The sequence below is a fragment of the Cetorhinus maximus genome, chromosome 6 (genome assembly GCF_964194155.1).
Source record: "Cetorhinus maximus chromosome 6, sCetMax3.hap1.1, whole genome shotgun sequence".
Classification (NCBI taxonomy): Eukaryota; Metazoa; Chordata; class Chondrichthyes; order Lamniformes; family Cetorhinidae; genus Cetorhinus; species Cetorhinus maximus.
Window position 1 is genome coordinate 148054266 of NC_135884.1, and position 288358 is coordinate 148342623.

A 288358-nucleotide genomic window follows, 5' to 3' on the forward strand; every position below is an offset into this window, starting at 1 on the left:
TTGCTTGATAATTATTATCTTCCTGCAATGTATTTATAGCTGATGTAAGGAAAAATATATTCTCAGATGCACCCTGGTTGGAAAAAGCAACCAGTTTGCTCTGTAATTTAAGATGCATGATCTTAGTGCGGATCTGGCCTTGGGAGTCAAGGATAGCACTTTTATATTAAAAAAAAATGTTAAAAATTGGTATAATCACCTCCGAGTACCAAAGTGACTTATTGAGTGTTTGGAGACACATACGAAATCTTAAACTAAAGATACCATTAGCTCTAAGTGTTAAATTCTGCTGAAATGAATCTGCAATAAAATACAGATTACCAAAGCATAAATGAGCTGCTGGCAATCTGGAAAGGATTTTCGTGTTCTCCTGTGGCTTGCTGGCTCTTATCACTGAGTCTATCCTGCCTGTCATACATCATTTCAGGGAGACGCGTAGGATGCGAAGCAGCCTTGAGGCAGCTACAGACATGTGTCACTTCTCGTTAAAGGCACAGCAATATATTTGAGAGAGGGTCACTTATCTGAGTTGCTCCGGGTTGTAATTGCGTGTATATTTCTTTTTCCCTTCTTCGTTCATTGATTGTGGTTATTTAGGAGATGTTCCGAAGCATGGCTTGTTTGTATGTGCACCAGGCATTGCCCCACGTGTGGCTTTGTGATGAGGTCCATGATGTAACTATATCACTGCATGTAGAAAATGGAAAAATCACTTAAGCAGTTTTTAATATATATATATATGTAACGTGATATCCAACAAGAATTCTCTAGTCTTCCCGTGATTTAACATATAAGCATCTCACCTTGCATCTACTCCCAGTGCTCCTTTCCCAAGTTTTTAAACTACACACTTCCTATTGTACGGTAACAAAAGTATTTATTTTAAGTTCTCCTGTCTCAAAGCAGCTGACTCCAAATAATTGCATCACTTACATTGTGCGAAAGACAATGAATAGAATAGGAAGCTGGCTGTAGAACAGAGTCCCATATACCCTTGCTCTTTCTCCATAGCATTGTAACTTTCTCCTTTTGAGGTATATATGCAATACCCATTGATTCTGCTTTCACTATTCTTTCAGGCAGTGGATTCCAGATTGTAACAACGCGCTGAATAAAATTATTTCTCTTCATCTCTCCCTTAGTTCATTTACAAATCATTTAAATCTGTGTGCTCCGGTTACTGACCCTCCTGCCGGTGTACAAAGTCTCTCCCGACCTACCCTATCGAAACCCCTCAACCTTGTAGTGTTCAAGGATGTTGAGTCTAAATGTTTTGGATCATTGCGAAAAGCTATGGCTTGCAGTTGATCCATTCCTATGACTAGATTCAGGTGTCAATGTCAGGACACCACATCTTGAGAGGTTTAAAATAGTTAAGATGAGTGATGTTTCATTATTATACACAAAACATTCAATATTTTGCATCCAAAAATAAATTGTACAAATCTCTCAAGTACTCAATGTCACCTGGTGTGCAAACTTTTACTCTGCTGCCATACAGTGAGGGCTGCTTTGGACAAACTCTAAGTCACTGTGACTGGACCCAACCCATCCCAACCCAACCCAACCCTTACACCCCACCAAATTATTTAAAGTTTTGTCTTTATATATTTAGGTAAATAGGATTGCAGGTTTCAATGTTTGATGGGACCATTTCCTGAGGCTGTGTATGGCTTTGATCTCATCCCTACAGCAGCCGGTCAATCCTGCTGATTCAGTGGGATATGGGACTCCTCAATTCAACAGGCTAACTCCCTGTAATCTCACAGCATTGTTTTTGGGAGAAAGTGCCCAAGAGCGAGAGCACAGAAGTGTAGTGATTGAGGAGCAGAAATGACACTCGGGTAGAAGGCAGGGCACAGAGATAAGGAACAACGCATGAAAACAGGTCCCTTATAGGGGTCGAAAGAACAAACCAAAAGGGATCCATTGGCTTGACCTATGAAATTAGCCAAAAATGAGATAAAGGAGAGGACACTAGGCAAACATAACTGGAGTTAAATATTAGTGCAGGGAGGTCAAAGAGGGAACAAAGATGAATAGAACATGAACAAAGGCAAATAAAGGTGAAGGTACTATGGTTGTTGGAAATCTGAAAGATAAACAGAAAATACTGGAAAAAATCAGCAGACCAGCAGCACTTACAGCGAATGATGCAAAGAGATAATCATGGTAGAATAAGCTTTGTATTGATCACTAGAATTGCTACAAATATACACAAGTAAAATAATATTTCATAGAATCTACAACACCAAAACGGACCATTTGGCCCAACTGGCCTCTGCGGGTGTTCACACTCCACAGAAAACCTCCTCCACTCCGAATATCTCTCTCACGTTGCCTCCATGGACAGTCCCCTGATGGTGGGCTTGCAGGCAGGGTGGCCCTTAAAATTCCCCGGGTGCCATTCCTGCCGCCCTCCCGCCTGCCCCCAACTTGTCTGCAATTTGCTGGGGGTTGGTGCAGAAAGACCTAGCCCACCCTCACCCCCAGTTGGTCACCTGAGGTTCGCTTTCCATCTGGCCTCGGTTTAGAGATTGGCAGGGGGAGTTTGAATTATTATCGCCACGACTGGGCTCTGGGTGCCTTGGATCAAAGCGAGCTTGGAAACCATACTGTTGCAAACTGGTGAACATTTATTGACGACTTACACCATTTACAGAGACAGACTTAGCAGGGCTCTATTAGAAACTTCTTCCCTGAGATTCCAGTTACATGTGATCTGACATCAGCTGACAGCGCTAATGATGCACTCTAGCTATTAGAATATAGCTAATTAATCCTTTATACTGTACCTCCCCCAAGTATTTTGTTCTACTCATTAACACTAATTATTTACAGATCCTGCTTCCCCCCTCCCTGACAGTCTCTTGTGCCAGTGGCGTCAATCTCCGACCGTGTTCCTGGCTCTCCTCGAGGATGTGTAGGATGTGTGCTCTCTGTAATCTTCTCCTTGGAAGGCACCAACCTCTGCAGACAGAAATTTCTGCTCCTGGTTTGCAGTATAAAGGCGACGAACAGGTATTTTCACTTCTCTTTTTATTCTTTCCCTTCTTCGTGATACTTTGAGGAATGGTTGGACTGCTGGCTACTCTTACTTTGAGAGAATGAAGCTTGTTCAGCTCCTGTGACGATTTGTACAGCTGCAGAGGGTCTATAAATGTCTACTGCTGCAATGAACAAAGTATCACATAATGCCTTATCCATGAACAAGTCAGATGGACGAAGAGAAGGATGAAGAATATTCTAAAGAAAAAATGATGATTGTCCCGTTAGCACTGTAGGAATTTCTTTTCCTGTAGGCAGTGCTTCAGCTTGCAAACTCTCTTCGGTGTGAATTTGCTCTTCAGCAAACCTGAACATCTCTGGATCTTCATCAGAATGTATGTTGTCACCAGCATCAGAAGTGAAACCAACATGCAGAGGCAGAGAAATTACACTCTCTTTCACATCTACGGTCTTAGTAAGATCTGTAGTAAGCACCTCAACAGTTTTTTTGATCTCCAGGTTTAACATCAGGTTCAACGATAACAGGGATTTGTTCTACAATGGTTACAGTGGCAACAGCAAGAAATTCTGGTCTTGGTTACTCAATGTACTAAAGAGTTACTGCATCAGGTTGTCGTTATCTTCAACAGAATGAACAGATGGATTCGCGTTTTTATCACCTTCCTCAATAATCTGCTGATCCCCCACTCAGCAGGGGTATCTGGGGTATCATCCTCATCATCTATGTTGTCTTCAAAAAATAAAGCAAGGTTCACGATCTCCTCCTGAAACAAATCAGGGGTACCAGTGGCATCTTGGTTATTATCCTTTTCCATGCTACCCTGGAAGAGAAAATTAAGGTCTAGAATGTCATCTCGTGGCTGATCACCTTCATCCTTGGTGCACCTGGCTCCCGCTTCATCTAGCCTCACCTTCAAAAGAGAGAGGAAAGATCTACAATGACATCCTGTGGTTGTAGGGATGGAGTTTTGTCTATGAAGACTGATTCACTATGTTCTGAGTCAGCTCGAGTTTCTTCTGCAACTGATCAAAAAAGATGCAAAGCTATACAATCTTCTCCGCTCAAGAAAGAACAACGTTGATTAGGAATGACATATAAAGCATTGGTGAGCTCTATACCATTATAATGAAATGTAGCAGTCACCTCTCCTTGCACCTTGAGCGTAGTATATGCTGCAGGGTGAAGTGGAATGGTAGACGGCTGGAGAAATTCAGGCATCAGCCAGGGTGTGGTATCGGAAAGAATGGACACATTCGTCTTAACATTTGTCTTCCGGCCATTAACCCCGATATCTGCATGACAGAAATACTCTTGCAGCTCTGTCACTTCACCTAAGAAGAATACATCCTCTTCTTCAGTATCTTCTGTTTCCTGGAAACTTGCAGATTGCAATGGTCTGTATTTAAATTGTTGACCTTGATGGGAGTTTCCTGCTGCTGTGATACGCTATTTCTAAATGCCTCCTCTTATGGCAGATGCAGCACTCAGCATTGAGGCTTGGGCAAGGTTTGCGCCGATGAGGGGGTTTTCCTGCTGTAACGCAGGTAAGGAACAATGGTGGTGACGATGCCCTCTTCATCCTGGCTCTGTTTTCTGGCAGGTGCACTGAGAGCCCTGTGAATCACAAATTGGACCAACTCGGTGATCTGCCTCCAGGAAGCATCCTTATTATAATCCCGGAGGAATAGCCTGTTTTGCTTGCAAAGTTCAGCCTGCCTTTCTAACTGTACTGTTTTAGTCAAAGCGAGATCTTCTATCGACTGCAATAAGTCTGACAATGCTTCGACTATCACCCTCACTGTGATGCAGGCTCTGATGAGCCCCTCTCTCCATGTCCCATTTTCACAGTTATCTGCTAAGCAACACAGGTTGTTCAGAAAAGAATCAATATTTTCTCCAGGTACCTGGCTACGCCGGTTGAATTTTGCTTGGTCTATTATAATATTGCACCATAGGCTAAAGTAGGAACCAAAGGCTTTGATGACTCTTTTGTATTTAGAGGTTTCCTTCTCAACCTCCTGTCTTCTTAAAATGTCATTGGCACAACTGCTGATTGAATAAAGGAGGCTGCCGACCTGATCCTTATCTGTTTCTGAGCAAATCAGAGGCAGTCCAGAACCAGTATCAACCGAATTGGTGATGTCAGTTTTTCCAGGTTGCAGCTTGGTCAAGGCCCTTCACAAGGACCGGGGGCGCGGGCAGAGGTAAGACTTTCTTCGTAGCTCTGTGCACTTGTAGTCATCTGTTGTGGGCCTCTAGTAGCGATTAGTTGCTCCAATTGCTGCTGCGGGCATTTCTTGAGTGTGCTCTGCTGGGCCAATGACTTTAACTTTTCCTGCCTTTAACAGCGTCGACTGGGATCCTCGGTAAATGTTCGCAGACCGCTACCACCATGTACTATCAATATGACCAGGCTCTGGCTGCCTTGGATAGAAGAGAGCTAGAAATCATGCTATTGCAAACTCGTGAACATTTATTGACTATTTACACTATTTAGAGAGGCAGACTTTAACAGGACTCCATTAGAACCTTCTTCCTTCAGGTTCCAGTTACGTGTGATCTGACATCATCTGACATGACTGATGATGTATTCTAGCTATTAGCATATGGCTAGTTATGTTTCAGAGTTCAGGGGCAGTGGAAATTCCGGCAGGTAACCTGCTTGGGCCTTGCAGAGGAAAGGGGATAATCCCCTCTTCAGAGCTCCCTTTCAACATCAGGTGGCTCCCACAAGCTCTGCTCCCCAGGAATGCTCCCTCCCCCACAGCCTATCCATTAAGGCCCCCATCCCACTCTCCCCATCCACCCTTGGCCTCCCTACCAAACCCCCACCCACACACGTACCTGGTCCTGGTCTCTGGGACCTAGAATCTGGTGATTGCTTGTAGTCCAAGTCCTGGCCATTGTTGCCACTGGTACCAGCAGAGCTACCAGCCAATCAGATTACCTGGCAGCTGCCTGAGGTGGGATTTCTGCCCGAGTGAAGGGCAGCTGTCCCATCTCGAGCCAATTCAAGCTCCTTTGTGCATTAAATGGCCGCGGAGCTGCTGTGATCAGTGCGAATGCAATCCCTGCTGACTCTTCAGGTCTGGCTGGGAAACCCTGCCACCCAAAAAAAATCTTGCTCCATATCTCTGGATTCTCTTCATCCTCATGTATGAGATAAGCTTCCTTTTAAAAGGTATCAATGATCTCTGCTTTGATCAGCGATTCTCTCAGCATAAACACATTTCTCTTAAATTCTTCATTAAATCTGTCAATGGCTATCCTACACTTATGCTCTCTTATTTGGCACACAGGCACGAATATGAGACATTTTTTCTATATAAACCCCACCTAACTCTTTCAGAGTTTAATGGGCCTCTGACAGGTCTCCTCTCACTCTTCTCTTTTCCAGAGAAAAAAGGCCAAGCCCGCTCATCTTTCTGGAGTTGCATCCAACCCAAAATATTTATCTCTCAGTACAACTTTGCAGTACAGGTCGAATATCCTTCACCCGTAAATCCGGAAACCGAACGCATCCAAAAACCACAATCTTTTTGCGCCTCATCGACCTTTAACGCGGGAGGTCTAGTTGCTCGTCTGCCTTGTCGACCTTGCGATTTTTGTGGTGAACATGTCAAAAAGAAACTTTCTCAGGCACCCTGTGTTTATTATTCAGTGATACACCTTACTCTTCTAGCCACTTTATTTACTTTAGGCTACAGCTAGCCTAGGCTTAAGCTATTGTAATGTAAGTTTATATGCAGTGTCCGAAAACTGAAATCCAAAATGCAATTGGTCTCGAGGGTTTCTGATGAAGGATACTCGACCTCTATAGTAGTGAGGGTATGATGGTGCCAGGATATATGAAGTGAGAATACAGTTGGAACTGTTTTGCACGTCCAACAAAGTATCAAAAATTCAGATGATTGTAAAACGGTGCAATGAAAAGTCTTACATTGCCCATTACATTTTCCCCTTGGTTAAACAACTGGAGTAAATCTCTAATCAGTCTCAGGTTATGGATTCCCAGGTATTGGTTATTCTGTCTTTATCCCCCTTTGGTACAACGCAATAATTCAGAAACCAAGCAAACATTTTCGATTGACGCAGCTTTGATTTGCTAGTTCCATGGATAAGGCAATGGATTCTTGGTGGGTTGGGACCTAAGTTCAGAATCCCTTGTTTGGAGTGAGACGGAGAGATTCAGGGGGGGTAATTTCAGAGGTTAGGGCTCCGGCAGCTGAAGACATGGCTTTCAATGGTAGAGCAAAGGGAATTGGGGATGCAGGAGAAGCGAGAATGGAAAGAATGTAGAATTCTTGTAGGCTTGAAGGAGGGTAGGCGGTGGGGCAAATCCATTGATGAATCTGAACACAAGAATGAGAAATTTAAACTTGGGTTATTGCTGGCACAGGGCCCAATGTAGTTCAGCGAGCAAAGGGATGGTGGGTGAAAGGACAGCAGAGTTTTGGATGAGCTAAAGTTTACAGAGGATGTCAGATGGGAATGAGATCAGAGGAGAATTGGAGCAGTCAAATTTGGAGGTACCAAAAGCATGGATTAAAAAAAAAACGAGATTGTAGCACATCACAGAATTTTTAAAAATACATTTCAAAATGCAAATGCATTTGAATTCTTCTTTGTCACATACACCTGCACTGATCTCAAGATGAAAGCCCAAGTGGTGGTACAATTTTCCACTTCCTGATTTCCCTATTAAAGAGAAAGGTACTCAGAGTGTACATCAAAGGCAGGAGTTAAAAAACATTCGGTGAATCTATACAATATTAAACTTTATTGAGAAGCAGATGTATGGGCAGCACTTAAAAGTTTATTGCTGCTTCCTTCCTTTACGGAAACTGGGAATATGGATTTAGTAATGAGTGAAGACATCCTCGAAAATCAATCTTTCATGGTTTGATTAGAACAGTTTAGTAGATGGCACAGTCTTGTCTGTCCTTTCAACAGTGAGCTGTCTGCATAATCTCTCTCTGCTATGAGGGTCCTGCTTTAAGCACAGTCCAGAGAACACAAATTTTGCAACATAATAAACGGTCATAATTATTTACTAATCGGAAGGCTCCCTCTGTCAAACGCGCTGACTATAGATTACTCTGTAGAGCACTTTACCAAAAGGCACAGGCCAGAATTTTCCCGTTGGCGATTTGGGGGCGGGGCCCGCTTGCCGAGGGGAAAAATGACGCGGGATGACATCGGGAGGAACCCCTGACGTCATCCCGGTCCTTTTAAAATTTTAGGAAGGCGAAATCAGCTGTCCGCCCGCCGACCTGTCAATAGCCAATTGAGGCCATTGACAGGGCACTTAAAGTAATTAAAGTTCCCTGCCCGTCCAACCTTAAGGCTGGCGGGCAGGCCAGGAGCCCCAGCGGGCTTCTGATAATACATGAAACCTCATCCACTGGCGGGATGAGGTTCCATGTTCCTTTTTAAAAACGTTAATAAATGTAAAGTTATATTTATTAACATGTCCCATCTCGGGTGACATTGTCACATGAGGGAGGCATGTTAATAATATTTTTATTTTTCTATTTTTAAAGTTTTTTAGACTGCCACTAATCTCCCTGAGACAGCACTTAGTCTCAGGGAGCAGTGCGCTCTTTGACCGATGGGGATTCCCTCCCCGCCCCCCCCCCCCAAACACACAGGGTGCATATAGCGCTTCCTGTCAAGCAGGCCGCTGGGCGGGGCCTTTATTGGTCCGCCCACTCAAAATGGCGGCGGGCCCCGTTTCAGCAGCCGGTGGGGCCCACGCGCCCACCAAGGGCAAAATCGTGCCCACAGTAATCCTGCCTTTGAAAGAAATAAAGAATTTGTATAGTGAAAGCGAAATACTGCGGATGCTGGAGATCGGAAATAAAAACAGAAAGTGCTGGAAAAACTCAGCAGGTCTGGCGGCCTCAGTGGAGGGAGAAAGAGAGTTACTGTTTTGAGTTTAAAATAGCATTCTCCATTATCTCAGGAGCACCTCACAACCAATTAAGTACTTTTGAATTGGAGTCACTGTTTGTAATGTCAGAAATGCAGTGGCCGATTTTTGCACAGCAAAATACCACAGACAGCAAAACGAAAGAAAGGCTTGCATTTATGTAGTGTCTTTCATGACTGCTGGATGTTTTAAAGTGCTTTACAGCCAATTAAGTACTTGTGAAGTGTAGTTGCTGTTGTGATGTAGGAGGTGATTATGACTAGATAATCTGTTTTCGTGATGGTGGATAAGTATTGGTCAGGACTCACCGTTTTCCTTCCTCCCCAGAGAGTAGATAGGGGCTCGATTTAACGTCTCCTCCCTCGCGCCCTGGATTTCTTCTTCCCTAACCTCTTTGCCCCTGCACTCCACCTCAAAGCTTTGCCTCCCATCATGCCTTCGGCCACTCTCTCTAACCTCTGTCCCTCAGCCTGGTTGGTATTCACTGCAGTCATTGTGAAGCGCATTGGGATTATTTGTTACTTTAAAAGGGAGCTATAGAAAGGCAAGTAATAAAACAGCCCAAATAAATAATTGGTACAGTAATGTTTTAACCATAGAAGTATAACCAGGTTGTAAAACATGTGGTAAGGTGGTGTAACATGCACTATTAATTACATTAAATACCAGGTATAAATCATTTAGAAATGTTCAATTATCTAAGCGTTTATATCTTCATCCTAACTCATGTATAATTCTTATTTATTATTCTGAGGGAAGTAACGTCACTGAGTAATGAGCATGTATATTAACTCAGAGTGTCTTCAAATCATTGCAAAGTGACAATATTTCATTTTAAGTATCCAATAAATAGCATTTAGCAGCCGGCCACCAGGCAGCAGATTTAATTTCACAAGAATTGGAGTGAAGTAGGAAAGGTTTACAAAGCTACCAGAATCCCAAAATCTTCATCACACTTTGCGATGTCTGGTGCACCGTTTATAGTTGACTGTAAATAAAAGTAAACATTTACTTGTAATGTTTCCCTACATTGTAACACTTAAAATATTTCATTAGCTGTGATGCGTTTTGAGTTGTTCTTCGGACATGACAGGTTTTTAAAAATTCATTCGTAAGACCTAGGAGCAGAAGTAGGCCATTTGGCCCATCGAGCCTGCTCCACCATTCAATGAGATCATGGCTGATCTGATAATCCTTAACCCCACTTTCCTGCCTTTTCCCCATAATCCTTGATGACCTTACTGATTAAAAATCTGTCCATCTCAGCCTTGAATATACTTAAGGGCCTTTTCCTGCCCATTCTCAATTTTTAGGCTGGCGGGGGATGGTAGATCAGCGGGGCAAACGCTGTTCGATCTCAGGCGGTAAGGAGGGGTGGGGCGCCTCCATCAGAAGCCCCCTTCAGACTGGGAGCAACCTTCCCTTAAGGCCCGTTGACCTCTGGACCTCTCTCCCACCCCAGCATATCCTCTGAGGCTCCAATCACCCACCTCGTGAGCCCCAGGTCTTCCCTACCCTCCCCACCCTGGGACACCTGCCACTTACCTCTCCTCCAGTTCCTGGCGCTTAGTTCCAGGCAGTCCCCTGTACTGCCTCTTCAAGGCCACTGCAGCCCTGTCCTTGGAGGGACAGGAGAGCTGCTGGCCAATCTCGTTAGAGCGTGAAATGGCATCGGGCCTGCTGGAGTCGGCGGAATATGCTCCCCGCCGACTCTTCTGATGGCGAGTGCCGAGCCCCTGCCATCCTGAAAATTCAGGCCACTGTTTCCGCTGGTCAGCAAATCTAAAACACGGGGGGGGGGGCAAAGTCCCTCAAGATAAGGAGCCAATCATGTAGGACTGAGATGAAGAGAAAATTTCTTCGCTGCGAATCTGCGAATCCCTGGAATTCTCTACCCCGGAGCGTGGTGGATGCTTCATCGGTGAATACATTGAAGGCTGGAATAGACATAAAATTTTGGTCTCTCAAGGAATTGAGGTATTTGGGGAGCGGGTGGAGTTGAAGCCCAAGGTCAGCCATGATCGTATTGAATGGCGGAGCAGGCTCGATGGGCTGTGTGGTCTACTCCTGCTCCTATTTCCTATGTTCTTGTGGCAACGGACCAGCGTTTATACTGTAACTCATGTTCTGCCTTTTCCGTGTTATATAACTCTTGGAATTCTTGGTGCCCTCCGTGACTTCCAAGATTAAACAGGTGAAGGATGCTTCCAGTCGCACTATGTCATTGTACTATCCAAGAACAGACATTTCTAATTTGTGCATCAGAACAAGAATGACTAAACTTTAAGTTGGTAAAAGGAAACTGGTGGTGGGGTGATGGGGGACAGCGGTGGTGTGTGCTGCAAGTGAGTTCAGTTCTTCCGTGCTAGGGAAAGGATAGATTAATTGCTGTCCTACCTCAATCTCCAGCATTCTGTGTTGAAAGTGTGCATGTGGATGTCAGGTTAGGGCAAACCATAAGAACAGGAGGAGGCCATTCAGCCCCTTGATCCTGTTCCACCGCTCAGTTAGAGCATGGCAGACCTGCTTTGATTCTGGAACTCAAAAAAACGCTTACCCAGCAAAAGTCCATCTACCTCAGTTTTGAAATTTTCAATCTACTCACCTGTTTTTGGGGAGAAAGAGAGTTCTAGATTTCCACTACCTTGAGGTGCGAAGAAGTTCTTCCTAATATCAACTCTGATTGGCCTAGCTCTAATTTCAAGGTTATCCCCTCTTTTCCTATACTCTCCTCATCATAGGAAATAGCTTCTCTCCATCTTCCCTATCAAACCCCTTAATCATCTCAAACTCCTCAATTTAATCACCCCCTAACCTTCCGTACTCATGGCAAACAACCCTTGTCAATGCAACCTGTCCTTATAAATTAACCCTTTTAATTCTCGTATTGTTCTGGTATGAGGATCATTAGTGATGCTGCCATGGTGAAATAGGTGGCAGGTTTCTCTTTCTTGGCTCACAGATGAAGGTTGAACACTTGGATTTGGGACTAAGGGGCAGCTACCAGCAGTGGGGATTGACATGATTAAATATCTTTAGGAGAGGAGGAGTGAGATACAGAGCATCGCAAATTAACATGTTTTTACACACTAAGGACACACTCATTAATTGATATGTTATTATAATGTTCAGTAAATAAGTATTTTTATGATAGCTGTCATTTAGGATGCAGCACTACCCTTATATCAGATCCAAATCCTATAGCAGAGCCTCCATTGTCAGCATGGTGTATCTCAGGCAGTTGGCTGGGCTCCATCTGTAATGTGAGGGATGTACTACATGGAATGAAAACAGAGATTCTCCCTAGATACACACAATGCCATAGATGTAAATGCAGATCATAGGGAGTGAGTAATGTGGTTCAAACTTATTCTGGGGCAGGGGGCACAGTTTCAATCACATTTTAAAGCATGAGAACGACTCTGGAATTGTTTGTTCATGTAGGTTATACCCAGGTTTTATACCTGCTGTCCTGAATTATTTATCATCAGTGTGCTATGAACTCAGCTAAACAAAACTAGCGATGAGCCATAGAGATAAGGAAAGTACCAATTCAATTCCTGGCCTGGTTAAAACTAACCATGATTACTGCTCCATTACTATTCAGTGGCTCCTTCTGGAGTGTGTGTGTGTGTGTGTCTGTGCATTGTGTATGCGTGCGTGTGTGTCGATATGTGGACATCAAGTCAGGATAAGTTTACACTCTGCCCCACTATCAGACAGCCTGTTAACAGTTGTTCTCCGGGAATGCATGAGTACTGTGATGAGCTGTCAGAAGGCTACTTAGACCTAGAAGGCTTCCCACAACTCGAGATACATGAGGCTGATGAAGCACAAGGTTACCCTTGTTTTCTCCAGCTTATTCTTCCTGAAACAGGTCATTAGCCTGAAGCCAAAGACTTAAGCTTGAGGAACACCATTCCGCATTAAGCATGGCTGACCAGGAATCTCTCCTGCTCTTACCACTTGCCATAGGTACATTGTAAGGATTTCCACATTGATAATCAACTTGATCAGCTGCGATATGAACGCAACTTCCATGGCCATCAAGTCCTGGACTCGGTCTCAAAGCCAGAGATCCTGGCTCAGGTAGGGACACTACTTCACCACAAGACATCCTCTGGAAGGTTACTGTCAACCTTGAAGTATTAGCATCAATCAGTGGCTTCAGGAGAGGGGGGAGGGGGAAAAGAAGGGAGTGGGGTGGTGGGGGAGAAAGAAACACCTAAAATGTCATTTCATAAAGACTGAGGGTGAGGGGGGCAGTTATAGAGATGCGAGCGGAGCAAATCACAGTCTGATTCATGTGGGAACGCTCAAGGATATCCTGTTACCATTTAAAAGGTGTATTATTGGATGTGAGTGAGTACAGGCAACAATTCATCTTCTGTGTATTTGATGAAAGCAAGAACAAATATGTATTTGTCAAATGAACTGGATTACACCTACGTACCTGCTTCAGTTATTCGCTGGCCTTGTGCACCTTCACCTACACAAGGATAGTGGTCACAGGGGAACAGCTGCATCTGAAAAATAGGGTCACAATTCCTTCCTATTTCAGCTGTCGCTAAAATTTAGTTCATTCTTGACTGGAGTGGAGCTACTTTGGCTCTTGAACCTGTAATTTATCTCCTTGCTTTGGATAGCGTGAGCACACAGCTCATTTCCAGGTCACTGCTACTGCTCCCTATGTCCACTCGACAGAAAGAGCCGGGAATCACACATTTTCTTTCTCTTCCTTTTAACCGTTTTGATCTCTCTCTCTCTCTCTCTCTCCCATTCCCAGAGAGATTGAGCTCTGTCTTGCTATACACATCATCTCACAGTTGGAACAGAATAGTTCTTTTTTTGTTTGCTGTCCATTTATTATTTTTAATTTGGCCTCTGCTTTTTGTTCCTCTCTTTTATCTTCCCAGCTATCCCTTTGTTCCTGTTTCTCTCAGCGCCAGTCTCCTTTTCTTTACCTCACACGCCCCGTTTTACTTTTTGCTCTGCTAGTCTGCTTTTATTCTCATTTCCAATGCTTGCCTCTTTCCCTTACCTTCTATTACCTTTCCTTCTAATGTTTTTGCTCTCTTCTTTTTCCTGTCTCATGTTTCTCTCTTTCCACTCCTCCTCTACGCTTTCTTTGTCAATGCCTATCTTTGTCTATTTTTCTTTATTCCATCTTAACCCTCTCTCCTTATCTCTTTTTTGATCTCTCATGTTCTGTTTATCTTCCTCCCCTCTTCATTTGACTTCACAACTGCGCCTTTTCCCTGCCCAAGGGGAACTTGCAGTTGGTGAGTTTGCTTCCTTCTCTCCACGCTCTCACTCTCTCCCATTCTCTCTCTCCTTCTCTTTATCTCTCCTCTACTTTCTCTCCGTCCATCACCGTCTCTCTTTCTGTGTCTCCCACCCCACCAACTGTTTATCTCACCATACTATCTAGGGACATGGAAACGTTCACAGGTATGAGGGAACTGTTTCCCTCAGTGGATATTGCACAGGTACAGAAAGTAATCCTGAGTTTAAGTGAGTTGCAAAGCACCAGGTGTGAGTGTAATTTTTTTTTTCCACCGGTTGTGGGCTTCACTGGCAAGGCCAGCATTTGATGCCCTTGATTAATTACCCTTGAACTGAAAGGCTTGCTAGGCCATTTCAGAGGGCAGTTAAAGAGTCAACTACATTGATGTGGGCCTGGAGTCAAGTGTAGGTCAGACTGGGTAAAGACGGCAGATTTCCTTCCCTAAAGGGCATTAATGAACCAGATGGGTTTTTACAACAATCGATGACAGTTTCATGGATCACCATTAGTGAGCTATCTTTCAATTCCTGATTAATTAATTCAATTTAAATTCCACCAGCTGTCGCGGAGAGATTCGAACCCATGTCTCCAAAGGATTAGGCTGGGCCTCTGGATTTCTAGTCCAGCGACATTCTCACCCTCCTTTTTCTTGTAGTTTGCTCTAGATAGTGAACAGCTCAGCTGAAACATGCTAAAGTCACTGTTTATGGTGCGTGATAAAAGACACAGTGAAAGGGCTGACTTGTATTAAAAGAAATGTTACACAATGTTGCTTGCAGTTGATTTCAGTTTACGATTTGCTCCAGGTATTGTCAGCTTTCATGCATTAATACAAGCAGAAATGAATTGGCAGCATCTGAAGGGGAGCCTTTTCAAATGAGTTGCTATTTCTCTTATTTCCATAATTGTATTCTGATGTTTATTTACATTCCCCGACAGACATCATTTAGCATTTGCACTATTCAAATTGAAAATGGAACAGTGAACATTCCAAATTACAGTCAGATACATACGATATGCTTGGGTTGTGTACAGACTGTAGAAATCGCCCTGGGAGTCATCATTCTCTAAATGTCATCATTTCTTAACAATAAAATGGGTAAGCGACTGGAAAAAAAAAAATCAGTGAACTTAAATTAACATCGAAGTTTTCAAATGTCCATGTGGTCCATATGGCAAAGCTCTTCCCTTGGACCTCAAAGATTTTTATTACCTTCTTTTACATTTCAAAACAGGTGAAACATTTTCCTAATAGTCTGCTTAAATATGTATTATCTTCATGGATGTGCCAGCTGTGCTTCAGTTGGTAGCTCTCCTACCTCTGAATCATAACGTTCCAGGTTCAGGTCCCACTCCAAGGCTTGGGCACAGATATTAAGGCTGACGTTCCAGTGCACTACTGAAGAAATACTGTACTATCTCATTTTTTGGATTAGGCATTAAACCGAGTGCCCCCTCTGCCTGCTTGTGGGCGGTTATAAAAGATCCTTTGGCACTATTTGAAGGAGAGTTGGGGAGTTATCCTGTCGTATATTGCAAGGACTGAGCAATTTTTTTGTATTACCACCTCTACTGCCACCTCTGCTTGGAAGGTGTAAATAACATTAGGTTTTCTTTATTCATTTACGGGATGTGGGCGTCGCTGGCTAGGCCAGCATTTATTGCCTGCCTCTAATTGCCCTTAAGAAGGTAGTGGTGAGCTGCCTTCTTGAACCATCGCAGTCCCCGTGGTGCAGGTACACCTACAGTGCTGTTAGGGAGGGGATTCCAGGATTTTGACTGAGCGATAGTAAAGGAATGGTGATGTAGTTCCAAGCCAGGATGGTGAGTGGCTTGGAGGAGAAGTTCCAGGTGGTAGTGTTCCCATGTGTCTGCTGCCCTTGTCCTTCTAGATGGTAGAGGTTGCAGATTTGGAAGGTGCTGTCGAAGGAGCCTTGGTGAGTTCCTGCAGTGCATCTTGTAGATGGTGCACACTGCTGCCACTGTGCATAGGTGATGGAGAGAGTGAATGTTTAAGGTGGCGGATGGGGTGCCAATCAAGCGGGCTGCTGTGTCCTGGATGGTGTCAAGCTCCTGGAGTGTTGCAGGAGCTGAACTTATCCAGGCAAGTGAAGAGTATTCCATCACACACCTGACCTGTGCCTTGTAGATGGCGGACAGACTTTGGGGAGGCAGGAAGTGAGTCACTCATTGCAGGATTCCTAGTCTCTAACCTGCTCTTGTATTTATATGGCTAGTCCAGCTCAGTTTCTAGTCAATGGAAACCCCCAGGATGTTGATAGTGGGGATTCAGCGATGGTAATGCCATTAAATGTCAAGGGGCGATGGTTAGATTCTCTCTTGTTGGAGATGGTCATTGCCTGGCACTTGTGTGGCATGAATGTTACTTGCCACTTGTCAGCCCAAGCCCGGATATTGCCCAGGTCTTGCTGCAATTGGATATGGACTGCTTCAGTATCTGAGGAGTTGTGAATGTTGCTGAACATTGTGCAATCATCAGTCAACATCCCCACTTCGGAGCTTATGATGGAAGGAAGGAAGCAGCTGATGATGGTTGGCCCTAGGACACTACCTTGAGGAACTCCTGTAGTGATGTCCAGGAACTAAGATGATTGATCTCCAACAACCACAAAAAACCTTCCTTTGTGCTAGTTATGACTAACCAGCGGAGAGTTTTAGCCCTGATTCCCATTGACTTCAGTTTTGCTAGGGCTCCATGATGCCACACTTGGTTAAATGCTGCTTTGATGTCAAGGGAAGTCACTTTCACCTCACATTTGGAGTTCAGCTCCTTTGTTCATGTTTGGACCAAGTCTGCAATGAGGTCAGGAACTGAGTGACCCTGGCGGAACCCAAACTGAGCATCAGTAAGGAAGTTGTTACTGAGCAAGTGCCACTTGATAGCACTATTGATGACCCCTTCCATCACTTTACTGATGATTGAGAGTAGGCTGAAGGGGCGGTAATTGGCTGGGTTGGATTTTTCCTGCTTTTTGTGCGCAGGACACACCTGGGCAATTTTCCACATTGACAGCTAGATGCCAGTGTTGTAGCTATACTGGAACAGCTTGGCTTGGGGCACGGCAAATTCTAGATCACAAAAGTCTATGGCCGGAATATTGTCAGGGCCCAAAGCCTTTGCAGTATCCAGTGCCTTCAGCCATTTCTTGATATCATGTGGAGTGAATCGAATTAGCCAAATGCTGGCATCTGTGATGCTGGGAACCTCTGGAGGAGGCCGAGATGGATCATCCACTCGGCACTTCTGGCTGAAAATTGTTGCGAATGCTTCAGCCTTATCTTTTGCACTGATGCTCCTCCATCATTGAGGATAGGGATATTTGTGAAGCCTCCTCCTCCAGTGAGCTATTTAATTGTCCACCACCATTCACGACTGGATGTGACAGGACTGCAGACCTTAGATTTGATCTGTTGGTTGTGGATTTGTTTAGCTATGTCTATCGCTTGCTGCTTATGCTGTTTGGTATGCAAGTAGTCCTGTGTTGTAGCATCGCCAGGTTGACACCTTATTTTCAGGTATGCCTGGTGCTGCTCCTAGCATGCCCTCCTGCACTCTTCATTGACAGAGGGTTGATCCCCTGGCTTGGTGGTGATGGTAGAGTGGGGGATATGCTGGGACATGAGGTTATGGTTGAGTGCAATTCTGCTGCTGCTGATGACACAGTTTTGAGTTGCTAGATCTACTCGAAATCTATCTATTTAGCATAGTGGTAGTGCCACACAACACAGTGAATGGTATCCTCAATGTGAAGACACAGAGCAATCAGCAGCTAAGTTCACAGTCACAGAGTCAGAAATGCAGATGCTACTGTTGCCATGGTAGCTACCATCCATTCAATTGCCAAATTTCCATTCAAAGTGCTATGCCTGTGGGAAAGTTGGTCATATAGAGACAGCAGGAGTAGAGGAAATAGTAATGCTCCTGGTTGCAGTAAAGCTCCGGGTTGTAGCCATGCATAAAGTTGAGGTCGTGGTCGGTTTCGAGCTAACTCAGTAGTCTGGATTCTGCGAATGCGTATATGGAAACAAGCTGATGTTATCGAGCGGTGAGATCAAGACTCATACTAAGTCAGACAGCAAAAAAGACAGCTCATGGAAGATGGGAGGACAGGGCTGGAATGAAATTTCAGTGCTGACAGTAGAAATGAAAGTCGGAGATTCACAACTTTCTTTTGTTATGGCACAGCTGATGGTAAATGCTGAGCTGCTCAAATCTCAAAGGGAAACTTGAAACAACTGCCATAGATGTTTTGCAATTTGTATAAATTTCAAGATGCGTGCCTTGACTTCAGTAGTAGTAAGACCACCGAGTCTATAGGTTTCTTACAAAAACTAAATTAAACCTTCATTAATAGAAGAAATTATTTTAAGTATATGCATAGACCTACAAATTACTACTATGATAACTTTTAAATCTCCTAGTGAATCTAACTCCCAGTCACACTTTGGTTCAGGCAATAGTAAGACACATAGATTTTAAAAGGCCCAGGCAAATAAATACGATACCCTGAACAACCAATTCAAAGTGAGTTTTCTTAACTTCAGTTCTTTGTAGACAGCAGCTTAAGATGTAGATGTTGGAGGCTTTTTCACAATTGTTTTAGATCTTAGAATGCCACCCCTTATGCACAGGCTTTGCTCCTTTATACATATTTTCCCCTTTGACTGCAAATTCCCATTGTTCCACTATGTCTTTGGACTTTACCTCTCGAACACAAAAAATCTCTCATAGTACCAATTTTACCAGTAATATTTGGGAAAAATAAACACACTGTTTCTTAACTTCCCCTGGCTAGGTGTAATATTTTGCGCTCTCTTTTGAAATTAATCCAGTCTGGTTTATTTAAAAGTGCAAAGGTTCCCTTTACACCTATGTTTACCTACTTAACTCTTCAGACATAGCTTATCTTCTGTTATATATGGTGTTACTAAGTTCTGCAAATACTTGTACAGTAGAAAGTTCATTTTGTTAACTGACCGCCAAGGCCTTTCAAAGAAGGGGCCACTGTCCCTAGGGGCAGCATAGCTTCAGAGATGGGGCTGATTTTGATGGTCCATCAGTATGAAATTAAATATTGTAAGTTAGCAGAATATGCAGATGTGGACACTCTTTCAAGATTTCTCATGAAGGCTGATTAATTTTTAGCCACTGAGTGACCTTTGGATTACTTTACATACACAAATGACATTTTGGTGTCTGCTGGAGAAACTTACAAGGATGTGCTGCTCAGTAAAATACTCAGTTATGTTGTAAGTGGCTGGCCTACAGAGTATGATAATGAGAAATTGCAAAAGTAGAAATTGAATGAGAGTAGATCAAGCCTTTCTCCTATGGGGTCTAAGAGTCATTATTCTACCAGTGTTTAGAGAGACGTTTTTAGAGTAACTTCATTAAGAGCATATGTACAGGGAAAGTCCATATGAGAGCAATAGCAAGAAACTAATTTTGGTATCCATAGAGATATTGAAGAGCTGGTAAAAGGTTGTGAAGTGTGTCTCAGAAGGAGTAATGATCCAACCAAGGTCCCTTTCATTCCATAGTCAAACACACAGGAACAAATACATGTTGGTTTCTTTGAAGTGGAAGGGAAAGAGTGCCTTGTTTTGGTTGATAACTCTAGCAAGAGGATAAATGTTGGGTCTATGCCCAATACTTCAAGTGCCAAAACTATTGTGGTTTTGAGAAGTTGGGTTGAAATTTATGGGTTGCCAGAAATGTTGGTGTCAGACAATGGTCCACAGTTTACATCAGAAGTGTTTAAAATATTTTGAAGTTAGAATAGAGTCAAATAAACTCTAATACCAACATATCGCCAAGCATTAAATGGGCTGCAAAAACAAGTGTGCAGATTGTGGAGAGGTCTTTGCAGAATTATTGCTAGGTAAGAAGCAAGGCAGTAATTTCCATGTTGCTCTTTTTCCACTTCCTTCTTTCTCCCACTCAACAGTCAGATCATGGATCAGGCCTGGATTCGAATTGGTCAATGAAAAATCTTTATTTATTTGGGGGAGGTGGTGGTGTAGTGGTTGTCACTGATCAAGCGATTGAGAGATCTGCGTAATGCTCTGGGTGTTCGGCATTCGAATCTCACCATGGCAGTGGTGAAATTTGAATTCAATAAATATCTGGAATTAAAAGTCTAATGATGACCATGAAACCATTGCCGATTGTTGTAAAAACCCATCTGGTTCACTAATGTCCTTTAGGGAAGTGGGGGGTGCTTGTGCCAAAATTAGGAGAGCTGCCTCACAAACTAGTCAAGCAACAGCCTGACATAGTCATACTCATGGAATCATCCCTTACAGATAATGTCCCAGGCATCACCATCCCTGGGTACACCCTGTCCCACCGACAGAACAGACCTAGCAGAGGTGGTGGCACAGTGGTATACAGTTGAGAGGGAGTTGCCCTGGGAGTCCTCAACATTGACCCCGGATCCCATGAAGTCTCATGGCATCAGGTCAAATATAGGCAAGGAAACCTCCTGCTGATTACCATATACCATTCCCCCCTCAGCTGATGAATCAGTGCTCCTCCATTTTGAACACATTTTGAGGAAGCACTGAGGGTGGCAAGGACACTGAATGTGGGGGACTTAAATGTCCATTACCAAGAATGACTTGGTAGCGCCACTACTGACCAAGCTGGCCAAGTCCTAAAGAACACACCTCTTAGACTTGGTCTGTGGCAGGTGGCGAGGGAACCGACAAGATGAAAAAACATATTTGACCTCATCCTCACCCACCTGCCTGCTGCAGATGCATCTGTCCATGACTGTATTGGTAGGAGTGACAACCGAACTGGAGAAAAGTCCCGTCTTCACATTGAAGATATCCCCCATCGTGTTCTGTGGCACTCCCACTGTGCTAAATGGGATAGATTTTTGAACAGATCTAGCAACTCAAGACTGGGCATCCAAAAGGCTCTGTGGGCCACCAGCAGCAGCAGCAGAATTGTATTCGAACATATTCTGTAACCTCATGGCCTGGCATATCCCCCACTCTACCATTACCACCAAGCCAGGGGATCAACCCTGGTTCAACGAAGAGTGCAGGAGGGCATGTCAGGAGCAGTATTAGGAATACCTAAAAATAAGGTGTCAACCTGGTGATGCTACAACACAGGACTACTTGTGTGCTAAACAGTGTAAGCAGAAGGAATGGACAGAGCTAAGTGATTCCACAACCAACGGATCAGATCTAAGCTCTGCAGTCCTGCCACATCCAATCGTGAACAGTGATGGACAATTAAACAACTCACTGGATGGGGGAGCCTAGCAGGTCAGTGCAAAAGATAAGGCTGAAGCATTTGCAACAATCTTCAGCCAGAAATGCTGAGTGGATGATCCGTTATGGCCTCCCCTGGAGGTCCTCAGCATCCAGTCTTCAGCCAATTCGATTCACTCAACGTAACATGAAATATCAGCTGAAGGCACTAGATACTTCAAAAGCTATGGGTCCTGACAATATTCTGCAAATACTAGTGAAGACTTGTGCCGCGCCCCTACACAAGTTGTTATCATACAGCTACCACACTGGCATCTAACCAGCCATGTGGAAAATTGCCCAGGTATGCCCTGTACACAAAAAGCAGAATAAATAAAACCGGGCCAGTTACCACCCCATCAATCTACTCCCGACCAACAGTAAAGTGATGGAGCGGGTCACCAATATGCTATCAAGTGGCACTTCCTTAACAATAACCTGTTCATTGATGCTCAGGTTGGGTTCCGCCAGGGTCATTCAGCTCCTGAACTCACTACAGCCTTGGTTCAAACCTGGACAAAAGAGCTGAACTCCAGAGGTGAGGTGAGAGTGACTGCCCTTGATATGAAGGCCGCATTTGACCAGGTGTGGCATCAAGGAGCCCGAGCAAAACTGGGGTCAATGGGAATCAGGGAAAAACTCTCAGCTGGTTGGAGTCATACCTAGGACAAAAGAAGATGGCTGTGGTTGTTGGAGATCAAGCATCTCAGTTCCAGGGCATCACTGCAGGAGTTCCTCAGGGTAGCGTCCTAGGCCCAATCATCTTCAGCTGCTTCACCAGTGACCTTCCTTCCATCATAAGGTCAGAAGTGGGGATGTTCGCTGATGATTGCATAATGTTCAGCATCATTCACAACTCCTCAGATACAGATGCAGTTCATATCCGAATGCACCAAGACCTGGACAATATTCAGGCTTGGGCTGACAAGTGGCAAATAACAGTGCCAGGCAATGACCATCTCCAACAAGAGAGAATAAAACCACCACCCCTTGACTTCAATAGCAATACTATCACATAATTCCCCACTATCAACATCTTGAGGGTTACCATTGACCAGGAACTGAGCTGGGCTAGCCATATAAATACTGTGGCTACAAGAGCAAGTCAGAGGTTAGGAGTTCTGCAATGAGTAACTCATCTCCTGACTCCCCAAAGCCTGCCCACCATCTACAAGGCACAAGTCAGGAATGTGATGGAATACTCTCCACTTGCCTGGGTGAGCACAGCTCCAACAACACTTGAGAAGCTTGACACCATCCAGGACAAAGCAGCCCATTTGATTGGCACCCCATCCACAAACATTCACTCCCTTCACCACCGAAGCACAGTAGCAGCAGTGTGTACCAACTACAAGATGCGCTGCAGGAACTTACCAAGGCTCCTTAAATAGCACCTTCCAAACCCATGACCACTACTATCTAGAAGGACAAGGGCAGAAGATAGATGGGAACATCACCACCTGGAAATTCCCCTCAAAGTCACTCACCATCCTGGCTTAGAAATAAATCACCGTTCCTTCACTGTCGCTGGATCAAAATCCTGCAACTCCCTCCCTAACAGCACTGTGGGTGTACCTACACCACATGGACTGCAGCGGTTCAAGAAGGCAGCTCACCCCCACCTTCTCAAGGGCAATAAGGGGTGGGAAATAAATACTGGCCTCACCAACGGCGCCCACATCACATGAATGAACAAAAAAAGATGTTTTTTAATGCTTTTTTCATTTATAGGATGTGGGTGCTGCTGCCAAAGCCAGCACTTATTGCCAAACTCTAATTGTTCTAGAGAACGTCTTGAGCCTTCTTCTTGAACTAATGCAGACCAAGTGAAGGTACTCTAACAGTGATCTCAGGAAGTGAGTTCCAGGATTTTGACCCAGCGACAGCGAAGAAGCTACAATGTAGCTCCGAGTCATGATGGTGTGAAGTTTGCAGGAGAACTTGCAGTTGGTGTTGTGATCCCATGTGTCTGTAGCCCTTCCCCTTCTAGGTGGTGGAGATCACAGTTTGAAAGGTGCTGCTGAAGGAAGCTTGGTGACTTGCTGAAGTCTACTTTGTTCATGGTACACATTACCGCCCTAGTGAACATATGCTGGAGAGAGTGAACGACTAAGGTGGTGAGAATGAGGCTTGGCCTTTAAGATGATCCGGGCTCCCACATTCCTAGACTCCCCTTCCCTCATAAAACCAGGCCCAACTTGAAATTTGGGGCCACAGTTGGTCGATGAAGCAAAGGAGTGAAAGAAAGTACCCTCGTCTCTTTCCCAGCTCCCTATCCTGCACTCAGAAAAACAAGAGGTATTTTGCTCCATGGACTGGTGAACATTGCTTTGCTGGTGCATGAGAATCACAAAGATGAGATTCGTCCTTCCTCTGCAACTTGCCCCATGGGAGAGACTGATTTCAATAACTCAAAAATAAGTGGCTTGCCAGCACTCTATAGTAGTGTGTGTCGATGTGAAGCAATTACTCAGGTCTTTGAAATAAATTTATAAGCATTGTATGGAAATAATTGTACAAAAATAATAAGGGTGTGTTTTTATGTAAGTGCCTTAGCACTTGAAACTACCTCAAAGCACTGCACCTAGAATAGATTGTCTCTGAAGTGCAGCACATAATCTTAAGTGGGCCGTTGGTATGGCCACTTTTTTTGCAGAGCAAGATCCCAGAACACTGAAACAAATCAACAGTCTTTTGAAGTTAAATGCAGTAAATGTTGGAAACATTCAACAGGCCTGTGGAAGGAGAACCGAGTTAATGTTTCAGTTCAATGCCCTTTCATGCTCTCTGGATAGGACCTCCCAAATCCATGTCCTGCGCCACTGAAAGGACAAGGGCAGAAGGTGCCATGGGAACACCACCACCTCCAAGTTCCAAGTTCCTCTCCAATTCGCACATCATCCTGCCGAGGAAACATACCCACCGCTCCTTCGTCATCACTGAGCCAAAATCTTGGGATACTGTCCCTCGCAGCACTGTAGTAGCACCTGCCACATGGGCTGCAGTGCAGTTCAGGAAGGCGGTTCACCCCCCCACCATTTCAAGCACAATTAGGGATGGGCAATGAATACTGCTTTGTCAGTGATGTCCACGGCCCATGAATGAATAAAGAAAAAACTGAAAGTAGCTAGATATTTAACAACTTTGAATTAAACACAGAGCCAGCCAAAAAAAAGAAAAACAATGGTGAGGTGTTAGGTTTGGTGGAGGGTGAAGAACAAAAAGGGCTAAAGAATGATTAAATGGCAAAAAGGAATGGTGGTGCAGAAAACCTGAAGAAGGAGGCCAACCTGGAAAATCTGCCCAAGCAGAGGAGGCTTCTGTGGCCCAGGAATGTAGCAGAAGAAACGTCTGGGTTTGCAAACATTGGCGGTATTTTGCTTTTAGTCTTTTGATGGCATTGGTTGATGGAGGAGTGTTGGACAGGAGACAAGGAGGTCATCTTAAAATTGTGCCATGGGCCACCAGTGTCCACAGGACCCACCACAGCTGTGGTTTTCATACCTTATCCGGTGGACAGTAGCATTAATTATGCAACAACACCTTGAAACAGCATTGGAGTAGCAAGCTAGATTGGGTGGTCAAATCCTGGAGTAGGATCTAGACCAGCCTCATTGGGTCATTGGGATCAATTTAACAGTTTCTCATGCAATTAAATTTGTGTCATTGTCATTCTGGTTAATTGGTGGCACTCCTGCCTTGCATGTGTATATGTGATTCCCCCACCTTTTGCGATCATTTCCAGGGCTAAAGTGCAATATTGGGAAAGAGATGCATTGGCTGGTGGTTCCTTTTAATCAGACCCTATTTTGCAATCTTGTATCAAGCTGCTAGTGTTTGGTTCTGAAAGAAGGAGCACAGGAATTCAAGCAGTCAGTTATGCTTCTTTCCAAAGTCTCTATTTGAACACAGGGCTTATAGAAAAATGCACCGCACAACATTACCAGAATCAGCTGGGCACCCTCCGTGTAAACTCTGTGAATTTCCTCACTCTTTTCTTGTGTGTCATCCCTGGCACGATCAAGACTCAGGCACCATATATCTTGCCTGGTTGTCTCATCTGCTTTCTAGTTAATTGATGCTGTGCCTCAGAAACTAACTCATAAAATTTACTTCCCAGCTTTATACTCCTGAAGCCAATAGAATTTTTCTTCCTGTGTAGTCATTTGATGCTGTTAATCAAGTAGAGTTGAGTCCAGACAGAATGGACAAGCAAGAGTTTATGGTGTCTGACAATATGCCAATTTTAAAATTATTATTCTCGTTTTCAAATCCCTCCCTAGCCTGGCCACACTATATCCCGGTCACCTTCTCCAGTCGTCTGAGATCTTTGTGATCCTCCTGTTCTGTCCTCTTGTGCATCTCCAATTTTAACTGCTCTGCATTTGGTGCCTATGCTTTCAGCTGCCTATAGACCCAAGTTCTGGAATTTGCTCCCTCAATCCCTCTGCCCCTCTACCTCTCTCACCCCCTTTAGGATGCTGCCAAAAGCTTACCTCTTTGATGTAGCTTATAGCCACCCATTTTGATAGCTCCTTAGGTGGCAAATTTAGCCTGACCGTTCCTCTGAAGCAGGTCAAAAGTGCTACATAATTACTGGTTAAGTACACCTGAATCAAGTGTGCAGTCCTGATCCATGCACGGAATGATCAATTCTTTTCCTTGGTTTTTCTGTCTGAGCACACTGTTTGGTTAACAGTACAAAATGCAAGGAAGTAAAATGCAAGGTGCAACACAACAGTGTTATCCTTAATAGAGAAAAAGACGTAGGAGGATTGACGGACTCGAGCCCTGCATGCTTCTCTCACTTATCAGGTCCACTTTTTCAATTTTGTGAGACTGTGCAAACTTTCGATTGCTATTTTAGCTGAAATGACTGATTTTCAATTTGCACTGAATCAACAATACCAGTATGCAAACTCGGTCAACAGCTCGGAGCTCAAGGCTCCAGTGTAAGCACAATGAGTCAGGAAGATGAGCTTGCAAAAAAAAAAAAAAAAATTGTATTCCACTGGGCAAGGGGAAAAAAGCTCCATTTAGCCCTAAATCACTGCTCCTCATGTTGCTCAGGTACAGTCTACCTCACCAGGGACTCTAATCTACCCTTGGGGCAAGGTTATATCCGCATATGGTGTGATCACTAGTGGTAACTAAAAATCTATAGTATTCATCCACTCTAACATCCTGGTTATGCAACACTGGACTTCTTCATCCACTGTCAATATATCTCCCAATACAACCACTAGAATTCTTGGGAATATTTGATTATTACTCCCAACAAGAACCTTTCCTCTTTACTATACCGGAAGAAGAACTTTTGTATTGCTGAACAAAGAGACGTGTCTCGGCTTTTTTTCATCTTGCACTCATCAGGATACTTGCAAGAATACCAATATAAGGGGAAGACAACAATTTATACTGCATGTAATGAGAATGCTGATTGGTTGGCAAGTGGCATTGCCATGGAGAATGCACCACTGATGGTGACTGGCAGTTAACTGCCGAGAATTGTTTGCCATTTAAACCAGGCAGTTTGATCCTGATCGGTCAAGACATTGCCCTGAGGACTGAGTCAATGAATGGCTGTCACTCATTTTGTTTCACCTTCAGTGGAGCATCCTCCATGGCAATGCTACTTGCCAACCTATCAGCACTCTCTTCACATAAAGTGTAAGTTGTTGTTTTCTCCCTTATATTAGTATTCTTGTGAGTGTCCTGATGAGCGCAAGTTGAAAAGCTTAGACATGTCTCTTTTCTTCAGCAATACTCAAGTTCTGTACTATGAAACGAAGAAAAGATTTTTGTATTCACATAAAGCCTTTTTACAACTTCAGGATGTCCCAAAGCACTATTAGCACCAATAAAGTACTTTTTGAGGTGTTGTCACTGTTGTAAATGTAAGAAACATGGCAGCCAATTTGTGCTCGGCAAGATCCCACAAAGAGCAATGAGATGATGGTCAGTTTTAGTGATGTTCGTCGAGGGTTAAATGCTGGTCAAGGGTTAAATATTTGTCGGCACAACAGGCAAACTCCCCTGCTTGTCATTTAAATAATGCCATGGGAAATAATGCCATTCACCCAAGAGAGCAGGCAGGGCCTCAGATTAACTTTTCACCGGAAAGACATCATATCCATTAGTACATCAATTCCTCAGCCTAGATTTTTGTGCTCAAGTCTGTAGAGTGGAACTTGAACCCGAATACAGAGGTCAGAGTATTACCGACTGAGCTAAATCTTGATAACAGGTGTCGACCATGAGCAGGATCTATCATTGACAGGATTATGCAATTTGGGTCAGGACCCCTATGTTATTGTCCAATAGGGGGTCTGGACCACAAAATTTGTGGGAAACAGTCACCCAACAAGAATTTTCCTGGAATGGCCAATTACTGGCCACAGGGCACACTTGCCATGCAGTTAAGGATGGTGGGTGGGCTCTTCAAGCCTATATGACATCATCCAGAGTCAAACAAGCTACAGTCTGCCATTACAGGTAGGGGAGAGAGAACAACTTTAACAGGCATGAATTAAAGAATGCACAAGGCTGCCAGACCAACGTTGTGGAAGAAGGAGCCCGTCCACAGGGCTGCCTGTGGCCATGGCTATGATCACATAGGCAGGATGGGCTTCAAGGCATCCTAGAATGCTAGGCACCCTGCCTGCTCTGGGGAAGCCTCCGCCAGGCAGCTGGCCTATTCCCATCGCCACGCTGGGCCCCACAGGCCGACTAGAAAATTCCAGTTGGCCTCTGATGATGGGTCTTAATTGGCCTATTACTAACCTCAATTGGTTCCCCGTGACTTGAGGGCAGGTAGACCTTCTGCGCCCGATCCTGACTCCCTCAGGGAAAATGGGCTGGGGTTGGATGGTGCCTGCTGGCCAGCATCACGAAATTGCCCAATGCCCGCTTTGCAGCCCCCAGCAGCCTATGGAAATCCTGCCGCAAATCTGAGCCCCAGGTCACACACAACCAACACCAGCAGAACAATATGCTGTGGTCCTCACATGCTGGTATCAGACACAGGGACCTGGATCACTCCCCGATTGGGGAAGGATCACATATCTAGTGTTCTTTATTCTAACAGGATAGTTATAAGGAAAAACTAGTTGAATGTTGAAGAATTTCATTGTGTTATAATGTATTTCTAAATGAAACACCAATTAGTGGTGAAATGTCACCCAAGGGATATGTTGAAAATAATAGCCCATTTTGTTTGATATCTATCCCTTTCCTCTCTGTCTTATTAATATTTATTTTTTTTAAAGTGAACCACATTGCTGTGGATCTGGAGTCACAAGTAGGATAGCAGATCCTCTTCCCTAAAGTACATTAGTGAACTGGATGAGTTTTTGTGGTTGTCATCAGACTTGTAATTCCAGATTTTTATTGGATTCAAATTTCACCATTTGTTGTGGTGGGATTTGAACCCAGGTGCCCCAGAACATTACTCTGGGTCTCTGGAATATTAGTTAGTGAGAATACCACAATACCACTATGCCACTGCCTCTCTCCCCCCCATCTTCCCTTCCCCCTCCTCCCCTGTAAATTGTGAAGCCAGTAAGGGATTCTGATTCTCGACAGCTAATCATGGGTCTGACACTGACTGGGTTGTGGAAGATGTGTAATGGATTCAAAGTCACCCAAGCTGACATTTTGTGCAGCTGAGAGTTCTGCATAACCACCTTGCAGAACCTAAATAAATAATCAAATACCAACTCCGTGGGGTGTCATTTCATGACTATCTGATAGCACTTAACCCTGTTCAAGGGCCTAAGTGTATCATCTAGGCTGACATTCCCAGTGAGGGAGTGCTGTGCTGTCAGAGGTGCCGTCTTTCAACTGGACATTAAGCCGAGGCCCTGCGCTCTCAGACGGACACAAAAAAAAATCCCATGACACTATTTTGTAGGAGAGCAGGGGAGGGCTTCCTGTTGTCCTGGCCAATATCCATCCCTCAACCAACCTCACTTAAACATGTTTATCTGATCATTACCACATTGCTGTTTGTGGAATTTTGTAATGTACAAACTGGCTGTCATGTTTCCTACAATGGTGGCTACACTTCAAAAGTACCCTGTTGACTGCAGTAAAGCACACTGAGACATCCTGAAAAGTGCTATATAAATGGGGCCCTTTCTTCCAATTGAAATTATCGCACAAATGCTCACTGTCTTCTCGATGTGTGTGGCACTTATGAAACACGTAGGTTTCCAAGTGGCCTGTAAGAGCAAAATTGACTCACTTACGTCAAATCTTTATTCTGAAAATTAATTGTGTTTTTTTCTTTGTAGTACTGGAGTGGATTTGAAGTGAAGAATTATTCTGTGTCATTGCTGATTGAGTAGCACGTGTAGCATGTGTGTTTGAGCACCTGCGTGTGTGCGCGCGTGTGCGCATCAGGCGATGACTATTCTTTTCCTGCTCCTGGGCAGCATGCCAACCAAGTCTACAGCAGCACCTGATAGCTTGGTGCTTACATCTGCTCTCTGATGTTCGAGTCCTGCTCCAGGAGCCTGAGCACAGAACCCAGACTGAGAGTTCCAATGCAGCACTGAGGGAGTGCCCCACTGCTGAAGGTGTTGAGTTTTGGATGAGATTTCAAGCCAAAGTTCTGCCTGCCTTCTAGGTGGACAGAAAAGATGCAATGGCATTACTTCAGAGAAAAGCAAAGGAGTTTTTCCCTTGTATCCTAGCTAATATTTATTCCCAAACAAACATGTATCTGATCATTACCATATTGCTGTTTGTGGGACTTAGTTGTGTCCAAACAGATGGCCACATTTCCAACATTACAACAGTCACTACATTTTAAAAGTACTTCATGATCTGTAAAGTGCTGAGATCATGCTGTAGGTTTTCTTGACTATATTGCTGATTGTTTTTTTTAATCAGTCTCATGTAAAAGCAAACACAAGACCAAACAAAATGGCCACCAAGTCGGTAGTGTTTACAGAGATCGAGGTCCTGAAATAACTTTTTGTTTATGATCTCAATCCTAAGCTGTCAGTCAAGAGTCACTCTTCACAGTAATTGCACTTGATAACATATTTAATTGAACGAATGAGCTTCTCAAACTGAGGGAGATCCACAGGGAGGAATGGGCACAGACCACAGGCCAGGGGAAAGCACTGGGGAGGTGACCAATGCTGTCATCAGTGAGATACGTTTTGGGGGAGGCTTTTGAAGGAGGGAGAGATGTGACAAGGCCAAGGTGTTCAGGGGGAAGAGTTCCAAAGTGAAACCTTTGCCACTGATCAGAGGGCAGAGAAAGAGGTGTGGAGAAAAAGCCTGAGGTCAGACCAGTGGAGGGTGCAAACTGTGATACAGGGCTGGAGAGGTTGCAGAGGCAGTACCGGGGCAAGGTCATTGGGAGATATGTAAATGAAAATGAGAATTTTTAAAATGAATGAGTCTGGGGGGAGAGGAGGATGGAATGAGAAACCGTCCCTTCATGACTTAAATCTTGTTTGTCTTTCAAGCCAAAGATGACCATGTTCATCATCTGGGATAGGGTTCCAATGGGTAGATAGGTAAATATTAAGGCCGATCTATGGTTCTGCTGAAAATAGGGCAGGATACCACAGATGATTGAGCTTTAGATGAGTCGCTGACTCTTGATTTCCTCTCCTTGCATTTTCTCACTGCCTCTGATATGCACTTACCTTCGAACGAGACCGTGCCGTTTTTTATTTGGCTGCACCAGGTGTAGGAATCCTGGCCAAGTTTCTCCCACGACAAACGCAATCAGACTCCTGTCTAGCGGCAAAGCTCCAGGGGCTGATTCTATCCCAACTGAGGTCAAAGCTGGAGGTCAATGCCTGGTCAAGAAGTTCACTGAACTCTTCAGTCCATGTGGAAGCATGGAACCATCCCTTAAAAGTACAAAGATGCCTCCTCTGTCCACCTGTACAAGCAACAAGCAACTCGCCAATCTTGCAACATTCAGCGAGAAATCTCACTCTTCTCCATCACCAGCAACATTTTCACCAGAATCCTTCTGAACCACTTAGTATAGTGCAAGGCTTAAATCTTCTTGTTCTGGAGGGGAAGGTTTACAACATATGTGACAGTTGAAGAGGTATCAGTGCAGAAAAAGACTGCGGCAATTTGGCTAATTTAGAATTTTTTGCATGATAGAGCCAAGGTACTTTGGAGAAGCCAACTCTACAGATGATCATGACATGGCTGAGGGTTTTATCAGCACCATCATGTGTGTACGTTTTGTCTTTTAGCACCCTGTCTCTACCTCTCCCTCTCCCTCTCTGCATGTCTGCTTCTCTTCCTCTGTTTCTTCATTTCTCTCTGTCTCTTTCTGTCTCTCCCTCTTTCTGTGAGGCCATGGGTAGGTCAGACCTCACTCCCACCATTATCTGGTAATTTTACAAGATTTTAATGGCTTTTTCGCTTTTACAATAGTCTGTTTGGATTTCCTGATGAATCAGAAACTGCAGTGATGTGAGTTTCTGTCCCCTGCAGAAAACCCTGTACCTTTGGGACTCACTTAATCTTCGATCAGAAATACCTTTGCTGTGCTTCCAAGCTTAATAGGAAGATATTATTATTGACACATTATAGTTGAGCTGGGCTCAGACGCTGAATTAATTCACTGGATTCACCTGTAAAAAATTAAATAATCAGGGCATGTGCAGAACAGCAGACACTTAGGTACAATGGAACTATCAGTCTGCAATCTCTCACTTGAACTAATGTCGAGAATCTCTTTACCAACAGTCTGTAGGACACCCCAGAACTCTCTTGCACTTCCATTTCAGCCATACATTTACTGTTTCTGTCTTTTGTCTCCATCTCTCAGGCTTATTCAAGTTTTAGCCCTGCTCCTGGATTGTGTGGGGAAACATGAGTTAGGCGTGAGATACCTGGAGTATTATGTTGCAGACCTCATTTCTCCTGGTTTCCAGTTTGAATCTCTATAACCTCCCCCATGAGGTCTTCTAACGCAGTTTGGGAGCCAAAGTCAAAAGGATGCCTCCTGAAAATCAGAAAAAGTTGGAGCTGGATGCCCACCTTGGGGCTTTGCCCCCCTTGCTTTGGACAGCAATCCTCCACTAAGTGAGGAAGAGTGGCCACCAGGGCCTGGAGGCCTGCATCCTTCTAACATGAGCCCATGAGGGCCAGTGTGGCTCCAACATTCAGCTAAGTATGGATTGCCTTCCTGCCAGTTAGCACCACGTTGTGCTGAGTGAGTTCAGTGCGTGGCGGGCGAACTGTTCAGAAATGGAAAGCAGCTCCTGCAAGATGGGCAGGGACCCAGATTTAAACAAGTTGTTCTTTAATGGCTTTAAATGTTTCTGACTTGCCACCCTGCTGCCAGCGCCTTATTCAAAATGGGACGTTGACACACGTCCAGTTGGAAATGTGAGCATGTTACCTGCTGCCATTTTAGGAGCTTAGTAGGCCAGTCAGTGCCTTTAAAAAAGGGTCTGTATGAATGAATTTCTTGACCCTTGTTGTTATATAATGCTCATGACTTAGAAAATCGACCCAAGGTGAGTCCACAAAAACATAATCTTCAAACAGCGGACACCAAGTCAAAAAAGGCGATATAAGGAGTGGTGACGAAAAGCTTGGCTGAGCCTCTCTCGGCCTGTATGTAGTGACAGTACCAAGCAGTTTATTGAAGTCCCTTGCTACACAGTCTCCCTATTTCCCCTCTGGGTCTCCACATACCTGAAGCGGCATTGTAAAGGGACAGCAGAGAGGTATAATGAGAAAGCAGTCAGCAATGATGGTCCTTTTGTGAAGAGCTGAGTTTTTCCTTTAGTGTTATAGGGTGGCTGAGTTGTGCTATCAATGATAGAGTTGACCTGCAGACACTTCTTGGGTGGAAACATTAAGTTTATTTACAATATACTCTGCAGCAACTGCACGTGTGCTTTCAACTCCAACTCTAACTCTACACTGACTGCTGAGGTAGCTTGCGCTACTCTCCCATTGGTTACTACAGATCATGTGATCTGCCTTAACAAGTATTATCCTTAAAGATACATTGCACACCAAAAAAAACATAATTATTACATTTACTGATTATGGGACAAACCCTTTCTCACTTTGTCCAGTGTGATTCAATGCCTGGATAATCTTTACTCCTTTTTGACAGTGCCCAGTAATGAACATGAGCCCAGATATCCAGTTCTGTACCAGACAGTCTGTTTTTTAGCCCATCGGGGGGGGTGATGACTTAGTGGTATTGTTGCTGGACTAGTAATCCAGAGAATCTAGGCCCCCAGGTAATTCCCTGGGGAATCCTGCCACGGAGGATGGTGGAATTTGAATTCAATAAAAATCTGGAATTAAAAGTCTAACGATGACTATGAAACCATTGTCGATTGTTGTGAAAACCCATCTGGTTCACTAATGTCCTTTAGGGAAGGAAATCTACTGTCTTTACCTGGTTTGGCCAACATGTGACTCTTAAAATGTCCTCTGAACAAGGGCAATTAGGGATGGGCAATAAATGCCGGCCTAGCCAGTGACGCCCACATCCCATGAATGAATAAATTTAAAAATGGTCGCTCTCTGGTGCTGGATGGCTTCACATTTGGCATTTTAACGCTTATTCCACTTACGTTAGTAAAGCACCAGCAAGGGTCTGTGCTTGTTCCTTTCCCCATCTGCAGGAACCTCAATGTGATGTACGTGATGATGTTATTCAGCTTTCAGCACTGGCTACCCTACCATTGTCTGCATACTTGGTTTAATAAAGACTATTGTAAACAGCAAAATAAAAGCCTCACTTACTTTGTTTTAAGACAATGAGAGGGGACACGTGCCTGTAAGTGAAAACAATTAAAAAGGATTGAAAACAAAAATAAAAATACCTGGAAAAACTCAGCAGGTCTGACAGCATCTGCGGAGAGGAACACAGTTAACGTTTCGAGTCCGAATGACCCTTCAACAGAACTAAGTAAAAATAGAAAAGAGGTGAAATATAAGCTGGTTTGGGGGAGGGGGGGTGGTGGGACAGGTCGAGCTGGATAGAGGGCCAGTGATAGGTGGAGATAGCCAAAAGATGTCAGACAAAAGGACAAAGAGGTGTTGAAGGTGGTGATATTATCTAAGGAGTGTGCTAATTAAGGGTAGAAAGCAGGACGAGCAAGATACAGATAGCCCTAGTGGGGGTGGGATGGGATGAAGGGAAGGGATTGAAATAGCCTAAAAGGTAGAGATAAAACAATGGATGGAAATACATTTAAAAATAATGGAAATAGGTGGGAAAAGAAAAATCTATATAAATTATTGGGGGAAAAAAGGGGGGGATCGGAAAGGGGGTGGGGATGGAGGAGAGAGTTCATGATCTAAAGTTGTTGAACTCAATATTCAATCCGGAAGGCTGTAAAGTGCCTAGTCGGAAGATAAGGTTCCTCCAGTTTGATCCTTTTCTCAGCCCAGGTGTCTTAATTATCGGATATAATTGCTCAGAATAACAATGGTGAGGAACGTACTCCCTGGTTTATGAGGTGCATCTGGGAGCTGGAAGCTGCACCTGGGCAACCAAAAATTAAACAAAATGCCAGAGACGCAAGATTTGGAGAAGAAGGCATTTGTTTTTTTTTTAAGCAGTAATTAGATATATTTTCCACATTTCAGTGCTCACTCAGTAGTGCCCGGTCAGTTGCCATTATAGGCACGAGTTAGTATCTGAGATTTGTCAATGTGGCCTCTGTCATAATACACAGCAGGGACAGCATTGCTTAGTCTCAGTGTTCCCCGAAAGTGCTGTCCCTGGTGTTGTGCAGTAGTCTGTTGGTGCACAGCAAGATCAAAAAGATTGCAAAGAGACGAGTGGCCTGTTAATCAAGTTTTCTTTGTGTGGTATTGGTTTGAGGCACGAATGTTGGTTCAAATGCAACTCCTCCGTGGGCAGGATGTTGAGTTAATGAGGCCGTTATCCAGCGAATCCCTGCTGGAAGGTTGTGATTGCCAAGTGGGGAGAGGATCTTGGGGAGGAGACAAGTCAGGATCGACCAGCCTTCTTTCTTCTTTCGAAGAAGGAGACAAATAAATAAAACAGTTATTCCCAGTCAGCAAGTAAAATGAATATCTTAATGTATCATGATACTATGGTGATTCACATAAACAACAATAACTTGCATTTATATAGCACCTTTCATGTTGTAAAACATCCCAAGGTGCTTCACAGGAGAGTTATCAAACAAAATTTAACACAGAGAAAACGAACATACCAACGTACAGACATGCGAATTAGGAGCAGTTGTAGGCCACTTGGCCCCTCGAGCCTGCTCCGCCATACATTATGATCATGGCTGATCCGATTGTAACCTCCCGCCTACTCTTGATAACCTTTCACCCTCTTGTTTATCAAGAATCTATCTGCCTCTGCCTCTGCCTTAAAAATATTCAAAGGCTGTTTCCACTGCCTTTTGAGGAAGGGAGTTCCAAGGGCTCTGAGAGAAAAAAAATTCTCTTCATCTCTGTCTTAAATGGTCATTCCCTTATTTTTAAGCAGTGACCCCGGGTTCCACATGGAAACTTAGACAGGTGATCAAAAGGTTGATAAAAGGTGTATATTTTAAAGGGTGTCTTAGACGAAGAAAGAGAGAGGCAGTTAGGTTTAGGGAGGGCAATCCGGAGCTCAGGGACTAGATGGCTCAAGGCTCACCCAACAGTGGTGGAGGGTAGGAAGTGGGGGAACGCACAAGAGGTCAGAATTGGAGGAATGCGGAGATCTCGGAGGACTGTAGGAGGTTATAGTGACAGAAAGGAGTAAAGTCATTTGTGTGACACCAAATTATTACTATTATTATCACTAGGTAAACATTGGATGTTAATATTGGGAACCAGTCATGGCTATGCATGATGCAGGGAGCAAACACTGGCATTTGCACTCCAAGCTACAAATGCCAAGCACACCTCTGTTTTTCTCTCCGATTTCCCCTCTTCTGTGTCCTTATCTCGATTCTAACTCATACTGAAAAGAATCAAACCTTATAAAGCATCACTGTGCCCATCTTTATTTCTTTGGATGACAGGTTAAACCAAGACCCCATCTGCCTGTTTTATCACATGACATTATCCAAAGGAGAGCAGAGAGCTTGCCAACATGGCCCAGCAATGCAAAACATTACATGAACCGGTCATTCACTCCATTGCTGCGAGTGGTGTGTTGCCACGCTCAACATAGCTGTCATATGTTACAAAAATATATGTGCCCTTTGACATACAAGATAAGCTTTAGAGGATCCCACTGAATCCAACACTGATGACAGAAGAGTCATCACTAAGGCAACATTTGTAGTTTCAAGATCCTGCCCAGCACTAGGGTGAATAATCTTAAATGCAAGACTGTGGGAGTGCTGCATTGTCACCCTGATTTGATGAATGTTAAAAATCCCATAGTACTACTGGAAGAGGACAGGGAAATTTTCCACGTATCATTCCTCCCCTAAACAGATTAACTGGTTATTTATCCTTTTGTTGTTTTTGGGATCTTTCTTTGTATAGAAGGACTGCAATACTGTGTGCATAACAACAATCTGTACCATCCACAAGATGCACTGCAGCAAACCAAGGGCAAGGACAAGGGCAGCAAACACATTGGAAAACCACCACATGGATGTTCCCCTCCAAGACGCACACTATTCTGACTTGGAACTATATCACCGTTCCTTCACTGTCACTGAGTCACAATCCTTCGACTCCCTTCCTAACAGCACTGTGGGTGTACCTACACCACATGGACTGCAGCGGTTCAAGAAGGCATCTCACCACCACTTTCTCAAGGGCAATTAGGGGTGGGCAATAAATGCTGGACCGGCCAGCAATGCCTGATCCCATAAAATTTTTTTAAAAATTGACTGTGTTTCAAAGCAATTGATTGTATCATTAGATTGGGTGATGTAGAAGTCTTGGGGGGTTGAATGGTCTATTCTTGTTCCTAATATTCCTCTGTATGTGAAATATTGCGAGATTTTTCTGAGACATAAGCCAAAGTATGATATAAAATCAAATAGTTTATTTTCTGTTTTATCCCTGATAATGCTTCCATGTAGAGACACATTTACTTAGTTGAAAGTCTAGGCAGAACAAAGGATGCAAAGGGTGTTGGAATATACTGAAGACTATGCATTAGACAATGTTTGACTCTCTGCTATGAGGCTGTCAAATGTCTGTCTTGATAGTCAAGCCAATTCTTTTGAATATATAAAATGGGAGTGTGGAGTTGTCAGCTCTATAGATTTAATGATACTAGACAGAAAATGAAGGTTTTAAAAAGAATTTACAGATATACCAATGACTAATGTAGTTACCCCACAAGCTTAGATCATTAATATTGGGCCCTTCTCTTTCCATCCATTTTGCCAGCCCGCTCCTTTTCCAAGACCTTGGCCCATCTTAGAACAAGGTCATGTTCACCCATAACTCATTGACCAATATTAACATTCAGTCCAACAGCGCCTAAATTTTAAAATTCCCATGTGTGTTTTCAAATCCTTCCATGGCTTTTTGCCCCCCTATCTCTGTGGTGTCCTCCGGACCTCCAGTATCTCAATTTTTTTGCACATCCCAATTTTCTTCACTCCACCATTGGCAGCTGTGGTTTCAGTTGTCTGGGCCCGAAACCCTGAAATTCTCTCCCTAGACCCACCTGCCTCTCTACCTCTCTCTCTGCCTTTAAGATGCTCTTTAAAATCTAACTCTTTGATAGATCTGCCCTATCTCTTTATGTAGCTCCGTACACTCCTGCGGGATACTTTACCATATTAAAAGATGCTATATAAAGGCAAATTGCTGTTGTTGTTATTTTGTCCGGAAGGTGATAGTGTCCTGAATTGCTGGATTATGGTGTCATTGGCACCAGTGTATTCCGGAACCTTACCAATTGGCATTAGCATCTCTGAATCCCCTACTATCAACATCCTGGGGGCTATCATAGCAGAAACTGAACTGGACCAGCTATATAAATACTCTGGCTACAAGAGCAGGTCAGAGGCTGGGAATTCTGTGGCGAGTAACTCACCTCCTGACTCCCCAAAGCCCGTCCACCATCTACAAGGCACAAATCAGGAATGTGGAGTGTGGTGGAATACCCTCTACTTGCCAGGATGAGTGCAGCTCCAACAACACTAAAGAAGCTCGATACCATCCAGGACAAAGCAGCCCACTTGATTGGCACCCCATCTACCACCTTCAACATTCACTCTTTCCATCATGGACGCAGTGGCAACAGTGTACACCATCTACAAGATGCACTGCAGCAACTCACCAAGGCTCCTTAGACAGCGCCTTCCAAATCCGCAATCTCTACCACCGAGAAGGTCAAGGGCAGCAGACACATGGGAACACCACCACCTGCAATTTCCTCTCCAAGTCACTCACCATCCTGACTTGGAAATATATCGTCATCCCTTCACTGTCGCTGGGTCAAAATCCTGGAACTCCCTCCCTAACCGCACTGTTGGCGTACCTACACCACAGGGACTGCAGTGGTTCAAGAAGGCAGCTCACCACCACCTTCTCAAAGGCTCTAGAGATGGGTAATAAATGTTGGTCTAGCCAGCGACTTCCCACAAATGAATAAAAAATAAAAATTCAGTGTGCATTAGCAGGCTCTTTGGCTGAAGAGGTGGGGTGGAGGAAGATTAGGAGCCAGGAATGTTGAAGGACAGATAAGAAATTGCAGGTAAAGCCAACCTTGCTTTTACCCAACATGTTTACAGGCAGAAGTTAATTTTTCCTACTTAAAATCTAGGATGACACTCCAATATGGCACTATGATAATCATAAAATCAAAAGAAATATGAACTGGAGTTGGCCATTCGGCCCATCGAACCTACTCAGCCATTCAATAGGATCATGACTGATCTGACTGTGGTATTAACTCTTCTTTCCTGTCTTACCCCACAACCCTAGGTCAAAAATCTGTCTAACTCAGCCTTGAATACACTCAGCTGAGAGAGTGCTACACTGTCAGAGGTGCTGTATTTCAAATGTGATGTTAAACAGAGGTCCCAGTTGCCCTCTCAGGTGGATGTAAAGTATCCCATGGCAGTATTTTGAAGAAGAGCTGGGGAGTTCTCCTCAGTGCCCTAGCCAGTGTATGTCCCTCGATCAGCATCCCAAAAAAACAGTTTCCTCATCATTATGGCATTGCTCTTTCTGGGACCTTGCTGTGTAATAGAATGCTATGTTTCCTGCATAATAACAGTGACTACACTTCAGAAAAATATATTCCATTGAGTGCAAAGCACTTTGGGACACCTTGAGGTCATGAAAGGTGCTACGTGAATGCAACTACTCCCTTCACTTTTTGACCTTCATGATCTCCAGCTCAGAAATGCTGAAACTAACAGGTTTCTCTCCGCACACACCAGGCCAGTTAGAATGAAAAGAATTCACCTGTCAGATGTCAATCTAAACCGCTAACAACGACTTTGTGCTGTGTCACAGCTGGGTGGTGCTCTCCAAAATGTCATTGTCAAAGAGATGGAAACTTTCCAAATTTAACTGAAACAGCGATTCTGCAAAAAATAAAAACCAGCAGCTGTTCAAAGAGTCGTAGATAGACTTCCCAACACCCTAAAATGGAACCAGTTTTTATCTCACGGCTCATTCTTTTGGGGAGGGCTATTTTCCTCTGCAGTTTGTTTTCCTCTGGTATTATTTCCACCGTCAATATCAAGATGAAGGCACTTATTTCCTGTAGTAAGAGCATGTTAGGATAGAGGTCGAAATTGTGTCAGACACAAAACAACAATTTCTGACCTTTTCAAGGTCTAATTGAGACAATGTGAGAAAAATTCTGGGTGATTATATTTTCCCTGCTATAATAATAATTTCACTAAGATGAACATGGGAGTACTTGTCTCTTTCACTGGTAACAGTGAGAGTCTTCACTAATCAAAGCCTTCTGCGCATTTTTAATGTACCTTCGAATCCCAGCCATTGTCATAGCTCAGTGAAGGTGGAGAATTCTGCCAGTTTGCTCTTCTAAGGACTTTCAGACATGAGATGAATTTGAAAAGTGCATGTCACTGTTGCCAGAAAGTCCAGCATGGGGATCAGACCCCAGCTGCTGTCCAATGACTGCAGATTAAAACATGCGCTTATGTGGACATTGCCCATCCCTAATTGACCTTGAGAAGGTCAAGGTGAGCCGCCTTCTTCAAATTCTTTTGAGCTGTTTCTTAACGGTCCTGTGAAGCACCTTGGGATGCTGTGTATGTTACAGGTGGTAGATAAATGCAGTTTGTTGTTGAGGATGGCGCTGAGCTGGGATTCGATGCTTTGTATCTCCCTCTGATCGTGTGGAACGGCTGAGCAGGTTTGACAGGCTACTCCTGCTCCGATTTCTTATGTTTTTAATCTATCCTATATCCTTTCCTACAATGCATAAACAGACCGGGAACAAAAAAAAAAAGCTGCTTGTATAACAAATGCAGAAAAGTACAGCATAAACACGCCGCTGTCATGACACCCGCAGAGATCAACAAACAAACAAAAAAACAATCAACAGCAGGATTTTGCCTTCGCCAGGCCCGGCCCGGGAGCGGCCGCAAAGCTGACTGCCGCCCGCGATCGGACCCCAACATGGAGTTCACGGTGGCCGGCCAATTAACGCGCTGCGGTGCTCAGCGCTGCCGTGGTGGGGGCAGGAGGAGCGCGAGCACGGCAGTGTGCGTGCGGTCGAATCTCCTTGACGCACAGAGTTGCCTCAGGGAGCTGAAGATTTTTAACAATCAAAATAACGATCTTAAAAAGGAATGAAAACATGCCCCCCTCACGTGACACTGGCAAAGGAGCAGGGGGCATGTTAAATACGAGCGGTAAAAGTTTTCAATCACCGGTCGAAACCACATCCCGCCCGTGGGTGGAGTTTCGCCAAAAATGGAAAGGCCACTTGGCCTTCTCGCCCGGCAACTGAACGGTTAGACGTGCGGCAGAAAATTCCAAACCATTAGTTGATTAAGGGCCTTAATAGGCTGCCTAATGGTCGGCGGGCGGGCTGCCGACACCTGTGGGTGCGCGATGACGTCGGGACGCTCGCCCAATGTCATCCGCGTCACTTTACGCTCGTTCGGGTTGGGCGCGTGCCTGCCTGACGAGCGCCATATTCTGCCCCAAGTTTACCAAATGAGCCCAAAGGGAAGAAGCGTTCAACACAAAAGGCTTCACCTTTTTTTGTAACTTTTAATTTACGATGATTTTGGTTTGATTGTTCAACATGAATTAACAGGCAAACCACGATCCATATGAATTACAGATTAAATGGCAGATAAAACAAAGATAGAGCTCATTGATTTATCAGGCAGCCCACACAGCGCATGTGGCACCAACTGCAGCCACAAGGCCCTTCAAAGCTCTAACACTCCTCAGCCAGAATTCCAGCTCCATCAAGGATTTACCGATCGATTCTCCTCAAACAGCAGCTCGCACTCAACCTGAGTTCCACGGCTTATAATCTTCAACAAAATGGCGCACTTCTCACGAACATGCCCAGCTCTGCTCTCGTCAGCCTTGGCTCTGTGGAACCCTCCAAATGCACCTTTCCCTGGCCCTTCAGCAACGGCCTTGTGCTCTGGACGGCTGATTCTGATCATTGAATCACTTTGAAGTAACAGAAACCGTGGCAGCAGCCTTGTATCTGCTTCTCCCCATGCCCAGACCCAGCCTTCGGGTTCCCCCTTTGTAAACCACACCACCACCTTCTCCGCTCTCCAAAACCTGGTCACGCGGGCCCATTTTCACACACCTACCCCTGGTCAAGGGATCGTTGGCTTTCGCATCAGGCTTCTGGATCTTAAAACCGTACTTTTCCTTTTGTACACCAGGTCAGTTTTTGAGCTGCCAAGATTGACAACTTTCAAACATCCACCTCTATCGTTTTCATGGAGCACTCCTTGCAGTAGTAGGTTTCAGACAAATCTGGGCTGCCACAGATCAGCGCCACCCCCTGTAGGACCAAAGTTATACTCATCAGAGATATGGATTAACGTGCATGGCCTGATTCAGGAGTTGCAGGTCAAGCATTTTCCATCATATTTCTCATACAATTGTCCAATAACAACTCTGACCTGCCTTGTGCAGAAGGTTGGGTCAGGTTGGTGCATTCCCATCACTTACTCCATCTGCCACCACTATAGCCTGAAAGTACTAAATGGCACCACTTTCAACCTTTTGGACATCACATAACCAATACAATTTTAAAATTGTGTCATTGCCGGGCTGAGACCCAGTGTAGGCCATGGGTGAATAGTACTTGTACGGGGTGGTGTGTGTCAGCTTCACCTCTGACTTCTGAGCAGTCCGAATCGCTCCCACTCCCTGGGTTCTAGACCTTGGACTTATTTGGGGGTTGTGACAAAGTGCAGCAGACAACTGGTTTTGGCGCAAGAAAAAAACTGAGTTTATTGAAGTCACAAATGAACTTATAGCATTAGGATAACACTGAGATTATACAGACCTACAAAGTACACTTAGTTAAGAATGGGGAACACACGGCATAATGAGGGAAAATCACGCTACTAATCCCCTTACCCTTGTCCCACCCCCAAAACCTAACTAATTGAACTAGGAGAGGTCAGGGGTCATGCTCACCAACCCAGGGTTCCTTGACAGTTTGAAATCCAGCCAGGTAAGCCGGTTGAAGTTTTGGGGTACGCTCTTTGTGTCCTCTGGGGCCTGCCATCCCCACGTGGTCCTGGTCTGTGGAATCTGTGAGGGTTCTTCAGTTGGGTGGAGGACGCGGTTGTGGGTGGTCGATCTTCATGGAGGGCTATGGTTGCGGCCTTGTTGTCTTCGGTTGAGCCTGCCACCCCATGCCCCTCACCGCGATGTTGCCTGGGGGCCTGCAAACCTCCAGATCTCCTTCCTCCGCTTGGCTCAGCTCCCTGCTTAAACTTGGCTTCAACCGCTCCCAACTGCTCACTGCCCTGTGTCAGCTTTCAAAACTGCTCACCCTTCTGTCCCCCCCACACCCCTCCTCACTCCTGGCCCAGTTATACTGTTTTTTTTTCTGATTTCTTATCTCAATCCAAATCAAGGTTAGTTCTTTGCTTAATTTTGGTGGGCTTCCCCAGGTGATTGTTGTCTTGTTGTTTTTTTGGGCTCGCATGATGTTTATCATTGTCTTCCTGCCCCCGTAACTAGTCTTGAACCGAAAGCTATTGTATGTGTGGAGTATTGATTGGTTCGCATAATTGCATTGATTGTTGTCTTCCTTCCTTAGTAGTTAGTAACGATTATTTATTCAAGATTTTGATGGGCTTCAGTTTCATGTTGATTGTTTTAAAGGGATGAATGCGTATTCTGTCTCGTCTCGTTGTCTGGTTTCAGGTAAAAGTCCAAAAGTCATATCCTTGTTGATGATATGAAAAATGTGGGAATTTTGAGAACCCTTCATACTTGCTGCAGATTGGGGGGTGGGCAGCAGAGTTGATCTCACGTTTATGAGGATGGGAGATGGAAGATGGGAGGCCAGCCTTTTGGCATAGCGCATTACCATAGTCAGCTCTAGAGGCACCGAAGACATGGATCTTATGGGGAGAATTTTCGGCTCTGTGACCGGGGGTGGGGCCCGCTCACCAAGGCGTAAAATGATGCCGGGTGATGTCGGGTGTGCGTCCTGACGTCACCGCGCGTCATTTAGATTTTCAGTTCGGCGGGCGCGCAGTCAACTCGGCTGTGCATTCACCGACCTGTCAAAGGCCTATTAAGGCCATTAATCAACTAGTTAACCCTATTGAGAAAGCTGCCCGGCCAACCTTAAGGGATGAGGTTTCATGAACTCTTTTGAAATCTTGGAAAAAATTTCAATAAAATTAATACACATGTTCCAGCTCATGTGACAGTTTCACATAAGGGGACATGGTCTAAAGATTTTTTTTCTCCTTCATTAAACTTTAGAAACTTTAAACTAATCTCCATGAGGCGCATCTGTACCTCAGGGAGATTTCTGCCCTCTTTCGTGGGCACACGCGAAAGACCACACTCCCGACTCAGGGAACCCACCCCTACCCACTCCGCCCACACAGGGGTGCACAGCGTTTCCAGGTGCACGGCACGCTGGGAGGGCCTTAATTGACCTGCCCACGTAAAATGGCGGTGCGGACCTGATCGTGGGTGCCAATTGGGTCGGCGCCCGCCCCCACCTGTCCCCTCACAACCCCCCCAATGGGACGATAATTCTACCCTATGTTCCATTCACGTAAAAATCTTCTGAACCCTGGGTGTTACCTCAGTGTTTTGGTTTGAACAGACCACAGGTTTAAACAATTAATCCTTCCACAGTGCCCAGGTTTTCACCAAGACCGAGAGCCTCTCCGGTGTGGTGAAAATAGCGGGAAATGCCCAAAAATTGCAAGCCCTGCCCCATTTTCACAGGGGCAGGCCATGTTTCATGCATGTGCAATTTAGGGAGGCAGCTGGTCATTTAAACCATCAGCTGCCTCTATTGAAGTGGGGTTCTGGTAGTCTTGAAGAGTGAAACCAGGGCCCAGATTTTAATCCCCGGGTTGGGTTTGCTGAGTCGGAAGATTTTCTGGCTTGGCAAACACAACCTTTAAAAATGTCCGCCCACAGATCGAATTCTCACTTAGTGGGGAGCAGCCTGACATAGGAGTCAAGGCAGGCGACCCCGGAATGAATGCAGAGAATGCCGGGTGCGGAGACGGGCTGGGTGCAAGTCCTGCCTCTGTGCTCTTGCAGTGTTTAAATAAATAAAAAATAATTGTAAAACAAAAAACATCTCTCTGGCCCTCAACTCTCAACACCAGCACCCAACCCCCATGGCCTCTCACACCCCATGACAACTTAGTGCTCCTCTACCCACACCCCATTGCCCCATAACCCCACGTCAACTTAGTGCCAACTGATGCCAACCTATGCCACCACCCATCACCCTTTGCTCTTACCTCCTCCATGCCAATTCATCTAGTATCCTTGGACAGTTCCTTGACAGGTTTGACTCTTCCTGGACACGTTGACAGCTTTGACAGGTTTAACACTTCCTGCAAATCTTTGACAGGTGTTAAGCTTCCTGGAAAGGCTTGACAACACTGACAGCTTTGACAACCCTTTGGCAGCTTGACTGTTCTTTAAGAGTTCCTTGAGAGCTGTACAGTTTCTTGACAGCTGGACAGCTATTTTACAGCTTGATCATTCCAATAGGTTTGTGCACAAAAAGTGCATAATCATGTTCACTTTTAACGATCACAAAGAGTGCCTTACCTCTCCCAAAGGTGTCCTGGGATCCTATCCAAAGGGGTACCTTACCTCTCCAAAGGGGTGCCCTGTCTTCTCAAATGCATCCCCCAAGTTCAGACCTGCTCTTACCTATCCTATTCAGCACAGTCCAGATTCCACACTCCTGTTCTTCCAAAATCCCGCTTCAGTGGAGGCAGTTGGTGATTTAAATGGCCATCTGCCTTTGTGAATCACATATGCACAAACCATGGCCCAACCCCAGCCCCTCCCCATGACGATGGTAAATGCTGGGTTTGGGGGCAGAACTTAGAACTTTTGGCCATTTCAGAGATTTTTCCCATGACGGAGAAGCTCTCCATTGTGGTGAAAATCTGGGAGCTGAAGTGTGTATATTATACCTGGTAAGAGCAGGTATGAACTTTGCAGATTCATTTGAATAGCTAGGGTACCCCTTTTGGAGATGTAAGGTACCCCTTTTGATCTGGTCCTGGGACACCTTTGGTGGAGGTCAGGTGCCCTTTGGGGGAGGTAAGATTTTCCTTTGGAATGATTAAAAGCAGGCATAAGTGTGTGCAAAAATGCATAAACCCACTACTGTCAACCTCATTGGAACTTTCAACAAACCCGTCAAAATCAACCGTCAAAGCTGTCAGCAGCACCTGTCGAGAGGGCCTGTCAAAGATAGCTATCAAGTCATTTAAAAGCCCTGCCCTTCAAATCTTTGGGAAAAAAATGCCTGGAGTGTTGTGAAAAATGATCACTTGCCCTTAGATTAAATAGCCAGACAGCACTTACTGTCTTGTCTCGCATGTCAATCAAATTACCAGAGGCTGACCTGATCCCTCTCCATGAATTGGCATTTTCAGGAGAGGGGAGAAAATTGGCAAAAAAAGTTCTAAAGCCAGCAGGCAAGGGGTCTTTGCCTGCATATTTAGCACCTATTAAAGAATTAAAGACTTTGATTTATATCACACTTTTCACAACCTCAGATCATCCCAAATATGAGCCCAATGAACCATGTTTGAAGTAACTGCAGTAACGCAGGAACACGGCAGCTAGTTTGCATATAGCAAGGTTCCACAAACAGTAACGAGATAATGCTTATTATAGTGTCCTTTCTGACTAATTATTGTGAGAAACATCACAGGAGAACTGCTGGTCACTTTTGAAATTGAAGGAATAAACTTGCATTTATATAGCTGCTTTCATGATTTCAGGATGTCTCAAAGTGTTGTACAGCCAATGAAGTACTTTTGAAGTGTAGTCACTGTTGTAATGTGGGAAAGGTGGCAGTCACCTTGAACACAACAAGCCTCCACAAACAGCAATGACAAAATGACCAGATAATTTGCTTTGGTGAAATTTTTTGTCCAGGGCACTAGGGTAACTTTCCTGTTCTTCTTGACAATAGTGCCATAGGGTTCTTTACGTCCACATGAGAGTGCAGACGGGGCCCATAGCAACTGAAGGCATAGCCTCTCCCACTGTCTATCAGGGGTCACATGATGCTCTTGGAGGGTCTGATGATTGAGCCTTAAGCACAGATAATCCAGGGTGGTGGTGGGGGTGGGGGGTGGGGGGGGGTGGGGGGGGGGGGGGGGGGGGGGCGGCGCGGTGGTGATGGGAGGGTTGGGGGGGTGGGGGAGGGGGGGTGCTTCCTGTCGCGGGTATTTAGGGTATTTCAGGATGAATTGGGGAAGTCAAAAGGCTTGCAAGCAAAAATATATGTGGATCCTCAGGAAAGACCTGTGCCTTATGCATTGAAGGAGAAGGCATCATCGAATCTGTCCAATTCTCAGAATGGACAGCACCCATAGTTCCAGTGCTTAAGCCTGACCAAACTATACACGTTTGTGGGGGCTATAATTTGACCGTGAACAAGGCAGCAAAACTAGATAAGTGCCCTATTGCAAGGGTAGATTACTTATATGCAAAGCTGGCTGGAGGCTAATCCTGTACAAAATTGGACATGAACCATGCTTACCAACAATTAGAGCTGGATAACACATCTGGAGGATACGTGGCTATCAGCACACACAGGGGTCTTTATCAATATACCCGCCTACCCTTTGGAGTATTGTCTGCATGTGCAATCTTCCAAAGGTCAATGGAGAGTCATTTGCAAAGACTTCCCCAAGTGATAGTGTACCTAGATGATGTTCTGATCACAGGTCATCCGAGACCGAGCATTTGGCCAACCTGGCAGAGGTGCTAAGGAGGTTCATGGAAGCCAGCACATGATTAAAGAAAGAAAAATGTACATCCCAAACACCAAAAGTTACTTACCTGAGTCACAGGGTGGATGCCATAGCTTTGCATCCGGTAGAAGAGGAAATTCGGGCAATAAAAGATGTACCCTCACCGTCCAGTGTAATGGGACTTAAGTCATTCCTGGGTATGATGAACGACTGTAGCCGCTTCTTGCCAAACCTATCAACTGTGTTAGTACCATTGCACCTGTTGTTAAAAAAGAATCACCATTGGTCGTGGAATTCACAACAGGAATAAGCCTTTATGAAAGTAAAGAAACTATTGCATTCGTCATGCTTATTGGTTCACTATGACCCATCAAAAGAATTAGTATTAACACGTGATGCTTCTCTTTATGGTGTAGTTTCAGTGTTAGCACATAGAATGGAAAATGGGTCTGAAAGGCCCATTGGCTATGTCTCGAGAACCTTCTCCACAGCCGAGAAGGGTTATTCCCAGTTGGAAAAGGAGGGTTTATCGGTAGTATTCGGAGTGAAGAAATTCCACCAGTACCTGCATGGTCACCATTTCACCATTGTGTTGGACCATAAACCATTACTGGATTCATTCAGTGAGGATAAGGCCATTCCACCAATAGCATCAGCAAGAATACAACATTGGCCTTTGATACCATCTGCATATGGGTATACCTAAATTTACCATCCTGGCTTACATATTGCAAATGTGGACACATTCAGTTTTCCCCCCTTACCAGATAGTTTTCTACATGCTCCTGTTCCACAAGAAGTGGTGCTAGTGCTGAATTTCTTAGATTATTCTCCTGTGTGTGCAAAGCAAATTAGAAATTGGCGAACAGAGATCCTTGTATCGCAAGGGTGGTCAAATTCATCTGTATCTGAAGAGAGGAGACCATTCCATGCTTGAAAAACACAGTTAAGTTGTCAAGATGGAATCTTGTTGTGGAAATCAAGAGTTGTCATCCTTTCGTAAGGAAGAGAACCACTCTTGACAGAGCGTCACAGTGCGCATCCAAGTATATTGAAGGTGAAAATGCTTGCGCGAAGCTATGTCTGGTGGCCAGGCATAGACAGTGACAATAAAGCATGGTCAAACACTGTGTCCAGTGTAAGCAACAACAGAAGTTGCCTGTTTCAGCTCCACTGCATCCGTGGGAGTGGTCTGGGTTAGACTACATTTTGATTATGTAGGACCATTCTTAGGTACTAGGTTTTTGTTGATCGTAGATGCACATTCTAAATGGATGGATGTGTACAAAGTCAGATCACTAACATCTAGCACAGCTATCAAGTACCTGCGTCATTGTTTGAGCATGCATGGCCTACAGGAAATCATCATATCTAATAATGGTGAAGTCTTTACCAGTACAGAGTTTCAGAGATTCAGGAATTTAAATGGAAGCAGATATATTAAAACAGCCCCATACCATCCCTCATCAAATGGGTTAACTGAGAGAGCTGTGCAAACTTTCAAATCTGGAATGAAGAGGTTATCAGAAGGCACTCTAGAAGCTCGACATTCTCTCTTCCTTCTCAGTTATCGTACATCACCTCATTTGACTATGGGCTCAACACTGTCGGAATTATTGAAAAAGCTCAGCCTACATATAAGGTTAAGTCTGTTATCTCCAAACTTAGAGGGGAATGTAGAGAGGAATCAGACGAATCAAAAATTGAATCACGATATTCATAGCTAACCTCGGAGATTCACCGGAGGAGACACAGTACTTGTGTGGGATTATGGAAGTCGACCTTGTTGGGTTCCTGGAACCATTGCCTCAGAAACTGGTCCCTTGTCCTTCCAGGTGGAAGTGGAAGATGGAATTGTTCGAAAACACATGGCCCAATGGCCCATCTTCAGAATAGAGAGACATTCCAACAACCAACTATTTCGGCTGCGATTAACGTTTAACCATTCATCCTTGAGGTGACAGATCAACCTAAAATAGACATGCCCAATGGCTCTGCAGAGTTGCCAAACCCTGAACTGCCACTTTCTAATGATGTGTCTTGTGCTGCAGTTCCTGATCATGTCAATCCTATGGAAGAATCTCAAGTGGTAGAGCAATGCCGCTCTAACCAAATAAGGAAAGCAGCTCAAGAGACTTAATCTTCAATCACCTGAATTGCATATATGTATATGTTGTTGGATATTCAAACGTTCTCTGTAAATAGAAACTATAAAAAACAGCTAAAGGGATGAGGAATTGTAGTAACTGAAGGTATAACCTCTTGTACTATCTATCAGAGGTCACGTGATGTTCTTGGAGGCTCTGACCAATGGGCCCTAAGAACGGGTAATCTGGGGGGTGTGGAGGGGGGGCCAGGGCTTCCTGTCAAGGATCCTTTCAAGCATGTAGCATCTGAAAAGCTCTCTGTAATGAAGTTTCTATGTTTCTTGTTGAAACCTGCCCAGTACGTCAAGTTATTACAAGGCCTCAACTTTACATCTCATCTAAATGACAGCACCTCCATTACGTGATGAAACAAAAGGCTGGATTAAACAAACACTAAGTTTCTCGCTCACTTGTTCTGCTTTTCCTGTCCTTAACATTTGAGAAGATTGGATTGCTGTTTGAGAAACTCTCCTGGAATAATTCATTACGCACTGACAGTCGATTGCTTACATTTTCGGATTTTATTTAATTGGAGTGAGTTCTCAAACTTATAAATAATTAAAAGGAATCCACTCTGCTGACATTAACAGCTGCTTGCATTTTCTGCTACATTAATCAAATGGCGAGGAGTCGGTGCAGGCCTGTGTCAGGTGATACAGCCCTACAAACCCCATCCCCCCACCGAGCCCCAGTAGACATGCATCAAACGCTTTGTCACTGATAATCACTGTCATGATGACATCATTCTGTCAGACACAACCAGCATTCTCTCCCCCGGTGAGCTTCGGAGGCAATGAAGTAAAAAATAACAGGAAGTGTTGGGTTCTCCAAAAGGAAAAAAAGGAATAACAGTCTTGTCGATGACCAAGAGGATTTGCAGAAGTGACAGTAGATGGGATAAAGTGATGCACTGATGTCTTGATACAAGCGTCTTGAGAAACACTATATTGGGCATTGTGACAGATCCCCTGGCTGTCTTTATCAAAAAACTTTAAACTAATTCTGTCATTTGGACTGTTTTGATAGCGTTGCAATATGGACTGAAAAGACTGAAATGATTATATAACCGATCAACTTTTGCATTCATACTTTGATTATAGTTTTGTCTGTTATGATGTGAGAATGCACACAATGGGGTTAAGTCAAATTGGGCACTATGAAAATTGCCAGCTTGATCTCTGTGGAAAGACTTGGGGTAAAGGAGTAAAAATATAGTAAAAGCCAATTCACCTGTGAAGGGACACTTAACAGAAAATCAGTATTAAGTGTTTTCTGTGCATCATTCCTACAGGCAGGATATAAGCAATAAGGGGTCAGGAAATATTCCAATGGTGCCAATACCTATGAGTATCAAGACGCTCACAGGAAGAATCTCATTAAAGAAATCTTGAGACTTCTTCTGATATCATGAGGTCATCATTGTAGTCAGGGGAGGGAGAAGCCTTAGAACGGTGTCAAGATGCACCTGCCTGATGCTTATCAAATATATGGTATGCTTGAGGGTCTTGTAAGAGTCAGAAAGGGCATTTTGAAACAGTTCATAGGGACTCTGTCCATGAGTGGTGACATCACCTTTGACCACTTGCAGAGTTAACCATGCAGGGAGTATCTAATCCCTGAGCACGACGGGTTTTGAACACATGTACAGAGGGGTATGGGAAAGGTGTACCTTTGCTTTGTTCCTTGCTGTACAACTGGACATTGGACAACACATCAGAGGTTATGTCTTTTCCCCTGAGCATCTGATCAGTGCTCCAGGTGTGAATAGCGTCCCTCAGTGTAGTATTGTGAGTATTGTTCAGGGAACTTGCAACTTTTAGTCTCCTGGCTGAGTTAAGGACAGAAGGCCTGGGTGAAAGAGACCAATGCTTTTCTCTGTGAATTAAAGTAAAGATTGAGGGACAGGCTAGGAATTGTATGGGAGATTCAGCTTTGCGGATATCACCCAGGCAACTGGATGTGTAAACCTTTGATCTTATAGTTTAAAGTAAGATAGGGAACTGAATGAAAGGGAACTGTTGCCCTGCAGATTAAAAAGTAAAACAGGAACTGGATTGGGAAGATTCAGTTTCAGTGGGGTCTTTATAAAATGAGGACAAAATTGAATTGAAAGAAATCAGTTAGTAGGTTTTGTTTTTCACTGATGGGTCCTGCATGATATTATTCACTTGTTTGTCAACTATCAGTGTGTTATTCGTATTCTTGTGATTTTGAAACATAGAGCAGAATCGTCCCAGATTTGGACTAAATGCAGTAGCGGGCGAGAAACAGGACGTTTTACCCACTGACTGCGATGGTGACTTTTCTCGCTTTATTATCCCAATCCCGCCTCATTAATCATGCATGCCCAGGAAAGATACCGCTCCGATGGCAGGTGGTCTTTCATTTGCCGGTCCCGCCATCGCCTCACCATTTCATTACGTCAGGTTTGATATTTAAAGTGCAGCCGCAAATACACCTCTCTGTGCTTCAAGGCCAGGACCGCTGTATGGAAGACATGGCCCCAAAAGGCAAGAAGACTTCAGCCTCCTGGTTTAATGACATATCCCTCGGGTGCCTTTTGGATGCAGTGGAGGCCCGCCGTGATGTACTCTATCTGCGCTCTGGGCAAAGACCAGCAAGCAAAGTCACCAATCCAGCATGGGAGGCAGTGGCAGCAGTGGTCAGTGCCAATGCCCTGCAAAAGAGGACAGTCATCCAGTGCAGGAAGAGGATGAATGGTCTCATCCGTTCTGTCAGGGTAAGTTACTCTTCTCATCATTCTCAACTCTCAAACCCATCACACATCCACAGGGATCTCACACTTCAAGGGACAACACCGCTAACTCTCACACACACCCTCACACCTTCAGGCTCATGTCCTCTCGAGCTCACTTCCTCATCCCGTCCATGGCTCCGCTCACCACACAAACATTCCACGCAGTACCATGTGTCCTGCTCACACTCTCTCCATCTGTTTTCATGCAGGAGAAGCTGGCTCACAACAACAGGGAGAGGTCCAAGACCAGGGATGGAGCTGCCCACATTAAGGCCCCTCACTTGCTTTGAGGAGTATGGTATCGTGCTGAATGGTGAGGATGTAGACCGTGCCTGCGGTGACGGTGAGGTTAGCACCGAACACCCTCGTAAGGATCCTGCACCACATCATCCCTCTTTCAAAGCAAATATGAGTGCTCTCTCTCCTGCTTTTGACTCTGCTGCCATGCACTAATCATCTCCACTTTGGTTCACAAGAAGCTCTGCCAAGCGACCAACATACTCAGCCAACCAGTCCCTCAGTTCCATCCATGTCCTTAGCTCCAACCAAGAGGACACCTCCTCCTTTGAAGAGCTGGAAATAAGCAGCCTGGAAGACCTGTCACAGCGCTTACCCAAACCCTCCACCAGCGCAGAGACATACATTGCAGTGGGACCTAGATCTAGAGCAGGCTTGGGTTCACAATCCGGTGGTCACCGCACAGGCATGGCAGCAGGAGGAGGCAGGTTCAACCGAGCTCCCTGGCACTCAGAAGACTGCTGGGGAAGAGGCATTTGTGAAGTCCGAGTCAGATCCTCTGGATTTGGCCTTCCAGCTCACCCTGGAGAGTCAGCAGAAAGTGGGGGAACATCACGCAGAGCTGTTGGAAGACCTCAACGGAGTGACATGCGAGTCGGAGGAGTGTGTCCACCTGCCCTCTGATGAAGTGGTGCCCACATGTGCGTTAATGGGGAGGATGATGGACGCCATGGACACCCTAGCCCAGCAGAACACAGAGATGCGTGCAAACCTGCACTCCATCGTGGCTGCCACTGGTGAGTTCCTGCAGTGGCAACACGAGAGTGAAACAGGGCACCTTGACATTCCCTGAGGTGCTCCTCCTTCCCCTCAAGGAGTCAGGCCAGGGGGCTCAGGCACCCAAAGGGGGGAGGAGCGGCAGCTGGACACCCCTGGGTCCACTCAGGAATCTCAGAGGCTGTCCTCTCCCTCCAAGATCCCTTTGCCTGTGACCCCCTCAACCTCAGCCTCTGTCACCGCAGAGGGAGCATTTGGCCCACAGGAGAACAGTCAAAGCAAGCTGGAGCTCCCCAAGGCTTCGGCTCCCCAGAGGACTCAGGTCGAAGTCATTGGAGGCAACCGGGCCAACTATTGCACAGGCTGTCTCAACCCCTGCTGCAGATGTCAGGGCAGCACCTAAAAGTCTAAGGCGTTCAAAAGTTAAGAAATTCTGATCACAGATGGTTGCACGGGTGAACACATTTTGTCACTTTACAACCTGAAAGTATATTCACTTTCACTGAATAATGTGTAATGTTGTCTTTCAGCTTCGGTGACAGGTTTTGCGAGTCCTTCCACTGCATCCCACCACCCCCCACCCCCTCTCACTTGCAGTTCAGTTGCATGCAGCTGGCACATGGTGATTCTGGAGGGAGAAGTGTGTGTGTGTCAGGGCCTTTTGGAGCCTCATGCAAGCATTTCTCCCACACACACAGATCCTTCCCGCATCACACTCACCTCAAGGTGCTAAGCATTTTCAATGGGGTTCGCTTTCAGGGGACCATCTGAGCTGACTTGCGTCTCCGCCCACCCACTGATCACACTCCCATGCAGCATCTGTTCTCACCCAGTATAACTCTTGGCTCACTTCTGATTTAGCCAGCATGGTGCATCTAACATTTTACTTTAGGTTCCCCATCCTTTCCACCCCCCGTCCCCCATAGCCACCCATTCCCTTTCCCCCCTCACTATCGACCCCTCTGGCATCAACTTCCACAACCCCACCATCACCCACCAGCCACAACTCTTTTCTTTCAGGGATGTCCAGGTGAATGTGCACATTCCTGTCCTTCCCAAAAATCCCAACCCCATCCATATTGACCTCCCCGACCTCTCCCTTCCCACCGCCAGAATCCGTGCCTTCCTCTGAGTCTCCACCAATCACACTCGCCGTCCCTTCTATCAATACCATTGCACCCTCGCTCTCCCTCCCTACCGCCTCACTCTGCCCTCAGTCATTCTCACCATTCCATCCTACCACGCCCACCTTCAATTCAGTCCCTAGGAGGCACTCATGGGCTCAATAGCACCCTCCCTTGCACATTCACCTGGACATCCCCCACTTCCAGACTCCTTCCCCCCTTGGAACTCCTTCATCTCTTGGAACTCTATCCACCCTCCACTTGAACTCCACCTCTGCCCTTGGAACCCCTTCCCCCACCCCCCCAACCTGCCGCCCCCACCCTTAGTCCTCCCTACCTCCTTCCTCCAGCCTTACTTATTCCTCCAGCTTTTCTCCCTCCCCCTTCCCAACTCCTTCCTGCACCCTTACTTCTCCCTTCCCTGGACTCCTTCCCCTCTCTGGACTCCTTCCCCCAAATGAACTCCTTCCCTTACACCTTCCGACCCCCTTACACCTACCTCCCCAGTTGCCATCTTCTCCCCGGTTACCTCCTTGTCCCGTACTCCCTCCCCCCAACCCAACCTCACCCCCTCAACACATTTGTTTCCCCACCCACCTCCAACCTCACCCCCCACGACACACCTTCCTCTCCCAGTTCTACCTAGACCTTCCTCTCCAACCCCCTGGTGCATCATCTTCTCCCAAACCCAGATGGACCTTCCTCTCTACCCCCTCAATGATCGCCCATCATGAACAGACCCTTAACAGTGACTTTTTACCTTCCACGAGCTGCTTCGGAGAGGAGCCATGTCCATGAGAATCCACCTAGAATGGCATGGACGTTCCTCCAGTGTGCCGTTGCTGTGCAGTTCCAGCAGCTTCTGCTCCTCGGGTGTCCACGATGTGAGCAAGGGCCCCAATGGTAAGCCCTGACTTCTGCATGTCACACCTGTCAAGACCTGTCCTGCACCGGTGAATGCTCAGATGATCCAGTGTGAGGGGATGATTCCGGCGAGCTGGGCTTATAATGATATGCAGATGTATTACAATGAGGTTCCCGGCGTCCAACAGCAGGAAACGTGGCCCTCCATTGACGGGTAGAGCGGATGATGGCAACCTGGTCTCACGACGTCGTGAAACTGATTTTAGGCCTACTTGCCATGTTGCCTGCCCACACTGCCAAGCACATCCGACACCAGAGGGCATGGAAAATTCTGCCCAGAGTTCAATAACATTTGTTCAAGAATTTTATAATCCTATACCTTTGCCAGCATCATTATATATTCTATTCAAGTCTGAGCCCTCCTAACAGTTCAACTGCTAAATGAAAACACAGAAAAGATGGGGAGACATCCAAAGCTAACAGCCATGAATATAGAATAAACATTAACATATCCAACAGAGAATTCTTTTACTCAGAGAGTAGTATGACTGTGAACTCACTATGAAAGGAATAGTTGAGATGAATAGTGGGGATGCTTTTGAGGGAATGTTAGATAAGGAGGAAAGAAAGAAAGACTTGCATTTATATAGTGCCTATCATGGCCAGCAGATGTTTCATCGCGCTTTGCAACCAATTAATTAATGTTGAAATGTAGTCACTGTTGTAATGTAGGAAATGCAGTAGCCAATTGACAGACAGCAAGCCCCCACAAACATCAATGTGATAATGACCAGATAATCTGTTTTCTGGCCGGGGGGTGGGGGGATGTTGATTAGGGGCTCAATATCGGCCAGGAGACCGGAATAACTTCCCTGCTCTTCTTCGAAATAATGCCATGGGATTTTTTTTACATCCACCCAAGTAGGAAGGTGGGGCCTCAGTTTAATGTTTCATCCAAAAGGCATCCACTTCTGGCAGTTCAGCACTCCCTCAGTGCAGCATTGACGTGTCAGCCTTGACTTTTGTGCTCAAGCTCTTGGGTGTCAGGGGAAAGAACTCAATCCCAGGACCTTGTGTCTCAGAAGTAAGAGTGCCATCAACTGAGCCGCAGCTGACCCACTACAGATCTGACAGAACAGAAAGATATCCTGATTGAGCGAGATGAAGTGGGGTAAGAAGAGGCTCATGTGGAGCATAAACATTAGCACAGACCAACTGGGTTGAAAGGACATTCTGCTCTATTAATTAAATACAATTTAACCTAATGGAGGAGTTGGTATTTTAAGTTCAAATCCTTTGTGTGGTGATGAAGAGCCCACACATAACTTGTTAACTCTGCATTGGTGCTGCCTGAACTGCTAAGTATTTCCTATTTTTTTGCTTCAGATTTCATCATCAGCAGCATTTCAACCCCAGCCACCCCCCATCAAGCGTGGGGATGTTGAGAATACAAGACCTACAATGCAAGTCCCAAAGCCCATGTAACTATCTGTTTTCATGTTCTACTTTGCTAAAAAACCAAGAAAGACTTGCATTTATTTCATATATGCACCTTTCAACAATCTTAGGACATCCCAAAGCAGTTTTCAGGCAATGAGGCAATTAAAGTGTAGATGCTATTATAGGAAATGTAGCAGCCAATTTTCACACTGCAAGAATCCTCAAACAGCAATATGATAATGACCAGCTAACCTGTTTTAGGTATTAGTTGTGAGATAAATTTTGGCCAGGACATTGGGGAAAATTTCCCTGCTTTTCTTCAAAATAGTGTCACACGATCTTTGACATCCACTTGAAAGGGCCAAGGTTCAACATCTCTTCCAAAATACCTTAGACATTTCAGCACTCCCTCAGTACTGAATGGAGTGTCAGCCTATGCACTCACATCACTGGGGTGGGAATAGAACCCACGATCACCTGACTAAGAGGCAAAACCCTCTACCCACTGAAACACAGCTCACACCCTTTAAGCAAGATAGTCATTGAGCCATTCAGTCTTTGGATTGCTGATGGGGGAGGTCGGTGGTGTGTTGTGGTCATTGGTCAGCTTTTCTCCCACAGTCATCGCACATCAGTAATCGAACGTTAACTCAGTCGTGATTTGCAATGTGATAGATTGTGCTGTTTGGAGATCTTCAACAGAAATTGTGGGCAAAAAAAACTCGCCTCTGTGATTGGCTCTCCAGCCATTTCTGAACTGAGATGCAAACTTGTAACTTTGGAGTTAACTTAGGCTCGACTTGGATGGAGCATCTCCATTGTGTGCAAAGTGATTTAGCCACTTGCCTGTTCAATTCTACAATTACACAGTGCTCGATATAAACAAAGTAAGCATAACACAATTGCTTTGTGCTCTCAGGAAATCACATTGCAGGAGGTTGATCATGACATGGAGTAAATACACTGATACATTTCAAAAAATACACCCAGCTCATTAAATATTAAAGCTTTTCCTAATTTCTCAGCAGACAGACTCTCCAAGCCAGAGTGGCTGAAAATGACCATTGCACAAATACCTTCCAATCACCAGCTACTATAGGTTTTCTTCCTTTAATTATTCATGTGGTGGCCTTTGCAGCATTGTAAAATAAAGCTTTGTTGTTGATTATTGCGTTGAAAAGAAACTTAGATCCTTTTTTCGTTCCTCAACAAATTTATGGTAACATAATTGTGGAATGATCCAGAAAAGAAACAGATCTCTTTCGAGCAACTATTTAATTCCCTTTCAAAGGAATGTATAGATTTTGCTTCAACGGGAGTTTGATAGAAAGAGTTGCATTTATATAGTGCCTTTCATGACTACCAGACGCCTGAAAGTGCTTTTACAGCCAATTCACTACTGAAGTGGATTCACTGTTGTAATGTAGGAAATGTGGCTGTCAATGTGTACACAGCAAACTCCCACAAACAGTAGTGTGATAATGATCCGATAATTATCTTTTTTTGTGATTTTGAGGGATAAATATTGGCCAGGGCACAAGGGATAACTTCCCTGCTCCCTATGAAATAGTACCATGGGATCTTTTACATCCATTCATTCTCATCAAAGGGCAGAACATCTGGCAGTGTAACACTCCCACAGTACTGCACTGGAGTCTCAGCATAGATTTTTATGCTCAAGTCTTGGAGTAGGGCCTTGAAGTCAGAACCTTGCGACCCAGGGATAAGAGTTCTGCGACCTGAGCCATGGCTGACATGCAACTAAAATGCTAGTCTCAACCATAATGATCATGAAACTATTGGATCAGCGGGGCTCCGCTCCCCCAACCACAGCAATGTGGTTGACTCTTAACTGTCCTCTGAAATGCTGTAACAAGCCACTCAGCTGTATCGAACTGCTAAAGGAAAAATAAAAGCACTGTGGGTACACTTACACCACGTTACTGTTTCAAGAAGGCAATTCATCACCAGCTTCTGAGAGGTAATGAGGGATGGGCAATAAATACTGGCCTTCCTATGATGCTCACATCCCACAAACAACTGAAAATAGAACCTTAGTTTGATTGCATGTATGATTTAACTGTTCTGTTAATTTCTGTCGCCTATACCACTCTGATAACTGGAAGCAAAAGAAAGAAAAAAAGAAAAATGATCAATTTCAAATTTTACAGTTGACCTAGCAGCTTCAACAGCTTAGCAGTATATACAATGCAGGTGAAAGCCCTCTGTTATAACTATGGTACCTTTATTTTTAAATACAGGGCTTTCAGTGCATTTCTAAGAGGGAGTGCTGCGTTATGGGGGTCCCATCTTTTTGGTTGAGACGTTAAACCATCCATTTACACCTGTCTATTGAGAAGGATGCTTTTAATTGACAAAGAGCTGCGGAGGTCTCCTGGTGCCTTGACCAAAAACATTCCTTCGATATAACATTGAAAAAGCTATCTGGTCATCTGTTCATTCATTGCTGCCTGTGCCACACGCTGGCTGTATGTATTTGCCTCTGCAATAGTAGTAACTGAATTACAACAGTAATCCACTTTCGCAGTGTTTTGGGATGCCTGGAAACTATGATGAGGTGCCAAATAAAAGCAAGCTCGTTCTTTCTCCCGAAAAAATGCTCACCAGCACCATTACGCTGTGGTGAAAGCACAGGAAAACACGAGGCTGCACAAGACTGTCCCGCAATCCAATTGATCATGACTCAGCTGTATCTAAACTCAATCTACGCTAGTCCGTTACCCTTGGTACCATAACTCAACAAAAAATGATCCATTTCAAATTTTACAGTTGACCTAGCAGCTCCAACAGCTTTTTGTTGGGGGGAGGTTCCAGGCTTCCACTACCCTTGTGTAAGAAGTACTTCCTGACATCAACCCTGAACAGCCTAGCTCCAATTTTAAAGTTATCTCCTTGTTCTGGGGTCCCCCGATCAGAGGGTATGGTTTCTCTCTACCTGTCCTATCAGCTACTTTAACATCAGCACATAGAACCACTCCTAAACAATAAAAGACAGCCTTGCCATTAATGGGGCAGGAATTGGGGTTTGGAGGGTGGGTGTTGGTGGTTAATAGAGTTAAAGCAAGTGAAACATTGTCAGAAGATGCAAAGGGCGTCTTGAATAGGCAGTAAAAAACAAAAGGGGAGTGAAAGCATTTTAGTTCATCGGTGAAAAGACAGTAGAAAAAGGGAAAAAGAGGTGGAAATGGCTCTGAAATGGAGACAAAGGAAGTGTGAGTTCAAACCAATGGAGATATGGTGTAACTTGGGCTGGGATGTTCCAGCCCTGTTGTAGCAGGACCCGCCACAGGAGATGTGGTGGCCCAGCCAAAAGCCCATTGGCTTTCGGCGGGATCGGAAGATGCCGTCGGGTGGAGGCGGAAAATCATGCCCTTGGTCTTTTGAAAAAAACTAAGGTCCAACAGTTCACTCTTGTTCACGTAATGGGGTCAAATCTGAGTGCCTTTGACTGGACGTTCGTGGAATCAAAATGGGGTCAATAGATTTTCTGCCCTGGGACCAGGTTGCTAAGGCTGGCGCCATTTTGAAAGGGGTCTATTGTCAGGGGTCCAAAGCCCCCACCCGTTTCAGGGAACAGGGCTGTTTTAATATAGAAATCAGGGGTTTATGATGTGAAGGTTCCCTAATTGCCTAGTTAGGTCAGAACTGGGCAGAGCCTGCACTCTCCCCTCTGCCGGCCATTTGCCCAAAAGTCAAAATGGGCAACACTAGGGAATAAATGAGCAATTTGGGTGATCTAGGATGTGAGTAAAATTGTAACCTTGTTGTGTAGAAATATTGTTAGTCATCAGTAAGAACCTCCTTCCCTCTTCTCGGTGGCCAAATCAGGACAGCTACTTTAATTCCTATTCGTCATCAGCCCCGCTTATTGGCAAGTGCAAGAAATTCAATATTTTAGCTCGTTCGCAAGGAGCTTGAAGACCCCTTAACATATATCAGATTTATGTAGCACCTTTAAACTAGAAATAAATGTTCCAAGACACTTCACAGAAGTGTAATCAGGCAAAAATCAGGACTCAAGGGACTTAAGTTGATAATTTTTAACCTCAGGAGGTCTGCGAAATCCTGGCATTAGAAAGCCGAGATTTCCCTTTTCAAACCTGGGAGCGGGAGCCTATCACGAGTTCAGCTAAAGATGCCTGTGACTTTCTGTCTGCTCCTGAAGGAGAATATCAGGATCAAATTATGTATGGCTTGAGGACAAGATTGCTTTTTAAAGGCATTTTCTGTCAGATTACTTGATTGCCTTTTTCAGCCCTGTACAGTTCCTTGGCCTTTCAAAGGCTTCCACTAATTCAGGAACGTGACTGCCTCCTTGAAAGGCGCATCTGCAAGGCTTCATCCAATTGAGTAAAATTTGCATTCAAAATGTAATTAGTGTCAGGCATACACAGTGGGTAGTGCTCTCACCTCGGAATCAGAAGGCTGTAGGTTTTAAGTGACACTCCAGAGACTTGGGCACAAAAATCTTGCTAAATACTCGCAGTGCAGTACTGCAGCAATGCTGCACGGTCGGAAGCGCTGTTTATTGGATAAGACCGAGTCTGCCTGCTCAGGTGGACGCCACAGATCCCCTGATAGCACTTTGAAGAGGAGCAGGGGATTTCGCCCTGGTACCGTGGCCAATATTGATCCCTCAATCAACATTACTGCGAACAGGCTATCTGATCATTATCATATTGCTGTCTGTGGTACCTTGCTGCGTGCAAATTGGTTGCCTCATTTCCAGAAATTGCAATGAGATAAATGACCAATGATTCCTTTTTCCTTGTTTTTGTTTAAGGAATTGGTTGACGGTAAATATCGGTTAGGACACATTTATTACTAGTTAAACATTTCCAACCGCTGGTTAAACCCTCCCTTTCAGAATCTGCCAGTTTTGATGTATGTCCCCCCCGGCACATTCTGTTTCCCTCTCACTCTTCCTGTTCTCTAAGGGCCAGGGATAATGGAAAGTCAAACATGAGAGAGAAAAGAAAGAGGGAGTGTATGTGATCTGCTGTAGGGAAGAGAAAAAAAAAAACTAATGTCATTTGTTGTAGCTATTAACTGGACCACCTCAAAGCGAGAGGCAGCAGCGGTGAGAAAAAAAAAGCATCTGTCATGCAGTCTACAAATTGTGTGGTCTGAGGGTCTATTAAACCAGACAGGAACGCAGCCTACAAAAGCAGGAACAACGTGATTATACCTCTGTTGCTTATCACCTATTGACTGTTGTCACACTGCACCTTTCCATTTCCTCTAGAAATAAATTAAAAGTCAGAATTAATTTGCTTGACGGAGGGTGCAGGTGGGTTTACGTGTCACGGGCTGAATTTATGTGCCTTTCAGAAAAAAAATAATTTAACCCTTTGATGGGGGAAATTGCTTATTTTCTTTCTGTTGATGGTTTCTTTGAGGGGGAGGGGGGGCGGGGCGGCGGGGGGAGGGTGGGCAGAGATAAGGATCTGATTGAAATTTAGAGAGTGAGAAATTGAGGTCCTGTACTGGTACAAGGTGGATCAAGGCCTCTCATTTTATCTCAGCGTACAGGGGAGATGAGCCGAGTGTGTCTGCCGGGAGATAAACTTCAGGAGGTGGATCGCCTTCGGAAATAGTGAATGAATTAAAGGGATATGCTGTTGAAGTGATGGCAACACAGCGTCGTTAGTGCTGCTGTAATAACTGCAGCGACACAAGCCTGTGTGGTTTCAAACAACAAGCTTTAAAATACATTGACTAATAACAGTATAATTCCGCTCTTATTCCGCTGCTCTACAGAAATGCCTGAAATGACAAGCATTAATGGAACATGTTTGCTCTACAAAAATCAGACAAAGTCAGATAGCTCTAACCTTTGGAAGGAACAAGCAATACATTTGGCTATCTTTTGCTCCAATTACTTATAAGCAGCATTTTTCTAACTCTCCCAACAAGTTGGCACCATGGCTACCAGTATATAATCTCCTTGATCTCCAACCCTGTCTTCTAATTTTCTCTCTTCTCCTCTGTAAGGGTCTGGTTCATCATATGTTATCAGAGTACAGCTTATTTACGGCCATGCATGGTGCCTTCTGATGCTACACACTAGACTACATTCTCAGGTTAAGGTATATATGAGTCGCCTAGCAACTATCCCTAATCAAGGTATGGGCTTTCTCTTGACCTGGGGGCCTGTTGTTATTCTGCAATTTCAGCAATCTCCACCTTTGAATCTCCAAGCCCTTTTGCTCCAAGAACAAGGAAATAAGATTCAATAGCCCAGAACTTCTGATTTTCAGATGGTCGTAACCAAGGGGTACCCCATAAGATGCGCTGGGGGACCCTTGGAAATCCCTACACAATGGCTATGTGGAAATTGCCAAGGAATATTTGACTTCCATTGGGAAATTCCCCTGCTTTTGGAACCCTCCAAAACTTTGAGTTATAGAGTCAGAATGTTCCAACTCACCAGAATAGGTACCCAGGAAAGGTTAGGAGGATTAAAACCAATTCTAACTCCTGACTAACTATACTACAGACACCCCAACTCCCCACTGGACACCCACAGCTAGTCCCCTTGACCAGCCAAATGTCCCCTGACCTCCAAATTACCCCCGGCTATCCCCCTGACACCCTGACTATACCCCGATTTGACTCCACGGACCTCTCTAACCCCAAACATACGACTAGACCCCAAGCCCCCGACTACCTCCACTGACTCCCAACCCACCCTATACCCTCACTTACCTACCACCCTACCCCTCATCCACTTGCCAGCTTCACAAAATGGCTTTAGGACATTTAAACTCACTGGAATATGACACCTGGTGCCGTAAAAAACGGGTTGACTTCCCCTGATGACCCTGCACCAGGAGGAAGGGGTCCCAGAACAGGTACACTTGGCATTTCTGAAGAGGGCCCAGTCGGAAGTCCAGGCGAGAAATGCGGAACTCTGGTGAAAGGTAAGTGAATAGAAGCGGAGTGGCAATCCAAAGGTGATTTCCCTCTCCTCAGAAGATTCAGCTCAATATCCAAGCACAGCACCCTTTTCTCCACCATTGGCACTCTGGCCTGAATTCTGGACTGGAGCAAAGCAAACTGGGATAACCTTGACTATTTTCTTACAGTATTTTAATATTGATTTTAATCTAACAGTGGCCAAAAAGAGAGAATAGGAATGGAAGAAGAGGAAAAGAAAAACTGCAAGGACTGATGGTGTCATTGAATGAAGGAGAAAACAAGAGACTGGGTTGAAGACGAAAAAGCACTAATTAATATTCTTGCCAATAATTATAGCAAACGGGCCCATTGATACCTGTACCAGTCAAATAATTTCCTGGAGGAAAATTAAAAGTATGAATAGACGTTGTGAGCACAAACCTGGTACAAGGAAATAGATTCTCGTACCTCTGTATCATCACTTCTCTCAGAAATATCTCAAAGTGCTTCATATGATTTGAAATCCAGGCATGATTATGGCCTTGGTAAACGTGAGAGCTGTTTTTTTCTTAATGTATGCGATTCTAGTAACAGAAACCTGAAGGTTGACTGGTCGATCTGCTTTATTATGTCATTGGTTGAGAGAGAGAAGTGTGGGTTTGGACACCGGGAGAACAACCTGAAACAGTGCCGTGGGAGGCGGGGGTTGGGGGGAGGGGGAGGGGGAGTAGAATTTCCACCTGGACGATTCTGATCACTTCCTGCAACTTAAAATAAATGCAAACAAAGTACTGGGATTCATTTCAAGAGAAATAGGAAGTTATGTTTAACCAGTATAGAAGTATAGTTAAGCCACATTTGGAGAATTGCTCACGGTTCAGATCCTAATATTATAAAGAGGTTTATGAACTACTAGAGAAGGTGCATAACAAAGATTCACAAAGCTGAGAGGTTATCGATTATCAGGAATGGGTGAGGCGGTGGCACAGTGGTATTATAACTGGGCTAGAATTCAATAAAAATCTGGAAAACAACACGTAATGATGACCAAGAAATTATTGTCAATTGTCGTAAAAACCCATCTGGTTCATTAATGTACTTTAGTGAAGCAAGTCTGCTGTCCTTACCTGGTCTGGCCTACATGTGACTCCAGACCACAGCAATGTGGTAGATCCTTAAGTAGCCTCTGAAATGGCCTAGCAAGCTGCACAATTGTATCAAACCGTTACAAAGTCTAATTGCTCACTGACACTCAGTTTGGGTTCTGCCAAAGCCACTCAGCTCCTGACCTCATTACAGCCTTTGTTTAAACATGGACAAAAGACCTGAACTCCAGAGGTGAGGTGAGAGTGACAGCCTTTGACATCAAGGCCGCATTTGGCTGAGTGTGGTATCAAGGAGCCGTAGCAAAATTGGAGTCAATGGGAATCAGGGGGGAAACTCTCTGCTGGTTGGAGTCATGCCTAGCACAAAGGAAGGTGGTTGTGGTTGTTAGGGGTCAGTCATCTCAGTTCCAGGACATCACTGCAGGTTCCTTAGGATAGTGTCCTCGGCCCAACCATTTTCAGCTGCTTCATCAATGACCTTCCTTCTATCATAAAGTCAGAAGTGGGGATGTTCGCTGATGATTGCACAATGTTCAGCACCATTCACTGCTCCTCAGATACTGAAGCAGTCCATGTCCAAATCCAAGCTAGGGCTGACAAGTGGAAAGTAAATTTGTGCCACACAAGTGCCCGGCAATGACTAATTCAAGCAAAAGCGCATTACCACCACTGAATCTCCCACTATCAACATCCTGGGGGGTTACCATTGACCAGAAACTAAACTGGGCCTGCCATATAAATACTATGGCTACAAGAGCAGGTCAGAGGCTAGGAATCCTGTGGTGAGTAAGTCACCTCCTGACTCCCCAAAGCCTGTCCACCAAGCCAGGAGTGTGATGGAATGCTCTCCAGTTGCCTGGGTGAGTGCAGCTCCCATAACACTCAAGAAGCTCGACACCATCCAGGACAAAGCAGCCCACTTGATTGGCACCTCATCTATAAACATTCAATCCCTCCACCACTGACGCACAGTAGCAGCAGTGTGTACCATCTACAAGATGCAACACAGGCACCCACAAAGCCTCCTTAGACAGCACCTTTCAAACTCACGACCACTATCATCTAGAAGGACAAGGGCAACAGACACATGGGAACACCACCTGGAACTCCCTCCAAGCTACTCACCATCTTGACATGGAAATACACCTCTGTTAACCCATTGGGTTAAAACCCTGGAACTCCCTCCCTAACAGCACTGTGGGTGTACCTACACCACATGGACTGCAGTGGTTCAAGAAGACAGCTCACCACCACCTTCTCAAGGGCAATTAGGGAGGGACAATAAATGTTGACCTAGCCAGTGATGCCCATAATCCCATGAATGAGTTAAAAGAAAAAGGAAAAAAAGGAAAGACTGTAGAGCGGGGATTCTTTGCTCTCAAAAGACAAGGCTGAAAGGTGACTTATTGGGGTCTTTAAAATTTTGAAGGGATTCAATCCAGCAAGTGCGGGGAAGATGTTTCCATTTGTAGGGAAGTGAAAAACTCATGGTCATGAATAAAAGGAAGGCACTAATAAATTGAAATCAATAGGAAGCCAACAGGAATCTGGAGAAAACTCTCTATAGGAATTATACCTAGCACAAAGGAAGATGGTTCTGGTTGTTGGAGGCCAGTCATCTTAACCCAAGGACATTGCTAAAGGAGTTCATCATGTTAGTGTCCTAGGCCCAACCATCTCCAGTTGCTTCATCAATGACCTTCCCTCCATCATAAGATCAGGAGTGAGGGTTTTCACTGGTGAATGTCACCACCACCTTCTCAAGGACAATTAGGGATGGGCAATAAATGCTGGCCTAGATAGTGATGCTTGCATTCCGTGAACAAACAAACAAATAAATAAATAAAATGATTGCACAAGGTTCAGTTCCATTTGCAAATCCTCAGATACTGAAGCAGGTCATGTCCATATGCAGCAAGACCTGGACAACATTCAGGTTTAGGCTGATCAGTGACAAACAGCATTCATGTCACCCAAGTGCCACAGGCAATGACTATCTCCAAGAAGAAAGAATCTAACCATCTTTCCTTGATGATCATTGGCATTAGCCCACAACCACCAATACCCTGGGCGGGTCACCCTCAACCAGAAACTTAACTATACAAGCCGCATCAGGACTGTGACCACGAGAGGAGGTCAGAGATGGGAATTTTGCACCAAAGGACATTGGCAGCAGACACATGGGGACATCATCATCTGCCAGTTCCCTCCAAGTTACCCATTCATCCTGACTTGGGAATACATTGCCACTGCTTAGGACCTCCCTCCCTAACAGTACAGTGAATGAACACAAACTGCAGCGGTTCAATAAGAGAGCTCACCAGCACCTCCTCAAGGAAAATTAGGGATGGGCAATAAAGGCGGCCTTGCCAGCAATGCTCGGACCCCATAAATCAACTTTTAAAAATTCCAGAATGGAAGTTCAGAAGAAATGTTTTTACCCAGAGACTGAAATAGAAGTGTTCTAGTTAAATTCTTGAACTTCTGTTTAACTGGGATTGACATCCACTGCAACATCTTAAATCTTTGTCATGAATGGCACCAGGAAGACATTGTTTTAACAATAGATTTATCAAAATAATAGATAAAAACAAAAAACTACTGCGGATGCTGGAAATCCAAAACAAAAACAGAATTACCTGGAAAAACTCAGCAGGTCTGGCAGCATCGGCGGAGAAGAAAAGAGTTGACGTTTCGAGTCCTCATGACCCTTCAACAGAACTGAGTAAAATTAGGAGAGGGGTGAAATATAAGCAGGTTTAAGGTGGGGGCATGGGGGGAGAGAAGTTGGGGGGCGGTGGTTGTAGGGACAAGCAAGCAGTGATAGGAGCAGATAATCAAAAGATGTCACAGATAAAGGAACAAAGAGGTGTTGAAGGTGGTGATATTATCTAAGAGAATGTGCTAATTAAGAATGGAAGGCAGGACACTCAAGGTACAGCTCTAGTGGGGATGGGGTGGAAAGACTGACAGAGCATTACAGGTATAGATTTAAAAATAATGAAAATAGGTAGGAAAAGAAAAATCTATATAAATTATTGGAAAAAACAAATGGGAGGGGGAAGAAACTGAAATGGGGTGGGGATGGGGGAGGGAGTTTAAGATCTAAAGTTGTTGAATTCAATATTCAGCCCGGAAGGCTGTAAAGTGCCTAGTCGGAAGATGAGGTGCTGTTCCTCCAGTTTGCGTTGGGCTTCACTGGAACAATGCAACAAGCCAAGGACAGACATGTGGGCAAGAGAGGAGGGTGGAGTGTTAAATTGGCAAGCGACAGGGAGGTTTGGGTCTTTCTTGCGGACAGACCACAGGTGTTCTGCAAAGCGGTCGCCCAGTTTACGTTTGGTCTCTCCAACGTAGAGGACACTGTCCCCATTTCCATCTCATGTTCTTTCCTCTCGTTCTCTTTCTTGTGTTTCCCCATTTCCTGCTCTCCCTTTCTCCACGCTCCACACTTTTTCTATGTCTCATGATCCCCCCTTTATTCCTCTCACTCTCCATCTTGTGTTCCTCTCTGTGCGCCTCTTTTCATGTTCCTCTCTGTCTTTGTTGTTTGTTCCTCTCTTTCTCTGTTTCAAATTCCCCTTCTCTCTCTCTCACTTTCTTGTTCTCCCTTCTCCCTCCCATGCTCCCTTCTCTCTTTCTCTCTCTGTGTCTCATGTTCTCTTGTGTTTTTGGTGTACAGTCACTGTTATGGAGGCAACTACTGCTTCTGTTCTGCATCTACTTCATTCTCATTCTTGTAAACCCACCTTAAAGGCCAACTCTTTGACCAGGCTTATAATCCTTCTAATATTTGTGTTATATTAATACCTATTCTTTTGCCTGATTATACCTCTGTCGAGTGCCTGGAGACATATTTCTATGTTAGATGCACTTTATAAAAACAACTCGTTGTTGTTGGCACTGAATAACTAATTTGTGTTGGATTTTTTTTTTTAGTGCCATTGGTTAATGAATGATAGATATTTAGACAGGACCAATCCTCTAAATTAGAGGAGCTCATATATCTCAGAGAGTTGTGGGGCTTGAGGAGATTACAGAGAAAGGGAGGGAGGAGGAATTTGAAAACAAGGGTGAGAATTTTAAAATCTAATTGAATTTTAAAATCTAGGCATTGCTTGACTGGGAATCCAGACAGGTCAGCGAGCACAGAGGTAATAGTGGAATGGGACTTGGTGCAAGTTAAGACAAGGGCAGCAGAGATTTGGATGACCTCACATTTATGGAGTATAGAATATAGGAAACCGGCCAGCAATATGTTGGAATAGTCAATTCTGGAGGTAACAAAGGCATGGATGAGCATTTCAGCTGCAGATGAGCTGAGGCAGGGTTGAAGTCAGGTGCAGATATAGGAGTGGAAATAGGTGGCCTTAATGATGGAGTGGATATGTAATCAGAAACTCAACTCAGGATTATTCGTGACAAAGAAGTGGGGGCGCAGAGTCGGTAGCAAGGGAACATAGTTAGGAGCGGGTCTGAAGACAATGGTTCAGTCTTCCTAATGCTTAATTTGAGGAAATTTCTGCTCATCCAGTATTGGATATCAGATAAGCAGTGATAATTTAGCAACAATAATGGTTTGGTGGTGTCAAGTTTGTGTCAGACCAGAGTGGTGAAGATTGAAGCAATGCCATTTGATGTATCCCTCCATCACCAACAACTGTCCCCCACACCTGGCCATGCTAACTCTGAAATGATGAAAGTGCCCTCCCTCATGACCTTTCATCCTCGCTGTTAAAAATAGACTGGAAATGAAAAGATGTCTCAAAAGGAGCTACAAAATACATCCGGCAAGTTTGAAATATGTTTCGACACCAAAGTAGCTTTTAATCTGTCCAAACTGACCAAGTTGCATTCTTTTTCATCTTGGAGTTTTTCTTCCATTTGCACCCCAAACCTCATCGTCAGAGGAACAGCATCCTCTATACCAGTGGTGGCATTTCCACTATGTGGTGCCTTATGTCTCCTTCAAGAACGAGAAGGCCAAAATGCTACCCACTGCAAAAAGACCTGGTGTGCCCTTGATTTGGATCCCTTCACAGTCTTGTGGAGATTGTACAAGGTCTCTATCTCCCAGAACCATGAGCTGTTAGACAAGAGAAGACATTTATACCCATTTGCGTCACTTAGATCTGTGCCAATATCCTGAAGGTGAGCACTAGGCTTAATGGTCATGTCTTTGGACAAGAAGACTGCACAATTATAGTAACAACGTAAAATATCTTAAACTATTGCCATAAGGAATCAGATACAATCATGGAGTGCCACATCTGTTGAAGCTTGCAGCAGCCTTTGCATTAACAATGCTTTCAGAGCATTTAAAAATCTAATCTTCACATAATGATGGTGCAGCCCCACTGGGTTTTTTTTCCATTTGTTTTATACAAGTGCAAATGCCCGGTGAGAACAATGGGACCTGCATCATATGTGTAGCTGTTGGATTCTATTTATACCGGGGTATTTTGGAGCTCAGGATTGTTTCAAAACACCGCATGTTGAATGATATTTCTAACGTGCTGCATATTGGATTTTTCTTATTATTACTTAGCATTGTTAAACTGAGATGACAACCCCGGGAGAGTCAAACGCTAAAATTCAGCCACAAAAGAAATGTTTTTGCATTGCTGTGCCAGAGCTTGAAGTTTTGAATCAAACTCTTTTATTGTATAGTTGTTGCTGCCTCTCGAAGTACACAGAACCCAACTGGCTAAATGCTGCAGAACATGCATTATTCGCTTTCAATAATGTTTTTTCTCTCGTAAGATTTCTTAAAGTGGCTGAGGCACCAGGTGTTACAAATTTATCTTCCATGTGCTACTTTGATTGTTGTGTATAGCGAGTCCTTGGCAGCAACACAAGGTGAGTTATTGACACTTCTACTTGTCAACAGCAAATAAGCAACCAGTGTGATAGCTTTCTGAGTAGCTTTATGTCATGCTTGACTCCGGGGAATTGATTCCTCCACAGAACACAATGCATCGAAAAGGATAATTTCTTAAATGCACATGAGAAGAAGAAACAAAAGAGAAGAACGAGAAATTAAGGCATTTTTTCTGACCGTGGAACATGACAAAGCGCTTCACAGTGAATGGAAGCTACAGAATGCAGCTCGGAGTTTTTATCTTAGGAAATGCATACAATTTGTACACAGCAAGCTCACTCAAACAGAAATGTGATAATGATCAGGCACTCTGCTTTAGATGTTTGGTTGAGGGATAAACGCTGGCCAGGACATCAGGGCAGCTACCCTGTTCATCTTCAAATTGTGCCACAGGTTTTTTCTACACTCACCTGAGAGGGCAGAGGCGTCCCCAGTTTAATGTTTCATCCAAAGCATAGATTTGCATTATGTAATGCAATAGGTCACCCATCTGGGTCCACCACTGGGCCTTCTCCTATGTCATAAATGTTTAACCCCAAAGGAAGCAAAAGGCAGGGAAAAAATGATAGTGTCAGAGCAGTGATATGGAAGGCAAAGAGAAAGGAGCACATCCAATCCACTTGCAGTGTAAATGAAAATTATGGGGAGCTAAATAGCCTAAGGGGAGGTATGCAGAACCACATTGTAATATGCAATACTGAGAGGTGAGGAGAATTGAAGGAAGCCATATAATAGACTATGGGAGAAACAAGTGTAGTCATGCATCTAACTAGAGGAAGGACAGCACAGACTTACAGGGGGAGAAGGAAAGTTGCTACTCACTAAACCAGACTGAGCTGCTGACAAATTGAAGCAGACTCTGAACCAATGCAAAAACATTCCAGCAATGAGTATCCTTCTTCTATTGAAATTACAGGATCTGAACTAGATTCAGCAAGAAAGCTTTCATCACAAGTTTCCCATGCTGAGTAATGACTTTCACTTTGGGCCTTACAGAGAAAACAACAATCGAGAGCTTTAAGGAGGCCTATAATTTAATGTCAAACTCAAACATCTTCTAGAGGAGACATGGTACACTCTACATGAACCAAAGCTAATGCACAAGGGATGGTTATCTTTAATAACGAATGACCAATATGGATTGGAAATGTAGGGCCTTAGGATTCGTGCTGTTAATATTTGCAAAGCAGAAAGAAGTAATTGATGAATCAATAGGTTTATTGATGTCTGCATCAGATGAGTTGCTTCCTGCAAATGTTAATGAAATCTTGAGTTTGAACTGACAAAATGTAATTTGTGCAAGCTTTGGCCAATGCAATCCTCAGGCACTTCAGGGCAAAAAAATGTGTCACCATCTGAAAACTCTTTAAAAAGTAATGCTTGGTTTGCTGCAGAATATGCATGGCACATCAAGTAAAGGAGGACAATCAGATGTCATGATGTCAAGCAGTGGTTCCACCTGATGCCAGTGTTAAATCTCAATAACATCTTCTATCTATCTATGGAATAGAAAAGAAAACGTCAGTGCGCTTGACAGAAAGGTGAACAATGGAGACAGAACTAAAGAAGGAAAGGTTCGATTAATGGCGCCCAAAAGCTTGTTCAAAAAGATGGGTTGCTAAGATGGTCAAGGAAGAGGCAGAGTTATGGAGGAACATGTGCCATTTTACCTCCTCCCTTCTCACCATCCATGGCCCCAAATGCTAACTCCAAGTGAAACAGAGCGGGGTAGCTATATGGATAGAGGACATTACAGAGATAGGGTGGGGTGAGGCTATTGTGGAACTCGGGCCCAGGGATGAGGATTTTAAATTTGAGAAGTTGGAGGATTGTGAGCCAATATAGGCCTTTCAGGACACAGGAGAAAAGGGATGGGGACTTGGTGTGGGATAAGTTATGGCAGCAGAGTTTTGGCCAGTATTGCATTGGAGTTATCAGGTCTAGAAGTGACAAAGGTTTATATGAGGGTTTCAGTGGTTTGATGGGCCTGTGTAGGGGTTGGAGGTGGAAAGATATGGATCTTTCTGATAAAGAAGGTCTCCGGTATGAAGTAGAATTTTGCCAGGCTTCTGATTCAGGAACAGTCGTAAGATCTACCCAAGTACTCAGGCCCTCATTTTTTTTTTAAAGTTTACATTGGATTAAAGCTGAGAGTGAATGTGTTCTTGGTGTGAATTCACAATGTCAAAAATATTTAGCGGCACAGTCTGAACATTTGGAAATAAAAGTTCAGAGGCACAGGGCTGAATCTTACCAGTCAGGTGGAATTGGGCAGCTAGTGGACTTTCCCCCTGAATTTTATGGATGGCAGCCAATTAAGTGGCTGCTGACAGGGGCTGTTATCGGATTCAGGATAGCAGCCCACCACTGTGAGCTGCTGTCCCAATCAGAGAGCCGCCAGGAGTGGTGGCCGTGGCTGAGGCAGGCAGAGACCCCGCAACCTATAGGGAAAACAAAAATCTATATTGAAAATTGAGGGCCCCAGTACTGGGGGGGGGAGAAACCCCTCCAGGGAAATCGCTGGTGCCCTGCCTGCTGCCTTCCTTGCCCATAAGCTCCTTTTTGTTTTAAAACCCCTTCCCCTTCGGGATGCTGCAGGGAGGCCACCTCCATTTAGTTGGCAGCCTTCACACACAGAGGGAGAGAATCATTCAGCCATGGGCAAAATGCTGCTGACAGTCAGAAAAAATGGCCCTCAATAGGGCCTTTGCATAGTCAACTTGCTTGCCCGCTTCCTTATGATGGTAGCCTGCCCGATTCCAGTTCCACCTGTTAATAGGATCCAAGCCTGTTGGTGAATCCAAAGCCAAGACACGGTGCTTTTCGTTATTGAAAGAGTTTATTGACTTGTTCAGTCTCACAGCTCCCCTCCCACTCAACCCAGTGTCCCAGCTATCCCTTATTTGTATGTGCTCAATGACAATTAATACCATCACCTGTTTCTCCTAACCTTAACAATGTAACTTGACAAGACATTAACACTGCTGTTGGTAATATTCCCCGACAGTGGGACATGGTCAGGGAGTCAATCCGACATGGTTCCCTGTGATTTTACTGCCCCTACCCCCCCATTTCATTCCCACATCCTGGGGGCTTATAAAATTTGAATCAAATAAGTATAATACACACTGCAGAGTTACTGTCATCGATTTTATTGGACACTATTACTTCCCAGTAATTTACTGCTGATTCAATCCTGCTAATCTTGGAGTGACTAGAATGCACATATACTACTTCTGTGAGGTTGATGCCTTTCCTCACAAGGAAGAAACAGGTGAGGAAAGCCATTTTCCCGATCACAACACATCCATGTAGAAAAGACCCACAATCCTCTAAAGCCTCAAATAACTACAAGGATTTTTTGCACCAACAATTCATTTCACTGCCAATCAGTTTTTGTCTAAAGAAGCATTTCTTGACATTGTTCCTAAATTTGTCCTTTTTAACTTTGAGCCCATTATTCCCTCCAACCGCCCCCTCCCCACCAGCCGACCCCACCACCACCATCACTACTGTCACAGTTTAACTTGAAGTAATGTTCATATTTAACTTTTCTTTATTGGTTATTGCCATTTACTAGTTTTTGATCTGGTTAGTTGCTTTTCCTCAACTAATATTCATTAGAAGGAAAAATCAGTTGCAACTAGTTGAAAACTGCAACTGTATCAAACTGGCCTCTAACCAGAATAGCTGGTATTCACTGGGAGCAAGGGCCCGATTTTGTCAGCCAACATTGGTGACCTGTTGTGATTTACTGGGAACAGTTGACTTCACTGGGAACTGACTGGCTGAAGTCTAGACACTGTTATTCTCTGTATGGTACCCTGTATTCCGTGTGTCACGTATGTCTGATAACAGACTAGTGTTCCCCATTCTGGTTTGCTATCAGATTAATCAGAGTTTGTATACCCTTTCCCATGTGCTGGTTATCGAATTTTGCCAGGTTGCTCTGTGTTATCAGACTCTTTGCAGAGCCTCCACTACCAATATCCATTAACTGCATGTAGAAAGAGAAAACCTTCAGTCTGGACTGGAATTTGGATCAAGATATGTGTTACAGAGAGGAGGGGGATTCATTTAAACAGCACTCATTTCTCCTCACACCATCTGTCCATAAACAAAAAGGTGTTTTGATTTGTCTCCCTCTTTATTAGAGGTGGCATATTTCTCAACCCCTCAGCTTTGGTGTGATCCAATTTTCTATTAATAACTTCGCAGTAACTTTGAGATAGGATGAATTGAAAGGGTTAGTTTATTTGCACATACTCAAAACACGGAAAGGAGGGTCACAAAATCACCCCCTCACATTCATAAAGTAAAAAAGGGATAGAGAGAAGAAGGTTTTACAATACAGAGACCACAGAGAAAATAAATGTTGTTTCACGTGGGTTCCAGAGTCCAGAATTAAAGTCCAATGAGATATTCTTTCATGGTGGTCAGTGAGCTGAAAACCAGTGCTGTATAATTCACATACCCAGTGGTGCTGACTTCACACAATGAGATAGACATGCAAAGGTGAATCAGTCTTTTAGACAATGGTACAGAATCTCCAGCAGAAGCAGTATGGGTGTGGCCAGATGTTCCACCTGGGCAGAGCTCCTTGTCTGTGAGGCTACTAGTCAGAAGGTAAAGAGCAGACTGAGCTATTCAGCTCAGCAAAGCAATATTAACTTGCTCAACAAGCCAGAGGCATATGACACATAACTCCCACCTCACCACCCAGTCTCCACCAGTCTCCCACAAAGGATGTTTGTCCATCATTTGGAATACGGCTGGGTTTCGAAGATTGCTAAATGTTTCAGCCATTACGAATCAAAAGAAAGTTGCAGGGCCTTTTGTACCATCAGGATTATACCACCAGTCTCCTTCTGACCAACCTGGGTTACTAAATACAGGTAGCCTTGTATAGCTCTCTTTGAAGTTGGGCTTTGTGGTTCACAGGCGGTTGTTAGTGGCTGCTCAGAGATAATGAGGTTTCAGTTTCCCTGAAACTGCAACATTGCTTCTTTCGTTCAGGGGTCACAGACAAACATAGTTTCAGCCATTTCAAGGATTTTTGAAAAAAATTATGAAATAGCAATGAGGATGTCTAGATATATTTTATAAAAAATATACACGCTGAGGTCTTAGTCCCTCACACATGAAAGGCCAGTATGCTATCTGACTACGTACAATATTTTGCCTCTTTGGTAAAAGGCCAATGCAACTCCCTATAACAGACTGAACCTGCAGATATTTCCACATCCTCTGAATATACTGAGTGTTGGTATTGAGGAAACTTGCCAGTGGATTTTTAATGTATGATAACATCCCTCACAAAAGACAGCCACAAAGTTATTCCATTGGATGTAAAAGTGTAAGATGAAGGTACCAAACATTCTAACAAAATTTGTCACATTTGAAATCCAGGAGTAGAAAGGATCTATTTTTTTTTTCAAGCAGACTGCTGACCAATGTGATTTGTATCAAGTAGGCACTGCTCATCACATGCGATTTAATTCTTTACATCTAAGGATTTGAGATCGAACATGTTAAGATTCTTGTTCACAGTAAATTATTCTTCCAGGTGACTACTTTTATCCGTGGCAGCTATCTCTTGTTCTAGAAATGGAAAATAGCAGAACCAATATCTGTGGCATCACAAGTGATTTGAAAGCTTCATCTCCATCTGCATTCTAGGGGTAAATAGAACAGGTAGGGAAATTGAGCAAAGTGCTGCACTAAGAAAGAGATGTCATTGATTTGATGGACCAAGGTGATAGTTTATTTTTCAACAGCGTTTTAAGAAGCAGTGTTGAAGACTAATAAAAAAGTGGCATTTTTACAGATTGACAGCCAAAGCCAATTTGCTTAAAGTGAACTTGGCTACAGAGAAACGATGTTTGTAATAGGGAAAAAATTCCAATGTCACACTTCACTTATATAACTGAATGAAGTAAAAAGCCTGCTGTAATGAATTTACTGTCCATTCAACATGAAAATTGGAATGGTATTCTCCATTGTCTCGCTCACAGGACTTATGCAATGTGCCTCACTGATCAAAGGGTACAGTGCCTCCAGACATAAAGCGTTCAGTCTTTGATCGAGTCTCTCTTCCCTTGTTAAAGGGGTCAAGCTTCTGAAGAGTCTGTGTGTCCAGTGTGTCAATATCTGTCAGTCCGACTTCATCATTCACTTGTCCCTTTTCTCCTGTTGCCTTTCATTATTTCTTAATGTAGATTTTAAAAAATTATTATTCTTCTGTCATCACTTAGACAAGTCATTCATTTGAATTTCCGCACCTCATCAAGTTTTCAGCAATCTTCAGGAATGGATTACCTTCACTCAGTAGATGTTGATGAGACTCTATTTTCCCCTGTCAACTGTTAATTCAATGTCTATCTTATTCCTGACTTACAACTCAATCAGCCTACTTTTTAATGCAACAAAACTGCTGATTGAATGATATCTGGTTGAGGCAAATTTGGTTTTATGGTAAATGATGATGGAAAAAAGTTAGGCACTGAGCTTTTGCCTCAACGTCCATGAGAGTGATAGTGACAGAGACTGTGAAACCAGGAGGACAGAAAAGTGAAAGATCTCAGTTGCGTAGCAAAGAAAGCAATGGTACACAATCCTCATCCACAATACAATGATTTACATTCCTGCTATTTATTTTTCTCCAGCTGTACGATGGGCAGGTTACAAAAGAATAAGTACTTAGGATTAACAAAGTGATGGTCATTGGCAGTGCTACTAAACAGCACTTACTCAACAATAACCTGCCAGAACAATTGTGCTCCAGGCCTTATCAGAATCTTGGTCCTAACATGGGTCAAATAACTGAATTACAGAGGTGAGGTGAGAGTGACTTCCCTTGACATTAAGACAGCATTTGACTAAGTGTGGCATCAAGGAACCCGAGCAAAATTGAAATTGGGAAGCAGGAAAAAATTCTCCACTGCCAGAAATCATATCGAACACAAAGGAAGATATGGTTGTTGGAGGCCAATCATCTCAGACCCAGGACATCATTGCAGGAGTTCCTCAAACTGGATTCTGGAAAGGTCCCAGCAGATTAGAAAATAAGGAAAGTAACACCTTTATTCAAGAAAGGAGGGAGGCAGAAAGCAGGAAACTATAGTTAGCCTAACATCTGGCATAGGGAAATTGCTAGAATCATTTAATAAGGAGGCTATAGCAGAATACTTAGAAAATCATAATGGAATCAGGCAGAGTTAACATGGTTTTTTGAAAGGGAAATTATGTTTAGCTTATTTATTAATTAATTTATTAGAATACTTTGAGGAAGTAACAAGCAAGGTGGATAAAGGGGAACCTGTAGATGTGGTGTACTTGGATTTCCAAAAGGCAGTTAATAAGCTGCCACATCAAAGGTTACTATACAAAATAGGAGCCCATGGAGCAGGGGGTAACATATTAACATGGATAATGGACTGGTTAGCTATTAGGAAGCAGAGAGCAGGGATAAATGGGTCTTTTTCAGGTTGGCAAGATGTAAAGAGTGGAGCGCCACAGGGATCACAGGGGTGTTGGGCCTCAACTGTTTACAATCTGTATCAATGACTTGGATGAAGGGACCAAATGTATGGGAGCTAAATTTGGTGATGACATCAAGAGAGGTAGGAAAATGAGTTGTCAAGAGAAGGTGAAGCGTCAACAAAGGGATATAGATAGGTTAAGTGAGTGGGCAAAAATTTGACAGTTGGAGTGTAATGTGGGAAAAAGTGAACTTGTTCACTTTGGCAGGAGGAATAGAAAAGCAGTATATGATTTAAAGGGAGAAAGTTTGCTGAACTCTGTGGTACAGAGGGATCTGGGTGTCCCTGTACATGAATCATGAAAAGTTGGTATGCAGGTACAGCAAGTGATCAGGGAGGCAAATGGAATGTTGGTGTTATTGCAAAGGAAATAAAATATAAAAGTAGGGAAATTTTACTGAAGTTTGACATTCAATGGCATTACCATTGCTGAATCCCCCACTATCAACATCATGGGGTTTACCATTGATCAGAAACTGAACTGGACTAGCCATAAAAATAATGTGGCTGCAAGAGCAGGTCAGAGGCCAGGAATCCTGCGGCGAGTATCTCACCTCCTGACTCCCCAAAGCCTGTCCGTCATCTACAAGGCACAAGTCAGGAGTGTGATGGGATACTCTCCACTTGCTGGGATGAGTGCAGCTCCAACAACACCCTATAAGATCAACACCATCCAGGATAAAGCAGCCTGTTTGACTGGCACCCCACCCACAAACATTCACTTCCTGTACCATAAGACTTGGAGCAGAAGTAGGCTACTAGGCCCATCGAGTCTTTAAAACTTTCCCAATCCCCTGGCTTACCACATTGTATGTTTATTCTTTCAATTTGATGCTATCCTTAACTTCCTTGGTTAACCACCGTTGGTTTATGCCCTTCCTAGAATCCTTCTTTCTCACTGGAATATATCTTTGATGTGAGTCTTGAACTATTTTCTTAAATGTCTGCCATTGTTTATCAACCTTCTTTTCTGAAACCTTCTTTCCCAGTCCACTCCAGCCAACTCCGCCATCATCCCTTTGTAATTACTCTTATTTAAGTTTAGCACAGTTGTTTCCGACCCAAGTTTCTCACTCTCAAACTGAAAGCTAAATTCGACCATGTTATGGTCACTGTTTCCTAGAGGATCCTTTACTCTGAGAACATTTATTAAACCTGCCTCATTATACATTACCAGATCCAAAATAGCCTGATCCCTGGTTGGATCCACAACATATTGTTCTAGGTAACTGTTCAGAAAACACTGAATTCTTACTTGTTGCTACCTCTGCCAATTTGATTTTCCCAATCTACATGAAGATTAAAGTCACCCATGATTAATGTACTACCTTTTTGTATGCCCTCATTATCTCCTGATTTACTCTCTATCCTACAGTATTGCTACTGTTAAGGGGCCTATAGGCTACTCCGACCAGTTTCTTTTTCCCCTTGTTATTTCTTATTTTCATCCATATGGAGTCTACATCTTCCCGACGTCACCGCGCCCCATTTAAATTTTCAGGTAGGCAGGGGTGCAGCAAAATCAGCTGTGCGCCCGCCAACCTGTCAATGGCCAATAGAGGCCATTGACAGAGTCATTTAACTAATTAATGGACCTGCCTGTGCAACGTTAAGGTTGGCGGGCAGGCCAGGAGCCCTGGCGGGAATTAGAAAAAGCATCAAACCTCATCCACAGGTTTCATGTAGGTTTTAAAAAAGTTTATTAAAGATTTTTAAAAAATTATGAACATGTCCCAACTCATGTGACAGTGTCACATGAGGAGACATGTCAGGGTTTTTTTTTCTATTTTTAATATTTTTCATTGTAAAGCTCCCTGAGGCAGCACTTAGCCACAGGGAGATGAGTGCGCTCTTTCATACGCATGCGCGAAAGAGCACACTCTCGGGTTTAGGGATTCCTCCCCGCCCGCACAGGGAGCGCATAGCGCTTCCGTGCGGATGTCACGCTGGGCGGGCCTTAATTGGCCCGTCCACGTAAAATGGTGGCGCACCTCCGATCAGGGGCGCCAATTGGAGGCGCACCTCTGCGCGCCCACATTTCAACTTCGCCCCTGACGGGAGGAAAATCCTGCCCTCTGTCTCTTTCTGTCACACTCCGGGTATCATTACCTAAATAGTTGCCCTGCAGTGCTGCCATATCCTTTTGCTTTGTAAACCTACGTATCCCCTCTCCAGAACCCTCCCCCCCTCCATTCAGTTTAAAGACCTTTCTACAGCCCTAGTTATTCGATTCTCCAAGACACTGGTCCCAGCACGGTCAAGTGAAGTCTGTCCCACCGAAACAGCTCCCTTCTACCCTGGTACTGGTGCCAGTACCCCATGAACTGAAACCCATTCCTCCCACACCAATCTTTGGGCCAGGCATTTAACTTCTTGGCTTTATTCACCCTACACCAGTTTGCCCATGGCTCAGGTAGTAATCCTGAGATTATTACCTTGGAGGTTCAGCTTTTTAATTTAGCTCCTGTTCAAATTCTTTCAGCAGAATCTCCTTTCTAGTCCTATCACTGTCGTTGGTACCAACGTGGATGACGACAACTAGATCCCTCCCCTCCCACTCCAAGTTCCTCTCCAGCCCTGAGGAGATGTCCTTAACACTGGCACCGGGCAGGCAACACAGCCTTCAGGACTCATGCTCACGGCTGCAGAGAACATTATCTATCCCCTTAATTACACTGTCCCCTCCCACTACTAAGTTCCTTTTTCCTCCCCCAGCTTAAATGGCTCCCTGTACTATGGTGCCATGGTCAGTTCGCTCATCCTGCATGTAGTCCCCGCTCTCGTCCACACAGCTTGCAAGATCCTCATAACTGTTGGACAAGTGCAGGAGCTGAGGCTCCTTGAACGCTACCCCCCCCAAACCTGCCTCACCTGCAGTCACACCCTCCTGTTCCTGATTACAGATCAATGTTGAATTACATAATTTGAGGGGTGTGCGCAATGTCTGCAGCTTGGACTCCAGCTCATCAACTCAGATCCAAAGTTCCTCGAGCTGCAAACACTTACTACAGATGTGTTCACTCAGGATCACCTTGGTGTCCAGCAGCTCCCACATGCTGCAGCAGCAACACATCATCTGTCCTGCCATCAATATTGTATTTTATTTAATTAATTACACTAGTATCCCTGCTCTTTACACTTGAAGAATCCCCAACACTTTATTGTAATTAATTATTTTTACACAGTATTGATCTTATACTTAACAAGTTATTTTTAAGAAAAAGAGGGAAAAAAAGACTAGAGACCTAAACACAAACTAAAGACCGTACTTTTACTTTTACACTATCGACACACAGTGGCAGCAGCGTGCAGCATCTACAAGATGCACTGCAGAAGCTCGCCAAGACTCCTTAGACAGCACTTTCCAAAGCCATGACCACTGCCATCTAGAAGGACAAGGGCAGCATACACATGGGAACATCACCACCTGGAATTTCCCGTTCAAGCCACTCACCATCCTGACTTGGAAATACATCGCCGTTCCTTCACTGTCACTGGGTCAAAATCCTGGAACTTCCTCCCTAACAGCACTGTGGGTGTACCTACACCACAGGGAATGCAGCAGTTCAAGAAGGATTTTGACTCAGCGGCAGTGAAGGAACGGCAATATATTTCCAAGTCAGGATGGTGAGTGGCTTGGAGGGGAACATCCAGGTGGCGATGTTCCTATAGGCAGAATTTTATGGCCCCATCTCAATGGGGAGTTGGTTGTAACAAGCGCCGAGCCATTTTAAACTCCATTGTCTTTGGATGCATCGTAAAATCCCGCTGGCATAAAATTACATCCCATGTGTCTGCTTCCATTATCTTTCTAGGTGGTAGTGGTCATGGGTTTGGAAGGTGCTGTCTAAGGAGTTTTGTTGAGTTCCTGCAGTGCATCTTGTAGATGGTACACACTGCTGCTACTGTGCGTTGATGGTGGAGGGAGTGAATGTTTGTTGAAGGGGTACCAATCAAGTCGGCTGCTTTGCCCTAGATGTTGTCAAGCTTCTTGAGTGTTGTAGGAGCTGCACTCATCCAGGCAAGTGGAGAGTATTCCATCACACTCCTGACTTGTGCTTTCTCGATGGTGGACAGGCTTTGAGGAGTCAGGAGCTGAGTTTCTCGCCACAGGATTCCTAGACCCTGACCTGCTCTTATAGCCACAGTATTTATTTGGTTAGTCCAATTCAGTTTCTGGTTAGCCCCTGGATGTTGATAGTGGGAGGTTCAGAGATGGTAATGCTATTGAATATCATTGGCTGATGGTTAGATTCTCTCTTGTTGGAGATGGTCATTGCCTAGCATTTGTGTGGTGCATATGTTACTTGCCACTTGTCAGCCCAAGCCTGGATATTGTCCATGTCTTGCTACATTTGGACTGCTTCAGAATCTGAGGGGTCGTGAACGGTGCTAAACTTTGTTTAATTATCAGTGAACATCCTCACTCCTGACCTTATGATGGAAGGAAGGTCATTGAGGAAGCAGCTGAAAATGGCTGGTCCTAGGACACTACCCTGAGGAATTCCTGCAGTGATGTCCTGGAACTGAGATGGCTGACCTCCTCGAAACATACAAGATCTTGAGGAAACTTGATCGGGTGGATATGGCGAAGACAAGAACGAAGGGGCACAGTTTAAAAATAAGAGGTCTCTCTTATATGATGGAGATGAGGAGAAAACTTTTCTCTCAGGGAGCCGCTAGTCTGTGGAACTTTCTTCCCCAGGAATTAGTCACTGAATTTATTCAAGGCTGAGTTAGACAGATTCTTGATGAACACAGCAGTGGACGGTCATGGGAGCCAGACAGGAAAGTGGACCACAATCAAATCAGCCATAATCTTATCGAGTGAAGCAGGCTCAAGGGGATGCCTGGCCTATTCCTGCTCCTAAGTCCTATGTCCCTATGTCCTAATCCCAACCACATCCAGCTGCTTCATTACTGTCCTTCCCTCCATCATAAAATCAGAAGAAGGGATTTTTGCTGAATATTGTAGTGTTCCCTAACATTGGCAACTCCTCAGATACATGAAATCATCTGTGCCCACATGCAGCAAGATCTGGACAACATTCAGCCTTGGGTTGATAAGTGGCGAGTAACTTCTGTGCCACACAAGTGCCTGGCAATGATCATTCCCAACAATAGAAAAAACATACATCTCTCCTTGACATTCAATTCATTGCCATCGCCTGATCCCCCTGCCATCAACATTCGGAAGGCATCATTGGCCAGGAACTTAATTGGAGCGGCCATGTAGATACTGTGGCTACAAGAACAGGTCAGGGGTTGCATAATCTGCAGCAAGTGGCTCACCTTTGTGCCTTGCCAAAGCCTGTCCACCATATACAGGGCACAAGTTATGTGCAATGGAGTACCCCATTGCCATGGTGAGTGCAGCTCCCATAACACTCAAGAATCTTAATAGTGCCCAGGACAAAGCAGCCCACTTGATCAGCACCCATCCACAACCTTAAGCATTTATTCTCTCCACCACTAGTGCACAGTGCAGCAGTGAGTACTGCAGTAGCCTAGAGTAATAGGGTAATAGATATGTTAATGAGACTAGGATGATATTAATGGTGTAACTGTGATATCAGTGGTCAGATGACTGAGAGTCGCTAAGAGAAGTAGGCATGAAATAGCCTGTGTCCTGAATGCCATGTGCTTACCTTGAGGTCTTTGTAAATAGTTCTTGATAAATTGTTTGAAGTTTAACCGTGCCAATTATCTCAGGTGTGTTGTAAGGAAAGCAAAGCCTCATCAAGGTTCAGTAAGGCTAGAAAGCAAGGTATTAGTAAAAGCTCACGTATGCTCGGCAACAACAGCAAAATATCTGATAGTCATTATTTTGGCACTGGTGGTTAATCATTATTTACATTTGGTTGAGAGCTTTCAATTGCATTATGAGCCCATACTGTTGCAGTGAGGCACCCTATTAGCAGAACACTCCCTGTGCTTAGTCATTTCACTGCTTAATGTTGGTATCTTCTAAGCTCAGGAAGAAGAGACCCCAGGATGATAAGGAACTAACCATGCACAATGAATCTCATTATGCAACAATCACTGCTAAAAAGCTTACTTTTTCTGTATTTCATGGTATTGCACACTACTTCTGCACAGCAGTCCGTGTGTATTATTGGACTGCAGTATCACCAATTGCACCAGCAGGGTAATTCTCTCAATTTATACTGTAACATCTCAGTTAGTAAAGGTTCGGACTTTGACAAGGAGCTAGCTATTACTATTTGACATCATTTTACAACAAGTAATGGAACTGTGAAGGATTTGATTACCTGAAATGCAAAGGGTCCCATGACCACACCAAATAGAAGCTGAAATCCGAGCCCATATTAAACATTATATAGGATTACTACAGATGTTACCATTTAATAATCGGTAGTCAGATGACCGAGAGTCTCTAAGAGAGTTAGGCATGAAATCGTCTGTGCCCTGAATGCCATGTGCTTACCCTGAGGTCTTAGTAAGTAGTTCTTGATAAATTGTTAGAAGTTTAACTGTGCCAATTATCTCAAGTTTGTTGTAAGGAAAGCAAAGCCTCATCAAGGTTCAGTAAGACTAGAAAGCAAGGCATTAGTAAAAGCTCACAAATGCTCGTCAACAAAGCAAAATATCCGATAGTCATTATTTTGGCACTGGTGGTTAATCATTATTTACATTTGGTTGAGAGCTTTCAATTGCATTAAGAGCCCATAGTGTTGCAGTGAGGGACCCTATAAGTAGAACACACCCTGCCTTTAGTCATTTCAATTTGGTTCCCTAAAAGAGTTCAAAATGTGAAAACGTAGGTTCGATTTTAAGGCTATTTCAAAAGCCTATTTCTTCCTTCCAGTTTTATTGGGCCGCTTAAGTAATAAATGGCTCACATTTTTGGGAAGTTAGTGAAAGGTGTGGAACAGAGTGGAGCATTTTGTCAGCCAGGGGGGGTTCTAAAAGCTGGGTGCGGGAAGGGGAGGTTTTCACTCCCAATCACTGTCAAGTCAAGGCAGGCCAGCCGAAAGTGCTTACATGCATCATGGGGTTTTGACTGAGCTCAGCTTTGATGTCCTTCTCCATGTCCCGCAGTCGAATAATCTGCTGAGATTCACCTCAAAGTTTGCAGGTGAATAAAGGCTATTTGGTCAAGGCAAGGGAGAATGGTTGATTTTTATATAACCGCACCCTCACAGGGAAATAGCAAATGGATTGAGGGGCAGGGGGTGGGATTATTACATTACCCAGTGTTCAAAAGGCTCTCCCAGAAATTTAAAAAACAAATTGTCAGCTTTTTTTTTGGTATTGCATTAACCAAATCGTATTATTTTGTCCGTTATGTTGATAATGAATCTGTCAGCTCTCGTTTGTTCAGTTATTTATGACTTGTTAACTGAATGGTAAAAGTCTGATTTTAAAAGTTCAAGCCCATTTCATTCTGCAATGGTTTGCAATGAATTTTCAGTGCCAATAAAGCAAACCTCAGACCTCATGTTCTGATCCCTCCCCTTGGTTAGGCTCCTATCCTGTACTTTGTTCATTCCTAGACTTTGCAAAAGGTGTCAAAGCCCATAAATATAGTTTCACAGAAAGGCTTTCTTCTTGTGAAGGATTAATTACTTATCATGAGATTGGATACATTGCTCCGCTGTTTTGTTGGTCACATCTGGGTCAGGGGACACAATGGATTTATTTCAGCTGCCATCAATGTGAGATTAATTGATTGATTGAGTCGAAAATTGGACATCTCAACTCGGGGGGGGAGGAGGGTATGAGATTTTAACAAACGCATGACTATTATTACCATTCCTTCACTGTCGTTGGGTCAAAATTGTGGAACTCTCTCCCTAAGAGTGCTGCGGGTGCACCTACACCACATAGACTGCAGCGGTTCAAGAAGGCAACTCACCATCACCTTCTCAAGGGCAGCTAAGGACAGGCAATAAAAATGCTGGCCTAGACAGCGACGCCCACATCCCATGAAAGAATAAGAAAAAAAACAATGGCTGAGTGTTGCTTGCATTCACTCTTTCAATCTTACATTTTGAAAAGGAACGGAACAATAGCGTTGGCACATCCAAATGTATTGTGTGACTTTGCACCCCCCCCCAAGCCTTTTCAAAGGTATCGTACAGCAAATGGACAGGTTGCTGTTGCATATGAAAAGGAGTCAAGCCAAGTGCACTCACTTGTTGCATTACCCTAGCACCTGACACCGTTACCCGAGAGCTGGAGCCTCAGGAACATTTTCAAGCACACATAAGGTGGTCACCTCTGGTTGGATGAGGTTTCACCACATGATTTGCTCCTTCCAATTAAAAGCTGCCTTTTTAAATAATCCTCCTTTTTAAAATATGTAGTAAATAAAAATTTAAAATGCACACTTAGTTTTAACGATTTTTCGATGTAAGGGTTCCTTACAGCAGGGTCCCTCAGGACTCCAGGACAATCAGGGAGGGTTAACAACAGTCGGTACAAAGGGAAAGAAAGAAAGACCAGACACTTGAGTTTCCTTCCAAAGGTTGCGTGCTTTGGGTAAAAGCCTGGCTCACTGCTGTACGTAATCACGCGCCAATGAACATTTACCAGAAATGAAACAGGAAATGCTGGAAATACACAGCAAGTCAGGCAGCATCTGCGGAAGGAGATGCACTAAGTAAACGGCTGGATTGTCAAAGACTGGCAGGATCCGGACCCAGTGCAGGGCTGATTTCAAAATCATGGTCATCTCAGGCACCTCCAGGAAAGTTTGAAATTTTCATTGAGCTGGCGAGGGGATGTGTTATGGGGAACCCGCTTACCCCCAACTATCAGCTCATTAAGTGTCTTTTAGGAGCTTATTAATGGGCCAGGGAGGGCGAGGGCGCAATTTTCGAAGGGCAAACTGCCGAACATGAACAGTTTCATGCATGTTGGTGCCCAGCTGTCGAGTTCATCATGCAGGCGGGTGAAAATTTCTTTGCATGTGTTGAGAGCTGTAGTACGATGGGCCAACTTGCGTTGGGTCGAGCACTGTACCCTTAATTTGCCCACGTGGCCACTTTCCTTTGTATTAATGTATGGCTGAGGACCTGCCTGTTCTAATTGGCAAGGCAGTGACAATGCCCCAACATGGCTGCCACTGGCACCAGATAGGCAACTGCCATCTCCTGGAGGTGCTTGTTGCCACTAGTTTCAGGCCACTGACTTTCCGTCAGCCTCCAATAAAACACTTACCGACAGCAGCTGTGTAATGGTGGCTACATTTCCAACAATTCTCCATGCTCTAAAAACAGCTCTATCCATTTCCCCATGGGCTGAGAGTGTGTACTCTCCTCCTGGGCCAAATGTGGGGCATTCTGGGTGGGCGTGCTAATCGGGCATCAAGCTCACCCGCCCTGTTCTAAAAATGACACTTACGTTTAAAAATAACATCGCAAGGCAACGCGGTGGAGGGGCTGGTTTGGGACGAGGAATTCATTGGGGTGTCAAGTTCCCAACCCTGCATTTGAAAATCGGGCCCAATATTTCGGGTCAATGAGCTTTCATGGTTTACCAGGTTTTCCAGAGGTGGCCTTGTGAAAAATCAGCAGACAAGGTAGCCTGTGCTAAAGAGTAAATCATTGCAGAATTGTTACAGCACAGAAGGAGGACATTTGGCTCATTGTGTTGGTGCCGGCTCTTTGAATGAGCAATTCATCTATTGCCATTCCCTCGCCTTCTCCTCGTAGCCCTGCAGAAATAACCCAATTCCCTCTTGAATGCCTCAAGTGAACATGCCTCCACTACACTCTCAGATCTGAACCACTTGCTGGGTGAAAAAGCTTTTTCTCACGTCGCCATTGCTTCTTTTGCCAATTATCTTAAATCTGTGCCCTCCAGTTCTCAATCCTTCCACCAATGGGAACAGTTTCCCCCTATCGCTCTGTCTTTATGATTTTGAATACCGATATCGAGTCTTCTCTCAATATTCCCTTCTCCGAGGAAAACAGTCCCAACTTCTCCAATCTATCCACGTCCCTGAAATTCCTCATCCCTAGAACCATCTGGTCCTTTAGGGAAGGAAATCTGCCGTCCTTACCTGGTCTGGCCTACATGTGACTCCGGACCCACATCAATGTGGTTGACTCTTAATTTACCTCTGAACAAGGGCAATTAGGGTTGGGCAATAAATGCTGGCCTAGGCAGTGATGCCCTCATCCCATGAACAAATAAAACAAAACAATGTATGTGTCTGTGTTTAGATTTTTATGTAATTTCCCCCATGTCCAAATATTGACCTCTAGGAACACTGGGACTATATAAGGGGTCTCTTAACCTTGCCTTAGTGCTAAATCTCTTGTCTCTAAGTCAAACGTTGTAAGTAAATTTCAGCAATTAGAGCATGAAATCCAGGCTGACCCTTCAGCGCAGGACCAAGGCCCATTCTGCTCTCTCAGGTTGACGTTAAAGACCCCATGGCACTATTCACAGAAGAGTAAGGATATTCCCCACATTCTCCTGACCAATGTTTATAACCAACCAACACCATTAAAAGAGATTGTTTTTTGTGGCACCTTGCTGTGCACAAATCGGCTGCCAACTTTCCTACATTATAGCAGTGACTACACTTCAAAAGATGTTTCATTGCTGTAAATTGTTTAGACTCATACTGAGGTTGTGTAAGGTGCTATATAAATGCAAGCTATAAACAGCACAGTATTACCTCTGAGCTGAATATTGTATGAAGCAGACCGTGAAGTTTTGCCCGGACATCAATTTTTGTTGTTTACTGCTCTAGTAGAAGCAGATTCAAGAGCAAATTTAAAAGGAGATTAGTTACATACTTGAAAAAAATGCAGGACTAGAAAACGGCATGATGAGGTAAATGGCCTTCTCCTGAGCTGTATAACTCTATGTATGCTTACGTCTCTATTTAAGGGACCCACTGTCTCCATTAAGCATTCTGGAGGCAGATAAGTTCTCTCTACTCTACCCTGGTAATAATGTTCCTTTAAATCAAACTCTTCAGAACACAGTTATTGCACTGATTCCACCTTTCCCACTGCACCCTCACCCCCCACCTCCCCACTAGCCACCGTTTTGCTCTAGTGAAGTGTATTTGCCACTTCAGTGCTAAATTAGAGAGTGTTTCTACAATGGACTGAGGTTCACATGGAGCTGGACTTAAAGTTCCCAAGGTCGTTCCCAAGGGGGAACCAGACAATCAGCAAGAGACTTTTTGCCTTCATCAATCTGCCTGCATTGGATTCCCGATCTCAGAGGTGCAAAGATTAATATATCCCAGAAGTAAACTGTTTCCTCATTAACTTTTCCCCCAATTCGAGTGCACTTGATGCATAGCATGTTGGTTGTTACATATCAAGACTCACTTGTTTCAAGATGGCCAAGATTTATAATACCCTTTTACGCTCTCAACATTAACAACTAAGGATGATTCAGCTTTCTGACATGCTGGCACACACTCTCTCTCTCCCTCTCCCACTCTCTCCTCCCAAAAGTTTATCCCCCTACTCCCAAAGGTTTTATATAAATAAACCGCCCCCCCTTTCCTGTTCAAGGGGATGACATAATGAGGATAGAGATAGCTGGCACCATCCATTTGTCATGATCTTAGTGCCCCAACATTAACAAGATTGATTGGACACATTCTTTCTACATGCTGCCTTGTTCTGACTGAAGCACCACTCAAAAGATCTCCAGGCCGGATTTTATCAAGGCAGCAGAAGTCCTGTCCTGGAGGGGTGGGGACAAACCTGCTTTGGTGGTCAGCAGGACCCATGGCTACAAATATTGGCAGCAGCCAATTAAGTAGCTGCTGCCAGGACTGCCAACCCTATTACAGATGGAGTTAGAGGGCTGGCAGCTCAGCAGCCTCAACAGCCCCTCGCCCTTGTGGTGTATTCTCCTTGGGGTTGCACCTGCAGGATGAGGGTGTATCGATGGTCGTAGGGTCTGGAGGTGGGGTCTGGGGGCACCGGGTCCAGTCAAGCAGGCCCTGGCAAGGGGGTGTTGATCGCTGAAGGTAGGCTGCATCATTGTCGCGGGGGGGGGGTGGCAATTGCAGCTGGGGATCCCTTCGTGGGGTAAGGAGTGCCAGAAAAGGAGGCCCCACTCTGGAGCCCACTGGGATGCCCACCGGGGTTTACTTGGCGGCCTCCCCCACAGGCGGAAAGCCCCCACAAGCACTTGTAGAATGCCACCCAGAGGCAGGAAGAGACCCTTGGTTGGCCACTTAAGTGGCCTGCTCCGGTTCCAGGTGGGCGGGCTGACTGCCACCTTTCCCACTGCTGGCAGAATGGCATGGTAGCAGGAAGATGATGGGCACAACACCCACCACCTTCTGTGCCATTTTCCCAGTCTTCCTGCCTCCCAGCCCATTCCCAAAAGGCTTGCTGCTAAAACTCAGCCCCTTGAACCTTTGGGAAAATGAACTCCACCCAAATAGGAGAAACCAGTTGCATGAGAATTCGTTAGGCGTTATAACTGAGCTCAGTCACTTGGTAATGTGAGTACAAGCAATGACCTCCAGGATACTTAACCCAAGCTAAACAAATCTCACTGCAATAGCATAAGATATTTAGGTTCATCCTTTTTTTGTAAACCTGTTCTTAATAATTTATTGACAAATTTTAACAGAACAATAGTGTAATTGTTCAGATCAAAGGAATGCAATGTAAGCAGCATATATAGATTTTTCAGAAGACATTCAATAAGGTGTCTCACAGGAAAGTCATTGAATAGATTCAGATGAATGCTGTAAATGCCAATAAAACTCAATGGAGAGAAACATTGGCCTCCAGACAAGAAATGGCGTTTGGGTTAATAAGTTATTCTGGAAGTTGTTATGACAATTGCAGTTGGTAAAGCAGAGTTATTTAAAATTCCCAGAGGAAAACTTTAAACAACTGTCAAAACCTATAATTTTAAGTGTTATGTTTGAGATGAGATGCTAAAGTCAAGAATCAGACCACTAGTTCTCGAGGATTTACATTAAACTAAATGAAGCATTCTATTAATTTATACAGGTTAAATATATATATATATATGTATATATGTACACACACATGGCTTCAAATTACTACTATTATCACTTTTAACAAATTCTCAAACTAATCTCCATTAAGGTAACTGCAGCCCATAGACTTAACCAAACACCAGGCAAAGCATTTTCACCTAACAAATTCAAAATAAAGTTCCTTTCACTTTGGTTCCTGTGGAGACAGTTGGAGGCTTGCAGTTGCCTTTTGATCTCACATTGCCTCTGCCCTGCACATGTGAAAACTGCTAAAGTTATACCTACCACTGCCCATTGAATGTTAATTCTCATTGTATTGACAACCTCTGAACTAAACCTCTCTAACAGTAAAACCCCTTTCATAGTACCTTTTTTATTAGTAATATAAACATATGGCTTGGTAGCTGCTAGATAGATATTTTTCTCCCCACCTCTTGAATGCTCTATTCAAAAAATGCAAATGCATGCTACCTCTCTGTTTACATCTCAAAACTAGTACAGACTAGGTGCAGGTCAATGGGACTAGTGAAATAATATTTTGGCACAGACTAGAAGGGCCAAATGGCCTGTTTTCTGTGCTGTAGTGTTCTATGGTTCTATATCAAAGCACCCAGACTAGCTGTCTTTAATCCAATTAAGACACACCCACAGACTAAACCTCTATTTTAAAAGAAAAATCTTTTCCAATAATATTATATACATTAATAGCTTCATGATAAAGTGGCAATGTTTTGGAAGTGGTGTAAGTAACCCAGGAATTAGATTATTTGATCTTTGATCCAGGAAGCACAATAGTGTAGATTAATAACAACACAAAAACAAAGGCTTTGGCGAACAGATGGGACAAACTTGATGGGCAGAATGGCATCTTTCCTTACTGTAAGGTGCTGTAGTCGCATGAGAATTATACGCATCAAGTTTTCCTGATGGCACAAATGGTCTGGAAGGAACCATGAAATTCTTGGTTTCAGTGCCTAGTCTGCTGTCCTGTTGTTACTTAACACAGCTAATAATCTAGACAACGTGAGTTCAGATTCCACCAGATCTGTTTGAAAAGTTGAATCGCATTTTAAAAAAAATTCTAATGAAATAAAAGTGACCATGAAACTAACTGTCTGATTGTCATTAAAACCGACCAAAATTAATACCACACTTTGGGAAAGAAAACATCTCCCCCTTGCCTAGTCTGGCCAACACGCAGCTTCAGCCTAACAGAAATGGTTCATTCTGAAACTGCTGTTGCAAGTGGCCAAACAAGCCTCTCTCTTGTGTCCAGGGCACCTACCAATGGGCAATGAACGTTGGCCTTCAAGGAAGAGTGAATTTAACTAAAACATCCTACAATTATCGAGAAACGGGTAAATTCAACCAGGGTTCCCACTCCCAACCTACTGAATGAACCTATTGGAAAGCTTCTATTTTTCAATGTAGAATTATATCCACCATGCATAAACTATTAACTGACAGTCACTGCCAAGCCTCACATGTGAAGAATGGTCATTTATGCAAGAGGACTGGAGTGCACTCAGCATCTGTGGAACTGCACCTTAGCAACAGCGAGGAAAGAGGTGGAGAACAAGAATCGTGTACTTGATGAGTCCAAAAGGCTTGTCTTCACTACACGGTAGCATGCCATTCGAATGAAGGAGACAAGCTACAGCTGATACAACAACAATAACAGCTTGCTTTTCTATAGCACCTTTAATGTAGTGAAACTTCATGGTAGCGTTATCAAACAAAACCTGATAACGGGCCGCATAATGAGACGTTAGGACAGGTGACTAAAAGCTTGCTCACGAAGATAGATTTTCAGGAATGTCTGAAAGGAGGAGAGAGGGGTAAAGAGGCAGTGGGAGGGGTGTGTGGGGGTGGTGGGGGAGGGGTGTGTGGGGTTGATGGGGAGTGGTGGGGGAGGGTGTAAGAAGGGAATTCCCCAGAACGTTGTTCCTCGGCAGCAACATGGCCAGGGGTGGTGGAACGATGAAAATCAGGGATGCACAAAGGGCCAGAATTGGAGGAGTGCGGAGATCTCAGAGGGGGAATATGGCTGGAAGAGGTTATAAAGATGGGGAAGAGCTGGGCCATGGAGAGATTTGAAAACCAGGAGGAGAAATTTGCAAATGAGATATTGCTGGACCGAGAGTCAATGTAGGCCAGCAAACAAAGATAGACAGGACTTTAAATGGGATATGGCCAGCAAAGTTTCGGATCAGTACAATTTTGATCAGTACAATCAGTTCAAAACAAAGTGAGTGGCTTTGTGGGGAGGAGAAATATCAGGTTTGCTGAGCCCAGAAGTAAAAAAGATATAGCTGATAAGCCTACCTCCCAACCATTCATTTAATAGGCAGATGTATATAGTAAACAGTAATGAAAGCTTGTATTAGCTCTCATATCTTTATTGTGTCACATCAATAACCAAGTTAATTAAAAGTAGAAGTCACTGTGGATACAGCAAACATCGCTAAAAGCATTAACAAAGGAATTTTCAATGTGCTTTGCAAAAAATCATAAATCATGATTAATATAAATTATGACCATGAAACAAATGAGAATATCAAGGAGATGCTAATGGGTTATTGTATTAACTATGCTGTCAGACTTGTGTCAGTTACCTTTTTTTTTTAGAATTTGCAGTTGCAACAGAAGATGCAGGGATATTGAGCTGAACTTTCAGTGCTCAGTGGGGTGGGGCCAGAGGGGAGTGGGCCTGGAAATTCCCAACGCCCGTCCGGTACGTCACGGTTTACCGGCGCGTTCCCATTTCTGAGCCGTTTTCAAATAGGCTGCATTGGGGTGTCAAACCCACAAACAGCTTGGAACATGGCCAGTGACAGGAGGCAGCCTCTTGGCAGCAAAGGAGGGGGGTCAGCACTCCAGAAACATTTAAAGTCCCCCCCCGGTGCCTGTTATAAGGTTGTATGTTGTCTCATGAAGAGGTCTAGAGGCTTGTATGGGTGATGAATAATTGTTTATTAATAACCCATAACTACATGTACAGGGTACAGTCCTGACTAGGTGCTATCTTCATGCCAATTTCTCCCAGACTCACTGCTACACTCTACTAATCCCATGTGACTCAACATCATAATGTGGCTGGCACAGTTTCCCCAGTCCCACATTAACTCTTAGCGTCCTGAACACTCAAACACTACAGTGCCAATGTTAAAAGGTGGCTGCAGCAGCAGTTGCAGCCTGCACTGTGTACAGGTTCCTCCTCCATAAGGGCGGTCTGGCAGCTGTAGACATTGTGACTTTAAAACATTTTGGATGTGCTTTGTGGGTCTCTCCATCTTGAGGCACGCTCCCTCTCTCTCTCTCTCCTTTACCTGCATTGGCAGTTCTTTCAGTTCCTCTTTCAGGGCCTCCTATTTGTCCTCCAGTGTCAGGGGGCCTACCCTCCATCGTTAACTGGATGGAAAGCGTGCAATTTGGCCAATAATTGGTCATTCCCCTGAAAATTGTGTTGGGTGACTATTTCCCACATGGTGCAGGATCGGGACCAGAACTTGATCCTGGCTTGGGGTTTCCATGAATTTGTTACAGCCTGCACTGCAGTGATCCCATCTTGGCTGAACACCCCCCACCCTCACCCCGACCAATGGGTCCCTTAAAGTTGAACCCTTCACCGGCTCAACTTCAGACATTTGCTCAAAGTGATCTGAACACATCTTGACTCACCTCTCTCAGCTGTGGCCTCCAACTCTTCACCTTGTGACTCTCCTGGTGCCCTGGTGTACTTCTCTCCGTTGTGATTCTCGCCCGCCATGTGGAGCCCATGTGACCACTGTTAACTCAAAGGGGATCCAAAAAATGGCGGCAAATTGATAATTTATTTGCCACAATGAGAGCTGATAATTGGCCTGATTTGATCGGCTTCCATATTTTGGCCTCGCTCGCCTTCTATAATATTGGAATCAGTTGTAATGCTGTTGGGAACCTGACCCGATATCATCACACCCTACTATCCGCATATCGGGAAAGAATTGCCCACTTCTGCACTGTAAAATTCTGCCCTTAAAAGTTAAAAATGTGCAATAAAATATAATGGGCACCAACCTGAGAGACAAGTTTGTCATTCCAAATAAACATGTTTGGACTGAGGCGAGACAAACATCGTAGGAGATTCTCCTCCTTTTGACCGTTTTGCGCATTATTTTTACAACCAACTTGCAGAGCGTGAAATAAAGTTGCTGAAGAAAGAATCAAATTAACAGCTGCAAAGACTCCTTACAGTCATTTGCATTACTTTGTACCAGCAGATAGGTTCCATTTGATTGCATCATTCCCCTGGATCATAAGGTGTCCTGTTAGGTTTGAGGGGTTTTTTTGAACGCCTAATTGTGATGGCAACACCCGAGCAAAAAGATCAGTCGTGAGGTTATTTTAATGAGATAATGTCAGTAGAAGTTTATTAAGTCGTTAGATAAACTATCGCAATAAACTCAAGCAGCGACTCGCAATCTAATGTGGGTCCCTGTATTATGACTGAACGGGGAGCGCAGGGTGATTTCTCTTCTTGTAGCTTTTGGCTTCGGGCTCTTCTTCTCTGTTTCTCTCTCTCTCTCCCTCTCCCTTGTCTCTTGTCTTGTTTTCTAAAATTCTCCACTGCACAGCAACAAAGCCTGGGCATCTTTTACCCTGGGTCTTATCCAACTAATCCCTCCCTTTCCCCCGTCATCTTTAGTTTCATGTTTGAGCATGCTTTCTTTGACCACCCAGGAATAATGTGTGTGGCTGGTGCTAACCTTACATATTTAGGTATGTACTACTTTGTATGTACACAGAGCTATGGATCTATAGAAAAGTTACGGCACAGAAAGAGGCCATTCAGCCCGTCATGCCTGCGCCAGCCGAAAGAGAAAAAAAAACAACGAGCTGCCCATTCTAATCCCACCTTCTAGCGCCAGGTCCGTAGCCTTGCAGGTTACAGCACCTTAGGTGCTGATCCTGGTGCTTTTTAAATGAGTCGAGGGTTTCTGCCTCCACCACCAAACCAGGCAGTGAATTCCAGACACTCACCGCCCTCTGGGTGAAGAGGTTTTTCTTTATTTCCCCTCTAATCCTTTTACCAATCACCTTAAACCTGAGCCCACCTCCCCACCATGCACCTTCCCCCACACCCCTCCATTCCCCCCTCCCCCACCCGGTAATTGAGCTCTTTATGAGGGGAAACAAGTCTTCCCTGTCTACTCTATCAAGGCCTCTCGTTATCTTGTATACATCAATTAAATCACCCCTCAGCCTCCTCTGTTCCATCCCTTGGTTTCTTATCTCATAGAGAGAGACGTCTACATTCCATTCTTGCACAAGAGTTTTTCACAGACAGCCTTCAAGGTGTCAGCTGTTTGATACAAGTAAGGCATTTTAAACTTTGACATAGGTTTCCCATGGTTCCACTGCCTTGGCATCTTTCTACGCTGTGCCTAGCTACTTCCTAGGTTTTACTCCCAAGACAAGCTCCTAATAAAGATGTTGGTTTCTAATAACAAAGTTAGATATTAACAATTAGTATTCTGGTCCGTAACCTAATAACCTAGTTAATAGCCTATTGATCTTACAGCCCCATATCTTGTCACCCATAGGAGGATGTTTCTAGAGTGGCACGATGTATCTCAGGTGTGTCTCAAAATGCTCAGGCTCAGTGGGCTACCTCACAGTACAGCGGCTGACATGGACGCGCTTCGGTAGATAATCCCATCTCTTAAAAGTAACTTGTAGCTTGACAAAGCATGTTGAGAGTGTTGTGCACAACAGTCTATCGGCTGGCACAAAGTAATGCAAATGACGGCAAGGCATCGCTGCGGCTGTTAACTTGATTCTTTCTTCAGCAACTTTGTTTCATGTTTTGTAAGTCGATTGTAAAAATAATGCCTAATGCACAGTCAAAAGAAGGAGCATCTCCTGCACGGATTTGTCTTGCCTGAGTTCAAATGTATTTATTTGGAATGACAGAGTATAATTGTCTCTCAGGTTGAAGCCAATTACATGGCAGTGCCAGACAGCAAGTAATCTGCTCGTCTCTGATGAAGGAAGGCATTCGCCTGCCTTTGTTAACTGGATATTGGACTTCAGACAATATTTCTTCCCTTTGTACCATCTTGTGTTCTTTGAAGTCCTTAATGGTTGCGAATAATAGGCTTGATTTCCCCCTGTGTGTTAGAGAATTGTGGAGAGATCAAAGTCCTGAATGTGAGCTGGTGAAGCGTGTTTAGCCTGGAAATTCTGAGAGAAATGAACCTTTCGCTGCCCAGGTTCTGGAGGGAACTTTCCCAGACTTGCACCAAGTGCGGTAGCGGGCAGGTAAAACGGCGTTTTACCCGTCGGCCGCGATAGAGGGTTTTATATCATCCCCAGCCCACCTCATTATTTATGCACTCCCGGGAAACACGCCGTTTCCATGGCGGGCGGGCTCCTCACCCGCCTTTGCATCACGCCGGGCGTCATGTTTAAAGGCCAGTCACAAGCGCAGCGCTCATTGCTTCCAGCTCATCACTGCTGCACGGGAGGCATGGTCCTCAAAGGCAAGAAGACTGCAGCCCCCGGTTTAATGATAGGTCCCTCGAGCAACTGCTGGATGCCGCGGAGGCCCACCGGGATGTCCTGTACCCCTGCTCTGGCTGCAGGACGGGCATCAATGTGACCAATCCAGCTTGGGAGGCGGTGGCAGCGGTGGTCAGCCCCAATGTCTTTCAGAAGAGGACAGCCACCCAGTGCCGCAAGAGGATGAATGATCTCCTCCACTCCGCCAGGGTAAGTCACTCTTCTCATCACTTTCACTCACATATCCATCCCACATCCACAGGGCCCTCACTCACGGCCAGTTCAAGGGACATCACCATTCACTCTCACACACACACACCTTCACTATCCTCATCCCGTCCATGGGACCACTCGCAGAGGACAGGCACATTGATCATCTGGCCTGGCAGGCACCCTGCTTACACTTTCTCCATCTCTATCCATGCAGGACAAGCTGGCACACAACAAGAGGGAGAGGTCACAGATCGGTGGTGGAAAGCCTGAAATCAAGGTCCTCACCGACCTTGAAAACAGAGCCACCCAGCTGGCCGGCGAGGATCTGGACCGGTCCTGTGCTGACGGTGAGGTCGGCGCTGCTCTACCAAGTGAGGATCCAGCAGTGCAACATCCATCGGGCAACCATGCCGTGAGTGATGTTTCCTCTTTCACAGGCCACTGCCATGTACTAATTATCTCCCCTTGCTTTCACAGCACACCTGCCAAACAGCCGACAGAGTCCATGACCCAGGGCCTCCAATCAAACCCCGAAGAAACCTCCAAAGGAGAATCTGAAGGCACCCTCCTCGAAATTCCGTCACAGCGTTCATCCACACCCTCCACCAGCGCAGAGACACACACCTCGGTGGGACCTAGCTTTAGAATAGACACGGGATCACAATCTGGTCAGCACATCACACTGTCTAATCTACAGCAGATGGCAGCAGGAACTTCCCAGGTTCCCGGCATTCGGAGGACTGCTGGAGGCCAGAACATTGCTGAGTCCCAGTCAGATGATGAGCCTCTGGACTCGGTCATGTCACAGTTGCTGGAGCTGCAAAGGCAAGCTCGGGAACATCAGGGAGGGATGTCCGCTGCCCTCTTCAGTTTGCAATGAAGGAGTCCATCCGCCTTCAGTCTGAGGTGATAGCGCTGGCATGTCAATGCACCGAGGTCAACACTGGTAGGGTGGTGGCCACCATGGAGACCTTGGTCCAGGACTTCGCTCCTGCATTGCTGCACGGGCTCAACTCCATCGCTGATGCCATAGTTGGCCTCCAACAGTGAGTACGTGAGAGGGGTGCCAGACACCTTAATCTCACTCCAGCTACCCCTGCTCCTCAAGGAGTCAGCCTGGGGCCCCTCGGGCACCCATAGGGAGGAGGATCAGCAGGTGCGCACTCCATCCAGGTGACTCCGAGAGTGTCCAGCCCATTCGACTCCCCTCTTCCTATGATCTCAGCAGCTCCAGCTCCACAGGCCAAGGAGCGTGTCACTGCCACACAGCAGGACCCCGAAAGCAGGCCGGAGCCCTCCAAGTCTCAGCCCTCCAGAGGACACCTGCCAAAGTCACAACAGACAGGGCGTCGCAGTCAGCAGGCTACCTCCACCTCCGCTGTGAATGTCCGGGGATTACCAAGGTGTAGCGGCAGGGTTAGGATGGTTTAAGGAGAATTAGTTGCACAGCCTGGGCACTGGTGTTAAACCCTTGTACATACTGTTCACTATTGTCGATAAACTCCCAAGTATGTCTCCCTGCCTAAGGCTTCTTGTTCTGATGAGTAGTGTTCTTGTCACTCAGATATGAAATCTTTCTGCATAAGATAAAGGCAGGTGTCTCAGTCCAGGGCCTCTTCCCTGTGCTCTGGGCAGCCTTCAGACCACAGTGATGGTCCAGCCTCACACTCCCTGGAAACATTACTGATCTCTGTACCTCGGCGGTGCTGGTCATTGCTGCCAGAATGTAATGGGCAGGCACCACAGAGTTCTCTCATTCTCTCTGTGTGCTCTCAGTGCCTTTAAGGTGGGGCTGGCCCCCATCACACCAGCATCTGTGACCACTGATGCTGTGCTCCTGAAGGGCTCAGGTGCTGAAGGCGGACTAAGGATCAGATGCTTCTAAAGTTTCATGGCTGCGTCTCTATGATATGACCCTGATCACAGAGCGCAAGCGAGCTGCCCTCGGCCAGACAGGAGTCAGACATTCTCAGAGGCTGTGTGAAGATCCATGGAGTGTCCTCACTGCATGTTGTCATCATCCTCCTGCAATCGAGTGACTATTAGGGCCTCGACCACATTTCCATAACAGAAGCATTCTCACAGAAGGTACTTGTGCTGCCATTAGCCAGACTGGAATTAAACATTCAAAAATGCGATGTGAGGATCTGTGGGGTCACCTCACTGCATGTTGTCATCATCCTCCACAAATCTAGCAGCTATGAGGGCCTCCCGAGCACACCTGCCTCATCTAGCCAGTGCGAGGGCCTCATCCCCCATCATCGTTGCCTCAAAGGATCTCCTCACCCTCATCACCGCTGTCATCCTCCTCATTGGAGGAGACGTGCAGCTCCTCCATCTCCTCCTCAGCCAGCTCATCTCCCCATTGCAGTGCCGAGTTGTAAAGGACGCAGCAAATGATGATGATGTGTGACACCCTCTGTGGACTGTATTGCAGGGCTTCACCAGACCTGTCCAGGCACCGGAACCTCACCTTCAGCATCCCGATGGTCTGCTCCACCAAGTTGCGAGCTGCTGCATGAGCCTCATTATACCGTCACTCTGCTGCAGTCTGAGGCTGCCACACGGGTGTCATCAGCTACGGCCTCTGCAGGTAGTCCTTGTCCCTGAGGAGCCATCCCTGCGACTTCTGTGGACCCTGAAGACTCAAGGGATCTGTGACCAACTGAGGATGTAGGCATCGTGCACACTCCCTGGAAACAGTGTGCACACCAGCAGAATATGTTTCTGGTGGTTGCACACTAGCTGCACATTCAGTGAGTGGAAGCCCTTGCGGTTGATGAAGTCCACCATGTATTGCGATGGAGATCTGAGCGCCATGTGAGTGCAGTCAATCGCACTCTGCACCTGTGGAAAACCTGAGATCTGGGCGAATCCAATCGTTCTTCCATCCTGGCTGTCGTGGTCCCGGGTGAAATGCACAAAGTTGTGTGCCCTCGCAAAGATGGCATTCGTGACCTCATGGATGCACTTGTGGGTGGAGGTTTGAGAAATCCCACAGAGGTCACCTGTGGAGCCCTGAAAGGAGCGACTTGCATAGAAATTGAGCACCATGATCACTTTCACAGCCACTGGCAGTAGATGCCCTCCATGTTCCCATGGCGCCAAATCCTGCAGTAACTGGCAGATGTGACCAACCAGTTCCCTAGACATTCGCAGTTTTCAGCGACACTGGTTCTCAGTCATCTGCAGGAATGAAAGGTGGCGTGTATAGAGCCTGGGTGTCACTAGGCGCCAGCCTGCAATGGTTCGCCGTGGTTCTTGGGCGCTATGTGCGGGGGTCCTAGCCGCCCCTTCTTCCTGAGATTTCTGCTTCTGTCTCTGCACAGCCAGGAGCCTCAGTCGCTCTCTCCTCCATCATCATCGTGCTCTGTAGGCCAACAGGCATACAGCTAGTTCACCAGGCTCCATGATCCTGATGTACTCCTCCTGCAGGATGAAAGAGAGAGGCACATGGTTAGCATGGGTGTACTAAAACCTGTCCTGGTTATGTGCTATGGCCCCTTAACGCTTCCCAGAGGGTGCTGGCCACCACTTGGATGGCCAGAGATTAGTGCGCTGCATGGATGCCCGGTTAGCTTGAACCACTGGGGAGACTGGTCCGAACTGGGATGCTGACATTGCAAGGGGCTCCCCCAATGATGTCGATGGATGATCCAGCAGGGGTGAAAGAGCCTGGCGGGGTGGCCTGTTAATGATATACAGATATATTACAATGAGGTTCCCAACAGCCGATGGTGGGAAATGCGTCCCGCCATCGGTGGGCTGAGCGGACAATCGCGACCTGCCTTCCCCCCATTGTGAAGCCGATCACACCATACTGTCCGCTCATGCCACCTACCACGCTCACCACCTGCAGGCAAGGAAAACACTGCCCTCTGTGTGTGTCCTAGTCAGTAGCTCATGGTAACATTGGCCCAGTTTAACGGGGTGACAGGAAGCATATGAGACATAGAGCAAGGGCCCAGTTTGTGCTAGAAAGTGGACTAAGAAATGAAGATAAAGTTGAGACAGTAAGACTATGTAAAGACTAGTAAAGTCGAGGCCTATTTCTACCACCTGATGGTCTTAGGTTGATTTTACAATTATCGCTTAGTTTGAACCAAGATTTTATATTTGAAAATCAGGATTGCTGTCATTCCACACATGCACAAAATCTAACATGATGACATCGGTTTGCTAAACTCGTGTCAACACGCCAGTTTCTCAAAATATGGTAGATGGGCATGTGCCAATATTGGCAGCCTACCTGCCATTCCTTCCTTGGAAGGAAAAGAACTGAATGTACTATCACCAAATGTGCAGATGACACAAAAATAAGTGGGAAGGCAAATGGTGAAGATGACACAAAGAGTCTTCAGAGGGACATAGACAGGTTAAGTGAGCGGGAAATGAAGTGGCAGATAGAATATAATGTGGGAAAATGTGAGGTTATGCATTTTGGCAGGAAGAATAGAGCAGCTGAATATTATTTAAATAGAGAAAGGCTGCAGAAAGCTGCAGCGCAGAGGGATTTGGAAGTCCTTGTGCATGAATCCCAAAAAGTTAACATACAAGTTCAGCAGGTAATAGGGAAGGCAAACGGAATGTTGGTCTTTATTTCAAAGGGAGTGGAGTATAAAAATAGGGAAGTCTTGCTAAAACTATACAAGGGCCCCTCCACTGAGATTTGTCCCAGTAGGCCCAATGGAGTGCTTTGCATGTCAATTCCCAGGTTGACAGCAACTTTAAGCGCTCGTGCTTAAGGTACAGCGCTGATGTATTAGAGAGACAGGCAGAGAAAACTGCCTGTCATCCAACTGCAGTTTCATTCAGTTTTCAATATGGTGGCAACCCATTCTGTCCCAACTGACAGCCTCCTAGGCTTCCCTGAACTCCTGTATTCACATTGTAAATATTCTCAGTCTACACCAGCCAGCAACTGACTCACAGCCTCTCCAACTGCAAACCACAAAGGAACAGGCTGCATTGTTACACCTGTTCCTGTTACCTTATTAACTATACCTAATTCTTTACCTATCAAAATTTTAATGCATGATATCAGCCAACTACATTCAAAGGACCCATGGGGAGTGATTAATGTCCCACTCATCGTGCTGACCATAACTCAATCTCAACTCTGTCACTGATGATTTATGGGTCAGAGCACTCTTGGGATCTGAAGGAAATCCCTTGGGAATTTGTAATGTTTTTTCTGTATCATATCTTCATTCATCTCATTTATAAAAGGGGGGGATAATAAGTTTTTAGCTCAAACTTTGTGCATTCAGCAGAAATATATTTTCTATTTCACATTTTTTCCTTACAACTTGAAGCTTATTGAATTTTTATTCAGAATTGTGATCATACATGTAGACCAAGGTTTGCGGATTTTAATCTGCCTGTACCTAAGTGCTAGGTTTTGCAGAAAATAACTTATATTTTTAACCATCTGTGACGTATGTCATGTGTGAGCCCAGGAACTCCATATTGGCTACTTGATTCTGAAAGGAATCCAGTGGAAATATATTCTGCCTTCAACTGATGTCTTCACTTAACCACTTCACAAGGAGTTGACGATTAAAAAAAACCTTTTTGTTTACTTTATTCTTTCATGGGATGTGGGTGTCACTGGCCAGGTCAGTATTTGTTGCCCATCCCTAATTGCCCTTGAACTGAGTGGCTTGCTATGCTAGTTCAGAGGACAGTTAAGAGCCAACCACATTGTTCTGGGTCTGAAGTCACAGGTAGGCTAGACCAGGTAACTGGCAGATTTCCTTTCCTGAAGAACATCAGGCAACTTGCATTTATACAATGCCTTTCTCGATCTCAGGACATCTCAAAGTGCTTGACAGGCAATGAAATAGCTTTGAAGTGTAGTCTCTGTTGTAATGTTGGAAATCTATTTATTAATTTTCACCCAGCAAGCTCCCCAAAAGAACAATGAGATAAATGACTAGATTACTTGTTTTTAGTGCTGTTGCTTGAGTGATAAGTGTTGGCCAGGACACCAGGCTGCAACCCCCTGCTCTTCTCTGGGTATTGTTGTTGATTCTTTTGCATCCACCTGAAGGGACAGACCATGACTCACTTAAACATCTCAAACCAAATACGGCACCTCAGGCAGTGCTGCATTTCTCTTTGTACTGCACTGGAATGTCAGCCAAAACTATGGGGAGGATTTTCCCCTCGTCGGGTGGGCATGGCGGGTGAGCCCGGGAGTGGCCGCGCAACGGGTCCGCCATCTACGATCGGGTCCCGACCGCGATTTCACAGTGACTGGCCGATTAACAGCCAGCCAGCGTGAAATGAACACTGATAACCTCCTACTGGCACAGAGCTGCCCTGGGGAGCTGAAGACTTTTAACATGAGAAATAAAGATTTAAAAAATAAGGAAAACATGTCCCCACAGTGACTTTGTCACATGAGGCAGGGACATGTGAAATATGAGTTTTAAAAATTTTTATTATTTTTTTTTAGTCACTGTTCGAAACCTCATCCTGCCTGTGGAATGAGGTTTTGCAGAGAATGCAAAGGCCGCCTGGCCTATTTGCCCGCCCGCCAACCGCAAGGTTGGACAGGCAGCAAAAAAATCCCATTGAATTAATTGAATAAGGGACTTAACAGCCCTCTTAATTGCCTGCAGGCCCTCTGCCAGCTCTAGCGCAAGCCTGTCGACCGAAATATCGCGCGTGTGCGCAATGACATCGGGACGTGTTATTTCACGCTCGTGCCTGTCAGGCATGACGGGCGTGCGCCTAAGCGCCGAGCTGAAAATCCTACCCAAAGTGATCAAATTTCGGAAGTTTGACTGTACGATTGTAAACATTGATGGAAAAGTATGGCTAAAAATCATCATAACAAGAAATAAGATATATGTGTCTTAGGGAAGCTTTATGTAATTCTCCAGCCGTCAAATATTACTTAATGTGAACTTCTGCACATCACACCTAAATCCAAAATCCAAAATATCTATGGTTTGTTAATTGACATCATTGACTTTTCCAAATGGAAAGCTAGCAAACATCCCAATCTGTCCCCTGTAACTGATATTACCAATTATTTTGAGAGTGCAAAGCACTTGTGGGGAATTTTCACCCAATGCTTTAGGTTCTCAAGAGCCTCCGGGATGGTCAAGATGGGGTCTCAAACCGAGATGTTGGTTTAGCCTGCGCTAAGCACATGCCAGCATCTTAGTAAAGGAGTTGAAACACTCGGTAGGAACAGTTGTCTGGAGGGGCTGATGGTTGCTTAAAATGTCTGCTAGCACTCATTAAAGAGGCTGCATGACATTTTTTGTGGTTAGTGCCCCAACTAACACCCTCCCCTAGCAGTGATCATCTGTTTGGGAGCAAACATGGCATTAATGTTGATTTCAACCACCAGCGAAAGGGATACTCATCACTACAAGAGTTTCTCACTGATTTGCGTTAATTGCTGCTGAAGCTGTGAAGACAATTTCTGAAATACATTGGGAGATTCTCTGGGACAATGTCACAAATTCAAAAACACTCGAGCAACATTTATTCCAGAAATTCTCAGAGGATTTCACCAAAAAAAAAATACGTGCTATGTTACTCTATCTTATTGGACATCTGACAGGACTCAACAGGACAAAGGGAGTCTTTGGTTATCGGTGTCTTGCTCCCCACCCCCATTGGTCTGGACAAGAAATGAGAGGAGGACATGAGGCCACAGGTATATCAGCATCAGGTACTCCAGGAGAAAGTGAGAGGAGCGTGAGGTGGGTAAGGTGGTGATCTGCATGTATAAGGTATCTGTCCTCCACTAGCAATTCCTACACTGCGTCTGACAACCTGTGTACCCCCTCCCTTAATGCCTGAGCAATCCTGATGCCTTCTGCTGTGTATCAGCCCGTGAACTCCACACTTTCAAGTGGAAACTGCTGTGAGCAGCCCACATATACTGCTTCCTGGAAATTGTGCCCATTCAGTGTTTGAGTGCGAACACTGGTTTCTGGTCCAGCACCTCCAGACGAGGTCAAATTAGGGTAAATCTCTATCAAGACCAAAATTGTGAACTAAATCCAGACTTTCAAATCAGTGTGCCTTATTAGCACTGCACGCATCAAGTGCCTGTTTTTCACCCTATTGGTCAAAATAAACCCCATTGTCTCTTGTAACCTTAAAGAAGCAGAGTAAGAGGAAGATTACCCACTTTAAAACAAAAATCGCTGGTCTGGAGCATTTCCAGGTCCTGAATTTGTATTTGTTAACAGCATGCCCACCATTGCGATCTTATGGGAGGCAGCCCCCAATGGGTTGCCTCCGCATCCGCCATCCAATTAATCACATCAGGTGGATCCCTGAGGCTGCAGGCCTTGGAAGATCAGCAGCTCTACCGGCAGAGGTGGGAGCTGTCGTTGTGGGTGCGCAGGGGAACCACGACGGCATCTCCATCTTGAGGCACCCTCTGAAGACATTTCCATTTTTCAGAAAAAAAAAGCTGTGGCCACAGCTGCCAGTCCACTAGGACTAGGATGACCTGCTGCTGCAGCTATGTACCACGGATCCTAGTGGAGCAGCATGGGTGGGAGGGAGGTATAGGATGCCTCAAGAGCCCCTTGGCCAAACAGTGGAGAGCTACCCCCAGGCATCTGCCGGACTCTGGCCTCTGTGGGGTGCCTTCCTGCCACCAGGATCCAATTGTCCACAGTCTGTCCCCAAATAGCAGCTTAGATATTCAAAATGGCTGCCGACCACTACCGAAAACCTGATGCCCTCCTGTCCCAATATTACTCCCGGTTCCACTGTGAAGGCCACCTTGACGGGACTGATAAGAGTCTGCCCAGGGACGGCTACACTTTAATGGCCAAATAATACATTCTGGCGAGAGGGGGTTAGAGTTTCTACAGAGCTTAACCCACTTTTCCTCTCATAACCTCCACAGAAGGAGTCGTTGAAACCTTAGAAAAATGCCATGTGAATTGTTTGCTTGGAAAGGCCACAGGCACTTTTACTCCTCAAATTGCACATTGAATCACATATTTAGAAAGCTGTGCAGATCCCCCGACTCGCTAAGAGCACTGTCATTAAATTAAACTCAGGAATAAAGTGGCTCACACTCCTGATTTCTACCCTATAATGAGCCCAGCCCCTGCATGGTGGGTCACTAAGGAGAGGGGCTCTGACAGCATTTTCCCCCTTAATTAAACACCTTTCTAATGCTTCGTACTCGGTCTCACATACTTAGAGAATGTCCACTTCAATTCGAGCGGGGACCAGGGTGGGAATGAGCAAAAGATAATCGGTAAAATATTTTTTTTTTTTCTTTTTGTGCTATAATTCAGCAAGGTGCCTAATGTGTCAATCCTGACCCCTTTTTTTCTAACAAGGAGCAGGAGCTGAAAATCTGTGTAAGTGAGCTAGTTGCCCATGAATAAGAGATGCATATTTTGTAGATTGGCATCAGAGGGACAATTGTCCAGTCGAAGAAAGGAATTACGGGATGTGAAATATTGCTCTCTTACTAAAAAAAACAATATTACATTGGCAACGGGCAATATTAACATTGTGTTTTTGATAATGCGGGTAATTTGGTTAGAGGAACAGAGCTGATTATGCATGCAGCCTGGCTCATAAAATGTTAGAGTGCTTTAAATGCAATTAGAGGAAAGCTAAGTAGAGGGCTACGTGCCATTAAAAGGTTATATTGTGTAATCAGCTTGTTTGCTCAGTGCATCTTGACATCATGTTACTTGATTTGTGGTTCGTACACGCAAATTCTTATCCCTCTCGAGCTGATTATTAATTATGGCTGCTCGTTAGATAATAATGAACTGAGTTGCTATTTGAGTACGCGTCAATGTTTACCGAACACTTAGCCAGTCCTTTCCTCTGGTGCGGCTCTATATTTAGATTTGTTCAAACGTTCCTGCTGGTTGACATTAATATATATCACTGTTTACACTGAGGCACTTTTTTTCTTATTTGCGCAGGCTGTAACTTTTAACATCTGGACACATCTGGGATTATGGTTGCAGATTACAAAAAAAAGATGCCGTACTGCTCTACCCTCACTGACTTGCTTAGTAGATTTGCTGTACTGTGAGGCAGACTAGCTATGTCCCGGGATCCACCCAGAGATTTGTGTTGTGTTAGAATCATACAGCACAGAAGGAGGCCATTTGGCCCATTGTACTATGTCAGCTCTGAGGCTATCCAAATTAGTCTTACACCCCGATCCTTCCTTGCACCTTTTTTTTTTCCTGTTCAATGGCTTATCCACTCCCCTTTTAGCATCCCACCAATCTTTCAGGCATTAACAACTCATAGCATAAAAATGTTTTTCCTCATGTCACTGGACTAGTAATCCAGAGGCTCAGGCAAATGGCCTGGGGACAGGGTGGAATCTGAATTCAATTAATAAAGTCTGGAGTAATAAATAAGTCTCAGTAATGGTGACCATGAAACTATCACCAATTGTTGCAAAAATCCATTTGGTTCACTAATGCCCTTTAGGGAGGGAAATCATCCATCCTTACCCAGTCTGGCCTACATGTAGCTAAAGACCCACAGCAACGTGGTTGACTCTTAACTGCCTCTCTGGAATGGCCTAACAAGCCACTCAGTTCGAGGGCAATTAGGGGTCAGCAACAAATTCTGGTCTTGCCAGTAATGCCCACATCCCATGAAAATAAATGTCACCCCTGGTTCTTTTGCCAATGACCTTTGACCTCTGGTTACCAACCCTCTTTCCAGTCAAAACAGTTTCTTCTTGATTACGGTTTCAAACCTTTTCATAATTTTGAACATTTCTGCTGAATTTCCCCTAAGCCTTCTCTGCTGAATGGAGAAAAATCCCAGCTTCTCTAGTCTTTCCATATTACCGAAGATGCTTGTCCTTGGTATCATCCTTGTGAAGTATTGACAACTGGGGCAGCTGTACAGGGGATGGCAAAAAAATGGGCTTTGGTATCTCCGGATTAGGAATAGAAAACCATTCCGGTTGTTATTCAACAAGTCCTGTTGAAACGTGCCCATGCTGTGTATTGGGCTCTGAAGTATCTCCATCAAACTGTTGAATAGACTGCCGGCATTCCACTTTCACACACCGAGGGTCATTCAGGTGAGATTGTGGGGACAGTCTGTAGAACTGTCTCCTCTTAAAGACAGAAAGAACTTGTGTTTGTCACTGCTTTTCACGACCTCAGGATGTCCCAAAGCGCTTTACAGCCAGTTAAGTATTTTCAAAGTGTAGCTACTGTTACAGAAGAGTCAGAGTGTTATTACAGCACAGAAGGAGGCCATTTAGCTCATTGAGTCCATGTCACCTCTCTGTAGCCCTGCAAGTTTACTTCTCTCACGTGCCCATCCAAATTACTTTTGAAATCATTGATCGTATCTGCTTCCACCACCCTCATAGGCAACAAGTTCTGGGACATCACCACTCGCTTTGTTAAAAAATTCTCCCTCAAACCCACCCCCATACCTTTTTGTCTAAAACCTTAAATCTGTCTCCTAGTCCTTGTACTATGAGCTAATAGGAACAACTTTTCTTTGTCTATCAAACCTGATTCAATCTCCTTTGTTCCAAGGAAAGCAGTCCTATCTTCTCAAACCTAACCTTGTGGCTGATGCCCCACCCATGGAACCATTCTGATAAATCTTTTCTGTACTCTCTCATGGACCCTCACATCTCTCTTAAAGCTTGGTGACCAGAACTGGACAGGAGACTCTAGCTGTGGCCTAACCACGGCTTTATTAAGGTTCAGGGTAACCTCTCTACTTTTGTACTCGATGCCTCTATTTATGAAGCCCAAGGTCCCACATGCTTTAAAATGTAGAAAACATTACACTTAAAATGCACACAGCAAGCTCCCACAAATGGCATTGTGATAATGAATGGATAATCTGTTTTTGTGATGTCGATTGAGGGACAAATATTGACCAGGATATCGGGAACTCCTCTGCTTTTCTTCAAAATATTGGCATGGCATCTCTTCCATCAGAGCCCAAGCAGGGCTCTGTTTAACATCTCATCAAGATGGGACCGCCAACTGTGTAGTGCTCCTGAGTACCTGCACTAAAGTGTCAGCTTAGATGCTGAGCTGAAGTTTCTGAAGTGAGACTTGAACTCACAAATATAGGGCTCAGTGAATGGTTCCACTCACCCAGTTAGCGTTCATAGAAAAGAGATAAAAGAGAAGCAGTTCAGTTATGAATCACAGAGTTATCACCCCTGAGGGCACTCAGCAACAACACCTTGTATTTATATGGCACCTCTAACATTGTAAAACAACCTGAGGCTCTTCACTGGAGTGTTATTAAACAAAACCTTCCCACATAAAGAGATATCGTATCAGATGACCAAAAGGTTGGTCAAAGAGGCAGGTTTTAAGGACAATCTTAAACATCCCATTGTTTTCCAAATGCTTGAAACCTGCTCCACGGGTCCCACTTGATTTTACAGAACTAAGTCAGCACTGAAACAAAAACAAAAATACCTGGAAAAACTCAGCAGGTCTGACAGCATCTGCAGAGAGGGATACAGTTAACGTTTCGAGTCCGTATGACTCTTCATCAGAACTAAAGAAAAGTAGAAATGAGGTGAAATATAATCTGGCTGAGGGGGGTGGGACAGGTAGAGCTGGATAGAGGGCCAGTGATAGGTGGAGGCAAAGAAGAGATTGCCAAAGATGTCATCGACAAAAGGACAAATGGGGTGTTGACGGTGATGATATTAGCTGAGGAATGTGCTAATGATGACATACAGGATGAGCAAGTGACAGATAGCCCTAGTGGGGGTGGGGTGGGGGGAAGGGATTGAAATAGGCTAAAAGGTAGAGATAAAACAATGGATGGAAATACATCTAAAAATAATGGAAATAGGTGGGAAAAATATATGTAATAAATAAATAAATAAAAAATTATAAATTATTGGAAAAGGGGGGATCGGAAAGGGGGTGGGGATGGAGGAGAGAGTTCATGATCTGAAGTTGTTGAACTCAATGTTAAGCCCAGAAGGCTGTAAAGTGCCTAGTCGGAAGATGAGGTGCTGTTCCTCCAGTTTGCGTTGAGCTTCACTGGAACATTGCAGCAGGCCAAGGATGGACATGTGGGCATGAGAGCAGGGTGGAGTGTTGAAATGGCAAGTGGCAGGGAGGTCTGGGTCATGCTTGCAGACAGACTGTAGGTGTTCCGCAAAGCGGTCACCCAGTCTGCATTTGGTCTCTCCAATGTAGAGGAAACCGCATTGGGAGCAGCGAATGCAGTAGACTAAATTGAGGGAAGTGCAAGTGAAATGCCGCTTTACTTGAAAGGGGTGTTTGGGCCCTTGGATGGTGAGGAGGGGGAAGTAAAGGGGCAGGTGTTACACCTTTTGCGGTCGCATGGGAAGGTGCCATGGGAGGGGGTTGAGGTGTAGAGGGTGATGGAGGAGTGGACCAGGATGCCCTGGAGGGAACGATCCCTGTGAAAAGCCGACGGGGGGGCTGAAGGGACGATGTGTTTGATGGTGGCATCATGCTGGAGTTGATGGAAATGGCGGAGGATGATCCTTTGAATGCGGAGGCTGGTGGTGTGATAAGTGAGGACAAGGGGGATCCTATTATGATTCTGGGAGGGAGAGGAAGGTGTAAGGGCGGATGCGCAGGAGATGGGCCGGACACGGTTGAGGGCCCTGTCAACCACCGTAGGTGGAAAATCTCGGTTAATGAAGAAGGAAGACATGTCAGAGGAACTGTTTTTGAAAGTGGCATCATCAGAACAGATGCGACGGAGGCGAAGGAACTGAGAGAATGGGATGGAGTCCTTACAGGAAGCGGGGTGTGAGGAGCTGTAGCCGAGGTAGCTGTGGGAGTCGGTAGGCTTGTAATAAATATTGGTGGACAGTCTATCACCAGAAATTGAGACAGAGAGGTCAAGGAAGGGAAGGGAAGTGTCTGTGATGGACCATGCACCTCATTTCTATATTTCTTAGTGCTGATGAAGAGTCATACGGACTCAAAACGTTAACTGTATTCCTCTCCGCAGATGCTGTCAGCCCTGCTGACTTTTTCCAGCTATTTTTCAGATTTCCAGCATCTGCAGTATTTTGCTTTTATGTAAGTCAGCACTGCTTCCTTCCTCAATGGGCAGTTTTTTTTTCTCTCTCTGCAATTTACCTGCAAATTCACACCTCTGTGTCTTAGCCACACTTTGAAGGAGCTATCCAATTGGGCCCAATCCAGTGCTCTTTCCCATTGCCCTGCCAATTTATCCAATGGAAGTTATTATTGAATCTGTTTTCAGCAGCCTTTCTGCCAATGCACTCCAGCTCATAACATTTGTTTTTGCCTCATGCCGCCTCTGGTTCTTTTGCAAGTTACTTTAAATGTACATGTCCTCTGGTCCTGCTGGCACAGGATGCTACAAGCATTCCTCTGGCCTTTGGCATCAGCCCCATAGGTTAGGAGGATTGTAGAATTGTTCTCATAGTGAATGTAATTTCCTCCTTCATTCCCTCAGCAAGCTAGGATTCCATCTGAATTCCATCCAGACCCAGTGGCTTTCCTACTTTGAGATCTTCCATCCTTTTAAGTATCTCCTTATGATCTATTTTTATCTTATCTAAATTCACTACTACCTCCTCTTTACTGTCACATTGGCAGTATCCCCTTCTTCTGAGAAAACAATTGCAAAGTGCTTAGTCATGCCTCAGTCATGCCCGCTGCCTCCACAATAAGATCTCCTTTTTGGTCTCTAATTGCCTCCACCCTTTGACTATTTTCTTCCTAATTATATTGTTACAATTATGAGGTTCATAAGATTATTACGTTTTGGGACTGTAGCTTTAAATTTAGGGTAAGTGAAGGGGGTCATGAGGCAACTATGGGCTGTTTGCTAAAATGACTATAAATCCGTGGAGAACATGGTGGATGATAAATATAAAAGGGAATGTTCCTCACTGTAGTTTAAGGTATAAGTTGCTTACAAAACAAAATAGTGTTTAGTCAATAGTGCTTTTTAGTTATTTGTTACAGTAAAAGTTTTTAAACATGAAATCTTGATGAGTCACTCTTCCGGATATTAAATTATAGTTTAAATTTCTTTTTAAACATTATCAGTCTCTACAGGGATCGAATAACATGTTTATACTAGACTTTTGAGATCCCTTTCACCGTTAATCTATTCCCATATTCTCCCTTTGCATGTCTGATTTTGTTTTTTTTTTAAATTCAGCTTGGCTTTCCACTGATTAGTGGACCCAGCATTTATCATAAACCTCTTCCTCTGTTTCTTTATATATCTTTAGTTATTCAAGGAGATCTAACTTCAGATGCATTTCCTTTTCCGCTCATGGGAGTGAATTTCTTCCCCATTGAAGGCCACCCTCTACTTATTTACTGTTTTACCTGCCAATCCCTGATTCCAATCTATTTGCATCAGTTCCCTTTTCACCCCTTGTAGCCCTCCTCCAATTGAATATTTTTCCTTGTCCTTTTCCATAACTATTTTAAACTTAATGTGTGTGATTGTTGTTCCCCAAATGCTCTTCCACTGAAAGATACTCCACCTTCTTACCCAGAAATACATCGGGTACTACTTCCTTCTTCATTGGCCTGGAAATACACTGATCAGAAAAGTTTCCTTACATATTTCAAGGGTTGTTCTCCTTTCTTGCCCATTACGCTTATTTTCACTGTATATATTAGGATAATTGAAGTCTCCCATTATCACCATTCTAACGTTCCTGCATTGTTCTAAAATGTACCTATAAATTTGCTCCTCTATCCATTTCCTATTATTTGGTGGCCATTAGTATACACCCAGCAGTGTAGTGGCTCCTCTATTACTCCTTAATTGTCACCAAATCGTTTCTGTCTTTGAACCCTCAAGTATGTTACCCCTTTCCAGTGCTGTAACAGAATCTTCAATACTGTCATTCGCTCCCCTTCCTTTATTTCCTTCCCTTTCTTCCCTGAATACATTATAGCCAGGAATATAGAGTGCACATTCCTCAACCTTGTTTAAGCCAGGTCTCCATTATTGTCACGATATCTAATCTTATGCGGCTACTTCTGCCTTACATGCCAACCTTATCCCTGTTTTCATGAAAAATAAATATTCATTCATGGGATGTGGGCATCACTAGATAGGCCAGGATTTATTCCCTAATTGCCCTTGAGAAGGTGATGGCAAGCCACTTTTTTTTGAATCGCTGGCTGTCTGTGTGACAAAGGTTTCTTCCAAAGCATTCTAAATCCATCTTAGTCTGTCACTCTTGTGTCCCCCAATCCCATCTGATTCCTCCCATCTCTGAACTACTCTGTACTCTAACGATGAACGAAGTGGAATCCCAGAATTGATACCTTTAAGTGATGCAGGCACAGACATGATGAAGTGACAGCCAGATCCAAGCTCTGACCTAGAGGCACTGTAAACCTGTGTTGCCTGCTGATTTGAATTAATTTACTGAGTACATTGTGCTGATACATTTGCATGTAACCTTTCTACTGCTGTTGCTCTTATTAAAGTGCAGAACCTTGACCTTGTGATCATGTATATGGTAAGCCCAGACCATTGTATTGTTAATAATAGTCGTTTGGCGGTACAGAACTCGAGTATTGCTGAAAAAAAATACATTTTGTCGAAGCTTTTCATCTTGCCCTCTTCAGGACAATCACAAGAACACCAATGACAGGGGAAGCAGCAACTTTATACTGTATGAGAAGAGGGTGCTGATTGGTTGGCAAGCGAACTCTGATTGGCAGAGGCATTGCCATGGAGAATGCACCAGTTAATGGTGACTGACAGTTAACTGCCGAGCATTTTTTTTTTTGGAAATTTAAACCAGGCAGCTTGACCCTGATTGGTCAAGGCATTGCCCTGAGGAATGAACCAGCAAATGGCTGTCGCTTATTTTGTTTAGCTGAAACAGGCACAATGTGCGTACATGTATTTCTGTCTGCAAAGAACAGGGCCCTGTGTATTAATATATGTAGCTTCCGGTATATGCAAATGTGTCACACTGCGAGCCCAACTGACAATCGTAAATTGGTTGTCAGTGTAATTTTTAGCACACTGAGGATTCACAAATGTTGTCCAATCGCAGAATTACATCTAATGTCGGGCACTGTGCTTTGAGTTTTACAAGCACGGGCTGGTTGGGTACGGTCTGTACCCTGCCTGTTGTGAACAGCAGAAGGGACATGCTGTTTGATACAATCCGCCAGTCTTTGGGATGTATGAGCCGAAAAAAAGTTTTGCCTCACATAAATGAGTAATGTGGTATATGAATTTCAATGTCAGTGTGATGCTAGATAAGTAGGCTGTACGTCCCAAAGACTGGCGGATCATATCAAACAGAACACCCCAACTGCTGTTCAGAATGGGCAAGGTACAGACTGTACCCAACCAGCATTCTCTTCTCATACAGTATAAAGCTGTTGCTTCCCCTGACATTTGGTATTGATGTGAATGTCCAGATGAGTGCAAGACTAGGGGGTGATATGCGGAAACATTATCTTACACAGGGGGATGTTGTGGTATGAAATGCACTGCCTGAAGGGGATGATGGAAACATATACAACAGTAGCTTTCAAAAGGAAATTGGATAAATGCTGGTAGGGTAACAGAATTGCAGGACAAGGGGGAAAGGGAAGGGAATTGGGATTAATTGGATAACTTCGCTAAAGATGGGCCAAATGGCTTTCTGCTCTGTTGTATCATTGTCGAATTCTCTGAATAACTCATTGAGATAGGTGAAACATTATTAATAATATTGCTGAAAAAAGACATCTCATCAAAGCTTTTCATCTTGCACTCATCAAAAATTCGGCAATGATACAACAGAGCAGAAAACCATCTGGCCCATCTTTAGTGAAGTTATCCAATTAAGCCCATTTCCCTTTCCTTCCCTGTTGTCCTGCAATTCTGTTACCCTACCAGCATTTATTCAATTTCCCTTTGAAAACTACTATTGTATCTGTTTCCATCATCCCTTCAGGCAGTGCATTTCATGTCACAGCAACCCCCTGTGTAAAATAATGTTTCCGTATGTCACCCCTAGTCCTCGTGCCAATCCTTGTAAATCCGTATTCTTTAGTTACTAACTCTTTCAACACTGGATACAGCTTCTATTTATTTACTCTATTAACACAATTTGTGATTTTGAACAGCTCTCTTGATAACCTTTTCTCCCTCACCCCTAGTCCCATTCTAGCAAATCACTTTTCACACAGTCTGGGGTCTTGACAGCCGTCGTAAAGTGTAGTGCTCAGAACTGTGCGCAATACTCCAGCTAAAACCTATAAAACTTCTATAAAAGTTCCATAAAACCTCCTTGTTTTTGGTCTCCATGCTGCAATTAATAAAGCCAAGGATCAGATATGTCTTTTTTAAACAACATTCTCAACTTGTCCTGCCACCAATTGAAGCTTATATAATATACCCAAGTTCTCTCTGTTCTAGCGCCTTCTTTTCAATTGTACCACTTAATTCATATTACCAATCCTCACTCTTCCTATCGAAATGTATTACTTCACAAAAACAAAATACTGTGAATGCTGGGAAATGAAAGAAAAGCAAAAACATGCTCATTATGCACTCCTGGCTGAGAACCCCTACACCCAATGGCTAGACTATTGAAACAGCTGTGCCCGAGGGAAAACATTACTTGATTGAAAGCTTTTGCTATCTGGTCTATTCTGTCAATTGCATAATGCCTATTTACACTAGATAAAGGAGTTTCAAGAGCTTTTGAGGTTCTGGATAATTGACACTTTTATATGGCTGTAGGGAAAGGAGTTTTGTTTTGAAAAAAGCAGAAAGTTATGAATGAATGACTTCTTAAAGCTTTTTCATATATTCTATTGTTGCTATAAGGTTCATGTGGTTCTGTACAGAGTGTATAGTGGGTGAATGGTCATGGGAATGCTATGGCTTGGCATGGAGGGTAGGGGGCATGAGTTGCCATGGATAGGACATAGGGAGCGTGTGGGGAGATGAGGGGGTGTGAGGGGTGAGGGTTAGAGCACTATTCTTCATTTTGCTGTCGTTTTTACAACTGGGACGAAGCCCTGGGCTCTGAGGCGGGCCTTTTAAACAGCTCACCTCAACACCTGACGAGCCCCTGTGGCTGCCTCCGAATTCTTTTCAGGGCTGGGGGATCCGACTCCCATTAACACCCACCCCACCAAGAACGAAAATCCAGTCTTTGCTGGCGCTTTCCCCTGAGGCGAGCTGGCCGAGCGGGGAAATTTCCCAACTCCCACTACCCGCCTCTCGGACGAAAATCCAGCCCAACATCCGATGGACGGTCATCAGCCTGTCATGTTAACTCTATTTCTCTCCACAGGTGCTGCCTGACCTGCTGAGTGGCTCTAGTTTGTGTTACTTCACATGTTTCTGTGTTAAATTTCATCTGCCCTATGACTACTGTTCACCAGTCAGCCGAAGGAATTGTGTTCACCGTTAATATAAATTTTCATCAGTTCAGGATGTTGGCTGGCTGGTAGGTTGGTGTGTTTTTTTGTGGCGGGGTGTGGGGGTGGGGAGAGTGTGGAGGGTGGGGTGGCGAAGTGAAGTGGGGTGGTGGTGTTTGTCTTAAGAAGAAGGGCTGTTGTGCAGATGTGGGAAGATGGGGAGGCAGGGGAGTCATGCAATGGGAAAGTGTGCTAGTGAAGGAAAGATGTTTATCCTTCTATGGTGAGGAGAGCTGCTGTGCTGTTTCCCAGGCCCAAAATTAAAACTAGCTCCCCTGGCTAATTAAATACACTCTGTCAAAGTGCGCTGGAATGATCTTGAAGATCCCAAGTTCAACCTTCGCTAAGTCAGCTGATCTCAGTACTGAACCTCACCTGAGAGTGCAAAGGGAAAGTAGCAATACACTTCATTTCCCATCATTAACTCTCTCCTCAAAGAGTATAGTGTGACTTCACGATCATGTGTTTAAAAGGAGAGAAATAACGATAGATGGACTCACATTTATATAGAGGTATTCAGAAGTTCAGGATGCCCTAAAGTAGTTTATGACTAATAAGCACAATTTCACTGTTGCAATGCGTAAAATAAGAGAAATAAAGAAAGACTTGCATTTATAACCTCATGACCAAAGTGTTTTACAATCCGTGAAGTATTTTCGAAGTGTAGCCATTTGTTGTAAGGTAGGAAATGCAGTAGCCAATCAGCAAAGAGCAAGGTTCTGCAAACAGCAATCAGATAATAACTAATGTGTTTATAGGGATAAAGATTGGCCAGGACATGGGGGTAGAAGTCCCCCATGTTTTTCCAAATAATGCCATGGGCTCTTTTACTTCTGCCTGAGGCCTCAGTTTTAAGGTCTCATCAGAAAGGTGGTGCTTGCAACAGTGCAGAACACCCCCCTCCAGTGCTGTGCTGAAACATCAGCTTAGTTTATATGCTGAAGCCTCTGGAGAGGGGCTGGAACCCAGGACCTTCTGGCTCAGAGGTGTGAGTGCTACCTACTGAACCATAGCTGAATTTAGAAGTCAGGGATGGGATGTGGAATCGCTGTAATTTTGGTTCACTAACTGATGCATCTTCTGGGTGTGGCTTCTCCCAGGAAACATTGGATTGGTGCATTCACAGAACTGTCAACAAGCTGTGACTGAAGAATTGGTCACAGCAGACAAGCACTCATCACACATCTGGAATCTAAGCAGATGATTTGTCCGTTTCTTCCAACCTTCACTACCATAGCAGTGGCTTGCATGCTATTCCAGCACGTGTTCCTGCAAACTGATGACCCTAGCCCCCTTTCCATCCCAGACCCCAGGCACAGTCGAAATGACGGGCAACTCTTGTGTCTCAAACCCCATCAAATCCTTCGTGGAGAGTCAAACCATTAACTGCTACAGGAGGCTTGATGTATTATACATCCAATACGAATTGTTTAAATTCCATAAACTCTTTAGTCAGAATGAGGTTGACACAGCTGATGGCCAACCACACTTTTAATCAATTTAAGCTCCTTGCAAACAGATCACCATAATGCTCAGCTGCTCTGTTAATGGCCTTTTTAAACCAAATTGCAGCGTCTTTTATTTATGAAGACCAGAAATCTTCAATCTGTGCACCTGATTAGCAATTGTTCCTCATAAATGCAAGCATATAGTGGATTACTATGTTTTTCAATGTGCTTTGCAAGGAAATTACAGTGGGTGAGGCTGTAGCATTTTAATATACTGTGATACAAGCATTAAATAACCCACTGCAAGACTTTGAAGTTACTGGGTCATTTGGTGATGTAGAGGTTCAACTATTCATTGCTTGATGAGATTTATGCTCAGTTTTACAGCAAATTCAATGCCTCATTTAATTTATATATGCCTGCTTGAAGTTAAATTGCTTTTGGATTAAACACAGAATTCATCATTCATCTTATCTTCTGATAGCAGCCTCATTTTATCCCAATCTAATTGTATATTCGTAAAATGAAAGGCTAATGGTCGTGGGGACAATTGATAGACCTGGACGATTGAGAGCTGACATCAAGGAAAGGTTTATGAATGTAGGTTTAGGAAGATTCATTTTGTGATTGAATACGTTAAATATTATGATCGTTTTATAACCAATCTATTACATTTCTATCAGAGACAAACACAAACTTAAGACAGTGCCAAAAATAAAGAAGTTTAAAGCGATGAGAAGGAACCATAGCGCCTACAGAATAAGCTGCCTTATACGAGCATCTGTGCAGTAACCTGTCAGGCCTGGTTTAAGCACAACGGCTGACAAAATAAAATGCCTTGGTCCACCCAGCCTGTCCCGCACAACTGCAATGCCTTGTAAATCATGATACCTACACACTCGCCTCACCCAATAACCATGTATCCTTGGATAGATGCAAAACCAGATATCAACACCAATGCACAGTGGCAGCAGTGTGTACCATCTACAAGTTACACTGCAGCAACTCACCAAGACTCCTTCGACAGCACCTTCCCAACCCGCAAACTCTACCATCTAAAAGGATAAGGGTAACAGATACATGGGAACACCACCACCTGGATGTTCCCTTCCAAGCAACTCATCATACTAATTTGGAACTATATCGCCGTTCCTTCACTGTCGCTGGGTCAAAATTCCGGAACTCCCTCCCTAACAGCACTGTGGGTGTACCTACACCACATGGGTTACAAAGATTCAAGGAGGCAGCTCACCACCACCTTCTCAAGGGCAATTATGGATGGGCAATAAAAATGCTGACCTCACCAGTGACGCTCAAGTCCTGTGGAAGGGAAAAAAAATGAAAATTTAAATCCGCTACGATACTGAGGGGAATGTCAGATTTCCCATCCATCTGACGCTTGTTAATTTGAAGTTCTGCCCTTTTCAGATATAATTAATGCTGAAATGGATGCAAGGGTTTCCAAACTGGCAGGTAGAACATATTGTCTTGAATGAACTAGCCAATTGGCATGCTATTTCTATCTAATGGCGTGTCTCATCTTGAAGTTTCATTTCTTTGTGTGAATTGATGGTAAAAACGTCAAAATAGACAGCATATGAAAAGTAATGAAAGGTTTATTGATAAGCTAGGGCAAAGAATCCAAAGTCAAGGACCATTACCAGAAGAGTAGGGGGGGAAGATAAGCTCAATTGAGTATTATTGGTTAGGTGAAAGCGAGAATGAGTTTCAAATACTTGATTAAGTTGAAAAGGAAGATTGAGTGAAGTAAATCAATATTATGCTTGCACATTGTTAATTAAATGCTTGACAGTCTCCTGATGGGAGTAAATACATTGTAGCATTATAATTCAGGGTCTCCTCATGTTAAAGACGATAATGTTCCAGGGCATCTGAAGTAAAAGCAACCCTTGGACTACCACACCATCTCAAGTGTTGAAATGGATTTAAATAGATTATGATCAGGTGACCATGCATCTATCCTTTCCGCGGGACTATGCCTGGATGTCTTGGGAAGGCTCCTCTGCTCCCATGACCCTGAGAGCTATGTTGGCAGGAGCAATATTCCTGGTAGTGCCAGCAACGCCAGACAGGGTGAAAGGTGGGAGCCAAATTAAAGGCCAGCAGACCAATATTCCTGAGAGTGGCAATGAGTCACATTGAGGATCTGTCCACTCATTCTGTTACAGAAAGAACCCAGAGACAAGACGAGTCTGTTGCAGATTTGCAAGTACAAATATCAAATGCGGAAAATCACAATTGCCGTCAAATATCTTGATCTGAACAGACAGTTCTGGGAGAAATGAAATGCCTCGTGCCACTTGACACATTGAAATAGTTAGTTACAGTTTTTTGTGTTATTACAATGATAAAGACTCATGAGTGTTGGGGAACCAGTTGAGTGTAATTATCTTCTCTGGTTGACAGAATGGATCTAAGGATAAACCTGATCCCTACACCAAGATTTTGAATTCATAATTGTGGCTACAAGAGCAGGTCAGAGGGTGGGAATTTTGCAGAGAGTAACTCACCTCTCAACTCCCCAAAGCATGTCCATCATATACAAGGCACAAACCAGGAGTGTGATGGAATGCTCTCCACTTGCCTGGATGAGGGCAGCTCCAACAACAGTCAAGAAGCTTGACACCATCCAGGACAGAGCAGCCTGCTTGATTGGCACACCATCCACAAACATTCACTCCCTCCATCGCTGACGCACAGTGGCAGCAGTGTGTACCATCTACACTTTACACTGCAGCAACTCACCAAGGCTCCTTCTACAGCACCTTCCAAACCCGTGACCTCTACCAACTACAAGGACAAGGGCAGCAGATAAGTGGAACACCACCACCTGGAATTTGCCCTCCAATCTACTCACCATCCTGAATTGAAACTATATCACCATTCTCTCACTGTCGGTAGGTCAGAATCCTGGAACTCCCTCCCTATCGGCACTGTGGATGTACCTACACCACATAGACTGCAAAGGTTCAAGATGGCGGCTCACCACCACTTTCTCAAGGGCAACTAGAGATGGGCAATAAAAAAGCTGGCGCAGCCAGTGACACCCAGGTCCCGTGAAATTTTTAAAAATTGAAAGCTTAAACATTACTATGATACTAAGGGGAATGCCATATTTGCCATCCGTCAGTTGAGATGTTGAATTGACATTCTACCCTCTTCAGATATAAGTCAATGCTGAAATAGGAATATGGGGGGGTGTTATTGTGTGAATTGTGCAGTCAAGTGAGCAAAGGGGCTTTCACATCCAAATGGAGTTTATTAGCTTGGAGAAAGGCAAAAATAAAATTCCTAGAGCACTGGGACAAAGCTATGCCTGTGATTGTTGGCCTTTTTCAGAATATTGAATACATTAGATAACAGTACATGGCGATGTCAATCATACACTTTAAATCTCCTTTCGTCACCAGTTTTCTTCTTTCTCCTCCTCTGAAGAATTCTTCCTCGGGTATGATTCCACAAGTACCCAGCCAGATATCCCTCCACCACATCCAAGTGATCATTATTGATGTGCACATTTCAGCATTGCTAGTGTGATGGTTTCATTCATAAAGTCCAACAGAAGTTTTTCACAGTGTGAGATGGAATGATAAGCATAACTCTATAGCTGTATAAATTTCCTGCGCTATTCATTAGAATTTAAAAAGGAAAATACTCCATGATGATGGAATCTTGACAGGTGAGCACTGGTAACATGTTTGACCTTTGGAGAATATAACAGTTAAATCAATTCTTACCCTCAACCGTGTCAAGTGTCAGCTGTGGCACAGTGATAGCACGACCATCTCTGAGTCAGAAAGTTGTGTGTTTGAATTACACTCGGGGAAATTGGGCACATAATGTTGGCTGACTCTCCATTGTATTGCTGAGAGAGTGTTGCATTGTCAGCTGTGCCTTCTTTTGGATGAGGCACGAAACCTAATTGTCTGGCCTCTCAGGTAGAGGTGAAAGGTCCTATGATTCTACTCAAGGAAGAGAAGTGGAGTTCTCCCAAGTGTCCTGCATTTATCCCTCAATCAACATTACTAAAACAGATTATTTGGTCATTATTCCTTTGCTGTTTGTGGGAACTTGCTGTGCACAAATAGGCTGCTGTGTTTCTTACTTTGCAAAAGTGATTGCACTTCATACAGTGATTTATTAGCTGTAAAATACTTTGGGGTGTTCTGAGGTTGTAAAAGGCACTATAGAAATGCAAGGTCTTTCTTTCAACAATACGCACACATGCTTTCTGCTACAGTAGTGGAAATATTAGCTGATTGACCTCCTCCTTTGCCATAAACCCCTGTTCCCCTTGTCCAGTGGGGTCACTGGTCAATTGCGGTGCCCCTACCACCACCCTTGATGAGACCAGCTAACTCTGTATGGATTCACAGTCAGACCTTGAACCTTTCTGTTCACCCACTCATTGGCTAATATCACTCAGCTTTCAGTTTTTGCTGACGTACTGATATGGAGACTTTGCTAATAAATCGGATGAATAGGGGTGGATAATATAGCGGCTGAAATGAGCAAACATGAAGGATCAATTTCAGGAAATGCAAAGGATATTAACAATATATTTAGGGAATTTTACGAATGTTGTCTACAGAGCAGAATCTATTTCTTCAATAATGGGTATTGATGCTTTCCTTGGGGAATGCAATTACCATCTCTCTCACTCTCTGAGGAACAGTGTATTGATATTAAGCGTCCTGTTACCATACACTAAAGCTATGCATACTCTCATTCTGCTGGTACCGATACCTTCTTCTGTGCCTTCTGCTGTAAACTGGTTCACATGATCTTTTCCATCAGCTTCTGCCCTATAAAGCGCTATTGTACGTTCATTTTTTTTTTTTTGCCTTTTTTAATAATAAAAGTCAAACATCCATGAGATCGCACTGGAGTAGGACCCAGTTTCTACAAGGCTACAGTTTCTTACAGGTCAAGCAGAGTGTCTTTGAGGATCAAGTTAAGTCAATTTTAACCAAACTAGAATAAAAGCAGAACAAAAACAGAATTACCTGGAAAAACTCAGCAGGTCTGGCAGCATCGGCGGAGAAGAACAAAGTTGACGTTTCGAGTCCTCATGACCCTTCAACAGAACTAAGTAAAAATAGGAGAGAGGTGAAATATAACCTGGTTTAAGGTGGGGGGGGGGATGGGTGAGGGGAGAGAAGAATAAAAGCAGAAATTGCTGGAAATACTCAGCCGGTCTGGCAGCATCTGTAGAGAGAGAAAGAGAGATAATGAGTGGTATTTTTCAGCTCCGCCTCCCCAATCGCAGCGGTTTAATGACGAGCGTGGCGGGGGGGGGGGTGGTGGGGGAAGGTGGGGGGCAGGGAAACAAGGTGGTGGGAGCTGGAAAATTGGTTTCGCGCTGGCATAAAATGACAGCGGGAACTTGCGCTCCCGCCCACCATGGTGGGTCGCCATTCCTGCCAGAGACCAGTGTGAAGCCAATTTGTATTCCGTGAATAGGGTGCAGATGAAGGCCGGACCGGAATCACCAACCCCCCACCCAATCATCTACCCAGCCAGTGGGACACGTCTGGATCAATGTGGTGTGTACATATCGGTACTTACCGGAAAAAGGCCTGGGGTGTGGTAATTGTAGCTTTGAGTAAGGTAGTGACTGTAGCTTTAAGACTTAATGTATTGTAAAGTATCACGTGACAGTGTGAACGACTCAGCTTTAAGCACAGGGAACTTTAGCGTAGGAGCTCCTCTTCTACGTGTGGAGCTTGTTGGAAGCGTGTAACTGCTGCTCAAGCCTGTACAAAAAGTTCGATGTTTCTATTGAGAAACTTGTCTGGAAAACCTAGTCCATAAAATGGAGAAACCTGCGGAGATCAGAATAGAAGATGGGGGCCTCCAGGAACCAGACCCTGGGACACCACGTGCAGCAGTGGATGAGTGGAGCACCTGCAATGTGGGTCTCCTGGCTTCAAGATCTTCCAGAAAGTGGACCTTCTATCTTCAACATTGGGTAGGTTGTGGACCGGGCACCTTTTAAATATGGTGCCTAGGTATGTCGGCGGGGTCCATGCCATCCAGCCCGCTCCACCACCTGATACATTGGGAAAGCCCCGACTGCATAAGTAATGAGGCTGGGGCGGCACGATATGGCGTGAAATGGCAGCAGTCTTCGTGGCAGGAAACTCTCCCTACCCCTGCCCCCGCCACGGGACTTAGTCCCAGGAGGGAAAATCTGCCCAACGTTTCGAGTCCAATATGACTCTTCTTTGGACCTCCTTTAAGATTCTCCTTTGACTTGTCTGCAGGAACACACAAACCTCTGCCTGGCTGAATCCTCAGCAGGGGGCCAGTGCCAGTCTAGTACAAGCTACAGGGTGCCAGCCTGCACTTCTTAAAGGGGAGGTGTATTCTGGCAATTGTAGGTATTGAAGCTGTTTTGAGAAGTATTCCTTAAAGGCTACCAATGGAGCAGCAGGTCAGAGAGAGGATTCCAGCTTCTCCGGTGTACTGCTGAAAGCCTTAGTCCAGGAAATAGAAAGGATCTTCTTTCTATTAAAGGAGAGATACCATGTTTTCATGGATGGCCAGGAGACCCTCATGCACTGTGAAGGGAATGGGAACAGGTAGCCTCGGTGGTCAGTGAAAGGACTCTGGCATTGAGGACCAGGTTGCATTGCTGCAGAAAACTCAGTTGGGGTCACAGGCAGTGAATCCATCTTCAAATGCCATATTTTTCCGACGGCAGCACCAACCTCACACACTGCTCACTGCATTACACTTCCATCACTCATTCATCAGCAATTAGGACCGATACACATCATTCAGATGCTCCACTCACCCTCACATACATAACGCTGCTGCAAGAATCACACCCACATCTCACAGGTTCTACAGACATCCAGTTGATAAACTATGTCTGGCATATAACCCACATACACACATTGCAAAACACCCAGTAACATTCTTCCCCTCTCGATTGCAGGTCAAGGTCACACATACAGGAGCAAGCAACAGAGGACCCATGTGGGATGGTCCCATGGAATAGATGGTGCTGGGGATAACTAGAGCAGCAGTGATTGAGGCCTTTGGAACCAGCACAGCTGAAACAATTCAGGATGGCAGTATGTACCTGCCTTATGCACCTTCTCAAATGCCACTTCACCCTCATCCCACAATCTGGTATAACGAATAAACTGCAGATGGTGACCAATGTTCCCATAGCTTCTGTTTACTGTGTGCGGCTGGATTGTTGCACAGCGCTGTCCCTTTAAGATTGATGCAGGGTCAAGCATGTGTGCATCTTAAAGGAGTTGCCTGTGTGCAGCCTGTTTATTTCCTGTGTGGCACATTCCCAATTTCTGCATAGCTGCGCACTCTCACAATTGAAAGGGAAGATTGGATGTGACCAGGCACCTCTTGCTTTCCACCCACCAAACTTTCCTCACCCCAATGCTCCTCTTGTGCATTTATGCTTTCAGATACTTGTTGCCTGGCCGTCCACTGCAGACTCACCATGATGGTTAAGAAGAACAGACATCTGATGAAGAAGCGCCATCACTTGATCTGACACTCACAGTCGCCAGCTCAGATGCTGTTACCTTGCATTGCTTAGAGAATAGCATAGAGGCAGGATCAGCACAAGATGACTCACCAGGCGTTAGTGGGCTGCAGCTATGCCAGAGGGGAAGCTGGGGCACCCCAGAGGACAAAGTTGCAGTTCTGCTGCTGAGGACTCAGATGGAGACTTTGTTAGGGCAGCATATTGGAGAACGCTGATGGCCATGTGCATAGAAATGCAGCAGAGTATGCAACATAGCTTATTGTCATTGTCAAGGAGCATGGAGGAGCCTTGCTCCAAATTAGCACAGGGCTTCACATAGAGCTTAGAGCCCATCTTTTCCAAAATGAAAGTGGCAGCCAACTCCATGAGAACACTTGCAGCTTCAACTGTGATGCCGTGCCTGAAGGCTGGTGTCTCAGCTTCCTTGGAAGTACCAGCAGAAACCATCCAATGTCTCAGTGCTGCAATGGAAGCTCAGCACTTAATGTGTTGTAAAGTATCATGTGACAGTGTGAACGACTCAGCTGTAAGCACGGGGATCTTCAGCATGGGAGCTCCTCTTCTACTTGTGGAGGTCATCGTATCTCAACTTGGAGACATGTAAACTCAACTTGTTGCCTGTATCCAGGCTCATATTGCTGCCATCATATCAGCGGATACCAGTGTTCAAAAGGGACTTCCAGTCTGGCAACCAGATTACTTGGATTGCTGAGGTGCTGTCCCAGCAGAGTATCAGTGATTCCATGATTCACAAACCTGCTGCCCTCTCTCATGATGACAGCATTTGTACACCAACTGTGCCCTTGCTGCTGCCTGACAGCCAGCCCTGACCTCTGCCACCCATGCCAAGTTGGTGCAGACCAAAGCTGGGCCTTCATGGCCCAGAGCTGTTCGAAGGAATTCTGCAAGGCCATCTGCAGTCTCTCCCACTGTAAGTCAGCAGCATTCCACCAGCCAAGGAAGAGGTGTTACAGTTCAGTGACCAACTCCCTGGTGAATCGTAGCTGCCTCAGACACTGCTCCTGGCTGAGGTGGAGGAAGGAAAAGTGCTTCCTGAATAACCTATGTCAGTATGACCTCCTACTGAAAGCTCACTTCTTACTCCTTCTGCACACATCTCTCCCCCTCCGCTGCCTCTGTTCCATCTCCCTTTCATGCTACAACCCAAGATGGATGGTAACAATGAGTGACAGCAAGCTTTCATCCTGGGGTTCTTCCAATTCCACTCCCCTCCTTACAAAGGTCCAGTACCTTCTGACTCTGCCAACTTGTGAGAGCTCCTCCAACAGCACAGACCACTGTACTTCTACTAGCTTTGCAGCAGTAAAAGAAAGTCAAAAGCATTTGGCCTGAAAGTCTCATGCTGGTGCCTTCGAATAGGGTCCCTTATGTATGTGGACAGTGATCAACTGTGCGTTAAGAGAGGGAATAACAGGATCTGCCAGATCCAAGTGGCAGGTTGGGTGCCAAACTCGTATCAGACATAGGAACATAGGAACTAGGAGTAGGAGTAGGCCATTGAGACTGCTTCAAATAGATCATGGCTGATCACCTACCTCCATTTTTCCCCACTATCCCCATATTCCTTGGTGTAATTGGTATCCAAGAATCTATCGATTTCTGTCTTGAACATGCTCAGCAATTAACCTTCCATAACCATCTGGGGTAGAGAATTCCAAAGATTCACCACCCTCTGAGTGAAGAAATTCCTCCTCATCTCAGTCTTAAATAGCCTGCCCCTTATCCTGAGTAGAAGGAAACTCACCAACCACTGGAGGCTGAAAAAAAACATAGAGAAAGGAACACCTCTTTGCCCCTCTGCACCGAATTCCCACCTGAACGAAATTCACGATTCCTCACTTAATTTACATCTCACTCGGAGGTGTACTCTCATATCCATACGCGCCCCTCAACCCTGGTTGACGTCACAGTCTGCCCACTCTGTATGCTTTGAGCAGATGCATGGCATGCCCATGCTATTGGTAATTGGCACGGAAGGAGGCAGAAGTGGAAACGCCACAATTTTTAGCTCCTCTGGATTCTATTCTGCTGAAAACGCTATGGAAGCCAATTTTGCAGCCTTTCTATTTAATTCTATTCAACACGAGGTTGAAGGATTGCAAGCAAGCACACCACAAGACTGAATTTCAACTTTAGCACTTTCAATGTAGCTCCTTCCCTCTCTCCCTCTTGAGGTGAACCAAAGATTGAAATCATTTTCATTATTTGCCATCAGTCCCCAACTTCAAGTTCCCCCGGGGAGCCCCATTTTAGTTCATTCGCAACATCCTACAAGATCTCCTCCAATAATACGCAGAGAGCCTTCAATGAATAATCAGAATCAACTGATTTGAAACTATCGTGTTGTTCCTCAGTCAATGTTTTATCAGTATTGGCAGTTTGTTATGATCCCCATAGAGACATTAACATTTAAAGAGATATTTGAATTGCCAGTGACCAACTTAAAGGAATCGCACAGCAAGATTTCAAACGTTAAGACCTTTACTGTAACAAACCGGAAGCAACTTTGCTTAAACATGACTGTGGGCAAATATTTCTCTAAGCTACAGAAATGAAATCTGATGTTAAGGCTTTAACATGACCGATAACACTACGCTGGATACATTTTTCTTTTCTTTCATGAGGTATAGGTGACATTAGCAGGGCCAGAATTGTGCTCGAACTGAGTGGCTTGCTTGGCCATTGAAGAGGGCAGTTTAGAGTGAACCACATTGCTATGGCTCTAGAGGTGCATGTAGGCAATAGGGTAGTGGTATTATCGCTGGACTTGTGACCCAGGGTAATGCTCTGGGGAACTGGTTTCAAATCCCACAATGGCAAGTGGTGGAATTTGAGTTTGGTAAGAAATCTGGAATTAAAAGTCTAATGATGACCATGAAATTATTGTCATTAAAAACCCATCTGATTCACTAGCCCTTCTGGTCTCTGGCCTACATGTGACTGCAGACCTGCAATGTAGTTGATTCTTTAAGGTCTTCTGAAATGGCTGAGCAAGCCACAGTGCTTGGGGGGCAATTAGGGGATGGGCAATAAATGTTGGCCTGGCCATTAATGCCCATCCAATGAATTAACAAAAAAAAAAAAGGCCAGACCAACCAAGGATGGCCAATTCAACAAACCAGATGGGGTTTCTACCTCAATTATAGGTTACCATTCCCTGAGAGGAGCTGCATTTCCCAGATTTATTAACCAAATTCCACCTGCTGCCACCATGGTGAGATTTGAACCCATGTTCCCAGAGATATTAACCTGGAATCTCTGGATTACTAGTCCAGTGGCATTACCACTACTCCACTGTCTCTCCCATAAATTTCAGTCTTAAAAGTGTCAATTGACTCCCAGCATCCACATCACTTTGGGCAAACATTACAACGCTCTATCCAGTCTTTACAGGAAACCATCCACAGCTACCCCCAGTGTCCAATAGGTCCATGTCTCCCCGTTTTGCCTACTCGTAATGTCGGGTAACCAGGAAAAGGTGGTTTTCTCAGTTTTCAGAGAATTTCCAAATCAAATCAACTACCAGCAGTAAGATCCACTGCAGCGATTTCTCCTCCTTGCCAGTGGGGGGGGAAACCTTTAGATTGCTAAAGAATGTGACTCTTTGACCAGAGACCATCCTCCCTCCCATGTTCTGCTGGGTAGCCCACAAAGGACTTGCAGCCGTCTCCAATCTGCTGGTCACAGCAGCCTTTTATCCCTGTCAGACCTCTCTCTCTCTCTCTCTCTTTCTGTCCAAAAAGCCCAAGAGACTGAAAGTCTGTCCACAGCTAAACCGGCTGCTCCTACTTTTATTTTCAGGTGCGAACATTTTGCATCTCTCCCAGTAAGGCTCTTTCCACTTAGATTAGGAGAGATGAACACGAGAGGACATGGCTTTAGGGTGAAAGGGGAAAGGTTTAGGGGGAACATTAGGGGGAACTTCTTCACTCAGAGAGTGGTGGGAGTGTGGAACGAGCTGCCATCTGACGTGGTGAATGCGGGCTCACTCTTAAGTTTTAAGAATAAATTGGATAGATACATGGGTGGGAGAGGTCTGGAGGGTTATGGACTGGGTGCAGGTCAATGGGATTAGCGGAATAATATTTCGGCACAGACTAGAAGGACCGAATGGCCTGTTTTCTGTGCTGTAGTGTTCTATGGTTCTATGGTTCTAAGTTTCAGCCTCAGGCCCGCTATCCCCATGGTAACCAGCCACCCAGGCTTCTTGTTGGGCCGAATTCAAAGCAGATCACATGACCCTCTTTATTTCCCCCATTTTACGTTAAATTAAGTAGACGCTCCCAAAACATAATCATCTTTTAAAACCTCACATTCATAACAGAATGAGATTTGAGAACTTGAGCTCAGGTGTTTTCGCCTCGAGCAAAAAATTCTCATCCTGGTTTTTAAAATGCTTCATAGCTTCCGATTCTGGCATCTTGCACATTCCTGATTTTCATTGCTTTTCTATTGGTGGCTGCGTCTTCAATAGCTAAAGACCTAAGCTCTGGAATTCTCTCCCCAAACACCTCCTGCATCATTCTCCTTCTTTAAGAAGCTCAACGCCCACTTTTTTAACCAAGTCTTTGGTCACCTTTCCTTATGGACAAGATGGGCCGAATGGCCTCCTTCTGCGCTGTAACATTTCCATGGTTCTATGTAGTTCAGTGTCAAATTTTTGTTTGATCAAGTGCCTGTGAAGTACTTTGGGAAGTTTTACTACTTTACAGGTGCTATATGAATGCAAGCCCTTGTTTTTGTTCAAAATAATGAATAACCATCCTTTACTTGTTTAACGTCCTTCCATCCCACTCTAAAAATCTTGACATTTAAAACTCTTTTTCTCTCTATTTAGAGCTGCCATTCCACGGTTAACTGCCTGTCACAGCTTTAATCAAATGGTGTTCAGGCATAAATTGATGTTGCTGGAATTGAACAAGTTTCTTGCAGGCCTTGACAGAGCTGTGAGAGGCCAACAACCTTTAATTCGCTTCATCTATCAAAGAAACAGGAAAAAAACACTTCATATTAACGTGGGCCACTGTCGACTTTGATTTTTGGCCTGCTGACTATCGAATGGAATGGGCAAGAGGGTAGCCCATATCCGTGTTGAGGGAAAGAGCAGGGTTCTGAGGCCCCGGCTTCATTCATGCCGGGCCAGATGAGTCCCAGCGTCTCAGCTGTTAAACGGGCTTCCTGGCGTAGCCCACTGGATTCTGACTGGTCAATACCTGGCCATCTCTGGCTGGCGGCAACAGGAGCGGGGAGGTTGTGGTTGGGGGGGTCCCAGAGTGGGGTTCCTGATGATAATAGTCTGGCCCAATTTTCATAGAACTCCCAGAAGACCAATGCTGCCCCACCTACACCCTCAAGGGAAATACAACGCTTACTTTGGTTGAATAGTATTTGTTCTAAGACCTGGAGGAAAGATCAGAGCATGCACGGTGCATTCTGCAAATTTTTCCAACATAAAATGGCATTTTCTATTTGCAAACTAAAAGATTCTAACTCATTTGGTCATCCAAGTGTCGGCCTTTTAAAAAGGAGCCAGATTCAATGTTGGGTCTAATGGGGGTGGCAAGTAACATTAGCGTCACACAAGTGCCAGGCAATTACCATCGCCAATAGGAGAGAATCAAACTATTGCCCCTTGACATTTAACAATAGTATCATCGCTGAAATCCCCATCATCAACACCCTGGGGGTTGCCCTTGACCAGAAACTTAACTGGATCACAGTGGCTACAAGAGTAGGTCAGAGGCGAGCAACTCACCTCCTGACTCCCCAAAGCCTGTCCACCATCTATAAGGCACAAGTCAGGAGTGTGACGGAATACTCGCCAATTGCCTGGATGAGTGCAGCTCCAACAACACTCAAGAAGCTTAACATCATCCAGGACAAAGCAGCCCACTTGATCGGCATTCCATCCACCATTTTAATAACTCACTCCATCTTCCACTGGCACACAGCAGTGTGTACCATCTACAAGATGCACTGCAGCACCTCACCAAGCCTCCTTCGGCAGCATCTTTCAAACCTGTGACCACTACCATCTAGAAGGACAAAGGCGGCAGATGGGTGGGAACACCTCCACCTGGAAGTTTCCCTCCAAGCCACTCACCATCCTGACTTGGAAATATATCGTCATTCCTTTGGTGTCATTGGGTCAAAATCCCGGAACTCCCTCCCTAACAGCACTGTGGGTGTACCTACATCACATGGACTGCAGCGGTTCAAGAAGGCAGCTCACCACCACCTTCTCAAGGGCAATTAGGGGTGGAAAATAAATGCTTGCCCAGCCAGCGATGCTCTCATCACCTGAACAAATAAAATGCTACTGATCCCATTTTGAGGGCATTACTGTCGCTGTTACCGCCAGGCAACACGAGTTAAAGTCAGCTCCATGTTATTACAGATACTTTTTATCTTGGGCACATTATTAATGGCGATTGTTTAAATATTTTCACATTCCCTGAACATAACCTTGGTCTAACAGGCACAGAATGGAACTGTTGAGAGCTTGAGATGTTTTCTAAGCATTCTAGAAGTGCAAAAGTCATCATGGATCATTGTTATTTATGATGATGATAAAGAGTAGGGCCTTGAGTAATCATACACTGGTACCAAAAAAGCAGATTTGCACTGATTGTTAAACGTGTCCAGTGTGACATCAGGAAAAAAAATCAATTCAAAGTTCACATATTGTAATATTGTGTTCAAATATTATCATTGACACATTTCCAGATAGTCAGAAAAGTAGTTACTTTTTTGAGCTTTTTAGACAACTTCAGCGGTGAAGATCTCTGCCCTTTTGATGCAGCTGTTAATCTTTCCCAGAGAAACTTTCTCAGGTAATAGTGTGGCCAATTATATATTGAAAGCGAATCCTATATTCCAGTTGTACAATTTTACTTTCTGCTCTTAAGAAAGCTGTTGAATCTCCACAATGCAATGGTTTCCTTTCTCCTTCGATAGCTCTGAAAGGGAATTCTAGTATATAGAATTTCTCATTTTGCCAATAATGTGTGCTCTTCCCCGCCCTTCCCATTGACAGTCTGACAAGGCAGGAGGCGAGTAAGGATGATCTTGTTCGATCACGCTGACCTTGAAAGGGATGTGAGGAGGCTACTGCTCATCCTGCTGCTGCTAGTATTGCTGAGGGGTCAGTAGTGAGTTATTACCAGTCCTGTCTCAGTTGCCACTTGTATTGTCTGTCCATACCCACAGCCATTGCAAGCACCAGTCTCAGCTGAAGGCCTCCATTCTTTTGGTGGTTGGGATTTTTTTTACAGGATACATATGAAATTCATCTTCCTAAATACCAGGGCACATTGTGTCTGTTCTGGTGACAATGGTGCAGGGAATGCAGACACTTTCTGACAAGATAGTTTGCAGATGATGTTTGGGTCTCTGTAATTGTTAGTGAGCATTGAACAGGACAGTACATGTTGTAGCAATCATGGCTGATACTGGTGAAGGTGGATATCCATATACAAGTTTCTCTTTATGCCCCAGTTGTGTTTGGGTGGGGTGTTAGATGTGGACTTGTTTCTCTTCCTGTTCCCACAGAATTACCTTTGGAGGCTCCCAAGTATCCATCCTTGGCCCCTTCCTGTTTCTCATCTACACACTGCCCATAACTAAAGCAACAACTGTCAGCCAATAGCCTTTGTGAAAGTACATTCAGTCAGTACCAGGCATGAACAGAAAAAAATATTGAGACTTCTGAGAAGCAACTGGTGAATTTTAAGACCTTTATTCAAACAATAATGCAGTTTTTCTCTGTTTCTGCTGAAACTTTTTATTTTCTTTAGGCCTGTTCTCACTTTTGAATTCTGCTTTTGTGTTTGGGATGGTTCCTGTAGCCCCTTTGTTTGACATGTGTAATTTTCACCTGCCTTTAGTTCCTTTACCTGGTAGTCTAGGAAACCAGCAAAAACTGACAGCCTCAAAAAGTTGTCAGCTCAAAAGTACAATTTAATACAGATCAAAGATATGTCCTTAGTGCAGTAGAACACTGGCTTTTAAAAAAAAAATCACTCGTGAAATGTGGACGATACTGCAAGGCCAATAATGCCTGCACACTGATGGTGGGGACAGAAGAGTCAAGCTCACCGCAAATTGCCTTCAAAACCACTCCAGCACTTGAGCAGGAAAATCAATATCAACACTCCAGTGCAGTATTCAGGGAGCACTGCACTGTCGGAGATGCCATTTTTCCAATGAGATGTTAAACTGAGGCCCTGTCTGCCTTTTCAGGCGGATGCTGAAGATCCCACGGCACTATTTCGAAGGAGAACAAGGGTGTCCTGGTGTCCTGATCAATATTTACCCCTCAATTGACATTGCAAAAAGATTATCTGGTCATTATCACTTTGGGAGTTTGTTCTGTGTCAATTGGCTGCTGCATTTCCTATTATGGTGGCAACACTTCAAAAGTACTTCACTGGCTGTAAAACACTTTGAGATGTCCGGTGGTTGTGAAAAGCACTATATAAATTCGAGCCTTTTCATTGCATGAGCAGCAACGATCAAACTCCAAAAACGTACCCTATTGAGCACAAATAAGAGGCTGCACTCTGTTATATTCAATTAACCACTCACATTGGTGTAGCAATAACAAATTGGTTTAATATCTGGCTCCGCTATAAGATTTCCATCAACAAATAACAAAGAGGTGTAAGAGAAGGGATTTTTTGACAATTGGTAACGCTCATCAGGAGGCCATCTGGTGCTTAGTTAAGAAAATGCACATACCAGACAGATCACACATTACCAGTTGATTACTATAGAAACCAATTAACACTTCTGAGTGGACAGAAAAATTGAAAGAATAATTCAAATCTTCTGGTTGCATTGTGGGGAGAAAAGGAAAAAAAACCCCACTATTTAAGCAGTGTTGAATTTTTTTAGAAACATCAGTGCTGGGTTAAAATGTATCAAAGATGCCATTGGAATTCTAATACCAGTTGTTCAAAGCCTCCATAATTAAAGACAGTTTTAAGAATTAATGTTCCTGCAAATTGTGAGAAAAACATCATTAATAGGCATAAATCAAACTTCAAAGGTTGCATTCTTTGAATGGAAGTGGCTGCTCTTGAGTGTTTCAACAGAAGCTAAACTGCTCCAGTTCACATTAATAAAAATTTGAACACGTCGAGTATTTCCAAAGTGCACACAGCGTGGAAGAGGATGTATTGTGCCGTGGCAGACGGTTGGAAATCGGAGAAAGGGACAGGAGCAGAAACCATCATGAGCTCCGTATGGCTGGCCCTCAAGTTCAAAAATTACAAAGCTGTCCTTTATCTCCTCTAACCTTTAATTGTTTATCTTTGCCCCAAAATATCTTGGCTTTATTTTTATATTTGCTGAAACTCCACATTACAACAAGCCTATGGGGTGTGCAGGGTTATCTTACCTCTTGCGGTAGACCTGTAGTTGATGGTAACATAAAGGTGAACACCGCAACATGGCAGCCAATAGGAAGACGAAAACACTTTTTTTCAATTGCACTGCCCCCTTGCCATTGGTGCTTACTCATAACCAGATGGACACTTCTGCACACACACCCATCACAAATCTCCACTATTAAAGGTGAAATTGCAAACCAACAAAGAAATGAGGAGCTATGACAGCCCAGGCCAGTAAATGCAAAAAGCTGGGTGTAGTATAAAGGGTTAACAGATGGGATTTGCCAATGTATGACGTGGATGATGACATACCACTGACATCAGTCAGTCATATGTTAGACTCTCTCTCTCTCTCTTGAGAGAGAGAGAGAGAGAGAGAGAGGTTGGAATACCATGTCTGTAGGAGCAACATGCCTACACTGTAACCTGATTAGAAGTAGTGCTAATAAACAAATGTTACTTGTCTGGATGAGTGCATCTCCAACAACGCTCAAGAAGCTCAACACCATCCAGGACAAAGCAGCCCGCTTGATTGGCACCCTTCTCACAAACATTCACTCGCTTCACCACCAATGCACAGTGGCAGCAGTGTGTACCATCTACAAAATGCACTGCAGAAATTCACCAAGGCTCCTTAGGCAGCACTTTCCAAAGCCACGACTGCTACCATCTAGAAGGACAAGGGCAGCAGACACATGGGAACACCACCACCTGGAAGTTCCCCTCCAAGCCACTCGCCATCCTGACTTGGAAATATATCGCCGTTCCTTCACTGCCGCTGGGTCAAAATCCTGGAATTCCCTTCCTAACGGCACTGTGGGTTGTACCCACACAGGGATTGCAGTGATTCAAAAAGGCAGCTCACTACCACCTCCTCAAGGGCAGTTAGGGGTGGGCAATAAATGCTGGCCTAGCCAGTGATGCCCACATCCTGAATAAAAAAAAATAGCAAAGTATGTCTACAGTTTGTCTACTAACCAAGTACCACATCTAGAGTCCAAGACAAAAAGACCATCTCCAAACATTAGGTAGGCATGTAATTCATGCTGGAAGTGGAATTACATTAGACCTGAGAAAACAGAGTGTTGTAAGTCCAGGGGGAGCGAGGTTAGAGTGAGTGCACGGCATTCACTGTTCATGATGCTTCCCCCTCTACACGGGGGGAAGACCAGATACAGACTGGGTGATCGCTTTGCAGAACAATCCATTCAGTCCACAAGTGTAACCCTGCGCTTCCACTGACCTGTCATATTAATTCTCCACACCACTGCCATTCTGAGCTCTCTGTCCTCCGCTTCCTACATGCTTCCAATAAAACTCAAGGTAAGTTTAAGGAATAGCAGCTTACCTTCCGATTAGCCTTTTTGACTCAACGTTGAATTAACCAATTTCAGATCATAATCTGTGCCCCCATTTTCCAGATGGCAGCTGCTGGCGATAACTCTGCTTATTGCCTTTTCGAACCTCCACTCGGTGTTTCTTTAGTTTCTTTACTTGTTCCATTTGTCATTTATCTCAGGCCTTCCTTTTGTCTTTCCCAGCAATTGCCCCCTGCCCCACCATCCCCCACATCCTCCCAGCCCCTTTCCTCTGCCTCTGCGCTTGCTTAAAACCTGTTCCATCTCTAACTTTCCCCAGCTCTGATCAAAGGTCAGCCTCTGTTTCTCTCTCTCTCACTATAGATGTTGCCGGACCTGCTGAGTATTTCCAGCATTTTCTGTTTTTATTTCTGGTTTCCAGCTAGCATGGTGGCCTGAATCTTCCGAGGGGGCGGAATTCACTGCCAGTCTGTTCCTACCTTTTGGTGCCATGTCAGAGATCTGCTTTCCTGATCAGAGTTTCCAATCCCAGTTCTTCAGAAATGCAGAGGGTGCCCTCAATCAAATTGCTTCCTCATAACGCTGAATTGTCAGGAGAAGAAAAGGCATGTCCCCTTTTTACAGCACTGCCTGCCATATTCTGGTAAGTGTTCACCAACACGTCGAAAAGCTGGGATATTTAAACAACTTTTCGGTGTGTTAGTGTGTGTGTGTGTGTGAATGGGAGAGTGAATGGGTGTAGCAGGGTAAAGGGTTGGGTTGGTGAGGTAAGTGGGTATGGGGGTAGGGTGGCAGGTGGATGAGGTTGCAGGTGGGTGGGGTGACTGGTGGTTGGGGTTGTTGGTGGGTAGAGTGGCACATCGGTAGGGTGACAGGATGGCAAGTCGGTAAGGTACTGCGTGGAAGGGTGGCAGGTGGGGAGGGTGGCAGGTGGGTAGGGTGACAGGTAAGTAGGGTGGTGAGGCCAGGTCAGGTTGGGCCGAGGGAGAGTCATAGAAACATAGAAACTAGGAACAAGAGTAGGCCATTTGGCCCTTCGAGCCTTCTCCGCCATTCATTATGATCATGGCTGATCATCCAACTCAATAGCCTGTTCCCGCTTTCTCCCCATATCCTTTGATCCCTTTCACCCCAAGAGCTATATCTAACTCCTTCTTGAAAACATACAATGTTTTGGTCTCAACTACTTTCTGTGGTAACAAATTCCACAGGCTCACCACTCTCTGGGTGAAGAAATTTCCCCTCATCTCAGTCCTAAATGGTCTACGCCGTATCCTCAGACTGTGACCCCTGGTTCTGGACTCCCCCACCATCGGGAACATCCTTCCTGCATCTACCCTGTTTAGTCCTGTTAGAATTTTATAGGTTTTTGTGAGATCCCCCCTCATTCTTCTGAACTCCAGTGAATATAATCCTAATCGACTCAATCTCTGCTCATATGTCAGTCCCGCCATCCCAGGAATCAGTCGGGTAAATCTTCACTGCACTCCCTCTATAGCAAGTACATCCTTCCTCAAATAAGGAGACCAAAACTGCACACAATAGTCCAGGTGTGATCTCACCAAGGCCCTGTACAATTGCAGCAAGACATCCCTGTTCCTGTACTTGAATCCTCTGGCTATGAAGGCCAAATACCATTTGCCTTCTTTACCGCCTGCTGCACCTGCATGCTTACCTTCAGCGACTGGTGTACGAGGACACCCAGGTCTCATTGCACATTCCCCTCTCTCAATTTATAGCCATTCAGATAATAATCTGCCTTCCTGTTTTTGCTACCAAAGTGGATAACCTCACATTTATCCACATTATACTGTATCTGCCATGCATTTGCCCACTCACTCAGCTTTTCCAAATCACACTGGAGCATCTCTGCATCATCCTCACAGCTCACCCTCCCACCCAGTTTTGTGTCATCTGCAAATTTGGAGATATTACATTTAATTCCCTCATCTAAATCATTAATATATATTGAGTCAATGGAATCAATTAGTGAGGTCAGATCCGCTTAGAGGGGGTGGGGGAGGTGGGGTTGGTCAGAAGGTGAGATCAGATCAGGTCTCATTGTGAGGGGAGTCAGGGGGGTCAGGGGTTAGTCAAGGGTGGGTGAGATCGGGTCAGGCCTGGTTAGGGGGTTTAGGGGGAGTCGGAAGTTCTGGGGGTGAGTCAGGTAGTGCGATCAAGTCGGGAGTGGGGGGGCATCAGGGGTTGGAGGGGGGAATCAGGGCAGTCAGTGTGAGTGATTGAGGCGGTCAGTTGTACAGTTACCCAAGAGTAGGATAGGATTTTTCCATCTAACATTTCCTGGATAACTATTCGGATAAGTAAATCAGAACCGTCTGAAGTCTCTGGCTCTGAATCAGAGCTGGAGGCTTTTTCCTGAGGGTCCCAGGGAGCAGGAGAATTGCCCATTGGAAGTTCAAATTTCCAGGGCGATTCCCACAGAGTCAGTGAGCTGGGACTTCCGAGGGGTGCCAACGAGTATCTTGGGGAGTATGTCTGGTTTCCGACAATCTGGAGGCTGGAAGTTCTGGGCAAGTATTTTACTTTTACATATGGTGAGTGTATCATGAATAAAAGACTTGAAAGGATTCAGCTGTTGCCATTTGCTACTCCTTCAGACCTTTTTTTATGTTTCATTTCTTGCCCCATTGCTACCCTCTTTTTGCCTTGCACCATCAGACCTTACAGCTTTTTACCCTGCCCCGGACCTTCCCTTTTGTTTTTTTTTTCCTCGCTCCCCCCTCTCCATGCTTCTGTATTTGCTTAAAACCAGTTACATCTCCCTAACATTTTCCAGTCTGATGAGAGGCCATGGACCTGAAATGTTAACGCTTTCTCCCTCCGCATTATTGCCTGACCCTGCTGAGCAGTTCCAGCATTTTCTGTTGCTATTTCAGATCTCCAGTGCCTGCAGTATTTGTTTTTCTTACCTATATATAGTGCCTTTCACAGCCTCAGGACGGAAGCAGTTGAAGCCATACGGAGCAAGAGAAATGGGTTCCATGTTTGGCCCAAGGCTTTAGTCATGGAGCTGCGTGCCATTCATTTACCAACCACGTCCCTTCCCCCACCCCTTACTGACTGCCAAGCACCCTACTTGTTTTAAGTGTCATTTCTTGAACAAGTACACCTATTTAATTTCATTTACATGGGAAGCTGTAAAACATTCCACTGCTCATTCATTTAAGCAATATGACAAGGGAAAAACAGCTGCATTCACAGGTTCTAAGCAATGACTTATTCCCTTTGTAATCAGTCACTCTCCTAGAAACAGATAACTAATGAGCAGGAGAAGTGCAAAGGAATCCTCGTGAGGTTAACATTACTTTTTGTAATTAATGCTGCCTTACGCTAGAGCACACAAGTTTCCATTAGAATCTAATTATAGTCAGTGCTTAAACCCTTCATCTACTAAACAGGACAATTTTTACGGGATAGTTAACGATATCACAGTCACGAAGCGAATTAATGTTCAGCAGCTAATTAGGAGGGAGAGAAAGTGAGTTCAATTCAGCTTCATGTTTCATTTACCAAAACTATCTGTGAGGGATGACAGGGCATAGGAATGAATGATTCTTACAGTCTAGAGCCACTGACAGATACAACTCGCTCCACTCCCCACAAACTTATTGAATTAGCAAAAAATTCCACGTGTTGCAAAGGGAGACAGGTGCACGGGTAACTACCACCTATACTTGCATATTGCACAGAGCTTCTTAGAAATTACAGAAGCAGGTCACGTGGCCCAACCAGCCTATACCAATGTTTGTACTCCTCCAGACCTACTTCGTCTAACCCTATCAACATATCACTCTATTCCTTTCTGCCCCACGCTCTTATTTAGCTTCCCCTTTAGTCATGACTATTTCATTAATAGTTCCTTGTTTTTACACAGGCTTTACTCCACAAGTTGAAATATATTCCTGATGACTAACCTATCAAACCCCTTCATAATTTCAAAGACTTCTATCAAGACACCTCTCAGCCTTCTCTCATGTAGAGAAGAAAGCCCAGTCTGTTCAATCTTTTCTAGGTTTAATCTCTGAATTCTGGTGTTGTTATGTTTTAACTATGGGTCGCTTTGCACGCGAACTGGCTGCACGCTTATCTCAGCAGGCAAGTCGATTCTATACTCGGCAGATGCAGAGACCAATGTAAAATGAAGCACATACTATTTATTTACACAAACAACAGAGCATTAACATGATGTGTGCTTCTACAGCCCGACCCTACTCTACACTAACATTAACATGGTAGCCCGCGCTACACAGCTATTGGGTCTTCCAGTCACATGGTCAATCTGCTCACATTCTCTTAAAGGTGTATTACAGCTCAGATTACACCTCAGATTACCACATCCCTCCCCCTTTACTTGAAAGTACATTTTACAATATGTTAACTATTTGCAAAAAAAAAACTATTTACAAATTTAGTCTCTCGGGGCGAATGTGTCGACCGCCGTAGTTCTACGGCTTCGGATGGTTATCTGTGGCCTCCCTCTCAGGAGTTATCTGTCCACTAGGCTCCCCAGTAGGAACCTGTAAGTCTGCCTCTTCAACTCTCTCGGGCTCAACAGGTTCTGCAGGTATTTCCAAAGCAAGAGAAGTTCCTTCTACCTGTGGCGTAGGCTCCAACAGAAGTGCTTGGCGCACCTTTTCTTGTGGATCTGTTTCCCGTTTCCTGAGGTGATCTATATGTCTCCTGATTATCCGATCTTCAACCGATATGTGGTAGGGCAGGGGTCCTTGTCACTGCACTGACTTCATAGTGACTGATAGCCATTTGGGCCCATCTCCAAAGTTCTTTGTGAAAACAGCTCCCCCTGATTCACGGCTATGGTAATCCACAGTCATGTTCATTTTTCTGTGCCTCTCTACCCTCCCCCCTAAATTTGGCCTTATGAGGCTTAACGGTGTCCTGAGACGTCTCTTCATTAATAACTCTGCGGGGGCAACACCAGTGGTGGTATGTGGCATGGTTCTGTAGCTGAGCAGGAAGCGTGATAATTCTTTTGCTATAGAGTCCCCCTCTAGTTTCTTCATTCCGGCCTTGAAGGTCGGGACTGCCCTCTCGGCCAACCCATTGGATGCAGGGTGGTATGGCGAGGTCTTGACATGTGTTAGGACGTTGAGAGTTGTAAATCTTTGGAACTCCCTGCTAGTGAATGCCGTTCCGTTGTCAGACAATATTACCTCTGGTAAATCGTGTATCGCAATTCTCTGATGCAATCTGTCTATGGTGGTGGCAGATGTGGGTGATCGCACCTCATCTACATCCATCCATTTGGAGTGAGCGTCAATAAGTAAGAGAAACATTGTGCCCAAAAAAGGCCCCATGTAGTCAACATGGAGGTGGACCCATGGCCTTCCTGGCCATTCCCAAGGATGCAGTGGAGCAGAAGGAGGCAATTTCTACACCTGTTGGCACTGCATGCAGCTCTTGACAATGTTTTTGATTTCAATGTCCTTCCATAGCCACCATAAGTAGCTGCACACCAACATTTTCATTCTGGAAATGCCAGGGTGAGCGCTATCCAACTCTATCAATAATTGTTGTCTTCCTCTGGGAGGCACAATGACTCTCCCTCCCCACGGTGAGATGCTACCCTGGCAGGTGAGCTTGTATCTCCTGTTAAAACAGGGATTCATTTCATCCCACTTTGGCTCATTAGACCATCCCTGCAAGACTCGTTCTCTGAAATGAGACAAAACTGGATTGCGGTCTGTCCATTCTCTGACCTGTTTGGCATTCACTGGTGATGAATCCAGAAAATTAAATAACAGGATAAGTTCTTGAGAGATGAGGACATTCACATTGCTGTCCTTCAGGGGTCATCGGCTCAGCGCATCAGCATTGGCAATCTGGCTTCCCGGCCAGTGGATAAAAGTATATTCATGAGCAGCTAGAATCAGTGCCCACCTTTGGATGCAGGCCGAGGGGATTGGGGGGCATTGATTTATCTTCCCCAAACAAGCCTAGTAGTGGCTTGTGGTCAGATACATTAGTGAAGTGGCAACCATGGATGTATTGGTGGAATTTCTTAATGCCAAATACGATGGATAAGCCTTCATTTTCCATTTGTGAGTATCTTCGTTCTGCCTCACTGAGTGTTCTTGAAACATAACCAATGGGCCGTTCGGAGCCACCTGTCATCCAGTGGAAATGTATCAACAGGGCTGGTGAATGTAGTAACTGCTTTACTGACGTAAAAGTCTCTTGTTGTGGGGCTTGCCAACTCCACCTGTGGTTTTTCTTGAGTAACCCGTATAGTGGAGCCAATACTGTCGACAAATTTGGGAGAAAACAACCATAGTAGTTAAACATTCCTAAGAAGATCTTAAGTTCTGTGGCATTTTTCGGGCCTGGCGCCTCATGAGTAGCTCTCACCTTGTCTTCTACTGGGTGAAGGTCCTGCGAGTCGACCCTATGACCCAGGTAAATCACTTATTTTGCTATTTTCGTTTTCAAGTGTACTCCAGCTTGTGAGAAACTCTTCAATACCTCATCCAAGTTAGCCAGGTGTTCTTCATCCGTTAGCACTGTTACAAGGACATCATCGAGATAAACCACCACATGGGGTGGGCCTTGAACTAGATTTTCCATAATCCGTTGGAAAATGGCACAAGCCGATGAGACTCCGAAGGGTAACCTGGTATACTGGTATAACCCCCCGTGTGTGTTGATAGTCACAAAATCCTGAGAGGCCTTTTCTAGCTCGACTTGCTGGTGAGCGTGGCTCATGTTGAGTTTCTTATATGTGGGTCCCCCTGTCAGCCTGGAGCACAATTCGTTAATTTTTGGTAAAGGGTGCCTATCAAGTCTGGCTACTTTGTTAATGTTCAACTTATAATCCCCACATATTCGCACACTCTGGTCAGGCTTTAGCACTGGAACTATGGGCACTGCCCATTCAGAAAATTGTACAGGTTGTAAGACTCCCAACCTTTCCTGCCGGTCTAATTCAACATCTGCCTTTTCTTGTAATGCATAGGGGATTGGGCTCGCCTTCAAATATCTGGGAGTTGCTTTGGAATCCACGTGAAATTTAGCTTGCAGTCTTTGAATTTTCCCGAGCTTTTCCCTGAACACAGAGGCATATTCCTGTAATGATTCTTGAAGTTCTTTCATTCTGAGTTGGAAAATCTCAGTCCACTCCAATTTCATTTCCTTAAGCCAGTTCCGACCAAGTTGAGTTGCACCCTCCCCTGCTACCACTATCAGGGGTAAGTTAGTCGACTGGCCTCCAGATTGTACTGGCACCTTGCATATACTTTTCACTTGTATATTTTCGCCAGTCTATGTCTTTAGTCTGGCATCTGAATCTTCAGCTTTAGTGAGTGGCTTCCTCCGTTCAGACACTTAAACATGTCTTCTCCTATGACTCTCGTGGATGTGCCTGTATCCACTTCCATTCAAAGGGGTTTTCTGTTGACTTCTACTGTCACATAGGTTGGCTTTGTTTTACCCATTTTTAAGTTGTGTAGGGAGTAAATATCTGACTTTGTTTTTTTGGCTCCTCCATTACATAAATTTCACGATTTCTGCCTTTTTTTTGAATTTTGGCCTCAATCTTTCTTCGCAATATCGCATAACTTGCCCATTGCGATGGCAGTAGAAACATTTGGTTCTTTTAATTTGTCATTCGTTTGTAGGCTGTCTGGTTTCAATTCTGCTATTACGAATGTGGTTTTTATTCGTTAAGCCATTGCTTTAAGCTGGTCTGCTAATGGCAGCTGTTTCCCGCCTTTTCCCGGAGCCCTGCGCCTCCGCACCATTTCCAGCCGGTCTCTCCCTCCCGGCGTGAAGAATGGCACCATTTTGTGCTCCCTTGGTTTCTTCTGAGTCCCTGACTGCGCTCTCCATTGAGCGTCAACTCCAGGGCTTTGCTGAAATCCAAATTTCTCTCAGACAGCAACCTTTTTTCAATGGCGTCTTCATTAATCCCACACACTAATCGGTCTCTTAACACGTCATTAATTGACGTCCCAAACTCGCAGTTGCTCTGTCAGTTGTTTGAAGGCTGCTACATAGCAAATGACTGCCCCTGCAGGGGCGCAACACCTTGAATTGAATTTAAGATGCTGCGTTGTAACTGAGGGTTTCGGTTGGAAATGGTCTTTCACTAGATTCACCAACTCATCAAAGCTCTTGGAATCTGGGGCATTAGCTGCCAATAGACTACAAATTAGGCCAGACATTTTACTGCCACATGACAAGAGGATAACCTACCTCTTCTCCTCCCCCAAAACGTCATTGGCCAAGAAGGAAAACGTGAGACGTTCAATATAATGTGAACAGTGATATTATATGACTGGCTCGATGCAGCCAAATTGAGGCATATTGGAGGGCAATGGCTTTGACGACTATGGTGAGGGTTTACAATTGTAATGTACTTACAGTCGGATTGAAGGCATGGCTACTTCAGTACAGTTGAGCTTTCGTGGCCTTCCTTGGTGTCATGACTGGTGGTGTTTTGCCTCGTCGCCAGTTGTTATGTTTTGACTACGGGTCACTTTGCTCACAAACCGATTCCATGCATATCTGTCGGCAGGCGAGTCGATTACAGTGTAAAGCAGACGCAGAGACCATTATGAAATGAAGCACATACTATTTATTTACACAAACAATGGAGCAGTAACATGATGTATGCTCCTCCAGCCAGACCCTACTTTAGACTAACATTAACATGGTAGTCCATGCTACACAGCTATTGGGTCTTGCAGTCATGTGCTCAATCTGCTCACAGTCTCTTAAAGGTGTATTACACCTCAGATTGCCACAAGTATCATCCTTATGAATCTGTTTTCAGCATCCTCTAATCCCTCTATATCCTTCTTGCTATTTGGAGACCAGAACTGTGCAGAGTACTCCAAGTGGGGTCTAACTAAGGTTTTATACAAGTTTAACATAACTTATCTTCTTTTGAGTTCTGTTCCTCAATAAATGAACCCCAGTGCTTTGTTTGCATTTGTTTGAACTATGTTGCTATAATAAGACCCACCTGTAAGATAATTTCTGGGCCTAAGAACATGAATGAGTGGTAATGTTGACCTTATGTGGTTGTCGTTTTGGTTGTCAGGTCACCTGAGCTGGCTGAGGACAGGATGTACAATCTGGCAAATTGAAACCCATTATGGGAAGGCTAAGTGCTTAACATACCCACAGCTAATAAATAAAATGGTACTAGGCAGTGTCAATCGGCACCGCTGCCTCTGACAAAGCAGCTGAACCCCATCTCCTGAGACTACCCCCTGCTCCACTTCTGCACCAGCCACTAATGTTACTGCAGCATGACGTAAATTGAATATTAGTCTTCCCTTGTTACAAGCTTTTGATCTTCAAAGGTAGAGCTAGTAGCTGATATTGAGAAGGACCTTCCACTTCCATGACATTATAAGACCATAAGACATAGGAGCAGAAATTAGGCCATTCGGCCCATCGAGTCTGCTCCGCCATTCAATCATGGCTGATAAGTTTCTCAACCCCATTCTCCCGCCTTCTTCCCGTAACCTTTGATCCCCTTACCAATTAGGAACCTAGGAAGGAAAGAAAGATAGAAAGAAAGAATATATTTGTATAGTCCCTTTCACAACCTCAGAATGTCCTAAAGTGCTGTTCAATCAATGAGTGCTTTTGACACGTAGTCACTGTAGTGATGTAGGAAATGCAGTAGCCAATTTGCAAGCTCCCGCAAGTAGCAACTAATGAAATAACCAGATCATTTTTCTTTAGTTATGTTGCCTACGGATATTTATTGACCAGAATATTGGGGGAAACTCCCTTAATCTTCTTTGAAAAGTAACATGGTATCTTGTATAACTACATTAAAGCTAGGCAGACAAGACCTTGGATTAGCATCTCATATGAATGACAACACCTCTGATAGAGCAGTGCTCCCTCAGTACTGCACTGGAAATATCAGCCTGGATTATATGCTGGAGTGGGACTTGAACCCATGACCATTTGACTCACAGGCGTTATTAGTACCAAATGCGCCATGACTGACACAGTGAAATGTGAATGGGAAATGTGTGCTGTGGATAGGCTTTTTCTATATGTCTCTATTAACAAAGTAAAAACAAAATACATCTATGCCTATGCCCTGTGAACTTTTTCCATCAAAAGTTCCGACACCCACATTTATATTGCAAACAGCCAATGTCAATTTGTCGCATTGTGATTTTGCTTTGCCTCCTCCAGTTGCAGGAGGGTGTAATTACAGCACAACATTGTTGCATAACTTCATTTTAAGTGCAGACCAGGAGCTTATAAAGTAAATATAAAAATAAGAATGGAATGTACAACTTTAAAATAGCCCAATTATTGCTCAGCCTCTAACCAAACCTCCACTGAAGGCTACACTCTTGATTCCTCGTGTGGAACGCAACAAGAGAGTGTCTAGTTTATTTATAAATGCCTGGCTTCAGTAAGCAACATAATTATACCACAGTGTTGATGTAATACGGATCCTCTGATTAATGTAATTGGTATCATTTGAATTATATAATTATAATTTGGAGCAATCTTGTATTTAGAATGCTCATCCACCTGTTTACCATCTATTCCTGATTGGTAATTTATCCAAAGGGTTTTTTTTTCATATCTCTCCACATACTTTTTCCTGCATTGGATACCAGTGACCTTTACTAAGTGGGTAGTCTTTATCTGTGTGTCCAGGCGGTAAAGGTCAGCAGGCTGTTTAACCTTGAGCAGCAGTAGAGCCTTCCCATTGGTTGTTGTTTCAGCTTCTCTGCATTCAATTCTCTATTTATCATTCCAATGGAGTCAACAACAACAATTTTCATTTATCTAGTGCCTTTAATGTAGTAAAACATCCCAAGGCTCCTCATAGCAGTTTAATCAAGCAAAATTTGACACCCAGCCACAGAAGCAGATGTTAGGGCAGATGATCAAAAACTTGGTTAGAAAGGTTGGTTTTAAAAAGCATTGTAAAGGATAAGGGATAATAATCAAGTATCGAGTCTCTGAGTGAATTGTCCTCTTTCTAGCTAGAGGCAGTAAGCCAAACTATGGCTCTATATTATATAAATATCTATATACCACCTAACTGCTTCCTCATTTTGGTCTACATGACTTCAAGATCTTAGTGCTCCTTCAATTCTGGCATCATGCACATTCCCAATTTTAACCCCTCCATCATTGGCAGCCGTGCTTTCTGGAATTCCCTGCCTACCCTGCATGCCTCTCTCCTCTCTCTTTTCCTTTAAGGTGTTCTTTGAAACCTACTTCTTTGACCAAGCTTTTTGTCATCTCTCCGGCTACCTCCTTTTGCTTCTGGGCGTCAATACATGTTTTATTTGTCAAGGACCATGGGCCATTTTTCTACACTCAAGGTGTGATATAAATGTAGGTTGTTGTTGGTGAAAGAGGTAGGTTTTAAACTCACACAGAAAGGACGTGCAGTACCAGATACCCCTGAAGTGTGATTCACTAGTGCATTAACACTTCACTTCAAATACTGCAGCTCACCACCACCTTCTCAAGGGCAAATAAAGATGGGCAATAAACGCTGGCCTGGCCAGCAACGCCCACATCCCATGAATCTTATAAAAATCCAGCGATTCAATTGTAGGGGACTGCTGTCGATTTCCTGTGGTTGGACTTGAAGACTGTTCACATAGGGAAGGCATACTGCATGTGCCATAAGTCTAGATGAACATGATCATCGACGCAAGTAACTGGTTAGACCTATCAGCACATTTGGTGAAAAATGTCTGGTGGAGATAAGCTTTTTTGTGCCTATGACTGTTCAGAAACTAATTAAGTTAAAGCAAAGTTATTTGTTGACTCTGACAAATTCTTTCAAAGCATGCCAATCGGCAGGCTGTAAAATCGACAAATATAATTCCTAAGACTGTAGAACCATTGAGAAAAATCATTTGGAGAAAGACAGAATGGGGCATTAATAGATGACATCACAACTTACAGGATCGGCTGACTGTTGACTTCATATCTGTAACGCGAACAGCTTCCCATAAATCACATCATATTTATTCAGCTTTAGTTCTAGATGAATATCCAAACTTTGTGAATACACTTTAAGTTTGTGGCATTGGTACACAATGGCCCAAATTTTGCGGCCCCATCACGGTGGGGGTGGGGCTGTAAAACATGGCGAACCATTCTAAACTCCATTGAATTCGGCGGGAATATAAAATACTGCTGCCATAAAATTCCACCCAATACTTCAGTCAACAACAATCTGTCTTATCCCAAAAGCATGCAGCTTACAAAACTAAAAAAAATTTTAAAAAGGTAATTAAACTTCGAATGCACTGTTATTCATTGCATTGCTATTTTACAAAAGAAAAAAATAAAGGGTTTGCATTTATATAGACTGATAGATCAGTCTATCCCATAGTACTTTACGAGCAATGAAATACTATTTGAACTGTAGTTGCTGTTGCAATGTAGGAAATGTAGCAACCAATTTGCACACAGCAAACTCCCACAAACAACAATGTGATAATGGCTAGATAAATGTTTTTAGTGATGTTGATTCAGGGATAAACATTGAACAGAACACCAGGGAGAACAACCCCAGCTCTTATTCAAATAGTACCACTTGAGAAAGCAGACTGAAGCTTCATTTAATGTCTCATCTGAAAGACAGCACCTCTGACTTTGCAAGACTCCCTCAATAATGAACTAAATGTGACGACCTGGATTATGTGCCTGCGAAGCAGGTGGAACAGCTTTGAGGGGGGGTCAGGGGCTCATTGAATTCCCAAGCTCTGAGACCTGCTCTTAAAGTGCGCAAGGAGATCTACTGGGGACCCTGTTTCTGCTTCCTCCACAAGCTGCAATTTTTGAAAAAATTGTTCATGGGATGGGGCTATCACTGACGCGGGCAATATTTATTGCCCACCTCTAATTATTTTTGAAAAGGTAATGGTGAACTGCCTTCTCACAGTCCTTGTGTAGCAGGTGCACCCGTGGTGCTGTTAGATAGTGAGTTCCAGGATTTTGACTCAATGACAATAAATGAGCGGTGATATATTTCCAAGTGGGGATAAGGTGTGATTTAAAGGCGAACTTGCAAGTAGTGGAGTTCCTATCTTAACCCTGTTCTTCTAGGTGGCAGAGTTTACAGGTTTGGAAGGTGCAGTTGAAGATGCCTTGGCGAGTTGCTGCAGTGAACCTTGTAGATGGTGCATACTGCTGCCGGTGTCAGTTGATGGTGAAGGAATTGGATGTTTAAGGTAGTTGTTGGGGTGCCAATCAATGGAGCTTCTTTGTCCTGAAGGTTGTTGAGCTTCTTTTGTGTTGTTGGAGCTGCCTTTCTCCAGCCAAGTGGAGAATATTCCATCACACTCCTGACCTGCCTTGCAGGTGGTGGAAAGGCTTTGGGGAGTTAGGAACCCATTGAATTCCCAAGCTCTGACACCTGCTCTTACAGTCAGAAGACTCAACGATGGTAATGCTGTTGAACATCAAGGGGATATGATGAGATTGTCTCTTGCTGAAGCTAGTCATTCCCTGGCATGTTCGTGTGGCATGAATGCTACTTGCCATCTTTCAATCCAGGCCTGAATGTTGACCTTGCTGCATGCCAGCACACATTGCTTCATTATCAGAGGAGTTGTTAACAGAATGGCAACACTGTACAATCATCAGCGAATTGATCTTATAATGGAGAAAAGGTCATTGATGAAGCAGCTGAAACGGCTGTGTAATAAAAGCCATCCCGAAGACAAGGAGGTGTGAAAATATACTGTGCATTGGTTAATAGGCACATTAATACTTTAAAAATAAACTGGCCTATTTTTTCATCCATTCCTGTTAAATGGAACAGAGAACATCAAGAGGAGATCTGACGGAGGTGTTGAAATGTTAAAGGATTTTGATTCGGTAAATTAATAGAAAAATACTAATCTCATTATCCATGAATCAGTAACTAGAGCCATACATTTAACACCATTATTCAGAGAGAAGTTGAGAGATTTGGATTTGAAAGAAAGTGTGATTTAGGGAATGGAATAAACAACCAGGAATAGTGTTGGGGGAGAATATACTCCCCGTCGGGTGGGGGGGTGTTGGGCGGGAATGGGCGTGGCAGGCGCACAGCCGATAGCCGCCCGTGATTGGCTGTGCGCTGCCATTTTACGTGGGCGGGGCCAATTAAGGCCGGCCCAGTGTGACGCGCAGCTGGAAGCGCTGAGCGCTCCTTGTGCGGGGGCGGGGGGTGGGGGGGGTGGGGGGCAGTAGACTGAGTCAGACCCTGTGCTCTTTCACGCACATGCGTGTGAAAGAGCGCAGAAATCTCCCTGAGGCACAGCGCTGCCTCGGGGACATTAGTTTGATTTTTTCAAAATTTTAATAAAAAAGAAAAAAAATTTAAGACATATCTCCACGTGTGACATTGTCACATGAGCTGGGACACGTCAATGAATTTTAATAAAATGTTTCATTCAATTTAATAAACACTTCATGAAACCTCATCCCGCCCGTGGATGAGGTTTCATGAGAAATGCGAAGGCCGCCTGGGCTCTTCGCTTGCCCCCCCTCCGCCAACCTTAAGCTTGGACGGGCAGCTCCGTTAAGTATTTCATTTGATATTTAAATGGCCTTCACAGGCCTTTGACAGTTCGGCGGGTGCACAGATGACTCCGGTGCGCGCCCGCCGAGCTGAAGATCGGAATGACGTGCGGTGACATCGGGACGCATGCCCGACATCACCACGCGTCATTTTACAAGTTGGCGAGCGGGGGCCCAGCCCACCCTCCCCCTGCTTACCGACCCAAAGACCTCGGCCCTGGAAACAAAATCAGTGACAGCTTTTAAAAGGGAAGCAAATAAATATTTGAAGGAGGAAAGTTTAGAAGTGGATAACTCTTTCAGAGAGCTAGTGCAGGGGCGATGGGCCAAATGGCCTCCTTCTCAGCAGTACAACTCTATGCTAATTCAAGACAAATCAAATAACACTCACACATTTTAAGCTAGGGCCTCACAAGATAATTACAATCGCATTGACTTTAAATCTGACCTCATAAATCCCTTGGGCAGGATTTCCCACCTCCGCCCGCTGCCGGGATGATCCGGTCCCACGCAAAGTCAACGGACTTTTAGCTGGGCCACCAAATCTCGTACAGAGGGTCTCGGCATGACGGGGCCGGGAAACCCTAGCCCTTGCGTCAGTCTAATTTGGTAATTCCCATGTGAAGTATCATGGAATATTTCACCATGTTATAGGCAATCCACAAGTGTAAGCCCTTGCTTTTGATGTTGAATGGACAGCAATCGGACCTCTGAGTTAGTAGTTTTATACTCCCACTCCAGGGACTTGAACACAAAAAAAAAATCAAGGCTAAAACTTCAAGGCAAGTACTATTGGAGTGCTGCCCTATCAGAGGATGAGACATTAATCCAAGGCCCCCATCTGCTCTTTCTGGGGGAAAATCCCACGGCCACTATTTTGGAAGAGGGATGTTCTCCCTCGTGTCCTGGTCAATACTTATCCCTTGACAAGCATCACTAAAAATGTTATCGGCTTATTATCTCATTGTTGTTTGTGGGAGCTTGCTGTGCACAAATTGGCTGCTGCATTTCCGACATGATAGTACTAACTTCAATTCAAAATTAATTAGTTGGCTTTAAAGCATGTTGGTATGCCCTGAGGTCATGAAAGCTGCGATATAAATGTAAAATTCCCTTTTCTTTTCAAAGCCCAAGCATAACATTTGGCTCTACATGCCATTATTCTATACCTTTTATATTGTTAGACATTAAAAATTAAATGCCCTCTCGGCATTAAAAGCAATGAATCTATGGCTAGTGTCATGGATATTGAATGTGTAGGAGGGTGGATGTAAAGTAGCAAAAAAGCCCAATGTGACGATTATTTGATCAAAACTGTAAACAATACAAAGACTAAAAGAATAAACTACTGTCCATTTAATACCAATTAATGAGCAGCATTTACCAGTTATTGTAACAAATCACTCCATTTTATCTCCAAAATAACAAGTGCTTGCATGCCCTATGAAAGATTTAAGATGCTGAGTGGTTAATTGATAACCCAATATTCATGTCACCCAGACAACAGCAATAAATTATTCAAAGTATCTTCACATATAAATTAGCACAGAAAAATTTGTTCCTTTGCACCAACTGCTCAATATAAATAAACAACATGGTGGAGAAATGTTTGTGCATTAGATTCAAGTACGGCATAAATGCCTACATGAACGGGTTGGGTCAAATGGCCTGTTTCTGTGCTGCGTATTCTTTGTAATTCTGTGTAAGGTGGTGAACATATGCTTACAGCCTATTTGATCCTAAACTGAGATTCCAATTGCATATCCGCCTACTGCCTATTCCACCTCCCCAACATCGCCCATCTCCGCGCCTGCCTCAGTCCATCTGTTGATGAAATTCATACCCATGGCCAAAATTTTCCGTCTGGCAGGCGGGCAGAGCAGGTGTGCAGGCGGGCGGGCGCAGCGCATTTCTGACTCCCGTGGTTAGCCGGGAGTGTGTGGGCTGTGGCAGGCGTGCACAGATCGCCGGGTCCAATGGCCACCCGGCAGACTGTCTAAAAGAAGGCCTGGCAGCTTCCTGTAGGCTGTTCACTGTGGCCACCTGAAGATCCAACCACAGGGGGTCTGCTCAGCAGGTCAATCTGGAGGGAAGGGCAGAGGAGGAGGGCAGGCTGCAGGGTAGGCCAGCAGGGGGCCAATGTGCCCCTCGCTTTTCTGATGACTGCTTGCTGCCCTCCTCGAGGAGGTGGCCGCACAGTGGGAGGTGCTGGTCCCCCAGGACGGGAGGAGGAGGCCCCCCCCATATGATGAAATGTGCCTGGGAGGAGGTGGCGGAGGTGCTGAGCTCCCGCAATGTGGTGCAACGCACCTGGATCCAGTGTTGCAAGCACTTCAACGATTTGTTGCACTCTGGAAGGGTGAGTACCATGTTGGCATTGGGAATTTAACTCAGCAGGTAGCCTTAGCCTTTTTGAGGGCACCACCCCACCCCCACCCCCAAGTCTCACTGTCGTGATTGCATTGAATCATGTTGGTCATTTCTCGTACGCTGGGTGGGCAAGCAGATAGTGCCCATGCTTACATCAGCCTCAGTGGTTCATGAGGAGATGGGTTCTCTCCCACACCATGTGTTGCTCTTAGTCGCACATGACTAGTCCGGGGGCAACCTGCAGGAGATGCAGCTAAGCGCATACTCAGAACTCCAACACACGTCCTATTCACAGTGATAGGATTGTGGAAAGGGAGCCTCAAGGTCTCGTGGCCAAGAGCCATCTGCTGCCCGCGACGCTGCACCTAGTTACGCCTCCTTGCCATGGGAGCAAAGACCGTGTGTTTCCTAAAGTGATGGACGCAGAATATGTCCAAAGTGGCCATTGAGCGGGGGTTGGAAGCAGTCGTACTATCTTTGTGTGACTGATCAGCAGTAGCATGGAGAGGAGGCACTGGAGGCCTGAGATGGGCCACTGTGGTTGGGGTGCGGCGTGCGTGTAGAATCCATGCGCAATTAGCCACAATGAATGGTCTTCTCTGTTTTTCAGGAGAAATGCTCATGATGCCTTTGAGCGTTTGCGGACTGGAGGCGGCCAGGCCCAGCTGATGATTTTCAGCTGTTTCGAGCAGGAGGCCCTGGAGTTTAAGAGGCGCCATGTGCCCAGGTCCACTGGTGTCAGTGAGGCTGGGGTGGAGCGGCCAGGTATTTGAGGTCAACAGTGATATCCACTCTGTCTTCCCACCATCCAAAGCACTGATGATTGTTTGATTTGTTATTGTTGCAACATTGCTCATTCACAGACTGATAGAGTCAGGGTGTGGGTCATAGACAAAGGTCCCTCGGCCCTTCGAAGATGCGCTTATCAAGCACCTTCCAAAATCGTCTTATCCCATTTCTGACCACTATCTCCATGGCCTTGTATGCCATGGCATCGCAACTGCACATCCAAATGCTTATTACATGTTAGGAGGGTTTCTGCGTCCACCACCCTTTCAGCCAGTGTATCCCACATTACTGTGTGCAAAAGTTGCTCATCACCTCACCTCATGTCAACCTCATGCCCCTTACCTTAAATCAATGCCACCTGGTTACTCATCCCTCCGCCAAGGGGAAAAGTTCCTTTCTGTTGACCCTATCTATGCCCCTCATAATGTTATAAAGCTCAATAATGTCACCCCTCAATCTCCTCTGCTCCAGGGGAAATAACCCCAGTCTATGCTATGTCTCCTCATAACTACAGCTCTCCAGCCCAGCCAGCATCCTGGTCAGCGACCTCTGCACTCTCTCCACTCCAGTCACATCCCTCCCGTGAAACGCTGATCACAATTGCACGCAGAACTATAGCTGTGGCCTAGGCAGCGTTTTCTGCCCTTGTAACATGACCTCCCTGTTCCTACATTCTATTCCTCGGCTAATAAAGGCAAGTATCTCATTTACCTTCTTAAACACTTGATGTACCTGTCCCGCATAACAGGCCTGTCGACATGCCCAGCAAGGTCCCTCTGATCCTCCTTACTTTCCACGGTCCTACCATTCCTCGTGTATTCCCATCCCTTGTTTCTCCTGCCCAAGTGCATCACCTCACACTTATCCAGATTCCATTCCATTTGGAATTCCTTAGGCCATCTGACCAGCCCGTCTGTATCCGCCTGTAATATTTTGGTCTCCTCCTGACTATTTGCCACCCCACCAATATTCGTCTCCATAGCTTCTGGAAGGTTGAGCGCATAATGAGCCAGTGGGAAAGGGATGAAGTGTGTCACTGTGTGCACGCTAACTGATCCACTGTCCATGTTGTTATTTTCAGCATCAGCAGAGCCTGTCGACCAGGATCGATTGCAGATGCCCCCCTCTCACACCTGAGGGCCCTCAACTGTCACCTGCATCACACCATTACTGCGAGGCAGGCACCAGCGCAGAAAGTAACACCTCGGTGGGCACTGGAACATCGGCTAGTGTCCCGGGGCACAGTGGAGAGGGCACTTCACCATCGCTGGAGGAGCTGGCAGAGACAGAGAGTGCCGATGGCACCAGCAGCCAGAGGACTGCAGGGGACCAGGCACATGCTGAGTTGGTGCCTGATGATGTGCCTCTGGAGTCATCTGCGACGCAGCAGCTGCAGGAAATGCGGTTGGGTGTGTGGGAGCATCTGGGGGAGATACATGAGGCTGTGCTTCACTTGGTGTCCGTGCTGGAGGAGTCCACGCGCAGCATCAGTGATGCAATGAGCCTCATGGCCGAGCGTCATGCTCCCTCCATGGAGAGAGTGGCAACTCTCGTGGAGAGGGACCTCCAGAATAACAAGCAGCTTCTCCTGGGGTTAAGCTCGGACCTGCAGCCCTCACAGCGCCAGTGGCCACAGCTGGTCATTGCCAATGTGGGAGATGGTGTGGGCTTCAAGCTTCCCAGCTCTTTGCCCATCCATCGACGATGAGCAGGGAGGTCCAGGGTGACCTCACGTCAGCGGAGCAGCTGCCTGTCGTATCTGTGGGCTCTTCTCACGGCGCTCCGGGTGAGGGCAGCAGCTGCTCCCCCCCTCTCCCATTGACCACTTCATCGGGTGAGGCTGCGATGACTGGGGAGATGCCAGCTGTGGACCTGGCAGGTCCCTCCCAGGCGGGGCCAGCACAGGCTCCACGGGCCAGAGGACGTCCGCCAAGGACATCGAGGCCAACAGGACAGCAGAGTCAGCAGGCTGGCTCAGAAGCCACTCCGAGCGATGGGGCGGCACCAAGACATAGCACCCGTAAACGTAAGTATAAGGCACCTTAGACACACCACGGGTTTCTCACTGGTGCTTTTGTGTTGGCCCTAGATCAGGGAATTATTATTTCTTGATGTTTGAAAGACGTTTTGCTTTCATTTTGTTTGACCATATGATGGAGAAAATTAAATCCAGATGTGTTACCATGGCTGAGGGTGGCTCCTTTGTTCTGCATTTGTATGTTTTACATACATGTCATGAGTGTTTGAGTGGACATTGAGGTTTATGTCCAAAGCCCTTAGTTGCAGCTGATGAAGTGGCAGATTTTGCACTGAGGTGCTGAGTGTGGAAGCACCAGGCAAGGCTGGTCCTCCTGATCCATGTGTGTGGAACTAGCTGAAGGTTCATTGGATTAAAGTGTCCCGGGTGTCCCTGCCTCTTTGGTGTAGTCCCAGGTCAGTGTTTAGCCCCTCATCATTCCCCTGTGCCTCTTCATCCTCAGGATCAGTGCCGGACTCATCATGTGCAGCTGCATCCACTGCATCAACGTCTTCATCGTCCACTGCGTCCCCCCTTTCCAGCGAAAGATAGTGGAGAGTGCAGCATGAAACCACTATCGCTGAAAAGCCTCTGGCTCACTGTGCCTGGCTTGTCTTGTCACAGCGGAAGTGGATGAAGGTCAATGTACGCCTGAACAGAGCGTCTGTGAGCTGCTTGACACAAGTGTGGACAGCTGATTGGGAGACACCGCAAATATCACCCACCGAGCCCTGGAAGGAGCCAGAGGCATAGAAGTTGAGGGCAGCTGTGATCTTCAGATCCACTGGCATGGGGTGTCCACCCACACAGTTAGGAGAGATCTCGGGCCAATCATCTGACAGATGTAGTTGACTGTCTCCCTTGACAGTCAGAGACTCCTTCGGCACTGCACCTCAGTCATATTGAGGTAGCTGCTTCGCCACCTCTATACCCTGGCAGCAGGATAGTGGCATCTTCTGCAGCCCCTTCCACCTTGGACAACCTCTTGACCCAGCGCCCCTTGTGCCTGTGCCTGTACTTCCAAAGGTGGCTCCCCTAGAGTCTGGTTGTGCACTCCTGGCCTCAGACTGTGGATTATTTACTGGAATACTCTATCACAAATAATTAAGGTGGAGGCTGTAATTATTTGAAAAAAAACAATTGAATAAGTATTTTCAGGCTAGAAAGGGAAGCAGGGGCTAGTACAGAGTAACAGGTTTAAGGTAGAAAGCTCCACTTGAAGAGCGAGTATTGGCATAAGATGGGCCAAATAGCCCCCTTCTTGTGCAGCAATTTTTCTGATTCTATGAAACACATTTTATGGTATTACTGTAACATCTCCATAATTAAATATACTGCTCATTGTGGAAGCCAGCTGCACAGGTTAATAAGGTCAAAGATTCACCCTCTCGATTACCCTGTGGGACAGCAGGAGGGCTGATCCAAATTGATTAAGTGGCTGCTGTTGTAGAGACAGAAGAAACAAACAGGCTCACTGCTGTCTAAATACCTCTGTGCAACTTGCTATGTCTTTTTCTTCTATTTTTTGCCCCATTTCCCTCTTCCCAAAGGCAATTCTGGAGTTAGTATACAAAGCTGCTATGAGGTAATTGAATTGAAGAAGGGACTCAAGGCCCTCACTATTCTCCCCCTGATCCATGTCCACATGTTTCTATCTTCTGTGTTCCATGTTCCTATGTTCCATGTCCCAATAATCCTATGATCCAATGTCCCTCTATTCCTACATTCCTATGTTTCCACATTCAAATGTTTCCATATCCCAATGTTCCTATGTCCCTTTGTTTCCAAGTTCCAAAGTTCCTAAACTTTTCCCGTAAACTACTCCTCACTAATGTATGGTTCTTAATCATTATACCTGTTTCACTTCAGGCAGCGGGTACTAGCAGGCTGTTTGGCACAGCGTTACACAGGCCAGCCTGAGCTGCTGTTTCATCTGATGGGCACCCAGGCTCACTTGGAAGGCAGCCCTGGATAGCAACACACAGCAGGCATTCTGTGAGGGCAGATGGAGTAGGAATTACTTCCCTTCTTAGTTAAAAGGCACAGAGGTTATTCACACCTCCTACAACAACCCTAGTTGAGACCGGTTGACTTGGACATTAAGCCCAGGGATGGAAACTGCAGTGCTTCTGAACCCTGTGACACAATGTAACTCCAGGTCAGGCATTTAACCATTGGCTCAAGGGGAATTCCATTGCCTCTAGTTAACTCAGCATTCCATCCTTACTTATAGACAGGCTATTTAAAGCAAGGGTGTTATGCGAAAACCCATATAAATCATTAGATAGGTATCAGACCAAGGAAAGTATACAGTGTTGTTTCTAGAGGTTAGTGTTGGGACCACTGCTCTTTTTGAACTATACTAATAACCCTGATTTGACGATATATATAGGGCATAATTTCAAAGCTTGCAGATAGCATAAAACTCAGAACAGGGAAGATAGTAACAGTCTCCAGGAGGACATAAACAGACTGGTGAAATGTGAAGATCATGGCAGATGAAATTTAATGCAGAGAAATGTGAAGAGATACATTCGGCAGGAAGAATAAGAAGAGATAATACAAACTAAATGGTAAAGGAGGCGCAGCAGCAAAGGGAGCTGGGGATGGATGTGCACAGATCTTTGAAGGTGACAGTTTGTAAAGGTTGTCAAAGGGACAAAGTAATACAGGAATATCCAGAAGCAAGGAGGTTACGCCGAACCTTTATGAAGATTATGCCCGTGTTCAATTGTTCAGCATTTGATTGTGTGTGTCTGATTCTTCTCTGTCCTGTGTGCTCTTAGTCAGGCCTGGGTGTGGGCACAGAGAGGGAAAGAGAAACTAAGCTGAAGCAGGAAGCTGTAAACGTGAGATCAGACATTTTAGAAGCACGGCAAATAATTGTTAGACATAGGGCTGAATTTTCTGGCTGGCGGGGGGAGCGAAGCGGGAATGGGCACTGACCCGTTCGCCGCCATTTTACGCGGACGGGACAATTAAGGCACGCCCAGCGTGAATCATGGCTCCAGAGGACACCGGGAGTGGGCGGGCGGCAAGCGGGTCTGCAGTGACCCCCGGGGTCCAATGGCGACCCGGGCGGCCTGTTTTAAAAAGCTGCTGCCGCCTTCCCAAGGCTGCGAATCCCGGCCAGTGGAGGGGCTTCCCTGAGCGCTGCTGGCGAGCAGGCCGGGCAGGAGGGTAGGACAAGTAGGCACTCTGCCCCTCGTTTTTCCAATGATTGTCTTGCTGCCCTCCTCGAGGAGGTGGCAGCACGGCGGGAGGTCCTGGTAGCCCAGGACGGGAGGAGGAGGCCCCCCCCCACGTGACGAAACGTGCCTGGGAGGAGGTGGCGGAGGTGGTGACCTTCCGCGATGTGGTGCAGCGCACCTGGATCCAGTGCTGTAAGCGCTTCAACGACCTGTTGCGCCCAGGAAGGGTGAGCACCATGTTGGCATTGGCCATTTAAACCAGCAGGTAGGCATTCCCCCCTGGCGCTCCCCCCAGCCCAAGTCTGAGTGTAGTGACTGCATTGAATCATTGACGGTATGTGTCCTTCGCTGGGTGGGCCAGCAGATATTGCCCATGCCGAGGTCACCCTGAGAGGGTGGTGAAGAGATGGGTTCTGCACCCGTGGCATGTGATACACTGAGACCCACATGACTGTTTTGGGGGCAACCTGGGGGAGCTGCACCCAGGCGCAGTGCTGGAGCTCCAGGACATGTCAAAGTCAGGGTGATGACAGCTGGGAGGGGAGCTTCAAGGTGGCGAGGCACTGATCCATCTGCTGTCCTCTGTGCTCCACTTGCTTGCGCCTCCTCACTATGGAACGTTAGACCGTGTGGTGCCTAATGTGATGTAGGCAGCATTTAGCCAAGGGGGGAGCGGGGACAGGTCTGGCATCTTTGTGTGAGTGTGCTGCAGGAGTGGGGTGAGGAGGCACTGGAGCCCTGCAATGTCCCACTCTGGTTGGGGTGGGACAGCAGCGAGGAGATTCCAGGTACAATTAGCACTAATCAATGCTCTTCTCTCTTTTTCAGGAGAAGAATTCCAATAATGCTGCTGAGCGGGTGAGGACTGGCGGTGGCCTGGCACAGTTAGCGATTCTCAGCTGCTTCGAACAGGAGGCCCTGGATTTGGAGAGGCGCCACGTGCCCAAGTCCACCGTTGTCGGCGAGGCTGGGGTGCCACAGGCAGGTATGTTTGCCCAGCAGTGAGGTCACCATTGTTCTCCCAACAGCCATGGCAGTGCTGAATCTTCAGTGATTGAAGTTTGCAACATGGCTTAAGCATTGTTTATGGAAGGATGAGCGCATAATGATCCAGGGGACAGGGATGTACATTGACATTGTCTCCACGTTAACTGATCCAATGTCCTTGTTCTTCCTTTCAGCATCAGCGGAGCAGGGCCAGGAGGAGGAGCAGCAGGGGCCCCCTCTCACACCTGAGGGCCCTGAAGTCTCAACAGCGTCACACCATCTCTGCCAGGCAGGCACCAGCGCAGATACTAGCACCTCGGTGGGAATTAGAACATCGGCTATTGTCCCGGGGCACAGCGGTGAGGGCACTTCACAGTCGCTGGAGGAGCTGGCAGAGACAGAGAGTGCCCATGGTGCCAGCAGTCAGAGGACTGCAGGGGACCAGGCACATGCTCAGTCGGTGCCTGATGATGTGCCTCTGGAGTCGTCCGTGACGCAGCAAACGCAGGAAATGCGGATGGGTGTGCGGGAGCATCTGGGGGAGATACGTGAGGCTGTGCTTGGCTTGGTGTCCGTGGTAGAAGTCTACGTAGACTATCGCCGAAGCAATGAGCCTTATGTCCGAGCACCATGCGTCCTCCATGGAGAGAGTGGTGACTCTCGTGGAGAGGCTCCTCCAGGAGATCCATCAGGGCTTCCTGGGGATGCGCTCGGACCTGCAAGCCTTCACATCGGCATTGACCTCAGCTGGTCAGTGCCAGTCTGGGAGATGGTCTGGGCACTAAGTTTCCCAGCTTGGTGCCAATCCATCCACAGTGAGCAGGGAGGTCCGAAGCGACCTCACGTCAGTGCAGCAGCCGCCAGTCTACTCTGCGGGCTCCTGTCAGGGTGCTCCGGATGAGGGCGGCAGCTCCTCCGCCCCTCTGCCAGTGACCGTGGCATCCGATGAGGCTGCGACGACTGGGGAGATGCCAGCTGTGGAACTGGCAGCTCCCTCCCAGGCGGGGCCAGCACAGGCTCCAGGGGCCAGAGGACGGCCGCCAAGGTCATCGAGGCCGACAGGACAGCAGAGTCAGCAGGCTGGCTCAGATACCACTCCCAGTGAGGTGTCAGCACCAAGACATAGCACCTGGAAAAATAAACATTAGGCACCTTAGGCACACCACGGGTTTAACACCAGTGCTTTTGTGTTGGCTCAAAATGAGGCTTTTATGAGGCAGTGTGATTTTTAACACCTTTTTCATTTTGTCTCATTAAGTTTCCTTGGTTGCAAAAATATATTCAAACATGTCACCATGGCTGAGGGTGCCTCTTTAGTTCTGCAGGTGGATGACTTCCAATAATGTAATGAGTGCTTTGTGGGACATTCAGCTTTATTAACAAGGACCTTAGTTAATGTTCCTAACCAGGCAGATTTTGCACTTGGGTCTCGAATATGGAGCCTACAGTCCAGGCTTGTCCTGGAGGTCCATCTGTGGTGGTCTAGCTGAAGGTTCGCTGGATTAAAGCCCCCCGGGTGCCCCTGCCTCCCTGGACTATGCCTGGGTCAGCGTCTACCCCCTCAGCATTTCCCTGTGTGTGCTCATCCTTGGACTCACTTCTGGACTCATCGTGTGCAGCCGCAGCCACTGCGTCTACATTTTAATCATCCACTGCGTCCCCCCCTTTCCAGCTCAAGATTGTGCAGAGCGCAGCATGTAACCACTATCAGCGACACACGATCTGGGGGGTGCTGGAGTGCGCCCCCTGAGTGGTCCAGGTACCAGAAGCACATCCTGAGAAGACCGATGGTTCTCTCCACCACAGCCCTTGTGGTGCCCTGGCTCCTATTGTACCGCTGCTCAGCTTCTGTTCTTGGATGGCGGAGAGGCATCATGAGCCACTTTTTGAGGGGATAGCCCTTGTCACGCAACAGCCATCCATCCAACCGGGCTGGAGCACTGAAGAGCCCCGGCACCTGGGACTGTCTGAGGATATAGGCATCGTGGGAGCTGCCTGGGTACCTTGCAGCATCCTGTGATCACACACTATCTGCACGTTCATGGAGTGGAAACCCTTCCTGTTGACAAAGGCACCAGGCTCACCTGCTGGCGCCTTGATGGCCACATGTGTACAGTCTATAGCACCCTGGACACGGGGGAAGCCAGCAATGGCTGCGAAACCTCTGGCTTGCTGTGTCTTGCTTGCCTGGTCCCAACGGTAGAGGGTGAAGGTCAATGCATGCCTGAAGAGAGTATCTATAACCTGCTTGACACAAGTGTGGACAGCTGATTGGGAGACACCGCAAAGATCACCCACCGAGCCCTGGAAGGAGCCAGAGGCATAGAAGTTGAGGGCAGCTGTGACCTTTAGAGCCACTGACATGGGGTGTCCACCCACACAGTTATTGGAGATCTCAGGCCCAATTAGCTGACAGATATAGTTGACTGTCTCCCTTGAGAGACGGAGACTCTTTCGACACAGCACCTCAGACATATTGAGGTAGCTGCTTCGCTGCCTGTATCCTGGCAGCAGGATAGTGGCATCTTCTGCAGCCCCTTCCGCCTTGGACTACCTCTTGGCCCTGCACCCCTTGTGCCTGCGTCTGACCTCCCAAAGGTGACTCCCCTGGAGGCCGAATGTGCACTTCTGGCCTCCTCCCCCTTCTAGCTCTCCCTTCCTCGTCAGAGGAGGTGCCTCCAGTGGAGAGTTCAGCTCCCATTCCCATGCTAAGGGAAGGCTTCCTGAAACATATAGGCCCAAAAGCGTTTCCTCGTTGTAGAGTGCTGACCTGAAGGTTGTGAGTCCAGACCAAGCAGCTGGTATGCGTTTTGAAGTATTGCAGATCACACAGGCAAGTTTTAGTAACTTTGAAACATCAATATTTGGCAGAGCACAATCGCGACCTCACTGAGCCCTCTTACCCCGACCATGGATGAGGTTTACACAAATGTGTCCTACCCGCCTGCCCGTTGCGCCTATCCGAAGATTGCACGGGCGCCGAACAATCGCAGTCGATTGGCACCTCAAGGGCCTTAAGTGGCCAGTTAATTAATGGCGGGCGCGCATTGGAGATCATCGCGCGCCCGCCCAACGAAATATCGTGATGGTGCGCGGTGATGCCGGGACGCTTGCCCGACGTCACCGCGCGTGATTTTACCGCGTGCGTGCAGGTCCCGCCCCCGCACGCCAATGGAAAATTCTGCCCATAAAAACTGGTTTGTTGTCTCTGCATATCTCCAAGGCATAAAACACAATAGCCTAGTCTTCAGTTTGAGTAGTGTGTTCAATCCTGGGCACCACACTTTAGGATGGAGGTGAAAACCATGGAGGGGGTACAGAGGAAATTTACTAGTAATATGTTGGGATATAAAACTTCATTTATATGGAGAGATGAGAGAAGCTGGGTTTATTTTAGAACTCTGAAGGTTAACGAGAGATTTAATGAGGTGTTCAAAACTACGAGGACTTTTAATTGAGTGAATAAGGAGAAATATTTTTACCAACAGGAGGTTTGGTAACTTAGAGGTCACAGATTTAAGACAATTGGCAAAAAGGTTCAGCGAGAAGAAAAGACAAAAAGTGTTTTTGCAGCGAGTTTTTATGATCTGGAATGCACTGCCTGTAATAGTGGAGGAAACATGCAGTAACTTTCACAACACAATTGGAAATGTGCTTGAAAAGGAAAAAAGTTGCAGGTGTATAGGGAAAGAGCAGGTGAGTAGGATTAATTGGATAACTTGTCCAGAGAGCTGGCACAGGTAGGATGGGTTGAAAGGCCTCCTTTGCCATAAGGTTCCATGGGTGCAAAATTTGGCTCCACAGCACCCGTATTTTCACCATGACGGCTGCCTTTTCTGGTGCAAAATAGGGTCCATGCCATGCGGCACATTCTGCGTATGTCCTGTGCCAGATGCCAATGCAGTGAGGTTGTTACGGTGCATGTTAGAAGCATGTGCTGGATGTAGGCATAAAGCCTCAACGGTCAGTAGGTAATGCTGATAAGATGCTAGCGGTGCCATTTTTGACTTCAGCACTCTGTCTAATCTTCTCGCTTAAACACACACAGATGAACATGCATTCAGCTGTTGGAAGGAACCCCACCAGTGTTATTTAAAGGGATCATCCATTACTTTCAGGTTAGTTGCTGATTGATTTCTACTGGTTCAGTTTGAAATGTAGAAGTGCTGTGCATTTACTACTACTAAGCATTGCATGTAGCGAAAGCCTTGGTCCTGACTTCAAGGGTTCACCCACTTGCTTCATGGGTGTTGTTGTTTCCATTCCCCTTGGCCTTCAGCATGACAGGGAGATTTAGCAAAGGCACAAGCAGAGCAGGCCAAGCTGATTGAAGATGGAGGAACAGGGAGGGGAGAAGGGCCCTCAACAGGAGGCCTTATCCATCCAGGGGCTTCAGGGAGCAATTTTCTTGCCTCAACTTCAGCAAGGAACAGTAAGTGCAATGCCTTCATTTTATGAAGTTGATGTTGACTGAAATCTGCCACCTCTTATAACAGACCTTTAACCTCAGGGCAGGATGCGGGCAGTGCTGATACTGTCTGTAAAAGTGGCTGTAGCCTTGAATTTTTTTTTTTTGCATCGTGACCCTTCCAGGCTGGAGAAGCCGACATCTCTAACATTTCCCATTCCCTATACAATGTTGTATAATGAAAATCACCTATGCTTTCTCTGCCAGGGGAGGGGAGTACATAGCATCCTCTCGGGCCAGATAAAAGCATGCACGTGTCTTCACCAGGATAACCAGCTTCCCCATGGTGCAGGGTGCCATTCACTGCACACAAGTGTTTTTGCAGGCAGCGCATCTAAATGGAGATACCTACCAAAGCACAGCCAGTTCAACCCTCTGAAAGTGTATGTGGTGTGTGACCACGCCCAGCACATTATGCAGGTGGCCATTACAGATATCAGCTTTCATTGCTTTCTCTCAGTTTGTCCAGAAGGCTTCCTGGCCCCCTGCAGATAGAGGGGCTCTTTCCACCTGTCCACCTCCTGCACCAAGACCCCAAAACCTTAGCCTATTCTGTGCCAGGTTGAGGCATTCCCATGTCTTTTCAAGGTCCAAGTCCTTTTGTACTGAACTCCAACACTTGCTCCTGCCAAAGCGCGCCTTCCCTTTAAAGTTACAGGCTTGCTTTAAGTAGTCCAAGCTCACTTGAACTCATGCTAACCTCTCAAGATTTTGCATCCCTTACTTAGGCACCCAGCCACTCAATTGCTGTGACCGTGTAAATGATCGGGCAGCACAAAGTTTGTGCGCTGCCTGCATCGGAACAAACAGACGTAGGTTAGTCGCACATTGTGATTCCATCGCCAGTTTTCAGACCTTATCCAATTTCTCCCCTTTTGAGGTTATGATTCCGTGAAAACGTCCAAAATGTTTACTCTGTCCTCTGTCTTCTTGATTAAACACTGTGTCTCGTGTTTCCCTTTATATATTAAAAAAAAATGCTTTGATGGACTCTAAATAATGCTTCTGTTCTGCACATGATAGGGTCATTTTACATTGACAAAGGCAAATAATTCCGCAAATTAAAATGGAATCCATATAATTGTATCAGGTTAATTTTGTTCCAAATAAATTTCATTAAAGTGACATATATTCCATTATTCATGTCTAGGCTGCAGATCACTACGCTGCTGTATCGTACCTGTAATAGGCTTATAATTTAATAAAGGAGAATTCTTGTCAGTGGAATTATACTGATCGTCTGACACTCAGCGTCTCTGTTCATTATGCCAGTTTGACAGGAACGGAAATGAGTGCAGTATAATTCCACTGACGACTGTTTCCATTGTTATGAAGGAAATAGTAACACGCTTCTGGCTCAGCTTGCACTGTTTGAGGTGCCATCTTTTCGAGGAGACATTAGCCCGAGGCTCCATTTTCCCTTTCAGGTGGGCTACAAGATTCAGAACTTTTCTCCTGCCTCTTTGACCCAAGTGCACTTTGACCCTGACGTCTCCCCTGAGTTTCTTCAGTGGTAGAAATAAGGTTACGTAGGCTTTAAGCGGATTTAACATGTGTTCTTTCACGGGATGTGTGCATCACTGGCAAGCTAAGTATTTGTTGCCCATCCTTAATTGCCCTTGAGCTGAGTTGCTAGGCCATTTCAGAGGGCAGTTAAGAATCAACCACTTTGGTGTGGATTTGAAGTCACATGTAGGCTAGACCAGGTAAGGATGGCAGATTTCTTTCCCTGAAGGACAGCAGTGAGCTATATGGCTTTTTTATGACAATCAATAATAGTTTCATGGTCACTATTACTGAGACGAGCCTCAATTTCAGATCTTAGTAATTGAATTTAAATTCCACCAGCTGCAGTGGTGGGATTTGAACCGGTTTTCCCAAAGCCCGGGCTTCTAAATTACTAGCCCAATGTCATAGCCACTATCATGGTATATAGCATTAGAAGCTTTACAGATGTCACCCAAGTTCAGATGGTCACACTCTTAACTCCCTGGCCTTGAACTCATAATCGAGGCTGACATTACACATGCAGGACTAAGGGGAGTGCGGCATTGCCTGAGGTGCTGTTCCTTGAATGAGATATCAACCCAAGGCCCCCAACTGCCTGATCAAGTGGGTGCAAAGGACCCATGGCACAATTTCGAGAAGAACGGGATTATTAGAATTCTTTGAGGAAGTAACGAACAGGGTAGATTAGGGGAACCAGTAGATGTAATATATTTGGATTTCCAAAAGACGTTTGATAAGGTACCACACGTAAAAATGGTGTTGGGGTGGTATATTAGCATGGATAGAGGATTGGCTAACTAATAGAAGACAGAGAGTTGGGATAAGGGGGGCATTTTCAGGATGGCAACCTGTAACTAGTGGAGTGTCACAGGGATCAGTGCTGGAGCCTCAGTTATTTACAATATATACTAATGACTTAGATGAGGGAAGTGAATGTACTATCGCCAAGTTTGCGGATATACAAAAATAGGTGGGAAGGCAAGCGGTGAGGATAACACAGGGAGTCTACAGAGGGATATAGACAGGTTAAGTGAGTGGGCAAAAAAGTGGCAGATGGAATATAATGTCGGAAAATGTGAGGTTGCACCCTTTGGCAGGAAGAATAGAGGAGCTGAATATTACTTAAATGGAGAAAGACTGCAGAAGGCTGTAGCACAGAGAGAAGTCTTGATAAAACTATACAAGGCACTCGTTAGACCGCACATAGAATATTGTGAACACTTTTGGTCCCCTTATCTAAGGAAAGATGTACTGGCATTGGAGGCAGTCCAGAGAAGAGAAGGTTCACTAGGTTGATCCCGGGTATGGAGGGATTTTCTTATGAGGAGAGGTTGAGTAGGTTGGGCCTGTACTCTTTGGCGTTTAGAAGAGTGAGATGCGACCTTATTGAAACATATAAGATTCTCAGGGGGCTTGACAGGGTAGATGCTGAGAGGTTATTTCCCCTTGTGGGAGAGTCTAGGACCAGAGGGCATGATCCCAGGGTAAGGGGTCATCTATTTAAGACAGAGATGAGGAGGAATTTCTTCTCTCAGAGGATAGTTAATCTGTGGAATTCTTTACCGCAGAGGGTTATAGAGGCTGGGTTGTTAAGTATATTTAAGGCAGAGGTAGACAGATTTTTAATCAGTAAGGGAATCATGGGTTATGGGGAAAAGGCAGGGAACTAGAGTTGAGGATTACCAGATTAGCCATGATTTCATTGAATGGCAGAGCAGGCTCAGTGGGCCGAATGGCCTACTTCTGCTGCTACGCCTTCTGGTCTCCCGGTCAGAGTTTCTCCCTCAATCCACGCTATGAAGAGGAACTGATCTTTCATCACTTTTTGCAGGGTCAATTGATCTGTGTGCGAAATGGCCACCAGGCTAGATAATAACAGCTGCACTTACGAGTAATTCATTAAGGGAAAGGCTTTGAGATACGATGCAATGCTGCATAAAATCAGTTGTTTCTATTGTTTCAGTCTGGGATACAATATGGATTTAAATTCTACAATCATTCATAACAGGCAGAGGAAAACAGAGAAGTGAGACAGTAAACATCCTAAATAATAAATGAATGAAATACAGTTTTAATCTAGATGAGATTTTCTTCCTCGTCCCAGAAATGTAACTGATTTTGTTTTTAGTTGATATTTCAGCGCTGAACCGATCTGGAGTAATATACTGTTAGAAGTATCTTGTCACAGAAGCTGGAAGGATTAAAGATCAGGGTATGATACACCAGAGAGATGCTAAAAAAAAACGAACAGTTCACAAATTCAGCGTTAATTCCCAGTACTTCAGTCCTGTGGACTTCCCCCCCCTCCCCGCCGCCCCCCATCCTAGATGCATGCAAAATTGTAAAATAGAATATTGCATTCAATGAATTCCACTTTAATTAATACCACTCGAAGGTTTGATCAAAGATACTGAGGCTTCTCTTCCGTGAAATCACTAGACTCGTCTGTGAAAATCTGTGAAAAGCTTATGGAAGCGGAAGATTAGTTGATGCTGTCATAAAAATGCAAAAATGAATATTTTCTTTTCCGGTCCTGAAATTGGGAAATACAGCAACATCATTGTGATCAGGGTACAGCTGGAACGCTATATGGACCTATGCTCCTCAGTTGTTTGTGCTTTGATCACTAAGAAACTGTAAGGGCAGGGAAACTGTGTTGAGACTCCACACTAACATTGAAAAGAGTTGGAAGAGAGCATGAGGTAAGAAAGGGAGGACGTTTAAGGTGATTGGCAAAAGAATCGGTGGAGACATGGGGTAAAATCTTTCCTTTACATTGCAGGTGGTTATGATTTGGAATGCATTGTCTGAGAGGAATGGTGGATGTAAATTAAAAGTAGCCTTTCCAATGGGATTGGATAAATACTTGATAGAGAAGAAATTGCTGGGATTTGGGGAAAGAGTGGAGGAGTAGGAATTCCTGGATTACTGGAAAAAGCCAGCACAGACCTGATGGGCTGAATGGTCTCCTTCCCTGTTGTACTATTCCAGGATACTATGGTTCTATAACTTTGCATTTATAGAGCACCTTTCACGACCTCAGATTACCTCAAAGTGTTCCATAGCCAGTGAAGTACTTTTGCTTGTAAAGCACTAAGGATATCCTAACCCCTAAAGGGGTTAGATTAATGCAATTTCTTTTGTTCTTCCTCTGTTTCAGTAGGACTCTACAGATAATGATCTCTTGTCCAAAATATTTGGTATAACCAAAGTGACAGCATCACCAGAATGATGCCACTGGCATTGTAACACATTTTGTAGAGCCACCGCCAATCTTGCCAAATGGATGACTCTTGTGGGCTAACGCATATCCACAAGAGGAAGAAAATAAAATGGCCCAGAGGAAACAGTGTGCTATCAATCCTTCTCTAGGTCCTGGGCGTAAGACAACTGATAGGTTAATATGTCAGATAAGGTCCCCCTTCAATGACCATACCGTATATGGATGGTTTTCCTAGGTAGTGGTCATCATAAGAACATAAGAGATAGGAACAGGAGTAGACCATTCGGCCCCTCGAGCCTGCTCCACCATTCAATAAGATCATGGCTGATCTTCTTGTGTTTCAATTTCCACATTCCCATCTAACCCCGATAACCTTTGATTCTCTTGCCTCTATCTACCTCTGCCTTAAAAATATTCAATGACCCCACCTCCGCCACCTTCTGAGGCAGAGAGTTCCAAAGTCACACAACCCTCTGAGAGAAAAAAATTCTCCTCATCTCTGTCCTAAAAGGGCGACCCCTAATTTTAAAACAGTGCCCCCTATTTCTAGACTCACCCACAAGAGGAAACATCCTATTGATGTCCACCTTGTCAAGGTTGTTCAGGATCTTGTATACTTCAATCAAATCACCCCTCACTCTTCTAAACTCCAGTGGAAACAATCCAAGTCTGTCCAACCTTAACTCATAAGTCAGCCCACTCATTCCAGGTATCAATCTAGTAAACCTTTGAACTGCCTTCAACGCATTTACATCCTTCCTTAAATAAGGAGACCAAAACTACATACAGTATTCGAGGTGCGGTCTCACCAATGCCCTGTATAACTGAAGCATAACATCCTTATATGTTCAATCCCTCTCGTAATAAAGGAAAGCATTCCATTAGCCTTCTTAATTACTCGCTGTTCCTGCATACTAACTTTCTGTGACTCATGAACTAGAGCACCTAGATCCCTCTGCACCTCAGAATTATGCAGCCGTTTTCCATTTAAGTAATACTCTGCTTTTTCGTTCTTCCTGCCAAAGTGAACAACTTCACATTTTCCCACATTAAACTCCATTTGCCAGATCTTTGCCCACTGACTCAACCTATCTATATCCATCTGCAACCTCCTCATGTCCCCTTCACTACATACTTTCCAACCTACCTTTGTGCCATCTGCAAACTTAACTACCATGTCTTCATCCCCCTCAACTAAGTCATTGATGTAAATTGTATAAAGTTGAGGCCCCAGTACAGACCCCTGTGGAAAGTAACTTGTCACATCCTGCCAATCAGAAAAAGACCCATTTATGCATACCCCCAGCCAGCCAATCTTCTATCCATGCTAATATGTTACCCACTACACCATGCACTTTTATTTTCCGTAATAATCTTTGATGTGGCACCTTATCAAATGCCTCCTGGAAATCCAAGTACAGTACATCTACAGGCTCCCCTTTATCCACTGCACATGTTACTCCTTCAAAAAACTCCAGTAAATTGGTTAAACATAATTTTACTTTCAGAAAACCATGCTGACTGTTCCCAATTGCCTTGAGCTCTTCTAAGTGCCCAGCTATAACCTCCTTAATGATCGATTCTAATAACTTCCCCATGACAGACATCAAGCTAAGTGGCCGATAGTTTCCTGTTTTCTGCCCCCTCCCTTCTTGAATAGAGGGATTATATTTGCTACTTTCCAATCTGATGGAACTTTTCCAGAATCTAGCGAATTTTGGAAAATTAACACCAGCACGTCAACTACCTCTTTACCCATTTCTTTTAAGGCCCTTGGATGTAATCCATCGGGACCTGGAGACTTGGCAGCCTGCAGCTCCATCAATTTGCTCAGTATCGTCTCCCTGGTGATTTCAATTTCACCAAGTTCCTTTTTCATGTTCAACTCCTGATTTGCAGCCTTTACTGGAATGTTTTTTGTAACCTCTATAGTGAACACAGAAGCAAAATATTTGTTCATTTCTTTTGCCATTTCCTTATTATCTACTATTAACTGCCCACTGTCACTCTCCAGAGGACCAACACTCACTTTCCTTATGCTTTTCCTTTTCAAATACCTGTAGAGACTCTTGCTATCCATTTTTACATTTCTAGCTAACTTCCTCTCATTCTAATTTCTTTCTCCTGATTAACCTTTCAGTCATTCTCTGCCGTTCTTTATATTCTGCCTGATCATCTGTCCTTCCACACATCTCTGCGGAGTTGTATGCTTTTTCCATAAGTTTTATGCTTTCCTTAAATCTCTAGCTAACCATGGATGGTGGATCCTCCCCTTAGAATAGTTCTTTATAGTAGGAATGTACTTATCCTGAATACTCTGAAATATCCCCTTAAATCCTGCCACTGCTTCTCTATTGATCTATCCTCTAGCCTAGATTCCCAGTTCACTCCAGCAAGCTCAACTTTCATCCCAGCATAGTTGACCTTATTTAATTTTAAGATACTAGTCTTAGGCCCACCCTTCTCCCTTTCAAACTGGATGTAAAATTCAATCATATTGTGGTCTCTGCTACCTAGGGGTGCCTTTACTCTGAGGTTATTAATTAATCCTGTCACGGTACACAATACCAAATCTAATATAACCTACTCTCTGGTTAGTTCCAGAACACACTGCTCTAAGAAACTATCTCAAAGCATTCTAAGAAATCCTCATCCAGGCTACTACTGCCAATCTGATTTTTCCAGTTTAAGTGTAGATTAAAATCATCCATGATTATTGCCACCCCTTTATCACAAGCACACAATATTTTCTCTTGAGTACTTCGTCCTACACTGTGGCTATTGTTAGGGGACCTGTAGACCATTCCTACTAAAGACATTTTTCCCCAACTATTCTTCATCTCCACCCAAAGCTATTCTATGTCCTGATCTCTCAAAGCAAGGTTATGTCTAACTATTGCACCAATGCCCTCTTTGATTAACAGAGCTACCCCTCCACCTTTACCTAGCTTCCTGTTCTTCCTGAAGGCAAATGCACATGGGATACAGGGTAATTTGATAAGGTGGATTCAAAATTGGCTTAGTTGTAGAAGACAGAGGGTGATGACAGAAGGATGCTTTAGTGACTGGAAGCCAGTGTCCAGTAGTGTACCACAGGGATCTGTGCTCGGTCCCCTATTATTTGTCATTTTTATAAACAATATAGATGACTATGTGGGGGGTAGAATTAGTAAGTTTGCGGATGACACAAAGATTGGCCGGGTGGTTAACAGTGAGGTTGAGTGTCTTAGGCTACAGGAAGATATAGACGGGATGGTCAAATGGGCAGATAAGTGGCAGATGGAATTTAACCCTGAAAAGTGTGAGGTGATACACTTTGGAAGGAGTAATTTGACAAGGAAGTATTCAATGAATGGCATGACACTAGGAAGTTCTGAGGCACAAAGGGACCTTGGCGTGTGTGTCCATAGATCTCTGAAGGCGGAGGGGCATGTTAGTGGGCTGGTGAAAAAGGCATATGGGACACATGCCTTTATCAATTGAGGCATAGATTACAAAAGTAGGGAGGTCATGTTGGAGTTGTATAGAACCTTGGTGAGGCCACAGCTGGAGTACTGTGTGCAGTTCTGGTCGCCACATTATAGGAAGGATATGATTGCACTGGAGGGGCTGCAGAGGAGATTCACCAGGATGTTGCCTGGGATGAAACATTTAAGTTATGAAGAGAGGTTGGATAGACTTGGGTTGTTTTCATTGGAGCAGAGAAGACTGAGGGGCGACCTGATCGAGGTGTACAAGATTATGAGGGGCATGGACAGGGTGGATAGGGAGCAGCTGTTCCCCTTAGTTGAAGGGTCAGTCACAAGGGGACATAAGTTCAAGGTGAAGGGCAGGAGGTTTAGGGGGGGATGTGAGGAAAAACCTTTTTACCCAGAGGGTGGTGACTGTCTGGAATGCACAGCCTGGGAGGGTGGTGGAGGCGGGTTGCCTCACACCCTTTAAAAAGTACCTGGATGAGCACTTGGCACATCATAACATTCAAGGCTATGGGCCAAGTGCTGGTAAATGGGGTTAGGTAGGTAATCAAGTGTTTCTCACATGTCGGTGCAGACTCGATGGGCCGAAGGGCCTCTTCTGCATTGTGTGATTCTGTGATTCATGAATGTTATGTACTCTTCAATATTAAAGACCCAATCATTATCGTCCTGCAGCCACATCTCCGTAATTGCTATCAGATCATATTTATTTACTTCATTGTGGGCCATCAATTCATTTACTTTGTTATGAATGCTACGTGCATTCAAATAGAGAGCCTTCGGTTTTGTCTTTTTGTCACCTTTGTAACATCTAGTCTTGAATGTTGATGCATTGTTAGGTTTTTTCTTTCTGTCCCTTCCTGCCATTCTCTGACCCGCATTTCTCATATTACTATTTTGCTCTCCTGTCTTGACTCTACATCTTGAAATATTACCTCTACCCAAGCTTGATCCCTCACCTCTCTTGTTTAGTTTAAAGCCTTCTCTACTTCCCTAGCTATGTGATGTGCGAGGACACTTGTCCCAGCATGGTTCAGGTGTAAACTGTCCCAATGGTACAGCCCCCAATTCCCCCAGTACTGATGCCAATGACCAACAAACTGGAACCCACTTTTCCCACACCAGTCTTTGAGCCACGCATTTGTCTCTTTAATCTTATTTGCCCTATGCCAATTTGCTCGTGGCTCAGGTAATAATCCGGAGATTATTACCTTTGAGGTTCTGCTTCTTAATTTGGGACCTAGGTCCTCACACTGACTTTATAAAACCCCTTTCCTAGTTCTTCCTATGTCATTGGTACCTATATGGACCACGACAACTGGATCTTCCCCCTCCCACTGCAAGTTCCTCTCCAGCCCTGAGCAGATGTCCCGAACCCTGTCACCGGGTAGGCAACATAAATGTCTGGACTCTCGCTCTTTGCTGCAGAGAACAATGTCAATCCCTCGCACTATACTATCCCCTGCTACCACTACATTCCTTTTTGCTCCCCCTGCTTGAACGGCTTCCTGTACCGCAGTGACATGGCCAGTCAGCTCATTATCTTGCAGACATCGCTTTCATCCACACAGGTTGTGAGCACCAAAAACCTGTTTGACAACTGCAAAACCTGAGGCTCCTCCACCACTGTCTGCTCAGCCCCATTACCTGCCTCACTTGACAGTCACATCCTCCTGTCCCTCACTGTTGACCAAAACAGATGACTCTCTTCTAAGAAGGGTGGCTGTCTTCTGGAACACAGTATCCAGGTATTTCTTCCCCTCCCTTATGTTGCGCAACATCTGTACTTCGGCATCCACATCAATAATCCTGATCCGGAATTCCTCAAGCTGTTTCCTGCAGACGTATTTGTCATGGATTGCCTTGGCATCCAAAAGTTCCCACATCTCACAGCTGCAACAAAACACCTGTCCAGCCATTCAAATTTGTTACTTAGTTAATTGACTTTAATTACTTTCTTCCTATGTATGCTACACTTTACTGTGTTTATTGAATGCTAACATTGAACATTGAATGTTTATTGACAACTAAAGGTTAATTGCTTCTTAACTACAAGGTATGTGCTTCAGATGTTTGTTTAAATTACTTTATTTTTATTGCTTTTTTATCTTTATAGTTAGATTTTAATTTTACGGTTTCCAAATTTTGTTTTTTTATTTTAAAGCTCTTTTTATTTATAGATCTACCTTAACTCGCCTGTCCTAAGCTGGTTTCTCACACACAATCCCTTAGACTGAGCACTTACTGGCCAATCAACTTACTAGCTTCCTGTGACGTCACAGTTGCTTTTTTTCTTTTCCCCCCAACAGACTCCATTTTAAACTGAAGTCTCTCTCACTCTCCACATCCTTTTCAAACTGAAGTCCCCATCACTCTCCGCGTCCTTTTCAAACTGAAGTCCCCATCACTCTCCGCGTCCATTTCAAACTGAAGTCTCCATCACTCTCCATGTCCTTTTCAAACTGAAGTCCCCATCACTCTCCGTGTCCTTTTCAAACTGAAGTCCCCATCACTCTCCGTGTCCTTTTCAAACTGAAGTCCCCATCACTCTCCGTGTCCTTTTCAAACTGAAGTCCCCATCACTCTCCGCATCCTTTTCAAACTGAAGTCCCCATCGCTCTCCGCACCCTTTTCAAACTGAAGTCCCCGCCACTCTCTGCGTCCTTTTCAAACTGAAGTCCCCGCCACTCTCCGCGTCCTTTTCAAACTGAAGTCCCCATCACTCTCCGCGTCCTTTTCAAACTGAAGTCCCCATCGCTCTCCACACCCTTTTCAAACTGAAGTCTCCACCGCTCTCCGCACCCTTTTCAAACTGAAGTCCCCGCCGCTCTCTGCGTCCTTTTCAAACTGAAGTCCCTGCCACTCTCTGCCTCCATTTCAAACTCATCTGGACACTCGCAAGTGTGGCTGTCTCCATATATCCATCACACCGCTGTTGATTGAAGATCCAGGGTCTGACAATTGCTCACAATGGAAACGTGTCCACTTGAAAGAACCAGATCTGCCAGGTCAGAGTAATTTTATAAAACTTCCTCCTCCCCAGACACTTTGTTCCTTTAACTGGCTTATTTTGCTGGCACATTGAGGATATGAAGCAGTTTATTGTAAATTCAGGTGAGCTGTTTGCTGTGCCTGGTCAGCTTTGGCCCTGAACTCAACAGAATATGTTGGACGGACACAGAAAATAAAACTGGAAAGGCCGGAAAGTTAGGACAGGTCAGTCAGCATTGAAGGAAAGGTTAATGTTTCAGATGTGGCCTCCGATCGGAGCTGGTGTGGGGAGGGGATGGGGGAGGGCGCAGAATTCTTTCAAGGATATTTATAAAGGATGAGATTGTTAAAAGCAGTTAACTTGAAGGCCAGGGTGACATGCTGTCCTGTCAGCCTGGTTTTGCTGTAAATTAGATTTTCTGGGAAGAAGAATGAGTGGCTGATGTCCAATACCTGAAATTATGATGGGTAATCCTTTAAATCTGATTGATTCAAGCCCAGAGTGTCAATGGGTATCACATTTTTTTAATATGTATGCTATTAGAAACTTCAAGGGAACAGATGTGTTTCATAACAATCAGTGGGATTAATTTGCAAACCTATTGCATTCGCGCTGATGATGGGGCCCACTTAACTCTTTAAATGTGACCTGTATAGGGGTGCAGTGTGTTCTCCCGTGTTTTACCAACCACCAGCTCCCGAACGGGTCGACTCTGAGCCGGGAGTGCGTGGTCACAAAATCACTCCTGCCAGTGGTAACGTGCTAATTGGATCCACGTGATTGGCTGAAGCTTCATCCTCATGTAACCTGGAGACAGATCAAGGTTCCAACAGTTGAACATCGATGACATGTAGCACAAGCACAGCTTTTCTCACAATTGAACTAAGCAACAGATAGTAGCACTTTTAACTTAGTAAAGTGTTCCAATGCGTTTGACAAGTGCTGATGAAGATTCTGCTGTCACCGTTTACACAACCTCCAGATACATCTTTTGCTTCTTTACTTGTTCCATTTCTGCTGCATCTTGCCTGACACCATCATCTCTTTTATGATTTAATTGCTACTGTCGTCCACCATTTCAGTCTTTCCCTTTTGTTCCTTTCCAGTTCCCCTCCCACCCCACCACCGCACTCCCCCCCACCCCCACCAACTACTTGATTTGCTTAAAACTTGCTAAACATCTTCAATCTAAAGTTGAGGCTACAATTTGGAGTTCTCGTAGTGTTAAGCATAAGAGTGAGAAGTTTTATTTATTCATTCTTTCATGGGATGTGGGCATCGCTGGCAAGGCCAGCATTTGTTGTCCATCCCTAATTGCCCTTGAACTGACTGGCTTGCTAGGCCATTTCAGAGAGCAATTAAAGCATTAACTCTGCTTCTCTCTCCATAGATGCTGCCTGACCTGCTGAGTATTTCATACGTATGTCCTGTTTTATAGTTGAGCACAAGGTCTAGGTTAGCCCTCTGGCTCGTCACTAGGTGAGAGTGATACATTAAGAAGAATGTGTCAATTGATTTTCCAGCCAGGCATTCCTGGGAAGTCTTAACCTGCCGGAAGCACATGTCAGGAATTCCTGAGCGTGTAACTTGTGGTTAAGCAACCTTTACGGTTAAATGGTTAAGAAAACTGCATAGTTGCAACAAATATACGTTCCCTTAGAGGATACAAACCCTAGGCATAAAATAGTCCAACTGTGGCTAACAAGAGAAGTTAATGGCATGAAAACAGAGAGTGCTAGAAAAACTCAGCAGGTCCGGCAGCATCTGTGGAGAGAGAAACAGGACTTCGAAGAAGAGTCATATTGGATTCAAAACATTAACTCTGTTTCTCTCTCCGCAGATACTGCCAGCTGAGGTTTTCCAGCACTTTCCGTTTTCATTTCTAATCTCCAGCATCCACGGAATTTTGCCTTTATTTTAGTGGAAGTTAGATCATTTAGATTGAAGTCAAATATTTATCATGTTTTCAATAAGAGGTTTAGGAGGATTTTAAAAGTTAGCAAATGATGACCAAGAAACTGTTAAAGAAAGAGGAAATTGCATATGAGAGTGTCCATTGTGGTTCAGTTGAGAGCAGTTTTACCTCTATCCCAGTTTCTGGGTTCAAGTACCGCTTCAGGGACTGATCCCAAAAATCAAGGCTGACACTCCACTGCAGTACTGAGGGAATGCTGCACTGTTGGAGGTGTTTTCTTTCAGATGAGACATTAAACTGCTTAAGTGAATGTGAAAGATCCCATGTCAATACTTTGAGGAAGAACAGGGGAGTTATCTTCAATGTTCTGGCCAACGTTTATCCTTCAATCAAAACCACAAAGAACAAGTTATCTTGACATTATTACATTGCTGTTTGTGGGAGCTGGCTGTGTGCAAATTGGCTGCTGCATTTCCTACCTTACAACAATGACCACGCTTCAACAAGTATTTCATTGACTGAAAAGTACTTTGAGATGTCCGGTGGTCGTGAAAAGTGCTATATAAATGCAAATCTTTCTTTTTATTCGTTTTCACTAGCTAGAGACACGAAGACAGATGGTAAAGTCTTCTCTGAGTGTGCAAAAAGGAAAAGATTACTGAAAGTAAATGTGGGTGCCTTTAAGGCAGAGACTGGAGAAATGTTTCAGGAATAGTGAGAAACCAATGGGCTTGTGAGGAATGAGGAATTAAAGAAAGTCGTATCAGTGAAAGCTTGCTGTAGGGGAGGAATGTTGGAAAAGCATCCCCATTGAACCTACCTCCTCACTGCTACAACAATGAAGAAGTTGAGCATCGAGGTTACAATTTGGAGTTCTCATCATGTCAAGCATAAAAATAAAAAGTCTTATTTATTCGTTCTTTCACGGGATGTGGATGTCACTGGTAAGGCCAGCATTTGCTGTCCATCCCTAACTGCCCTTGAACTGAATGGCTCGCTAGACCATGTTGCTGTCGGCCTGGATTCACATCTAGGCCAGACGCGATAAGGATGGCAGAGACATTAGTGAACCAGGTGGGTTTTTACAACAATCAAATAGAGTTTCATGCTCACTGAGACTAGCTTTCAATTCCAGATTTTATTAACTGAATTTAAATTCCACCAGCTGCCGTGGTGGGATTTTAACCCACACCCTAAGTGTAATAGCCTTGTCCTCTGAATTACTAGTTCAGTGACATTACCGTTACACTGCCATCTTAGTTTCTTACTGGACTTATATGGGACCTTGGTAAGACCACTCTGGAGTACGGTGCACAGATTTGGTTTCCTTGCCAAAGGAAGGATATACTTGCCTTAGAGGAAGTGCAATGAAGTTCGCTTGGCTGATCCTTGGATGAAAGGAATGTCCGATGGGGAGAAATTGAGTGGAGCAGGCCTAAATTCCCCAGGAAAATGCCGTCAAACAAATATCTGCTCTCATCCACCTCATGGTAATTTCATTATCATAAGGCTTTCTGGAGAAATTTATCCCACTTTCTATGTAAATGCAGACTGTCATTTCAGTTCCCCCTCCTACTTAAGATGCACTTATCCGACCAATGATTAATATAGGCTGAGAGGATTACCATGCTTGTTTGTGTCAGAACGAGTTGTGCTCTTAAGTAAAATCTCCTGAAGAATAATGCAAAGACATTATTTCTCCATGACTATCCCATTTAGTCTGCCTGTATAATAACACAAAAATGCTTGGTCAAAGAAATCCCTTTTAATCTTGTCAATTGGTTTTCTTTCACTCAAACGAATTGATTTGCATTGCTTGACTGTATCTGATAACGTCCAAAGAAAATTGCTAAAAGTGCTCCAAATATTTTTGATTTTGTCTCAAAGATGTAATCGAAGATAGGGGAGGGGTTGGGGGATGCTGGTGGGAGATTGAGTGGAATTACATCGAGATACCAACCCTACTGTGGGGCGACACGTTTGTTTTGGAACAACCTTGTTCTTGGACTGAAATCGATATAAACCATACAAAAGAATTTATTGTACTGCCATCGTAACACAATTCTCCTTAAGCAAGATGGTCTGATAACAGGAAAGACTGCTTAGAGGGGATACTTTAGGAACAATTATTAATGGTCTCACTGTCACAAAACTGTAATAAAAAATTATGCTGACCTTTCCTCCAATCTAGCTATAAAGCTCTGTTGTCAGTCTTAACCTTATGAGTGTCAATGACTCTAAGGCTCCCAATGTTGGAATGTTTCATTTAGACGTATTTTTAGTTTCAAATCAAGACTTTGGAGCCAGATCTCGCTGGAGTGGAGCATCTTGCAACATATCCCTGTTAAACTTTTTCGCACACCCTTCAGCTCGAACATAACTTGCGGTATAACTTTCTGGAAGTGTGGGCTAACGAAGACATAGCGAGGGCAATAGTGCATCCGGGACCTTTATACTGGCACCAGCAGCCCATCTCCCTGAGATTTCAGGATTTGGAAAGAACCAGAGGAATTGGAAATAGGGCCAATTATAGTCAAATCAGGAACTAAAAGAGAAAAAAAGAGAGTGAAAGAAAGGTTGGATTAGGAGACAGAGAGAGTAAAAAGACGGAAAGGAGAAGTAAGAAAAAAGAAAATTTAATTTTTTTCATTTTTTAATATCTCTAATAATTGACTCCATTCAAGAATGAGATGGATCCATTTAAATTGTTACCTTTCTGGACCAGACAGCTTGATTGGCACTGCAGTGATACTTATCATGTTGTTAAAAGGGTAATTGCGCTGTTAATTACCAGACTTAACTTTCCATGGAGCGTTTAATAGACCATGAATGTGCAAGCTCTTTAAAAATAATGGTGAGACTTAGTGCAAGCTGCAGTTCGTATAAGGTAAACGGTGGATGATGATAAATTGATCAACGAGTTCTGGAGATTCTCAACTCATACCATATCCTGTAATATCTTGAGCTTTTCGTCAACTTGCACTTCAGTAATGCTGCGGAATCTTCTGTCCTGCCAGCAGCAAGACGCTTGGCGGATGGGGGAGCTTAATTTGGCGGGAGACCAAAAATCAGTTTCCCGATGGTGGGATGAACTTTAGCAATTATGTTCTTGGGACTTTAAGGCAGGTTAAAGGTGGGTTGGACTTCCCGACCGATGAACAATGTTGGGAAGCCCTTTTTCAGCCATTAGCACGTCCTGCATAGTCATTAAAAGGCCTCCTCACTGGAATTAAGTTCCCCCTCCATATTAAGTTCCCTTCCAGTGAGAAACTAGAACATTCAGTTTTAGAACTGCACATAAGTGGTTTTGGTTTCCTGATCTAAGGAAGGATGTACTTGCCATAGAGGGAATGCAATGGAGGTTCACCTGGATTGGCGAGATTGTCTTATGAGGAGAGATTGAGGAAACTGGGCCTGCTCTAGAGTTTCAAAGAATGAGATGTGGTCTCATTGAAACTTACAAAATTCTTAGAGTGTGACAGGATAGATGTGGCTCGGATGTTTTCCCTGGCTGGTGAGTCAAGAATCAGGGGACACGGTCTCAGGATAAGGGGCAGGCCATTTAAGACTGAGATGAGGAGGAATTTCTTCACTCAAAGGATGGTGAATCTTTGCAATTCTCTCGCCCAGTGGGCTGTGGAAACCCAATCATGGAGCAGGTTCAAGACAGAACTCGATAGATTTCTGGAGACTAATGGCATCAAGGGATATGGGGATAGTGGGGGAAAATTGCATAGTGGTAGATGATCAGCCTTGATCTGCCTGAATAGCAGAGCAGGCTCGATGGGTCAAATGGCCTACAGCTACTCCTATTTCCTAATTCACCTGACATTCATCATACACTTTCCTTTTTTGTTTCTTTATATACCTCATCATCCCAGGAGCCTTGTTTTTGGCTCCCTTATCTTTCACTGGCATACACCTGTCAAGGTAGACTTCCTGCATGCTTAATGGTGAGTTGCTGCTACGTGGTCCTCTTTGGGGAGTGTCTGTAAATGCCAGCCCATGTTTGAGACCAGATGGTGGCATTGCAAGTTGCGTGGAGGATGACCAAGAAAGGGTCAGTGGGGAAGGGTGGAGCAGTGGCCAGGCAAAGGCGGAAGGGATAGTGCAGGCTGGCAGGCTGTCAGGGTGCCCTTTAAAATAGCACCCAGACCTTGAACACCATGAAGTAATGGTGGGGATGGCGACTTCCTGCCTGCCCCTGCCTTGAGAATTGGTGAGTTCTTCAGGGATGCATATTTAATGAGTGCAAGCTTGCAGTGATCAGTAGTTCTAATTGCATCTAATTGTTTCAGCCATTCACTGACTCATTCCTCAAGGCAATTCCTTGACCAATCAATGTCAAGCTGCCTGGTTTAAATTTCAAACAATGCTTGGCAGTTAACTGTCAGTCACTATCACTGGTACATTCTCCATGGTAATGCCTCTACCAATCAGAGTCCACTTGCCAACCAATCAGCACCCTCTTCTCATACAGTATAAATTGTCGTTTTCCCCCTATATTGATGTTCAAACCAAATTGTGATGTACAGGACCGAAGGAACATAGGGTAAAGTTCGTTAAATGAAAATTGAGGACAGATTTAAGGAGCTCACCATTCCTAAACAACAATCAATACTAACTGATCTCTAGTAGCATGCACTAAAGGAATCAAGATCATATGTGGTATTCAGATGAAGCAGTGTTATAGGTTGAGTTATAGGTTATGGATCAAGTTTTGCACTCTTGATAATGTAGCTGTGTTAGAAAATCATGCACTCTTGTCCTTTTTAATTATACATATTTATAAATGTCCAATGCTGCATTTACAATATCAAACTCTCATTATTACACTCCCAGCTTCATATCCAAGATAAAAGCAAAATATTGCAGATGCTGGAAATCTGAAACAAAAACAAAAATTGCTGGAAAAACTCAGCAGGTCTGACAGCAACTGTGGAGAGAAAGAGTTAACGTTTTGAGTCCAGATGACTGTTCTTCAGAACTAAAGAGAAGTAGAAACGGAGAAGTAGGGTGGGGAACAATATGGCAGGAAGCCCAAAAATCGGTTTGCGCTCGTCCGTTCCACTCGTCAATTGCAGGCCGCGTCTCCCACCGCCACACGTCAGGAAAATAATTTTGTTGGCCGGAATCAATCCCGCGTCAAACTTACCGCCCGCGTCAGCGTGATTTCAGAACGGCGTGTTTCACCACTGCCTTTAAAAGGCGTGCACCTGGCGCCCTGAAATTCAAGGGGAACTCGGAGGTGAGCGCACACAACCTGGCGCAGCCCTCATGAGCATGACCCATTGGACATCAAGGAAGAGGCGACGCGCATTCGCGAGGGGTGTGGGAGGGGCATTGCTGGCTTTCAGTGCGGTGCTGGGTGAAGGGCTCCAGCGCGAGTCAGACCGGGGTTGGTGTCGTGGGGGAGGGCAAGGCAGCAGAGACTGGAGGAAATACTCAAGCACATGCCGGGGAGTGCTGGGGGGAGGGGCGGTGGTGTTGGGGGGAGCAGCCACACACTTGGAAAACCTTGTCAAAAATAGTGAGCATTCTTCTGAAGCTGAGGCTGTTCAGCTGCAGGTCCATTGACATGTTGGGAGTCAGGCCTCTGAAGATTTACTGCCCACTCAAACAATGCAAAGCACGAAATCCTCCAGAACTTTTCACCCCTCGGGTGCAGACTGCAAATTAACGTACATTTTAGTGTGTAGCATAGCAATCGGTCACTGGGCGAGTTGTACAATCAATACTAACTGATCTCTTGCGAAGAGTGGTCATGGTGCAATCTCGAGTGGAGACGCTCACAGACTCTTGCAATGTCTTTACAAAGGTTTGGACCAATATCCATTATATTTTGAGCTAACAGCCTTGCAGTGCGGGTTAGGAGAATGTCTGCGCCTGAGCTGAGAGCACAGCATGCAGTCCAGTGGCTGAAGCTGCCGCCAATCGGTCAAGTGGAGTGGGGCGGAGGTGGGTGGGGTTTCGGACAGCCAATGAGCGTCCTACACAATGGCCATCCAAGTGGTGGCCAGCACTCTCCTGCACGTGTGAAGGTCTAGTACACGCATGCTAACCCATACGTCTCTCTCTCTCTCTTTAGTCCTGCAGGAGGAGAACATCAGGATCATGGGGCCTGGTGATTTAGTGGTATGGCTTGTGGATCACAGAGACCAGAGAAGGAAAAGAAGAGAGTGGCAGACAAAGGAAGAGCATCCCCTCAAGATGAAGGGGTGGCAGGGCCTGTGGCGCACGCAGCTGAAGATCCACAGTGAGCCGTCAGTTGTAGATGCCTCGCTAGACCCAAGATCTGTAGATGGCACTTGTCATTCCTGCAGATGACTGAGAACCAGTGTCACCAAAGACTGCGCATGCCTAGGGAACTGGTTAGTCACTTTGCCACCTGCTGCAGAATTTGGCACCATGGGGGCATGGAAGGCATCCTCTGCCAGTGGCCATGTAAGTGACTGTAGTGCTCAATTTTTACACCAGTGAAACCTCCTAGGGCTCTACAGGTGGCCTGTATGGGATCTTGGAAGCCTCCACGCACAAGTGTATCCAAGAACTCATGGACACCATCTTCGTGAAGGCACAGAACTTTGTGCATTTCACCTGGGATCAGGAAAGCCAAGAAGCAAGAGCGCTGGGATTTGCGCTGATCTCAGGTTTCCAACAGATGCATGATGCCATCTCAATCACATGGTGCTTGGATCTCCATGGCCAACAAGCAGTCAACTGCGTCAACCGCAAGCTGAATGTTCAGCTGGTGCGCAACCACCTTAAACACATCCTGCAGGTCTGCACGTGCTCCCCAGGGAGCACCCACGACTCCTACATCCTTAGCAGGTCTCAGATCCCTGACATCTTCCAGGGTCCAGAGAGGCTGCAGGGTTGGCTCCTTGGGGACAAGGGCTACCCACAGAGCACGTGGCTGATGATGCCTGTGCGGTGGCCTCAGGCTGCAGCAGAGCAACAGTACAATGAGGCTCATGACTCGACCTGGACTTTGGTGGAACAAACTATAGGCATTTTGAAAATGAGGTTCAGGTGCCACAACAGGTCTGGTGGAGCCCTGCAGTACAGTCCCCAGAGGGTGTTGCGCATCATTGTTGCTTGCTGCATACTCCACAACCTGGCGCTGAAACAGGGAGAGGACCTGGCTGAGGGGGAGTTGGAAGAGCTGCACGTCTCCTCCAATGGAGAGGATGTCGAAGGGGATGACAATGATCAGGTCCTCAAAGGCGAGGATGCCAGCGTTGAGGCTAAGGCACTGACCAGAAGAGGATGGCACGCTCTGGGGCCTTCATAGCCACAGAATTCATGGAGGATGATGACAGCAAGCAGTGAGGACACTCCATAGATCTTCAAATTGCCTCTGTGAATACCTGACTCCTGTCTGGCTGTGGGCAGCTTGCTTGCGCTCTGTAATCAGGGTCATATCATGGAGATGCAGTTGTGAAACGTCGAATACACCTGATCCTTTATCAGCCTTTAGCATCTGACCCCTTCAGGAGCACAGCATCACCTGTCATAGATGCTGAAGAGATGGGGGGCAAGCCCCACCTTAAAGGTGCTGAGAGCACACAGAGAGAATGACGGAACTCTGTGACACCTGTCCACGACATTCTGGCAGCAATGATAAGCACCATCAAGGTGCAGGCATCAGTAATGTGTCCAGTGAGTGTGAGGCCGGACCATCACTTTGGTCTGAAGGTTACATACTGCACAGGGAAGAGACCCTGGACTGAGACACCTGCCTTTATCTTGTGCAGGAACCAAGGTTCCACATCTTAGTGACACGGACACTGCTCATCAGAACAAGGAGCCATAATGCAGGGAAACATTCTTGGGAGTTTATTTACAATAGTGAACAGTATGTACAAGTGATTTATACCTGTGCCCAGGCTGTGCAAATACATCTTCTTAACCTTCCTAATCCTGCCGCTACGTCTTGGTGCTCCCCGGACATCCACAGTGCAATTGGAGGCAGCCTGCTGACTGCTACACCCTGTCTGCGATGATCTTAGCGGGCGTTCCCAAGAGGGCCCAGACCTGGAGGGCTCCGCTTGCTTTCGGGACCCTGCTGTGTGGCAGTGGCACCCTCCTAGGCTTGTGGAGCTGGAGCTGCTGGGGTCACAGGAAGAGGGGACTCAGATGGGCTGGATGTTCCCGAAGTCATCTGGGTGGTTGACCCTGGGGTGTGCACCTGCTGAACCTCCTCCCTATGGGTGTCTGAGGGCCCCTGGCCAATTCCTTGAGGATAAGGGGAATTTGGAGTGAGATTGAGCTGCCCGGCACCCCTCTTACACTGACATTGTTGCAGGCGAACTATGGAATGAGCAATGGAGTTCAGTTTGCGCAGGACTGATGTCTGGACCTAGGTCTCCATGGCAGTTGCCATCTCACTAGTGTTGACATCAGTGCGTTGACATGCTGGCGCTATCACCTCAGCTTGAAGGTGGACAGACTCCTCCGTCGTGCTTTGCAATCTGAGGAGTGCAGCGGACATCCCTTCCTGATGTTCCCGAGCTTGCCTTTGCAACTCCAGCAACTAAGGTATGACCGAGCCAGAGACTCGTCGTCTGATTCTGACTCAGCAGGTTTTTGGTCTCTAGCTGCCCTCTGAATGCTGATAATGTGGGAAGTCCTTGTCGCCACCTGCTATGGATCAGACAGTGCGATGTTCTCACCAGATTGTGACCCTGAGGCTACTTTAGAACTAGGTCCCACCAAGTGTGTGTCCCTGTGCTGGTGGAGGGAGGGTGTGGGTGAGTGCTGTGACGGGTCTTCAATTAGGGTGTCATCAGATTCTTCTTCTGAGGTTTCTTCGGGCATGGTCTGAGGGCCTGGCCCCCCTCGGGTGCTTCCCAAATGTGCCTGTGAAAGCAAAGAGAAATAATTAGTGCATGGCCGGGCACTGCGGAACAGGGGAACTCACTCACAGCCTCGTTGTTTGATGGATGTTGCACTGCTGGATCTTCACTTGGTTGAGCACCGCCGACCTCACTGTCAGCGCAGGAATAGCCCAGATTGACGCCGGCCAGCTGGATGACTCTATTTTGAAGCTTGTGAGGACCTTGATGTCAGGCTTTCCTCCACCAGTCTCTGTTTGTCGTGTGTCTGCTTGTCCTGCATGAATACAGATGGAGAGAGTGGAAGCGGGACGCCTGCCAGGCCAAATGAGAAGAACGCCTGGCATGTGCGGGTGGTGAGTGGTGCCATGGACAGGGTGAGGGCTAATGAAGTTGTGTGTGACAGAGTCAATGGTCCCTTGAACTGGCAGTGAGTGAGATTTCAGTGGATGTGTGATGGATTTGTGAGTGTGTAAGTTGAGAGTGATGAGAAGAGTGACTTACCCTGGTGAATAGAGGAGATCATTCACCCTCTTGCGGCACTGGGTGGCTGTTCTCTTTTGCAGGGCATTGGCGCTGACCACTGCTGCCGCTACCTCCCATGCTGGATTTATCAACTTACTTGCAGGTCTTCACCCAGACTGGGGATAGAGGACTTCACGGCAGGCCTCCACTGCATCCAGTAGGTGCCCGAGGGAGGTAATGCTAACTTTGGGGGCAGCATGTTTCCTCCCTTTGGAAGCCAGCTGCCAATACCTTTGAGAGAGCTAGCTCTGTGCAGGCCTTTAAACATGGCGCCCAGATTACTGAAGGCCTGAGGTGATGGCAGGGCAGGCAAATCAGCAGCTACCCCACCAGCAATCCTCCGTGTTTCCCAGGAATGCATTATGAATGAGGCTGGACGCGTCGGGAATGGGATGATAAAAGCGAAAACGTGTCATTGCGGCCAGTGGATAAAATGTCCTTTTTCCCCACTCGCTACTGTACTTTGCGAAAATCTGGGCCGATTCTGCCCTATGCCTGACATGCAGTACAAACCACACACTGCACTCAATGCCTGAGTACAGTGGGAACTATACACTATACCCAATGCCTGACATGCAGTGAGCTATACACTGTATCCAATGCCTAACCTAAGCTATAGACTATGTCCAGTGCTTGCTGTACATTGGGAACCATACAGTACACCCAATTTCTGAAATAGAGTGAGAGGTCTGCACTGTAACCAGTAGGTTGGCCATTTCCGATAGTGCAAACATTAGGGTTGAAAAGGTTAGAGGGGGAAGCTTGGGTAAATTAACAGGTAACAGCAACTGGTAATTTCAGAGTTTTTAAATTGTACGAGAAAAAAAACAAAAGAGGTTGAAGATCCGGCATTGCAGTGAAAAGTGAGACTGAGGAACATGTAAAAACAAGAAGAGGAAATTGAACGGATAGAATGAGATTTGAAATAACATCAAAAATAAATCACTTTTCCTACAAAATCATTTTTATCAATTTTATTCAGGCAAATATTGAACTTGATGTCCCTCTACATGTCAGCCAGGAGTGAGTGTACCATTTGCATTACCTCCATGATCAAGCTCCATCTGCTGGTTATGGGTGCAATTGATTGATGTAGTCTTCACCATAGCACCAATAATATAGAAAGACCCAAGAACATAAGAAGTAGGAGCTGGAATGGGCCATCTACTGGTTCCCCTTTATTTACCCAGGGTTGTTTGAGGCTGACCCTGGAAGGGTAAGGTATCTTAAAGATTTGAGCAACAGGTGAAGCTGGTCTTATAACACTGCTACAGTGCAGTAGCAACAGGACTGGTATTTTCCACTAACAGGATGCTGCCATCAAATCAAAAAGATGTATTAATGTGGTATATTAATCTCAGTGCAATGCCGGATATGTAGTCCATACATCCCAAGGACTGGTGGATTGTATCAAAGAGCACGGCCCTCTGGCTGTTTGCAACAGGCAGAGTATGGACCGTACTCAACCAGCCTGTGCTCGCAGAACTCAAAACATAATGTCTAATGTTAAGTATGACTCCGTGATTGGACAGCATTTTGTGAACAATCTTGAGTGTGCTAAAAATTACACAAACAACCAATTTAAGATTATCAGTTGGGCTCACGGTGTGGTTCACTCACACTTGTTGGAAGCTATATGTATTCGTACACAGGACCCTGTCCTTTACCAGCAGAAAGAACTTATCCAGGCATTGTGTCTGTTCTGAATTAAACAAAGGCATTGGTGGAACATAGTTCCCTGATGTGTTTTCTGTGGCAATGCCTCAAGGAATCAGAGCTGACTTGTCAACCAATCAGCACCTTTTCCTCATGCAGTATAAATGGGTGCTCCCTTTGAAATTTGGTATTTTGCATTTGAGCTGATGAATGTAGGCACAAAGATTCTGCAACACGTCGTCTTTTTCGAAAATGCTCCAGCTCCAATAATTTCTTGTTTAATGCTCTGTTACAATGTTATAATTACTGTTAAGGGGGGCCTAAAAACTACTCCCAGCGGCATTTTCTGATTCCTGCCATTCCTCATCTCCACCCATATTGATTCTACTTCACGATCTTCTGAGTCAAGATCCTTCCTCACTAATGTCCTTGTTTTCTTTTACTATCAGGACTACCCCTTGTCCTTTGCCATTCTGTCTGTCTTTTTGAAATATTGTGTACCTTGGAATATTTATTTCCCAACCTTGGTCACCTTGTAACTATGTCTCTGTAATAGTGATTAGATCCAGACCATTTATTTCTATTTGTGCCTCTGATTCATCTATCTTGTTATGAATGCTTCGAGCATTCAGATAAAGAGACTTTAATGTCATGTTATTACTATTACCTGAATGGACTTTACTTGCTTTTGCACAGCTACTGTTAAACTCTTTGTCCCTTCCTGCCCTACTCTGCTTTTCTTTACTTGCATCGCTACTCTGTTCTGTTGCCTTGACTTTTCTCTTTGGATTTCAAAATCTCCCTTCACGCAAACCCTCCCCCTCACTATTTAACTTCAAGCCCAATCCTCAGCCCTAGTTATATGATTCGCCAGGATACTGGTCCTAACCCAGTTTAAGCGGAAACCATCTCAACGGAATAACTCTCTCTTTCCTCAGTACTGGTGCCAGTGTCCCATGAATCAAAACCCATTCTTCCCATGCCATTCTTTGAGCCTTGCATTTAATGCCCTAATCTATTGACCCAATGCCAATTGGCATGTGGCTAAGGGAACAATCCTGAGACAATTATCTTTGATGTTCTGCATTTTAATGTGGACACCAACTCCTCAAAATCTCACAGCAGAACTTCATTCCTAGTTTTGTCTATGTTGTTGGTTCCTACGTGGACCATGACAACTGGATCCTCCCCCTCCCATTCCAAGTTTTCCTCTAGCCATGAAGAGATGTCCTTAACCCTGGCACTAGGGAGGTAGCACACACCTTTGGAGCTCCTGGTCATGGTTGCGGAGAGCATTATCTACCCCCCTGACTATATCATCCCCTATCACTAACACATTCCTTTTCACTTCCCCCACTTGAATGGCATCCTGTACCCATGGTGCCATTGTCAGTTCGCTCATCCACCCTGCGGTCTTTCTCCCCATACGCACAGGTAGCAAGAACCTTGTATCTGTTGGTCAAAGTCAAGGGCTGAGGCTTCTCCACCACTACCTGCTGGAATCCCCATACTTGCCTGACTCTAAACTTCTACCCAACCTAGGGGTGTGACTGCCTCCTGGAACAAAGTGTCCAGGTAACTCTCCCCCTCCCTGATGCTCCGTAAAGTCTGCAAATCAGACTCCAGCTCAGCAACTCTGATCTGAAGTTGCTGAGCCAAAGTCTACCTATGATCATCTGGTTGGTGCAACCAGAATTTTGTGGATCACATCTTGTCCATCACCATAGCCCTTGCCAAGCACCACTGGCTCTGTTTATCCCAGTATCATTATGTCCCTCATCATCAAACTGCTTCATGGCCTCTCTGAACCCAACTTCTCTGAACCCAACTTCTGTGACCAACATGGTCCAACATTATCTTCCAACTCAGGTTTACATAGGGACATGGGAAGGGACAATGGTAGGCCATTCAGCCCATCGAGCCTGCCCCACCATTCAACGCGATCATGGATGATCATCCACTTCAATGTCTTTTTCCCACACGATCCCCATATCCCTTTATGTCATCAGTATTTAGAAATCGGTCAATCTCTGCTTTAAACATACTCAATGACTGAGCTTCCACAGCTTTCTGGAGTAGAGAATTCCAAAGATTCACAACCCTCTTGAGTAAAAAAAAATCTCCTCATCTCGGTTCGAAGTGGCTTCCCTCTTATTTTGAAATTGTGTTCCAAGGTTCTAGACTCCCAACCAAGGGAAACATTTACCCACATCTTCCCTGTCTATCCCTTTAAGTATTTTGTAGTTTCATTTCACCCACTTCCTTCCCTCCACTCCACCCTTCACTGCCTTCACTGTCTCTGCAGTGTGGAATTCTGCTGCTAAAATTTCCCATCTCCTTGCTTAATATAACATGAGGGTACAATTCTAAACAGGCTGCAGGAGCAGTGGGTGGGTGGGGTGGGAGGAAGTGTATATGTGCACAAGTTGTTGCAAGTGGCAGCACAAGTTGAGAAAGTTGTTAACGAGGCAGACGGGGCCTTGGGCTTTATAACTTGAAGCACAGAGTGCAAAAATAAGGAGGTTATGGTGAATCTTTGTAAACCACTGGTTCATCCTCAACTGGAGTATGGGTTCAATCCTTGGCACATTTAAGAAGTATGTTAAAGAGAGAATGCAAAAAAAATCTACAAGAATGGTTCCAGGGATGAGGGACTTCAGTAGTGAGGATAGCTTGGACAAGCTGGGCTGTTCTCCTTAGAGAAGAGATGGTTGAGAGGAGATTTGATAGAGGTGTTCAAAATCATGAGGGGTCTGGACAGAGTAGACAGGGAGAAACGGTTCCCACTGACAAAAGGATCAGGAATCAGAGGACATCGATTTAAGGTGAATGGCAGAAGAATCAATGGCGACATGAGGAAAGGCTTTCTTATGCAGCGAGAGGCTAAGGATCTAGAGTGTACTGCCTGAGAGTGTGGCGGAGGAAGAACCAATCATGGAAATTGGATAATTATCTGGAGAGAAAACATTTGCGGGGCTACTGGGAAAATGTGAGAGAGTGGACTTAGTTGTTCCTACAGAGAGCCAGTACATGCTGCATCTGTATGCAGCAACCATTCTATGATTCTATTCACTGAGGTTTTGATCACTATGTCTAGCTTCTCTCTTACTTCCTGATTGGTCTCCTATGTTCCTCCTGCAAATTGCCCAGGGGATATTCATTATGTGGAGGATGCTTACTAAGCGTAAGTTGCTGGCTGCTGCAAAATAACTTTGCTAATCTCACTTCAGTTTGTGCCATGCTTGAACCCATAGCTTAGAACTCATCCAAACATTGTCACTAATGGACACAACAACAGCAAAATACACAATGGAGAGCGGCACAAAAACGTCCAATTTAGGGGGATGTTATTGGAGCCTATTGGAGAAAAAGGAATGGAAGCATTTTGTGATAAAATCTGAGTTATTATGGCCTGGAATGTACTGCCTGAAAGGGTGATGAGAGCAAATTCAATAGGAATTTTCAGAAGGTAATTGGTAAATATTAAAGGGGAGAAAATTGCAAGGATGTGGGGAAGTAGCGAGAGTGAATAACTCTTTCAAAGAGCTGGCACATTGACAGTGCTTTCAGCTGCAGTGGGGCGGGGGGTGGGGGGGGTAAAATTTCGGAGGTGGCTAGCCCACGACTTCTCCACTCACCCCCCCGAGCTGACCCAATGATACGCTAGGTGGGCGGATACCAAAATCGGCAGCCAGACCGCCATATTGAAATGAACAATTCAAGGTCAATTAGGCTTATGAGCTAGCCTACTGACCGAGATAACACACTGCCCACACCATAATATTGCTGGCATAGGCGGGTGGGCCGGGTGGGCAGGCTATTTTTGCGGCAGCCGTCGCTCTCCGTACTCCTTCCCACAGTCCTGCCAGCGTCCACTGCTGAATTCTGGCACTGCAGAGCTGCTTTTGTGGACGTGACTTCTTCCCATTGAGGGACAGCAGTCCCACTCTCAGCTGGTTTAACCTGCACCCCACCCACAGTGTGTTATGCCTCTGGGGTGGGCTACCTTCCAGCGTGTTGGCTGCCGGCCGACTTTCCTTCCAGGGTTGGTGGGGGGAGGCGGTGAGGGGGTGCGTGTGGTGATTGTGAGCAGCCCGACCTTCTACAACATTCATCCCCGCGTTTCGACAGGTTGGGTGGACTAAGGTTTGCGCGGAGCACAAACACCAGTATGGAGGAGACAGGCCGAAAAGCCTGTTTCTGCCCTGTACACGCCATGTAAATAGGAAATTAAATAAATCAGGTCTCGAAATGCTTTGCGGCTTTGACAGATCAAGCTGTGCTCGTGTGTAAGTGACAGGTGTGGCATTCCTGCCTGTAATCTGCTCATAACATTTCAAGGTATATTAAGAGAAAACAGTTTTCTCAGTCAGAGGTGCTGCGTCAAAATGAGAGCTGACATTCTGGAGTCCTCTGTTTCTTAGCTCAATTCCCCTGACATTTAGCTGCTGTATTTCGAGATTTGCTGGTTAGTTACACAGAGAAAAAGCATTTTGTAAGTTCATGGCTATCATTCCTGCCCTACGCTTGTTTAGAATTTGCCCACTGTCCCACCAAAATAGAGAGTGCTATATTAACATTTATTCTGTGTTGAAGGTGCCTTTTTTTTAATCAATGGCTCCCATCTTCTTGCAAATAACTGTGATTTTTTTTTTTGTTTTGCTGGCTTATTTAAATATATATTTATAGATAAATGCTGATTTTGTGTGTGTAGATGAAGTGCCAACTCTAGGCTGGCAGATCCTTTCCTCCCATTAGCATCACATACGATACAAGCTGGTCACGCCATATACACATTCTGCATTGCTGGCTTGTTTGTCCCATTCTTTATGAAATTAAATTTGTACAAAGCTGGACGATAAAGAGTGCTTTCGTCTCACTCCGTGGCTTTCAACCCTTTTTGTTTTGGTGAAGAAACCCTAGTACATTGTGAAATTCTGTGGAACCCCAATCTGTCCCTCCCCTCCCACAGTGTGTGTATATATATATATATATATATATATATACTATAAAGCAAAATTGAAAAACTAAAATGAACAAATGGATGAACAAGCAAAACATTTTAGTCATTATTTTTCATTACGTGTAGCTATATATCTTGAAAAACTGAAAAATTTGGTACAGTTTTCAAATTACTGGAAAATTGTGCAGGACCCTTTGGGAATGCTTGCAGACCTCTTGAGTTCCGGGGATGGGGGTGGGGTCCCTGGTTGGAAAGTGCTGTTCGATAATTATAACTCCTTCCCGAGACAAAAAAGGGCAGCCATTTCGTTAGAACCACGATTCCACCACCAATCGATGAGATGAATGAGTCATCAACCTTTTTTTGTGGTATTGGTTGTAGTTGACTTGTTGACCAGGTCTAATGTTAGTAATTATACTGGTCTTAATGGCTTTTTTTGAGGGAGAGAGTTTCAGATTTCCAATACTATTTGCGTGAAGAAGTGCTTCCTGATGTCACCCCTGAATGGCCCCACTCTAATTTTAAGCTTATTATCCTCCACCCACCCCCCCGCCCCGATTTGCTTTGGACTCCCCGCCAAAGAAAGTGGTTTCTCATCTCAAACACCTCAATTAGATCATCCCTTAATCTTCTATGCTCACAGGCATGCAGACCTAGCCTTTACCACCTGTCCTCGTAACTTAACCCTTTCAACCCCGGTATCATTTTTGTGAACCTGTACCTGTGCCTTCTCCTAGGCTAATATACCTTTCTAGAGGTGCGGTGCCCAGAACTGAACACAGCATTTCAGATATGCTTTATGTAACTGCAGCAAAACTTACAGCCTTTGTTTTGCAGTCAATCTTTCTGCAATTTCACACTTCAGAATTTCCCACCTTTATTGATCTTTCTTTCTTCAGTCCGGAGTGGATGACCTTGCACTTCCCCACGCTGGACTCCATCTGTCATTGTTTTGCCAACTCACTTGGTCTAGCAATGTTCCTTTGCAACTTTTTGGCCCTTGTTTACGCTCTGAACTTAAGCGCTTTCAGCAAACCTATTACACGTCTTTACATTCCTTCATCTAATCAGTGCTTAACATAATGAAATGGTACCTGGGGGCGCGCCATTAGTTCCATCCCGCGATTGGAGCACAAACTTGCTATCCCTCCTGGGCTGGAATTTTGTGGAGTCAGGAAGACTCTGCAGATATTTTAAATGGTGGGCGGACCTAGAAGTCCTGCCCCCCAATTCCGACAGATCCATTTTTTGCCAGTAGGGGAAAGGGGGCAGGACATGAGTCACACAGGAGGGAAACCCAAACCCAGCAGGGCCATTTGACCTCAGTGTTCAAAGCGGTATCCGATTGTTAAAGTTTTTTTTTCATCTCCACATGGTTCCTGAGGTTTGCCCATGGTGGATACTGGTGATTGGCTATTGAGTTAGCATGAAGAATATGGGGGCTATGGGAACAGGTGAGAGCATGAATTGGCATTGTTATAAAACCATGTTTTATATCGAAAATTGCTTTATTTGTTAAGTGGTTGAAGCTGCCGGATAAGTTTTAAAAGATTTAAGCAGCAGCTCCTAAATTGGCCAAACATTGGCATAGCTGTACCCTGAAAATTACAAAGCTATTAGCAGGCAGCATCTTAAATATCAACCCGGGAATTGCTGACTCCAGAAGAAAAGACAGAAATTGTCCATCAATATCTTTAAATCATCTTGATGCAGAATCCGGAAAGATCATCAAGCTCAGTCTCAAACCATCCAAGTCATCAATCTACGGGATTCGTGTATTATTGATTTTTTTTTGGACTCTTAAACAATTTATCCTACTCTCCTACTTTGTTACTTACTTCTGTGTGTGTGTGTGTGTCTGTGTGTGTCTGTGTCTGTGTGTGTGTGTATGTATGTGGGTTGTCTGTATATGTTTGTGTGTTTGTGTGTGTCTGTGTGTGTGTATTTGTGTGTGTCTGTATTGTGTCTGTGTGTATATGTGTGTGTGTTTGTGTGTGTCTGTATTATATCTGTGCGTATGTGTCTGTATTGTGTCTGTGTGTATGTGTGTGTGTCTGTATTGTGTCTGTGTTGTGTTTGTGTATGTGTGTGAATGCTTGAATGCATGTGTGAGTGAGAGTTGGGGCGTTTTTATTATTTTTATTTACATCGGGTGTTAAGTACAGTAAATACTATTCTCTTTTGAAACATACAAGAAAACTTGTCTGTGTATGCTTTTTTTTTTACAGCCACAGCAGTTGAACAGTTAAGCACTTACTGAATTGGCAAGCAAATTTGTTGAAAAGAAAAACACCTGTTGTGGTCAACCGAGGGGTGGAAAGCCATTCTAGCACTGCTCACCTTAACTTATCTGCATGGAGGGTAGAAGGGGCCATGGGGTGGATGGGGAGAGGGGGGGAGGGGTGTGAGGGATGAGGCTAGAGGGCCGAACAACTTCTGAAACAACTGGAATGAAGGCCCTGAGAACCAAGGGGGTGCCTTCCAACCTGCTTGCTTTGGCACTCGTCCACCCTCATGGCCGCTTACACACGGCTTCTGGGATCAATGGGCCCAATTCTATTCTCCACCCCCCACCCCCCCTCCACCCCCCCCAACCCCCCAAGCTCCCCCTCCCCGCCTCTGCAAAAATCGCCAACTTCCGCTTGGCTGGTTCACCCCACTTTAATTTTTTGGGTGACATTCCTTTAATTAGTATGAGGCGGGTCTTCTGTCTGTCTCCAGGCCTAAGGCCTGCCTCATAAAGCTGCCAGCCAATCAGAGGTCAGCAGCTCTGCACCAGACCAGGAGCAGTGGCCACTGCTGGTATTGCAAGAGGCCCGAGAGGAAGAGGAAACATGAATGCCCCAAACGCAGATAAGCCCAGGATCTCACCAATGGTAAGTTGGCAAGCTCCTACAAGGGAGATGGAGGGGGTATGTTGGACAGGGTGGATGCCAAAACTGCGAGGTCGGGGCGCTCTAATTGGCACTGGGGGCAAGGTGGACCCCCCCTGCAACCACTTTCATTAACCGGCAGCCCGCAGGGTTAAACCTGCCTGGCTACATGTTGTGCAAAGGCCTCTCCTACTACCCATTAAATCAGGGCGGTCTGGGATGAGGCCCTAATTTGGGCCTTACTTACCCACCCAAGGACCTCATTAGGGCCACAGGCGGCAGCCCAACACTGTCCCTCTCTCTACTCATAACATCGTGGTGGAGGCAGGCATACCGGCGGCAGGCACTCGCTTGTTTTCCCTCCGGTGGGTGGCCAGTAAAATTCAGCTCATAGATTCATAGAACCTTGCAGCACCGAGGGAAGCCATTCAGTGCATTGCCCCTGTGCTGTCTCTTTGAAAGAGTTATCCAATTAGTCCCACTCGCCTACTCCTTCCCCTATTCCAATATTTACCCAATTCCTTTTTGAAAGTTACTATTGAATCTGCTTCCACCACCCTTTCAGGCAGCACATTCTGCTTCATAACAACTTGCTGCTTAAAGAAGATCTCTTCTTTGACTCTTTTGCGAATTATCTTTAATTTACACCCCTTGATTTTTTTTTTCTTTCATGGGATGTGGTCATCGCTGGCAACGCTTGCCCATCCCTAATTTCCCTTGAGCTAAACATTTCAGAGGGCAGTTAAAAGTCAGCCACATTGCTATGGGTATGAAATCACATGTAGGCCAGACCGGATAAGGACAGCAGATTTCTTTCCCAGAGCAGATTAGTAAACTAGATGGGTCTTTACGACAATTGATGATAGTTTCATGGTCACTGTTATGATCCTCAGCTGAGGTTACCCCTGGACAAGCCTGTTCCCAGAGTGGAACCCAGCTTGATAGATCCTAACTTGTATTTTTTTATACAATGAGGGTATCAACTGAACAGAGTCACAGGAGTCAGCTGATGAACTTTTAATAAAAGAATAAAACATTTATTAAACAAGAAAAGATGAACTATATTACAATACTTTTTCACCCATAACTATACCTTTACAGGTTATATACGGATTTGTAAGGATAACACAAATTACAAAAACTATCTCATACTCTAATATTCACAGCAAGTACACAGTCCATGTAATTCTATGGCACCCTGTGATCAGACACTCCTCTGAAATGAAACGGCAGATGCCACCTCAACCAGATACTATGGATCTCTCATCAACTACCCCCAAATGCCTGTCACACCATGAGCCAACCAGTCTCACTGAATTCCGTCTTTCACATGAGGGTTTCCAATTTCTGCTCTCCAAAACCTCGCCTTAGAACGTTCTCCCAAAGCGACACTTTCTCTCAGACGCCTTCTGCAAAGGTTCACCTCCAGGGTTTCAAACTCTACTTCCGATGTTCCTCTTCCCTGGGTCACCACATGCATTCAAGCTGTCTTCCATGCGCTTTCTTTCATTGACTCAGCCATCAACAGTACCGCTGCTTTACATGCCCATAGCAAAGAGTTACAGACCTTCAGTTGCCTCTTTGGACCTTTTTGCCTCTTTCAAACTGTTCTTGCCTTAAATCTGCTTTCTGCAGTTTTTGTCTCTTTAAATCTGAAGCTTGAAACCTTTCTCTTTTGCCCCCCACACTTAACTTCATTGTCAGGACCCTTTTCAGGTTCCTGTCCTTCATTTGACTAGAAGTTCTGCTTGGACTTTCCCCTGTTTCTGTCTCACTCCTTTGGTCTAGGGGCCTTTTGGCTCTTTTGGGAAATCTACAGCTCTCTGTTCCAGTGCCCAGTCTCCCTGGGACCCTGGCTCTAAGCTAAACTTAAAACTACTGTTTCTTTAATTTTTCTGTGTGTCTGTGGGAGGGACCTGCCTCTCTGGGCCCCCTGTTGCTAAGCAAAAGCCAGTTTTCTACTGTTGTGTTTGTTTGACTTCTCTTTAGGAGTTGTAAAACTCATTGGAAATGCAGGCACCTTTTTAAAGTGAAGCTAAATCTCCATTTGACCTTGCTTAACACACAGATGCAGAAATACAAATCAAACTTAAACTTTAAAGCTATAACTCATTCCTAACACCCACAAATGCCAATATAACTTACATAAACTGTCTCTATTTCCAAACAGTCACCATCACTGAAACTAGCTTTATATTCCAGGTTTGTTAATAGAACTTAACTTCCACCAGCTGCTATGGTGGGATTTGAAACCATGACCCCAGAGCATAAGGCTAGGTTTCTGGATTGCTAGCCTAGGTGACGTTACCATGATGCCACCATTTCACCCTCACCGACTGCCTAACCAGTTGAAACAGTTTCTGCTTCTTTTACTCTATCAAAACCCCATATAACTGGAATATCGCTATGAAATCTCCCCTTAAACTTTTCTGCTCTAAGATGAGCGATTCCATTTCTCATCTCTCCGCATTTAACTGAAGTCTCTCATCGCTACAGATACCTCCGAGACCTTGACATCTTTCCTGAACAGTGTACACAGAATTGAGCACAACACTCAGCTGAGGCCAAAGCAGTGATTTATAATTGTTTACCATCCTTGCTTTTCTTTGCAATGCCTCTATTAATAATGCCAATGAAGCTGTATGCCTTCTCAACTTGTCCTGTCTCATTCAAAGGTTTGTGTACATGAACTAGCCAAGTCAGAGTGAAGTGGGGTAGGAGGAGATTCGCTGTTCCTGCAAACCCTGCAATAGTTTAAAAAGTAATTACTAGAAAAAGGGATATTTGAAAGTGGAGGAAATATTTAGGGGGATGGAGGGTATTTTGATATGACATCTATTTTCCAAATATCTCAAGTTTAGCAATTTTGTAAGTGGTGTTTGTTTTTTATTCATCCATGGGATGTGGGCATTGCTGGCTGGGCCAGCATTTTTTGCCCACACCTAATTGCCCTTGGGAAGGTGGTGGTGAGCTGCCTTCTTGAACCGCTGCAGTCCACATGGTGTAGGTACACCCACAGTGCTGTTAGGGAGGGAGTTCCAGGATTTTGACCCAGCGACAGTGAAAGAACAGCGATACATTTCCAAGTCAGGATGGTGAATGGCTTTAAGGGGAACTTCCAGGTGGTGGTATTCCCATGTGTCTGCTGCCCTTATCCTTTTAGATGGTAGTAGTCATTCAATTGGAAGGTGCTGTCTAAGGGGGCTTGGTGAGTTCCTGCAGTTCATCTTGTAGATGCTACACACTACTGCTACTGTGCGCCAGTGATGGAGGGAGTGAATGTTTGTGGATGTGGTGCCAATCAAGCAGGCTGCTTTGTCCTGGATGGTGTCAAATCTCTTGAGAGTTGTTGGAGCTGCACTCATCGAGGCAAGTGGGGAGTATTTCGTCACATTCCTGACTTGTGCCTTGTAGATGCTGGACAGGCTTTGGGGAGTCAGGAGGTGAGATACTTTCCACAGAATTCCCAGCCCCTGACTTCCTCTGAAAATGATATATTGTGTGTTTGGCCTCAAATCCCTGGGATCTAAGTGCCGATCCATCCTGAGAAGATATGATTTTATCAATAAATTAATCTGTCTCAGAATTTATACATTGATTAGTGAAAGGTGGGTGCCTCCTTCCTGAGCCCCCAATGCCAATCAGAGGGGCCCCACCATGGTTTTGGCTCCCAGTATCCACCCTCCACTACTACCCTGTCCAACATGCTCGTCCCATCCCCCTTGCCAGATCTTGCTAAGCCAACACCGGCGAGATCACGGACTTACTTGAGTTTGGAGACATTCATGGTTCCCTTCCCTGATCTCAGACCTTCTGCAATACCGGCAGTGGCCAGAACTATAAAGTGGCAATCTCATTGTGCAAGGCATCAAGGCAACTGCTTATGGGAGGGCAAGAATGTGCACTGATGTAAATATTGGGAAAAAGCTACATTGTTGAGACAATTGTAGAGGGAGCTTTACTCTGTATCTGCAATCACCCTGATTTTGTAAGCTCTTGTCTGCAACGTGCCCATTTTTTCCATTTGTGGGATCTCGCTGTGTGCTAATTTACTGCCATATTTCCTACTTCACAACTGTGATTATACTTTAAAAGGTATTTCATTGCCGAAAAGCACATTGGGACAATGTGAGGATACGAAAGTTGTTACATTAATGCAGGTTGCATAGAAGAGCAGAACTGATATACTTAATTTCTTTTTTACTTGGCATTGCATAGAAATTACAGCGCAGAAACAGGTCATTCAGCCCAACTGTTCCATAGCGATGTTTATGCTGCACACAATCCTCCTTCAACCCTGCTTTACCTCAAACCTATCAGCATATTCTTCTATTTCTTTTTCCCTCGTGCTTGTCTAGCTTCTCTTTAAATGCATCAATGCTATTTACAATGCACTCCATGTAATAGCAAGTCCCACATTCTCACCAACTTCTAAGTCAAGAAGTTTCTCCAGGATTCCTTATTGGATTCATTAGTGAGTATTTTAAATGTATAAAATAGCATTTATTTATTTCCATTTTACACAGCATTCTTTCTGTTCATGTCTGCAGCAGCCCACTGTACCCATATTGCCTGAAGATGTAGAGTGAGCACTCTTGGAAGACGAGGGTTACGACCTGCAGCTGTAACCCTTGATTCCAGTTAGGAACAGACCCCTTCCCCCGCCCCCTCATGAGTCAACAGAGTCCCACACCACTCCCACTTGAGTCATGGAGGAGCACAGCGTAGGGATGCTGAAGAAATGTTGCCATTGTATGGACCGATTTGGCAAAATGTTGCTGTTGAGATCATGTAAGCTTGGCCACAGGATGCATCATTTTACAAATCGTAGAGGGAGGAGTGTGTGGCTGGGGGATGAAGAGACCCAATGGAGCCAAAGGCCAAACAAGACTTTGGAAGAAAGAGGAGTCAGAGATGAAGGCCCTTCATGCTCCAGCACGTAGACTCTCTTGTTTGATAGAACCAATCCAAGGGGTAAAATACAGGGTGAGATTACACAAACCAGAGTTGTATTCCCTGGAGTTTAGAAATTTAAGGAGTGAGTTGATTGATTTTTTTTCAAGATATTAAGGAGAAGTAATAGGACAGATGGAGAGATACTATTTCGGACTGGTTGGAGACTCTACGACTAGGGAACGTAGCCCACAAATTAGAGCCAGGCTCTTCAGAAGTAAAGTTAGAAAACACTTCTATATGAAAAGTGTGGCAGAGATTTGGAAATGGCTTCTGCAAATGGCAACTAACGTTAATTTAGTTGTGAAACCTGAGATTGAAAGATTTTTGTCAAACAAATTATGTACTAAGTATATGAGGAAATGGCGGGTATATGGAGTAAGGTTGCATATCAGCCATCATCTCATTGAATTGCATAGGAGGCTCAAGGAGCTAAATGGCCAACCCAAATATACCGTGTTTTTCTTTGCATTAAAAGATCCAATAGAGTGGAGGCTCAAAATAGCACATTCTGTGGCCAAAGGTTTTGCAGATCAGGCAGACGACAGGGTTAGGGTAACAATAATAGATTAATGAACCCCAGGAATACCCAGGGAACAGTTAACATATGCTTCAGATTGACTCAAAATATCTTTCTGTGTTGCAATGCTGAAAGCCAAACAGCAGAGTGTTCGAAGCGATGCATAACGCAGAGAATTAGGAAGCTGAAGACGATGATAATGATTAGCCTGAGAGAATTGTACCAGTTACAAGAATTTTTAGTCCGGTAATGAGTGTACTATTCATGGAATCATTTAATTATGCCATGCTAGATAGCAGTTGCACCTCGACAGTCTATGGGACAGATTAGGTAAAATGTTATTTAAATTCATTCAGTAGTAAGTATCAAAGTAAGGCCAGGGAGTGTGAAAGTTCTGCTTGTTTCAGATTCAGGGATGACAACACTTTGAGATCACGGAAAAGAGTAGTGATTCCATGCAAAATAGCTGTCGTAAGTCATTTTATTATTAGTGATCTAGTCTCTAGTGAGATAACCTTGCTGCTGAACAAGCCTTCCATGACAAATGCACAAATGAAACTGGGCCTGGAACATGATAAAGCAATGTTTTTTTGGAAAGTCAGTAGATCTGCAGTTTATCCAATCAGGGCATTATTGTATCCCCTTAACAAAACCTGACATTTCTAATATCAATGTTAAAGAAGTGTAAATGGATTTTTTAAAATGAAATTCCCTCATGGATGTGGGCGCCATTGGCTAGGCCAACATTTATTGTCTATCCCTAATTGCTCTTGAGCAGGTGGTGGTGAGCTGCCTTCTTGAACCTCTGTAGTTCATGTGGTGTAGGTACACCTACAGTGCTGTTAGGGAGGGAGTTCCAGGATTTTGACCCAGTGACAGTGAAGAAACAGCGATATATTTCCAAGTCAGGATGGTGAGTGGCTTGGAGGGGAACTTGAAGGTGGTGGAGGTCATGGGTTTGGAAGGTATCCTTGGTGAGTTGCTGTGGTGTATCTTGTAGATAGCACACATTGTTGCCACTGTGCATCGGTTGTGGAGGGAGTGAATGTTGAAGGTGACGGATGTGGTGGCAATGTGGGGCAGCTTTTTCCTGGGTGGCGTCGAGCTTCTTAAGCGTTATTGGAGCTGTACCCATCCAGGCAAGTGGAGAGTATTTCATCACACTCCTGACTTGTGCATTGTAGATGGTGGACAGGCTTAGGGGAGTCAGGAGGTGAATTTTTTGTTGCAGAATTCTCAGCCTCTGATCTTCTCTTGTAGCCATAATATTTATATGACTGGTCCAGTTCAGTTTCTGGTCAATGGTAACCCCCAGGATATTGAGAGTGGGGGTTCAGCAATGGTAATGCTATTGAATGTCAAGGGGGGATGGTTGGATTCTCACTTGGTGAAGATGGTCATTGCCTGATACTCACTTGCCACTAATCAGCCGAAGCCTGAATGTTGTCCAGGCTTTACCACATATGGGAGGCATGAACTGCTTCAGTACCTGAGGAGTCACCATTGCTTCTGAACTTTGTGCAATCATCTGCGAACATCCCCACTTCAGTCCTCATGGTGGAGAGTAGGTCATTGATAAAGCAGTTGAAGATTGTTGGGCCAAAGACACTACCCTGAAGAACTCCAGCAGGGATGTACTGAGACTGAGGTGATTGACCTCCAAGAAACACAACCATCTTCCTTTATGCTAGGTATGACTCCTATCAATGGAAAGTTTTTGCCTGAATTCCATTGACTCCAGTTTTGTCAGGGCTCCTTGATGCCACACTCGGTCAAACGATGCTTTGATATCAAGGGCAGCCACTCTCATGTCACCTCTTGATTTCAGCCCATGTTTGAACCAAGGCTGTAATGAGGTCAGGAGCTGAGTGACCCTGGCGGTACACAAACTAAGCATCAGTGAGCAGGTTATTGCTAAGCAAGTGCTGCTTTATAGCACTGTCGATTACACTTTCCATCACTTTGCTGATGATTGAGAGTAGACTGATGGGGCAGTAATTGGCCAGGTTGGATTTGTCCTGCTTTTTGTGGACAGGACATACCTGGGCAATTTCCTACATTGCCGGGTAGATGCCAGTGTTGTAGCTGTATAGAGCTAGAACAGCTTGGCTCAGGACACAGCTGAATCAGGACACAGCACAAGTTTTCAGTACTATTGCTGGAATGTTGTCAGAGCCCATAGCCTTTGCAGTATCCAGTGTCTTCAGCTGTTTTTTGATACCATGTGGAGTGAATCAAATAGACTGATGACTGGCATCTGTGATGCTAGGGACCTCAGGAGGAGAGCAAGATGTTCATCAGTTCATTCACTCGGTTATTCTGGCTGAAGATTGTTGCAGATGCTTCAGCCTTCTCTTCTGCACTGATGCGTTGGGCTGCCCCATCATTGAGGATTTGTGGAGCCTCCTCCCCCAGTGAGGTGTTTAATTGCCCACCACCATTCATGATTGGATGTGGCAGGTCTATTTAACTTACATCTGATCCATTGGTTGTGGGATCGCTTAGCTCTGTTTATCGTATGCTGCCTTCACTGTTTGGCATGCAACTAGTCCTGTGTTGGAGCTTCACCAGGTTGACATCTCATTTTTATGTATGTCTGGTGCTGTTCCTGGCATGACCTCTTGCACCTTTCATTGAACCAGGGTTGATCTCCAACCAACTCCAGTATGATGCCACCACCAAACACGTCTTCTCTTCACCCCCCTGGCGGCATTCCGTAGGGATCGTTCCCTCCGGGACATCCTGGTCCACTCCTCCATCACCCCCTACACCTCAACCCCCTCCCAAGGCACGTTCCCATGTGACCGCAGAAGATGCAACAACTGCCCCTTCACTTCCTCTCTCCTCACCGTCCAAGGGCCTAAACACTCTTTTCAAGTGAAGCAGCATTTCACTTGCACTTCCCTAAACTTAGTCTACTGCATTCGTTGCTCCCAATGCGGTTTCCTCTACATTGGAGAGACCAAAAGCAGACTGGGTGACCGCTTTGCAGAACACCTTTGATCTGTCCACAAGCATTACCCATACCTCCCTCTCACTTGCCATTTCAACACTCCACCCTGCTCTCTTACCCACATGTCTGTCCTTGGCTTGCTGCATTGTTCCAGTGAAACGCAACACAAACTGGAGAAACAGCACCTCATCTTCCGACTAGGCACTTTACAGCCTTCCGGACTGAATATTGAGTTCAACAATTTTAGATCTTGAACTCCCTCCTCCATCCCCACCCCCCTCCCGTTTCTTCCCCCTCCTTTTTGTTTTTTCCAATCATTTATACAGAATTTTCTTTTCCCACCTACTTCCATTATTTTTAAATGTATTTCCACACATTCTTTATTTCTACCTTTTAGTATTCCCCCAACCCCACTAGAGCTATCTGTACCTTATCTGTCCTGTCTTCTACTCTTAATTAGCACATTCCTTTAGATAATATCACCACCTTCAACACCTCTTTGTTCTTTCGTCTGTGACAGCTTTTGGTTATCTCCACCTATTACTGGCTGCTTGTCTCAACAACCACCACCTCCCCACCCCCCAAAACCAGTTTATATTTCACCCCTTTCCTATTTTTACTTAGTTCTGTTGAAGGGTCATGAGGACTCGAAACGTCAACTGTGCTCTCCTCCCCCGATGCTGCCAGACCTGTTGAGTTTTTCCAGGTATTTCTGTTTCTGTTTTTGTTTTTGATCTCCTGGTTTGATAGTAATGAAGAGTGGAGGATATACCAGGCCATGAGGTTACAGATTGTGGTTGAGTACAATTATGCTGCTGCTGATGGCCCACAGCACCTTATTGATGCCCAGTTTTGAGTTGCTAGATCTGTTCGAAATCTATCCAATTTAGCACGGTTATAGTGCCACACAACATGATGGAGGGTATCGTCAATGTGAAGACGGGACTTCATGTCCACAAGGACTGTACGGTGGTCATTCTTACCTATACTGTCATGGACAGATGCATCTGTGACAGCTAGATTAGTGAGGATGAGGTCAAATAGGTTTTTCCCTCTTGTTGATTCCCTCACCACCTGCCACAGATCCAGTCTAGCAGCTATGTCCCTTAGGACTAGGCCAGCTAGCTTATCAGTGGTGCTACCGAGCCACTCTTAGTGCTGGGCATTGAAGGCACCCCAGAGTATATTCTGTGCCCTTGCCACCCTCAGTGCTTTCTCCAAGTGGTGTTCACCGTGGAGGAGTATTGATTCATCAGATGAGGTGGCTATAGTGGAGGAATGGGGTTGTTGGGGGAGGTGCGGAAGGTAGTAATGAGCAGGAGGTTTCCTTGCCCATGTTTGACCTGGTGCCATGAGACTTCACAGGGTCCAGAGTCGACATTAAGAACTCCCAGGGCAACTCCCTCCTGACTGTATACCACTGTGCCGCCACTTCTGCTGGGTCTGTCCTGTTGGTGGGACAGGACATACCCAGGGATGGTGATGGTGGTGTCTGAGACATTGTCTGTGTGGTGGATGATGAGCATACAAGGCTTATCGAAGAGATTAATGAAATATGTGACACGTAAAAGGTATTGGGGGATGCCATCACGTCCCATTGTAAATCTTAAATTGGCATGAGACTTTAATGAAGTAGTAGCTATGGATTTAAAGGACTGGGATAAGGACAGAAACATTTTTATTGTACAATTTTTAGACATGGCAACCTGACCCAGTCTTTCTACAGTAATACATGGTAAGGACAAAAGGGTAGATGAAGACATGGGAAAATGGATTGGGTCTGGACAGGGAGCACCAGTTAAATTTCTGACTGTCTGTGGGAGGAATTTGCTCATGATGAATTTAGAGATGTGTGAAAATATGAACATTGTGGTCATGAACACTGCAGCTGAAAGTGGGTACTTGGGTAACGTACTCTGTGAAAGAAATCGCCTGGTGATAGATGAGCTGTTCCATAAAATCTTAGCGCACCAACCGATCTGTAAATTAATGACTGCTCAGACATGGGCAGTCCATGGAAAGAATTCATTTCAAATGGTTGGGAGCTATAGTCCTTATCAATTGGTCCATGGAATGAATCCCAAGTCACCTTCAGTGCTGTGTGATAGTCCTCTGACCCGAGAAGAAGTACAATTAGTCCAATTTTTTCTGCAGATACAAGATGCGCACTTTACCTGTATGAAGAAGGGCATTCATCAAGGTCGAAGTCTTGGGTGGAAATTCAGAGAGTTCAAAGGCGTTGTATTAGGCCGTCCCGGGTAAACTTTAATCCTGGGGATTTAGTATACTATAAAAGAGGGCACCATAAGGAGTGGAAGATCTGAGTAAAGTGATACAGTGTGATGATAGGACAGTGTGATGATGGTTCTCCAACATAGTAGTCAAACTATTGAGGTCCATTCATCTCTGTTAATTGGGATTGATTACAAGCTTTCAGAATCTGAGCATTTAATAGAAAGTGATGAGGCACCCTGTACCTCACATACTCATTTGTTTGCCAAGTATGAGGTACAGAATATTGTAGATCAGGGGCCTGATGATGATGGGCAGAATGATACTGACACACAGAACAGGGCTATTGTATCCAAAGGCCAAATGATTAAAGTGGGTACTTGGGTAGTGTATATAGAAGTGTCTAGTGGATGAGACTATTGTAGGGAGAGCAGGGAAAGCTACCAGCCTGTTCAAATATTAGCAACATGTACAAGGTGATGTACAAGAGGTAAGATCAAAGGACTGGCAAAATGGAGTGAATCAGTGGAAAATGCAATGCAAGTTTTGATAGTGGATCTGGGAGTTACTCTTGCACTTGGGAATGATCAGGCACCAGTGACACAACCTCTGATCATGGGAGGGAGAGACCCTGTAGTATTTTAATGTGCTGAGCAGGCCTCTGGTAAAGAAAGAAGCTGGGACCAGTCTGTCTTCAACAGAGTTATGCTGGCTTTTGTGAATAAATCTAAGTGCAGACTACTTCTCCCTTCCGGACAGTTTCCCCCCCAAACAGGTACTTCTTACCTATGTGCCCTAACCTTTCCCCAATTTGCATCAACTGCTCTTAATTACAACTAGAGCATGCATTCAATTGTCAGGGCATTTGCAGCATTAATATGGTAGTAGTCCAGAAAGACAGCAAAGTGCAAATAGAGCCTGTTACTTGACTAGGTTATGCATTGGCCTAAGGACTGCCGAACAATCTAGCAACACTACAAGAAGTAGAAGCCCTTATGACTGGGAAGTTTAGGTGGCTGCCAAAACATTAGACGATAATTTAATAAAAAAGCTAAAAGAGTTGGATAATTGTAAAGGTGTACACTCTGAAGTGGCAAATAAGGGACAGCCAACCTTATCGCACAGGTGGATATATGGAAAAGGTCCTCCCAAATGGGACATATAAGGCTAAAGCAAACCTAATTGCTCAGGCTTCAGAGAGAGACTTGGAAATCAAGATGTTAGAGTGGATACCCCATGGTGGGAAAAGTAATCCTGAAAACTTTCCGAGCTCTGTTGGCCACATGTTCATGGGAATGTAGGTTGATTAATATAAAAGCCACATTTTTGCAAGATGAAAAGTATTGTTGATATTGCCTAGAGGCAAGCGATGTAGGAGGAAAGTATGGAAATTAAACAAATGTGTTTGTGAGTTGAATCTTGCATCGAGGTTATGGTATTTCTTGGTTAGATCTTTCTTGCTGAATGTAGGCAAAACGCAACTGAAAGTAGATCCAGCAATGTTCTACTGGTATCACAAAGGGAAACCCTTGGGCACCTTAATGATGTATGTTAATGATTTTCGATGCGGAGTTTCTTTGGAATTTGAGCAATTTATTATAAATATGATTAAAGGGGAAGTTAAGAATGGAAGTCAGGCTTTGGGAGGCTTTAAATTATGCTGAGACAATAAGCAAACTAGGTCGGGAGTAACCTTGAACCAACAATCTAGAAAGTGCTACTTGTACCCTGACAAATCATGCAAGGTCATCACAGGAAGGTGATTTTACATCAAAAAAAGAACCAGACAGAGCAGTTAAGAAGCTTGATTGGACAGTTGAATTGGCTATGCACCCAGGCAAAAACAGACTCCAGTTTTGATGTATTGAATCTAGTACTGAAACTAATACTGAAGACTTGTGCTCCAGAACTTGCGGCACCCCAGGCCAAGCCGTTCCAGTACAATGCAACACTAGCGTCTACATGGCTTTGTGTAAAATTGCCCAGGTATGTCCTGTACACAAAAAGTAGGACGAATCCAACCTGGCCAATTACTGTTCCATCAGTCCGCTCGATCATCAGTAAAGTAATGGAAAGGGTCATCAACAATGCTATCAAACGGCACCTATACTCACTAACATCCAGTTTGGGTTCCACCAGGGCCACTCACCTCTTGACCTCATTACAGCCTTGGTTCAAAAGAGCACAACTCCTGAGGTGAGGTGAGCGTTATTGCCCTTGACATAAAGGCCGCATTTGAACGAGTGTGGCATCAAGGAGTAGTGGTTGTGGCAAGGAGTAGCAAAACTGGAGTCAATGGGTATCAGGGAGAAAACTCTCCACTGGTTGGAGTCATACCTAGCACAAAGGAAGATGGTTGTGGTTGCTGGAGGTTAGTCATCTCAGCTCCAGGACATCACTGCAGGAGTTCCTCAGGGTAGTGCCCTCAGCCCAACCATCTTCAGCTGCTTCATCAATGACCTTCCTTCCATCATAAGGTGAGAAGTGGGGATGTTCACTGATGATTGCACAATGTTCAACACCATTCGTGACTCCTCAGATACTGAAGCAATTCATGTCCAAATGCAGCAAGACCTGGGCAATATCCAGGCTTGAGCTGACAAGTGGCAAGTAACATTCACGCCACACAAATATCAGGCAATGACCATCTCCAATAAGGGAGAATCTAACCATTGCCACTTTATGTTCAATGGCATTACCATCACTGAATCCTCCACTATCAACATCTTGGGGGTTACCATTGACCAGAAACGGAACTGGACTAGCCATATAAATACTATGGCTACAAGAGCAGATCAGAGGTTAGGAATCCTGTGACGAGCAACTCACCTCCTGGCTCCCCTAAAGCCTGTCCACTATCTACACGCCACAAGTCAGGAGTGTGATGGAATACTGCCCACTTGACTGGATGAGTGCAGCTCCCACAACACTCAAGAATCTTGACACCATCCAGAACAAAGCAGCCCACTTGATTGGCACCACATCCACAAACATTCACTCACTCTACCACCGACGCACAGCAGCAGCAGTGTGTACCATCTACAAGATGCACTGCAGGAATTCACCAAGGCTCCTTAGACTGCACCTTCCAAACCCACGACCACTACCATCTAGAAAGACAAGGGCAGCAGATAGATGGGAGGAACACCACCTGGAAGTTCCCCTCCAAGTCACTCACCATCCTGACTTGGAAATATCCATCGCTGTCGCTGTGTCAAAATCCTGGAACTCCCTCCCTAACAGCACTGTGGGTGTACCTACACCACATGGCCTGCAGTGGTTCAAGAAGGCAGCACACCACCACCTTCTCAAGGGCAACTAAGGATGGGCAATAAATGTTGGCCCAGCCAGTGGAGCCCACATCCTGTGAATGAATGAAAAAAAACAAGTAATATGATGAAATAGGCTACAGTGAAGGATGTTTTAAGGGGAAACAAAACATTTAAAAATTAAATACCAAGAAATATGTACTCAGGTTTCCAGCCTTGGACATCAAAATCATCCTTTTTAGTGGCACATGTCATGACAATCTTATGGATGGGTATTCAAGTGCAGCTGGCATTATAATATACTTGGGGAGTGAAAATGTAAAATGTTGTCCCTTAGCCTGGGCAGCTAAGGAAAAAAAATGGTTAAAAGTACATTAGCTGCAGAAACAATACCTCTTTTAGAAGCAATAGGTATGGGGTTTTATTCATCGAATATTTTAGGGGAAAGTCTGCATAAGGAGCATCTGAGAATAGATTACCCATTGAATAGATAATCAATTTCTGCGGGGATAACGTATATTTGACAAAAAAAGTATAACTGCAAAAAGGGTTAAGGGTTGACCTTGCTGCTGTAAAATGGGTTTATAGAAAGAAAATAAATCTCCGAGATAAAATGGGTTGATGAAAGTTATTAATTATCTGATTACTTTACAAAAAGCTATGCTCGCTCAAAGAGATTATTGGAGGTTCTAAAAGAGAGATGTTTTGTGTTGTGATGTGATATACAAAATATAGAAAGTAATTTTTTCTCACTTTTCTCCAGTTTGCTTTGAAATATAGTTTGTGTGTTATAAAGTTTTGATTTAAAGTAGAGAAGGAGATCCATTCATAGTATGTTGATTGTAATATTAATATTTTAGATACACAGGTGAAGGGCATTGATTGATTAAGTAACTTGAGCACATAGAAAGAGAGACTTCTGTGGCAGTGGGCTTTTGGCTAGAGAGGAGGCAGACATATGTAACGTTGAATTCTGTAAATAAATTTAGTATTAAGTAAAAGATTGGCATCTGGTTTCCTATTGCACCATCTGGCTTCAAAGTGAATTAACACAGGTTTAGAACAGGGGATGTTGGGGAGGGTGGGCGAGAGTGAGATAAAATTGTATGGTAAAAAGTCTGTCATAAATGAAGCAACTCTTTAGCAACTGATATCTGGGATTTCTCATAGCATATCTTTAAAACTGCAAGGAAGAAAACGAAAATTATTATAAATATTCCTAATAGATATTAATGTGCTGTTCTGTCAAGGAACTGACCTTGCTGAAATAATTATGAACTGTTCTTATGGAATTTGCAAGCCTCTGTACTCCTTCTCAACAAACATCCATCAAAGTTAAGAAGCATGTGCACTGCAATACCCTTGAATGTAAAAGCAGCACCTCTTGATTCATTGACATTCACGACCATTAGCAGTGAAAATGGCAAGGTTCCAATAAATGCAAATTCCCAAACGTTCAATTAAAAATGCCTGCGAACTGCTAGTGACTGTCATGAGCCAAAGCGATTATGAAGCGTTCTGGAAAGTCCATGAAAAATGTACAGTCCCATTGCAGTATTCATCCATCAATGTTCAGCCAATCTTTGTTGCAAATTCCCAATGGTTGAATTACAAAAGTCATTGAATTAACAGCAGGCTATCTTTTATGTCTACCAGGTTACATCTCTGTTAATAATTAATGTACGCTGCTTAGAGATCACTAAACCAGTACACATTTGGTTTTATCTTTCCTCTCAGCATTGATAATTTCAGGCAGTGCTGCTGCAATTAATGTGAGTTTTTCTTTATCATAAATCCTACCATGTTTACTCCCAGCTTACGCTAGATTTGTTTATGGGTACCAGGAACAGTCGAGATGGCATGAGGGTAATCAGCCAATTTGTTTTGGCTTTGGATGGCCAACACTTACCTTGTGCACCTTTGTATCAGATAGAAGAGTAAAGCTGCCTTTAAGAAGTGCAAGAGGAGTTTGCTTGAGGTTCTGGCCAACATTTCTCCCTCAATCAACACAACCAAAAAAAGGCCACCTGGTCATTGTTGTTAGTTGGAATTTGATATGTGCAATAATATTGCTGAATTTTCCTATATTACAATAGTGAATATACTTCAAAAATAATGAATTGATATGAACTGTAAACTAGCCAGGAATAAAGAAACAAATTGCAAAAGCTTTTATAAGTATATAAAATGGAGGCAGGTAGCTAAAATAAATATTGGTCACTTAGAGGCAGAGACAGGAGAAATTATCACTGGGAATGAGGAAATAGCAGGACAATTGAACTAGTGTTTTATGTTTGCTTTCACAGTAAAATATATAAATTACAGATTGGAAATAGAGGGTAACCTAGGGGCTAACAAGAATGTAGAACTTAGGTTAATTAATATTAGCAGAGAAATATTATTGAGAAAATTTAAGGGATTGAAATCCAACATTTCCCCAGGATCTAATGGTCTGAATCTTAGGATACTAAGAAAGGTACCTGTGGAAATATTGGATGCACTGGTTATGATTTTCCAAAATTCCTTAGATTCTAGAATGGCCCTAGCGTGTTGGAAGTTAGCAAATGTTACCTCACTATTCAAGAAATAAGAGAAAGAAAAAAACAGGGAACTACAGGCCAATTAACCTGTGAAAGAAATGTTGGAATCTATTATTAAGCAAGCCTTAGCAATGCACTTAGAAAGTCAAGACAAAGTCAAGATGGTTTTACAGAAGTGAAATTGTGTTTGACAATTTATTGAGTTTTCTGACTAATAGGGCAGATAAAGGGAAAACAGTAGACGTAGTATACTTGAATTTCAAAAGGGCATTCAATAAGATGATACAGAAATGGTTAATACGGAAGGGCTTATGGAGTTGGGAAAATATATTAGTATATATAGAGGATTGGTTATAAGCAGAAAGCAAAGAGTAGGGATAGGCAGGGCATTTTCATTTTGGCAGGCTACCAGAGTGCCTCAGCTATTTATAATCTATACTAATAACGTAGACAAAGAGACGGAGGGTAATGTATCCAAGATTGCTGATAACGCAAAGTTGGTGGGAATGCAAGCTGTGAGAAGGACACAAAGACAGTAGAGATTTAGACACGTTAAGTGAGCGGGCAACAAGGTGGCAGATGGAGTATAATGTGGTGGGAGTGTGAGTTTATTGCCTTTGGTTGTAAGAATGGAAACACAGAATTTTTTTAAGAGGGTGAAACTTGTAAATGTTGATGTTCAGAGGGATTTGGGTATACTTGTACAAGAAACACAGAGAGCTAGCATGCAGGCACAGCAAACAACCAGGAAGGCAAATAACATATTGGCCTTTATTACAAAGGAATTGGAGAATAAGGAAGACTTGCTACAATTTTACAGTGCTTTAATGAGGCCAGACCTGAAATATTGTGTGCAGTTTTGGTCTCCATATTTAAGGAAGGATATACTTGCATTGGAGGCAGTGCAACAAATGTTGATTAGATTGGACCCCACCAGCCTCCGCATTCAAAGGATCATCCTCCATCATTTCAGCCAACTTCAGCATGATGACACCACCAAACACATCTTCCCTTCACCCCCCCCACCTCCCCCGGTGGCATTCCGCAGGGATCGTTCCCTCCGGGACACCCTGGTCCACTCCTCCATCACCCGCTACACCTCAACCCCCTCCCACGGCACCTTCCTATGCAACCGTAGAAGGTGCAACACCTGCCCCTTTACTTCCCCTCTCCTCACCGTCCAAGGGCCCAAACACTCCTTTCAAGTGAAGCAGCATTTCACTTGTACTTCCCTCAACTTAGTCTACTGCATTCGTTGCTCCCAATGTAGTTTCCTCTACATTGGAGAGACCAAACCCAGACTGGGTGACCGCTTTGCAGAACACCTTCGGTCTGTCGCAAGTATTACCTAGACCTCCCTGTCGCTTGCCATTTCAACACTCCACCCTGCTCTCATGCCCACATGTCCATCTTTGGCTTGCTGCATTGTTCCAGTGAAGCTCAACGCAAACTGGAGGAACAGCACCTCATCTTCTGACTAGGCACTTTACAGCCTTCCTGACTGAATATTGAGTTCAACAATTTTCGATCATGAACTCTCTCCTCCATCCCCACCCCCTTTCCGATTTTCCCCCTCCTTTTTGTTTTTTCCAATAATGTATATAGATTTTTCTTTTCCCACCTACTTCCATTATTTTTAAGTGTATTTCAATCCATTGTTTTATTTCTACCTTTTAGCCTATTCGATCCCTTCTCCCCACCCCACCCCCACTAGGGCTATCTGTACTTTGCTCGTCCTGCTTTCCACCCTCAGTTAGCACATTCCTTTAGATAATATCACTACTTTCAACACCTCTTTGTTCTTTTGTCTGTAACATCTTTTGGCTATCTCCACCTATCACTGGCCTCTATCCAGCTCTTCTTGTTCGCGCCCCCCCCCCCCCCCCCTTAAACCAGCTGATATTTCACCTCTCTTCTATTTTTACTTAGTTCTGTTGAAGGGTCATTCGGACTTGAAACATTAACTGTGTTCCTCTCCGCAGATGCTGCCAGACCTGCTGCGTTTTTCCAGGTATTTTTGTTTTTATTTGATTAGATTGGTATCTGGGATATCGCAGATGAGATATCTAATATGAAAGGTTTGTCCTATGATGAAAGGTTGAGTAAATTGGCCTATATTCTCTGGAGTTTGGAAGAATGAGAGGTGATATCATTTAAACGTACAAGATTATAACGGGGCTTGACAGAATAGACACTGAGAGATTGTTTCCACTAGCTGGGGAATGAAGAACACAGAGCCCACAGTCTCAGGATAAGGGGCTGATGAGATGAGGAGAAATTTATTCACTCAAAAGGTTGTGAACCTTTGGAATTCTCTATCCCAAAGGGTTATGGATGTTCCATCGTGAAATATATTTAAAGCTGCGATAGACGAGTTTTTGGTCTTTCCATGAATAAAGGGATTTGAGGAGCGGGTGAGAAAGTGGAGTTAAAGCTCACGATCAGCTATTATCGCATTCAATGGTGGAGCAGACTTGAGGGGCCATATGGTCTGCTCCTGCTCCTATTTTATAGCCACTTATGACACATTTTGGGGAACATAGAAAATGTGACATAAATGCAATTCCTTTCTTTCTTTTGATGAGTCCAAAAGTTCTGAAATATGAAAAAAAAAGGTAGCAAATAGCACCCCGATATAGCCAGTGGAATTATTCAACCCAGAAGGAGATCATTCAACCTGTGAAGTGTTAACTATGCTGTAACTTTCAAAAACACAGATTATCTGGTCATCATCATGTTGCTGCTTGTGGGGGCTTTTTGTATGCAAACTGACTTCTATATCTCCCTATATTAATTGCAACAGTGACCACTCTGGCTGTAAAGCACATTGTGGTTCCTAAGACCATGAAAGACAATATATAAATATAAGTTTTCTTTCCTTAATCTCTGAGGATGATATCTTGAGAAATCACAGACTCATAGATGAGGCAGAAGGCTATTCAGCCCTTCGTATCTCTTGGACCTATCCAATTAGGCCCAATCTCCTTTCCTTTCCCCACAGCCATGAACATGTTTTGATGATTTTTCTAATTTCATTTTACTTTAATATTGGGCAATTTTATGTAAAATATTTCCAGAAAATAGCCAGACACTGATGAGCTGAAAATGCAGACCCACAAAAGGCCTTTGGTTTCCCACAGCCCTCTGCAGAAAGAGAGAGCAATTCTGACCTGATGCACAACATTTTAGAATGGCTTCAGTCAGGCCATCAATGAGCTCATGTGTCAACTGTCACCGAGATGGGAAGAGCTGGAGCTTGCCAGATCCGTAGTTTGTCTTCTGCCTTTCCGTCCTTTAGATAGACAGCCTTCATCATTGGATGTAAAGGTCCAATCATTTTCACGTGGGAGCCCTTCAGACTTGATCAATTGATGCCATGACTCTGTCGAGAATCAAGGATGGGTCAATGCAATCAGGCTTTGGGGCAGGCAAAGCTGATGTACCGCCGCAGGAGCCTGACTGTGGCATGAGAAAAGAATATATATATCTTTTGCATTTGATACAAATGATCAGGAAAAATGCAATATATTATTCCATTTAATTATACTGGCCAGACTGAAATTCCAATCGCACATGTGTCAGGAGGGTTATATTTAAGAGCATCAACCAGCAACAGTCTCCTGTATGAAATAAAACTTCAGGGTCACAAAGTAATTTCTTACGATATCACATTATATACTTAATGGCTGTTGCACCGTTTTAAGTGAATAATAGAAAAGGACCAGTACTTCATGTTGAGCATTTTGTGATATATATACTCAGGCCTGATTCTATTATTGTCGAGTTCTGTAAGTGATGAATTGGCTTTAAGCAGTTTCTCCTTTTTTTTAAAGCGACTGAAAAGCTAAAGAAAATATATTTCAATGGAAGTAGGGATCCTGGCCTGTCAACCCTCCCGGCCTGGGAGTCAGATACTGGCTGTAGCCAATGTGAATAGCGTTTGGGCTATCCACAATCCAGTAGCGAGCAGAAATGAGCTATCATGTAAGAACTGCTAAAACCCTAGCATTCTCGTTGCCAACTGTGGCTCAGCTCATGCCTCTGCCTCGGAATGAGGAGGATGTGATTTCCTAATTCCATCCCAGAGACTTGACAAAAGCTAGGCTGAAGCCTCATCCTCCCTCACTGGTGGATGTTAAAGGTACTATTTTGACAAAGCTCCCAGCTCCACTGAAGTTAAGCTCTTAAAAAGTGTGTCTTTGGAGGTGGTCCTTCTAAGTACCACTGGTTCTGAACCCGCTAGTATGAATGAGCAAGGCACAAAGCTTCACTCATTTGATGACCAATATTGATCGGGGTGTTGCGAACCTTGGGGATACAGTTAAAGCCATGTTTAGTGGAATCGTGGAACAGACTTGAGGGGCTGAATGGCCTACTCCTGTTCTAACAATGCCAGAATGCCAGCTACCAACGTCTCAGCATTGCACTTTCAGAGAAGATTGAGAGCAGGAATATGCAAACCAACATTCCTTTTCCCCACGCAACGATAATGTGATGTGAAAATAAAGCAACAAAGTTCGAACCCCCACAAAATCTCCAGTTGAGGTTGCATCTGGCTCAGTAAAAGGCAAATGGCATGAAAGAAAAGTCAAAGTTTACATTTGCTTTTAAACACAGTGTTTTCATAAATGGTGCTCAACAGCAAGTGAAGTGGCATCACTGAGTGTACAACTGGAAAATTGAATTTGAGCCTTTGTCCAACCTGCACTCTGATTCCTCGCCATGTGACTCTACTCAGACAACCAGTCTCACCAATTTTATTCCGGCAGGCTTCTTGTGAATAATTTAGGCTCTGGAATTGGGCAAGTATACTGTTACCTGAAATGAATATACAGCAAAGGATGTTTAAATCAATTGCCCTGTAACCTACACCGTAGATTTCATATTGAGGGTGTAAGACTCCACTCTGTGTGTGCCACTCACCTTCAGACACTGAACTGACTTTAATGTTGCATTCCTTAAAGGGAAAATGCACCTTGTTGACTTGCTACATAAATAGGGTGAGAGATTTGGAGAAGCTTAGAATAGGTACAGGACTTGGCCATTTAGCCCCTTGAGTCTGCTGTGCAATTCAATTAGATCATGACTGATTTGTAAAATCAGATAGCAATCTACACAAACTACAAAGGCCATTTCTTTGCAAGACAGTTTATTAACAATCTTTCTTCCCAAGGACAATCCCACAGTGGAACAAGCTGCCAAAGGAAATAGTCACAGCCACATTACTGGAAATCTTCAAGACCCATCGGCAGAATATTTCCATTTATATGTTTTTTATTATCATGTCAGCAGTTCAAAAGGTAAAATACTGCCGATGCTGGAGATCTGAAATAAAAACAGAAGGTGCTGGAAACATTCGGCAGGTCTGACAGCATCTGTAGAGAGAGAAACAGAGACAACATTTTGAGCCCAGTATGACTCTTCTTCCTATTGAAGAGTCATATTGGACTCGAAACATTAACTCTGTTTCTGTTTCGACAGATGCAGCAAGATCTGCTGATGTTTTCCAGCACTTTCTGTTTTTCTATCAGGGAGTCATGTCTGGTTCAGCTAGTGCTGGCCGTATAGATGTTGGCGGAATATGGATATTAGTCTGTAATGCCAACATAACTAAAGTAGAAACAGAATCACAGAATCGTACAACAGTGAAGGAAGTTTGGCCTATCATGCTTGTACTGGTTCTTTGAAAGTGCAATCCAATTAGTCCCACACTCCCCTGTTCTTTCCCTATTCTTCCTCACCTAAGAAAGGATATACTTGTTGTTATGTTCCTTCTCTGTCGGGTCGTTTTGCTCAGTGAACACAGCTGCACGCCTGTCTACTGGTGAGTGAGTTGGTAAACAAGATACTGCAGGCATAGAGACCAATGTAAGATTGAAGCACACACTGCTTATTAACACACATAATAGAGCACAAACACATGTGTGCTTCTCCAACCAGACCCTACTCTAGACCGCTGATTAACATTATAGCCCATGCTACACAGCAATTGGGTAATACAGTCACATGATCAATCTGCCCGCATTCTCTTAAAGGTGTATTGCACCTCAGGTTACCACATACCTCCCCCTTTACTTGAAAGTGATATTTTATAATCTTCACGATATATCAACTATTTACATAAATAAACTATTTACAAATCCAGTCTCTCTGGAGGCTTCTTCAAGCCTGCCGAATGTTGTAGTTCTACAACTTTGCATGGTCTTTCCGAGTCCTCCCTTTCCACTAGGCTCTCCAGTAGGAACCTGTAAGTTTGTTTCTTCAACTCTCTCAGGCTCAATGGATCCTACAGGCACTTCCAAACCAAGTGGAGTTCCTTCCACATGTGGCGTAGACTCCAACGGGAATGCTTGGCGCATCTTTTCCTGTAGATCTGTTTCTCTTTTCCTGAGGTGGTCTACATGTCTCCTAATTATCCTAGCTTCAACTAACATGTGATAGGAAAGGGGCCCTGTCACTGCACTAACTTCACCTGATTGCCATTTGGGCCCATCTCCAAAGCTCTTTGCAAAATCTATGGATCCAACAGTGAAGCTTCTTTCACAATGGTGGCAATCGTGTTCATTTTTTCTGGGCCCCCTGACTTCTCTCTACCTTCCCCTCTAAATTCAGGCCTTATGAGACACAAACGTGTCCTGTGACGCCTCTTCACCAATAACTCTACAGGGGAAATACCGCTGGTCGTGTTTGGCGGAATCCTATAGCCGAGTAGGAAACATGAAAATCAAGTTGCAATAGAGTCTCGATCCAGTTTTTTCATTCCGGACTTGAAGGTCTGCACTGCCCTCTCGTCCAAAGCATCAGATGCAGAGTGGTATGGAAACATGTGTTATTCCATTAAATCTCTGGAATTCCCTGCTGGTGAAACTTTATTTTTATTCATTCACGGGATGTGGGCTTCGCTGGCTGGGCCAACATTTATTGCCCATCCCGAGTTGCCCTTGAGAAGGTGGTGGTGAGCTGCCTTCTTGAACTGCTGCAGACTATGTGGTGTAGGTACACCCACAGTGCTGTTAGGAAGGGAGTTCCAGGATTTTGACCCAGTGACAGTGAAGGAATGGCGATATATTTCCAAGTCAGGATGGTGAGTGACTTGGAGGGGAATTTCCAGGTGGTTTTGTTCCTATCTATCTGCTGCCCTTGTCCTTCTAGATGGTAGTGGTCGTGGGTTTGGAAGGTGCTGTCTAAGGAGCCTTGGTGAATTCCTGCAGTGCATCTTGCAGATGGTACACACTGCTGCTACTGTGCATCAGTGGTGGAGGGAGTGAATGTTTGTGGACGTGGTGCCAATCAAGTGGGGATGCTTTGTCCTGGATGGGGTCAAACTTCTTGAGTGTTGTGGGAGCTTCACTCATCCAGGCAAGTGGGGAGTATTCCATCACACTCCTGACCTGTGCCTTGTAGATGGTAGACTGGATTTGGGGAGGCAGGAAGTGAGCTCCTCATCACACGATTCCTGGCCTCTGACCTGATCTTGTAGCCAAAGTATTTATATGGCTAGTCTAGTTCTGTTTCTGGTCAATGGTAACACCCAGGATGTTGCTAGTGGGGGATTCAGTGATGGTAATGCCATTGAACATCAAGGGGCGATGATTGGATTTTCTCCTGTTGGAGATGGTCATTCCCTGACAGTTGTGTGGCACGAATGTTACTTGACACTTGCCAGCCCTAGCCTGAATATGGTTCAGGTCCTGCTAAATTTGGACATGGACTGCTTCGGTATCTGAGGAGTCGCGAATGGTGCTGAACATTGTGCAATCATCAGTGAACATCCCCACTTCTGCCTTATGATGGAAGGAAGGTCATTGATGAAGGAGCTGAAGATGGTTGGACCGAGGCCATTCCCCTGAGGAACTCCTGCAGTGATGTCCTGGAGCTGAGATGACTGACCTCCAACAACCACAACCATTTTCCTTTGTGCTAGGTATTTGCTAAGCCTGTGCTTAGCACTGTTGATGACCCCTTCTATTACTTTACTGATGATAATGCCATTCCAGTATCCGACACCATTCTCTCTGATAACCCGTGTATCGCTAAACTCTGATGCAATCTTTCTATGGTGGCAGCCGATGCGAATGGTCTCACCTCGTATACACCCATCCACTTCAAGTGAGCGTCTATAATCAAGAGGAACATTGTGCCCAAAAAATGCCCCACAGAGTCAACGTGGAGGCGGAGCTGTGGTCTTCCTGGCCATTCCCAGGAATGCAGTGGAGCAAAGGGGGAAATTTCTGTTCCTGTTGGCACTGTATGTAGCTCTTGACTAAATTTTTGATTTCTGAATCCATCTCTGGCCACCATTAGTAGCTGCTCACCAACATTTTCATTCCAGAGATGCCAGGGTGAGCACTGTGCAAGTTGGTCAATAATGGCTTTCTTCTTCTGGGAGGCACAATGACCCTCATTCCCCACAGTAAGATGTCACCCTGGCAGGTGAGCTCGTATCTCCTATTAAAGTAGGGCTTCATTCCGGCAGACTTTGGCTCGTTAGATCATCCCTGCAGGACTTATCCCCTGACATGAGATAAAACTGGATCGCGGTCTGTCCACTCTCTTATTTGTTTGGCATGTACTGTTGATGAATCCAGAAAGTTTAATCACAAAATAAGCTCTTGAGGGATGGGAAGGTTCACATTGCTGTCTTTTAGAGGTAATCGGCTCAGTGCGTCGGCATTGGCAACCTGGCTTCCCGGCCGGTGAGTAAAAGTATATTCATAAGCAGCTAGAATCAGTGCTCGCCTTTGGAGGCGTGCAGAGACAATTGGGTGTATTGGCTTATCTTCCCCAAACAAGCCTAATAGCAGCTTGTGGTCAGATACAATGGTAAAGTGACGACCATGAAGGTATTGGTGGAACTTCTTAATGCCAAATACGATGGCTAAGCCTTCTTTTTCAATTTGTGAGTATCTTCGTTCTGCAACACTGAGTGTCCTTGAGACGTAACCAATGGGCCATTTGAAGCCATCCGGTGGGAGAGTACGGCCCCTACTCCATAAGGTCGAAATCAATTCTTTCTTTGGGTCAAAATGCACCAACAGGGCTGATGAATGAAGCAACTGCTTTACTCTGATAGAAGCCTGTTGTTGTGGAGCTTGCCAAGTCCACCTGTGGTTCCTCTCGAACAACCTGTATAATGGAGCCAGTACTGTTGACACATTTGGCAGAAAACGGCCATAATAGTCAAAAGCAAAATACTGCAGATGCTGGAAATCTGAAACAAAAACATAAAATTCTGGAAAAACTCAGCAAGTCTACAGCATCTGTGGAGAGGGAAAAACAAAGTTAACGTTTCGAGTCCATATGACCGTTCTTCAGCTGAAGAAGGGTCATACAGATTCGAAACGTTAACTTTGTTTTTCACTCTCCACAGATGCTGTCAGACCTGCTGGGCCATAATAGTTAATCGTTCACAAGAAGGACTTGAGTTATGGTTTTTTTCAGTGTAGCCACCTCTCGAATAGTTCCCACCTTTTCTACTGGGTGAAGGCCCTGTGAGTCAACCCGATGACCCAGCTAAACCGCTTCTTTTGCTTGGAAGACACATTTTTCTCTTTTCAAGCGTACTCCGGCTTGTGAGAAACTCTTCAATACCTCTTCCAAGTTAGCCAGGTGTTCTTCACCAGTTCATCCAATTACTAAGATTTAGACCTGTTACTAGGACATCATCGAGATAAACCACAACATGGGGCAAACTTTGACGTAAATTTTCCATTGTCCACTGGAAAATGGCACAAGCCAACGAAACTCCGAAGTGTAGCCTGGTATATTGGTATAGCCCCCGATGTGTGTTGACAGTCACAAAATCCCGAGAGGCCTTTTCTAACTCGACTTGCTGGTGAGCGTGGCTCATGTTGAGCTTTGTACATGCGGTCCACCCTGCAGGCTTGGAGTACAATTCATCAGTCTTCAGTATCGGATGCCTGTCAAGTCTGCCCATTGTGCTAACGTTCAACTTGCAGTCCCCGCCTGATCGCACACTCAGGCTTTAGTACTAGAACTATGGGTGCTGCCCGTTTGGAAAATTGTACAGGTTGTCAGACTCCCAGCCTTTCCTGCCTGTCTAATTCAACATCAACTTTTTCTCGTAATGCATAGGGGACTGGCCTCGCTTTCAAGTATCTGGAGTTTGTCCCGGGATCCACGTGGAGTTTAGCTTGCAGTCCCTGAATCTTCCCGAGCTCTTCCCTGAAGACAGGAGGCATATTTCTGTAATAATTCTTGCAGATCTTTCATTCTGAGGTGAAAAATCTTGGTCCACTCCAACTTTATTTCCTTAAGCCAGTTCCGACCAAGTAGACTTGGACCCTCCCCAGATACCATTATCAGGGGTAAATTAACAGACTGATTTCCATACTGTACTGGAACCTTGTATATACCTCTCACTCGTATGTCTTCACCAGTATACGTCTTTAATTTAGCATCTGAATTTTCCAGACTTAATGAGTGGTCTCCTCCATTCAGATATTTGAACGTATGTTCCCCTATAACTGCTGTGGACGCCCCTGAATCCACCTCCATTTGGATAGGTTTCCTGTTGTCTTCCACTGTCACGTAGATTGGCTCTGTTTTACCCGTTTTTACGTTGTGTGGTGAGTAAATATCTGACTGCTTCTGCTGGTTCCTCTTTGTGGATTTCACGATTTCTACCTTCCTGCTTAAAGTTTTGTCTTAATCTGTCTTTACAATATCGCGTAATGTGCCCGTTACGATTGCAGTAGAAACACTCCAATTCTTTTAAATTGTCGTTCACTTGCAGGTAGTCTGGTTCCATTTCTGCTTTTATTATTGTGGGTTTTCTCTGTTAAACCATTGCTTGTTGATGGTCTGTTATTGGTCTCTGTTTCCCACCTTTCTGCAGAGCCCAGCACCTTTGAGCTATTTCTAACCGGTGCTTCCCTCCACATGTGAAGGATGGCTCCATGTTGTGCTCCCTTGATTGCTTCTGAAGCCCTGACTGCATCTCCATTGCCAGCACCAACTCCAGCGCCTTGCTGAAGTCTAAATTCATTTTTGACAATAACCTTTTTTTGATTGGTGTCTTCATTACTCCCACATACTAATCGTTCTCTTGACATTTCATCAATCAATGTCCTGAACTCACAGTGCTCTGTCAGTTATTTTAAAGCCACTATATAACACGAGACTGTCTCTCCAGGGGCATGACACCTCGAATTAAGTTTAAAATGCTGCATTGTAACCGAGGATTTCAGCTGAAAGTAGCTTTTCCCAAGATTTACCAATTTATCAAAGCTCTTGGAATGCAGGCGTTGGATGCCGTTAGACTATGAATTAGGCTGTATGTTTTACTGCCACATGTCAAGAAGAGGATCGCTCGCCTCTTTTCCTCCCCTGTTATGTCACTGGCCAAAAAGAAAAAATGCGAGGTGTTCAATATAATGTGACCAGTCATTAGTGGTCTGATCAAACGGTCGATAGGGCCAAACTGTGGCATACTGGAGTGAGATATCTCCGACATCTATGATGAAGGCTGTACTTACAATCGCCTTGCAAGGTACGGCCGATTTACTTCTGTTTAATTCTTGCGGCTTTCTTAGGTGTCGTCTTCCGGTCATGCTTTGCCTCGTTGCCTGTTGTTATGTTCCTTCTCTGTTGGGTTGCTTTTCTCAGTGAACACGGTTTCACACCTATCTACTGGTGACTGAGTTGGTAAACAAGATACTGCAGATGCAGAGACTGATGCACAACCTGTTTATTAACACAATTCACAGAGCACTAACACATGTCAAACCAGACCCTATTCTAAACTACTGATTAACATTATAGCCAAGGCTACACAGCAATTGGGTCAATCTGCTAAGATTCTCTTAAAGGTGTACAGCACCACAGATTACCATACTTTCCATAGAGGGAGTGCAATGAAGGTTCACCAGACTGATTCCTGAGATGGCAGGATTGTCGTGTGAGGAAATATTGGGCTGACTAGGCCTGTATTCACTGGAATTTAGAAGAATGAGAGGAGATCTCATTGAAACATATAAAATTCTGACAGAGCTGGACAGACTGGATGTATGGATGATGTTTCCTCTGGCTGGGGGAGTCTGGAACAAGGGGTCACAGTCTCAGGTTACGGGGTAGGTCATTTAGGACTGAGATGAGGGGAAACTTCTCCACTCAGAGGGTGGCGAACCTGTGGAAATTTCTACCACAGAGGCCTGTGGAGGCCAAGTCACTGAATGTACTTAAGAAGAAAATAAATAGGTTTCTAGACTAAAGACATCAAGTGGTATGGGAAGAGCGGGAGTATGGGGTTGAGATAGAGGATCAGCCATGATCAAATTGAATGGTGGAACAGGCTCGAAGGGCTGAATAACCTATTCCTGCTTCTATGTTTCTGTGTTTCTATTGCCCTTGCAAATGTTTCCTTGTATCTTAATTCTGTCTCTTCATCTTAGGCCTATATCCCTGGATGCTGCCAAATAAATCTTGTGAATTTCTGCAATTGAGGGGCAATTTTGTGGTGCCACTTTGCATAAAGTTCCAGAGGGTCAGAATTGTTTTAAAAAAAGAAGGATATAAAAACATGCAGAGAAAAGACATGGAAATGCAATTAGAACGGACAGTTCCTGTTGAACAGCTCGTCCCAATGGTTCAAACCTGCTCGTTTTCTGCAAAAATTTCTAGAACTCCATAAAACTGATGGATCCTGAACAAGAATACTTCACTTACAGCAACCCTGCAGCAATGTAAGGCCAGAATTGGCTCGGGTTCGTAAGCATTGAAAAAAACCCCACACAAAACAAGCTTAAACGGTGCCCACTATTTAACAGATCTGTTAAGATAAATGGATCAAAGTTTCCACTAATAGAATGAGGGAGGGAGGGAGAAAGAAAATAATCTTTTCGTACAGCATCTCTACAACAATAAGAGGTCCCATATCACGTTACAAAAAATGAAGTACTTTTGAAGGATAGTCACTGTTGTAAGGTCGTAAATTCTTGCAATCAATTTGGGCAAAGCAAGATCCTATAAATGCGATAGTGGCCAGATATTGCCATGGGATATTTTTAGAACCAGCTGAGAGGGCAGATGGGATCTCAGTTCAATGTCTAACCCGAAAGGTGGCACCTGTGACACTGCAGCACCCCCTCAACACATCATTGGGGTGGATTATGTATTTGAATCTCTGAAGTAGGCCCTAAACCCACAACTTTCTGACTCAGGTGAAAGAGCGACCGCCTGGCTACTGGGATATCAAGGAATTAGAACATTGGAACTGATTTTCCGCAGTAACTTCAAAGCACTTCTTTCTGAATCTTTTGGAGTCTGCACCATAATCAGTGTTTATTTGCCTCACAAGATCACCAATGGAAGTAGTTCTGCTCTAGGCCTGGCTGCTGATGCTATTCACTTTGCCACCGTTAGATTCTGGGGTAAATTCAACTAACAGCAGCAAACTGTGAGTGCTGAGCTGTGAGAAATACAAACAGGCGGAAGGGCTCATCATATACATTTCCATGGAGGCAGTGACGATTTAGTGTTTAATTCATTTGCTTCTAATGCTCAGTCTGAATTAAGGAATTCCATTGCCTTAAAGACCAGTTATGGAGGTTTGTTTCATTCAGATTGCAGGAGGTCAGAGTGTCAACTCAACTTGACTTACTCTTACTCCAGCAACAGAATTGTTAATCCCTGACACATGTCCATATTCCTTTTGTGCACATAAATAAGGAAACAGTTGCATTTAAACAACACCCTTCAAGACTTTAGGGCATCCCAGAGTGCTTTACAGCCAATGATATACTTCTTTTGAAGTTCTTTTTAAAAATTATTACACAGGACCTGGATGTCACTGGCTAGGCCAGCATTTATTGCCCAAGCCTAATTGTCCTTGGTGAGCTGCCTTCTTGAACTGCTGCAGTCCATGTGGTGCAGGTACAACCACAGCGCCGTTAGGGAGGGAGCTCCAGGATTTTGATCTAGGAGCAGTGAAGGAATGGTGATATTTCCAAATCAGGGTGGTGAGTGGCTTGGAGAGGAAATTGCAGGTGGTGGTGTCCCCATGCATCTGCTGCCCTTGTCCTTCCAGGTGGTAGAGGTCGTGGGTTTGGAAGGTGCTATCGAAGGAGCCTTGATGAGTTGCTGCAGTACATCTTGTAGATGACACACAATGCTGCCACTGTGCTTCATTGGTGGAGGGAGTGAATGATGAAGGTGATCAATGGGGTGCCAATCAAATGGGCTGCTTTGTCCTGTATGGTGCCGAGCTTCTAGAGTGTTGTTGGAGCTGCACTCATCCAGGGAAGTGGAGGGTCTTCCATTGCACTCCTGACTTGTGCATTACAGATGGTGAACAGGCTTTGGGGAGTCTGGAGGTGCGTTACTCTTGGCAGAATTCCCAGCCTCTGACCAGCTCTTGTAGCCACAGTACTTGTATGGCTAGTCCAGTTAAGTTTCTGGTCAATGGTAACCTCTAGGATGTTGATAGTGGGACTTTCATTGATGGTAACAGCATTGAATGTAAAGGGGAGATGGATGGATCCTCTCTTTGTGGAGATGGTCATTGCCTGTCACCTGTGTGCCACAAATGTTACTTGCCACTTATCAGCCCAAGGTTGAATGTTGTCCAGGTCTTACTACAAATGGGCACGGACAGCTTTGGTATCTGATGAGTCATAAATGATGCTGAACATTGTGCAATCATCAGTGAACATTCAATTTCTAACCTTATGATGGAAGGGAAAGTCATTGATGAAGTAGCTGAAGATATTTGGGCCTAGGTCACACCCCTGAGGAACTCTTGTAGTGATGTCCTGGAACTGTGATGATTGACTTCCAACAAGCGCAACCATCTTCGTTTGTGCTAGATATGACTCCAACCAGTGGGGAGATTTCCCCCTGATTCCCATTGACTCCAGTTTTGCTAGGGGCCCTTGATGCCACAGTAAGTCAAATGCTACCTTGATATCAAGGGCAGTCACTGTCACCTCACTTCCTGAGTTCAGCTCTTTTGTCTATGTTTGGACCAAGGCTGCAATGAGGTCAGGAGCTGACTGGCCCTGGCGGAACCCAAACTAAGTGTCAGTGAGCAGGTTATTGCTGAGTAAGTGCCACTCGATGGTACTGTCGATGACACCTTTCATCAATTTGTTGATGATCGAGAGTAGACTGATGGAGTGGCAATTGGCTGGGTTGGATTTGTCCTGCTTATTGTGGACAGGACATACCTGGGCAATTTTCCACTTTGCTGGGTAGTTGCCAGTATTGTATCTGTACTGGAAAGGCTTGGCTATTGGTGCAGTAATTTCTGGAGCACAAGTTATTCTTGCCGGAATGTTGTCAGGACCCATAGCTTTTGCAGTATCCAGTGCCTTCAGCCATTTCTTGATATCACATGGAGTGAACCGAATTGGCTGAGGACTGGCATCTGTGATGCTGCGGATCCCCAGAGGGACTTGAGGTGGATCATCCACTCGGCACTTGTGGCTGAAGATTGTAGCAAATGATTCAGTCTTATCTTTTGCACTGATGTGCTGGGCTCCTCTGTCATTGAGGATAGGGATATTTGTGGGGCCTCCTCCTCCGGTGAGTTGCTTAATTGTCCACCATCATTCACAACTGGATGTGACAGGATGACAAAGCTTAGATCTATTGGTTGTGGGATCGCTTAGCTCTGTCCAATGCATGCTGCTTTTGCTGTTTGGCACGAAAATTGTCCTGTGTTGTAGCTTCACCAGGTTGACACCTAATTTCTAGGTATGCCTGGTGCTGCTCCTGGCATGCCCTCCTGCACTCTTCACTGAGCCAGGGTTGATCCCCCGGTTTGATGGTAAGTAAGATGTCAACAGTCCTACTGGTCATGAGGGAAAGATTGCTGAACAACATCTGAACTAAATAAGTCTAAAGGCTGTGCCAAAGTCACTAAAGTTAGCTGACATCAAAGTGACAATAAAACAAGATGAGGCATTGCAACTGTGTGTGACAGCTATGGAAACACAGAACTGGAAAGACATGATCAGGAGAGCGCCAATGAACAAAATCACTCACACGCTACCAAGGGCTTCACAATGTTCAAAATGACCACACCGTTACAGCCATATCTGAGTTTGTGTTATGTAGCAACTGTAGCATCATTCTACAGCTCTTGAGAGAATGTTTTGTCAATATAGCACATGAAGGTCACCAAGGAATTGTCAAAGCCAAACAACTCATTAGGGAAAAGGTATAGTTCCCAGGAACTGACTGCATGGTAGAGCACAAAATCAATCAGTGTTTGCCATGTTAAGCAACCACAATGTCAAATCTTTTTGAGCCCTTCAAGGTGTCTCAAATAACTGCAGGGCCATGGATTGAAGTAGGCGCTGATTTTGCAGACTTGCACACTGGTAAAGACCTGCTTGTTGTCACTGATGACTACAGCAGATTCCCTGTTGTGGAAATAGCTATGTCTACCTCAATGAAAGCAGTCATCCCAAAGCTTGATCCGATTTTCGCCTTGTTTGGAATCCCTCGATCCCAGTAAGAAGTGACAATGGATCCCAATTCAACAGCGATGAGTTCAATAGATTTGCAAACTATCTGGGCTTCAGTCATCAAAAATTCACACCCCTTTGGCCAAGAGTTAATGGCGAAGTTGAGAGATTTGTGCATACCTTGAGCGCAGTGATTCCCATAGCTACAGCAGAGAGCAAGTCAGGGAAGCAGGAGTTGTATTGTTTTCTTTGCAATTACAGAGCGACTCCTTACTTGACTACTGGAAAACCACCAGTTATACATTTTTGCACATCCTCTGTGCAGACCTCTTCCTGAGCTACCCTGCGAAGCTAATATTCAACACATATGCAAACATAATTGAAAATAGAAGGATCAAATGAGAGTAAATGCAGAGCAAGACTTGCAATGTAGAGCTGCACCAATAAAGCCGGGATAAAGTGCTTGTGAAACGTAATGGCCATGCTGAAAAGCAGACAATCCCCTATGACATCTAACCATTTGCCGTGACCAACACAAAAAAGATCAATGATCACTCCTAAGTACACTTCACAGGACAATTCATTTTTCAAAGAGCTGGAAATGCCATTTGTATGCATTGAATCCAATTCTGACATGGACATCTTAGACAAAGAACGTGAGTTAAGGGAGAACACACCTGATGCCAGATGATATCCTACTCAAGAGAGAAAATATCTACCATACTTAAGTGATTAAGTTAAGAAGTGAGCTATTTTCAGTTGATGAACAACCTTCCACCTCATTGTACATGATTAAGTGCAATGTTAAATTAATGCAAAAGTTAGAATATACAATGGTGTTGCTGGTGAAGTTGAATGTTCATGTTAAGTTGTTTGTTTCCTTTTTTGGAACATTCTACGCCTCTCTGTTAAAAAGTGGGGTGAGGGCTGTGGGGTTGGGTGGGGGGGGTAATGTAATATATTGAGAATTGCATTGTGCAGTTTGTCCATTTAAGGTTACAAAACCTATGTACTAGTAGACAGAGTCTGGAAACGAAATAAAGGAACTAATTATTCTAACAGCATGTGCAGTTCTAGTCCTGAATGTCTCTTCCTCAATGAATATTTCTATTTATTCCCCAGAACTTCACAGAATCCTCATGACCACCTTGTTTAATTGCAGCCGCAACGACACTTGAGAAGCTCAACACCACCCAGGACAGTGAAGGAAAAGAAAGGCTTGCATTTTTACAGCGCCTTTCATGACCTCAGGATCCCAAAGTGTTTTACAACCAATTAAATACTTTTAAAATATTGTTACTGTTTTTAATGTAGCAAATGCAGCAGCCAAATGTCACAAAGCAAGTTCTCACAAAGAGGAATGTAATGATGATCAAATAATCTGGTTTTGTGATTTGGTTGAGAGATAAGTATGGACAAGGATGGTCAGGATGCCCTGTTCTTTTTTTTATTATTCTTTCATCGGATGTGGGCATTGAGAATGTGTTGCCCATTCCTAATTACCCTGGGACATAGTGACATGGAAGGTAAAATCAGAGAGCAAGCTAAGAGTCAAGCACATTACTGTGGACCTTAAATCACATGTAGACCAGAGCAGGTAAGGATGACAGATTTCCTTCCCTCAAGGGCACTAGCGAACCAGGTTGGTTTTTACAACAATCAATGATAGTTTCATGGTCACCAGTACTGAGTCTAGCTTTATATTCCAAGTTTATTAGTTAATTGGGTTTCAATTCCAGCTGCTGCATTGATGCATCTGGTCCCGCTGAAGTCAATGGGGCTTTTGGCTGGTTCGCTGCCTCTGCGGTGGATGATCCCACTACAGCGTGACCAGAAAATCCCAGCCTATTTAACACATAATTTTGTGCGAACATCACTGGAAGTGTCTATGCTACAAGGCCATGAAGAAAACATTGACCTTCTTAAATCCTGAGCTGAGAAAAAAAAACTCAAACCGAACCAACCCACGTCCATAGTAATTTATCTCTGATGCTTGGTTACTGGGTAGCATAATTCTCTGCTAATTCAAGCCTCAATCTTTATATCTGATTTCGCCTCTGACAGGAGCTCTCTCAGTGCTAAACACCACTGTCCTCAAGCTAATGTTCTACATGCATGTCCTCAAATGTCATTACTTCAAGGGCCTTGCTCTTCAAGTGTGTAGTCTGGAGACATATGTGCCTTCAACTTAATCAGAAGAGATGTGATGGAAGGGAAATCATATGTTCAGGGACTCCTGCTCTGTAGGGAAATCAGAATTATGTGCTGGAGGTAAAGGCTGTTTAGGGAATTGACTGAAATCCTTTGACAGTTTCAATCTCTTTAATTATTTTCTTTGATGGACAACAGGGAAGGCAGCAAGTTACCTCGCACATCAAAGCCACCAATTTATCTCTGCTAAAAGGTTCTCATAAATGTTGCATCCTGAAGGGTGAGCAGAGGCCAGAGCACCTCAGTGAGACACGCTGTGATGCCCACAGTAGGTATGACTTTGAAACAATAAAAAAAATAGAATGAGTCAGCACCTGAAAGCAAAAAGGCTAACGTCACTGATGAGCTCAGCATCGCAAATGGAGAAAAGTCAGCCAGGGCCCACCATTTCTTGTTGCATGTCTTGTAGTCTATGCTGGAAAGCATGTGTGCCAAGCTACTCCTTGTTGTGTTTTTTTTTGGATTGAGAGCAATTGCAATGCCCTCCCTGCTTGAGCAGCCTACCACTACTCAGGGAAGAGCAGAAAGAGGTCACACGGGCGAAATGAAGGCTTCACGCACTTGTAGAATTTGCACCCGAGCCATGATTCAGTGCCTTATAACCTTAAGCTTGCTGCAATTCGGTTGCAATTGTTTTTGGAAGCCTGTCTACTTGTGGGTCATAGCTTTCTGTCCCTCACACCCTGACAACTAAGGTGCTTGGATAAAATAAATAGGTTTTCCTGATCTTCTAAGTGGATCTGCTATGGGTCAGCCCGTAGCGCTTTTGGCCTCTTGTGATAAAGTGGAGTACTATGTGCCTTTAAGGGAATGTTGTTAGTTGGCTATGTGACTATATTGACCAATCGCTACATAGCACGGACTTCTTGGGGTAACTGTAAGTCTACAGCTGGAGGTGATTGAAGAAGCACACAGTGTGTTAGTGCTCTGTTCTTAGTTCCAATAAACCACCTGTGTTTGTTCAGTTAACCGGTCACTCTGCCTACATTGTTTCAAGCACCAACTAGTGTGTTAATATCAAGGGTGCAGCTAGCGTTCGCCAGACAAAGCGAACTGGATAACCAAAACCATAAAACTGGCAACGAGGATAAACCAGACTAATTGATGGTAATCAAGAAAGCCGCGGTAAGCCAGCTACGATACTTCACCACTACTTTGAAGCTGTTTGAAAGTGCAGTCTCCTTAGTAACAAAAGGCGCAAACATGCCGGACTCCACAGAAAGGCGGGGAACGTCCACTATGTACAGACCATTGAAGAACAACAGCAATGCAGTGAAAACCCACAATATTAATGGGGGAAATGCATCCAGGCAGCCTGCAGGCGATCGACAGTTCAGAAATATCGAATGTTTTTTTTGCCACCACCATGGTCACACAATGCAGTACTGTCAAGATGGGCTGAGACGGCATTTTAAAAACAAAGGTAGAAAGCGAGAAATCTGTCTGATTGAAGAACCAGAAGAAGCAGGATCTGACATCTATTCATTATACAACCTGAAAGTAGGCAGAACTGAGCCAATCCAGGTAGTCATTAGAGTCAATGAACAACCCATCAAGATGGAGATCGATACTGGAGCATCAATGTCTGCCATTGGAGAATATACGTTCGGACACTTGAATAAAGGAGTCCGTCCTTTAAGTTTGGAAGAATCAGGCACTAAATTACAAACATATACGAGCAAAGAAATAAGAGTGAAAGGGATATGTCAAGTCCTGGTGCAGTATGGGGATCAGTCTGCAAATTTACCCCTTATAGTAGTAGCTGGGCCGGGCCCCAGTTTAATTGGTCACAACTGGCTCAGAAAGATTAAATTGCAATGGGCCGAGATTTCTCAAATCAGAACGAGAGACTTACAGGAATTGTTACAAAAGTACGCTTCCATTTTCAGTGACGAGTTAGGAAGGATTCGTGGGCTACAAGTCAAAATCCACATAGACCCTAATGCCAGCCCCAGATTTATCAGAGCCAGACCAGTCCCTTATGCTCTATGGGACAAGGCCGAGACCGAGATAAACAGGCTGTAAAAGTTGGGTATATTACAACCGGTGCAATTTTCTGAGTGGGTGGCACCCACAGCACCCATACTGAAGCCAGACCAAAGTGTTCACTTATGCAGTGACTATACGTTAACTGTAAACAGTATGGCCAAACTTGATAGACAATACCAAAGATTGGTGAATTATATTCGAAGTTGGCACGTATCCAAAGCTCAACATGAGTCAGCAAGTGGGGTTGGAAGAAGGCACAAGTGAATTCAATACGCATCGAGGATTGTATAAATATACTCGACTACGCTATGGGGTCTCATTGGCATGTGTTATTTTCCAGCATACCATGGAGAATCTGCTTCAGGGACTGCCCCATGTGCTTGATCTGCTTTTATCTCACGTCCGGGAGCAGGTCTTGAATGGATGGTCAGGCGAGCCAAAGTCTGATGACATGAAGCCCTATTTCAATTGCAGATATGAGCTCACCTGCCAGGGCGGCATACTGCTCTGGGGGGGGCAAGGGTTATCGTGTCCCCAAGAGGGCGAAGGCCATTAGTGGCTGAATTACATAGCGCTCACCCTGGCATTAGTAGGATGAAGATGCTCGCACGCAGCTACTTGTGGTGGTCAGGGATGGACACGGACATCAAAAACCTAGTCAAAAGTTGTCTTCAATTCCAGCAGGCACGAAAGCTCCATTGCACCGCTGGGGATGACCGTGGCGGACATGGGTACGCCTCCATGTCAACTACGTGGGGCCCTTCTTGAGCACAATGTTCCTTTTACTAATAGGTGCCCAGTCCAAGTGGATGGATGTCTACGAAGTTCGGTCACCCACGTCTGCTGCCACCATAGACCATTTGCGACAGAGTTTTGCAGTGCACGGGTTACCGGAGGTGCTCGTGTCAGACAACGGGACTACATTTACCAGCCGGAAGTTCCACAGGTTTACAACCCTCAACGGAATAACTCATATCAAAACCTCACCTTACCACCCCGCCTCTAATGGTTTGGCTGAGCGGGTGGTCCAATCTCTCAAGCCCAGGGTGAAAAAGCTGGACGGGGATTCCATCAGCACCAGATTGTCACGGTTCCTGTTTGCATACCGGACGATGCCGCACATGACCACCGGTATTGCCCCCACTGAATTACTAATGGGAGGTGTTTCCGTACCCATCTAATTCTTATCAGGCCAAATTTAGGGGGTGGGGGGATGAAGAGAAGCCAAGAGGCCCAGAAGGCTAGACATGATGGCCATGATCATGAAAGAAATTTCATGGTGGGAGACACAGTTCTCGTGAAGAACTTTGGAGATGGGCCCATTTGGCTATTAGGCGAAGTGAGTGCCGTGACAGGACCTCTCTCCTCTAATGTGTCAGTAAACAGCCGAATAATTAAATGATACATGGATCATCTCTGGAGAAGAGAGACAGTCCCACAAGAAGATATGCCATCATCATTTTTGTTTGAGTCTGCAAGGCACATGGAAGAAACGTCACATGATTTGGAAGTGCCGGTGGGGCCTGTTGGACCTGAGAGGGCCGAAGGCACAAACTTGCTCACTTCCACCGAAGAGCCTGGTGGAAAGTTGACCCCTGAAAAGGGGGTCTCGGAAAAACCAGCCGAAGTCGTTGAGCTACGACGCTCAACACATCTGAGGAGACCTCCTGAGAGACTTGACTTGTAAATAGTTATTCATGTAAATAATTGGGATGTTGTGAAGCTTGTCAATTGTACTTTCAAGTAAAGGGGGAGGGATGTGGTAAAGTGGAGTATTATGTACCTTTAAGAGAATGTAGTTAGTTGACCATGTGACTGTATTGACCAATCGCTACACAGCGCGGGCTTCTTGGGTAACTGTAAGTCTAGAGCTGGAGGTGATTGAAGAAGCACACATCATGTTAATGCTCTGTTCTTAGTTGCAATAAACCACCCCAGTGTTTGTTCAGTTAATCGGTCTCTCTGCCTATATTGTTTCAAGCGCCAGCTAATGTGTTAATATCAAGGACGCAACTGGCGTTCGCCAGGCAAAGTGAACCTGATAACCAAAAAAACCTCTGAATCAGAGCTTGTGGACTTACCTCTCATTCCAGGGACATGTGTCGTGTTGAATTGTTTGGTGCCTGATTATGTGTGTCTGTTGCTTGTTCATTGTGCTGTGCGCTATTTGTCAAGCTGGTGGGTGTGGTTACAGGGAAAGGAAAACAAAAAGCTGTATACATTTAAGAAAAAAACCTTTGCAATAAAGACCTGTTCATACATAGAACCTAGTGTGTGCCACCTCTTTGCATCTCTGAGGCATAAAACACAGTAACATGGGACCGAGTTTTGGAAGGCTGTCGGAGGTGGATGAGCCCGGAATTCCCCACCAGCCTCTGTCGTGTCAGTTTGCCAGCACAGTCCCTGTTCCGGGCCATTTTCAAGGAGGTAAAATCGAGTGTGAGATGAGGGCTGTTCAGGCCGGTTGGAATTCCCAGTCAGCAGGTGGGCCTCCTGCAGTAGTCAAAATATGTCCAGAGAAAAGGTCGGCCTAAAGTGTCAGAGCCAGGGTCCGTGCCCTATTTAATCATCTCGTTGTAGCTCACATACAAGTGGAGGGATTCTCCCTCCCCAATTGAAGACTAGCAGTGGTGGCAATTTGTATTCTCAAACATTTTAAAAGTGCTGAGGAGTTGGTTCCACCTTGAGGTGCCCTCTCACTCACTTACCTACCTTAGCAGGCTGCAGCTTTCTCACTGCTAGAGGTCTTCCTATTGGCTCTCCCACTGTCTTTAATTGGATGGTGACTGCGCCCTTTGGCCATTAATTGGCCAATCCAACAAAAGTCCATTGGTGAGTATGATAGGGACCCAGAAATGAACCCAACCTTGGGTTCCTGACCTCAAAACGAAAATCCTGCCCTCAAGCACATAAATCGAAGCCGACATTCCCGTGCAAAGCTGAGGGAGTGCTGCACTGCTGGAGGTGCCGTCTTTCAGATGACGCATTAAACTGAGGCCCCGTCTGCCCTCTCAGGTGGATGCAAAAAGAACTCATGACACTGTTTTGAAGAAGAGAGAAGAGCAGGCATGTCATCACTGGTGTCCCGGCCAATGTTTATCCTGCAAGCAACACCAGTACACACAGATTACCTGGTCATTAGCACATTGCTGTTTGTGGAAGCTTTCTGTGCGCAAATTGGCTACTACATTGCTTACATTACAACAATAACTAATCTTCAATAGTACTTAATTAGCTGTAAAGTGCTTTGGGACATCTTGAGGTTGTGAAAGGTGCTACATCACTGCAAGACTCTCTTTCAAGTCAATCCTGCAGCAAGCTCAATAGAGTATCATTCTCCAAAGGATGTTAATTTATTGTCCTGGATCATATGGAGCAGGCAGATGTAATCAATTTACATTGTCTCTTTGCAGTGAGGTGGGGAAACTGTGTAATCGAATAATCCGGCATATTCTGTTTCCATTTAATTAGCTCAAACTCAATTACTGCCTTTACAGTGTTATTGTTCCAATAAAAAATTCATAGAAACTGGTCAAAAAATGTTAAGCTGCAAATTAGGTTTCAAAGCTGGGTAAAAGGAGAAAGTTTTAAGTAGTTTAAAATCTATTAAGGGAGTAATAAAAAACCCTTACAAAATGTGCTAAACTGATTTTCTACCTGAAAAACATATAAAGAGAAACTTGCTTTTATAAAGCGACTTTAGAATCAAAACATTCCTTCGCACTTACGTGGGATGGAATGCCTTTGTTGAAATGCGGTAACTATTTTATGCGGGCAAAGTGGATGATCAGTTAATCTGCTTTTGGTGGTGTTTGCAGCTGGTAACTCACAAATCTCCACGATGCTAGCCTGAAACGGAAAAGAGATTCCTTGAAAATGCTTCCCAGCGGCTTGACCATGGGTTCAAGCCTTATTCCAGAGGCTTGAGGATGTAATCATGGCCGACAGTCCCCCAGTGCAGTGCTGTGGGACTCCCGCACTGCCGTAGCTGTCGTCCTTTCAGATGGAACCTTAAGCAAGGCCCATTCTGATGGATGTAAAAGATCCTGTGCCACAAAGTTGCAAAATGCAGGGGATTTCCATGTGTTGTAGCCCCATATCTATCATTCAACCAAAAGCACTATAAAGCAGATTATCTGGTCATATGTCACATTCCTGCTTGCTGGAGCTTGTTGTGCATAAATTGGCTGCCATGTTTCCTAAATTACAACAACTATAACAATAATAACACCATAGAAGTACTTGATTGACTTTGAAGCACATTTTGATGTCTTGAGGTCATGAGAGGCACTAAGTAAATGAAAGGCTTTCTTTTTTCACGTAATTGTCCTCCTCTGCCCCCTCACCCCCTTTGCAAGGAGTCCTGCATTATTCTTCAATGTGATGGTCTTTTTATCAATACAATTTCTTTAACTTCTGGAACAGTTTGCTTCCGTCTTCAATCGTTTCTGAGATTGGCTGCAACTTCTATTGTATCTGACAGCCTTACATCAAATATGCCAACTACCTCCATAAGACGTAGCGTCGCGACAACAGAGGGTGAGGTTTCCAAAATTTTGCAGTGATGCTTCACCATAATTCAGCTGCATCGCCAGCAAACCAGTCATCGATTCCTCATGATGTCTACGTCTAAGCAGTGGTGGTGCTACACCAGGGGAATGTCGTATACATTTAGTGGGGATCATAGGGCGGAATTTTCCGTGCCCGCTGGCGTCGGGTGTGGTCAGCAGCGTGAGTGGATAATATGGCGAGAGGGCAAAAAATTGATTTTGTGGCATCAATGGCGGGCCACGTTCCCTGCTGTCGGGCAACGGGAACCTCGTTGCAATAGACCTGCATATCATTATAAGATGAGCTCACCGGAATCACCCCCCCCTGCCATGCTAGATCACCCGAAAACGTCGATGTGTTTCACAACAGCGTATATATATCATACACTTGGCGAGTTGCACTTTGAGGGGAACTCGGAGGTGAGTGCACAGTAACGTCACGCAGTGCCCGCAAGGGTCACCTGTTGGACTTCAAGGTTGAGGTGCGTTGTATAGGGGGCAAGGGTTGTCCTGTGGTTGAGGCGGGTTGGGAGGGGGGGGAAACAAGGGCTGCTCTGCAGTTGAGGTGGGTTGGGGGTGTGGGGGGCAAGGGCTGCCCTGTGGATGAAGGTAGTGCACAAGCACGTGCGAGTTGGGGGCGAGGGAAGCGGCCATGCACTGGGAAACCTTGTACAAAGTAACCATTCCTCTGCAGCTGAGACAGTTCAGACACAGTTACATTGATATGATTAGAGTCAGGCCTCTAGCTTATCTGCCCACTCAAGCAATGCAGAGGCATGGAATTGCCATTGAGTGCAGCAGAGCTTTTCACTCCTCAGGCAAAGATTGCAAACTAATGAGCAGTTTAGTGGACAGCAGAACAGTTGGACAAATGGGCAATTTGTATGATCTCCCTGCTAAAGTTGACCAGTGGAGTTTAGTCACTGCTGGAGGCACTCACAACCCATTGCAATGTCATCATCCTGGTTTGGACCAGTCACTGATCAGTGCCTAGCTAGACCCAGGGTCGATAGACGTCTCCTCTCATTCCTGCAGATGATCGAGAACCAGTGTCACCGAAGACTGCGCATGTCCAGGGAACTGGTCGGTCACATCTGCCAGCTACTGCAGGATTTTGTGCCAAGGGGACATGGAGGGCATCCACTGCCAGTGGCTGTGAAAGTGACGGCGGGGCTCAATTTTTATGCCAGTGGTTTCTTTCAGGGCTCCACAGGTGACCTCTGTGGGATTTCACGAGCCTCCACACACAAATGCATCAATGAAATCACGGACGCCATCTTTGCGAGGGCACACAACTTTGTGCATTTCGCCCGGGATCGGACAGCCAGGATGCAGGAACGATTGGATTTGCCCAGATCTCGGGTTTCCCACAGTTGCCTGGTGCCACCAACAGCACTCACGTTGCGCTCAGAGCTCCATCACAACACATGGTCAACTATGTCAACCACAAAGGCTTCCATTCGCTGAATGTGCAGCTGGTGTGCGACCACCACAAACACATCCTGCAGGTCTGCACACGGTTTCCAGGGAGTGTGCACGACTCCTACATCCTTAGTCAGTTACAGGTCCCTGACATCTTCCAAGGTCAAACAGAAGCTGCAGGGATGGCTCCTCAGGGACAAGGGCTACCCTCAGACTGCAGCAGAGTGAAGTTATAACGAGGTTCATGCTGCAACTCACTCATTGGTGGAGCAGTCCATCGGGATGCTGAAAATGAGGTTCCGGTGCCTGGACTGGTCTGGCGGAGCCTGTAATACAGTCCACAGAGGGTGTCATGCATCATCGTCACCTGCTGCGCCCTGTACAACCTGGTGTTGAAACAGGGAGAGGAGATTCGGATGGGCCGGACACTCCTGGAGTGTCTGGATGGCCTTGCGGTGTACACCTGCTGATCCTCCTCCCTATGGGTGTCCAGAGGCCCCTGGCTGACTCCTTAGGAAGAAGGGGTAGCTGGAGTGAGATCGAGCTATCCCACACCCCTCTAGCGTACTCACTGTTGGAGCCCAACTATGGCATCAGCAATGGAAATTCAGCCCATACAGAAGTGCAGGAGCAATGTCCTGAACCAAGGCTGCCATGGGAGCCACCATCCTACCAGTATTGACCTCGGTGCATTGGCATACCCCTGCTATAACCTCAAACTGAAGGAAGATGGACTCCTCTATCGTGCGTTGCAATCTGAGGAGTGCAACGGACATCCCTTCCTAATGTTCCCGAGCTTGCCTTTGCAACTGTGACATGACCAAGTCCAGAGGCTCCTCATCTGATTCAGATGCAGCAGATTCCTGGCCTCCAGCAGTTGTCCGAATGCCAGAAACCTGGGAAGTCCCTGTCTCTGCCTGCTGCAGATCAGACAGTGTGATGTGCGTACCAGATTGTGATCCCGAGGTTACTCTAAAGCTAGGTCCCATCGAGGTGCATGTCTCTGTGCTGGTGAAGGGTGTGGGTGAGCGCTGTGATGGGTCTTCAGGGAGGGTGCCTCCAGATTCCTCTACAGAGGTCTCTTCAGGGCTTGACTGGAGGCCCTGGGTTCATGGACTCCATTGGCTGTTTCACAGATATGCCTGCGAAAGCAAGGAGAGGTAATTAGTGCATGGCTGGGAACTGCGGAACTGGACACATCACTCACAGCATGGTTGTCTGATGGATGTTGCACTGCTGGATCCTCACGTGTCAGAGCAGCGCCGACCTCACCGTCAGCACAGGAATGGTCCAGATCATCACCACCCAGCTGCATGGCTCTGTTTTCAAAGTGCGTGAGGACCTTGATCTCAGGCATTCCTCCACCAGTCTACAACCTCTCCCTCTTGTTGTGAGCCAGCTTGTTCTGCATGAATAGAGATCGCGAGAGTGTAAGCAGGATGCCTGCCAGGCCAGATGATAAGTATGCCTGGCATGTGTGGGTGGTGAATGGTCCCACGGACGGGATGAGGACAATGAAGCTGTGTGTGAGAGAGTGAATGGTGATGTCCCTTGCACTGGCAGTGAGTGAGATCCCTGTGGACGTGTGATGGGTTTGTGAGTACATGAGTTGAGAACGATGAGAAGAGTGACTTAACCTGGTGGAATGGAGGAGATCATTCATCCTTTTTTGGCACTGGGTGGCTGTCCTCTTTCGCGGGGCATTGGCACTGACCACAGCTGCCAGCACCTCCCATGCTGGAGTAGTGATGTTGCTGCCCATCTTGCGGCCAGAGTGGGGGCAGAGGACATCACAGCGTGCCCTCAAAAGTGCCCGAGCGACACGTCATTAAATGCGGTTGGGGGTGGGGGGGGGGGTGGGCGAGTTGGGGGGTGTGGGGGGAGTTGAGGGGGACTGCAGTCTTCTTGCCTTTCGGGGCCATGTCTTCCTGGGCTGGAAGCACTGAGAGATGTTCACGCGGCTGCACTTTAAATATGATGCCCGGCATGATGAAGCGGCAAGGTGATGGCATGGAGGGCAAATGAGAGCGGGGTGTTTCTCAGGAATGCATAATTAATGAGGCGGGATTGGGAAGATACTGCATGAAAAGCCACCATTGCGGCCGGGGGGTGTAAAAAGTCCTTTTTCCCACCCGCACTTGGTGCAAATCTGGGATGATTCCGTCCACAGTTTCAGAATAAGAGGTCACCCATTTAAGATGGAGATTAGGATGAATTCCTTCTCTCAAAGGGTCATGAATCTTTGGGAGCCTCTACCTCAGACAGCAGTGGAGGCTCCGTCACTGAATATATCCAAGGCTGAGGCAGATAAATGTTTGAACTACAGGGGAGTTAAGGGTTATGGGGAACAGGCAGGCACATGGAGCTGAAGCCAAGATCACATCAGCGATGATATTATTGAATTAAGGAGCAGGCTCAGGGGGCTGAACAGCCTACTCCTGCTCCTATTTTTAACGTTCTTATGTTAACAGGTGTTAAAAACCACAAAGTCTTGTATTCTCAATGGTTCAGCTACCATTGGTTTTGCCAGTGACCTCTCGAACTCTTGCATGTCAAGTTATGTCCTCCAAAAGTTCTTCATTAGCTGTAAAGCACTTTGGGTATCTGAAAGTTGTGAAAGGCACTATATAAATCAAAGGTCTTCTTACTCCTTTCTTTCACACTAAAGATTGTTTGAGAGTGTCTCGCGACTACCCCTTGATTATACCTGGGGACAAAATTCACTGATCCCTCAGTCCCGCTGAGGGTGGGGAAAGGTGGGTACTCAAAGAGAGCGTGAGGCAGATAATTGGTTTAGTTAATGAATTGTTTAGTGCTGAAACTATTTGTCAGTGATTGTCTTTAGCTCTTTCCTGCTCAAGAACAAGAATGTAACTCGGAGAATGTAACGTGAATGCATTCAGCCATCAAGACCGTGCATTTCCCTCAATGCATGTTCTGTAGAACATAGGTTCCCGTCAATTCATCTCTGAACAGTGTCTCAGTTGGCTTGCAACAGTACATTCCCACTCAGATTTTGACCTCTTAGAGTACAGTTTCACCCGGAAAGGGATTAGTCGTCATCCAGGACTGCAGTCTGGCACTTACATTGCCTCTCCGACTCGGCGAGGCTGTTGAGTTCAGGCCAATTAGCTCTCGATTCTAGGCAGATTTTCTTTGTCTTTTCCATGTAATCGTTCTCTAGGAACTGGGTCAAGGCTCCCAGGGCTCATTCCATCTTTGCCCTTTAGTCATCAGAAAGAAAAAGATCTATATTCTTGCTGCCCGGTCTTGTATTCACACTGGAGCCCCAGAGGCAGGATCTCTCCTTTTAATTATAATAACGAGATATTGTACCAGGCTGAACAAAACTGAACAGAGATCAGGGAACAAGAGGAGGCAGAAGGCAGGTGAATATTACTTCAGAGTCTGGACTGCAAGCTGTGTGGAAATTGCGATGTAAACAGTGTAAGATCCACATTGCCAGTGATTTTATTTTAATTTTCCCAAGCGAAGCTGACTTTAAGTAATCCATTTCAAGCAACAAAACCACAATGTGATCGGCGCAACCTAGTGAGTTCCTGTCAGAGGGCAGCACATATTCTGTTCTCCAGGCTTATCTGGGGTAGAGAGAGAGACTGTTGGAAATATATTCCTTTTTTCTCGACTCCTGGAATGGTCACAGCAGAGGATGAGGCTATCCAGCCCATTATGTCTGTGCTAGCTCACTGCAAGAGCAAACCTGCTATTTCCACTCCCCTGCCCTTTTCCTGTAGCCCTTTCTTCTAAATTTTACTAAACCGTAGATGGAGAATGTCCCATCACACAGAGCAATAATCCACACAGCAATTGTGAAAAAGACGAATGATTGCTTCACAGCATCTTGCATTGGGATGACACAGTGAGGGTACGTGCATCAGTTCCATAGTCCCCGCGAGGAGCCAGCCTCACAGGGAATGCCGAATATCCAATCCCCTGTCACACACACTCTGGGAACACACCTTCCCTATTCCTATTGGGATCGAGGAACCAGTGAATTTTGTTCCAAGGTTCAAGATTTATATTACTACTTGCTGGATAGGTGAGCAACTGGGCAACAAGGGACATGCAAAATAACTTCAGAGTAATGAACAACTCTCCCGTATTTAGCAGGTATATCAGATGGTGAATAATGGGAAACAGAGGGCTGAACTTTGCCACTTACTGGCATGGCCCTATGCCAGAGCCAGAAGTGGGAGGTGGCCCTGCTTCATTGGGCTGTGGACCCCATGGTGGTATTTAACTGGTGATGACCAATTAGGAGGTCCCAGCCAGCGGGCTGGTAGCTCAGCCTTCTATCCAGCTTCACCTGTTCCACCCCCACTGCCCCACCTCTTAAACAGTATATATTTCACCACATTTTTACATCTCTTTAGTTCTGAAGAAGAGTCATGCGGACTCGAAATGTTAACTCTGTCTTTCTCTCCACAGATGCTGTCAGACCTGCTGAGTTTTTCCAGCAATTTTTTGTTTTTGTTTCAGATTTCCAGCATCCGCAGTATTTTGCTTTTATCTGAGTGTCTAATTGGCTGCCACTTCTCTCCCAGGAACGCCTACCTTGAAGAAGTACTGCTCTTCTCTCCGACAGGATTTCCGCTTGTCTCTTTTGCCCTGTCCACCTTCAATGTTTTCCATTTCCCTCCTGGTGTTTGACAAGGTGTTCACTAAAACCCGCTTTCACAGCCATATTTCCTTCCTCAGTGACTCCGTCTCTGACTCTGACTTACCTCATGCGGATTCTAACTGAAGTTCCAAACCTCATGTTTCGAACCCACCCAGGATTACAGGTATCTCCGGGACATACAGTGCTCCTCGGACTGCTGTTCTCACCACATCCCGAGATCCACACTCAGTGCCATGCGTCACCATATGAACACACTCGACCTCTCCCTCCAGCAGCGCCGACTCACCCTATCTCTAAGCTGTCCTTGCCCCCAGTTTCATTTTATTTTTTGTCTCATCCGACGCCTCAACAAAAAACTGTCTCTTTCAGGTGCTAAGGAACGCAAGCTCCAACAACTCATTGATACCAACGCCCATCCAGGACCCTCCACCCCTTCCTGTCCCTCTGACCCCCATCCCGTCTTCTAATCCCAGCCCCGGCCGCGTATTCACCATACACCTTCCCCTCTCTGATGCTGAACGTTCAGTGCTCAGCAAAGGACTCAGCTTCATATCCTTACGCCCTCACCTCAATGAATTCCAGGCTTGGCACGATGCTGAACTCTTCTTCCGCCGCCTTCGTCTCCGTGCTCATTTCTTTGGGCAGGAGCCCTCTCCCCATTCAATAGATCCAGCCCAATTCTATCTTCTCCCCAAAATCCACAAACAGGACTGACCCGTTAGGCCGATCATGTCAGCCCTTTCCTGCCCCCAGAACTCATTTCTTTCTATCTTGACTCTGTCCTCTCTCCCCTTATCCAGTCTCTTCCCACCTATATCCATGATTCCTCTGATGCCCTACATCATAGCAACAATTTCTAGTTCCCTGGCCCCAGCCACCACCTCTTCACCATGGATGTCCAATCCCTCTACACCTCAATCCCCCACCAGGATGGTCTGAGGGCTCTCTGCTTCTTTCTTGAACAGAGGCCCAAACAATCCCCATCCACCACCGCTCTCCTCCATCTGGCTGAACTTGTTCTCACACTGAGCAATTTCTCCTTAAACTCCTCTCACTTCCTCCAAATCAAAGGTGTGGCTATGGGTACCCGCATGGGCCCCAGTTACGCCTGTCTCTTTATGGGGTATGTGGAACATTACTTGTTCCAGTCCTACTCAGGCCCCCTCCCACAACTCTTTCTCCGGTACATCGATGATTGCTTTGGTGCTGCTTCATGCTCTCGTCTGGACCTGGAGAAATTTATTAATTTCGCTTCCAATTTCCACCCCTCCATTACTTTCATAGGGTCCGTCTCTGACACTTCCCTTCCCTTCCTTGACCTCTCTGTCTCAATTTATGGTGATAGACTGTCCACCAATATCTATTACAAGCCTACTGACTACCACAGCTACCTCGACTACAACTCCTCACACCCTGCTTCCTGTAAGGACTCCATCCCATTCTCTCAGTTCCTTCGCCTCCGTCGCATCTATTCTGATGATGCCACTTTCTAAAACAGTGCTTCTGACATGCCTTCCTTCTTCCTTAACCGAGGTTTTCCACCCACGGTGGTTGACAGGGCCCTCAACCATGTCCGACCCATCTCCCGCACCTCTGCAATCACACCTTCCTCTCCCTCCCAGAACCATGATAGGGTCCCCCTTGTCCTCGCTTTTCACCACTCCAGTCTCCGCATTTAAAGGATCATCCTCCGCCATTTCCGCCAACTCCAGCATGATACCACCACCAAACACATCTTCTCTTCACTCCCCCTGTCAGCACTCCGTAGGGACCGTTCCCTCCGGGACACCCTGGTCCAATCTTCCATCACTGCCAACACCTCAACCCCCTCCCACGGCACCTTCCCATGTAACTGCAGAAGGTGCAACACCTGCCCCTTTACTTCCCCCCTCCTCACCATCCAAGGGCCCAAACACTCCATTCAAGAGAAGCAGCATTTCACTTGCACTTTCCTCAATTTAGTCTACTGCATTCGCTGCTCCCAATGCGGTTTCCTCTACATTGCAGAGACCAAACGCAGACTGGGTGACCGCTTTGTGGAACACCTTCGGTCTGTCCGCAAGCATGACCCAGGCCTCCCTGTCGCTTGCCATTTCAACACTCCACCCTGCTCTCATGCCCACATATCCATCCTTGGCCTGCTACAATGTTCCAGTGAAGCCCAACGCAAACTGGAGGAACAGCACCTCATCTTCCGACTAGGCACTTTACAGCCTTCTGGACTTAATATTGAGTTCAACAACTTCAGATCCTGAACTGTCTCCTCCATCCCCATGCCTTTTTGATCCCTTTTTTTCAAATATTTATTTTTTAATTTTTATATATAAATATTTTTTCCCAATTATTTCTATTATTATTATTTTTAAAATGTATTTCCATTCATTGTTTAACCCCACCTTTTAGCCTATTTCGATCTTTTCTCCCACACCTTCCCCTCCCCCCACCCCAGCCCCACTAGGGCCATCTGTCACTTGCTCATTCTGCTTTCTACTCTTAATGTCACAATTAACACCTCCTTTTACCAATATCACCACCATCAACACCCCTTTGACCTTTTGTTTATGACATATTTTGCAATCTCTCCTTTGCCCCCAATATTCATTACAAGCCTACCGACACCCTCAGCTACCTCGACTACAACTCCTCACACCTTGCTATAGTTGGCCTTCTATCCAGCTTCATCTGTTGCACCCCCCGCTTAAACAGTATATATTTCACCACATTTTTACACCTCTTTGGAACTTAATAGATCACTTGTTTTAAGGACATCCATCCATCACTTTTCACTTCCAGGAGATGACTTTGGTTGTAACAAATCACTTCCTGTAAAAATAATCTACCAGAATCATCTAGAAATCTGTGGAGACAAAGAACATTTCATATCCTAGTGTACTCTTAGAATGAAGTAAAACCTCTTCATTTTGCTGGATTTTTATTTTATTTGAGTTCCAAGGTGGTGCATTGGTCCTTACAGAGAGTTAATGAGCTTATAGGCTGCCAGTAAATACAATCTAATGTAAATAAAGACTGCCTAGGCCTGTGCAAACTCCTTGGATGCAACCGTGATTCTTTCACTGTGCCTATTCTAGCTCATCGCAAATAGTAATGTTTAATTTTCCTGACACTACATGCATTACATGGCTAATTAAATACAGTTCGGTGGGGCTCCTGTTCAGGGACAGATAAGCATCTCATGATGAATCATTGCACAAACCAAATATAGTCAAGATTATTGAAGTACTCCTCACTCCCCATTTTATAGTGACATAGAAGATTAAATCTGGCCTGTTTCCAATATTGCTGTCACACCTATTGGTAGCTAAGGTCAGTATAATAATTGGCATTAATCCAGAGCACATTACTGGCAAGGTTTTCAGTTCCTAAACTACACGCGACGAATTTTACTCCAGGATATTTGTTAAACATGAGGAAAATAATGACCCACTTTGGCTTTAATGGGTGCATCAATGTGTCTGGGCACTTGAAATGGGAAGAATGCCATTCCCTAGAACAAACATTCACACTTTGCTAAACAAAAAAATTGAGAACAAGTTGGATTCTTGCAACTTCCTACCCAGAATGAGTGTATATGGATATCAGAGACACTTTTGTATATATTGGGCAGGTAATAGCGAATAGCAAGTGAATAGTGGGTAAGAGGAGAATGAAAACTTAACTACAAATGCTGAGGTTATGAAATAAAAGCAGGACTTTTTTTTTTTTATTCGTTCACAGGATGTGGGCGTCGCTGGCTAGGCCAGCATTTATTGTCCATCCCTAATTGCCCTTGAGTAGGTGGTGGTGAGCAGTCTTCTTGAACCGCTGCCGTCCATGTGTCATAGGAACACCCACAGTGCTGTTAGGAAGGGAGTTCCAGGATTTCGACCCAGTGACAGTGAAGGAATGGCAATAATTCCAAGTCAAGGTGGGTGTGTGGCTTGAAGGGGAACTTGCAGGTGGTGGGTTTCCCAAGCATCTGCTACCCTCGTCCTTTTAGGTGGTAGAGGTCATGGGTTTGGAAGGCGCTGTCGGAGAAATGTTGGTGAGTTGCTGCAGTGCATCTTGTAGATGGTGCACACTGCTGCCACTGTGCATTGGTTGTGGAGGGAGTGAATGTTGAAGGTGGTGGATGGGGTGCCAATCAAGCGGGTTGCTTTGTCCTGGATGATGTTAAGCTTCTCAAGTGTGGATGGAGTTGCACTCATCCAGGCAATTGGATAGTATACCATCACACTCCTGACTTGTGCTTTAAACATTATGAACAGGCTTTGTGGACTCAGGAGGTGAGTTACTCTGCAGGATTCCCTGCCTCTGGCTTGCTCTTGTAGCCACAGCATTTACATTCTCAAAATATGTTTAAAAAGCAGAGTCCGGGAAAAGGCATGGTAAGGGGAATTAGAGAGCTGCTCTTTCGAGAGGGGACCAAGCCCAATTGGCCAAATCACATGTGGACCCCTACATGAGGTTGGAGCTTCTCCTCCTTCCAGATCTCTCTTAATTCTCTGTCATGCGATCGGACATCATTATTACAGCAGAGTCATGTACGCTGCTGATGTTAACCCTTTACTCTACATCTCTCCCCAAGCCTTTATCCCTATCATACTTACATCCTCCTACATCTCCTCCCCAAAGTCTCAGACTTCACAGGGTTAGTCTCTGAGGCGCCTTAACTGATCTCCCTGATCTTGTTCTGATCTCCTATTGAGGTCGAGGATGTTCTGTACTCTCCCTTCTGTCGGTGTGAGGGATCTTCTCCTGGGTGGCTGGAGAGCTTGTAGCAAGTATTTTTTCTTCATCAGGATCTGAGTAGTAAGCCCAAGTTTTTATTGGCTTTCTCTCCAAGGATATTAAGACACTGTGGTTTCTCCTTATGATAACAGGTCTGCCTCGATCTTTTATAACCCAGCAAGTTTTGTTAATGATTGTGCCTTCTTTCTAAAGGTCTTGGACCCATATTCTCTCCCAGGCTTCAGCCCTGGTAACTCACTTGCTCTATGCCTGTGATTAAAGTACTGAGCCTGGCTGCTTCTCTGTTCTTCCTCAAGCTGTTTTACATTGGGTTTGAGTTTGTATCGCTGAGTTTTTAATTGTAGAGCTCTGTTCTCAATCTCCCACCCACTAGTAACCCTAATGGTGAGAAACCATTTTTTAGTGGTGTGTTCTTGGTGCAACTATTCTCTCGTTGAAAACTAGTAAGTTGTCAATGACTGTGAGGTGCTTGCACTGTTCAAAGTACTGCTGTAGTGTCGGATTCATCGGGATATAGTCTGGGCATCCTTCCTGGCAATATTGTCGAACTTTGAGACATCCTTCATGTCACACCAGGGATTGTTTCATCTTCTGCAACTTTCCTTGCAGCAGCTAGTAAGTGCTGAATAATTACAGATGTATATGCTTCAACATCCTCAATGAAGTGTAAATCCTCTTTTGTTCCTTCTGATGTATTTGTGACAGTGTGCTTGCTGTTGGTTGCTTCTCTGCTCTTCCTAATGCTGTTTTACCGCAGACCTGTGGACGATGCATCTGCTGCTTCTACGGTCAGTAATTCTGGGTTGTAATGTGTCAAGATTTAAGAAGAGATTAAAAGCTGTTTAATCTTTTCAAAAGCATTTTGCTGGTCCACATCACAGCTCCACTTTTGTCCCTGCCTCAACAGCTGTCTCAAGAAGTCGTTGACTTCCACTAAATTTGGAAGGAACTTGCCTACTTGATTGATTATCCCAAGGAATCTTTGAAGCTCAGTTATGTTCCAGGATCGTGGAAATTCTCTGATTACTTTTGTTTTTTTGTAGATCAACTGTGATTCCAGTGGCTTGTACAGTGTGACCTAGAAACTTGATCATCGATTTGGAAAACTCAGGCCAGCGTCCTGTAAGACTCTCAGGGCTGCTCTGACTCTGCGATCCTGCTCTTCTCTCATGGGACCATGTACACGTGTGTCACCCACATGGCATATTACTCCTTTCATGCCTTCCAGAGTGTGAGACGTTATTCTCTGGAAATTTTCTGAATTGGGTGCTATTCCAAGGGGCAGTTTATTGAAACAATAATGGTTGAATGGCGTTATCAATGTTGTCAGCAATCTGGGTTCTTTGTCCAGAGGCAATTGCCAAAATCCACTGTTCATATCCAGTTCGGTAAATAAAGTACTCATGGTTAGTTTGGCAAGGCTCTCATCCACTGAGGCCATCGGGTAGATCTCACGTTCCACTGATTTGTTGAGTTGAGTGAAATCCATGCAGATTCTTATGGCGCTGTTTGGCTTTGGGACCATGACCATTCTTGAACACCATTTTGTTGGCATGGTGACCGGTGAGATAACCCCTTGTTGCTGCATCTTTCCAATTTCACCCTTGACTTTGTCCAAGAATGGGTGAGGGACTTTCCTCGGTGGAAAGAGGCAAATTGGTTTAGCATCAGCTCGTTGGGCGATATGCTACTCAATCTTTAACATCCCCAGTGCTATAAATAATTTTGGAAATTCATTTTGAAATGTACGGCTGTAATTCTCATCTGCAGCTTCATGGGGAGAACTTTCCCCCCTTCGTCGGGCTGGTCGGGAGCGAACGTGGGTGGGTGTGGGCGCGGAGCCAATCGCCACCCGCGATCGGCTGCACGCCGCCATTTTATGTGGGCGGGCCAATTAAGGGCAAAAAAGCGCAGAAATCTCTCTGAGGCACGGAGCTGCCTCAAGGAGATTAATTTCATTGTCAAAAATTGAAAAAAATAACAAATAAAATTACTCAGACATGTCCCCTGATGTGACATTGTCACATGAGCTGGGACATGTTTGTGAATTTTCATAATACATTTTATTTAATTAATAAACACTTCATGAAACCTCATCCCGCCCGTGGATGAGGTTCCATGAAAAATGCAAAGGCCGCCTGGGCTCTTCGCCTGCCCGGCAACCTTTAATTAGATCATTCATGGCCTTAATAGGCCTTTGACAGTTCAGTGGGCGTGCAGCTGACTCTGGAGCGCGCCCGCCGAACTGAATATCGGAATGATGCGTGATGACGTTGGGATGCACGCCCAACATCACCACGCGTCATTTTACACATCGGCGAGCGGGGCCCAACCCTGCACGCCAACCTGAAGATTCTGGCCCATCTACTTTATATATTAATTTCAGTTTTAGGCATGCCTTTCTGCTTAATAGAGAGCGCTCTTAATTTTGAAAGACATAGGTTTGAGGGCTTCTCGGCCTTTATATTTTAGCCTTGCCATGAGTTGGCCTATGAATTTTAAAGTTATCCCACCAGGACCTGGTAATTTGATAGATGAGGTAGGAATGTAATCTGTTTGAGCCATTTGACTTCATCTGATAAAACAGAAGCCCTTGCTCCTGTGTCTAGTTTAAACTCTGTGGGTGTCCATCCGCTTCGAGTTTAATATTTGCTTTCAGCGTCATTTGCCTCCCTCAGGAAGGTTAGTTCCTTTACTTGTCGTTCTTCCACTTCTTGAATAAGGCTCTGTTTCAAAAGCTTCACACTCTTTTTACAGTTTTTGAGCAGCGAGTTTTGAAATGACCTATTTTTCCACAGTTGTGACACTCTTCTCCCCCCCCCAGCCCCCTGCTGTATATTCTTCTTGCTTGCGCGGTTTGTTCCCATGACACTGAAGATGTTTCAAAATGGCATTTGGCATGCTTTTCCCCATTTTAGTGAGCTCAGGCTTTGGTGCACATTCCTTTTTATCGCCTGCAAACTGAATGGCCTCACCCAACCTTCTCCATGGGACCTCTTCTCCCCCACAAGCAAACTCCTGATTCTGGTTCTTGAGTTCCATTTCTTTCATGATCTGCATTGCTTTCAGTAGCGTTAAATCCTCTCATGTCTGTGAGAGATTAGATAATGCTTCATCTAGGGCCCCAACTACAATTCTGTCATGAATCGCCTCATCCTTTAAGATTCCATAATTGCAGCTCCCTGCCAGCCTCTTGAGATTGTTGATGAATGAATCCATCCTTTACCTGGTCTTTGCTTCCTTTCTATTAAATTTAGCCCTCCCTATTATTAAATTCTGATGGACACTGAAATAAGAGTCGAAAGTTTGCAGGACTTCTTCATAAGAAGTTGAAGTCTCATAGCATCATCAGCGCTAGATCCAACTACATAAAGTATGGTACTGACCTGGTCCTTTCGATCTTTTATGTGTAACCCTGAAGCAGTTCTATACTTTGTGAACCTTTTTCTTCTGTGGTCCTAGCTCTGGGCATGTTGCGAGCCTTCTGCATTCTGAAATGGCTGTGGGAGTGGATTCCATACTTTTGGTGAACCTCTGTGCTGCTGCTTGCTGCTTCAGCCCTGTGCTCATTGCTGCCTGGCCTCCAGGTACGTGTCTCAGCTTGTATCTGTTGCTGTGATGTTCTGATGTCTTAGTGAGTCTTTTTATTTTCTTTTGTCCTTCCTTCAAGGGTCTCTTTTCTTGCCAGCCCTGTAACTTCTTTTTGAGGTTAGTTGGATCTTTTACTCTCTGCCACCGTGTTTCATTGAATGTTCAGGCTGGACACGGTGGTTTTGGGGATTGTCTATTCCCCCAAAGAATGCGGCTTGAGTCTGTAGTTTCTCCAAATCATTGCTCTTCATTTGCAGCAAGTATTTACACATTTGGACCTCTACACAAGGCTGGAGCTTCCGCTCCTTCCAAATCCCTCTTACTTCTCAGTCATGTGATCTGACTTCATTGTGACATCAGCATTATTAACATCATTCTGATGATAACTTGTTACTCTACAATAACCTATGATTCTTGGTCCATTAGTATCTGAAAAAGGAAAGGAGGATACTGTTTTGGTTAAGACACAAAATGAACCTAGACAGGCCTGCGCGCGCATTTATGGGACACTTTCCCATTTAAGTCAATGCATTTTACAGAGTTTTAAAGAGTTAGACCGTTTTTCTTTTAGCTGCTTAAAGGAAGGTTGCACCTGTTGAAGATTGGTAAACATGCATATCATTAGAATCTCAGTATCTTTACAGTGCAGAAGGAGGCCATTCAGCCCATTGAGTCTGCACTGGCTCTCTGAAAGAGCATTCCACCTAGTCCTACTCCCCTGCCTTATCCTCTTAACCCTGCACATTCCATCTTTTCGGATAGCAATCCAATTCCCTTTTGAATACCTCGATTGAACCTGCCTCCACCACCCTCTCAGGAAGTTTGTTCCAGACTCCAACCACCCTCTATGTAAAAAAAAAAATCCTCACATCACATTTACTCCTTTTGCCAATTATTTTGAACCTGTGGCCTTTGGTTATTGATGCTCTATTGAGTGGGAACAGTTTCTCACTACTTGCCCTGTCCATATCCTTCAGGATCTTGAATACCTTTATCTTCTTTCAGCCTTTTTGTTCTCCAAGGAAAATAGTCCCAACCTCGCCAATCTATCCTCATAGCTACAGTTATTTATCCCTGGAATTATTCTTGTAAATCTCCTCTGTACTGTCTCCAATGCCTTCCTCAAGTATGGTACCCAGAACTGCAGAAGGTGCTCCAGATGAGGCCTAACTAGTGTCTTATATAAATTCGACATGACCTCCTTAACTTTGTGCTCATTGACCCTATTAGTAAAGTCTAAGATACTTAGACTTTATTAACTACTCTCTCAACATGCCCTGCCACCTTCAATGACTTATGTACACATGCACCAAGGTGCCTCTGTTCCCCATTTTAGAATTTCTCCCTCTAATTTGTATTGTCTCTCCATATTCTCCATATGCTTGCATTGGCACAACTCAAATGGTATCAATCAAATATTATCACCATGTAAACTTTTCCGATAGTCAATAATGTCTTCAAGGCAGAGTATTACAAACAGAGTAGTCTTGACTCAGATAGAAACTGAACCTGAATGAAAAAATGCTCGAAGAAGCTATAAGCCCCTTTAAGAGGGCTCCTGTCCAGTTGCTGAGTCCGTAGCTCCCAGCAAAGGGCAGTGATGAGGCTGCTACAAATGGTTTTTATACCCCTGGGCAAAGAAAGGGAAAATTGGATCAATTCCCACAAGTGGTTGTGAACATATGAAAATACAAAATTGATGAGCAGGAAAAGAGCAGTTGGCCCAACAAGCCTGTCCTAGTCCATGATAGAGAGAGAGCATCATCATTAAACACTCCCTCCCCTGCCCCTTCTCTCCTACCCGCCCCCACAGTCATGTAATCTCCCGGCAGAGGCCCAAATATATGGGCCAGAAACCTAAGTTGGGTGGGTCGGGTGGGAGCGGGCGGGGATGGGCGCGGAGCTGATTGCCGCCTGCGATGGGCTGCACGACGCCATTTTACATGGGCGGGCCAATTAAGGCCCACCCAAGGTGACGCACTCAGCACCACCTGTGTGGGCGGGGGGAGGAGGGAGAGTTGGGGCCTGCGCTCTTTCGAGCTGCCTCAGGGAGATTAAGTACATATTGAAATTTTCGATAAAGAAAGAGAAAAATGACTTGGACAGTGTCATATGAGCTGGGTCTTGTTTGTCAATGTAACAAAATTATTTATTGATTTTATTAAACCTTCAGGAAACCTTAACCCGCCCGTGGATGAGGTTTCCTGAAAAACGCGAAGGCAGCTTGGGCTCTTCACCTGCCCCCCAACCTTAAGGTTGGCCGGCAGCGCTATTAATTATCCCAATTACTTTCCTAATGGCCTTTATAGGCCTTTGACAGTTCAGCGGGCACGCAGCCACCTCCGGTGCGCGCCCACCAAACAAAATATCTAATTGACGCGCAATGACGTCGGGACGCACGCCGGACGTCATTGCGCGTCGTTTTGCGCGTGGGCCTACAATCACTTCCCTTCTATATGGTGGGCTCTCTACTCCGGTCAGTGCCTGCTCCAGCTCCCTCCTGAAGGTGACATAAAGGGTCAGCAGGCACCACACCAGCCAGAAGCACATTCCGGACATTTACTGCTCTCTGGGAAAAGGAAGAAATGCCTGAAATCTGGGTGTAAAATGTGGCTGTGTGCAGATGCGGATTAGAAGAGGATCAGGCATGCCTTTCATGCTGTCAGCCTTTCACCAGGTTGCCGATACGAGTGTTGGTTAATGAGTTAGCCAGGCTTAGATGAAGAATTCATTGCTTGTGAAACATATTCTATCCTAGAATAAAAGCAAAAAACTGCGGATGCTGGAAATCCAAAACAAAAACAAAAATACCTGGAAAAACTCAGCAGGTCTGACAGCATCTGCGGAGAGGAACACAGTTAACGTTTCGAGTCCGAATGACCCTTCAACAGAACTAAATAAAAATAGAGAAGAGATGAAATATCAGCTGGTTTAAGGGGGGGTGGGACAGGTAGAGCTGGATAGAGGACCAGTTATAGGTGGAGATAACCAAAAGATGTCACAGACAAAAGGACAAAGATGAGTTGAAGGTGGTGATATTATCTAAAGGAATGTGCTAATTAAAGGTAGAAAGCAGGACGAGCAAGGTACAGATAGCCCTAGTGGGGGTGGGGTGGGGGGAAGGGATCGAAATAGGCTAAAAGGTAGAGATAAACAATGGGTGGAAATACACTTAAAAATAATGGAAGTAGGTGGGAAAAGAAAAATCTATATAAATTATTGGACAAAACAAAAAGGAGGGGGAAAATCGGAAAGGGGGTGGGGATGGAGGAGAGAGTTCATGATCTAAAATTGTTGAACTCAATATTCAGTCCGGAAGGCTGTAAAATGCCTAGTCGGAAGATGAGGTGCTGTTCCTCCAGTTGCGTTGAGCTTCACTGGAACAATGCAGCAGGCCAAGGACGGACATGTGGGCATGAGAGCAGGGTGGAGTGTTGAAATGGGAAGCGACAGGGAGGTCTGGGTAATGCTTGCGGACAGACCGAAGGTGTTCTGCAAAGCGGTTACCCAGTCTGTGTTTGGTCTCTCCAATGTAGAGGAAACTACATTGGGAGCAACAAATGCAGTAGACTAAATTGAGAGAAGTGCAAGTGAAATGCTGCTTCACTTGAAAGGAGTGTTTGGGTCCTTGGACGGTGAGGAGGGGGGAAGTAAAGGGGCAGGTGTTGCACCTTCTGCGGTTGTATGGGAAGGTGCCGTGGGAGGGGGTTGAGGTGTAGGTGATGGAGGAGTGGACCAGGGTGTCCTGGAGGGAATGATCCCTGCGGAATGCCACCAGGGGTGGGTGAAGGGAAGATGTGTTTGGTGGTGGCATCATACTGGAGTTGGCGGAAATGGCGGAGCATGGTCCTTTGAATGCGGAGGCTGGTGGGGTGATAAGTGAGGACAAGGGGGACCCTATCATGTTTCTGGGAGGGAGAAGAAGGTGTGAGGGCGGATGCGCGGGAGATGGGCCTGACACGGTTGAGGGCCCTGTCAACGACCGTGGGTAGAAAACCTTGGTTAAGGAAGAAGGAGGACATATCAGAGGAACTATATATCTAACATTTTTTTATTCATTCACAGTTCTATCCTAGAACACTGGAAACGAAAAAGGACAGCATTCTTATGGTATCAACCGACTTATTCTTCTTCGTTTGCTGAGAGTACAGACAAGTTTGCTTTGCGGAATTAAATTCTTAGCTTGTACTTGATATTGTTTCATTGTTCAGTCTGGTTAAATTCTCAGTGGGTAGCATTTTGTACCTTCGAAACTTCCATTTGCTCAAAACAAGTGTGAAACTGAATGAATTTCATGTGTGCCTTCATCACACACTTCACATTTATTATCAGTGAAAGGGGTGTGATTAAACGTGGAATGCCTGTGGTGTGTTTCTGTTTGTATCAGACAGGATCAGAATGGTGTCACGGGTGTTGACTCTCTCCTGACTTTAAACAAATGCTAATCAGGTAAAATGAAACTTACAGGCTCTGTCCTGTCGTGTCCTTCGCAAAGCTTGAGTGAGTTTGATAAATTGTTCAGGAAGCACTGTGCTACCATGTTTAATGCAGATGTGTGCTTTGCTTGCTAATCAGAGATTATCTGCATTGTATGCTGGATTGGCAATATTACCTGCAGTATTCTGTAGATCTGCATGTTAAGCATTGCCATTGCTAACATGCTGGAGTGTAGGAAGATTTGTAGAGCCTCTAATAGTTGAAGGTCAGTTGATTATTAAAGTGAGAGATTATATCTAAGAACATAAAAAAAAAATTTTATTCATTCACGGGATGTGGGCTTCGCTGGCTGGGCCAGCATTTATTGCCCATCCCTAGTTGCCCTTGAGAAGGTGGTGGTGAGCTGCCTTCTTGAACCCCTGCAGTCCATGTGGTGTAGGTACACCCACAGTGCTGTTAGAAGGGAGTCCCAAGATTTTGACTCAGCGACAGTGAAGAAACGATGATATATTTCCAAGTCAGGATGGTGAATGGCTTGAAGAGGAACTTTCAGGTGGTGGTATTCCCATATATCTGCTGCCCTTGTCCTTCTAGATGGTAGTGGTCATGGGTTTGGAAGGTGCTGTATAAGGAGTCTTGGTGAATTAATGCAGTGCATCTTGTAGATGGTACACACTGCTGCTACTTTGCATCGGTGATGGAGGGAGAGAATGTTTGTGGATATGGTGCCAATCAAGCTGGCTGCTTTGTCCTGGACCTTGTCAAGCTTCTTGAGTGTTGTGGGAGCTGCACTCATCCAGGCAAGTGGTGAGTATTCCATCACACACCTGACTTGTGCCTTGTAGATTGTGGACAGGCTTTGGGGAGTCAGGAGGTGGGTTACTTGTTGCACTGTTCTTAGCCTCTGATCTGCTCTTGTAGCCACAGTATTTATATGGCTAGTCCAGTTCAGTTTCTGTTCAATGGTAACCCCCAGGATGTTGATAGTGCAGGATTCAGTAATGGTAATGCCATTGAACATCAAGAGCCGATGGTTGGGTTCTCTCTTGTTGGAGATGATCAGTGCCTGACACTTGTGTGATATGAATGTTACTTGCCACTTGTCAGCCCAAGCCTGGATATTGTCCAGGTCTTGCTGCATTTGGACATGGGCTGCTCCAGTATCTAAGGAGTCATGAATGGTGCTGAACATTGAGCAATCACCAGCGAATATCCCCACTTCTGACTTTATGATGGAAGGAAGTTCTTTGATGAAGCAGCTGAAGATGGTTGGACCTAGAGTACTACCCTGAGGAACTCCTGCAGTGATGTCCTGGAGCTGAGATGATTGACCTCCAACAACCACAACCATCTTCCCTTGTGCTAGGTATGATTCAAACCAGTGGAGATTCTGCACCCGCCGCCCCCACCCCCCACCCCCCCCCACCCCACCCCCAATTTCCATTGCCTCCAGTTTTGCTAGGGCTCCTTGATGCCACATTCGGTCAAATGCAGTCTTGATGTCAAGGGCAGTTACTCTTACCTCACCTTGGGAGTTCAGCTCTTTCGTCCATGTTTGAACCAAGGGAAATTTCCCACAAAGCCCAATAGATGCCAGTTTTGTAGCTGTACTGGACTAGCTTGGCTAGGGACTCGGCAAGTTCTGGAGCACAAGTCTTCAGTATCATTGCTGGTATATTGTCAGGGCCCATAGCCTTTGCAGTATCCAGTGCCTTCAGCAATTTCTTGATATCACGTGGAGTTAGGTGAATTGGCTGAAGATTGGCATCTGTGATGCTGGGCACCTCCATCACAGAGGAAGCCGAGATGGATCATGAAGATTGTACTAAATGCTTCGGCCTTATCTTTTGCACTGATGTGCTGAGCTCCCACATCATTTGGGTCATTTTCTGGTTGGCAGGATTTAACAAGTGGTGTGCCACAGGGATCAGTGCTGGGGCCTCAACTCTTTACAAATCATATAGACAATTGGATGAAGGGACTGAAGGTATGGTTGCTAAATTTGCTGATGGCACAAAGATAAGTGGGAAAGTAAATCGTTAAGAGGACATAAGGAGGCTACAAAATGTTAAGTGAGTGGGCAAAGATTTGGCAAATGGAGTATAATGCGAAAATGTGAAGTTGTCCATTTTAGCATGAAGAATAAAATCTAAATGGTGAGAGATTGCAGAGCTCTGAGATTCAGAGGGATCTGAGTGTCCTAGTGCATGAATCACAAAAGGCTAGTATGCAGGTACAGCAGGTAATTAGGAAAGTTAATAGAATGTTAATGTTTAATGTGAGGGGAATTGAATACAACAGTAGGGAGACTATGCTTCAGTTGTACAGAGCTCTGGTGAGACCACACCTGGAGTACTATGTACAGTATTGGTCTCCTCATTTAAGGAAAGATGTAAATCCATTTGAAGCCGTTCAGAGAAGGTTTACTAGAATAAGATCAGGAATGGGGGCGGGTTGTCTTATGAGGAAAGGTTGGACAGGTTAGGCTTGTATCCACTGGAGTTTAGAAGAGTAAGAGGTGACTTGATTGAAACCTTTAATATCCTGAGGGGTCTTGACAGGGCGGATGTGGAGAGGATGTTTCCTCTTGTGGGAGAATCTAGAACTAGGGGTCACTGTTTAAAAATAAGGGGTCACTCATTTAAGACAGAGAAGAGGAGAAATTGTTTCTCTGAGAGTTGTGAGTCCTTGGAACTCTCTTCCTCAAAAGGCGATGGAAGCAGAGTCTTTGACTATTTTTAAGGCAGAGCTATATAGATTCTTGATTAACAAGGGGTGAAAGGTTATTGGGGGGTAGGCAGGAGTGTGGGGTTGAGGTTACATTCAGATCAGCCATGATCTTATTGAATGGCGGAGCAGGATCGGGGGGTCAAGTGGCCTCTCCTGCTCCTAATTCATATGTTCATACGTTACCAAAGCCCTATTTAATTGCTTTAAGACTTCTTTTCTCTTATATTCCAATCCATTTGTAATAAAGGCTAGCACACCATTTGCCTTCTGAGTTGCTTGTTGTACCTGTATGTTAACTTTGTGTTTGATGTGTAAGGATATCCGAATCCTTCTGAATACCAACATTTGTCAGTTTCTCACCATCGGAAAAAATATCACACCTTTCTAGTTTTCCTAACAAATGGAATAATTTAACATCTTTGAGCATTATATTTCATCTGCCATGTTCATATTCACTCAACCCTGTCTACCTCCCTTTGCAGTCTCTTTGCCCCTTCCTCACAACTTACTTTCATACCTAACATTTCTTCTTCCTGTAGAAATATATTTCTAAAATACATTTCTGCTTGTGCCTGCCAACAATCAAACATGAAGAATGAAGTCTGAAGTATTACCTTGCCTCAATGACAGCACTCTCACCTCTGAGTCGCAAGGTTCTGGATTCAAGAATAACTCCGTGACTTCATCACATGATCTAGGCTGACACTGTGGTGCAGTGCTGGGGGAATGCTACATTGTTAGAGATGGATGAGGCTCCAAACTAAGGCCTTGTCTGCCTGGTGAGTGGATGTAAAATATCCCATGGCATTCGTTACTGACAAGGATGAGGGAGAACTACGAAAACTCCTGTTCCCTTTCCTTACAGTCTGTAATCAGTGTACTTTTAAAAAGGAAGATATGTGTGCTTCTTAACACCTGAATGTGCAGACAATTTGAATAACCAGTAGAAAGCTTTTCAGGGGTTTAAATAAAGAAGCTTATTTATTCACACATTTGCCTGAAAGTCTAATGATAAATGCACACACGCACACTCACACGCACACACACACACACACACACATACGCAGACACTTGAGGAAAAATAGTTAAAGAAAATAGTGCACGTTTACAGGTTACAAACAAAAGTATACTTTGTAATTCACATGATTGTCTCATCTTGATAAAAAGCATGTGTTACAGGCCTGGCTTTCACTCCTCCACAGTAGTCTAGCTGGATTCAATAGCTGGAATCGAGGTATGTCAGAATTATTGCAGAATTCCCTCGAAGAAATGGATTTTTAGCAGGTCATGAAGTTAAGTTACTTTTAGTCTTGTTACCAGGAGGTCAGCTTTCTGTACTGGTGGACTTGAAAAGGAACAGGATTGAAGAATGTAAAATGTTACAGTCTCCAGTTTTTAATAGATGCTGCCCTTTCTGAAGCTTCTCTGCAGTTGTTGTTCTGTATCGTGCATTTAAGGCTTTCTTTTAAAAAGGGAGACCAACATGGCTGCTTTTTTCCCAGTTCCCTTTCAAATAAGGTGTTGGGCTTAAGTTAGTTAGCCACAACTTGGGTCTTTGTATCCAAATGTTCACCCTGGGGTTCTGGGACAATGACTGTCTTTGTTTCTGAAGAAGACCCATTCAGGTCAGGAAATCATTCCTGGCTGGTCTCAGGAATTCCTCAGGGTAGTGTCCGATGACCAATCACCTTCAGCTGCTTCATCGATGACCTTCCTTCCATCGTAAGGTCTGAAGTGGGGATGTTCACTAATGATTGCAACATCCTCCTCAGACCTCCTCAGATACTGAAGCAGTCCGTGTCCAAATGCAGCAAGACCTGGGCAATAGCTAGATTGGGCTGACAAGTGGCAAGTAACATTCACACTACACAAGTGCCAGGCAATGACCATCTCCAACAGGAGAGAATCTAACCATCTCCCCTTGGCATTCAATGGCATTGCCATCGCTGAATCCCCCGCCATCAACATCCTGGGGGTTACCATTGACCAGAAACTGAGCTGGGCCAGCCATATAAATACTGTTGCTACAAGAGCAAGTTAGAGGCTAGGAATCCTGCAGCGAGTAACTCACCTCCTGACTCCCCAAATCCTGTCCACCATCTACAATGCACAACTCAGGAGTGTAATGGAAAACTCTCCACTTGAGTGCAGCTCCAACACTCAAGAAGCTCAACATCACCCAGCACAAAGCAGCCCGCTTAATTGGCACCCCATCCACAAACATCCATTCCCTCCTGCAGTGACGCACAGCAGAAACAACGTGTACCATCTACAAGATGCACTGCAGGAATTCGCCAAGCCTCCTGAGGCAGCACCTTCCAAATCCATGACCACTCCCATCTAGAAGCACAAGGGCAGCAGACACATGGGAACACCACCAACTGGAAGTTCCCCTCCAAGCCACTCATCATCCTGACTTGGAAATGTATCACTGTTCCTTCACTGTCGCTGAGTCAAAATCCTGGAACTCCCTCCCCAACAGCACTGTGGGTGTACCTACACCACATGGACTTCAGGCGGTCAAGAAGGCAGCTCACCACCACCTTCTCAGTGGCAGTTAGGGATGGGCAATAAATGCTGGCCTAGCCAGGGACACCCACATCCATAAATGAATACCAAAAAAAAATAATATGGACATTGACACTTGCTGGCTTGGAATGTGTCCTTTTGTCCTTTTGAGACATCGTGGCATTTTGAATCCACAGATCAAGTCAGATGACTATCAGCAGCCATCTTTTGCAGCCTTTCAGTGTCCATTTTAAAAAGAACAGTTAGTCCCAGAAGATTGCAAACTGATTACAGTTCATGCTTTAAAAGTTATGGATAGGATATGCTTTTACTTGGCATGGCACATGACTCAAAGAAGAAGAGGTATGTACTGTCGATGTTCTGCCTGCCTTCAAACCATATGCTTCAACCAACACCATCAAAAGCATATTATCTGGATATTTATATATGCCTTTTCTGTGATTTTGCTATGCATAAACTGGCTACTGCTTTTGACTAGGTCATGGCAGGCACACAACTACACTTCAAAGCAAAACATGCTTCATAGGCTGTGATGCTTTTGCAAATTCCCAAAGATATGAAAAGTCCTATATAGATGCAAGCTTTTTTCTGATCAGTGTACCTATGTTCATGGAAATGTGCCCTGAATTATCACCTTCAGGAACACAGATTAAAAAGCCACACAAGCACAGTAAAACCCCAATGAGTCAATTCCAATTGGATCTGCCCACAATTTGTGTTGTGGAGCTTGTAATAGATTAAAAAAAAGATTGTTTTATTTCAACGGCATCAAAACTGTATAAGTTTCAAGGGAAAGCATAACTCCAAGAAACAAACAACTTACAGAGAATGCTCCAGGTCTCTGTCCTATTTGGGGCTTCGGTTCCTCAATGGAGTGACCCACCAGGCTTGTTCTGCTGCCCAGCTCCTGCCTGCAGTCCTGTTACCCTTTCTCTCCACGAGGTCTCTGGTGCCTTCTTCACCTCCAGCCCATGCTCCCAGTTCGAGCACCGCTTTCAGCTGTCTTCAGTCCTTGCTTCGGGCTTAGGCTCCATCCCCAGCTCTTTCAGGGCTTCAGCTCCTGTTCCAAGGGGAGCACCAAAGCCAACCGGATCCCCCTTACCCACCATCCACCTGGATCGAAGACCTCTGCTGATGTGGGCCTCGCACCCCACAGTGAATGCTCCGCAGTGGACAGGGCCCAGCCTCCGGTCCCAGTCTGAAGCTGGAAGCCAGAAGTTGGAATGTTGAGCGCCTGCTTACCTCTCCTGCTTCGTATGTCAAAAACAATAGGTTCAAAAATGCCAAATGAACTGCATCTTGGTTTTCCACTTGCAGCGTCAATTTCACCTTCTTACCGATTGACAACACTTTTAGCTTTCTCATAGGCTTAGCCATACTCGCAGGCTTTGGGATCTCGATGTCAAGTGATGGCTTGCCCAGCACTCTGTGATTTTGCACTCTTGTGTGGCCTAGCTGTGTTCTGATTGGTCGGCGCTATCATACGACAAACTAAGACAAGTTTGGCTAATCCAGATTTATCGGTGCAGAAATTTGTTTTATCATGAGCATCTTTCTGTGGGATTTGCTATTTTGCTGGTGGGGGAATAGTTGACGACTTTGACATAACCAGGATTTCTTGTCACCTGAGTTTGACTTATCACGCTTTCTCTGTATCTGTATCAAAGAGTTTACATTGTGAAAAAATGTTCCATTATGACTGAAAAGGTTCAACAAATAGCACAACAGGATATTCTGTTCATCCCATATCAGTAATTTGAATGCTGTGGGGTGCAGACTCCCAATATAATCAGATTTGTTTTTGTTAGAATCCCATTTGAATGACCCCAGGCGATGTATTAAAAAATATGTAATATCCATTTAGTTATTTATTTATGGTATATTGATTCGGATTTGACATTGGTGATGGGTTAAGTTGCTTGAACATCCATCTGCAACCACATGATTATTCAGATGGCTCCACAAAGGCAGAAATACTTGTGTAACTAGGCATTAAATAAACTAATACAGGATAAGAAGAGGAGAGTGGCCACTTGAGGACAATTGCCACACCCTGAACCATATCTCACCAGAACCAAGTGACTTAAGCAGAGGAGGGAAGGGTAATTGGGATGAATCAAATATTAATCCTAAAATTAAATCAGCAAGGTGGTGTGTTTTGGGTTTTCGCTTCTGCCTGCTAGGTATTTGCTGAATCGCAGACAGGACTTAGTAGAAAATAAGGAAACGTCTTAGTCACAACACTTGTGAATAACTTGCTTCCCATAACATTAAAAACCTGTTGGGGTGGGACAACAGAATCAGCTGCATTAACATCACCACGAAGAGCCAACTCATTTGTCTAGGTACAAGTGGACAAATTTTTAACAACCTGTAATAAGGTGTCAAGTCCCTTTTTGATTGGCCCAGCTACCCACCTTCTCATCATATCCCCCAATCCCTCCTCATTCCAGCAGCTACAAAAATGAAAGACTTGCATTGATATAGCTCCTTTCAAAACTTCTGGAATCCCGAAGCCTTTTTCAGCCAATAAAGTACTTTTGAAGTGTAGTCATTGTTGGAAACACAGCAGCCAACTTGCGCACTGTAAGCTCCCGCAGAATAACACTGGAATATCTGAAAGCGAAAGGAAGGTTCATGTTAGTGATGTTCAATATTAGTAATTAATGAGCTATCTAGTGCATTACCCAATGCTGATTAACCTGCTGAATATTCCCAATGTTTGTTTTTTCTTTCAGATCTCCAGCATTTGAGATACAGTGTCCTAGACAAGCTAATTGTTCTTGAGTCCTAATTTATCAGGGCAAATCTTCCAACTGCAGTCCTATGGACAGGACGCTGGAACGAGTAAATGTTATCTGAAACCCCAGCCCCTCTGACCCAGTGAAAATGAAAACTTGCCATAAGTCCATCAATTCTTTACAATGAGTCAGGACTGCTGGACAATCTGTGAACAGGCAGCAATGTAGACTGTTTGAGTAAGTACCAAGACACAGTGCGGAGAGGTATTAATTAGCACTTAGGGATAAAGATAGCTATAAGTTTTTATTATTTGGCATTTGAAGAGAGGGATTTGAGTGACATTTGGCCATGGAGTAAAGGGAGCTAAGGGTTGTCTTTGGTTATGTTAGTGTAGGACGATATGGCTGCCGACAAGTTGAGTGTTGGGGCCAGATATAGCAATGAATGTCTAGACCAATGGCCGCACAGCTTAGAGGAACATTGATCTCGACTAGTTTTCCACCAGTTGCACTCGATTTTTCAGCCTACAGACTCCAAGGAGAAAAGATATGGATTATAGTGAAGGAAAGAGTAGGAATAGAAATGGCAGATGAATTGGTGTAAATGAGAGCGTCAAAGGCAGAGGTGAGGGAACAGTGTAATAAATCAGTGACAGCAAAGGTGTTGTGATGAGTGGAGTACAAGAAGTGATTTTGTGAGGGAGCTGATGTAAAGTTTATTCCATGGATTGAGAATGAAGGTAAAGGATTTGGACCATATGAAACATAAGGTGGTTGAGGAATTGATCATAACTTTGTGACTGATGAAGACCTTAAGAGTGGAGTTGACATGAAAGATGGCAGGGCTGAGCAAAAAGCAAGATTGAGTATTTATAGGAAGGCAGAGAGGTGGGAGGACACAGAGCTAGAGGAATGTGAATGTTGGGCGAATTCCTGAGGGAAGAACCACTGAATGCAGAGGCTAATAGAGTAGGTCTCGATGATTAAACAAGCGCGAGGTTTGGAAGGATAGTGCTCAGCAAGGATTTTAAGTAAGGGAGAGGAGAACGGAGGAGGCTTGTGATCTATAAGGAGAAAAAGTGGTGAAATGGGAAGGTGGAGAATTCGGAATGGGATTTTGCAATAACAACCACTCCACTGTCAAGACCATTTGAGGAGAACAAAGTAGTGGAAATCAGTCCATTAATCAGAGAGGTTATCTTAAGATGGAGAAACTGCTAGGCTGGAGGCAGGAGTGGGGCAGACGATGGTGGGGATAGGGTGGTAGTGAAGGTAGTTCAGTTTATTGAAGGAGACAATGGAAGAGGAACATAGGAACACCAGAAGAAAGAGGTACAGGCCATGCAACACCTCGAGGCTTTTCTACCAAATGTTCAACCTGAAGCCAATGATTGCAAAAGACAAAGCTGGCAGACAAACAGAGAAGTGAGGTCCCCATTAATGAACGAGTAATGCACCCCAAAATATTAGCCTATCCTCTACCAGATCTGCTCTGACAAAACATTCCGGGCAATTGTGTTCAAACTCAGACCATAGAACGGCAGATGCAAAAGGGTTAATGTGAAGATATGGTGGAATCTATAGCTTCAACAGGAGAATGTCTCTACCGTTGCTTTTCTGAGGCTGCAAATTTTATTAGCTGCCACCATATCTATTGTAATGCCACAGAACAAATTTAATAAATCTGTGACCACTTCATATTACAATGCATTCTTCTCCTTGTAATTTTGCAAAGCTCTTTAATAAAATCATTCTTGCATTTCATTTGCGTGGGATACTAGTGTGTGGCAAGCTTTTACAAAGTCCGCCTAGAATGACTTTTGCATCGACAAGATGTTATTATTGCATTAGAGCTTTCTCCCTCATGCGACTTCAATTAACTGCAATGAAGAGCTAATGCAATAAGAAAGGACACTTAAATTTGATAAGAAATGATTATGTGTAGGGAACAGCAAGGTTCTGAAACAAGTAGATGCAAACCAACTTTTACAGTTTTGGTTTGGCATCATAAAGTCTCCAATTAGGCCATACCAACCACCTATGGGCGTCAATTGAGCTATAATAACAGTGCCTGTTACAGTTAAGCAATTTCTCAAAACCGGATTACGTATTTCTAACAGGGACCTGAATGTTACAATAAATATTGAAACCTTTTGTCCTCAATTTTTCAAAGCCTCATAGCTACATAGAATCTTACAGCACCGAAGAAGGCCATTCAGCCCATTATGGCCCTACTGGCTCTTTGAAAGAGCTAGCCCATTAACCCCGCGACCTGCTCCTTTTCCATATTCCTGTAAATTTCTCCTTTTCAAATATATATCCAATTCTCTTTGAAAGCTACTATTGAATCAGCTCCCACTGCCCTTTCAGCCAGTGCATTGCATTCCAGATCACAACAACTTCTTGCATAAAATAATTTTTCCTCATATCCCCCCTGGTTCTTATATCAATTATTTTCATAATGTTGTTTGCAAAATGAAGTATTTGCTCTTGTTCGAAAAAAATGACAGGGGATCCTGAGAAGGCAGCAACAGCAACATTTTGCATTTACATAGCAACTTTAACATAGCAAAACTTCCCAAGGCACTTCACAGGGGCATTACCAGACTAAAATTGAACCAAGCCACTGAAGGAAATATGAAGACAGATGACCAAAAATGTGATGAAAGAGTTGAAGAGTGTCTAATGTAGGCAAGGGCAGTAGAGGGGCAGAGAGGTGGGCCTTGGTTCAGTATTACAATCTGAAAGACTGCACCTAAAATTTCGGCCTAGATTATGCAGAACAGCTGACATAAAGAATAGACTTTTAGAGGAGAGGGTGGCACAGTGGTAATGTCACTGGGCTAGTAAGTCCGAGACCCAGGCTATTGCTCTTGTGACATGGGTTCAAATCATAGCAGCTGATGGAATTTAAATTCAGTTAATGAAAAATCTGGAACTGAAAGCTAATCTCAGCAATGGCAGCCATGAAACTATCATCGATTGTTGTAAAAACCTATCTGGTTCACTAATGTCCTTTAGGGAAGGAAATCTGCTGTCCTTACCTGGTCTGGCCTACATGTGACTCCATATTAACAGCAATGTGGTTAACTCTTAGCTGCCGTCTAAAATAGTTCAAGGGCAATTAGGATTGAGCAAAAAAAAAATGCTGGCCTTGCCAGTGATGCCCACACCCCATAAGAAAGAATAGATTAAAAAAAAACTATTTGGCAAAGCGCTGCATAATGCCCAGGGGATAATAAAGCAGCCGAATTGAGTCTGAAAGAAGGAAAAAAAGCAGGTAAAAAACATAAGGCTGAGCGCGGTTGGTGCAAGTCCAAGCTGAAGGACCAGCGAGATATAATTTTCATGATCCTTGATGTCTAATCACCATTTATTTAAAGCTCATGAAATTGACCTTGTGCCAGTTACAGCAGAGGGGAAAACACTCAGCTCAAATTGATGCCGGTGCTGACCGCAAGTAAAATCACTTCACCACCAGCCCATTAGCGGAGCCGACTCAGAAACAACAAAAGCACTTAAGTGCCAGCTCAGGATCTAGGTATAAAGGCCAGTGGCAGCATTTTCCTAACCAATGAAAATAAACCTTGTGTAATGGGTTCTTATTTTTAGCAACTGTGTAAAGATGATCCAGATAATGAAGAGCACAGAGTAATTTACAGGGCCCCGTGTAACAGAGCAGTTTAAGTGGACCTTATAACGCTATTCAGTTACCCAATATGCGGTTACCTTAGTACGTCACGTTAACCAAGTAAGAACTGGCCACAATTGATTTTTAATTTCCACAGTGTAATGCGATGCCATTCACAATCTCAATGAAACCGTCCACTTGTATCAATGAGAATCACTAAACAGCCTAATGCCAGGCTGTAGCAGTAGGCCATTCAATGAAGGGTTTCAATCCAAGATGTTAACCAATTGTTTTTGTTTCAGCAACCCAACTACTCTAGGTTCCTATTTTTGTTTCACCGTTCTAACTTGTAATATACTCTATTTCTAGGCTTGCCAACACTCCAGAATTGTCCCAGAGTCTTCCAGAATTTAAAAAAATGATTGAGCCATTAAGATTCCCTACTTTCTTTGAAAGCTTCTTTTTAGCTATGAAGCTATTTGAGACGGAAAAAAGCGGCTGTTTGACCAGGTGGAGCGGTTGAAGTCGGGAGTCATTGTGATGAAACCTCCGGGGGAAGACATCCAGCCAGGGTTGGTAACCTTACCTATTTCTCTCTCCTGTATGTGACCAGCAGTTAGGTGGCATAGACACAGCACTGGCACCACAGGCACACGGATAGAAATGAGAAAAAAAATATTTTAGAGAGGATTATTAGTTTGTTACCCTTAGTGGCCACTGAGACAGAGGTCGGGATTTTCCGGACCTGTCATGGGCGGGACCTGTCAAGGGGGAGGCGGAGCCCCAGCCAGAAGTCCATTGACTCGCGGCAGGACTGGATGATCCCAGCGGTGGAGCGGGTACAGAAACCCCCCTCCCCAGCAGAGACTGTAACATAATTTAAATAGAGATTGAAGATGCAATTGAAAGAAAGGATGTGAAAAGTTAGAGTGCAGATGACAGCAAATTGGGATCCGAGGAGGTGTCTCTGGTTAAAGTGCTCACATTTGGCTGTGCTATAGTGAGTAGCATGCTTACCTCTGAATCACAAGGTTCTGGGTTCAAGTCTCACTCCAGGACTTGAGAACAAAAGAGCAAGGCTGATGCTCCAGTGCAGTACTGAGAGGGTGCTGCCTTTCTGGTGACATGTTAACCTGGAATCCTCTTGCCTATTTGGGTGGATGTAAATGGCATTATTTCGAAGAACAGCTGCGGAATTATCCCTGGAGTATTGGCCAATATTTATCACTCAATCAAGATTGCAAAAACAGGTCATTGCCACAGTGCTGCTTGTCAGAGCTTGCTGTGCAAATTGACTGCTGCATTTGCCGCATTACAAAGGCAACTACACTTCAAAAAGTGCTGCATTGGTTACAAAGTGCCTTGAGACATCCAATGGTTGCGAACAGCGCTATAAAAATGCGAGTCTTTCTTTTTTTTTACCTGCATAGGCATAATGGAATCAACAAGAAGGGACTGGCTGGGGAAAGCTTGAAGGGAGAATTGGATAGGGATTTGAGGGATTGAGTGGTATTAGTTTTCAGGATGAACTGCAAAGCCTCTTCCATTCCTGTACTTCACTTTGTTCCTGTGTGACCTGCTTCCAAATAGTCTGAAGGTGAAGTTTCTCATTAGGATTTTTGGGATCACACAGCATTCTCAGCAGCAAATACAGGAAGTATAGATCAGAACATTGCAGGCCCAGTGCACCTAGTGGACAGCCTCCCACAGGGGATCACTGAATGTCCCCAGATGTGTTCATAATGCAATTTTCCAAGCAGGCTATAACCAGCAGCAGATGTGGGTTGGGAAATTAGGGACACATCTTTGCATGACTGATTTCCAAAGCACTCAATGGCAGGAGCAATTAAGACAACCTGGCAAATTAATGCAAGATTAAGATTTTTAGGACTTCTTAATTTAAACTTCTATAATTGTGAACCCCATTTTGGTAGCCCTTGTCCTTTGGTCATGGGCTGAAATCCTATTGCAGAGGCACGAGCTAGGCATAATCTAAGCTGACATTTCAGAGCAGGACTAAGGGGGGGGCCACACTCTCGAAGCTGCCAACGTTCAGATGAGACCATAAACCAAAGCTCCATCTGCCCTCGAAGGCGGGTGTAAGAGATCCAATGGCATTATCTGAAGAAGAACAATGGAGTTCTCTCCACTGTCCTGGTCAGTATTTATTTCTCAACCAACATCATTAAAACAGATTATCAGATCATTGCTTTCTTTGTAAGTTGGGTTGATGCAATTCCCACATTACAGCAGTGAATATGCTTCAAAGGTAATGCAAAGGCTGTAAAGTGTTTTGGGATGAGGTCATGAAAGGCGCTAAATAAATGCAATTTCTTTCCTTCTTTTACTCCATCTCTGTCCTGGGACATAGTCTAACCCTCGTTTGTCTAACAATATGTGGAGGAATAATATGGTTGACCAAAATGCTTTCTCATTGAGTGTTGTGGAACAAATTGGATCAGAGGTGTCCTGAAAGTTAATGGAGAGAAAGTGCTCACATAAAGCCAAGCTCTATAGCACATCTGATGATTGAGGACTGTGTGAAATTACACATATTTTAAAAAATTAAGCTACAGTATCCATTATCCTAGTTACCTTATCTCAGCCAGTGGATTATTTGGGTGAATTAAAATTGAACACTGTGCCCCTGGCTAAAATTAACCATGATTTCCACCATTGAATCATCATCTTTATTAGTTGAAAACTCCCCCCAAAAAATTATGATTCCTTTCAATTTCAGTGACAGCTGGATTACCGTATCTCATCCAAGATTCTGCTGCCCTCATCCTAACACACCAATTCCCTGTTCACCCATCACCCCTGTGCTTTCTGTCCTACGTTGGCTCAGGCTCCAGCAATGTCTCAATAAAATAAATTCTTAATTCTAGTTTTCAATCTCACCATGGTCTCACCTCCACCCCCCACCGTCCCTATAAACTTCCCCAGCCCTACAACCCTTCAAAATCCCTGCACTTCTCCAATCCTCGCCTCTGACACATCACTGATTTCCATTGCTGCACCATTGGAGGCCATTACCTTCAGCTGCCGAGGCCTTCAGCTCTTGGACTCTCTTCCTAACTCTCTACATCTCTTCACTTCTGTCTCCCCTTTTAAGACCCTCCTTAAACTGTCACTGGTCCTCAGTGTCTCAATGTCAAATTTTGTTTGGTAACACTCCAGTTAAGCACCTTGGGACATTTTACTTAGTTAAAGGCACCATACAAATGTTATGTTGTTATGTGAGTAAGGAACTCTGTTGAAAACTATTGATCACTTCAACGTCAATATACTTATATTCATGGGGACAATCTTCCTCCGTACAATAGTGCTTTCAAATAATTACTAGTATCAGTCACTCTGTGAGAGAAATATCTAATTGGGTGTAAAAAACAACATTAGCAAAGTTACATAAGGTAACAAATACATGTAATTATTTTAATCAATAAATATGCAAGATTTCACAAAGCCTTGTGGAAAGTTAAATACTGCGGCTGAGGTGAAGGAAATACAAGATCTGTAATGAGCTGTTCATTGCGATTTAATTAACTGTTAATGAGACTGACTGGGATGGGACATTTTCCGGTCACTCATTGTGTCACTAATGGTGTAGCATTGCCTATCCATAATTTTTTCCAGGATCATGAATAGGACGAGCTTTGACTCAGCTTTTTAATGAATGTTTGTGAACACTAGCAAAGATCATTCAACAGATAGAAAAGGTATTGTTTTTGCAATCTGCTGGTTCACTGGCTTTTTTACTTTGCTTTTCTCCTACCTGCTTCTGTTGCACTGGTCTCCTGCAGTTGCTGGTCACAACAGCGGAACTTGTGGATTGTTTACAGGTCAATGATGAGGAAAACCCGTCTCCCTTTTTGGTTTTCCTCTCTGTTTCTGGGCTTATCATGACCAATGTTTGTTGCATGGTCATCTCTATTATAACATTGCAATACCAGGGGTCAGCCTTGGCTCAATGGTACATATAGATGTCTTCCAAATGTATTCTAAAGCCCCTTCGTCTCAAATTAAAATGACTGTTTCATTATGAACAAGAAATAAGGGCGGATGTAAAACATAATTCTGATTTGTTGCTGCATGGTTTGTGCTGTCCATTATTCTCCCTCCCACCCCCATATCAGATTTACTTTGGGGTATCAGATAAGGACATTGGAATAAGTGGGGCCCATTCAGCCCCTCGAGTTTGTCCCATCATTAAATTAGCTGAACTCCATTTACTGCCTTTAACTCCATATTCCTTGGTACCCTTCCTAAATAAATATCTATCTTTGTCTTGAATGGTCCAATTGTCATTCCATCCACAGCTTCATGTGGGTGAGAGTTCCAAATTTCTACTACATTTTGTGTAAAAAAAGTGCTTGGTGATGTTGTCCCCTTGTCCTTCACTCCACCAGCCGAGGAAATCATTTTGCAGTATCTACCATTATTAAAACCTCTTAGCATTTAAAAAAAAATATGCTCAGATCACCTTTCAATCATTCATACCCGAGGGAATACAAAGCACCTTTATACAAGTTGCCCTCATAATTTATCCCTCCGAACATCCCTCCTCAGGTGTGCTGTTCAAAATTGAATGTAGCACCCCCTGCTGTAGGAACTGAAAAAAACATGATAGAAGGATGAACAGGGCTCAGGAGTAGCATGGATTCTAGATTGCAATGGAAAGAACAGAGTAAAGATGCAGCAGAGAGTTTATTTTTGCATTCCTTTGCAAAGATCAAACTTTAAATATTTTACAGACACTTCTCTATCATGTTCTCTGGTATCAATTTTTCACCTCATGCTTTTGGTCTTGTTATTACTCTTACGATGAGAGCTCGATAAGGAGAAAATTCAACAGTTTAGAAAGAAATTGGAGAAATACGTGCTGAGGCCTCTAAGTCGTAAAGCATAGAAAATAAACAGCAAAAACTTCTTTCATCTCAGATCCTGTCTGAAAAAAATGCTTTTTTCACCAAAAAAATTAATCAGTTTTATTGACATTAAGTTTTTCCCTTATATTCCTCAGTGTTTCCATTTTGAAATTAGGATTCCAGGCATCTTGCTTATCCCATCATGCATTTAATGCAGCAACATTTTGTAAAATGGCTTCATGCAAGAGGAACTGTGAGAATCAAGAACTCTGGCTCCAATCTTATTTGAAAAATCCTCAGTTAATCCAAACGAGGGGTATAAGGTTCCCTCAAATGAGTAAGGCACTCTCAATTTTTTGTTAACTACATGTCAGTATATTAATGATTTGTTCTAACAGTTGGGATGAAGGGCAAGGCCCATGATGTGAACTAGGCTGGAAGAGTAGTGGAGTAGAGCAGATAAATCAGATAGCAGTAATTAGGCGATGCAAGCTGGTGTAGATGTGAAGACAAGCACATTGTTATATTGGGAAGTGGGTGTCAATTATTAGGCTTTCAAGTTCCATAAAATCAAAGCAGCAAGTTTCTCCCTCAGGAATTTCTTCCCAGCTAAGCATCGAACCATTGGAAAGAAATATGATGAATCCCTTTTGTCTGTTTATTGTTCCTGCACATTGAGTTTTGCTGATACAATCATATCTCTGAATTGAATGATTTTCTGAGTTGAACAGAATGATGGAATTAGATTAACATTCAAAATGCGAGGGTTTTAGACTCACCTATATATGCATAGGCATGTGTGTGTGTGTGTGTGTGTTAGGGGGTTGGGGGTAGATAGTGGCTTTGTAGGTGTGTGTTATTAGGGGGATGTGGAAGAGAGCGATGGACGAAGAGCACACATTAACTCTCTGAGCTCTGTCAAAAAAATTACCTGTTGACAGAACCATTTCCACATTTGTGTTTACTTTAAAATGCTCCAGACAGTGGGTGAAATATACCATCCGTAGCCAGTGTCATATTTGGAGAGGAAGATCTATGTAGTTCTTAGCCCCCAGAATGTGTGGTCAATTTAGAAATAGCAGCCACAAGATTTTGTGGGTTTAACTAAAGAGGGTTATTTACTCACACATTCAACCCAAAAGTCTAATTGCTCCCACACACACAAGAAAGGCATATTTAAAGAAAATATTTCTATAAGTTGCAAGCCAAAATAACTGATCATAGTTCACGTGTTGGACTTGAAGTAGAAGAACAATTGCTGAGGGCCCAATAAAGAAAGGAAACTTATTCCACTCTTGAATTGCAGTTCAGATAGGTTAAAACAGCTGAATATGGATATCAGGATTAAAGCTGGATTCCCTCGAAGGGATCGATGTTCAGCAGGTCATGAAGTTAAGCATTTATGGTTTTCATACCGGGAGGTTCAATTTCTTTGGAGCTTTGGAATGAGGCTGGCAGGATCTTTTAAGATGCGTAGCGTCCAGATTCTTAAAGGCAAAGATGACACGGCCTTTTGCTGCAGCTGCTGCCTCCTTTGGTGTTTTCTACAGACTGTTTCAAGTTTTTCTAGGTCTTCAGATGAAAGCTCATAAATTCTGCCAGTTTCAGTCACATGACCAATACTGCTATTTTCGACCCAGAATGGCTTAGCTGAAAGCCATTGCTCTACAACGAAGTTAATGGATGAGTTCATCACACTTACTCTGGATGAATTGGTTTCTGCCCAGCTCTCATTGCGAGGGTTCCAACTCAGTGACATGGGCCTGGATTTTTATCACTGAGGAGGATAGTGGGAGTCAGGAAAATTTCTGGCTCAGCTTACCCGCCTTGGGACAAAATGCCTGTAAAGGTGCGATCTTCATTTCTGGCAGCTGGAGTCGTGCCAACCGATCGAGGAAAGAGGTCAGGGGTGGCCACATGTTGCTGGGTGCCGAGACGGGCTGTTTAAAAGGCCCACCTCAGTGTTGTGGGACTTCACCCAGGTAAAATAAAAATACAAATGTCCTCCAGCCCTCACCCCTCACACACAGCCATGCCCCATCCATAGCACCTCATGACCCCACAACCCCCGATGGCCCTGCATGTTCCCATGCCAAGCTATGCTCCTCCAGCTAAACTCATGGCTCCTCATTGGCCTAATGCCAAGCTAAGGCACTTCCATGCCTATGGACCCACTATACACTGTATAGAATCAATGAGCCCTATAATGACAGCAGGATGTGTTTAAAACAATGTTTTTTAAAAAAGTATTCCATTTCACTACAAGGCAATAAAAGTGTTAATCATCCAGACCCTGTAAAGTATCAATAACAAACACCACATGCTCTTGAAACCACTTAACATTGTGTCTCACTACCACTGTGCTAAATGGGATAGCTTTTGAACAGATCTAGCAACTCAAGATCAACCCTGGTTCAATGAAGAGTGCAGGAGGGCATGCCAGGAACAGCACCAGGCATAGATAAAAATGAGGTGTCAACCTGGTGAAGCTATAACACGGGCTACTTATGCGCCAAATAGCATAAGTAGCAATTGATAAACAGAGCTAAGCGATTCCACAACCAGTGGATCAGAACTAAGCTCTGCAGTTCTGCCACATCCAGTCGTGAATGGTGGTGGACAATTAAACAACTCACTGGAGGAGGAGGCTCCACAAATATCCCCATCCTCAATGATGGGGGAGCCCAGCACATCAGTGCAATAGATAAGGCTAAAGCATTTGCAACAATCTTCAGACAGACGTGCCGAGTGGATGATCCATCTCAGCTTCCTCCAGAGATCCCCAGAATCACAGGTGCCAGTCTTCAGCCAATTCGACTCATTCCACATGACATTAAGACTGAGGGCAATGGGACCTGACAATATTCTGGCGATAGTACTGAAGAGTGGTGCTCAAGAACATGCCATGCACCTAGCCAAGCTGTTGCAATACAGCTACAACACTGGTGCAACTCACCTGCAGTGAGTAACTCACCCCCTGTCTCCCCAAAGCCTTTCCACCATCTACAAGTCAAGAGTCTGATGGAATGCTCCCCACTTGCCTGGATGAGTGCAGCTCCAAAAACACTCAAGAAGCTTGACACCGTCCAAGACAAAGCAGCCCGCTTGATTGGCACCATATCCACAGACATTCACTCCCTCCACCACTGATGCACTGTGGCAGCAGTGTGTACCATATACAAGATGCACCACGGCTCCTTAGGCAGCACATTCCAAATCCATGACTGCTACCATCTAGAAGGACAAGGGCAGCAGACACATGGGAACACCGCCACCTGGAAGTTCCCCTCCAAGTCACTCACTATCCTGACTTGGAAATATATCGCCGTTCCTTCACTGTCACCAGGTAAAAATCCAGGAACTCCCTCCCTAACAGCACTGTGGGTGTACCTACAACACAGGAGCTGCAGCGGTTCAATAAGGCAGCTCACCACCACCTTCTCAAGGGCAACTAAGGATGGGCAATAAATGCTGGCCAAGCCAGTGATGCCCACATTCCGTAAGTGAATGAAAAAGAAATATAGGTGGCTTCTAGCAGGCGTAACTGAGCTATATTGTGATCCTGACTGATGATCTAAAATTGGTTGAACAACCATTTTGAAAGTTGACTTGGTTGGAAATCACAGTCAAAGATGGCTGAACATTTGCACTACTGTACCTTCTACATTTCAAAGCCATTGAGGTGGAGACAACCTGTCTGCAAAGCCTCACTTAAGTACTGATCTCAAACTGGTACTTGTATGATATCATTCTGAGAGCCAGCAGTGGACTTGAGTCTCAGCATCCTCACTCCTGAATCTCTTTATCAGTGCCTGAAGGACTTCAAATTAGGTTGGTTTGGCTTAATGAAAAAAAGTTCATCATCTTTTCCCAGATTTCTACCAAGTGCCATTCTAAAACAACAAATAGGTAGACAGTGAGAAAAATCAACAACAACTCAAGATACAGTCATGCCATATCGACACTATATACCAAGTCTGTATTGATTTCCCAGCCTCAGTCGCTGCTAGAATAGTAAGTTCGCCATTTGAGGAATTGTAGGAGGGACATGCAAGTCGAATAGTACCATGGAATCATTTATGCCCATCCAAGAGAGCAGACAGTGCCTCAGGTCAATGTCTCCTTCAAAAGGCAACACCTCTTAAAGAGCAACACTCCCCCAATAGCGCTCTGAAGTGTCAGCCTAGATTGCGCACTTGAGTTACCGTCATTGGATTTCAATCCACAATCTTCCAGCTCAAAGGCTAGACTGCCAGCCATAGAGCCACAGCATTCCCACATCTTAGCAAGCACAAAAACCCTTCAAAGAAAACAAAATGTGCTTTCACCAAAACACTGAAAGCTAGTTTTACAAATGTTGATATTGTATATATTTATTTATATTATGTACATATATATATATATATATATCCACATTTATGTAAATGTAGACACACACACACATACACATACACACACTGATAGGTTCTCTTGAAACACTTTCTGCATGTTGGTTCAATACTAGTCATCTACACACCTTAAGATTGCAAGAAAATGACAAAATATTGAAATGATATACAATCTGTAAATGGCAGCAGTTGGTGTGAATGAACTTGGAGTGCTGGAATTGTAAGCTTTATTACTGAATTTAAAGTGAGGTCCCCAATCATTTTGATTTATTATGTTTATGTGTTATGCACCAGCTGTTCTTGAACGAAAACATGAATGTCTTATTTCCTGATCTATGCTGGATTTACAATCTTTATAATTATAGCATCAAATTATATTTTACTGGTAATCACTGTCTCCGAATGCCATACTGCTGAGTGACTAGTTCATCATTTCCATTTGCAATCGCATCCTTCTGAACAAAAGTGTCACTTTTTTTTTATTTTACTGCAAGAGGAACTTTCCTGTCAGGGTTATGCATTCAACTTCAGTTCAAATCACAAGATCACGCTCAAAAGATTATTGGGGGAAAGTGGTGGTGCAATGGAATCGTCCCTGGCCTGGTAATCCAAAGACTCAGAGTAATGATCTGTGGACCTGGGTTCAAATTGACCACAACAGATGGTGAATTTGAACTCCAAAAAAAATGTGGAAGTATTATAAGAAAGCTAATGGTGGTCATAAACTATCTGGTTCACTAATATCCTTTAGGGAAGGAAATCTGTTGGTCTGGCCTGCAAAAGTGCTGAATATCACTTGCTGCTTACGCTGTTTGGCACACAAGTAGTCCTGTGTTATAGCTTCACCAGGTTGATACCTCATTTTTAGGTATGCATGGTGCTGCTCCTGGCATACCCTCCCGCACTCTTCATTGAACCAGGGTTGATCCCCTGGCTTGATGGTAATAGTAGAATGGGGGACATGCCAGACCACGAGGTTACAGTTTGTATTCAAGTACAATTCTGCTGCTGCTGATGGCCCACAGTGCCTCATTGCTGCCCAGTCTTGACTTGCTAGATATGTTCAAAATCTATCCCATTTAGCATGGCGGTAGTGCCACACAATATGATGGAGGGTGTCCTCAAAGTGAAGGTGGGTCATCGCCTCCACAACAACTGTGTGGTCGTCACTCCTACGAATACAGTCATGGACAGATGCATCTGCAGCAAAGCAGGTTGGTGAGGATGAGGTCAAGTAAGTCTTTCCCTCTTGTTGGTTCCCTCACCACCTGCCACACACCCAGTCTAGCAGCTATGCCTCTTAGGGCTCGGCCAACTCGGTCAGTAGTGATTCCACCAAGCCACTGTTGGTGATGAAAATTGAAGTCCCCCATTGATTCTGTACCCTTGCCACCCTCACTGCTTCCTCCAAGTGGTGTTCAACATGGAGGAGCACTGAACCATCAGCTGAGGGAGGGCAGTAAGTGGTAATCAGAAGGAGGTTTCCTTGCCCACGTTTGACCTGAAGCCATGAGACTTCACGGGATCCGGAGTCGATGTTGAGGACTCTCAGGGCAACTCCCTCCCAACTGAATACCACTGTGCCACCACCTCTGATGGGTCTGTCCTGCCAGTGGGATAGGACATACCCAGGGATGGTGAAGGTGGTGTCTGGAACATTATCTGTAAGATATGATTCCTTGAGGATGACTATGTCAAGCTGTTGCTTGACTAGTCTGTGAGACAGCTCTCCCAATTTTGGCACTAGCCCCCAGATGTTAGTAAGGAGGACTTTGCAGGGTCGACAGGGCTGCGATTGCCATTGATGCTTCCGATGCCTAGGTCGATGCTAAGTGGTCCATCCGGTTTCATTCCTTTTTTGAGACTTTGTAGTGGTTTGATAAACTGAGTGGCTTGCTAGGCCATTTCAGAGGGGGTAAGAGTCAACCACATTGCTGTGGGGTCTGGAGTAACAAGCAGGCCAGACTAGTTAAGGACAGCAGGTTTCCTTCCCTAAAGGAGATTAGTGAACCTGATGGGTTTTTAACAACAATCGACAATGGTTTCATTGTCATCTTTAGACTTTTAATTCCAGATTTTTATTGAATTCAAAAGATGTTCATAAATATATGAAGCAAATGTTGAGAGCCCCTTTTCAAAGGGATCTAGATGCTAGGATACTGTTTAAAAGGGGGGTTGAATTGCAAGGGCCTCTTTTTAACAGCAATAATGAGTTTTCCTTTCACATAGGTCACGTTGGTAAGACTTCATCTTTGAATATGGCCTTGATAGTGAAAGTATCTCAGGGATTCTGTAAAAGAGACCTTGTTGGTTGGATTCTATAAGTCAGTGGGGCTTTGATAAGGAGATTGTTTCTGTAAGGAGAGCCTTGAGACTGAGGCTGCCTGGGTTTTGATGATAAGATTCTTTCTGAAAAAGATGTCTTTATGATGTGAGTACTTTAAGGCTGATGGTATTGAATCTAGGTGATGAAGAGCTGAAATGATTCTTTGTGGTTATGGATAGCGGAAATACTTCAATAATTACTCCTCATTAATTCTAATTCAAAGTCAATTTGGACTATCAATTCCAAGTGAGGGATCTGCGTTATAGCTTCACATAAACTACAAAATCAATTACTACAGTTCCAAATGAAGCTGCACCTGTATAATAATGACTAATGAAAGAATATTTTTAAGCCACAGTGTATAATTCATTTCATTAGATAAATGCCATTCGCACCAATCAAAAACACAATTAAAACCGTTTTTGTCATCAGTGTCACAGCCCACAACAGTCGATAACATTGCACCGTGACTTCCTGGGCCCCAAGATGACTTGTGAGTCCATCACCTGATGAACATGCTTGGCCACGACTTGATTGATCGGAGACTTAATTTCTGCTTCGCTTTCTTTCCTGTTTTCTGTTGGATCACGCAGGCTGTATTAATTGACTGTTGGAAGAACGCTCCTGTGAAATAAAGAAAGATTTGCGTTCATATAAGTGCCTTTAGTAACCGCAAATGGTCCCAAAGCACATTACAGCCAAAGAGGATTTTTTGAAGTGCAGTCACTGTTAACATGTAGGAAACATGGCAGTCCAATTGTACACAGCAAGATCCCACAAAGAGTAATGTGATAATAACCAGATAATCTGCTTCAGTAATGTTAGTTGAGGGGTATATTTTGCCAGGTCACCAGGGATAATGCCCCTGAACTTCTTCAAAATAGTGCCATGGGATCTTTTCTGGTCGACTAAAGGGCAGATGGGGTCCTGATTTAATGTCTCATTCAAAAGTAAAAGGTGTCATGAGGCCTTACAGGAATTTATCAAACAGTATTTGACAGAGTCACATAAGGATATGATTGATATGACAATAGAAATTTGTGGAAACACTGAGCGGGTCAGCAGTATCTATGAAGAGGGAAGTTGAGTTAATGTTTCAGATCAATAACCTGTCGCCAGAATTGGAAGATGTAACCGGTTTTAAACAAGTACAAAAGGATGCAGGGAGGAAAGAGCAAAAGGACATACTCAGACAGGTGACCAAGAGCTTGAACAAAGAGCTAAGTTTTAAAGAACATCTTGAAAGAAGAGAGAGGGTTGGAGAGGTGGAAAGATTTGGGCTTAGGCAGCTGCAGGTCCAGCTGCCAATTGTGGAGCGAGGACAATCAGAGATGCGCAGAAATTCAGAATTGGAACAATGTAGAGGCCTCAGAGGATTGTTTGGCAAGGCCAGGGAGAGAAATCATGGTGCCCAGAGCTACTCCCGTTTCCGGGCCCTTAGTCCCCAACCCCATAAGCCTCCATCTCACACCCTTTGGGTGCCCAGAATTGAGAGCCATAGTCACAGTGGCGTTGAACTGTTTCACATAGGCTTAGCAAAATATCTTAGCTTTTGTTCTCAATGCCTCTACTTATACATCGAAAGCTTAGCTTTCCGTATGATATGCTTTACAACAATGGAATTGTCAGCCAATCACACAACTTGGTAGTTCATATTAGGCAACCAGCCCCGCTTCTTTGAATTTGGCCCTATATAATGTTCGGTCAGCAACATTCAAAAAACTTGAATCTCAAGCACGGCAAACAACAATCATATATACAAATGAGAATATCTTGAATTAACAGTGACGTATTCTATTGGTGCATGACTCCTGGTTTCACTTCCACGTTTAAAAATGATAAGACCTTCCAGTAAATTAGCACCAACCAATTCACCTGCAGTAGTGTACTATTTCTATCCAAACAAGTTAACAGAAAAATTACACTTTGAATTGAGTGATAAATATTTTCTCACTTTAAGCTGAAACTAACTACACATCAAAAATGCCCAGCATGGAGCCTAAAATAGGAGAGCAGAATACTACAGATGCTGGAAATCTGAAACATAAACAGAAAATGCTGAAAATACTCAGCAGGCCAGGCTCCATTTTTGGAGAGAGAAACAGAGACAATGCTTAAGTTCACTCACCTCTGTTTCTCCCTGCACAGATGCCACAAGATGTGCTGAGCATTTCCAACACTTCCAATTTCTATTGGAGCAAAAATAACCTCTTTTACCAGCCCTCCGAAAAACTTGTAGTTAAATTCAAACTATACTATGTTGTTGGTTAGCGCTAGGGGGAAAAAAAAATGTTCACAGAGGATGTTGAATTGTTGTAAAAAGCCAACTGGTTCACCACTGCCTTTAGAGAAGGGAAGCTGCCACCCTTATCCTGACTGGCCTTCATGTGACCCTTCCACTCACACACTGTGATATTCACCCTTAATGTCATCAACCAGAGGTGTGAAATGAATACTACCAAACCTGCATTGCTTCAACTCCCAAGAATTAAAGAATGATGTGACATTTGTGCTATTACAGTGTCTTGACAAAACATATGTTTACTGCAGTTTTTGAAAAGAAACCATTCTTCTCCTCCCCATCTACATTGACGAATCACCATTTTCTAACTGTGTCTTGGTCTAGGGATACATACATTTGGCTCTGACAGCTCCAGGTTGCTATGGTGACTGTTGACTGCTTTTTCTCATTCATTCACGGGATGTGGGCTTCACTGGCCGGGCCAGCATTTATGGCCCGTCCCTAATTGCCCTTGAGAAGGTGGTGGTGGGCCACCTTCTTGAACTGCTGCAGTCCATGTGGTGTAGGTACACCCCACACAGTGCGGTTACACCCACAATGCTGCTAGTCATCATTCCTTTCCTGTGCTGCTTTCTGCCATTCGCTTTTTGAACCCTGCAAAGAGATTTACTCATCTTTCTGTTCTGATCAACATTCAAAACATTGAGCTATGCTTCTCATTTCTCTGATGTTGACAGGCCTGTTGCGTGTTTCCAGAATGCCTCATTTTTATTTAAAATGAAACGGTACTAGCAGCTAAAGTGAAAGGATGTGGCGTCATGTTAAAGAGGGCCCTAAAATCTGTCATCTTTCACAATGAAAAATAGCCATCTTTCAACTTAAACTACCATCAGCTCTAGGGAAAGCCACTGGAAGTTATTTTGTGCCTCCCAGGTTTTCAGTCTATTATATTCGATATCCATGTTTGCCTAACACCTAAAGAAGTATTTGTTGATGTTTCCCCTCTTCATTCGATGGTTGTAAGAAGCTTTTGCAGCACCTTTGCTTATTATTTATCACTTAGGTCAATCCATTACAGATGACTCCCCAGTGAGTGAGACCAACACTTCTTACTTTGAGCAGTCATTCATATGAAAAAAAAAATAACTCGGAGGGCAAATACTACTAATACAAAATTATCCATAGAACCATAGAACACTACAGCACAGAAAACAGGCCATTTGGCCCTTCTAGTCTGAGCCGAAATCCATAGATCAGTGTGAGGTAAAAACAGAAACCGCTGGATAAACTCAGCAGGTCTGACAGCAGCTGTGGAGGGAGAAGCAGAGTTAACGTTTTGAGTCCATATGACCCTTCTTCAGAGCTTGGAAGAGTTATATGGACTCAAAATGCTAACTCGGTTTCTCTGTCCACAGATGCTGTCAGACCTGCTGAGTTTTTCCAGCATTTTTTGTTTTTATTTCAGATTTCCAGCATCCGCAGAATATCTGCTTTTATATCAGTGTGAGGCGTTTCTCTCCCTCTTAAGTGATCAGAAATTCTCAATTTCAAATTTATGATCTGCCTTAGTATAGGGTTCACAGGTGATCTAAGCATATGACCATGCTGCCTAATATATAAAAGGGAAAAAAAAGGAAAAAAACTTGCATTTATGTAGCATTCTTCACAAACTCAAGTCATTCCAAAGTGTTTTACAGCCAATGAACACCTTTTCAAATTGTCGTCAGTGATGTAACGGCAAGAATTGGCGTCACTCTTCTTAGAAGAGGAAGACAAAGAAGAGATTTGATTAGGGTGTTTAAAATCATTAAGTGTTTAGATAGAGTAAATAAAGAGAAACTGTTTCCAATGGCTGAAGGGCCAATCACCAGAGGGCACATGCTTAAGGTGATTGGCAATAGAAGCAGAGGCAACATGCCTGAATAGGCTAGGCTGCACCTAGCGCCTCCTCCACTATTCCATAAGATCACAGGCGATCTTCAGCCTCAGCCCCACTTTCATTCCCTATCCCCATAACCCTTGATCCCCTCAGTGTCCAAACATGTATCGATCTCAGACGCGAATATACTCAACAACTGTACATTCACAACTGTCAAGAGTGGAGAATTCTGAAAATTCACAATCCTCTGAGTTAAGAACTGTATCCTTACCTCTGTCCTCAATGGCCATCACCTTATCCCAAGACTGTGTTCCCTAGCTCTAGAAACTTCAGCTAGGGGGAACAATGTCTCAGTAGCTACCCTGTCATGCCCTCTCAATCTTACTTGTTTCAATGAAATTACCACTTATTTTTCTAAACTCCAGAGAGTATAGACCCAATCTACTTATCCTCTCCTCATAAGGGAACCGTCTCGCCCCTGTAGTCAATCTACTGAGCCTTTTTTGCACCCATCTATGTTCTTTGAACATGGAGGCCAAAACTGTCCACAGTATTCCAGATATGGTCTCACCAACACCCTGTACAATTGCAGCAGGACTTCCTAATTACAACAATACAAGGGAAAATCTTTTTCCGAAATGTGTAGTTAGGATTTGAAATGCATTGAGGCACTGAGGACCTAGCTGTAGTGCCAGGAAAAGTTCAATGGACCTCACACATGTGGCCAAGATCAGTGAGTGTATTTTCAAGTGACATCTTCTACCCACTGCACCACCGACTTCTCAACTTCTTAATGCCCCACACTCTGATCACTCATCCATCAGTGGTCAGGGCTCATGCCTAATGTTCACCCTCACGCTTGCCAACATGTTGCCAACCTCACACTCACTCCTCACAGTTTTCAAATACTTCTAGCTATTCAGCTATGGCAGGCATATCACATAAACTCAATGGAACATGCTCACTGACAATTCCTTCCTCTCTCTTGCAAGCGAAGGTCACACATAACTGTAGAGAGAAGCAGAAAACCAACAGGGACCAGCATATTTGCTTCTCCGGGGCCCTATAAAGGAGGCAATGCTCTGCATGATGGGGCTAGCAGGGACTGAGGCTGTTACATCCAGCATCATTGAGAACATTCCGGATGATAATATATTCCCCACATTACTTCTTTCGTCCTACTTGTCACTCATCCTGGCATGAAATGCAAGCTGCGGATAATGTGACCACTTCCACCCCACTCGTATGCTTCGCCTGACCCTCCTATTCTGCAATTAGATACCCAAGATTTACTGCCTGACCAGCCCAGTGCAGCCTCACCATGAAGGGCGTGAGCAACTGCAGACCTCTCGTGAAGAAGCACCATCACTTGATCTGGCACTCACAGTCACTGGCTCAGGCATTGGTGCTCGAGAGGAGACAGGAGATCAGTACGTGTTGAGTCACCAGGCATAAGGGGGTTGCAACCAGGGCAGGGGATGAGGGTAGCACATGTATTCCCATGTATGGCCAGGGGGCAGAGGGGAATCAAGCAGCCAACCTCTGATTAGCTGTGGTGGCACAAAGATACTTTTTTAAAATTCATTGGCTGTGGGCTTTGCTGGCTTAGTCAGCATTTATTGCCTTTCCCTAATTGCCATTGTTTACAGGGCATTGCTGTGGGTCTGGAGTCACATGTAGGCCAGACCACGTAAGGACAGCAGATTTCCTTCCCTAAATGGGTTTTTACAGCAATTGTTTCGTAGTCGTCATCAGATTATTAATTCCAGATTTTCTTTATTGAATTAAAATTTCACCAACCCGGGTCCCCAGAGCGTTACCCTGGGTCTCTGGAATACTAGCCCAGTGACAATAGCACTATGCCACCACATCCCCGGTGATTGTCTTGGTTGTTGCCAGCAAGGTGAGCGTTCATTGACATGGTTCCCTGTCCATGGTTGCACACCAACTGCATGTTCATGGGGTGATAGCCTGTGCAGTTGCGGTGCATCTCCTTGTTGATATATTGGGTCCTCAGAGCCATGTGTGTGCGGGCGATGGTATATTACACCATGGGAATCCTACCAGCCAGGAAAAATACATGCTCATTTTTCCCATCTGTCTCTGGTTAGTGAGAAGCTGATGAAGTCCCTCCTCCTTCTGTGGATCCTCTGTGATCTCCCAGATGCAGCAATGGACGGCAAACTGTGAAATGTTGAAAATGTCTTCAGTTCCCATCTGGAAGGATCCACTTGCATAGAAATTGAGGACCACAGTGATCTTCATGATCACTAGCAGCAGCGTCCTTGCCCTGCTCAGCAGCCGCTGATCCTAGATGGGTAGGACTTTCTCTTGTAAGCCCACCTCCTCATCCTTCTGCACACAGCTTCCCCTGTCTGCCGCCTGTGCTCTATCTCCAAGTCATGCTGCAGCCCCAAGAGGAACTGAAGCTATAACACCCATCATTGAAAGAAGCCTTTCTCCTGGCAAGCCTTCCAATTCCTCTTGACAAACTCCAGCACCATCCTCTCGCGAATTCATAAGCTTCTGCAAACTCCTCCAATAACACTCTACACAGTACTCCCACTCAATCTGCAGCAGCAAAAAATAAATAGAAACAAGAGTAGGCCATTCACCCCATTGAGTCTGCTCCAGCATT

General features: G+C 44.7%; 1 pseudogene; it reads right to left on the minus strand.

The window, feature by feature from the left end:
• Window positions 1–42260: 42260 nt before the first annotated feature.
• On the minus strand, window positions 42261–42614 carry LOC144681433 (PHD finger-like domain-containing protein 5A pseudogene; annotated as a pseudogene).
• Between the last annotated feature and the right edge of the window lie 245744 nt (window positions 42615–288358).